At 33.3% G+C, this 275,660-nt stretch overlaps 19 protein-coding genes, 2 long non-coding RNA genes, 1 other non-coding gene and 3 pseudogenes across 58 annotated transcripts; 16 read left to right on the top strand and 9 right to left on the bottom strand.

Moving 5' to 3' along the window:
* Nucleotides 1-9,979: 9,979 nt before the first annotated feature.
* LOC129294689 (uncharacterized protein At5g65660-like) lies at nt 9,980-11,004 on the bottom strand. Its single transcript, XM_054933150.1, has 2 exons — nt 10,690-11,004; nt 9,980-10,597 (listed from the first exon to the last, which is right to left on the bottom strand). The coding sequence occupies exons 1-2, from the start codon at nt 10,906-10,908 to the stop codon at nt 10,460-10,462; spliced, it is 357 nt and encodes a 118-aa protein (XP_054789125.1). The 5' UTR covers nt 10,909-11,004; the 3' UTR covers nt 9,980-10,459.
* A 2,620-nt stretch (nt 11,005-13,624) lies between these two features.
* Nucleotides 13,625-15,636, bottom strand: LOC129294619 (transcription factor bHLH93-like). Of its 2 annotated transcripts, none has more exons than XM_054933042.1 (4): nt 14,956-15,636; nt 14,697-14,855; nt 14,428-14,595; nt 13,625-14,339 (listed from the first exon to the last, which is right to left on the bottom strand). In XM_054933042.1, the coding sequence occupies exons 1-4, from the start codon at nt 15,535-15,537 to the stop codon at nt 14,247-14,249; spliced, it is 1,002 nt and encodes a 333-aa protein (XP_054789017.1). In that variant the 5' UTR covers nt 15,538-15,636; the 3' UTR covers nt 13,625-14,246. The 2 variants fall into 2 exon arrangements, with proteins under 2 accessions (XP_054789017.1, XP_054789018.1); XM_054933043.1 differs by having other exon boundaries at nt 13,625-14,333; nt 14,956-15,628.
* Nucleotides 15,637-33,518: 17,882 nt separating this feature from the next.
* LOC129294124 (uncharacterized) lies at nt 33,519-35,944 on the top strand. 3 transcript variants are annotated; one of them, XM_054932263.1, is made up of 2 exons: nt 33,519-35,040; nt 35,759-35,944. In XM_054932263.1, the coding sequence occupies exons 1-2, from the start codon at nt 33,633-33,635 to the stop codon at nt 35,773-35,775; spliced, it is 1,425 nt and encodes a 474-aa protein (XP_054788238.1). In that variant the 5' UTR covers nt 33,519-33,632; the 3' UTR covers nt 35,776-35,944. The 3 variants fall into 3 exon arrangements, with proteins under 3 accessions (XP_054788238.1, XP_054788237.1, XP_054788236.1); XM_054932262.1 differs by lacking the exon at nt 35,759-35,944 and adding an exon at nt 35,550-35,752; XM_054932261.1 differs by lacking the exon at nt 35,759-35,944 and adding an exon at nt 35,298-35,540.
* A 7,380-nt stretch (nt 35,945-43,324) lies between these two features.
* On the top strand, nt 43,325-49,730 carry LOC129294773 (CBL-interacting serine/threonine-protein kinase 8-like). The gene is made up of 14 exons (XM_054933255.1): nt 43,325-43,777; nt 44,857-44,919; nt 45,845-45,916; nt 46,019-46,126; nt 46,209-46,283; nt 46,373-46,426; nt 46,538-46,663; nt 47,234-47,323; nt 47,800-47,922; nt 48,232-48,351; nt 48,626-48,742; nt 48,934-48,987; nt 49,074-49,148; nt 49,265-49,730. The coding sequence occupies exons 1-14, from the start codon at nt 43,619-43,621 to the stop codon at nt 49,379-49,381; spliced, it is 1,353 nt and encodes a 450-aa protein (XP_054789230.1). The 5' UTR covers nt 43,325-43,618; the 3' UTR covers nt 49,382-49,730.
* A 1,288-nt stretch (nt 49,731-51,018) lies between these two features.
* LOC129294254 (putative pentatricopeptide repeat-containing protein At1g56570) lies at nt 51,019-53,853 on the bottom strand. The gene is made up of 2 exons (XM_054932471.1): nt 53,642-53,853; nt 51,019-53,377 (listed from the first exon to the last, which is right to left on the bottom strand). Exons 1-2 carry the CDS (start codon nt 53,735-53,737, stop codon nt 51,170-51,172), a joined length of 2,304 nt encoding a protein of 767 aa, XP_054788446.1. The 5' UTR covers nt 53,738-53,853; the 3' UTR covers nt 51,019-51,169.
* A 1,808-nt stretch (nt 53,854-55,661) lies between these two features.
* On the top strand, nt 55,662-67,583 carry LOC129294583 (oligopeptide transporter 4-like; annotated as a pseudogene).
* An 8,188-nt stretch (nt 67,584-75,771) lies between these two features.
* LOC129294255 (pentatricopeptide repeat-containing protein At1g09900) lies at nt 75,772-78,537 on the bottom strand. Of its 2 annotated transcripts, none has more exons than XM_054932472.1 (2): nt 76,454-78,537; nt 75,772-76,001 (listed from the first exon to the last, which is right to left on the bottom strand). In XM_054932472.1, exons 1-2 carry the CDS (start codon nt 78,259-78,261, stop codon nt 75,968-75,970), a joined length of 1,842 nt encoding a protein of 613 aa, XP_054788447.1. In that variant the 5' UTR covers nt 78,262-78,537; the 3' UTR covers nt 75,772-75,967. The 2 variants fall into 2 exon arrangements, with proteins under 2 accessions (XP_054788447.1, XP_054788448.1); XM_054932473.1 differs by having other exon boundaries at nt 76,468-78,536.
* Nucleotides 78,538-84,371: 5,834 nt separating this feature from the next.
* Nucleotides 84,372-104,318, top strand: LOC129294334 (uncharacterized). 12 transcript variants are annotated; one of them, XR_008589358.1, is made up of 5 exons: nt 84,372-84,777; nt 84,956-85,036; nt 85,190-85,300; nt 86,218-87,284; nt 95,029-95,514. It is a non-coding gene; the product is annotated as an uncharacterized LOC129294334 (long non-coding RNA). The 12 variants fall into 12 exon arrangements; XR_008589361.1 differs by lacking the exon at nt 95,029-95,514 and adding an exon at nt 87,595-91,136 and having other exon boundaries at nt 86,224-87,284; XR_008589357.1 differs by lacking the exon at nt 95,029-95,514 and adding an exon at nt 87,595-91,136.
* On the bottom strand, nt 93,345-106,437 carry LOC129294333 (MADS-box transcription factor 23-like). 3 transcript variants are annotated; one of them, XM_054932612.1, is made up of 8 exons: nt 106,219-106,437; nt 105,752-105,948; nt 97,216-97,297; nt 95,043-95,095; nt 93,924-94,023; nt 93,769-93,810; nt 93,656-93,697; nt 93,345-93,482 (listed from the first exon to the last, which is right to left on the bottom strand). In XM_054932612.1, exons 2-8 carry the CDS (start codon nt 105,931-105,933, stop codon nt 93,363-93,365), a joined length of 621 nt encoding a protein of 206 aa, XP_054788587.1. In that variant the 5' UTR covers nt 105,934-105,948; nt 106,219-106,437; the 3' UTR covers nt 93,345-93,362. The 3 variants fall into 3 exon arrangements, with proteins under 3 accessions (XP_054788587.1, XP_054788586.1, XP_054788588.1); XM_054932611.1 differs by having other exon boundaries at nt 95,043-95,104; nt 106,219-106,436; XM_054932613.1 differs by lacking the exon at nt 93,769-93,810 and having other exon boundaries at nt 95,043-95,104.
* A 7,136-nt stretch (nt 106,438-113,573) lies between these two features.
* Nucleotides 113,574-116,235, top strand: LOC129294192 (uncharacterized). Of its 2 annotated transcripts, XR_008589313.1 has the most exons (4): nt 113,574-114,031; nt 114,125-114,341; nt 114,862-115,743; nt 115,978-116,235. It is a non-coding gene; the product is annotated as an uncharacterized LOC129294192 (long non-coding RNA). The 2 variants fall into 2 exon arrangements; XR_008589312.1 differs by having other exon boundaries at nt 113,574-114,341.
* A 6,212-nt stretch (nt 116,236-122,447) lies between these two features.
* On the top strand, nt 122,448-127,564 carry LOC129294665 (uncharacterized). The gene is given in 6 exon segments (XM_054933120.1): nt 122,448-122,747; nt 123,163-123,298; nt 125,473-125,610; nt 125,707-125,828; nt 127,200-127,315; nt 127,318-127,564. Coding segments are annotated over 6 exon segments (597 nt in total). The 5' UTR covers nt 122,448-122,703; the 3' UTR covers nt 127,359-127,564.
* Nucleotides 127,565-129,885: 2,321 nt separating this feature from the next.
* On the top strand, nt 129,886-136,040 carry LOC129294686 (uncharacterized). 4 transcript variants are annotated; one of them, XM_054933144.1, is made up of 16 exons: nt 129,886-130,053; nt 130,450-130,559; nt 130,797-130,918; nt 131,089-131,139; nt 131,401-131,520; nt 131,604-131,723; nt 132,139-132,280; nt 132,509-132,679; nt 132,811-132,966; nt 133,065-133,171; nt 133,493-133,583; nt 134,365-134,506; nt 134,588-134,744; nt 135,056-135,166; nt 135,301-135,427; nt 135,544-136,040. In XM_054933144.1, the coding sequence occupies exons 2-16, from the start codon at nt 130,518-130,520 to the stop codon at nt 135,781-135,783; spliced, it is 1,899 nt and encodes a 632-aa protein (XP_054789119.1). In that variant the 5' UTR covers nt 129,886-130,053; nt 130,450-130,517; the 3' UTR covers nt 135,784-136,040. The 4 variants fall into 4 exon arrangements, with proteins under 4 accessions (XP_054789119.1, XP_054789120.1, XP_054789118.1 ...); XM_054933145.1 differs by having other exon boundaries at nt 129,888-130,052; nt 130,488-130,551; nt 135,050-135,166; XM_054933143.1 differs by having other exon boundaries at nt 129,888-130,053; nt 135,050-135,166.
* A 1,272-nt stretch (nt 136,041-137,312) lies between these two features.
* LOC129294633 (uncharacterized) lies at nt 137,313-142,364 on the top strand. Of its 2 annotated transcripts, none has more exons than XM_054933071.1 (15): nt 137,313-137,484; nt 137,663-137,784; nt 137,902-137,961; nt 138,086-138,205; nt 138,314-138,433; nt 138,539-138,680; nt 139,589-139,759; nt 140,068-140,226; nt 140,322-140,428; nt 140,701-140,791; nt 140,888-141,044; nt 141,164-141,320; nt 141,444-141,560; nt 141,768-141,894; nt 141,987-142,364. In XM_054933071.1, exons 1-15 carry the CDS (start codon nt 137,443-137,445, stop codon nt 142,242-142,244), a joined length of 1,950 nt encoding a protein of 649 aa, XP_054789046.1. In that variant the 5' UTR covers nt 137,313-137,442; the 3' UTR covers nt 142,245-142,364. The 2 variants fall into 2 exon arrangements, with proteins under 2 accessions (XP_054789046.1, XP_054789047.1); XM_054933072.1 differs by having other exon boundaries at nt 137,321-137,484; nt 140,903-141,044.
* A 2,022-nt stretch (nt 142,365-144,386) lies between these two features.
* LOC129294505 (uncharacterized) lies at nt 144,387-149,799 on the top strand (annotated as a pseudogene).
* A 929-nt stretch (nt 149,800-150,728) lies between these two features.
* LOC129294580 (uncharacterized) lies at nt 150,729-153,755 on the top strand (annotated as a pseudogene).
* LOC129294672 (uncharacterized) lies at nt 153,572-154,250 on the bottom strand (the record flags this gene model as incomplete). The annotated part of the gene is made up of 3 exons (XM_054933129.1): nt 153,572-153,819; nt 153,941-154,072; nt 154,188-154,250. Coding segments are annotated over 2 exons (189 nt in total), but the record flags the coding sequence as incomplete, so codon positions are not given.
* Nucleotides 154,251-154,321: 71 nt separating this feature from the next.
* LOC129294579 (uncharacterized) lies at nt 154,322-154,858 on the top strand (the record flags this gene model as incomplete). Its single annotated transcript, XM_054932999.1, has 3 exons — nt 154,322-154,449; nt 154,568-154,694; nt 154,802-154,858. Coding segments are annotated over 3 exons (312 nt in total), but the record flags the coding sequence as incomplete, so codon positions are not given.
* A 6,923-nt stretch (nt 154,859-161,781) lies between these two features.
* LOC129294172 (transcription initiation factor IIA subunit 2) lies at nt 161,782-164,836 on the top strand. 4 transcript variants are annotated; one of them, XM_054932353.1, is made up of 5 exons: nt 161,824-161,922; nt 162,059-162,225; nt 162,345-162,395; nt 163,847-163,966; nt 164,425-164,566. In XM_054932353.1, exons 2-4 carry the CDS (start codon nt 162,097-162,099, stop codon nt 163,934-163,936), a joined length of 270 nt encoding a protein of 89 aa, XP_054788328.1. In that variant the 5' UTR covers nt 161,824-161,922; nt 162,059-162,096; the 3' UTR covers nt 163,937-163,966; nt 164,425-164,566. The 4 variants fall into 4 exon arrangements, with proteins under 4 accessions (XP_054788327.1, XP_054788328.1, XP_054788326.1 ...); XM_054932352.1 differs by lacking the exon at nt 163,847-163,966 and having other exon boundaries at nt 161,782-161,922; nt 162,077-162,225; nt 164,425-164,780; XM_054932351.1 differs by lacking the exon at nt 163,847-163,966 and having other exon boundaries at nt 164,425-164,780.
* Nucleotides 164,837-168,038: 3,202 nt separating this feature from the next.
* LOC129294211 (alpha-glucan water dikinase 2-like) lies at nt 168,039-172,903 on the top strand. 5 transcript variants are annotated; one of them, XM_054932401.1, is made up of 7 exons: nt 168,050-168,602; nt 169,434-169,483; nt 169,869-170,042; nt 170,121-170,213; nt 170,388-170,503; nt 171,150-171,235; nt 172,888-172,903. In XM_054932401.1, exons 1-6 carry the CDS (start codon nt 168,509-168,511, stop codon nt 171,196-171,198), a joined length of 576 nt encoding a protein of 191 aa, XP_054788376.1. In that variant the 5' UTR covers nt 168,050-168,508; the 3' UTR covers nt 171,199-171,235; nt 172,888-172,903. The 5 variants fall into 5 exon arrangements, with proteins under 5 accessions (XP_054788377.1, XP_054788376.1, XP_054788375.1 ...); XM_054932400.1 differs by lacking the exon at nt 172,888-172,903 and adding an exon at nt 172,796-172,814; XM_054932402.1 differs by lacking the exon at nt 172,888-172,903 and having other exon boundaries at nt 168,039-168,602; nt 169,385-169,483; nt 171,150-171,341.
* Nucleotides 172,904-185,981: 13,078 nt separating this feature from the next.
* LOC129294402 (E3 ubiquitin-protein ligase UPL2-like) lies at nt 185,982-202,632 on the top strand. The gene is made up of 16 exons (XM_054932744.1): nt 185,982-186,092; nt 188,375-188,470; nt 188,546-188,752; nt 188,890-195,475; nt 196,178-197,232; nt 197,313-197,615; nt 197,694-197,895; nt 198,358-198,626; nt 198,717-199,012; nt 199,446-200,544; nt 200,632-200,778; nt 200,883-200,963; nt 201,049-201,274; nt 201,402-201,541; nt 202,089-202,195; nt 202,339-202,632. Exons 1-16 carry the CDS (start codon nt 185,997-185,999, stop codon nt 202,439-202,441), a joined length of 11,013 nt encoding a protein of 3,670 aa, XP_054788719.1. The 5' UTR covers nt 185,982-185,996; the 3' UTR covers nt 202,442-202,632.
* Nucleotides 186,635-186,845, top strand: LOC129294822 (small nucleolar RNA U3). The gene has a single exon (XR_008589455.1). It is a non-coding gene; the product is annotated as a small nucleolar RNA U3 (small nucleolar RNA).
* Nucleotides 202,633-204,788: 2,156 nt separating the features above from the next.
* LOC129294566 (uncharacterized) lies at nt 204,789-207,893 on the bottom strand. Of its 3 annotated transcripts, none has more exons than XM_054932984.1 (5): nt 207,724-207,893; nt 207,524-207,550; nt 207,278-207,400; nt 206,280-206,532; nt 204,789-205,901 (listed from the first exon to the last, which is right to left on the bottom strand). In XM_054932984.1, exons 1-5 carry the CDS (start codon nt 207,780-207,782, stop codon nt 205,086-205,088), a joined length of 1,278 nt encoding a protein of 425 aa, XP_054788959.1. In that variant the 5' UTR covers nt 207,783-207,893; the 3' UTR covers nt 204,789-205,085. The 3 variants fall into 3 exon arrangements, with proteins under 3 accessions (XP_054788959.1, XP_054788960.1, XP_054788961.1); XM_054932985.1 differs by having other exon boundaries at nt 207,645-207,773; XM_054932986.1 differs by lacking the exons at nt 207,524-207,550; nt 207,724-207,893 and having other exon boundaries at nt 207,217-207,343.
* A 3,333-nt stretch (nt 207,894-211,226) lies between these two features.
* Nucleotides 211,227-247,457, top strand: LOC129294216 (protein SABRE-like). Its single transcript, XM_054932409.1, is given in 24 exon segments — nt 211,227-211,672; nt 215,744-215,855; nt 216,649-216,903; nt 218,713-218,969; nt 219,542-219,764; nt 221,011-221,181; nt 221,277-221,354; nt 222,096-222,374; nt 222,846-224,942; nt 226,661-227,480; nt 227,483-228,496; nt 228,646-228,785; nt 233,702-234,058; nt 234,244-234,362; nt 235,717-235,966; nt 236,555-236,779; nt 242,909-243,048; nt 243,155-243,227; nt 244,478-244,579; nt 244,942-245,124; nt 245,314-245,646; nt 245,747-245,914; nt 246,138-246,486; nt 247,064-247,457. Coding segments are annotated over 24 exon segments (7,911 nt in total). The 5' UTR covers nt 211,227-211,610; the 3' UTR covers nt 247,168-247,457.
* LOC129294217 (GATA transcription factor 19-like) lies at nt 221,345-258,062 on the bottom strand. 5 transcript variants are annotated; one of them, XM_054932413.1, is made up of 11 exons: nt 257,454-258,062; nt 256,346-256,432; nt 256,126-256,259; nt 254,038-254,145; nt 253,781-253,892; nt 252,728-252,787; nt 251,150-251,211; nt 250,986-251,057; nt 249,157-249,234; nt 248,876-248,944; nt 221,345-221,363 (listed from the first exon to the last, which is right to left on the bottom strand). In XM_054932413.1, exons 1-11 carry the CDS (start codon nt 257,709-257,711, stop codon nt 221,360-221,362), a joined length of 1,044 nt encoding a protein of 347 aa, XP_054788388.1. In that variant the 5' UTR covers nt 257,712-258,062; the 3' UTR covers nt 221,345-221,359. The 5 variants fall into 5 exon arrangements, with proteins under 5 accessions (XP_054788388.1, XP_054788387.1, XP_054788386.1 ...); XM_054932412.1 differs by lacking the exon at nt 221,345-221,363 and adding an exon at nt 228,439-228,457; XM_054932411.1 differs by lacking the exon at nt 221,345-221,363 and adding an exon at nt 229,443-229,470.
* A 5,028-nt stretch (nt 258,063-263,090) lies between these two features.
* LOC129294483 (GATA transcription factor 25-like) lies at nt 263,091-270,660 on the bottom strand. Of its 2 annotated transcripts, XM_054932901.1 has the most exons (7): nt 270,137-270,659; nt 269,725-269,808; nt 269,494-269,627; nt 268,150-268,257; nt 267,347-267,452; nt 263,911-263,970; nt 263,091-263,401 (listed from the first exon to the last, which is right to left on the bottom strand). In XM_054932901.1, exons 1-7 carry the CDS (start codon nt 270,428-270,430, stop codon nt 263,315-263,317), a joined length of 873 nt encoding a protein of 290 aa, XP_054788876.1. In that variant the 5' UTR covers nt 270,431-270,659; the 3' UTR covers nt 263,091-263,314. The 2 variants fall into 2 exon arrangements, with proteins under 2 accessions (XP_054788876.1, XP_054788877.1); XM_054932902.1 differs by lacking the exon at nt 263,091-263,401 and having other exon boundaries at nt 263,948-264,069; nt 270,137-270,660.
* Between the last annotated feature and the right edge of the window lie 5,000 nt (nt 270,661-275,660).

The raw sequence follows: 275,660 nt of genomic DNA, 5'->3' as shown, positions 1-275,660 counted from the left end.
AACTGTTAGGTCTATTAAAATTTGAAAGAGCCTGGTTGATGATGGGATGAAATATACATGACTTGTTGATGGGCTCGGTATTGGCTTTTTGTTTGATAGAAAGCATCAGGAACTGGTACTACGGAATCCATTTAGCGAAAGAAAGTGGACAGATGTCGTTTGATTATTCACTAGAGTGGCCATTATCTGAATAAATAAACAATATATTTGCTTGCCTCGAGTTTGCCAAGAATATGCCTATTATGTTAGTGGCAAATCTAAGGGCTAATCAACTGACTCGCTCGGCCCATAACCGTTTTTTTATTTTTTAGCTCGTTTGCAATGATATGTCCTTTAGATTTTTGAAAAAGATTCTAAACGTGTATTAAAATCAAAGTTTACGTATTCTATAATTTTATTTAATTTCTTTAGTGAATTATCTTTTTTTATATTTACCTGGAAGATAAAAAAACAACGACAAACTTAATATCTAAGGAATCATTCATAGCATTCAGGTCAAAAAAAGAAGGAGTCGCTGGTAGCCACGTGGCCATTATCTTGACTTATAAAACTAAATACCTTAGTGAATTACTCCTTTATTAAAAAATATAAAATATTTTTCATTCTTCAAAATATAATCATTATTAAAAAAAAAGTATTCTTATTTATAATGACTTTATATTTATTATAAAATATTTAATAGTGGTAAATATAAAAAAATAAGATTAATTTAAAAATAGATAATTACTTTATTAACGGATAAAATTCAGTTAAAAATGTCTTATATTTTTTGAATGGAAAGAGTATTTTTATCAATTTTAAATGCATATGATTGACAAGAAAATGAACAAAGATGTTTTGATTGAAAATTTAAATAAATTTAAAGTGTATTGATAAGTTTTTATTTTTTTATAAAATATGTGTAATAATTAGAGAGAATCTGTAAAACGATCGTGCGACTAATCACCCCTCTTTTCGTGATAGCTCGTTTAAAGATAGACATGCATGTATATCGGAAACCTGGGAACATGGCAGACAAAATGATCACGAATTTGTTACTATTTTGCACTTGGTTGCATGAGCATACAAGATGAATGGATGCTCTCAATAATGGAAAATTACATAAAAACACTTCAATAATCTTCTAGGGTTTGCATGAATTGACTTAAATACAAATCATTTTCAAGACTGAATGACGTGAATTTTGTTACAAGTTGGCAAGTCCTTAATTAGTTATCTTCTCCTGATGTTACACCTCCATATATATATATATATATATTTTGAAGTTCAAGACCATTGCCATTAAATTTTGATTTTGCCGTTACATTACCAGACTTATACGTACAGTTCAAACCTCTCAAAGCTGTCGCCGTGTATTTTTTTTAAGAAAAAATTAGACAGAATTTTTCTCACTGTCTTAACATAAAAAAAAAAAATCCTACAATTCAAGCTTAGCTCGAAGGGAATCCGATCGTCATGGTTGTCACATTTTTTCAAAGTTTCCACGTAAAAATAATTTCTGATGCAGTATCCCATGAAAAGACGCTAATTACTAAGGGGCACTGAGTGGCGTTGTCAGAGAGGTAGCACCGCAACAGACGCCGTTAGAAATCGTGAAAAGGGCTCAGTGTAATAAAAGATTTTCTTAAAAGGCATAAAAATATTAAAATATAACAATAAGAAGAGCAAGACCTAACCTCTCTCCCTCTCCATTCAAAACTATTAAAACATTTTTTGAAAAATTTATATCTATATATAGAGAGAGTAAAACTCCATCACGCGGTACTATTTATCTATAGTTGGACAAATAGTGCTGTAAATTTTTCTTTTTTTTTTAATTTAACCTGCATATATTAATTATTCACGTGGGATCCACAACAAAAATTTAAAAAACAGGTGTGGAACCCATGATAAAAACACTTTAAAAATAATCTACATATGTGTAAAGTTCATATGGTAACCATATATTTTCTTAAAAAAATAATTCCCGTAAACTAAAATTTCATGTGAGATCCCCATTAAAACATATTTGCAAATGTAAGATTCATAATAAAAAATAATATAAGACCTAATGTTTTTTATAAGGGTAGGAACTCTATTTATTATGTGTTGGTTTTATTTTGTATATGCATAAGATAATTAATCATATTATAAAATATAATTTTAAATAATAAATCATAAAATAGAATTTTTTAGTGCAGTGAAATCACAAACTTATTTTAAATAAATTATAAAAAATATGTGTATAATTTGATGGATAACTTCTATTATTTCAAATCTTAACTCAAATAAAATAACAAGTTTTATATAAAATAAAATTAAAAATTATTTTATATCTTTAATATATTCGAGTAAAACAAAATTTAAAATAGAATAAATTTAAATTAAATTTAAAATTTGCGTAAAATAACATATCACGAGTACCCGAAAAAAAATTATTTTAAATTATTTTATTTTTTATTTTGTGCTCACCCTTCAAATAATTAAAATTCATTACAAATATTCAAAACAATATGTCAAATAAATGTTTACAATACTTTTAAACAAGTAAAAAATATGCACGGTTCAAAATCTAGTTAATTATAGGATATTTATCATCTGTTATTCATAGTTTGTAATATGCATAAAATAATTAATTATATACGATATACAAATTTCAATAATAAAATATAAAATATAGTAATTTATTATTTAAAACAGTCAACTTATTTCTATTTGCTTTTTTATGTGAGAAAAATTTAAATCAATTCATACATTTTAAAAAAATTGGTTAGTCTTGATAATTATGTTTGAAATTGAAAAATTTGAATTAAGATGTACTTGTGATTAGCATTTTATTTTTTTCTAATTTAATGATACTATAATTTAATAGAGAGTAATTAAAGAAAGATGACATAAATACCGTTTGAAAATTATTGTTTTACTTGTAAAAGAATGACAACAAATCATATGAAGAGTTTGCTTATATTTAAAAAAGGTAAAATATATAATAAAATTTGTCAATAGATTACGATAGAACTATAATAATTTTGTGAGACACATCATATTTGGATTTAATGATTGGATAAATCCTATCGTTTAATGAGTATCACATATGACACAATAATAATTATTCACTTTACTCAGATTGTTATAAGACATTTTGTTATAAAATACTAAAAAACAATCAAATCTTAAAATTTTAAAGACGACAACGAATGCAAGGAGTCTTTTCACTGTGTGAGTTATTTTAAAATTTTATAAGAAAATATATATTAATAATTTTCATGTATTAATATTATTTAATGATATGATTAATATACTCATCGAATGAATATATTTAGATCATTTAGAGAATTCAAATTCAAGATATATCACTATAGTTCTATAGCGATCTAACTATTTAAAAAAATATTTTAAAGATACTAAAATTGTTAGCATTGAATGATGTAGACAACTATAATCAATTGTGACTTGAAATTTATGGTTTAATATATCTACTTTTTAATTATAAATATCGTACTTGTAATAACAATGAAAATGAAGAATTTATAATAAAATTATAAATTTAATTTTCATAGGTGATAAAAACTCAACTCTGTAGTTTGAAATTCAAAATGAATTACTCAACAATTACCTTGCGTAATATATATTTAAATAATACATATTTAAATCACCATTTAAACAAAAAAGCGTATTTAAGATGTCAAGAAAAATATTTGATGTGAGCTTAAAAAATGAAATATTGGTTCCATGTGCAACAAAATGATATAGCTCATTTTTTGAATTAATACCATGCAATTAACACATCATTTAAGTACATGTAAACTACTTATATATAAAAATAATTAAATCAATAAACCTAACATGAGATCTTTTCAATCTGATCCATATTAATCTATAAACATTTTCATTCATTCTCTTATGGAATGATTTTATGTATTACATAAAGTGCTCTAAATCCTTGGTATTATCATTTTGTGCAATCCTTCATTCTAGCTAATCCAAAATGTAAGAAAATTTAGCACCATATATTAGAAAATTCAATGTAACATAGTGATGTTGCAAAGATAAAGTGTGTGTGTGTGAACACTCAATAAAGGAACCAAAAAAAAATACAATTGTCCCAAAAATAAAAGGAAAATAACAGAGGGAGTAGGCAATAAAGGCAAGAGAGTTTTGTGTGCAACAAATTTGGAACACCTTTGGCCAAATAAAATTGAAATGAGTTATCCTTTAAATAATAAATATTAACTCTTCAAGAAGGATAAATTTGAAGCAAGCTTAATTAACAAGATAAGAAACATTGGTTCCGTGTCAAACAAATTGATATATTTCATCTTTTACACTGACACTACATGATTAATATAGTATTAAAATGTATAACATGTAAATTACTTATATAGAAAAATAACCAACTCGTTGAATCTAACTAATTTTATATATACAATGTAATTCATCACCGTAAATATAATGAACATAGCATCTTAAAAACATGCACACGGAAAAATTCAACTGAATGTTAAAAAAATGTAAGGCATTGTGTGATCATTGCATTTTTTTAAGTATTTTGAATGAATAAATCATTTTATACTTATTTTAGAGTAAAATATTATATTAAATAGAGGTAAATGTAGAAAAATGATATTAGTATGAAGATGGATAACTACTTTATTGAGAATAAAATTATATTAAATATATTTTTTAACGGACAGGATATGTGCCTAGCTATTTAACTTAATATATGTTTTTTCAATTAAATCAAAACAAATAAATCTTAATGTATCAATAATATTAATAACAAAAATAAAAGTTTCTTGCATAACAAATTATTTATAAAATATATACATGTCTTGGTTTAATAAAAAACAAGTCTTTTAAATATATAAACTAAATACATAAGTTTTTTCAAATAAGAATAAAAAGAGATATTGTACTCCTTCACGGGGATGCTCTAGCTTGTCACTCATCAATAAGGATGGAAATCCCAATCTGTTTATTAAATAGGTTTAAGCTTAGGTATTTAATTAGGTTCATCTAGTTAAATAGGTCAGACTTAGTTTTTTAATGCCTAATCCATGAACTTAATAAGTCAGCCTATTTACATGCATACAGACATGTTATATAATATATCATACACGCACCAGCTTCACAGTTTAATTTTTAATCAATATAATTTTTATCCGTAGTCGTGCTTTCAGTCAAATTGAACCTATATATTGATTTTAATGTTATTATTTTATTATTGTATTGTAATTGTTATGTCATTTCAATTATTATATATTGTAATTGATAAATCAAGTTGTATATTTATATCAATAGTCATAAAATATATTTGAGACATTTAAAATTAAAATACGAGCTTATTTAAAAAATAGATTTTTCAAGTCAGACAAAGTTTTAGATAGGCTTAAGCTCAAGCTATAAAAAAAAAATTTATGAGTTTTAGACTAAACTCAAATTTATTTAGTTAAAATCTAATTTAGTCAAGCTTATTTTTACCGCTTATCAACAAGTCATGTTGATTATAGTAATCCTTTTAAAAATATCAAGCCAACGTGGGCCTTGTGTGACTTGCTTGGAATCGTGAGCAATAAGGATAGTGTTGACTTGCAATCACATCTATCAAGAATGACGAAGCTTTCAAGTAAACTATTACTACTATTGAATCCCCTCTCTATTTTCCAGTGTCTCTTCAATTTTTTTGATAAACCCTCTCTCAATATCTCCCTATATCTAATTATATGTATATTTAATCATTCAACTAATTCAATAATATAAAATTGATAATTAAAATATAAAAATAAATATATTATTCATCAACATCACTTAAATATTTCTATTTGAAAATAAAATCATAATACTTTTTTAAAAGTCACTTAAAAAAAAAGTCAAGTGAATAAATGTGACTAGCCACTAATAGATGTGTTGAGGGAGGACATGGAGAAAATCTAAATCAAGCTTACTTCCTTCATTAAAAAATGCAAGGCATTCTTAATTAAATCTCATATTTTAATAAAATAGTTACTTATTTTTAAATTAACTTTATTTTTTTATATTTATCGTTATTAAACACCCTATAATAAATATAAAATATTCATCAATTGGAGCATTTTTAGAAAAAAAAATATAATAATTACACCTCAAAAAACTAAAAATACCTTACATTTTTTAACATTCAATTTCTCAAAGAATGTCTTATATTTTTAAATGGAGGGAGCATATCATAAAGAATAAATTGTAATTAAATTTAACTGTTAATTTTTTTTATAAATAAGATTCTTAGTAGAGCCAAGAATAAAGGTGCGGCCTCAAGGACCGAGTTTGGAGGTCTTGTTTAAATAAGAGTTTGGGCTTTAAAAATAATTTTTTTAAAGTAACTGGGCTTAAGAACTTGGCCTGAAGGATCGGGCTTAGATATTCTATTTAAATAAGAGTTCAAACTTTAAAAATAAATTTTTTTTAAAGTAATTGGATTTGAGAGCCTGGCCTTGATAAGTCTTATAAAAAAGGCCTGGGTCCGAGCAGCCTTTTAAACCTTGTTATATTATTATTAAGTTTTTTTTAATGAAATACGCGTTTGAAGTCAATAAGTTGCTCACCTGAAGTTCTAATCTTACATACATTATATTATTATTATTTTTAATTTATTTTAAAATTAATTTAATATAATTTAATAAATATTATTGTACAGTATAGAATTTTTGCTATTTTTTAATATAATCATCATGTTGGTGTATTTATAAAAAATAAACTATTTTTTAATCAAAATTTAAATTTTATTACTAGATTTATAAATATATGTTGTTTAACTTTTAAAACATTTTGAGGATTTTAATTTTTTAATTTTAAAATATTTTAATTAATTTATAGTGTTTACATTTATTTTAAATTTTTTTTAAAACAAGGCTTATGGGTCTAGTTTTAGGCCATTTAAATAAGGAGCAGGTCTCAAAAAAAATTTAAAAATAAAAAACCGGACTTAATAGCTGAAGCCTTTATAACCCTGATTAATAAGGGTCAAGTCCACCCACTTTTTAACTCTACTACCAAGTGCACCCAGACTCTTCCTTTCTGATGCATCCACAAAAGCTCTAGAAATTAAACCACGCCCGGAAATTTGAAGCTGTTATCGTCCTTCATTCGTTGTTCAAATAATATCTTGAAATATGCACGCATAGACCCAAAAAAAAAAAAAAACATGCCCAGCAAGTTAATTGAAGCCCGAAGAGAACGTTGTGTCTCATTTGTATACATACGCAGAATACAAAGCAAAGTGAAATTTAAAATTAAATTAAATGGCATATTTTTTCCTTCTGTCCTTTCATTTTCTCTCTCCTGTTGGCTGACTTTCTCCTTGCTTGCTCTCTTTCACCTCTGTTTTAATTGATACGGATGGATTAACTTCATTCATCAGCGAGTCCACCTGAACATAAATCACATGGAATATTTAATTTATACCGCTTGCAAGGTTACTTGTTCCACGAATTTAAATAGTTATACTGTGACTTGGTTATGCATTTAGTTTTCGGTTTTCAAATTTGTACGCTCTGAAAATGATGATACATGAATTCAAAATGCAGAAAAGGCATCGTTGCGTGCAATGACAAGCTTGCACGGTGTGAAGGCAATGCGAGGGTTGAATTTCATGGAAAGAGACAAGAATAAAGCAAAACCCCACTGTGAATGGAGAAGTTGGCTGAGAATTATTATGACTCTCTCTTGTTTCCATTATAGGGAATTTCCATTTATCTCACCAAAATAAGAAGAGTTGGTTAAATCACTTTTGTGTAAGAACATAATAAGCTTCAAATTTCATCCCCGTTAAATAAAAATTTTTAAATTTATATTATATTATTTTTCATGATTAATGAGTTTAAACAGGAGTAATATTGAAAAAATAAAATTAATATTTCACCAAAATATCTTATAAAATGCATCATTTAACAAAGATAGGAGAGAGTATTGACTACAATTACATATCCAGAATTCAAAATTAATATCACTTGTTAGGCTAGCATAACTTCCTGTTAGCTGAACCATATACTCATTGCCTAGTGGAATTATATAGTTGTTCCTTTAGTGCCATTCAATAGATATAAAGAAAGTAATCTTTTCATTAAAAAATGTAAGATATTTTTAACTGAATCTTACTCTCCAATAAAATAGTTACTTATCTTTCAACTAACCCTATCTTTTTATATTCACCCCTATTACCCTACAATAGATATAAAGCCATTACTAATAGGAGTATTTTTTTAAAAAAAATGCAATAATTACACTTCAAAAGACTAAAAATGCTTTATATTTTTTAACATCCAACTTTTTAAAAAATACCTTACATTTTCTAATGAAAGAGTATATGTTTGTGTTTTATTTATAGGGCACATTAATAATTATAGTGTCTATTTTTACTCTTTCCCCCTACAAAATGTTGGAAATATTATTAAATGTAAGGTTGTTTTATTTTTGAAGTACATATGTTTAATAACAGTGAAATTAAAAACTCATTAAATTTTTAAATAAAATTTAATATTTTTATTGATTTTAATAAAATATATTAAGAATAATTTATAAATAAAAAATATAGTATCAAATTCTCCTCCCTGTGTGGAAGGTATCAAAATATTTGAAAGTTTTCTCCTTGGTTAAAGATCAGAGCATTAGACACAGCACATGAGACAATGATTCCCCGGGAAACACGAACCCTGTTCACCAATGCCTGGCGTATCATGGTGACACCTGGATGTGGTGCCCCTGTAACTACAGACTTAGTAGACCCCATATAACGAGGCATTCGAGCGTTTTTTACCCGTCGGTGGTGAAATTCAAGCGCATCATTAGAACGCATGGTGGATCAAATATCCAGCACCGAATAATTACGCTCTTTCTTTAGATCTCATGCATGAAGGTACTGATACTAGCGTTTGTTTTGTTTGTAGTACTCTGTAAAAACTCGGATCGGTTCCTTTTTTTTCTTCACAAAATTACATTGAAATTCTATATAAAGAAATTAATTAATATGAAATTCACTGACAACTGACAAGATCATTTATAGTACATTTATTGTGAATGACTTTATATTAATTGTTAATGAATTTTATAATAATTAATTTTTTTATGTAAAATCTTTATATAAATTTTCTTTTTTTTTTGTTTAAAAAGAACACTTGAGTATCTGAATCCAGTCACCAATACGAGTTCTGTTATTAGGGTTTGGTCTGGGCCGGGCAGGATAGGCCTTTATGATCCACTTTTACTAAGGCCCTCTTAATGGTGACTATCTCTAAAGTACTATAACTCTGGGGGGAAAACAAAAGAAATAAAAAACCCCTCAACAACAAAATTTGGTCCAGTTTATAAAAATGCTCCTCACTAGCACATACCACATAGGAATGTCAGTTTTGCAGCTCCTTTTTGGATCGAGAAACTTGTCATTTTTAATCACTTTTCATGACCCAACTCACTTAAAGAATTATGTATGTTTTTGATTTTTTTTTCTTAATCTAGAAGTATTTTTGTAATAAGGAAGACCTTGAACTACAAGTTTCTGTTGATAAAAGGGGGTCCCTAGTCCCTGTACCTGGGCTTGCTACAACAATTTCTTCCCTTAAGTTTTCTATTAATTATTTCAACCCCTGATGCCCGGCTAGTGGCTTCTTTGGCTCGTTCCTACCGAGTAGAGTGTATCAAACCAATTCAAAACTTTTAGTGAATAATTAATACGACTTTCATTCCTTTTAAATCTATTACTAATATTGCCCTGAAAGTTCGGCTAATGATTAAGATGATATATATTCAAATTTATAAGACAGGAAAGGCCCGCAAAGATTTCGACCACAAATGACACATGGCGTGATTCTGTCTGTATTGTCTTGCCACCGAACTCCAACATCTGCGCGCCCCGTCCTCCTTGTTTATTTACTTCAGCTTCAAGTTGAACCAAATCAAAACCAATCGTTTGCGTCGACGTGCGTGGCAGCGGAGGATTTTAGTTTCTCACCATTCCTTTGATTCATCGTTGCATCTAATTAATTACAATTCACTTCTCACCAATGTTTAGAATCTGCAATACAACCAAGGCTAGATATGGTTCTAATCAATAAGGTGGCTTGTGGAGCACACTTGTATGCGCGCGCCAATCCCAGAACTGATTCTATAAAGAAAAAGAAAAGCAGAAACCAAAAGTGACACTGGGGTAGCATCATATGCTAAGCACTTGATATCACAACAATTCAGAGTTGTTAAAAGAAAAAATTAAAACAACAAATTGGACGCAAAGAAGAGCAAAAATTCCGACTCGTGACTTTCAATTCCCGCGCTTCATCGACGTGATCTAGTAGATTTTGCTCGGCTCAGTACAAAAGTATCAGAGTCTGGAAGGGCTGTCAGCGTTCGTTTGTCTGGGTGGTTCTGACTTCATAATCTAGCAACCTTCATTGGTTTTGAGCGCCCCAGATGCATAATCCTGAAACTCGAAGGGCGGAAGAATTTCAACCAATCATGTGGCCTGGTGCACTTGGATTGTGATCTTCTCTTCTTTAGGAGGTTGACACGGACAGGCCATGGCAATGAACTTCGGGACCTCATCGCCCGGCATCAGCACCGGCGAACTCTCTATTTCCATTTTCTTCGTCACCTGCCGCATCAAACCCAAATGAATGAATAAGCAAAAATCTCACAGATCCATGCATCATCAAAATCAATGGCTTGGTGATGAGCATTAATTACCACGAAGGGCAGCTCAGGTTTCTGGGGAGGATGATAAGAAGCTGAATCTGGTCCGAGCAGAGCGTTGAGGAAGCCAGAACATGGGAGCAGGGCTCGGAACTTGTCCCACTGTAAGCAGCAACAGAGAACTCCACAAAGTAACAATAACAAGGCGAAGAGAAGGCCCAGACTGAGAGGAAACCCCACGGATACTCTACTCGCCGCGTCCTCCACCTCCATGGGTGTCTCTCTCCCTCACACACGGAAGGAAGTCAGGAAGCTTGGCTTTAAATGGACGTGGTGAGTTTGACGGTGGTGTATTTACTGGTGACTGGATGGTGAAATATTTGTTGTCAATAATTTGACGTTGATGTGCTTTAGAATTGGTGTGGGTCAAGTTAAATTCTCCCTTTGGTGCGGGAGCCCCTAGGTTTATTGCGTTTTGCATTTTGCATCAATTCTAACCAGTGAGCCCTGCCGTCATCTCAACGCGCGTTGGCGTTGCTTCTCTTGTAAGATTCTGGAATGTGCTGGACCAATCAATGCTGTGCCACGCTTATATTATTGCCAGAAACGAGAAAGAGTGAGAGATGGTATTTTCCTTCACTCGGGGTCTGATTATTTATTGCTACGGACGTTTCTCGTCATGATTTGGAAGCAACTGTTCAATGATTGGTGTGTGGCTACACGTGAAATAAATTCTTGCGAAAGAAACATAAGGTGGGAACTGGGAAGGAGGTCTCGGTGTGCAAGCATGCGTGCCACGGCAGAGCCTGTGGTTCGTAACGATTCTATAATCTATCTATATTGAATAGAATGCGACATAGGCTCCGCGATACAATCAAATAAATGTTTCTGTCTGATCTTATCAACGATGAGTTAATAGAATTAGGTTGAAGTCAGTATCACGAACACTGGAACTCCTATGGGGAATGCATTATTGTTTCAGACCTGACGTTATTTATCATCAATAATCAAATTCCCGGATCCAAGAACCCTACACTTTTTTAGTTTTTTTTTTTCCTATTCAACTAGAGATTTTTTAACTTGTAGTGCCTTCCATTGATGCAATGGAAAGCTTTACTCCATCACTTTCTATATGAAAGTTTAGGCAAATTGAGTTTTTTTTTTTTTTATACAAAGATTTGGGTGAATTAAATTTTGAAAGCTCAAAAGAATTATGGTGAGCTCTTGACTTAAAGAGTACTTACATCTATTAAAAAGTTGATGCTAGGATTTGGTCCCATAATCTTGAAAATTAGGAGCAAAATCATTATTAACTGAATGTATCTTTATTACTCTTTTAGTTTCAAATAATACGTGGCATGAATTGAACTTGGAAGACAGGACACAAAATAACAATCCCCCATCTGGGCCTTGGGTAGCGTCTGCCTTGGCCCATGGGCAACAGCCGGTACAACTGGTCGTCTTGTAAAGGATCGACCTCATGAAACAGTGTTGCCTCCCAGCCACTGGAGGGGTAAGAAAAAACAGAACAATTATATCCAAAAAAAAAAAAAAACAGAACAAAATATTCAAGCCACTGTGGCTTGAAGCATCCATGGAAAGCTGTGAGATTAATCATTGAATATCATTAGTAACATCTCCAAATCAAACTCAAATCAGAATAATACCATCCCGGTTCTACTGCTCTGCTGCCTGCATAATGGAGATGTCAGGGCAGCGCATCTTTATGGATCACTCGTGCGAAAGCCCTGGGCTTCTTCCCTGTGCCGGGAGCTTTAAGTGACACGATCTTTAACATTCGATCTTTTCTAAAAAGTAGCGAGGCCAATTCTTTGGTCGTATCTCAAAGATTCTCGCCAAAGTGAGGGCGGGGTGACTCACGATTTCAACTGAGTGCTGTCTTTAGAAGCAAATTCCAACAAAAGCATGGTCGGATAAGATCATGATTTAACAAGCTCAAGAAAAGGGGCAAGAATATCGCTGTCCTCCAAATCTCTGTATTCTTTTCTCATTTCCATTATTATTCTACTGGCCACCAACTGCCAGCTAGGCGGCTAGAACGTGGGAGTTTCACGTTTCTTTGTTACAGAATGTGAAAATGGCATTACACCCGAAACAAAAAGGCATCGTTCTCACTTCAGTTGATATTAGTTGTCCGTTCACACACTGGGACTATGGCTGTTAGTGCCGACCAATGCTGACTCCAATCGTCCCGCGAGACTATTCGAAGCCTTTTCACTGTTTATTTAGTTGAGAAATTAACTGATAAAATTGGCTTTGTATAATAGTGCAGTTCTGTATAAAATTTATGTGGATACGCTGATATACTTATGCGTTTGTCGATTTCATTTTAAGCAGCATGGTTTAATTTAGGATCAAGGATTATTTTTATTTCTAAACTATATATACAAAATATTTGAAATGCCCTTAAATTCAACCGTAAGTAAATTTTATCTTTTAACTTTAAAAATTTCTCTCGTTATTATCCTGATATTAAAAGCATTTAATATCTATTAATTATAAATAAGTATAACTATTTTTAATATTTTTTATCAGATTAAGGGTTATTTTTATCTTTTAACTTAAATATTTATAATAATAAATATTAAAAAATATAATGTGAAGTCCACCAATTATAAAAAAAATGGCAAAGTGATAAGGAATTTTTTTTTTAATTGAGAGACAACTGATTCATAGTTAAATTTAGAATTATTAATAATTTTCTACATACAGTTTAAAAACAAAAATAACCTTAATTCTTTAATTTAATTAGTTCATCAACATGTGTGATTTTAGAAAGGGAGGTCCATTTAATCATTTCTACCTATGTACTTCTGATCGTAAAGAGTAAAAATGCAGTTGAAAAGGTAAAATTGCAATTAAAAAAAAAGTTAAAAGTCCAGCTTTTAAAATGGTTACCTTTACCTTCGATTCGATGAGATGGAGTTGGGAAAGGGGCTGAGAAAGCTAGTTAAAAAGAAGGTAGTCGAGAGTACAAACAAAATAATTGACCAAATGAAGTTGTAGATATTGGCATGTTAGACTTGCTCTGTCACATCATTCAGCAGTGGGGGAAAAACGTCGTTATACGTAAAAGTTACACACAAATATAAAACAAACAGAGGTGGAAGGAACAGAGACAAAAAAAGATCGAACTTTACCCTCTCGTTGTGTCTAACATTTTTGACCTTCTTTATGCATCGTCTTACTGAACATGATACAGTTGAACAACCGAACTCATTGACGAGTTTTTTTTTGATGAACATGAGCAGATTTAATCTCATCTTGATAAGTGAAAATGTGTGGTAGAGGAATTTAAACTTTCCGAGACATCCTTGAAAGTCTTGTCCTTGGAATTTGTTGAAGTTTGCCAGAGAATGGAATGCGCAAGATCCATAACATTAATTACACTAGTTTCATCAAAATGTCCTTCGTGAGGCATCTGAGAGAATTAATAGAGACGTGTCCCCTTGAAGGAAATGATAAACTCCTGCTGAAGAAACCGCTTTATTTCCTTGGATCAAGGGCTAAAAAATTGGAACTTTAACTTTTGCTATAAAGAAACAGTCTTCATATATTGAAGCGCTTTTCCTCTCTTCCCTTCTTGCAAGCTACAAACATCTTCCCCCATACCCTGCGCTCCTAAATAGCGCTTGCTTTATATCTTCACAACTCAGTACTGTACTCTGCTCCGATTCCTGTTCCTTGTCAAATATGATATTAACATCAGTACATAACAGGGACAAAATATATATATATATATATAGATACAGAAACTTCACGGGAATGTACCTCAGAGCAAGAAGCGTGCACAGTGAAATCATTGAAACAACTTATCACACATTGTTCAATCTCAAGACCAAATGCTTCCAGAGTGTTCATTGTAGATTGCAACAGTCCTGGCTTTCCTGCACAGCAAATTTCAATCTGTGTGTCCTCATTCCTCCTCTTCACTTCAAACTGCACACAAGAAAGAGAAAATGCATGTGCTAAACTTGAAGCAATTACAATTGCTCAAAGTATGTTGGTGGGCAATACTAGAAGGGTAAGTTGATATGTACCTTGGGTGTATTTCTCACCAAGATTTCATTTTGCTTTGCATCCTCCAAAATGCCCCCCATGTTTGAATCCACCTCTAATTCTTCTTGCAATTTGTTGATCTTCTCCAGGAGTTCTTTCATGTAGTCTATAGTGTCTCCGAGGATAGATGTTCTGTCCATCTGTAATGGGCATTCAACAACCAAATCAGCAAAGTCTAACATCAAAGAAAACCAAATTGCTAGCTTGTTACTCTCCATGGACTGGAGTGTTAATGCATACCTTACTTATCTTGGGGACAATTGATCTCAGCATTGAAAGGCGATCATTTAACCTCTTCCTTCTCCTCCTCTCAGCCATTAGATTCTTGGAGGGTTGGCCCTGAAGCTTCTTTGCTCGATTCTTTCTTTCCAAAGACGCATCACCCATGTTGAAAATTGGCATTTCAGGGGACTGACTTGGCTCTATTTTGCATGGGGCTTGCAGGTCCAAACTCTGGAGTTCATCTCCAAGTAAACCCGGATCGTCCAATTCCTCCATCATGGACAATGGGTAATCTTCTTGACCCAGAACAGGAGTGTCAAGAACGTTATATGATGAAGAAGACGAATCAACATTCTGGGGAGCAGAGAATTCATCAAGCAAGGAACTGTAGATTTCATTGAAGGCGTAGTTGTTGGGGTAACTCTGAGGAATTTCTTGACAGGAAGAGTTTGGAAGAAAAGGTAGAGAGTTTTGATCAAAACCATCAAAACCCCAGCCATTAGAGAAGAGTTGGTTTGATTCGGATGGGATGGCGTCCCATGTTTCCCTTCTCACGGCCAGTAATTCTTCCAAAAAATGATCATGTTCACAGAGTTCCATCTCTCTGTGTGTGTGTGTGTGTGTGTAAAGCGAATGCTAAAGCTTAAGGAAACACCTTGAGATTGTGTAGTACTACCAAGTTAATTGGAGAATTTATAGGGAGCACCGGTGAAGCTTCTGGTGAATTGATTATTTATATGAATTTGCAAAGTATTAATTATGTTGTATCCTGTAGTACCTATAGCCTAAGACTGAAATGGAATCTGCTTTTCATCTCTCCCTCTCTCCAGATATCTTTTTCACCGAAATCTCTGCAATCAAAAGGGAACTAAATATTTAATTGGCTTACTAAGAAGAAAATTTTGACCCTCACCCTCGTCTGCTACCGAAGAAAATGGAGTTACTCATCAAAAACCCTGCCAGGTTCTTTGCATGTTCAGGCTTCTGCAAAATAATTTCTTAAGGAACAGGAGAGAAAATTTGAGCTGGGTCCCACCCCTGAATGCCTCCAAAATTTGGCTTAGCTCACAAATTCAAATGAGTTGGTGGTCTCTTTTGTTGTTTCCACCACTATCTCTCCATTCCAAAATACTTTATACAATTTGTACATGCTTGTCATCATATTAAGGAAAAAACTAGTCTATCTATCTTCCATTTATTTTCTAGTCCACAGTGTAATCAAAGTCTCCAATTGCAACTTCTCACTTCACCTGGCAAGTTGCAGGGGTAGAAGACACTGTAAATACGAAGACCAGCATACTGATACTGCCAAATTACATACTTTTTCCTCATCACAATATGAATCATTATTAATTAATTCATGTTTTTATAAAAAAATTAGTTAAAAATTTTATTTTTTAAAATTTTACGCACCCTTTCAGTTGCACCATTGAATAATGAAATAAATATAATAATTGATTTATTCAAAATATCTACATTAATCAACTTACATGAAATATAACAAATTAAAGGTACAATTGAAAAAAATATATCATTACTTCCTCGGTGTCCTATATTTTGGATGAAGTGGACAAGTAGATAATTTTAGGCTTATGTTTAATTTTCGGTTTTTAATTTTTTATCTTCAATATGGGCCTCCAGGGGGTCTCGATCCCACCCCACTAATTAATGTACCATAAAACTAGCGAGTGATTAGAATCGTTGTTGTTATTATCGCTCCTGTGTTATTTATAAAAGTGGTGTTCTTCAAGTTAGCAGCTTTCCTATGTATACAAGCCTAACACTGGCTAAAATTAATCGGTCATATCTACATATAAACGTAGAGAAAAATGTATATAAAGCACATGAAATTGTGCACACAGCTACCTGTGAATTGGGAATTATTATCATACTATATATGTATGTATATATATATTGGAGACATTATATCTTTCACAGGAAAGTAACGGATGTGGCTAGAGCCTTGAAGAAGTGGATATGGATTACTGTGTATGATATCACTGTCTGGTGTTGAGGGTAGTGAAAAATAGAAATTATGAAATGCAAGTCACGGGAAAAGGAACATGGGGCCAAAGCAGTATCCAGTTTTCTTGAGTTATGATCATCCCGTGCGAAGAATAATCTGGCTGCAGGTCACATGCTATTAACATGTAATTAATTACCGAAGCAATGAATTCCTCTTAACTAACACGTGTGGGTAGAGTCATTGAACTAATTAACCTGGTTCAGTATATCCACAAAATTTTTATACTAGCTTAATGTAATTTTACGTGTACGTGATTACATTTTATTAATTGTAATATACTCTTAATTACTATTAGCTGAACTTGATCACTTATTTTCCCTTTTTTCAAAAAAAAAAAAAGGTTAGGCGGTGACACGAATGAACTTAATTAAAGGAACTGAAACGTTTTTCCTTCTAAACTTATCGATGGAGGTCAAATTAGTAACTACGTGAACAGACGTTGGTGCCTATTTTCACAAGATTACTGTGAATAAATCTGCTGCTTCAAAACGTGGAATTTGAGTAGTGGATGTTTTAAAGAAACATGTTAACAAATTATTTTATATTAAGAAAAAAAAACAGTAGGATGATTTTTTTGGATCGTTATTACCAAAACTCGAAAAATGTAAGCCTTGTTCCATTGTTAGCCAAGCCTTCAACTTTGAATTTTCCTCTAATCTCAAGACTTGTCTACCTTGGTGTGAAATTTCCCTACTAACCATGACTCCATGAGGCTGTTTTACGCACTAATCAAAATGATTAAACACGGAGTCAATCATTAGCATCACCAGAGTTTTCAAAAAGCTCTGGAATGATGGTGTCTGCCCTTTCGTAAACCTTCTGATGCGAGAATGACTTGCTTGGAAAGTTCTTTTCGCGTAAAGTAATTATAATTTACTCATGTCAATGTGTCATTTTAAAAATTTATTTTCTAAATGACTGATCTGTGCTTATATTATAACCAAAATAACGAGGATACTTATACGTAGAATTTTGGGTTATCCCAAACGACGGAAAAAATGAATAGCAACGTAAATGAAGAAGAGTAATAATAATGTCACGAAAATAACAAGAATTGTATGTAATCCAGGAGCTAGAGCTAGCCGCACAAGGTATTTTCTGGAATCACAAATCACTGCCAACGAATAATTAGAACGCGGAGTCAATGCACTACGCATTATCATATTATTTTTTGTAATTAGGACTACTTTTTTTATCATATAAATATAGGCAGATTAGTAAAACTGTAAATCTAAAAAATATTATATGTACACACTTTTATTTTTTTTTTCGTTCAATTTTTATTCAATTGTGTAAAATTACATGCGCAAGTGTAGGATTTGGCAAGATGCTATTTTCAAACCAAATGGTGGATTTTTGTGCATAAATAAACACAGTGGACACGAACTGAACTATCTCGTGCCATTTACGTGTATATCTAATCAGTTCCTTAATTTGTCGTCGTGCTCGTATAATGAAAAATTTATATATCAGATATGATGAGTGTATGTCCCTGCGAACAAGATTTTTAGCTTTGGCCATTTTTATAACGCACACGTCCAGTGTAAATCCTGTCACGCAACACACACACACATAAATCCGCACATCAAATACCCGAACGAACAAAATCTATACATGTGTGTGGTGTTTTAAATAATTAACATAAAATGTGTGTGTAGGGTTTTTAAACAACATAAAATAGGATTTAAATCCTCTGAACAAGATATATGCATGGGCTGCGCTGTAAGGAGTTGGGGGGGGGGACTAATAGAAACCGTTTAAACAGTAGCAAGTAAATAGAGCGTTATGAGTTAATGATGATGTTTCTACAGTTGTTCCCAACAAATGTTCAGACCTAACCGCAGAGTAGTCCTTTAATATTGGTGAAGATCAGAACACTATTGAAGTAGAGATGAGGAAATCTGCAGCGTCAAGTTTAATAGCTTTCATGAATGAGAAAGAAAGCGATGACGACAATGATGAATAGGTAAAGAAAATAGGAGGTAGAAGACAAGGTAAATGAGCAGAAGCGACCACGAGGAGGCACACAGGGTCAAATCTTATATATATGTGCGTTGGCTGAAAATTAGTGGCAGTAATTATATAAATTGGTGGAGAGCGGTATCATAAAACCGCGGCAGTTTCCTCCTATCCCCCCGACACCAACCAGTGGTATTGTCAAAACCAGATTTTACAGATTCAGTCACTCTCACATAACATATACCAGCTTGCTCAGCCCACAATATCTCGTTTTGGAATCCTGCTCATTCCACCAAAACCAACAACTCTCATCCTTCTCCTTCTCTTGTCTGCTAGCGCGTCTTGTTTAGTTTGTTACTCCCTCCTCGTCTCCACAGACATGAAATATACATATAGATTCCTGAACGACTTTTATTGGTTGCTGTTCAAGGGTAGCTATATAGGCAGGTCGTCGTTTTGCAAAATTTGTAGATAGGTTCGGCCAGTGTACGTGTGTCTGCCTCTACATACATTACCCCCTGCAAATGCAATAAAATGAAACACGTGAGGGACTGAGACTGGCCTCATCACGGCCAAAAAGAAATCATTTCTTTTTTCTCTGCCCTGGAGGTAATGGCGTGTGAGGTATTAATGCGTGTTGCGAGTACTGTAGTCTGTAGGTAATGGGGAGAGAGAGAGAAAGAGAGAGAGAGAGAGAGATCACGAGTGAGATTATTAGAAAAGGGTGGAGAAAGGAGCAACGTAACCGAACCCCACCACCATGCACAAAGCTTGGACCTTGAGCTTGGATTGGATCCTGAAAAGTCGTGCAGTGAAGTGTGATTGTGATCCATTTCCGTGCTGTGTGCTGCAATGCAACGTAATCTTACAATAAATTTGAATTCAAAAACAATATTTATTTAAATTATTAAAATTTAAATCAATAATTATAAATTTATATTTTGCCTAAAATTAATAAATAAGTAAATTTATTTAAATTATTGATTTAAATTTTAATGAATAAGATAGTATAAATATTTAATGTTTATATTAAATATAATTATTGAATTCAAATCCTCCTAACTCCTCTGCTTTCTGCTTAGTCATATTTATTCATGGATCGCTGTGTTTCGTGTCAAGATACCGCCAAAGCCTACAGCAACCACACTCCCTCCTTTCCAACCACTGCATGTACCTACGTGCTGCGACCCTGTTATTGTCGGTTACAAACTTACACTAACACACAGCATCACCACGTCATATATTATTACTATTATTATTACTAATTATTATTAATTATTTTTTCATTCATTTAATTTTGCTGACGAGAGTTCCAAGTTTTGGAAGATTATGGATTTAGGAATAGACTATCGGCGTGGGAATATGGATAAGTTACTATATAGTCTATCATTAGGCCCTTTAATTTTATTGAATCTTTACTTACTCGGTGCCGTTTATTTGGAGGAGATTTGAAACCAGCGCTTTTATTGGGATTGATTGCGTTGAAATTTGTCCGCGTACAAAATCAATTAATTATACAAAATTCAAGAAAAATAAAAGGAAAAAAACACAATCATTAATATTATCACAAGTACAACACATGGAAAGTTAATATCACGTATGCACATGTTCGATATATGTTGAAAAAAATAAAAAATAGAAAATGCAAATAAAAATTAAGAGAGAGTTATATATAGATTTCACATAAAAAATTAATTACTACAATGTCCATTAACAACTAAATTAAGGTCATTATGGACCTTATAATAATTAATTTTTTTGTATAGGACTTCAATTTAATTCTCCCATAAATGAATGATAATTCATTCCCCACATTAACTAAAAAAAATAGAGAATTGGTTATTAAAAATATTTTTGTTATCAGATTAATTAGGGATGTTTCAAGAATTGCATTTTAACAACGTTATTTATTATTCTAATTAAAAATTAAAAAAATAAAGGTAAAAAAAATAAATATTTAGTCCTGAGTTGAGTAAATGGATGGCAATAATGTCAACAAAATGGCGTATTTTATCAAAAATAAAATACAATTAATCATATATTATTGGAGTTTTTATGATTGGAGTACTCGGTGACCTTTTGTTCCCAAACCGTGTCCGTTAATGGTGTTCGTCGTTTTTCAAAGGAGTGTTTTGCCGATATTAAAGTTTGTGAATCTACAGCTTAGGCATCACTATCAATGGAGGCAGACTAAAATGTTAACATGTTCATTGTATCTTTCATCTCCTTTTACTTTTCACTCTAACTCGCTGAAGTGGCAGGAACTTGTCGCGTTAATGATTATCATGTAATCAGAATTTAATTAATTACCTCCAGCTTGTAATAAAGCGATGATTTGAAATACGATTAATTAAATTCATACCATACGCCAAGTCGCCTACCGGCTATATTATATAACCCACTTGTCGTTTAATTATAGCTGGATGGGAAAACAAACCCATGGGCGGAGAGTTTGCGTTTAATAGTATTTTGTACTTACTTGATGGATTAAATGTAGTTACTCGTTTCCGTAGAAATACACTGGTGAAAAAAAAAAGACAATAAATCCTCTAAATTTGATATTGGTGAATTTTAGTGAAGCTTTCTTCTTCTAGAAAGGGAGAGAATATTTTATATTTTATAAAAACATGATAAAATGAATAAAAATATTTAAGAAAAATTTACTAATGTCAATTTCAGAGGATTTGAATCCCAAAAAAAATCCTAATAAATACGTTCAGTGCTAGTTTTATCATTTAAAACCCCATGAAAAACAATTCTATTGTTTCTTGGATTTGGATTTGGTGTCTGTTCGTAATATAGGCACTAAGTGCTTATCCCATCTAAAATCAATAATTTTAAATTTATATTCCACCTAATATTGATGAATAAGTGAGTTTAATTATTTGAACTATTTACATGAATTTCAATAATTCAAATGGGATAGGCACTTAATCCAAATCCCCCATGCGCGTGCTGTAATTAATATAAGGCATTTACCTATATTGAAATGACTGTTTGACATTAAAATTATATCGTACAGACAAGAACCCCCATCTGTAGAATCAAGGATTATGTACTGATAATTTTTCTTAAAGAAATCACCGTTCAAAAGACCATATGATTGTCCTGCTTTATCATTTTATAATTTTAAACACCACTTATGAATTTAAATGAAAAAAAAAATTAATCAATATGTCTATGATCAGTGATCAGTCTATGCTGCGTCGCTGGGTAATAAATTGCATGATTCTGTATGTGAACAAGTTTGACTTTCTCACATGGTACCAGAGATTGAAAATTATAATAATCATTATAGGTTTTGAATTATGCATTATGGATACACACACACACTCAAACGCGTTTAATTATGTCCCCCATCTCAAGTTTATTCCATATGATTGGGTTAATAATGGAATAGTACTTCTGTTTCTTCTATCTCTTCAGCAGTTTGAATTATGTTAAGGAAAAAACTTAGCCTTATAGCCTTATATACTTAAATTATTTATATATAGTTAAATCAAGATATATGTATTTGTTATAGATTACTTTTCTGTAATAAACTCTTGTTATTAATTAAATTAATATATCAAAATTTACATGTCATGATTTGATTTGATATGAGTATATTAAATATATAAGGTTAAGTACATAAGTATTACCCTTATGTTAATTATAGTAGCATCTTCTTTATGCACATTTTGTCGGGGAATAAATCATTATTACTGCCTTCTTGATCGGGCACGCTTAAGTATATATAACATGTACGGAATTTCAATGCCCTCCACTTTCCAATATTCTGATCCTCTCTATTTTCACGTTTTCATTTTTCAATATTTCAGGCCATAAGTTTTTTTATGAGGTTGATTTGAGAATTGTTGGTGAGTTGATAAAATTCTGTTAAATCAACTTGCTGCTGATCGATGTAGTTACCGTATTGAACAATTATGTGTTGCTTGAGAATCAAATAAACTAGCAAGCTTCCCTAGATTTTTTGCCTCGAAGTTGGAAGTCCTTCTTTTCAATACGATACAAATTTTATTTTAGCAGGTTACGACCCGATCGTGTTATTTATTTTTAATACCTCGCATATCTTCGCACCTTGTTAATTAAGCAGCAGAGAACGAATATACCGCTTTGTTGTATGCTTCTTCTATATAAGTATATAACTCCTAGTTGTTGTGTTTTTTAAGGAAAAAAAAGTACGAGGACTCATTGCCCTTGTGGTCCATAAACAACACCGTTATCAAATAAGCTTATCAAAATTAATTAATAAAGCGTTGCGATATTTGGGATTAAATTTGTGATCTGTTTTGTGAGATTCTTTTGATGACCAATCTCATATGAATACGGTCTTATCTAAATATATCAATGACCCACTTTTTCTCTCTACCCTACACTCGTGAGTCGTGGTCCTTTTCATGAGTTCAAGTGTATATGTTTCATGCAAGAGCGCGCGCACGCGCACATATATCTTTGTAGGGTGGTCGCACTATAGTATAATCTAACCTTTGTAGTTTTCGAGATAGTAGAGAAGTACAGACACAATCAAGAAACATGAAGTGTATTGCTGCACCTACCTTTGATCATGCAATTTCAAAGAAAACAATTGTTAAAAAAAAAAAGGAGGCAGAAGAAAAGCTCTTGTATACCCGTGTATATACAAATTATAGTGTGTATGTGTGTGTAACGTAGTGACGCTTTGCCCTTGTTCATAAAAGAAACAAAATCTAGGAATCAATCACTTACGTCCAAATACTTACTTTCTACAATTGAATGTCATTGTCCTGACTCCTGTGTGTGTATAGAAAAATTTGCAGAGCAACTAAGATTTTGCATTAAGATATTTTAATATGAGACGAGGAAATCTAGAATCCTCGTCATATCCTCTCCAGAAGGGAATTACATCTGGCCTGGCTGGTACATATGATTGAGACCCAAAAAACAAACATTGAATTTGATAAATTTCAGTTAAACTATGGCAACAATCAGCTAGCGACTCATTAATTTGTCCTTTTCTCACGAGAAGCATGTTAGTTTAAGCTCGCGTTGATCCAAACTAATTTTTAGTCAAATTTATGTGGGGGCACACTCTGATAAACAAACCCAGAAAAATCAATCGAGATTGTTGAACTGGACTCAGAATCCAATTCTCTAGGTAATCAATTAGAAATAATTAAATTATACAATCCAACTTGTTTGTTCATTGGACCAAATTTGTGGCTGCTGCAAACTGATCGTTTTATTTTGTCATTGATTATAGGCAATTTCAGCTATACCTAGCTAGCTTGCTTGCGGAGTTCTCCAAATTAAACTATATATATTACATATTGTCATTAATTAAAACACACTATATATAGCTATAAACTTATGATTAGCTGTCTGAGTTAAATTCAACATTGTTAACTTAATAGTTTAGGTTGTTTTCACATTACATTTGACATATAGTTTCGTTGGCCAACTCATATAGTAGAGTGATGAGAAGCGTAAAAGATGTCACAGGCATCAGGTTGGCTAGTTGTCCATAATATAAGTTCCAGAATTTTCAAACTTGTACAGAAACGACAAATTTTGTGCAAGCGAGCAAGCCGAATTAAGACTGTCATAAATATATTAATTGGGTGTGAATTGTGAACACATATAATTTAGTTGTATACACTCCTTGAGATTTTATTCTCGAGGAGATATTATCATATTATTATTGTATGCTTTTGATTGTGGAATGTGAGGGGGTTCGGGTCTGCGTGTGCATAATACATATATGTGCAAGGATTATATCTCCATGGAATTAAGGCGTGGGATTGAGATGTTTGTTTAGATGTGTGTGTGTGTGTGTGTGTGTGTGTGTGTGTGTGTGTGTGTATTATGAGTCATTTTATTTAAGGGAAGAGTCCCACCCCCCCGGGGCAATGTAAGAAGAGTTGAGAATAATCTAGTACGTAGTATATATACGATATGAATTTGGTGAGCTTTTGATTGGGGCTTTAATTTGGAGTGTTTTAAATGTGTATGCAAGTGATAATCCAGCTGTATAGTCATTAAAACGAGCTTTGAGAAATATCATTAGCGTGGACTTCTAAAATATCCCAGGCCAAAGCACGCATTATTCATCATGTACTACGTATTAGTAACTATCACCACTCGATCGGTCTTCAATCCATTGCAGAAAAAATCTTTAATTTATTATCAATTATTTGATCCTGAATCCTTATCCTGTCGAGTTTGCTAATTCCTGACTAATTGGACAAGATCTTACAGAAATTAATACTGCACGTTTTATTAATTAAACCGGGTTGACAAATAGAAAACTCTGTGTGTGTGTGTGTGTTGCATTAAAGACATCTTTATCTTAAAAATTAAAATTAGAAGAACCTTCATGCGTAAGCTAAAGTCATGAAAAACATATCTAATATCATAATTAGTACTCCCTTTGGTCTTATTTATAGAGTATAGAAAGAAAATTTTTTTATTTTATTTATAAGTCACGTCATTAAATTTTTATCATAAATTTTTTTTACCCTTCATTAAATGTTGGGGAGAAAAAATATATTATTGAAATGTGTATATTTAATAAGAAAAAAATTGAGAACTTATTAAATTTTAAAATAAAGTTAATGAGTTTTAATGTTTTCTATAGTATTAGTAAAATATGTTAAAAATAACCTATAAATAGGATCATAGGAGTATGGTTATTATAAAAATTTACTGCCATGTTTATTGAGGGAATATTCGCACGTAGAGAGAATAAAAGAGGGAGAGGGGAGAGATGCACAAAGCCACAAACAATATATGAATGAATGAAATTAACTATTAACTAATCAAGCATGAAAAAGCTAAAAAAATGTTAGGTTAGTTAATAAAACGGGCACAGATTATATAGTAGGATCATTGTCCAAAAAAAAAAAAAGATTGATCCAATTGGTAGGATAGGATATATATGGCTTGCAGTAGTCTAAGAAATGTACGCTTCAAGATATAATTAATATGATCAACACGTGCTATCTATCTCTGAATCATGGGATTTGCCGTGATTAGTGCAGATAATCTTTTTTGCAAAAATCAACCCATCTTGAACCCCCTTTTCAATTTTTAGCAAATTAGGGGGGAAATGAAGGGGCTTGGGAGGATTATTCAGGAGATTTCCCCACTTGGAAAGAAAGTTGTGAACAGGTTAACGGAGCTATTTTTGTGAACTTTATAGCGAGTGGAAGGACATGATTAGCGCAACCGTACCACTGCATACAATCAACGATGAAAGGATACTTTATGTCGCATGTCGCACTTTATTTCTTTTCTATCATTTCCTGAGCATTTGGCTTTCATGGACTAGAGGGCGTGCTAATTAAATTAACCTTTAAAAGTGAATGAAATCCAGGGTTTGTTGGGAGTGATATTCCACAAGAGGATCAAAGCACGTGCATGCATGCAGCAATCCCACAACATTTTCCATCGCTTAATTCTCCGTGTTTCCCGAGTTATTTAAGGTGCAATTCCAATGGTGGGATATATGTATGCAGGTATCTCCGCACTGTTTCGCCTCCATTAACTGCTTTCAACGATCATTGTTATCTGGGACCATTGACATCTCCTCAATCTTGCTATCCTCAGGTTGTGGTTCAAAAACAAAAATTACAAGATTTAGGTGGGAATAAGTGCTCATCTTGCATATTCCAATTGTAGTGTGAAAAAATTCCGAAAAGAATGGAAAAAGTCTGGAAAAAAGTGCGGTACTGCATTGATATAAGGAACTTACAATATATAGATGACCATGATAATAAATAATAAATATACAAATGATGGATAATAAATGCAAAATATTTCTTGAATCTCAATGAATAAAAAATAAATCTTATTAGATAATATGTCTTAATACTCATCCTCAATTTTAAAATGCTCTTGAACTTATAACATCCTGATCTAAAAAATAAATCTCAATATATCATGTCATAATGGGGCACACATGTTTTCCAATATTTCAAGAGAGGGAGGGAGACAAATATGAAAGGTGTCATGTCCCAGGATGAATACTGATGCCTAAAAAATGACCGAGTTGAGATGATTTCAGAGACATGTGTTAGTCAAGCCTGTTGAAAGCCAAGTCCGTAAGAAGGTTCAATATATTCTTCTGGGTCTGTTGTGATGTGAAGGGCCAACGAATGGCAAGCGTCGTAGAAACCCACTATTGCCAGAAAGTCCATATGCTTCGACAAACATATTAAAGATCAGGCCCGACTTCAATTTTCCTGCTCCGTTTAACAATGTCTAGTCAATATCCATGTCTTCGGCCCGGAATAAAAAATCAATATCTTTATCACTATATTATACATGTATATCATAAAATCTATAATAAACTTCATTACTGACAAGGATTATTTGTCTGGTCAAAAAGCCTATGCTTAAGATCGTTGATTCATTCAACAAATCGCACAGAAGTCTTGAATTAAATAAAAGAATAAAATTTAAACACTTAACTTTTATACACTAAAAATATTCATTTTTAATTAAATCAAGACATGTATATTATTTATTTTATAATAAATATTTATAATTAATATTATTAAAATATTAAAATCTGTTTGTTTTGGTTTGATTGAATAAAAATATATTAAATATGTAATAATAAATATAGAAATCTTGTCCTAAATAAACTTACTTATTCCAAAAAATAAAACTATTAAAATGATAAAATCTTGCATAAAATAGTATAAAGTTAGAAACAAAACATGACAGAGTTAAATCTTTCAAATTGAATTAAAGGTAAATTTTAGAATCAGTTCTTGTAAAATTTATACTCCCTTTATTTAAAGATGTAATTTATTTTTTGAGAAGTTAAATTTTGTAAAGCATTTTTAGTCTTTTGAGGTGTAATTATTATCTTTTTTTCAAAAGTGTCCTTATTGATAATGACTTTATATTTATTATGAGATATTTGATAAGGATAAATATGAAAAGATAGGGTTAGTTTGAAAATAAATAATTATTTTATTAAAATGTGAGATTTGATTAAAAATATTTTATATTTTTAAATGGAGGAAATATATGAATATCCTAAATGATATCAATAAAAGTTGGGAGTATATATATTCTGACCTGCGATTGATTGAGTGTTCTTGCACACAAATCATTGTGCATTTGATCGAAGGCGAATTCAACCTAGTTCATAGTTTACCCACAGCAGCAAATTTGTGAGAGTGGGTGATTTAAGAGTGTGTTTGGATTATAAAATTTATAATTAAAATTAAAATTTAATTAAAGTTAGTAAGTTAAGGTTAGAAAAAAAATTAGTTAATGGATACATTTTTTTCAGAAGTCAGTTAGATAAACAAAAATTTTATTTGGATGATTTGAAAAGCTAGTTGAGATATTTAATGAAAAAAACATAATTTTTTTTATAATTTTTGATTAATTAATAAGTAAAAATTAATAAATTTAAAATTACAATTAATAAGCAAAAAATTGAAATATTCAATTGTGAAAATGTAAAAAAATTCACAAATTACAAAATATTTAATTAATATAATCTACAAATTGATCTCTAATTATTTGATGAATGAGATGCATTTGCCTTGACAATCCAATAGATTTGATGAGGATGTTTTACCAGCATTAGTATCTTGCTCATGGAATTGTTTTATGATAATTGAAATTTATCAAATAATTATTTGAAAGAGAATTTACTAAAATGAGTTAAGTTTTAAATATACAGTACCTAGTCATAATGTTTGTTTAAAAATAATTGTAACAATAAAAATAGTAATAGTAATAGTAATAATAATAAGGTTAAGTAGGATTAAGAAAATAATTTGTTTTCCCACTAAAAAAGATTTTTAATTGTCTAAATATTGAGAGTTATGTTTACAAGTGAAGTTTACTCATTTTCATTTTATGAAACCATTAAGAAATGATAAAAAATTATAAAAAGATGATTTAATTAGTTATGAAATCATGATATATTATTTTTAAAATTATGTAGGAATTATATATTAAAAAAAGAAAATTAAAGAAAAAGAAGAAGTGAAAAAAATGGCAGGACCCACTGTATTGCCACATTTCCTTCCTATTTCCATTTCATTACTTTCACTAGATGCCTCATCTTCCAGCGTACGTGATAGCGATGACAGAGAAGATACCAACATTGATAAAAAAGCTTGATAGATGAGCTTTGTTAAAAATGCTAGTTTGGACCTAGTTATGATTGATTTTTTTTTTTCCTATTCAAACAGGATAAACTTAGCTTTTAAGATTTTAACTTAAGTTTGGTTCATTCTAATATAAGTTAGGAGGACTCAATCCAAACATGTATTAAACTCCCTATGAGCATTTGTGACATGACAGGGCTGCTGGATTCCCACTTGGGCTCCCAGGCCTCTGGAATGCCTCAATTCTATTCAAACCTTCTACGAGGGTCAAGGGTCCACCAAACAAAATAAAAAAAAACAACAAAGTTTGAGTCTACATGACGTGAGTATTACAACATGTAACTCTTGTACATAGTACACGAGGCGTCCGGGAGAGGAATCCCTGGACACAATCCGGACCCGGCTAGGAGCGCCGGGCAAGATATTTAAAAGTGGCATTTTTATGACGAAATTAAAGCCAAAAACGTAGTCAATCGCCCCCAAGCTTTGGGACCAAGAGTGTTGCTAAATTTGCATGTCGCCGAGATTAAGGGATTTGAATTTTGATCGATGGATCATTCATTCGTTAAAATGGAGCGAAATCAACGAGTCAACGCCAATTTATTGTAAACAGGCAGAGAGGAAGATCCTTCGCCAATCACTATTCACTATCTCTGGAAGCCGTTACTCATCACCAAGATCTGATGGTGATAACTGATAATTGCTCGGCCTCCACCAGCTTCTCTCTGAAAAAGATAAATCACTATTTCAGTGGCACGAAGAACAATTAATAATTAATAATTACTTCTCTATTTTTTTACCGCAGAAGATGGCAAGACGACAAATTTAATTCCCGAGGACGAGCGAATAAACGACGGCCCAGAGCAGTGTCTCCGCCGCTGGTTTGACCGAAACCAATGGAAATATTGTTTTCCCTTGCTTGCGGTTGAGTACTTACGGACTTGTGATCCTCATCGGTGAACAGTTTTTTTTAATCTATATTTTTCTATTTCATGTCGGTATAAATACGACATAAAAATAAAAAATGCACTAATAACCGGTGGTTTTACATTTTAGTTATATATATCTATATATAATCAAGGCAGAATAAAATACAGATTATAGGGAATTGGTGTTGGTTTTTTTACTCGCGGTTAATTATCATCACTTTTTAACCTGAATGGAACGCGCTTTGAATGCAGCTGGGAGATTTTTTTTATTTTTTATTTTTACCGTCAAATGAAACTAGAAGATTGGAAAAAACACTAGTATAATTTTAAATATATCTTATATTAAGCATAAATTCTATCATATGCGCACGCGCGGGTATCGATAAATTTTTAGGTCAAACATGTGACCACACACATATATATAAAGTTAAAATATGTTTTTAATACTTTAACTTTACATAAAATTTTATTTTGATTTCTTTAATTTTAAAAAATATATTTTTAATCTTTTAATCTTAATATTATTAGTTTCATTATAAAAAAATTATATTAAATTTTAAATATTAATAAAATACTTTTAAATGTTGACTATTAAATTTAATATTTTTTAAATAATAATGTTCAATGTAAAAAATTATTTAAAATTAATAGTGTTAAAATTAAAAAAATTTAAAATATATTTTATAAAATTAAGGAATTAAAATAAAATTTTATATAAAATTAGATTATAAAAAATATACTTTAACTTTTATATATATATATATATATATATATCAATAGAGTTGGGAATGAAAGAACTTGGCTTACATGGGTTGAAACTTCAAAGCTCTATTTTTTTTTTTTTCATTTTGATCATTTTCTGAAATTTGATCGAAACGAACTAGATTAACTAGTCCAGAAGCCTGCACAACATTTGTTTGTTTGTTTTAATTTAAGCCTTCCACTATCACAATGTATGATAAAACTTTAAGAGACCAGACATAAATGCCTCGCTGATCAAATTAGCAAGTGCTGTCACTCTAGTCAAAATCTAAAGCCATGGTAAGCACTCGATGAAACCTTCTCGCATGCTCATGCATTTATTGTATCTTATAAACAATGTCCTCTAAGGTTTTTTTTTTATTTTTTACGTGTGAATAGTTCACTTATTTATTCTTTTTTTTTTGTTATTGAAATATTTCACGCATGTAAAATATACAATGAAGGTAAATACGTTTATGGAGTTAGTCTAATTTATATTCGATAAGAATTGTTTTTTCTTTTTATTTTTTTACGGATGTGATGATAATTGTTTCCCTTTCTAAGATAATTGAAAATTTTAAAAATAAAAAAACTAAACAAATAGCCCAAATATATTTTTTCAAGACTTGCAAGGATCAAATCAAAACGTATTTTGATACTAAAAATCCCAATCTAAACTGCACCCCTATTTGGTCGAAGACTGGTTGAAGAGGGGGAGGGAGAAAAGGGAGAGAAAATACCAACAAAACTTTCCCTCCCCTCCCTCTCCAAATCCTCCCTTAGCTTTTAAATTGGGAGGATTGGAATGGATTCTTCCTTCTTCCCCTCTCCTCCCACCAAAAAAAGTTTAAATAAATAGGTTGGGTCCTTTTCTTTTCTTTTGTTTTTTATTTTTTACAAAGACTTGGAAGAACCAAAGCATTTCGATGCTGAGAATCCCAATCTAACCTGTAATATCAACTGGATAGATTAGTAGTGCGTTAACTATTACTTGACCACAATCATGTGATCGTACTCATGTCACCAGCTCTATTTTGGATTCTAATCTCCATATGACATGCAAACAGTGCAGCTGGAGGCCACCATTCACCAAGCTTAAAGCCAATCACGAATTTTACCCTTTGTTCATTTTGGGTATATATACACATACACACACTTGCATGCAGATTTAAGAAGGGGTGCTATCACTATCTGAAGCCATTAGGTTCCATTTAATTTTTCACTGACTTAGACATCGCACATGATGAATATGACGTGGTGCCATGGCACGACAGTCTCCGTAACAGGTGATGCAATATGTTACTCGTACTGCCCCCCGAATAAATAAATGTTAAATATGTAATATACTGAGATAATAAAACGTCTAATTTTTAAAAATTTATTTTAATTATTAATTTAATTATTTACATTTACCGTAACTTATAAATAAAATTAAATAAATATTTTAAAATATGATTTTTAAATGAAATTGGAGGGCTTATAATAAGTAAACATTAAAACGAGGATTAGTATATGTTTTGATCACGGGCCCAAGGAGAGGCAGAGCCTGCGAGTTTTCTGTTCCAGTAAATTGTTTATTTATTTTAAAAAAGAACGTTCTTCTGCTATTAATGATTTAATAATGTGATGCTAAATTAAACGCTCCTCATTTGACATAATAAAACAGGGAAAAATTGGAGGAAAACGACCTAATCACTGAATTAATTGGAGACAATAACCAAAATTGTGGAATAAGAAAAAAAGTGCAGAATTATTAAAGATGAACTGCAGATTGTAATAGAAAAATTGTAGATTTTGAATTAGCCAGTTTCTCCAATTAATTTAGTGATGACATCCTTCTTCCCAATTTCTCAAAAAAAAAAAAAAAAACTCCTAATGCTCCTTACGGAAATTGGAATGTAGACGCCTCCTCTCTCACTCCCCCCAACCTCTCTAAATAAAAAGGCTCATTGCATTTTTGTTTTCGTTTTTTTTTTTCAATTTACAATTATAAAGCCACTTAAAACCTTGTATGGTTCAAGAGAAGGAAGGAAAATGGAGGTGAGTGAAGAGAAGGGAAGGAAGAGGGAGGAGGAGGGGAGGAGAGAAGAGGAAAAGAGGGGGGAGGCATCTCCCAAATTGAAGGGGGAGGTTTTGGAAAAAAAATTTAAAAAAATTTTTCAAACAAAAAGAAAGGAGCCCCTCTCATTTTCTTATCCCATCCAACTCCTCTTTTCTTGTTTGGTGAGACGCAGGGAGGTCCCAACCAAACAAGGTCTAAAGGCCCTACATTCAGTGAAGAGAAATTTTAGGTCATGTTTGGTATGATGGAAGAATTTTTAATGGAATCAAAATCAGAATCAGAATCGGAATCGGAATTAAAATTGAAATTGAAATAAAATTGGATTTAAAAGTGTGTTTGGTATGATGATAAAATCTTGATATAATTTTAATAAAATATAAGTACTTAAAATGAGAAAAGACTAAAGTGTCGTTTTTAAAATTAAAAAAAATTATATTGGAGGAGGGAGAAGGGGCAAACTGGAGAAGAAAAATCACGGAATCGGATTTCATGATGCATGTGATGGAATTGGATTTTATTAAATTTCCTTAAATTTAAATTTTAAAAAATTATAATTATTACATGCTAAATGTATATGTTAACATTTCGTGTTCAATTTTATTTTTTTATTTTTTATGATTCTAAGCTACCAGATGCGCCTTAATGTTGTGGTGAAGCAGAACAAGCCAAGAGGTGGGACCCGCATATCGAGAGAGCTCCGCGTCAGTTTAGGGAAATCCCCTGCCCCACGTCCCATAAAAGATCCGGTGTGCCGTCACGCCGTTTTTTCACTCTACACAAACCCTCCGAAGTCCTGCCATGGCCTTCACCTCCCTTTCTATCAACCCCTAATTCCCCGACACACTTTCTCCAACCCCTCCATGGAGAACTATTCCTATTCTTCCTACCCCGATTCACGCGATTCTTCCCCCAGGTCTCGCGAAATCGACAGCGAGAACCCCTCTTGGGATGAGCTTAACAATAATTCCGCCACCAATTACAAAGTCAAGTTTATGTGCAGTTATGGCGGAAAAATCCAACCCAGGCCTCACGATAATCAGCTTGCTTACATCGGCGGGGATACCAAGATCTTAGCCGTTGATCGCAACATCAAGTTCTCCGCTCTCGTGGCGAAGCTCTCTTCCCTCTGCGACGCCGACGTTTTTTTCAAGTACCAACTTCCCGGGGAGGATCTCGATGCTTTGATTTCCGTCACCAACGATGAGGATCTAGAGCACATGATGGTTGAGTATGACCGCTTGTACCGTGCCTCCGCGAAGCCCGCTAGGCTGAGGTTGTTCCTTTTTCCGCTGGCTCCATCGGCTCCGGCCAGTTTCGGGTCGTCCGAATTGAAATCGGAGCGGCAGTGGTTCGTGGATGCTCTCAATTCTGTGCAGATTCAGCAGGTGGACGGTTCCTCACCGCCAGCTCCGGTCTCGGCTACAAACCCGGATTTTCTGTTTGGGTTGGATAAGGCTTACCCGGGGGTTCCAGCAACGAAATTGCCTGATTCTGTTCCTGTTCCAACTGCTCCGGATGCAGGGGTGAAGGATTTGTCAGCGGGATCAGAATGTGTGTCGGAGGATCGGCACGCGGTTGGAGAACCATTGCTCTCGCCTGCCGAGATCCAAAGACAGATCCAGGATTTGCAGAGACTACACATTGTGAACAATGACCAACTCCTACAGCGGAAAAGTGATGAAGGTAATGGTAGAGTTTATACTGTGGACTATTTCCCTCAGAAAAATCCCGAGAAAGTGGCGCCGCCTCCGGCGCCATTGCATGCTCATACAGGTCCAGTTCCGGTTCCTGTGTCAGCGTCGGCAGCGTTTTTGCCTGAAAGACATATGACAAGTGCTGCTTATCCACTGGGGGTTTCTGCAACAGGAACTGATCAGCAACAGCCGGTGTATCTCATCCCAACACCGGCTGCAATGTACCATGCAACTACTTTACGACCTGTGACTGGACCAGTAGGTCAGCCTTACTATGGTGGAGTCCCAAGAATGGTCCCAGCCGAGATGTACAATGCAGCACCTCCGTCGTCTCTTTCACATACTCAACCCAAAGTCGGGGCTTACAATGACACTTCTGGAATTGTACAGCAGCCGAAGGTTGGGGTGTCTGAACCTGGATATGCCCAGGTGGCCTACGATAATGCTGGCAGGCAGGTCTACTATGCAGCCGCGGCATCAGCACCGCCATCAGGTGGGGTGGTGCCACCATACCAGGTGGCAACAGCTGGAATTGATGGTAGACAACAAGGTGGTGGGGCTTTGAATCAAGAGGGTAAGATTACTGCCAAAGTTTCTTCTGCTGTGTGAATGAGATAGTGAATAGGAGTTACTTTGATTTTCATTATTACACTGGGCTTAAATAAGGATTAAACTTCAATAGGTTGTGATGAATGTTCTTTTTTAATGGTTACTTTTTCTCTGGCATTAATATGAACATTGTTTGCTGTGCATAGTTGAAGGGATCAAGGCATTGTTTAAGAGTGTAAATTTTGATTACTTTTTTATTAGCTCATTGCTTTTCATTAGCAGGTGTCTCCATTGCCAATTTACCATTGGGGAGAATCACATCCACCCCCCTTCAAAAAAATTAATCACAGCTAAGGACTAACAACAAATTTCATTTTTATTTTACCAGTAATTCATTTCACACTAGTCCTTATCTGTAATTAATTTTCTTGGGAGCTGAATTTAATACTCCCCTACCATTATTCGTACAGTAAAATCAGGATCTGGTGCCTTTTTTTATATTTACTAACCACTTACGTTGCTCGATTGTTTTAGCTATAAAACCAACGAAGGCAGGAATATAACCCTAATTTGGAGTTCTGGACAGGGCCAGTGTTTATAACACAAATGGTGAAAAGATCATTAGTTTGCCTTCTATAGTGATGCAACTGTCTAGTTACTAAGGGTAATGGTGCATTCCGCATTCTGCATTCCGCTAACAGTCGTGTTCTGAAAAGATCATCGGTTTCTCATTAATTATGCAGATTTTTTAGGGATCTGAACAGATTCAGGGGAGACAACGTTTGTGTTGGCTTAGGTTAGATTTGTTAATTATTGATATCAATATTCAGTATTCAATTCAATTCAATGTTTACTCAATTTAAAACGTATAGAGTACATGGAAAGCACAAAAGCTGGATCATGCCCAGCTATGTGTGATCTATGCAGAAGCACGGTGCTTGCTCGAGTTTATTAATATCTAAGGAATAAGCTGTTGTTTATAATTCATAAGTAATACGAAATTGTTGCACAATGACGGAAATTCGAGAGTAGGAAATTATTTGGAACTTGGAAATGACAATGAACATTTTTTGCGGATACAAAAGACAGAAGGCGGGAGGATGGTCTGGAAACTTTGTATAAATTTCTCTGTAATTGCTCTGCGTTCAAGTGTAAAATAAAACCATGCTCAGCCCTCTTTGAATACAGAGTTTGGTTTCCCTATACCCTGACGAGTCTAATCCAAATGAACCCGGCGCAGTTTCCAAAACTAGTAGCATCCTCGGAAGTTCTCACCTCCATGCATGAATGATCCAGCTCAAATGCCTGCCCCTTTCATCTTCATTTGCTTTGCTGTTGGTGTTTCCTGATCTTGAACGCCGTCGATTTGTTTTTGTTCTTCAAGACGTTATTGGACTCTGGCGTTTGCAGAGCATGGGAAGGTGACAGTTCGAAAACAATGTTTTTAAAAACAATAATAATATTGATGCTTTCACATCTCATAATTTTAAAATATTGTTTAAGAATTTCGATCTTTAGTGATAATGAAAACTAATCTCTTTCAAAATGTCTCTTGTTGGCAATAAAAACTATAATCTCCTTCAAAGTATACATGGTAGAAAGAAGCCATACCTAGCTAGGTTGAATTAAAAGAATATAACGGTGAAACATGTGCACTTTCCAGGCCATGTCCTTTTTTAATATTCTTCGCATGACGGAGCATACATTAGCAATCAGCTATTTTTTTCCCACCTAGCTACTAGCTAGTTGACTAATTAGAGATTGTTTAAAATTATTTTTATTTTATTATTTTGAAAATTGATGTTTTATATAACATGTTTTAAAAACAAAAAATAATAAAAATATTTTTTTATTCTCTCTTATTTTTTAAAACAATAATTTCATAACATTTTAAAATTATTTTTATTTTTCTATTCTTTCAAACAATATTTTATTTTTTATTTTTTAAAACATTTTTTATAAACATATTATCAAATAGATTTTTTTATTTTTTATTTTGGATAACAGAAAATCATTTCTAGAACAAGTTGCCAAATAGCCCTTAGCTTTCATTTCTTTCTTTCTTTTTTCTTCTTCCTGAGAGAATGACGTATACGTATCAAGAGGATTAATTAATTTAAATTAGATTTTAAGTGTCAAACTTTAAGAATTTATAAGTTCATATTTTAATTTTACAATTTCGTTAAAATGAATTTGCAGTATATTTTTACAAATTTTAATATAGTTGAATAAACAAATTTGTTTTTTCTATTAAAATTTGAAATATAAGTTATAAATTTATGATAATAAAATTACAAAATTGAGAACTGGACTTGTAAATTTTTGAAGTTTGGTACTTGAGATTTAATTTAAATTAATTGATCCTCTTATGACTTTTTTTGTCATTTTCTCTTCTTTCTTTTGCTTTTTTAAATGTTGATGTTGTTTGGCAAGATAACTGCTTCCAATTAGGGGAAAAGAGTTGAAAGATTAAACTGAAAAATGTAAAAACCATTGCTTTACAATGACTAAGCTTAAAAATAAGAATTATTATTGCTCTTTTTAAAATCTTTTAATTAATTTTCTTGTAATTTTTGTGTGGTCACTATAACCTTGCATAGGAAGGTTTGGTCGTCTATTAGCTAGACGATGGCACGTGATTATTATGGAATCAAGATAAATTTACAATTCTTCAGAATTGCTCATCTACAGAGTTCATACATGTTGAGGTTAAGAATATCTGTAATAGTTCTTTTTGCTAGATTACTTGTGTGTATGTTGAGACTAATCTTTACAAACATAAGGATCTATGGGGTGACATTTACAGACTTGGTACTTGTACTATTAATGCTTGGCTAGTTCTTGGTGACTTCAATGCTTATTTTTCTATTGAGGATAAAATTGGTGGTTGCAATCAAGTGCCTTATGAATGAAAGACTTTGTTGAGTGTATAAATAAGTCCTTATTACAAACGGTGGACAGTGCTGGGGAAAAATGTACTTGGAAAAGAAATACTCCAAAAGAAAAAATTAACTGGGTATCTATGAATTTTGAATGAGAAAATCTCTTTCCCTAAACCCTTGTCTATCATCTACCAAAATTTAACTCTGACCGTAGACCCCTCCATGTGACAACTTCTTGGAATAAACAATCAAAACAAAACCCTCCTTTACTTGGCTTTTAGAGGAGGCATTTACTAACGTCATTAAAAATTCTTGGTTGACAAGAAGTTGGAATGAGAAGGTAAGGCTCTTTTCATATAATGCTAGCATTTGGAATGATAATTCTGTGGGGAACTTTGGGATAAAAAAGAAAAATTTGCTTAGCAGAATTGAAGGGATTGAAAGAGCTCGAGGGAGGAAAGATAATTAATATGTTGTCCAAACTGAGAAAGAATTATGGAATGAGTATAATAAAGTGCTTTCTCAAGAAGAACTTATGTGGTATTAAAAATATGAAGCGAATGGTTGAAATGGGGTGATAAAAATAGTAGATTTTTCCATGCTCACACTAAAGCAAGGAGATGAAGAAATCATATTGAAGACTTGAAAAACATGAATGGATGGCGAATGGATGTTTGATCAAGAGGAGTTGAAGAAAGAAGCAGTCAATTGTCATAAAAATCTATTTGTGAGTTGCCCTGCATCTTAAATCCATAGCCTTTCAAGAAATAGCTTCCATATTCTTGTTAATGAAGTATTGAGCTCACTGTATCATGAAGTGGATAATGAAGAAATTAAGGCAGCATCTTTTGATCTTGGAGCTTTAAGGCTCAAGGACCGAATGGAATACAAGCTTTCTTCTATCATGAATTTTGGCACATTATTGGAGATGATGTCTGCAATTTGGTGAAAGAAATGTTTGATACTCCAAGGAAGATTGGGGATATAAATTACACTCATTTGGTTCTCATTTCAAAAATTGATATCCTTGAAACCATAAAGGACTTTAGACTAACATCACTTTGTAATACAAGCTACATATATTTTTTTTAAATCTTAAGTAGAAGATTGAAATTGGTAGTGGGGACTCTGGTTAGTAAACACCAGTGCAGTTTTATTTCTATAAGGTGGAGTGGAGATAGTATAATCATAGCATAGGAAATAATTCATACTTTGAAAAGCATCAAAAGAAGAAAAAGGGTAATGGTAGTCAAAGTGGGTCTTTAGAAAGCCAATGATGGACTGAAATAGAGCTTTATCAGGATACATTCTCTAAAGTAGGTTTATCTCCAAAGATGTGTGATATCATTATGGGTTGCATCAGTAGCTTGACAATTCAAGTGCTTTGGAACAGTGGACCTATAGAGTCTCTCAAAACTACCAGAGGTGTAAGGCAAGGTGACTCCATTTCTCCTTATATCTTCACTCTTCACATGGAGAGACTTAATCATATAATCCTAGATGCCATTGAGGACAATGAGTGGTGCTTAATCAAAATTTCTCATATGGGACTTGATATATCTCATTTATTTTCTACTAATGATTTGATTCTTTTTGGTGATGCTACTTCAAATTAAATGGGTTTTATAATGAATTGTCTTGATAGATTTTGTGAAGCTTCAAGTTAAAAGACGAACACAGATAAAATAAAACTTTGCTTCTTAAAAAGGGTACACTTTTCTAGAGCTTATGACCTAAACAGGCAAGACGTTGGTTTAACAACTAATTTAGGAAAATGCCTTGGCCTTCTCCTATGTCATAGTAGAGTGTCCTACTCTCTTTTTGCACCAATCTTGGACAAAAATAGGAAGAGGTTATCAAGATGGAAAGGGAAATTCTTGAACATAGCAACGAAGACAACTCTTATTAAAGCAATTTTATTAGCTCTCTCTTCTTATCATATACAAACGATGATTCTCCCAAAGAGACTCCTCAAGAAACTTGAAAAAGCTAATAGGAGTTTCTTGTGGAGATTTGTAAAGGAAGGAAGAAACATCATTTGATATCTTAGGAGACTATCTTAAAGGATAAGAAAGAAGGTGGCCTTGGTATCGAGAATTTAGAGAAACAAAATGAAGCCTTTATCATGAAACTTTATTGGAACCTGACAACAAATAAATAAGCCTTGTGGGTCAAGCTCCTAGGAAATAAATATGGTTGTAGTTGAAAGAATTTGCCTCACATTACAAAGAAAAGGAAGTATTCTCTTACTTGGTAATGCATATGGGCTGTATGGGATAAATTTAAAGAAAGAATTGGTAAGAAGATTTGTAATGATAAAAATACTTCATTCTAGTTTGAGAACTAGTCAAAAATGAATATCCTACTTATGGAACTTATACCTGATATAAATACTTTGATTGATAGAGATGAATCAGTTACTAATTATGTTTATCATATAAGAGAGTAGGAAATTATTAGATTAGGATAGTGGTTCCATCTTAACTTAGTTACTTAAGTGACTAGTGCTTATCTACCTAGTAAGGAGAGAAGAGGACAAACACTTTATGAAATCTTCCACTGATGATTTTTTCACTATTAAATCTCCCTATAATTTTCTAACTATAGGTACCTGAATAAATGCTTATAACATTGGAAGGTACTCTAGTGTCGGCTAATTATGAAGAAAATCAAATCCTTCATATGGTTATTCTCATGTGGAAGAAGACATACCACAACACTACACAGAAGCAAAGGTCTTGAAGTAAAAAATGAGTGTCCTTCTAGTTGTAACACAATTGAAGATGACAAACACTTGTTAAGGGATTGCTCAAATAGGATAAATGATGGAAGGCCATTATAGCTAGTGAACACTAGAGCACCTCTGTCAACCTTTATGGTACTAATTGAGTAAAATGGAATTTGTTGCACGATATTGGTAAAGTGTTTACTAGTAAATTACCATGCAATATTCTTTTTAATTATGTTTGTTGGGATACTTGGGTAGCTAGATGTAGAAAACTTTTTGATGAGAATGCCCATAAGCAAAGCTTTGATGTTCTTTTATCCTTTTTTCGTGCTATCGCTAGCTTTGATTTAATCAGGGATGCCCCTTTTTTGAGTTATGGACATAATATTAGTAGGAAGAAAGTTCTTGAAAAAAAAAAAACAGAGTATGTTAGATTAGAAGTGGATGGTGTTGTTAATACTAAGGATAACTTTAGTTATGATGGCATAATTTGGTATGAGAATGGAATGTGGAAAAGGGGCTTCACATGTAAATTGTTAGCTATTCCACGAGCCATTGTAGAAATTATTGTTATTTTTTAAGGGTTTTGATCTTTTTTGAAAAGATGACTACAAAAATATTCGGATCATTTTAAACTATATTGAGGCTACTAATCTGGCAACTTAAGGGTGTAATGATACTCATCTGTTCAACGACAGTATTATTGTCACCAAGAAATTGATCCACAAAGATTAGAAGCTAAAATTCTCACATGTTGTTGGGGAAGAGAATATTCTAGTGAATAGGCCGGCCAAGTTTTTTCATGCCTTTCTTAAAAATTTTTGTATTCTTAATCATCCTCCAACGTTCCTACACGGGTTGAAAAATGATGAAAGATCCTTCTTGCATGTTGAACTTTATGAGTCGAACGCTCCTTAATTGTTAATGTATGTTTTTAGTATTATTCAAATGAAAAAAAAAGAAGAAGGAAGATTTGGTCCAGCTTGTATTGTGTTACGATTATGAGATGTGGAAAATTGGGGCAATGATACAAAAGGGTGAATGAGGTACGTCCGCTTCATCTGTCTCCATCCCAGCTCCACACGCAACTGACGACGACTCATTGTCACGCCACTGCTCCACTTGCCATTTCATCGTCATCATCAAATAGTGCTAATTCAAGTTTTCACATTTTTCAATACATTGTTCTTTTTAAATGTCTGTATAAAACATGGGCTTACAATTTGTTGAATTTTGTAAAAATTAACGAAAAAATAATAATAAAATTTCTCAAAAATATATAAGTAATAATTTAATCTTTTAAAATATTATAATTTTTTTAAAAATCTTAAAAACTTTTCTGTCATTAATAAATTTATATAAATTATTAAATTATTTTTATTAAAAATAAATAATTCATAAGTTTTGTTTAAATATTTACAACTTTTTACCTTATATTTGCAAAAATATAATAATAAATAAAAAATTTAACATGTAAAGTTATAATTTACTGTTGTATTGTTGCGAATACAAAAAAAAATTATAAATATTTAAATAAAACTTGTGAATAATTTATTTTCAACCAGAGTAATTTAATAATTTATATAAATTCATTAATGATAGAAAAGTTTTTAAAAACTTAAAAAAAATTATGACATTTTGAGAGATTAAATTATCATTTATGTATATTTCAGGGGAATTTTATTGTTATTTTCTCAAAATTAATTACATGCTTGTGCTGTTAATCTTTCATATCATTGGTTTACCAATAAATCATATACAATTCAGAAGAAGTAATAATACTGATTCCAGTGCGCTTTCTTGAGCTTCACCTCTTATCTTTTTTTTTTTTTTTTGGCAACAAGAAAAAGATCTCATTCAAGCCAACGGCAAAAGCCAAACACCATACAGCCCCTATCTGAATGCTAAAATTTGTACATTAAAATCAGATTCCAGCGATGGAAGCGTCTGAATAATTTCACTTTTGGCAATTCTTCATTGCAAAATCTAATGTTTGAAAATATTTCTTTAATTAATCTTAATTCAAAATATATACAACTTAATGCTTGTAATTTTTTTGTATTTATTAATCTAGATACTTATATAAAATTATTTCTCACTCTAATTGAAATTAAGAACAAAAAATAATATATATTTTTATTATAATAAAAACTTTATTGATTTATAGATTTTTAAAAAAATATTTATATTTTGAATTGAAAGAAGCATCTAATTTCTTGAGTTGCATGACATACTAACATCACATCACAGTCATAGAGCACCCCGACACTCAGAAATTAAAACAAAGGCATGTTTATAACTTGTTTTAAGAATAATTTTTTATTTTGTAGAATATAAAAAAAATTATTTGATAATATGTTTTTAAAAAAATATTTTAGAGAGAATAAAAAAATTATTTTAAAAAATCAAAAAATGAAAATATTGTTTAAATGTTTTGAAATTATTATTTTAAAGAATAAATAAAAATAAAAAATATTTTTTTATTATTTTTTTACTTTCAAAACATTTTTTGTAAAATATTAATTTTTAAAATAATAAAACAAAAAACATTTCTTTATTTTTTTTTACTTTCAAAGCATTTTTTATAAAATATTAATTTTTAAAATAGTAAAACAAAAACAACTTTAAATTCACCCAAAGTTGCCTATTTGCTATGAATTTGTATCCTTTATTCCCCCCCCCCCCCCGGGGTGGGACTTCCATTGCAGGCCCAGCCAATCTTTGGTCGTTGGTCCTATTCCAATGTCAGTTCCCCAGATTACCTGCTTGTTACTTTCCCGTTTGTGCGACTGACCGAACCACTTCCCAGCTGTCAACCTGGCCTTCATTTTTCAATTCTAAATCCTTCCCACCCAACTCAACAGCGAAGATAGATTAATTAAATAGTAATTGGAATTGAGAAGCTTGTTAGTAAAGTTGGATTTGCAACAAGCTTTAGTTAGTGTAGTTCCTGGCTGTGAGTGAGAAAAGCAGAGAGAGAGAGAGAGAGAGAGATGGTGGTGAGGAAGGTGGGGAAGTACGAAGTCGGGAGGACAATTGGGGAGGGAACCTTCGCCAAGGTGAAGTTCGCTCAGAACACAGAGACTGGCGAGAGTGTCGCTATGAAAGTGCTCGACCGTAGCACCATCATCAAGCACAAGATGGTCGACCAGGCAAGTGTAAAATTCCCCACTTTTCCTGCTCGTGGCGATCCGTTTGTTACATAATCGGGCCTCTTCTTGTTCAAATCACGCTTCTCGTCGATGAAATGCATGACCTTAGTTGTCAAAAGCGATGTAATCCTCGAAGACGGGACTTGTTTGTTTCTTAGTAGATGCGAACGCTTCGGTGATTTCTAATACAATGATTTCTCTGAATTTCCCTCCTCCTCCTCCTCCGGTTCTTTTCATCGAAGCTGTGATTTCCCTAGCTTCTTCATTTTGTAGGCGAAACGGTTTCTTCCCGGTTGATCCTTTAGAACTAGGAGTTAATTAGTTGAGTTGCTAAACCGACAATTATAGACCCAGTAAGCTTACCAAGCTTGAATGTCTCGAGCACTTTTCACAACTACACCATGACTGTTATCCTCATCGGTGATAAAATACTAGAAATTTAAATGCAGTTATTGTAAGATTAGTGAGAATTTTAGCCACTATAAATTCCGATAAGTGACTTCGAGAAGGTGTTTTGTTTGCTATCTAGGTGCTGTTCATTTACGGATATGTTGAATATGCGAGTTTAACATGCCAAGGCTTAATGTACATGGGTATCTGAAGATCTCTGTTTTTGTTTTAATAAAAACATCTACAATCAAGGTAAGGCCAGAATTGGTTGTTTATGAAAGTCGGTAAAGCTTTTTTACTCACACCTTTTGGAGTTACGAAATACTTCAAATTGGAGGAAATTTGTCAAATTAGGTCGTTGTCTTATTCTCTGGCATCAGAAAGGAATTCTAACATTCAATTGAATTCAAATGAAAGAATGGAGAGCCCCAATCTGCCTACTAGTGTTTAGGTGTTGATAGTGTAACCCTGTGTCTGTGTACCATTCAAATTTATATAATCTGTACGAAATCTAAAAACCCAAAATGTCTGAATAAAGAGGGTTAAATACCAAAAATGATCTCAGAGGCCCTGGCCAGCCTTGGGTTGTGCATTTTTTCTATCAAGATGAAAGAAGTTTCACGGTCATGAAGTCATGAGTGCAGATGTCTCTAGTTTCCATTTGTGTTGAATTTTTCTCTATTATGCAGATCAAGAAGGAGATTTCTATTATGAAGCTAGTTCGGCATCCATACGTTGTTCGTCTGCATGAGGTATGTGATGTTTTCTGTGCAACTCATCTTTTTATGATGGCCACTAAGTCCTGCTTGGGTTTTGTTTTGAAATAAGTAGTTTGTTCGCCAAATCATGGTTAGCAATGAAGAATGACATATGGTATATAGAATTTTTTTTTAGAAAGGTTTTCAGGTCAATACAAGTGATATTAAATTTATGAAAGAGGTAATGTAACTTTTAGTCCCTCACATCTGTCTCCATTATTAATTTGGTCCCTCAATTTAGTCTCCTTAAGTTTACTTTGATTATCGATTTGGTCCTTATTGATCGAGCACAATGGCGTCATATAATTCATGTAGCCAACCCCATCTAGTGGGATAAGACTTGTTGTTGTTGTCATTGTTGTTGTATAGATTTGGTCTTTATTGTTTAAAAAGGAGGTTACCTTGTTAAAATTTGCTAACTTGGATAACAGGATAATGATGTTAGTCTTGTAGATTAATGAAAATAAGTACAATTATTTAGGTATTAATAAAAACTCTGAAGTTTTAAAAAACAAGAGAGCAAAACACATTGTAAGGGATTATATTGATAGAAATTGAACTCATTTGAGAGTTAATTTGTCCTCTTTTAATTACATATACATGCTAAATTATCAATATACTCTAGACATTATATTATTTTGAGAGTTAGTATGTATTTTAGAACTGAAAGGATTCACGTGATAATTTAAAAAAAAAAAACACAAGGGACCAAATTGACAAAAATTAAATTTAATGGACCAAATCGAAAATTTAGACAATTTTGATGGACTAAAAGTTTTATTATCCCTTTATAGAATTTCTTTCTATGTTTCTTAGCGGACTTGACATTAGTTCTGAAATCCATTATTAAGATGTTCCTCCTGCTGATTGTCATCGCTTACAAGTGCTTCCTTCTTTTGTAAATTATGATTTTTGTCAGGTTCTAGCAAGTCGTACTAAGATTTACATCATATTGGAGTTCATTACAGGTGGCGAATTGTTTGATAAAATTGTGAGTAGCTCAAGATGGACCTGTGATATTGTAGCCTTTACTGATTTTTATCATTTACTATTTCTTTAAGATCTTTATAATTGTGCAAAAATGAATGTGCAGGTACAACAAGGCCGTCTTAGTGAAACTGAAGCTAGAAGATACTTCCAACAACTTATTGATGGTGTAGATTATTGCCACAGTAAGGGAGTCTATCACAGAGATTTAAAGGTTTGCATGGACTGGGACCTGGGAAGCTGCTGGTTATCCTTATTTACGACTTTCTATTGAATGATATTTTTTCTCTCTGCAGCCTGAAAATTTATTGCTAGATTCCCAAGGAAATATAAAGATTTCAGATTTTGGTTTGAGTGCATTGCCAGAACAGGTGAGATTTTCATCAATAGCTTTGAAATCTGATTTCAACTTGCAGATGAAATGATATTAAATGGTTTGATACCTGATGAATATTCACAGGGGGTTAGTATTCTTCGGACAACTTGTGGGACTCCAAATTATGTAGCTCCTGAGGTAAATGCAAAGTTGGATCAAAGATGGGTTGAATTTGACTCAATGTCAGCTGCAGATAGTTACTAACTCCTTGCTTCCTTTTTTATTTGGCATGCATCATTTTCACCTCAGGTACTTAGCCACAAGGGTTACAATGGAGCAGCAGCAGATGTTTGGTCCTGTGGGGTTATTCTCTATGTTCTAATTGCTGGATATCTTCCTTTTGATGAGCTGGATCTAAGTACCTTATACAGTAAGGCATGGGTTTAAACATCTAAATTATTTGCTATTAATTTCTACACACGCACACAAAGTTGATCTACCAGGTGTTATGCATGCGTACATGTGAGCGTGCCTGTGTGTGTGTGTGTGTGTGTGTAAAGAACCATGCATGATCTATCAGCCTTTTTTTTTTTTTAATGATGTATCAAATTTTAATATTGCATGTATTATTTAAAAAAATGACGTATCAAATGTTAATATTACATATATTATAGTAATTACACATCACTATATCAACATGTTGCAAAGGATTGCTATAAGGGGATCATTTTGAGTGACACTTAATATGGGTAAAGACTGGGAATGAAATGCTCGTTGGTAATCTTTTGTATTAGGTTTTGTATATTGTCTCTATATAAATGGAATACATCACCTAGGGCTGTGTGCGCCGCTATTATATTTTCTATTTCTGTGCAATTCTTAACTAGAGGTGATGGATTAGTTCCTGAAGTTTCTCACGGTGAACATAGCTTCTTAGACTGTGTTTATTTTAGAATGAAATTTGGATTATTATTAATGATAGGGTCCTTGTCTTGACTCTTGCAGATTGAGAATGCAGAGTTTTCGTGCCCTTCATGGTTTCCTGTGGGAGCAAAAGCTTTAATACATAGAATTTTGGACCCAAATCCTGAAACTGTAAGTTTTGGCTTTGCAGAACAAAATTTTATGGGCCAATATTCATGATCTCTATATAAGGGATCTTTAGAACCTGAGAATTATCAGAAAGCATCTAAGAAAAATAATTAGTATTGAAAAGATCTAGTAATTTAGGTGCCTGTACTATTGGGGCATGTTATAGTCTTATTATCTACCATTTGTTCACTTGAGTAGGCATGTTAAAATAATGCCCCTTGAATTAGTTATTAATACTAAGAATCGAATGGCTAAACCTTGCATCATGTATAGTGTTAACCTTATTAGACTAATTTTGTTATGTAAGATGGATAAATTCTTATGCTTGTTTTTAGTTTATGAATGTATTGTAATAGTGTTACTTCTTTATTGAGTGAATTCAACATTTTTGGTAAAATTTATTGAGATTCTGGTTGTTTTTTACTAGCCTTCTTTCCTCTCTGTCCCTTTTGTGTGCATGTGTGCTTGTGCATTTGCAGCGTATAACCATCGAACAGATAAGAAGTGATGAGTGGTTTCAGAAGAACTATGTTCCTGTCAGTCTTCTCGAGTATGAGGATTTCAATCTGGACGACATAAATGCAGCTTTTGATGATGCTGAGGTCAGTATCACTTTTAAATTCTTCATCTTGTTGAGCTGAATTCTCCTGGTTTCTCCAATTAAGGGGCTGGATTACTTTTTGATAGTGTATCCAGGTGGCAATTATTAGAGATAAAGAAATCTAATTAAGAATTCTCACATCTAGAAGATAAGAGATAGATTAAGAATATATAAAGCTTATGATGTATCTAACCAAATAGCTTAAATTATTTTGGTAAAGTAGACTACCTTCATATGCTCTTAGTATAAAGAGTTTAACAGCAATTACTTTCTCAGTTTTGATGACACATTGATTGATTTGTCATTGAAGGATCAAAGGGTCAATCAACCGTGTGAGAATGAAGTCGGGGGTCCATTAATGCTTAATGCATTTGACTTGATAATTCTATCTCAAGGTTTAAATCTTGCAACAATCTTTGATCGTGGACGGGTAATCATCTGTATTCTTGTTTGTCTGCAAACTGTTCAGTAATCATAATATCCAATTGCCTTCAAATAGACAGATTATAAGTCCATATAAATATCGTATGAGGTGGAACTTCATATGTTGAGTTTGTGATCTTTTACCAAGTAAACAGGCCGGCTGTTATAAAATATGCTTTCATACCTTGTTACTCTGTCAATTTTACTCAAGGTCTGAGGCTCTTAATATTTGTCATATCTAGGGTTCAGGTGTAATGTTTGTTTTCCAAATATCTTTACAGGATTCCATGAAGTACCAAACACGCTTTATCTCTCAAAAGCCAGCGAAGGTTGTTTTATCAAGCATGGAAGTTGTGGCTCAATCAATGGGATTCAAAACACATATTCGCAACTATAAGGTGCGTGTCCTGTGATATGCTTAGTAGATTGTTTTACCACTTTTCCGCTCCCACATCGGCTCATCCTGCCGCCGAAGTTGCTCTGGATTCTATTTTTTCCTTTTTCAACGTCACACAGATATATTTTGACTAGAGATTAATGTTGCTTAAAGTTCTTATTAATCCGGAGGCATATTGCCATGAATTTTCAGATGAGAGTAGAGGGTATTGCAGCAAATAAAACTTTTTTCTCTGTGATCCTGGAAGTAAGTTTCTTTCCCTCTGCTAACTGCCGAACACATCATTAACAGTTTGGCTAATTATTTAGTCCATTTCTTCTTCTTGTCTGCAGATTTTTGAAGTTGCTCCGTCATTCTTCATGGTGGACATTCAAAAAGCAGCTGGAGACGTAGGTGAATACCTCAAGGTCAGTTTTTTTTTTTTTTTTTGTTTAGGAATGCTTTAATGTTTGATCTCTCCTCCACAGCCGCCAGTTTCTTGAATTTTAATTTTATGACTAGAGTTGCCTCCTTTGTGTTGCAGTTTTACAAGAACTTTTGTGGCAATCTTGATGATATCATCTGGAAACCGCCTTATGAAGAAAGCAAATCGAGGAGCTCCAACAATAAAAGTAGAAGGCGATCCTTTCACTTCATGTGATATCTTTTGCTCTCATACACTTTGGAAAAGAGAAGGGGGAAAGTCTCGTTTGACATATAAATATTTGGGCCTTGTGAAGCCAGGTTAAAGCTCGCTTGCCTTTTTAACTCCACCGCTTTCCTTTTCTCTAACCCGCGCCCTGCTTTGCGATGTCATGTGGAATAATATAAAGTCCAAATTGCACACAGAAACAGGGAAGACAAGAAAATACTATACATAATCCACATCATTATACCTTTGGTTTTTGTACATCTATTCATGTCAGTTTTAGTTATAACATTATCGTTTATCGTGTAGTATTTCATACGTTAATTGTCAATTGATATGTTTGGAAGTTACCTTAGATTCAGCTATCAGAATATGGAAGTGCAGAACTTCCATCAGCTGTAATTTTCGTTGGGATTGCTTTCTTGGTTTTGAATAGAAATAAAAGCAAATGAATACTTTGGCCAAAAAAGAAAAAAGAAAAACAAATGAATTCGGTTCATGCCTAAATATAGCTCCTATTTTTTTTCTTAGTTTTGAAAACCGAAGCCGCTGCTTTAACCTGTTGGTTTGGGAACTGATCACTAGTTCGGTCTGACTGATGCCAGAAAATTGGCCTTTTTAAAATCGGTAAAAAACCTGATCAAAAATCGAAAAAAACTAAACCATTTCAAATAGTGAAATCGGAAAAAAAAAGGATAAAAAATTAAAATTCCTTTTCATTGCACAGTTCGAACCAAAGTTATAAATTTTGCTAGCATGCAACTTAGCTCACGTTTTCCGTTTATACCCCATGACTTCTATGTGACAATGGTACCTCCAACTTCTTACGTTCTTCGATGTGGAACCTGGGTAGGAATAATAATGAGTATGTAAAGTATAAATAAAGGCTGCTTTTTGTCCTCTTTATTCTCATTAATGCTTATTAATTCATTTTACTTAATCCTTTTTTTATGATATAAACACAATTACTTAATTTTTAGACTTCTAATTATTTATCTATATTTTTGTATGAAGTTTATGTTTTAAATTTAGTTTTAATAAGTCTCCTAAAAATACCTTATAGATTGTCATTTTTGTATGTAACTGATGTTTATCAATGAACGCTGAATAAGTTTGGCCTCAGCTTTCAATTTCATTTATCTTACAATAATTTTTTAATCATTATCAATAGATAGTAATTCTTTTAAATATTTATTATCAATATCATGCACTAATAAAATGATATTTCATTAGAATAGAGTAAACATTCATAAAATCTCATTTTATAAATTTAATCTTATAAAATAATATTTTTAAGCTATTATTTATAATATAATATAATATAATATTTAATATATAAAATTTTTAATACAATAATTTAATTATAAATGGTTTGACCACGATTCAATCCCAGTTTAACAACTGATCCATGAAACGCTACTATAACTTGACAGATAATCAGTTCAATTTTTTAAACCTTGATATTTTTACATGCTTGCCATCAAGTTTATTTTTCATATCTTTGTGTGCCCCCAAAAAAAAAAAACTGAACTTCAAACTTCTCTTCGTTTAGAGCCTTACTTGGCCGCGGAGAGAAGCCAGGTGTTTGATTAGACTATGCAAGATTTCTTTTTCAAACTGACCTCCTATGTCAACTAAAACAAAATATGTAAAGTTAATGCAAGAGTTGAAACTTTATCAACATTGAATCATGTGTTACTATTAAGTACAAGTACAACAGGTATAAAAAAGCGACTCGCTTTAGACGGTCAGCTTTTGATAGACAGTTCTGGGATTTATTACTGGTTCTTTGAGGATATATCAGACAAATCCTCCGAAATCCCCACAAGAACATTGCCCATCGACAAACTTATGAAGCCGCTTGCTATCTCGTATGACAATTTCTCTGCCAGTCAGTTTTGAGACGTACTTAATAAAATTGTGACAATCCCTGCACATTATTGTACTCTTGACAATTCTTACTGGAGAAGAATTTGGCAAGTTCTCCAACCCAAATACAATGGCCAGCTTCTCACTATGATAAAAAGCTTGTGTCCTCGGGACTGATGATGCCTTTTCCTCTTCCTCTTCCTCGCTAAACTCCATATTTTCTAATGACTTGTATCCAAGATTTTTGGCTTCGGCAATCAAATCCTCCAGTGATTGATAGACTATTGAACTCTCAGGACGTCCCTTGTCATTAGGCTTAAACGAATAGACCTTATCTTTGATAAAAATTCGGCTCAAATCCTTTAATTTACCAACTTTCTCTTCTTTCATTATCTTTCTCACCCTTGAAACATCCTTGTATCGCCCAGCAGAGATGTACATGTTCAACAATAAAACGTATGTCTCAGTATCTTTCGGCCTGAGATTAAGTAATTGTTCAGCAGCGTAAAACGCCAACTCTAAATTTCCATGGCTTCGACAACCTGCAATCAAGTTAGACCAAATAAACTCGCTGGGCTCAAAACCCATTTTCTTAATGAATTTGAAAGCTTCCTCTAGCCGACCCAACCTCACAAACATGTCAATCAAACAACCATAATGGTCCATCACCGGTTTTATTTTATATTCTTTCTGCATAATCTCAAAGTATCTGAGTGCTTCATTGACCAAGCCAGCATGGCTACACGCTGATAGAATACCCACAAAAGTGATCTCGTTTGGTCTCACTCCAGCTAATATCATATCCTCGAAAAGATCCAGTGCTTGCTGAGACCTACCATGCTGTGAATAACCTGTAATCATGGATGTCCATGATATCATGGTTCTAGTAGACATCTCTAGAAATGCTTTGCTTGCCCTCTCAATGCTTCCGCATTTATTGTACATGTTAATTAGTGAAGTACCCACCACCACATCAGACAAGAACCCAGTTTTGATGGCCTGAGCATGAATTTGTTCCCCCTGTTCCGAAGCCACCAATCTACTACAAACACTCAAGACACTTGAAAAGGTAAATAGATCAGGTTTCATGCCTGATCGATTTAACTTCAAGAAAAGATTAAGCGCTTCAGTTCCACTCCGGTATGTCGAAAAATCATCCTTGGCGAGTTCCATCATTTGTGAATGTCCAGCAATCATCGCATTCCATGTAACCAAACTGACCCTTTCCATTCTATTAAATAGCCTCCGAGCCTCGTCAATCCAACCACATTTGAGATATAGATACGTTAAAGAATTCCTGATGCGTAAGTTTGAATCATAACCAAGTTTAGTACAAAGTGAATGAATTTGCGTCCCCTGTTCTATGGAGAGAATTTCACAACATAGGCCCAACACACAAGCTAAAGTAAATTCATTAGGCTGTATATTCTCAGAAAGCATCTCAGAAAAAATGTTTAAACCCATTGTAGCTTTCCCATTGTCACCACAGGCAGAAATAGCTGCAGTCCATGAAATAACATTTTGTTCCTTGATTCTTTTAAATGCTCTTAAAGCATAATCCAATCTGCCACATTTGGAGTATAAGCTACAGAGGGCATTGCCAATGCTTGTGTCAGAGTCGACATGATATTTGATTATGAAAGCATGAAACTGATCCCCTAACTTCACAGAGTTCAAGCACGTGCATGCATTGAGAGCTATAGCAAGAGAGTAATTCGAAGGATAAGATCCCGCACCCAGCATTTCTCGGAACACTCGAATGGCATTCTCTGGCTCCGAATTCTGCACATAACCCACCATTAATGTGGTCCATGAAATAACATTTCTTCTGGGCATATTGTCAAATACCTTGCGAGCACTCTCTATGTTTTTACATTTAGCATAAACATTGACGAGAAACGCCATGACAAATACATCTTCATGGGTACCCGTTTTTACGATGTGGCCATGAACAATTTGTGCATCTGAAATAGAACCCGTATCCAGACATTGTTGCAACAAGGGAGCGTAGAAAGATGTCTCCACCGTTCTGCCCTCTTCTATCGCCGAAAGTGCTTCTCGGAAGTCCAGATACCTTTTATCTAAACTTCCATCTAAATGCGTAAATCGGTGACTTTTCTGGAAAGAAATGCTTGGATTCTGTAGGTATAAATTGCAGCTTATTATCAAGTTTGCGATTCGACGTAAAGAAACGGATATAAATACAGAATTGCAGCTGATGATGTAAGTAGTCGCGACTTTCACCCAAAAAAAAAAAAGAATGAGTATTCAAGAGTCGCGGTGATCATATATGATTTCAAATATAATCAAATTGTATACATGACACACTGAACATCCAGCGCAAGTATATAGAAATTTTCATCAAGAGAGGTACGAGAAAATGAGGGGGAGATGATAAATAACCTTTTCGCCGGGAAGGGAACTTGCAGGAGATTTTCTGATATCGGGTTCACGCTTCGGGGTTTCAGTAATAGCAACTGAAGAAGGCAGAGAAGCCATGAAGGGAAAAGGCAGAGATAGCAGAGTCGATAACAGTAATTAACTACATGATTGGCATGGTCGTGGCATGTGGAAATATATCTTCGTATGTGCCATTGCTAGTGCTTGGATATAATTGTAGGGGGAGAGGGAAAGGATATCTGATGCCAGCCAATCGTCGGGTGCTTTTATAATGAAAAATATGACACTAACACCCATAATTATCAAACTCTCAAATTAATTTTACAAATTTAATATTTTTATATTTTTAATTTAAAAAATTATGTTAACTTACTCATAAACGCGAATTAAATACAAATTTAATTGAACTCACAAGTTTACCTTTAAGGTTATCATTTTTAACTTATAAAATTATGTCAACGAATTTATAAACTCATACTAAATGCAAACATAGTTAAACTTATTAAGCTCGTCATTTTTTTAAATTGAGCAAATTAAATATATACTATGAAAAATTTAGTTTATAAATGTTATAAGACTTGATTTAAAGAAAAAAAAACTTAAAATGCAAAAACTAATATTAATAAAAAAACAAAAATAAAAAATAAGCTTTCCTATTTTAAAATTTTTATATCTTGTATATGATAATTTATCAATGTAGATGAGGTCAATTTCAATTATTAATATATTTAAATTAAATTACAATCATATTTTAGTGGTTATTTGTTAATAAATGTAAACTCTTACGAGTTTATGATCTGAGTTTGCAATACGAGTTTATATTCCTTTCACAAGTTTACTTAAACTTGTGAGTTTAACAACCTTGCTAACATCTTTTTAAATGTAAATAATATTTTAATCTCTCAAAATATTATAAATTTTTAGATGCTTTTATATCACTAAAAAATTAATGTAAATGATTAAATTATTCTTAATTTAAATATTAATTATCATTCACAAGCTTTATTTTAAAATTCATAACTTTTTATTTTTAAATCACAAGAATTTAACAACAATTCACAAGTTCATATTTAAAATTTTAATATTTTTTAAGTGTTATAAATATCAATTGCTATTCATAAATCTTGTTTAAATATTCATAATTTTTTTCTTAAAATTGTAAGAATTTAATAGCAATTTGTAAGTTCAAATTAATGACAATTTGATCATTTATATTAATATCTTAATGACTAAAAAGTCCCCAGGAACTTCAAAAAAATTATAACATTTTAAAATATCAAAATGTCATTTACATGATTCAAAAGGATTTTATTGTCAATTTTTATTTAAAAAAATTATTAATCTCATTTTTTTCACTATAATCTTACTGTCTTTTTATATATGGGACCACAAATTGACAAGTGAGAACCCTTTCAAAATGCTCTTGTAAAAAAAAAATATCGCGACTGAACCCTTCGTTTTTAAATATTTGCAAAATTTTTATATGATTTCTTTTTTAAAAGCAAAGCAACAATTTTTAATAAGTATTTCTCACATCTTTCTTTAATTGTTCTTCATTAAATGATATTACCATTAAATTATGAAAAAAATAAAGGATTAACACAAGAGCATTTTAGTCCAAACATTTCAATATCAAACATGCTAACTATGTCTCTATATATAAAATATTTTTAATTAAATGTTATATATCAATAAAAGTTTGTTATTTAATAAAAATTAAATAAAATTAAAATAAATTTTTAGCATTTTCTCTAATAATGTTATAATTAATATCATAGTAGTGGTGGGTGAATTACACAATTAATATCTTCTCCGTTTTTTAAGATAAAAGTAAAATTATTCAATTAGTCAAAAAAATTTTAACATCCCTTATGTTTAAATATAAAATAAAATTTTAGAAAATAGCTTATATATATAAGGGTGAAGAGAATAATTATTATGATTATTAAGATTATATTAGTTGGTTAAAATTTGCTTATATTTGGAAATGGTGTCCTAATAGTTAACTCGTGTGTTGCGCACTATGAAATTAAGCCAGCCTGATAATAACACCTATACACTTGTACTTGGATATGTAATGGAAAATAAGAAATTATATATCAAATAATAAATAACTAGGGGGTAATTAACCATCAACAGATCTTTTTATCAGACCGTAATCAATATAATATCTGATGTATTAATTTGATTAGATACATTAAATGACACTATTAGATTATTTTTGCAAGGAAAAAATATATCTGATGTATTAATTTGATTAGAACCACTTAAATTGTTATTTGTGCATCTTGTGATCTTTAGATTCTTGTCCTATTTTATATTTTATGCGATCGCAGTCCTGTTCTCGATGGTATTATTGTCAATCTTTTAAGTTAATTATTTGAGTTTATTGTTTTTACATTGATAACATATAAAATTATATTAACTCACTCATAAATTTAAATTATATAAAACTTGATCAAACTCACGAATTGACTTTTCAAGTTTATTATTTTTATATTTTTAACTTATAGAATCGTGCCAATCTACTTATAAACTTATTGAATAAGATAATATATATTATATAACACTTAATTTATAGAAGCAGTAGTACCCAATTCAATAACAAATAAAACTCAAAAAGCAAAAACTTATATTAATAAAGAAGAAAATACAAAATACAAAAAATAAGTTGTCCTAATTTAAAATTTCTACAATAAGTATAATAATCTATGAATGTAGATGGATTTAGTTTCAATAATTTATATTTAAAATATATTTAAATCAAATTATTGTCACGTTTTATATTTTAGTTATTTAATTATATATTTTTAAAGATTATTTGTTAATAGAAGTAAACTTTTATAAGTTTGTAATTTAAGCCTACATTTTAAATTTAAATTCATATCATCAGTCTATTTAAACTCACAAATTTAATAATGCTAGATGGAACATGTTATTCAAATTATTACTTGAAATTTATGAGGATGACAGACAAAGAAATTCATATAATAAGTGTCAGTTTGTTCAAAGCTCTTTTTTTCCTTTAAAAAAAAAATAAATGTTGGTTGATGCTAGAAAATTGTCCTCAGGGTCAAGTTCAGCGCGCCTGAGGAGAGAGTTGAGAAAAGCTTGCAGGAAAAATCACAATCAAGAACTCTTAAAAAAACATATTCACATTTAAAAACTAATGAATTCTAATTGAGCATTGCAATCCTTAGAGTTCTAATTGTAATTAATTGTGATTATAATGGATTGTGATTATAAAAATACATAATCATCCCTAGCGTTTAAAGTCATTTTTATTGATAGAATTAAGTTTGTTCATGTAGTGAACAAATAAGCCATCATTAGTAAAATAGTGATATTCTATTTTATTTTAACAAAAAATAATTCTCACAATAAAAAGTCTAAAATAAAGTCATTTTTATTGACAAAACCAAGTGTATTTATGTATTGAATAAGTGCCACTTGTAAAATAATAACACTCCATTTTATTTTAACAAAAAATAATTTCTATGGTGATAAGTTTAGAATAAAGTCATTCCTATCGATAAAACCAAGTGCATTCATGTGATAAACAAGATAAAGTCGCAAAGTAACAACACTATGTTCCATTTTAACAAGAAATAATTCTCACAATGCATGACAATAAAGCCATTTCCATTTATAAAACCAAGTGTACAAATATGATATAGAATAAAGTCATTTCCATTTATAGAACCAAGTGTATAAATATGATAAACTAGTTATTATTCATAAAACAACAACACTCCATCACATTCTAACAATAAGTAATTCCCTTCTAGTTCATCCATAACATAGTTAGGGACAATTATGTTGTCCACGATTTTGAACTTTTGATTCTTTGGTCTACAGATGCAATCCAGACACACACGCACGCACGCACCAAGACCTAGTAGAATTAATGCAAAACTAAATTTATTTATAGTGAAGTAATACACATTTTGCCGGAACAAGGAACGATATTAAAGCACCAAAATTGTGAATTACTTAAATAAAGATCAAAATATTTGGAAATCCAAAACAAGGGCAAAAAATTCTTTAATGAATTCATCTAAAATGTGTACCCTTGTGCCATGATTTATAATCATCAAAATAAGAATTTGCACGCTTTTTCTGATGGGATTGGTTTAAAAAGTTGCCACTTCGTCCCTTGAGTAATGGTCTAAAAATTTGCATCAGCCACTTGAAACAGAAGGCTTCTGTAATAGCCCTCTGGGTCACCCCGCCTCCCTGAGGTCTTTTCCCAGCGCTGGACACTCTCCCCCCAGGCCCCACAACAGGGCGACCCCTTGAACCAGGTTCAGCCTCAACTTTATTGTGTAGGAGAGGTTGGAGGATCGAACCTGGGGAGGCTCTCCACAAGGAAAATAATCCTGCACACTACTGCAGAGAAGCCTTTGTCTCTTGATGCTCACCTAAGGGGTGGGGTCGTCCTGTTGTGGGGCCTGGGGGAAGAGTGTCCAGTGTTAGGAAAAGACCTCAGGGAGGCGGGGTGACCCAGAAGGCTGTTACCTTATTGTTGAAAAGAGTCTCTTAATTTGCATAAGAGATAAAAGGTGTTGCTGAGGCAAAAACATAATTTGTAGGAAGAGATTTGTGATCAACCAAGCTCGTTTTCTGTAAAGATTGTAACCAGCCTAAACAAGAAAATTTGTAATTACAAGTAAATGCACTTAAATGTGTATGTTCTCGAAGTAAAAGGAGATTGAAAGAATTACAAGGTACTTCATAAAGGGAGAAGAAATTTACATGAGAAATTCTTACATATGCCTAGTGCACCACTTCATTTACCTATATGCTATTAAAAAAACATACCATATCAAATTTATTTAATCTTAAGTGTTATCTCTTATATATTTACATTACTTTATATTATTTGAATTTCTTATCTTTTCTCTCTTATCTCGTTTGTGATGAGAGTAGAGAGAGGAAACAATGTAAGAAATTAAAAAGACATTATATTTAGACATGGCATGGCGGACAATGCTGAGTGTGGAATCTATCATGAAGGAGCTGAAGATACCTTTCATGTACTCCTTATGTTGCATGGAACACAGTTTTTTTTTTTTTTTGCCTTGGACTTAAGGGAATGGATGTCCTGGAATATAACCATGCAAAGGGATATGGTGGCTATGGCGGAGAAGGAATGAATTTTTGTTCGAGCGTAGACGCATTAGTAATGAAGCTATCACTGCTAGTTCGAGGGCTATAATCCTTAGTACGCATGAGGCAATGGCCATATTGACGTATAAACATCAACTTAGACCTGAAAAGTGGCCTCCTTCGGAGCAAGAATGGGTGAAGGTGAATGTGGACAGCTCTTACTATCCGACAACAAACTCCATGGCCTGCGGAGGTCTAATACAAAATAGTAAGGGGCAGTTCGTGCATGGGTTCTAGTGCAAGCTTGACAGGGGTGATGTATTGTCGGCTGAACTCTGGGACTGCTTGTATGGCTTGAAATTAGCATGGGATCTGGGATTTTGTAAGGTTGTGCTGTAATCTAATTCAGTGGAAGCCATAGACTGTCTGCAAGTAGAGATTAACCCAGAACATACACAAGGGCATGAGCATCGTTTCTGAAGCGAGATCCATTGTCCCTCAGGATTGTGTTGTTACAATCCATCATGTTCACATATCAACCAATGTACCTGTAGATCTTCTGGTAAAACGTGGTCATGGGCTATGCCTAGGTTCTCTAGCATTGCTACACTAGGTTACATAAATATTGGTACATGTGTTACATATATGATATTTTAATACTTTAATTTTTAAAAAATATAAGATACGACACGTTTTCAACACGTGTATATATATTTATAAAAGTTATTAAAAATATACTTTTAATTTAGAAAATATTTAAATTAGCATACATATATAGTCATTTATAATAATACTAAGTAAAATATAATCATTAATTGTAGTATTATGTTATTTATACTTAATTGTCTATCACCTAATATTTACTAATAGATATAGTATCAATATCTCCTCCTTCTCAATTATCATAAGATTACATTTTCACATTTTTATAATTTAAAAATGTGATATTTATTCTTTTATTACATCCAAAACTTATTTTTCAAGAAAAATCCAATCTTTGACTTTAAAAGCAAATCAAAAAATAATATTAGTAATAAAAAGTTTAAAATTGCAAGTTTTAATAAATTTATTTTTTAAATTTTTTTTATTTTTCAAGTCTCGATTAGTAATTTAAAAATGTCTGATACATATCAAAAATTAAAATTTTTTAAAATTTAAAAATATTATTTCAACATTTTATAAATATGTATTAAAGAAATATCAGAAAATATTAGTATCAGATACAACACTAAAATAGATACATGAGACAATTTAAAATATCAGTGCTTTATAGCTGCTACGGCTCCCCTTGAGCTAGCTTGTATGTTGTTTAGTGACTTGAATAATACCACTAGAAGAGGTAGCTAATTGGGTCGTCTTGGCATAAAAAAGAGAGAGACATTATATTTAAAATAATGATACATAATATTTTATTGATTAAATTGTTACAATTCTATTGGTGCTTTTCGTCCATGCAAAAATTTCACAATTTACAATAAACCAAAGTCTTTGTATAAACATCATAATCAACAAAACTCAAAAAGGAAAATTATACCAATGCATAGAATATTGTATGATTGAACGCTATCCTTTTCCGTCCCAGTTTATTTAATTTCCAAACATACCGTTATTGTTTTTATTGGTTTTCTTAAGCTATTGTCTGATATAGGGCGAAGGATGGCAAAATGTCATGAAGCCATTATTCTCTTCTTAAATCCTTTCAAGCGGGACATGAAATGAAGCTCCATGGCTAGGCACCTGAGCAGACAAGTTTTGAGAAAATCACAATTAGGTCTAGAATATTAAATTAATGATAATTAAGTTTTTAACAAATTTTATAAAAAAAATTTGTTGAAAATATCAATTCAAATAATTATAAATTCAAAAAATTTTAACTGTAAGTATTTAAGTAACAAATTTAACTCTTAAATTGTAAAATTTTTATTTATAATTATTTAAATTAGTATTTATAATTTATCTTGTATAAAAGTTTGTTGGGGATAGCTACCATTAATTTAAGGTTTTGGGCCATGAGTGTCGTTCTCCTGATAGCTTTTCACTCTCTCAAGGATATAAGATGATATGGAAATCAAAAATATTTATTATAAGTTATTCTTTTAAAAAATATCTTCCTACAAGATTAACAATTATTCACAAAAACTGTAATATAAGACTCCTGCGTAGTTCACTAGTGCTTGAAATAATATAGAGTATCAAACTCACAAGAAGTTACATTAAGAATTTGATAAGCAGCCTAAATTTACTTACTTAATAAATGTTTCAATTATAACCATTGAAATATTACTAAAACTTAAAAATTATCAAAATATATTTTTCTCTAAAAATATAAAACAATCACCACAATTAAAATACCCTCACATACATTATCGTCCAAAAATTTTAGATTTGGTGATTATTGAGTATTATATGATAAAATCTTATATATTTATTCAATTAAAATTAAATAATTATTATCATATCACGTGGAAAACTGATTAAATGAATGAATTTGGGTACACAAATTTAAATCTCGGTGAATAACAGCACGACCTTCTTTCTACACTTTTAATTATCTTATACACATCTCATTGTATTTCGCACAATTTTTTAACTTTTCATTTTTATATATTCAAACATAATTCAAATGATGGAAAGACGTTACATTTTTTAAATTTTAATTATTCTATATTCCACGCATCGCTTATTATATAGTAAGATATTATTTTTCTTATTAGATACTTATAAATTATGACAATCACAGAGAAACTTTAAAGTTAAAAGGCATAATCTATATATATTCATATTAAAAATAGATATGATCAATCAATCAAATTATTTATAAATTACAAATAATACATTACTATTTCTGAGCACGGAGAGCTTTGTGCGTGAACCCAGTGCCCCACCATCAATCTACTTTTCATTACGTCAGAGGCCAAAGTTCAAACGGTTCCCCTTTCGTCTCCACGCGAAACAGAAACTACGCCATTAATCAATAGTTATATTTTTTAATGTAATTTTTTTTTTTCCAGAAAGTTCTAACGCTGAGCTGTAGAACTGCATGCAAAATTTTTTTTTATCACGTCCCCCCCCCCCCCCCCCGGGATTGTGAAGCAGACGTCTAAGTCGACCTGTCAATTGACCAAACTGAACCAGGTTCAATCAAAAAACCTGTGCCCACTAATCCAATCCGGAACGAAAAAGTAAAAACCTAAGCTAAACTAACAAAAAAACCAATTGAAGACCAACCAATCCGATAAAATTAAACACTACTGATTCCTGAAACAACCGGTTTAATTAGAATAATTCTCATCATTTATTAGGGATGCTCGTGGATTGGACTGTGTCAAGCCTCTGGGTTAACAAAAATTTAACAAGACACGTATTTATAATGTGATTTTGCATATTTAATTTGTCACCCTAATTAATACTATTAGTTCCATTATCCGTGACGAATGCATCGTGCTATTTCAATGTTTTTTTATTCATTTTTTATTATTTGTACATTACACTTAAGCTTTCTTGTTCATTGTTGATTTTTTTATTTCTCACGTAATATTTTAATATGCATCATCATTAATTTAATTATAACATGTTCAAGTTCAACCATAGTCCGCCAGTCAAACCACTGCCAATCTAATGATTGATGTGATTCTGATAACATTGAAAATTGATCCTGATTGACCTGTCAGGGCTCTACAGGGAAAAGGTCATAGGAGGATGTCACGGGGGAAATTCTTTTTAATCGCATTTGCATGCAACTTCGCATGGTACGTTGTGTCGGGTTATGCTTTCCCGACGCTATCGGCTATTTCATGGGTAAGTTGGGCATTTCCCAAATCAGTAACGGCCCAACAAATAGGATCAGGCATGAAGGGGCTTGGTTTGGGCGCTTTTGCCCTTGATTGGACCGTCGTTTCTTCCTACCTTGAAAGCCCACTCGTTTCAACCTTCTTTGCAATTGCCAATGTCACCGTTGGCTACATCTTAATCATCTATGTCATGATGCCGTTGGTGTATTGGGGTTTCAATGTCTATAATGCCAAGACCTTCCCCATCTTCTCCAACGAACTGTTCGATTCCCGAGGCCTGCAATATAATGTAACCGCCATTGTCAACAACAATTTCCAGATTGATTTGGTGCAGTATGATAAACAGGGCCGTGTGAATCTCAGTGCGTTCTTTGCTATGACCTATGGCGTTGGTTTTGCTGCTATCGTGTCTACCCTGTCTCACGTCGCCATTTTTATGGGAGGTAATGGGTTGACTTGATCAATTGGATTCTTTTGTGCTCTTCTGGAGCTATATATGCTAATAGACAGTTTAACGCAGGGAGATATATTAACGATTCAGAGCTTCACGTACTGAAAACGAGGACATTCACACGAGATTGATGAAGAAGTACAAGGACATACCCAGCTGGTGGTTTTATGTGACTCTTGCAGTCTCGTTTGTTCTTTCACTTGTGCTCTGTATTGTCATGAAAGGCGACGTACAATTACCTTGGTGGGCACTCATCTTTGCAGCTGCGCTTGCTTTCATTTTCACTCTTCCCATTAGCATCATAAGGGCCACGACTAATCAGGTAGGAATAACTACTTTATCCAATCTTGGGACTTGATGACAGCTGTTTACTAACCGTAATTTTCACCCCAATCGTTTAGTTTCCAGGATTGAATATCATCACAGAGTATATAATGGGTGTGATTTCACCAGGCCAACCGATAGCCAACGTTTGCTTCAAGACCTATGGCTACATTAGTATGTGCCAGGCCGTTTTCTTCCTAGATGATTTCAAGTTAGGACATTACATGCAGATCCCCCCACGGTCCATGTTCATTGTTCAGGCATATCCACCTATACTCCAATAACTAGATTTGGGAATTTTTTAATTTTTAAGAATAAAAATAAATGTAAATTTTAAAAAATTATTTTAGTATCCTTAAAATAAAATATATTACTTTCCCCATTACTTTATCTTAATTATAAAGATTTTTTTTAATATATGAGAATCCCTTTTAAAATCAATTGTTCAGAGTTATAAAATACAAATTGCCTTCTATTTTTAAGTTTTTATTTTTATCCATTCAACCATTACATGATAGCTACATATATGTTGGATTAAAATACTATTTGTGGTATATTATTTTAAATTTTTATTTTTATTTTAAATTTATTAGTCATACAAACTGATTTTTTGTAATTTTTTAAAAAATTAAATACATACTCCATCTTTTAAAAAATGTGAAATATTTTTAATCAAATGCCATCTCCTTAATAAAATAGTTACTTGCTTTCAAACTAATATCATCTCTCTATATTTGCTATTTAATTGGATGTTTAACTCTAAAATAAATATAAAATAATTTATTCGTTAGATGTACTTTTTGAAAAAAAATAATAATTACACCATTAAACACTAAAAATGTCTTATACTTTTTAACATTCAAATTTTAAGAAATGATCTCTAAAAAATACCTTATATTTGTTAATGAATGAAGTAAGTTTACTAAAATAATATTTCAAACATACATGTGCAGAAAAAATACTTAATGAAATAAGAGATAAATTAGTTAATATAACCTTTGCTTATGTTTATTTCAATTTTATTGCATACATAATGCCTGTTATTTTTATTAAAAATTTTATATTCACATTAAATTTTTACTCTTGATCCTAAGTAGATTAGGGGTCTCACAATCATTTTTTTACCATTGATAATTTCTTTACATACCTAACGCACTATTTTTTATTAAAAAACTTATATTCGCTATCAATTTTTACCATGAATTCTACTTTATCTTTCAAAATATAAAAATCTGAATTTTTTTAATACATTGTCTAAATTTTTTACTTGTATAAATGTTGGTCCCATGCCCACATTTTTTAATGGTAGATCACACATTTACTTTTTTATACTGAGTCCTACAACTATATATTTTCTTAATAAAATCATTCGTTAACTAATTTAAAAAAATTAATTTTGTTAAAATAATTACTAGTTTAATTTTATTAATTAAATTATAGATAAGTCCAACACCCACCTTTTTATCATCAATAATTTCTTTACATGTCTAACACCTATTATTTTTACCATGATCTCTCAAAATTTAAAAATATTATTATTCTTTACACCTTATCTAAATTTTAAAAATTTATAAATGTATGCCTCCATTCACATTTTTTAACAGTAGGTTTGCACACCACTTTTTTAAAAGTCACTATTCTAATTTTAAGAAAATCAAGTTTATTAAAATCTTATATTATCTCCATTTTCATTAGATCCTCAATTCATACCTATTTTAAAATATATAAACATGTAAAAAATTATAGTTGAGCTCAAATCTTAATATCTCTAACTTTTATATTTATTTAGGCTGAATTAATTACCCTAAGTTATTTAAAAAGTTATTTTATTTTTCTCTTTATTGAGTCCACAAACAATGTTTTTGAATTTTTTTGGCTAATTTCTATATTTAATTTTTTAAAAAAAAGTTACAAAATTAATTTTTTGGTAATTTAACATATTTTTAGACAATGTTTATATTTAAATGGAAAAATTTTAATCCAATACATATGACTTAATAGTCAATTAATAATTAGGTGGATAAAAATAAAATCTTAAAAATAGAAGGAAAGCTTATATTCTATAACTATTTACATTAGAAAAGAAATGTTTATATAGGTTTTAAAAAATAAAAGAGGAGTATCATTAATCAAGATAAAATAAAGGGAAGGTCAAAATATTTTATTCATTTTTAATTATAAGTTTCATATTAACAATTTAATTTTTGTAGGTCCCACATGTACTTTTTTTACTACATGGCCCATATAATTCTTTCTCTTTTTTATTTTGACCATATTATATTTTAAAAAAAAAAGAGAAAATGTCTTATCTACAGTACCAATGTAAAAAAAAATTAACAATTTTTTTTAAACTTAGATGCAACACATCTAAAAAATAACAAAAAAATTAAAAGAAAAAAGGAAAAAGTTGGATGGTCTGTAGATGTGTTCTGCAAATTTATAGCACCATCCAACTACTTCTACAAAATATTATAGACGCATATCATCTCTGGTCTAAAATATAAGTAATTTTTAGAAAAAATTTAAAATTAATAAAATCCGCATTATCATAAAAATATGTATTATTTTTCCATTTTACTCATAATTTCAATTATAATACGAGTCATAATGAGCAAGAGATACATTTTTACAAAAATTAAGGTTAATGGAAGAAAAAAATTTTACATGTATTAGGTTGCTTACTCTTTCTATCTCTATATATAATATATTTTTTAAAAATTTATTTTATCTTTAAATATAAGGGGTGTCAATAATATTTTTGAATAATTAAATAATTTTATCTTTGTCTTGAAAAATGAAGGAGATATTAATTGTGTAATTTACTCTTCACTATCAGTGGCATTATCAAGTATGAAACTAGAAAAACATTGAAATTTTATATAATTTTAATTAAGCAATATATTTTTATTAGTATGTGATATTCGGTTAAAAACTCTCTGTACCTAAGAATGGAGAGGGTATATTTTAAATTAAGAGTGGCTAAAGAAAAATACTTATATTTTAAGTCCAAGATTATGTAAAGTGAACATTCGTCACAGAGGATGCATATTGTGTATTTACAATCTATATATACGTGAAGGCTTATTCATTGTATTGTGCGTAGATCATAGGGACTGAAATTGCTGGAACCATCAACATTGGGGTGGCATGGTGGCTTCTGACTTCAATAAACGACATCTGTCATGAGAACGCACTGCCTCCAAACAGTCCATGGACCTGTCCGAGCGCTAACGTCTTCTTCGATGCATCGGTGATTTGGGGCCTCGTTGGTCCAAAACGAATCTTCGGATCTCTTGGGAATTACGCAGCCCCGAACTGGTTCTTCCTTGTGGGTGCATTGGGACCAGTAATAGTATGGCTCCTCCAGAGAGTCTTCCCTAAGCAGAAATGGATTTCCCACATTCACTTTCCCGTGCTTCTCGGTGCAACGGCCATGATGCCGCCGACTACCCCGGTCAACCTCAATTGTTGGATCGTTATTGGAACAATCTTCAATTACTTCGTCTACAATTATCGGAAGAAGTGGTGGCAAAGATACAACCATGTTCTTTCGGGTGCGTTGGACGCTGGTACCGCCATCATGACGCTTCTTCTCTTCTTCACTCTTACCATGCAGAATAAGACCTTGAATTGGTGGGGGGCGTCTGGAGAGCACTGTGATCTATCTACGTGTCCGACGGCCAAGGGTATAGTTGTTCCTCATTGTCCTGTGTATTGATTATGTTTTTTTAGAATGTCCGAATTCTTTCAGTCTCTAAAACAATATGTGTGGCCGGGACAATATTTCTGTAAATTTTATTTGGATTTGTCGTGTGCTCCGTGTTGAAGAGGTTACAGTTGCTCCGCATTATCTCATTTATCGTTTAGGTTGTCCTTATGAATTCAAAGTCCCTGTAAATTTTAGTTAGCGGCTACGTACAATCATCATTGATCTATGTTTCTAATTTTTTATTCTTCTCCTATATCACAATTTTGGTTAAGAGAGGATGCTTCTAGCGTCAATACTCAATACTCACTGTCTATTATTTATACCAATATAGTGATACCAAAACATTTCCATGTTAAATTCCCATTTGACATTTGTTGAGAAACACGAAGATTAGGCATTATATTATGGGTCTGAACTTCGGTAATAATATATGGAGGATGATGCTTCTGAAATTATAGTTACAATTTTTTAGTATTTTTAAATTTTTTAATTTAAAAAATCAAAGCAAATCAATTATGAACCAATAATTCTGGTTCATTAAAAATATATCCACTCTTCCGAAAAGCCACAAGTCCTACCAAGTTGCCAAATCGTGATTGGTAAATAAGTAACTTCTGTATCAGCTGAAGCAAAAGTCTATGCGCCACTGGGGTCAACTTGTTCTGGTTTCCAGAAGTTCTCTGTTTTGTTGGGCACGAAATAAACAAGAAGACAAACCTGATGGATACTAATTAGATTGTGAGACCTATGCTCTGCAAGAAAAATAACTAAGAAATCAAGCAGAGATGAAAATGGAAGAGCATGGTTTTACGAGATCATGCGACTTCATCTCATTTCTCATAGCAACGGCAAAAACAAACTCTCCGAAGCAAAATAAGGAACTCGAAACAATCACCTTTTGTTGCTTTGGTAGAGAAAGCTCAAAATATTTACCTTTGATCTCATTTAGTTGCAGGTTGCCTACCGTACCGTCCCATTAATTCATTAATTTTGAGATTATGTTTCCTAACCTGAGTTTAAGCTCTGGACTTTACCCTTTGAACAGCACCGAGTCGCTTCTTGTTAAGTCAAGTATTTTCATTTGACAGCTGAGTTAATAGACGACGTCACGGCGATGAAAGACACAGAAACTGGGAAAAATGAAATAAAAATCATATCATTTGACAAAAAAAGGAAGATTAGTGCTAATTTTGGTTGCATAATAGATTGATGAATAGATTAGTGTTCCGTATTCTTTGCATTAACTGCGGGTATATAATTCCTGTCTTATTAGTACCTTTCCTCATCTGAGCAGGAAACATGTTAATTGCTGATCCAAGCTTCCAAATCAAACACTTGTATTTGATAATCAAAAACAAAAACAAAAAACTACTACCCATCAAAACAATTCTTAAACCAAATCTTCTAGAAACTTCAGGTGCATGCATACACATATAGAACATGAGCCTCAAGCTCAAAGGCTTCAACTCTATTTGTACACAGGAGGCGATTTATTGTGAGTCGAAGGAGCTGCATATCGTGCAGAGAAGCCACGACGTGGATGTGCTTCATCGTCATCGACCCAGCCTTCATCGAAGTTCTGGGCATAGCTTAGAGGGTCGTACTTGAAGCCACCAATGGGTCTGTAAGTGCTTGCTCGCTTCCCCCATGGAAGCTTCATTTTGAGACATCGCCAGCATGAAAGACAACCACCATCTGCTGTGCCTCTTGGAGATGAAGATGCACCTTTCTCCATTGCTTCGGGATCACTTCATAGACGGAGACTTGAGTATCAGGAAATAGCCTAGGGGGGATCTTTTTCTGGCTCACTGCTTTGCTGTGTTTAGGATTTTGAGTGTGTGGTAGAGAATAACATCTATAATTTTCAAAATATGTATATAATGGGATGGACTATATATCACCACTCACCAGTAAACGCTCTGGGATGTGAACTTTGAAGCTTGAAGCGAGAGAGAAAAAAATAAAAAGGGTAAGAATCAGAATCAGAAATATATGTAAAAAGGAGTGTAAAGTTAAAAAGCGAATTGTGCCGTATGAAAGGAATCCCAGATATTTTTTGTAAGTAGATTAGATATACGAACGCACACACCCTTTAAAGAAAGCGTGCGCGGAGCCATTGAATTAAGATGCTCTTAACAGAAAAATATACATGAGTCTTACATGAAAAAGAATACGAAATTTTAATGAAAACAGAACAGTGAAACACAATCTATAATGACAATAATCATAACAAATGTGATGTAAAAAAAATTATCCTTAAGCTAGCCTTTTTTTTTTTCATAAGAAAGGGATATTCACGCATCTACACACAAAATTATGTCAACGTTGAATTTAAATCCAAAGCTTCTTCTAAATAAGAGAAGTGGCATTCCTGCTAGAATAGCTAACATTGACAAATTAATGTGATTGATTAATTTAGATAGAATAAGAAATTACACCGATCAAATTAGAAACTCATAATCGAATTACATTTAGTTAAACAAAGGGAGCTTAACTTTATCCTTTTCCATTGATTTTGTACCCAAATACTCTCAAAGTGAAATGGTATGATGAATTGTTCATTCAAAGTAGTCCAACCTGCTGTTAGAAGATAGTTAACTCATGCCATTATAAAGTAAAAGGAAAATTGTCCGTTAAAATGATTCTTAAAAATTCTTTTTTGAACGTAATTAAATTTAAATTTGTAATAATATTGCTAGTTACGCCCCTTTTTTACAACCTGTCACACACACACACATCATTTTCCAAGTTTCGAAATTCGTGCAATATGAAGAGCCCAATATCAAGTTTCATTCTAATTCAAGTGACACCACGTAAAACTTCGAGGAAAAATCACGGTGGAGGACCTCTAGAGGGTTTTATTTATTGAGAAGGACCAAAAAATTCTGAAATTATGCTGCAAGACCAATGAATTAAAATGTAATTAATTTTTAGCATAAAAAAATAAAACTACCCCTCATTTTTTTAAAAAAAAATCTTCTCAATCACCAACTGCAAAAGCTTTGGCGACGGACTGATGAGGGAGACGGATTAATTTTTTAAAGTAGCCAAGGTGGGATTTGAACTCACATTCTCTTGACCTTCAAAAGAATAATCAACCACTAGGCTAACAATTCATTTCAATTATATAATGTACATTTATATGTGTATATATATCACTTTGTTTTCACTTTTCATACTAATATTTACTAAGAGATCAATGGTTAGTTTTCATTTTACAAATGACTACTTGTTAAATTACTAATTGAACTTGTTAAAAAATTTAATATGCACTAAATTTTATAAATACTTACTTGTTTTTATTACTAAAAATGACAAGTTTTCATTAGCAATTTAATAAGTAACTGTTTGTGAGATAACAAGTCCTATTGCCAGCTTTAAAAATTTCTCTTGATGATTTGATAAATAAATTTTAATAAGATAATAAATTCATATGAGCTTTTGACATGTAAACTTTTGGTCATGAAAACAGGTGAACGTTTAAAAAAATTGCTCCATATTAAATTTGTTTAACAAGCCCTCTATGATAATTTACAATTAACCATTATTGTGAAATCACAAAACTTGTTACTAGCTCTTGAAATTTTTATTGATAATTTGACAATAAAATTTTAGCTAAATAGCAAGTTCATATAAAGTTATTTATAGGTAAAATTTTAGTAATAAAAATAAGTAAACATTTATAAAATCACTCCATATAAAATTTATGTAACAAGTCTCCATTAATAATTTAACAAGTAACTATTTATGAAATTCTTGTATTTTAAATTTTGCTTTCACTTTTTATGACAATATTTACCAGAAGCTTAATGGTTACTTATCATTTTACAAATGACTATTTGTAAAACTATTAATAGGACTTGTTAAAAAAATTAATATGCACTAATTTTTATAAATGCTTGCTTAGTTTTATTATTAGGAATGACAAATCCTATTGACAATTTAACAAATAATCATTTGTGAGATGACAAGTTCTATTATTAGTTTTAAAATTTTCTCTTGATTATTTGACAAGAAAATTTTGGCAAAGTAACAAGTTCATTTACAAATCAGTGACAATTTTTTGTTTACATTAAAAATTAATTATGTTTAGGTTTCTTGATCCTACAATGTGATTTCAGAATTATTTTATCATTTTTGATAAATAAAATCCTCCAAGGTCCTTCGTTATGTTTTTCCTAAACTTTTATGTTAACTAGTACAAACGCTATTTGAAAAGTTAAGTGACATTACTCATAAATCACACATCATAAGTAACTACGGGCATGGTCACTGCTAGAGTTATAGTTCTAATGACGAATCACAGAACGCTTCCTTAGCAGGTCATGTTATTTATCCTAATATCTTGTGTTAGTTCATGAAAATCAATAATCCCTCCGATTTTATTTTATAAAACACTTTTTTAAAAAAATTAATTTAAAATATAAGATACCTTATAATAAGTGAATCATTTTTTTTAATTTTATTCCTTATTGACTAGCATGAAGGTATTTATTGTAGTCGCGTTATTATTTAAAGACAAGGATAAAAATAAAAGTATCACTTACTTTTCTATGATATCAAAAAAAGATTATTTTTTCTTAATATACATGAAATGGTTGAAAATATTTTATAATACGGGCTGAAAGGAGTACATTCACTTCCCATCTATTCACCTCTATTTAAAATTTACCAAAACTTTTGAAGTTTTCTTCAAAACGAAAGGATTGTAAATAAAAAAGTTAAAGTTCACATGATCCAAAAAAAAGGCTAAAGTTCACTTTTCTTCCATATTTTGCTTTGAGAAATATTGAGCACCCTATATTAAAAATAAATATTTTATTTTTTAAATTGTTTTTCATGGGAGCAAAAATTTCCTTCCATTAGTGATTCATTAACTTTGCTATTATCTACTAACATGACACATCCTTTAATATTAATATATCCATAAACTCTTTTTCTATTAGCCCTTAGTATCCTAAAAATTTATTAAAATTTAATAAATATTGTTAAAATATTTAAGGTACTTTTGAATATATAGCTTATGTTATATTGCTAAAACAAAAAATAGTCTAACATTTATTATATTTTGTATTATGAATGATTTATTATATTTATTAATGATATACTATTACATACTTATATGTCAATGATAAATTTCTTGTAATTTTTTTAAAAATTCAATGATAAACCCTTTGGATACCAATAATAAAATTTTTATATATTAATGATAAACCCTCTGTATATCAATGTAAACCAATCATATTTTAAAATTTTAAAAAATTTGATCCATATTTTTTGGAAATATTTTGTTTTTGGCTAGTAGACCAATTTATCCAGTATTTAATATTTATTAAGAAAGCTATCCTTTAAAAAAATTAATATTGATTAAATATCTTGAACTTTCTAAGTCATTATCTTAAATTTTTTGGTCAACTAATAGTCAAATTAATAGATATTCAAAATTGAAATGTCACTTGCACTTAATTGATATTTTCATATAATGTAACATGTTTTTAATTTTAAAATAAAAAAATGAGTTGTAAATTTAACAAAACAATATTAATTTTATCCATTTATTTGAAAGTTCATTCCCTCATTTTGATATAAAATTACAAAATATTAAAATGTTAAATTTGCATGCCGCAATATTTTCAAGGAAGACCGTTAATTGACAACAAAATTACAAAAAATAACCTAAAATATTAAAAGGACTTAATCATTATTAACTTTCTTATAAATTCATTTTATATAATTTATTTAAAAATATTATTGTTATTATTATTCACAAATCTTCATATACAATTTACAAGTCATTTATAAATTTTTGAAAAAGTAGCTGAATATATTAATATTTAAAAAATTAATTTATAATTTTTGATGAGTTTTTATAAATAATAATATTTAAATTAAATAATTTAATAGTATTTATTAAATTTTTTTTAATAACTTCAGGGTATTAACTACTTCTAAAAAATAGTTCGAGGACAGATCAACACTAAAAGACATAATACGTTAGTTAAAAAATGACAAAATTAATGGATCATTAATAAATGAAAATTTATTCTACTCTAAAGAATGGTTTGAGAAAAAAAATACCCCACTTATTAATATAGATGTTCAATGCTCCTTGAAGAAAGGTAGAGGGAAAAATACATTTCAACCCTAAATAGAAAGTGTGTAGTTTTCTTCAAAGCAAAAGGATTGTTAAAAACTTATTTAAGAATAAAAGAAAAGAATGTTAAAAAAGTACTCCCTTTGTCCCAAATTATAAGATACTTTTAAAAAAATTTCTTCGTCTTGAAATATAAAACACTTTGGGTAGATTAAAGTTTTATTAAATGCACAATTTTAATATTTTTCTTTCTCTCTTTGTAATTAATTTCTATCTCTTTTCTTTTCAATTTATTAAATGATGAATATTTTTGAAAGTTTATATTTTTATCTTGAAAAGATAAGTTTGTTAAGTGTATTTAATGAGGTTTATTAATATATAAAATTTTATATAAAAATATTTTATAATTTGAGATGAAAGAATAATTTATCAATTCCTTATAAGCTTTCTAACAGGACAGTTATTTTTTCCCAAAAAGAAAAGAGAAACTAGGAAACCTGATTTAAGGAGAAGCCATAGGCTACCGAGGAGACATTTTGGAATTTGGATGAAGTTTAAGCAGAAGCAATAGGACCGATCGCCATAAACAAAGTTGTACAGGAAAGGGACGTATCTTGTTTGATCATAAAGGTGTGGGGCTAATTTTTTTTTGGAGGCATTAAAGGGGAATATTCGCGGGAGACAAATTGTACACCTAATCTTAGTGAACGTTCACAACACTGTTCTTTTTTCTTTCTTTCTCTTTCGGTGGTCAGCATTTATGCCCTGGTCTTTCTTCCGCACAAAACTCACTGATCACACAGAATTTCAATGCTCAATAAAGGCCATCCATTTCTCGTTTATTCACGTCAATTTTTTGGGCACCACGTTTTCCCGTTATTTGGAACATGTTCTCCACACACACCAATTGAATTAATTAACCAACAAAAATTGGTTAACTTGATAAGAATTCAAGTCATATCTCATAAAATTGTAAATCAAATCTCTTTGCTAACACGAATACTTTCATCTATAAGTATATGTATAATTTTTTTCAGTTTGAAAACATGTTTTAACCGTATCCTGAATTTAATTCATTTAAATCTTTTTGCTTAAAAATCTTGAAATGATCATCCATATCAGTCGTACTATATTAGGTAGGGCTATTGGTACTTATTTTCACTTTTCTCTTTCAGAACGTGTGCTGTCCGGGAAGAGAGCGTTGCGTCCGTCCGTCCGTTCGCAAAAAGAATCCGGAACCGCTGTCCTTTCAAGCCATTGGTGACTCGACATCCAAGTCTAAACCACACAGGTGATAGTTGATAATCTCCGGAAAACTTTAAATTTCAGTTTTGTATTTGAAAAACGAAGGGAATCACGAGTCCAAATTTCCTCTATTGAAGAAAACGAGATTTCTTCAGAGCAAAATTTCACCGCTTAACCTGGCTAAATCAATTTGAACCGTTGAAATGCAAGAACAAAGAACAATAATTCCAGGGAGACAAACTTCCCACCGATCATCCATAATTGGCGAACCATTCGGTCCAACGAGTTCAAACGGGTCGGTTTTAACCTAGCAAAGGTCAGATCTACTAGTACTTCATAATTCAGATCCTTCGGTTTGGAAAGAGACGGATCAACGTCACCGTCGTGCAAGTTAGCGAAACAGGAGAAGCTGGACAAAATGTTGCAGCACAGATTCGCTGCAAATTGCATTATGGAGGATATGAATGGCTGCCTTGCTCATCCACTATTCAACTGTGTTAGTCAACAGTAATGTGTGCATAGCATGGCATAGCATTTGGACAAAAGACAGATGAAGGACGCCCTAAAATAGCCCTGCAACACCGAGGTAACTACTACATACTAAAAAGCTGCTAAAATATTGGACAGTGGATACACAAACGGTAAGAAACTGAGCGGGCCATTATGCATGATCCATCCACGTGATTCTGAGAATCTCGTGTTGAGTTTTGAGGACACATGGAAAAGCCCTGCTTCAACGTGAGTACTATCAGGCACTGTTCAGGCTGCTAATGTAAACGTGTCTATTTGTTTGTTCGTTCAAGAAAGAATCCTCTAAAGTTAAGAAGATCTTGATGAAGTGTTTCGCAATTTCAGTAAGATCTCCATCCATTTGCGCTTATTTGCGCAGAACTCTGCAGTTTCATTTCACGTTTCCTGCTTCCATCAGCGTAAGTCCATAAAAGTTAACAAAATTCACGGTCGTCAAAATATTTTGTGAAGTAGAACCCATGTGCATTTTTTTAGCTAAAAAGATTTTGAATTGAAGATGTTTTGTTAAAAAAAAAACAATTAAAATTGAACTAGAGCGCGAAGTAACTTTTTTGTTTTAGAAAGAATTGATAAATAGAAGGAAGCACGTATAATTATTAAAAAAAATGAATGGAAGTCTATATACAACAACAATAACAAGCCTTTATCCTACTAGGTGAGGTCGGCTAGAATGGAAGTCTATATAATTTACCAAAAAATAGGAGGAACTTCCCCAGCTACGAACATGATGCATTAAACAACATTCACAGGGAAGTTTCCTCACTAGACAATTGTCATGCTTCAACTCTAAACAGTGAATAGGAGAAGAGGAATAAGCCTTAACCCAAACGTCTGCAAGTCCTAAAAATAGAGAAGAAGCCAGAATAAAATACTGAAATATAGACGTCTGAAAGTCCGAAACATGCATGCATTAGGGATATTTGTATGTCCATTTCACGTCACAAAATATCTAACCATCCAACTATAATGTCTAAAAATCTGACATCATTATGAATTTATGACGAAAGCACATAGCCACCAATTTATCATATTACATCGTTTTACATCCGCAGGCCCAACAATTTGCTGCAAAATATTATCTCTGTTCAGCATAGACAAGAACTGGATCCCTGCAATAAGTGCTATGTTAAATTCAACATTAACATGGCATGCAGCCCAAGGAGTGAGCCATGATATATAGGTCTTTTGTGAACAATACAGCTTGCTGTAACTTTCATAGATGTATCGATAGGATATGGAATCATGACTTGCAGCAAAGCACTCGTAATTGGAGATATAAACTTATGTTTAATGGATATCAAGAAAAATTCAGACATAAGGATGGTGCATATTGAAGTCGAGGCAGTATGTGAAATAATTCAAAAAGCCAAAACTAAAATATGTCTGGATGAGTTACAACACATCTCAACAAAATTGATTTTCGCACTTTGCATTGCTTCTTCCTCATAATGAAAATCTAAAAATCTAGATCATGAAATCACTGACACAAGGGTTTGCAAAATCTAAGTGCATAAATATGATACAACCGTCAGCGAGTTGAGAATATATATGGATATCCTACATTTTGACTGCTACCTGCTCAGCTGAACTTTTCTTCACAACTCCTCTGGAGCACAACTCATTCAATAACGCCAAAGCCTCTTCAGCTAATCCTTCATACGCAATGCCTTCTATAAGAATAGTGTACGTAGCTTCAGTCGGTTTACATCCTCTTGAGATCATACGAGCTAGAAAATCAATAGCACGACTGGTTTGTCGAGCCTTGCAAAGTCCCAACATGATTGAGTTGTACGTTATAGCATTTGGATTAATACCCGATCCTTCTAAATCATAGAAAAACTTGATTGCTTCATCAACCTTTCCTTCACGACTCAGCCCTCCAACTAGAGAAGAGTACGTAATTATATCAGGTTTAAGACCCTTCCTACACATCTCTTCTAACAGTTTCACAGCAGCGTCTGTCTTTCCCACCTTAGAAAGCCCATCAATAACTGTGTTGTAAGTAATCAAAACAGGAGAGCACCCCTTGCTACCTAGTTGATTCAGTATCTCAACTGCAACATCCACCTTCCCATCTTTGCATAGTGCAGTTAGTAAAGTATTGTAGGTGACTATATCAGGGTAACATCCCCTGCTTACCATTATTTCCAAATACTCAATTGCTCTATCCATCCTTTTCTCTTTACAGAAGCCATGAAGCAATGGATTGTAACTCAGGGAATTAGGAGTACAGCCATGCTTTGGCATCTTCTCCAAGACATCAATGGCTCTGCCCAGTAAGCCTTTACGGCACAAAAAATTAATCAAAATATTGAATGTAACGACGCTAGGAGAACAACCCTTACGAAGCATGTCGGATAATAGTTTCTCAGCATCCATCCATCTCCCAGTGCTACACATGCTACGTAAAATAATATTATGCGTGATTACATTAGGTTGGCAACCATAGGATGGCATGTTATTCAAAAACTTAATTGCTTCATCCAACCTTCCTTCCTTGCACATCCCATTGATGAGAACATTATAAGTAACCACATCAGGTTTACATCCTTTACTCCTCATCTCATCAAGCAGCATCATTGCCTGACCAACGCCACTCTCCTTACAAGTTGCTTCAATTAATATAGTGTATGTGATTACATCAGGATAGCACTCCCGTTGCAACTGCCTGTCAAGAACTTCCATTGCTTGCTTCAGTTGCCCACTATCACACAAACTGCGCAAAATTGTGTTATAGGTAACAACATCTGGAGCAACACTCATACGCTCCAAAACCTGCAAGGCTTTATCTATCTCTCCTGATTTACAGAATCCACCAATTAAAACGTTGTAAGTTATGACATCAGGAACTGCTCCGGACTCCTCCAGAATTTCCATAACCCGAGTGGCCTTCTTAGTCCTTCCCGTCTTGCAAAATCCACGAATCAGACTTGTGCAAGCAATGACATCAGGTATGTCGCCACGGTAAGTCAGACGCTCAATGAACTTGAACGCTTCTTCTAATTCCCCATTTCTAACTAATCGGCGGAGCTGATTGTTACTCTCGAACTCCTCAAAACTCCGAGATGGATTGAAGCCATTTAACGAGGATTCCGCCCCATTCAGATTCCATTGCCGTGTTCTTCCGGACTGCTGCAATTTCCCATTCAAACCAGGAGTTTCGACCTTTGAAACAGCAAACACGCGATTGTCCAAATTCCTTCGACGCCCCCTCGATTTCCCAGATTCAACCGATTTGAATTTGTAACCAGTACTAGTGTTATCCCAAACCCTACCTCTGAAGCATGAGGTTCTTGCGCCATCCCTGTGGAAGTGTTGAAATGAACAAAACTGCTCACAGTGATACGTAGTGGGTGCCGCTAAATCCATTGTTTCTCCGAACTTGTAAGGCTGACAATTCAAGTTTCCATGATTGCGACACAAAATGCGGTCGGAATAAGATTAGAAGAACCAACCCTTTTTCCCTTTCGGTGCTCCTGAGACAGGATCCAACTCAAAGGGGGTTAAGGCGTGATACGCTAGGAGGGGAATAAAGCCCGAGCTTAGGTTTTCCGAGGGACAGAACGTAGCTAGATGAGTAAATGCTTATCCTGTCATTGTCGGTTATCCTGCTCGTTTTTTCTGAATGAACGACGACGGCTACAAGATTTGGGTCAGATTGAGGTGAAAAAACAGATTAAGTTTGCAAAATTGGACCGATAATTGTTGGGATTTGGAATGGCCCCGAAAACTGCTGGGCCCAAATCAAACGTACGTTGGAACTTGCCACTGAGCGCACCCTAATTGCAGTCTGCAGATGTTCTACGCCGCAAAGGCGCAAAACAAGCATTCGTTTGTATCAAAAAAAAAGAAAAGAAAAGAAAAGAAAAACACACACACACACTCATAAAGTAGAGCGGGAAATAGAATTTAGTAATTTACTTCAAACTAGACTCAAACAAGTGCATTGCACAGATAATAAAAAAAAAGATGAAATTAGCAAATCCAATTAAGATAATGAGAATGAATTGTTTGACATCAAATATATAAAAATACATATGCAAAATTTTCTTACAGATAAAAAAATACCAAATAAATCATGTATATTCTTAATTTAGATTATAATAGGGAATTTAAATAATGACTGTGACTGAACATATTTCTGGTTTTAATTCCTAGTACTTATTTTCTCATGCAATTTTAATCATACCAATGAGTATGTGCTTGTTTGGATTTGCCTATATAATTGATTGTTGCCTTTATTTAATTAGAGTGAAGAAATCGCGCCTTCTCATCTCATCTTGATATGGCTAGGAGTGAGTGTGAATTTTAATATGATTTTCAAATATATTTTTCATAATTAATTATATATCTGTTAAATATTATATAAATATTAACTGGATTATTATTATACATATTTTATTTGTTAAATAAAATTTAATAATATTAGATACAATTATATTAACGTTAATATTTATATATTAAAAAATAATGTCTTTTATGGTAATTTATACATTTGAAATTGATTATAACAAAATTACCCAAATATTTTCAACTGTGTCAAGATTAATTTTAGAAATACAATATCCAAATACAATTATGTTAGAACATAATTAATTATAATCAAAACTAATCATATTTTTATAATTAATTATACCTAACTGAAATTTAAATGGGCCTTAAATGTGGTTTGGGAAAACATGATGTTTGGTTTTAAAATTTATAATTGTGATTTTTTGGAATTACGTTATTGTTTGGTAATCATTCTTCGTTCCCAGCAAAACATGATTTAGGCTTCAAAACCATGGTATTCAGCCTCTCAATGCAAGCTAAACGCACGCCATATTTGTAGGGCTCGCGTGAGTTAGATGAGAGCTTTAGACTTTATGAATAGTGCAATTTCCTACTCAACTTCTTGTGTTTTGTGGGCGTATTGTATATTATACATTGATTGATGTATGAGATATTCAACTAAAAACTATAATTTTTATTTCAAAACGACGTAAATGACTTAAAAATTTTAAACAGACATGAGGAAAATTGAATAAGATGTTAAAATATACTTGTTCCATCCCAAATAATAAAAAAATTTTAGTCAAAATCTTACATGCCAATATGCAATAAACATCATTAAATATACTTAATAATCTTATTTTTTAAAAATAAAAACACAAACTTTCAAAAATATCCTTTCATTTAATAATCTTAAACCTACATTTGATTAGTATTAAATAAAAAGAGATAAAGGATAACATTGAAATAAGCCCATTTAATAAAATCTTAATTTTTTTAAGGTGTCTTATATTTTGAGATTTGGATGGTGGTGGGTTTCTAATTGTATCCAAGTCCGAGGATAGAACAAACCTATGAACTTCTTGGCATCATGAATTGGACTAAATTTGTGCGGCTAAATATACTTTTTCACATGGTATTGAAAACTGGACCGGACCGGCCGGGTCAACTCAGAAACTGGTGACCTGATCCCTTGTCCGGTCTTGGTTTACCCTTAACCCAGTGAGGGAGTGAACCAAGGTAACTCAGCCAACCCGATATAACCTGGTGGGTTGACCAGGTTAACCGGGTTATTATTTTTTCAAACTTTTACCCTCAAAATGACGTCGTTTTTTTTTCATTTTTAATTTTTCAGAGCTCCGAATTCGGAAATGAGATAACAAAAAAAAGTAAAATTGAAGTCAAAAAATGAAAAATTAGAGGCAAAGCATGCTAAGTCTAAAAATATAGTATTTTATTATTGTTAGACTTTTGAGTGGTTGGATTTGGTTGAATGTTTTTATAATTAATGTCTTTGTATTTAAATTATATTATTTTAATCATGACCGATTTGCCACCGGTTCAACCCTGATTGAACCACTAACCCGTGACCCAGTACCATAACTGATTTAATGACTGATCCGGTTTTACGTACCTTGCTTTTTTAACTTCGATGATAACTTTATGACTCAACTTTACCACAAGTCGCTTATGAATTTGGAGGAGGTTGAATAAGCTCATCTTTCATTCATTATTTTTTCCTTTCAAGGTAACAGGGCATTTAGGCAATTACATAGAAAAATATGCTTGCAATTTAACTGTGTGGGACTTCAATGTTATTTATAGATTTTGTAGGATTAAAGTGTATTTAGCCTTCTAGGGTGGAACTTCCTAATAATTCTCCCTCTTTTTTTGGAGCAAGAATAGGTGACATTTGTAACATCCCAATTTAAATTTTAATAGTTAATTTAGGTTAATAGAAATTTTTTTTTAAAAAAATAATAATATTTAGAGGTAAGAAAATTAGTAGAAAATGATTATTAAATCTAATTTAGGATATAATTCTAAATTTAAAAAAAAATTTAAAAAAAAATAAATAAATTTATTAAAAAAAATTAATTAAAAAAATTAATTATTAAATTATTATTATAACAAAAAAAGGGAAAAAGGTATGCCAAAACAAAAAAAAAAGGAAGAAGAAGAGAAAACGAATTTGCTTTCGGCGCCGCATGAATAGTAAGTATAAAATAATAATAAAAAAAAGGGGGGAAGAGAGAGAAGAAGAAATAATAATAAAAAAAAATGTGTGGGACCCACTGAATTTTTATAAAAACCCACCTTCCTTCATTTCCTCATTCATTCTGCGCGTGAGCTGAGGCGGAGAGAAGCGAGTTGCCAGTGCAAAATATCTAAATTTTTAAGGTAAGAGTTTTTAATAGGATATTTAGGGTGTGATTTTAAGCTTTTCAAGACTAAGTAAGTGTTCTAAAAATTTTTCTTAGTCATCCTTCTTATTTAGTTTCTGAGTTTGTAGTGGTAGAAAATTTAAGATCTGAAAGAGGGATGAATTTATGTTGAATAAATATGATTTTTGAGGTTGTCAGTGGTATAATAAATGTTCTAGAGTATAAATTTATTGATGATCTTTGAATCTGTGGCTTATGGATCAAATTCTAAACTAGATCTGAAAATATATGTTGATTTATTGAGGTTTAGATGATTATTTGGGATGAGAAATGAATTATTATGGTTATAGGATTATGATTCTAAGCTAGAGACTCAATTTTTAATTTTTGGGTATTTTAGGTACGAATTTATAAAATAAAAAGAAAATTTTGATAATAGAAATTAGTTTAAAATTTGATTTTTAGATTATTAATGTTTATTGATAATTAAAAGAGGAGTTAAAAATTTTACTTAATAGTATTAACTATAGATTTGTATTAAGATTGAGATTAGGAATTATGTTATATTTTTAATTCTATTATTAGAATTATTTTATTAGTTTCAAAAATTGAAACTAATATTTATAAATAATATGTTATTTGTAGATTGTATTACTGGTGAAGATTGTGGAGAGAGAGAAATTTTAAGGAATAATTTATTGAAAAAGCCACAAGGTAACCATGCTTTTAATTTGTGATTAGTGTTACTTCTTGTTAATTGGGTGATTATTGAGAAAATTATGAATTTTGTAATATTGTATAATTGTGCAATATTATTATGAATTTGTTTAATTATTGTGGGAGGTGTTGGGGGACTTGCTATTGTTGTTGTATTTATGTGCCACGTGGTACGCCCCTATTGGAGCTCAATAGGTGGTTTGTAAGGGTTCGGGCTAATCTACCTTTGGCCGGGTAATTTAGCACCGAGTGAGGGCTACGGCTCGAGGTTAATGGAGGGATATAAGGATGGTTGTTTGTGTTTATTATAATATTTCTTATATTTGTTGGAATTATATTATTTTTAATTCTCACTTAGTAAGCACACACTTAACTGTTTGTATACACCATCATAAATTGGCTTTGGTTACTGGGACTTTTGAGTCTCATTATGTGGTTAACAATTTTCAGGAGAAGAGCCACGAGTGACACGTAGAGGAGTCCCAGAGGCTTAGTGGTATAGATCCACTGTCTCTTTTGGGTATTTAATTTATGATTTATAATGTGTTATATTGCCAATATTAGGACTTTTTTATATTTATTGTCAATTATATGAATATATAAATGTAATCATGCCTTTCAAACTATTTCTATTTTTAGTACAATTTGGATGACTGTAATTTTAATATTTGGTTTACTTTGGATTGGTTAAAATGGCATGATTATAAGGTCAAATAACTGGCTTGTGTTGAAAATTGATTAAATTGCTTATTTTACTTGTTGGGAGTATAAGGATGGACAAATGTGATTTAATTTACTTGTTGGGAGTATAAGGATGGACAAATGTGATTTAGCCTAATGGCATGTGGGAGGTAAAAATTTATCTGAAATGTTATAGTGTGTGAGTTGAAGCCAATTATAAAATATTTTATATCGAAATTATTGATATAAAAATGTGTTGGGTGGTTGTAACCCAACTATGGTTGAGTTAAATTATATAAAAAAAAAAAAATTTGGTGTGTTACAACATTAATCTAAATAGACTCTACAACAGAAATCAATTTACAAATTGAGACTCATTTTTTTCACCACCCATCATCTCTTGACAGAAAAATAGTAGTTGATCAAAAGCATAAAAGCTACCAACATGATCAATGATGCTGTGAACAAGTAAATAAGGACAATAATTAACTTATCCATACATAAACTTAAGAGAAGCTACTCTAAAATGAAACAACAATTACCTGGCACACTCAATGATGTTTCCAAATGAGTGTTGACATACTTGGTAAGGATATTGATTGGCTCAGCACGATTAGTGAAGACTTGAATTTGTTGCAGATTTAGACGACTTGCATGTTGAGACCTTGAATTATACCAATAACCTCAATAATTAACAGAGGAAAGCGATCAGCAGTGAATTGAAACCCAGTAATCCATTTAACATTGCTATTAGGAATCACACCTCCTACATTTATAAATGCCATCCTTAGAAGAACCATCATTGTCTAGACACAGGTCATTTACCAACAAGCTTGTACCATCGGCAGTGAGACCACCCAAAGGGCTGGCACAAAAGAAGTAAAAGTATTCAAAATATCCCAATCCGTTTATGAAATTCCACTCTCCTAATACTTTTTACAATGCTTTAGTCTCTTAATTATTTTTTCTTCAGACTATTAGATTAAATGTGAAGTGAGAAATATTTTGACAAAAAAAATAATTTTAAAAATAATTAAACTTACGCACTTTTAGTTCATTTTCATTTTAAAATATAAAAATATAAAATTGTATTATTTCTTTCAATACTGAATATTAAAATGGCGTTTATTCTAAATAGAATATAATAATTAAAAAATAAGAAAAACAACTGAACGATCGAAGCATTACAAAAACAATAAAGAATCAATGTTTATTAGAAGTAAAAATAAAAGGTTACCAAATTTAAAACAATTTTATATTTTCTAATCAACTAATCTTAGTTTTTGGTGAACCATAGACACGCCAACCGCCTGCCAATGGGTTCCGTTGACCCTTTAAAGCGCGAGACGCTGCCAAAGTGCCAATGCCCTCCCCCATGATTACATATTTAAATCCCTAATTAGTTCAGATATTTTCTCGAGCTCAGCCTGCTTCCCCCCCACCCTCAAAAAAAAAAAAAAAAAAAAACAGCTTTTCAGGCCCGTATTCGCTCACGCTTCATGGGTACTAGTAGCAATTCTTAGAATTAGATCTGTTATCCTGTCTTCCCTCCTTTATTTCCGCTTATTTTCCCTCGATCTTCCCACGGATTCCGATTCACAATAATCGCGATTCTCTCTGAGAAGATTGTTTTGATCAGAATTCTTGATCCGAGTTCGGTCGCTTCACTTGTTACAACTTCGATAGATGTATGACTGGAATCCGTGTATGGTTGAATTTACTTTCATGGAAACCAGATGCGGTTTTCGCTTCGTGTTTCCGTACTCTGAATCCGTTTGATTCCCGAAAACTTGTGGAAATATAAAAGAAGAGAGACAAGCAAACGAAGCCGGTAACCTTATTAGACAGTCATTACTGCCCTAACTCTCGCGTGATTTATCTTTTCACTACCATTACATTCAGATGCTTTCTAGAGAATACGCTACTTACATTATCTTGCTTCTAATATAATCGCAGTATTACATGCTGCTTGTGGCATCCATTTATGTGTCTATTTTCATATTATCTAGGTTATCTTAAGTTAGTCTTAGTTACGGGAATAGCGGGCCGCTTTTTGGACAATGCGCGTTCGGATCCCAGGTAACTTGGAGGTACGATCTACGAATATAATTCTTTTTTGTTTAGTCGGTCATGTTTCCTGTCTTCTTTCGCCGGTTTAGGACAGTCTTCAGTACTTGGTTGATTTATAAACGTAAATTTTACCCTCTTATACGCGCTTACTTGAATTCCTTTTCTCATTTCAGTTTCCTTTTTTCCTTTCGATATGGAAATTATGTCAGAAAATTCACCTTTCAATTCTGTAGCTGTAGACAGTAGACTGGCTGAAGATTTCATGCATTTTCCCTTCTTACGCGGTGAGCACATACGTTCTTATTTCGAATGACTTCATTTAAGTGAAATATATGTAATATTTTTATTTTTATAAGCAATGGATTGGCTATGGTGAGTATTGTATTTCTCAAGTTGTATTTTTATTAGAAGATTTAGTAATTAAAGTGTGCATAGGATAATATTGTTAGATTGAACAAAAAATATAGACTTTGATCCCTAAAACATACTCCATTCGTTAAAAAATGTAAGGCATTTTTAAATGAATTTCACCCCAATAAAGTAGTTACCTATTTTCAAACTAACCCTATTTTTTCATATTTACCCTTGTTAAACACCCCACAATAAATATGAAGTCATTTATCAATAGTGACACTTTTGAAAAAAAAAACAATGATTACATATCGAAAGATTAAAAATGCCTTACATTTTTGAATGGAGGGAGTATATACTTTGATGCTTTAGTCCTTAGAATCGTTCTCTATACAAGTTGGACCCTGCAATTTTGCACTTTTTTTATAGTCCCACAGTCTACCGAGATTGTTAATTTTTCATGGACATGTTGATGAGATGCATTATGTGCCGTTTGGATTCCACTCTTACAAGCCAAAAATTCTTTTAGAAAAACAAACTCTTTACCTTGTTGGAAGTGGGCTTCCTTAGGCTAGTTAGAAGAGTCTGACCTAAGTTTCCAAATATAACCTAATTATTAGGATACTTGCTTTTTACTTTTATATCCCCAAATATATGAGATTTTCCTGTTTTAGAATTATTTGCTTGATACGATCAAATTCAATTGTCCCTCTTGCACTTGTATTTGTATTCTGTTTCTTCAATGAAATATAAAGTAATCATATACAAAAATAGCATGGTATTAGAGTTGTGAGTGGCATGATGGACTATCGCTCAGCACTGGGTTTTTCGGCATGGGTCCATGCCACAGATGCAGGTCCAACTAACTTGGCAGGGGCAGATTCATCTTTGCGATCGAACTCGATAAGGGGGATGGTCTATTGTCCACTGTGATGGGTTTGTTTGACTTTGCCCTACATCTCAACTCGCACCGTCTCACTGAACACAACTATCTTCAGTGGTCTTGATGCTGATGATCATACGTGTTTGACAAAAGGATTATTATCTGACATGGATTCCTCCACCATCGAATCCTGCCAACCCCATATATGACAGATGGTGTGCAGAGGATAATTTGGTGATGGCTTGGTTGATTCACTTGATGATGCCAAAAATTAGTGGAAATTATCTTCTCTCTATCTTTGTCAAGGAAATATGGACTCAGTCAAGACAACTTACTCTGTGAAGGAGAACACAGTAGCCATATTCCAAGTCAAGTGTCAACTACGGCCACTAGTTCAAGGTGATCTCACTGTTAGTCAATTTTTTAGTACACTGAAATGCTTATGGGCTATGGCAGCAAATTGATCTATGCGAGGTCCATACATGGTCATGCACTAAAGATGAGTTATACTACAAGCAACTAGTTCACCAAAAATGTTGTTATGAATTTCTTTTGGGTCTTAAAAGACTCATTTGAAGATGCTCATGGCCGAATTATGAGTGTTAAACCACTGCCGACAATGGAAGAGGCCTTCAACATGATTAAATGTGAAGAAAGTCAGAAGGTACTCACTAAATCTCACACTGGGTCTCCTTCTATTTCTATTTCTCCATCTCTAAAAGTCTCAACCTTGGCTCTTCATGGAACACAAGAAGATTCTAAAAGGAATAAAGTTGGTTGTTGGTGTAATCATCGCAATAAAAAGGGTCACACTTGGGAAGTTTGTTGGAAATTACACGATAAGCCCTCCAACAACAAACAGAAATCAAGAAGCGATAGTAAAGTCATGATGGTGGGACCAACCCTACCAGATAATGGGTCTTTAAGCACAAAGGTTCTTCTTGTTCTTCGAAAAATCTTAGACAAACATGGAAATCAACCTGCTCCTACTTCTGGTGAGACGCATACCCCTTCTGTTACTCTAGCACAAGCAGGTACTACTCTTACTCAAGCACTTAGTAGTGCTTCTTCTTATAAAAATATCTAAATAGTAGACTTTGGCGCCACAGACCACATTACAGGTTACAAGGACTTTTTTTCCAAATTTACTGAATTCAAAGAACATGATGCGATGGAAGTAGCTAAAGGGTAGCTTGCTAAGGTTATGGGAATGGGAACAGTGACCATTTCTGCAAGCATAATATTAAGAAATGTTTTCTATGTTCTTGAAATTAAGTGCAGCTTGCTATCTGTGCGTAGAATTGTGCATCAAATTAATTGTCTTGTTGTTTTTGACAAATTTAGGTTTGATTTTGAGGATTTTGCTTTGTGGGGGATGATTGGCAATGCTAAGGAGTGGCATGGACTCTATTATCTTCAAGGAAACCTACCAAAAGCACATAGTTCTTGTGTCTTTACTTTTATGTCTGTGGATGATGTTCAATTGTAGCAGTCTAGGTTAGGCCACCTTAGTTTTAGCTACTTGCAAACTTTGTTTCACAATATTAATATTAAAGTTATTATTGATTTCCATTGTGAAACCTGTCACATTGCTAAACAAACTTGCAATTCTAATCCTAGTCATTCTTACAATCCCACTAAGTGATTTACTCTCATTCATGGTGATGTATGGGGTGCATCTAAAATTGAAACTAATTCTAAAGCCTGCTGGTTTGTTTCATTTATTGATGATCATACTCGGTTAACTTGGATCTTTTTTATGAGGAATAAGTCCGAAGTCTTCTCTATTTTCAAAACCTTCTACATGTTTGCAAAACTCAATTTCATACTAAAATCCAGGTTCTTAGGAGTGATAATGGAAGGGAGTATTTGAATTCTCAGTTTTTTAGAATTCTGTAACCTACATGGTTTACATCACCAAACATCTTGTGCATATTCTCCTCAACAAAATGGGGTTTTTGAAAAAAAAAGTACGAACCTTCTCGAAGTTGCTCGTGCACTTATGGTGCACAGCAATTTGCCTAATAGATTTTGGGGGGGATGCTGTTCTTACCGCTGCATATTTAATTAACCAAATGCCTTCCAAAACTTTCAATTTTTTCACCTCTCTTTAGAAATTTCTTAAAAATTTCCTTATTTCTCCTTTAATTTCTTCCATTCCTCCTAAGGTGTTTGGCTGCACTGCTTTTGTTTACAATGAAGGAGGAGGCAAACTTGATCCTTGTTCCTTAAAATGCTTTTTCTAGGATATTCTTCATCTCAAAAAGGCTACAAATGTTTTTCTCCTTCCAATAATAAGGTTTATGTGACTATAAATGTCAAATTTATTGAAAATCAGCCATGTTTTTCCAAAATCACCCAATTAGGGGGAGATGACTTTTGAGATCTCTAAGTATGAATGGATCATTTGTGAAACTGAGCAAAATTATTTCACTAATTCTGACCAGTATGAGTCAAATACTTCAATACCTCTGCATCCTCAATCAGGCTTATCTTTCCCTTACACTTCACCTTCTAAATCTGAAAACAGCCTAGAAAATTCTCACTTATTACCTACCAGCACTGAATCTTCATCCACCAGGTCCAGATTTCAAGACATTAATCCTTTTGAACCTTCGAACCTCATTTCTGAAGCAAATTCAGCTGAGACTATAGTGGAAGAACCTTTAAATACATCTGAACAGCAACATAGTGGGCATGAGTCCATTGCTACAACAAGGCAAAGTCAAGAGTCTGCACCTGAACCAAGTCTTGAAGACCTACATTGGTCGATTGCCTTAAGAAATAGGAAAAGGAGTTGAACTCAACATCGGTAGGTAGGTTTCATACAAAAAGCTGTCTCCTCATCTAAGAACCTTTGTTGCTAATTTTGAGAAGGTCAAGATATCGAATAGTTATGATGAAGCTATAATAGATCCAAAATGGAGGAAAGCTATTGATAAGGAACTACAAGCTCTTCACAAGAACAAGACTTGGAAGCTTATTGAGCTACCTAAAGGAAAAACAATTGTGAGCAGTAAATGGCTCTTCACAATCAAGTATAACTTAGATGGAATGATCAATAAATACAAGGCTTGACTAGTTGCTCGAGGGTTCTCTTAAACTTGTGGCATTGATTACCAAAAAACCTTTGCTCCAATAGCTAAACTCAACACTATTAATGTTCTATTATCTATTCCTGCAAGTTTGGATTGGCCATTACATCGATTGGATGTTAAAAATACTTTTCTAAATGGTGAACTCAAGGAGGAGGTATATATGGAGGTACGCCTAAGCTTGAGGTATGTAGGAAACTCAAATAAAGCTTGCTGACTTTTCAAATCTCTTCATGGCCTAAAACAATCTCCAAGGGCTTGGCTTGACAAATTCAATCAAGCAATAAAGAAACAAGGTTATACTCAATGTCAAGTAGATGATACCCTATTTGTGAAACACTGTGGTTTAAAAATCACTGCTCTTATTGTATATGTGGATGACATTGTCCTCATAAGAAATGATGCCAAGGACATTGCCAACTTACAAGAGAAACTAGCTGTTGAATTTGACATCAAGGATCTTGGAAATTTGAGATACTTGAGCGGGCATAGAGGTTGCCAGGACAGAAAAAGGAATTAGCATGTCTCAACGCAAGTACATTATTGATTGGCTAAAAGAAACAGGAATGTTGGGAGCTAGATCAGCGCACTCACCTATGGAGCTTAATCAAAAATTGATTATTTGGCCAGATGTTAAAGCAATTGACAGGGAAAGATATTAGAGATTGGTGGGAAAATTGATCTATTTGTCCCACACAAGACTTGACATATGCTATCCTATAAGTATGGTAAGTCAGTTCTCTAGTAATCCTTAGACTAAACATATGACAGTCGTGTATCGGATTCTCAGATGCCTAAAGAAAACGGCAAGACAAGGCTTGTTCTTTGAGAAGGGTTACTCTAGAAGAATAGAAATGTTCACTGATGCAGATTAGGGAGGTTCAAAAAATGATAGACGCTTTACTACTGGCTGTTGCTCCCATGTGTAGGGTAATCTTGTGACATGAAGTAGAAAACAGCCCGTTGTATCAAGAAGCTCAGCTGAATCTGAGTATCGAGCATTGTCCTTGGGGTGTGTGAAGGAATGTGGCTTATTAGACTTCTAAGAGAGCTGAAGATGGATGTGAATTCTCCGATAAAAGTTTGGTGTGACAACATGTCTGCCATAAAAATTGCCAAAAATCCAATTCAACATGATCGAATGAAACATGTAGAGATTGATTGGCACTTCATTGGGGAAAGAATTGAGGACAAAATAATTGATTTAGCATATATTCCCTTTGGTCAACAAATTGCTGATGTGATGACAAAATCATTGATTGAAGACAAGTTTAAAGGATTTGGAAGCAAGCTGGGAATGATTAATATCTACTCGCCAGCTTGAGGGGAAATGTTAGAAGTGGGCTTGCTTAGGGCCCTTAGAAGAGTCTGACCTAAGTTTTCAAATATAACTTGATTATTAGGATATTTTCTCGTTACTTTTATATCCCCAATGGGATTTTCCTGTTTTAGAGTTATTTGCCTACTACAATCAGATTCGATTGTCCCTTCTTGCACCAATATATGTACTCTGTTTCTTCAGTGAAATATAAGGAAATCATATGCAAAAATAGCATAGCTAACCAATGTTTGGTTACCTTCTAGGCTTAGTTTGCAAAATGGAAAATATACATGAAAAGCTAGTTTTGTAATGGCAAGTCAAAGTAGCATTTTAATTTCCATGTGGCATCAGCTTTAATTTAGTGGCTACCTTGGCAGAATATAGAAAATTAAATGTTAGTCCATCAGTGTTGTAATTAAACAATTGTTGAGCTTCCCAAGGTTGAGGGTATTTGTTACATTCAATATTTATATGGCAATTTAAAGTTAAAAATTTGAGCCTTTCACTACTTGTCACCATGTCCATGTGCCATTGACAACGCTATACTCTAGTTTTTCCTTGGGTTGTCCGTTGTGGGAGCTCTAATTCAAAATTTTGTAAATTGTTCAATCTAACATGACTTCTTTCCCTAATCAATAGACTTCTTAAATCAATGACAACTTGAATCATTTTAAATACTAAGTTTGTCAATAAAAGTTGAGGCTGAAAACTTTCATTTTATTAGTTAGGGCCGATCTTAATTTTTTTTTCCTTAGTTGAATTTATGGCAAATTGATGCTTGGGTTTCCAATATGCCATTTAACATTCAGAACTACACTTCTTCATGATGTTTTGCTGGAGAAAAAATTGGTAATATCTAATTCTTATCAAATAATAAATATTTTGAAGCTCTTCATTGTTCTCTCGTGCAAATAGTCATAAGGATATAGCATTTTTCTCCCTAAAACAAAGTGATAAATGAATAACAGTAAGAACCTGAGAAACCCATTAATATAGACAGGCTCATCAGTTTTATCTGGATGAGTCTCCTTTAAAGAAACAGTGTGATGGTTGTCATGCAAGCAAAAATGAGTCTAATGAAACATTGGGTTTATCTTGATGGCACATGTGCCATGTATTACCATGTGTTGCCAGCTTTATCTTCTCCTACTGCCCCTTTGAAAACTAGCGTCTTAATTGGTGATTTATTCTCAACTTCTTAATTGAAATCTGATGGAATGGACCAATTATTTGCAAACCATATCTGTAGCGATCATATCATTAATAGTCAGGATCTTGATCCTTATCATTGCCATACAATTGCAGGACTTCACAGATAATGAAAATGACACTGTTATTATTCATGTGATTTCTTCTATGCTGAAAGAGAGAATGCAAAATTATGCTTGATAGCATTTTATGAATTGAATACATTGTTTTTAACATTGAGCGGTTAGTACTCTAATTTCTGTTGCAATATTACTTATAAATGTATCCATTCTTTTGACTTTCTCTTCTTGTTTGATGTGACAATGATTTGGATCTAAGTGATCCAAGTTGTCTGTATTGGTTATGTCATTGAAGCTCGATTCTTTTTTTGTAACCATTTGTAACAGCTTTTCCTTGGTTAACTGTGTCATCGTTTCCCCAAACTGAGCACTGTGAACTGATTAACTTCTTGTTTTTTCAGAAGATAGTGTTGGTACTCTAATTCAAACCTTCTTGTTTGAAAAAGGCTTGGTAACGTTAGAAATTGAGAAATCAATGACCACTTAAGTCATGACGATGGATCACACCTTTAAAATGCAAGTTTTGTGCTGAAGTGGTGCCTTCTATTATATCTGTTTAGTAAAACTGAAGTAGCAGTTTGCATGCAGTTGTGTCCAATGTGTTTACATCACCTTAAATAATATTTTTAATCTCTCCATTGAAATTTGTTTTTTTGATCATTTCTGGATCGTTCCAGTTTTATTGATATGCTCCTCCCTTTCTGTTGAACTCAATTTCATATTAAAAAAAATGTTAGCTGTGCCTATAGTCTATATGGCATGATGTTAAACTACCTTTATCTGTGCATTGATGAAATATCATGGTAATTGTACTTCTTGAAGTGTAAATGACATCAAAGCAAGAAGACAGGATAATCGGTAATTCCAGCGGCTCTATAGTTAAGTGAGATGTGGGTTGAGATAAACTTTTGCTAATTCCATTGTTTGTTTTATTCTTGCTTTTCAGTTTAGATTCCTTTGTTGATTAAATCTTCCTTCTATTTGTATTGTGTTCTTTTTTATGTTGCTAACATTATGATTGTCATCCTTCACTATGGCAGTTTTTGTCCCATCCAAAGGGAAAGAAAATTTTTTTAACTCGATAAATAAGTGAAAATGCATTTCACATGGCTGCTGTTTGAAGAGTTTTGTGTTTTATTTGGTCGTAACTTTACATAAGATGCTGTATTCATTATTCATGAACATGACACAAGACCTATATGGCCCATCATGAATGCCAAGCACGAAACCCAAACCTGACCCCACAATCTTTTGATGGCACCAAGAAGCATGCATCTCATGTAGATCCATCAATGCACTTGAAATCTGCTGCAACATTCAAACGAATCTATGTAAAAGTTTTTACTATTTCCCACGATTTAATGGCTCACATGCTAAGGGTAAAAAATCATACCTCAATTTTGTGACTCCGGAAGGAGTTTCATAGGTTTATTGCTCTGGCTGGTTGAGTCGGAGATTTACAGGAACCTGCAAGTCCTCTCCTATGCCTAGACCATTTTGAAGAGCCGAATTTCTGTTTGTTGTGTTCCCGTATCTTGTTTCATAGGCCTGGATTAGTGAAATTTCTCATTTTTTGAGAATTAAAGTCTCAACAAATTTTCACTGGTTTAAAAATTGCATCCTTTAGTGTGAAGAAACTATTTAAGTTTGTATCTCTTTTTAGCTACTCAAACCAATACCTTTTTGTTTAATTCTATGTTTTTTTGACGAATTAGGTATACCTTCTTATAAAGCTCCACATTTTCTTGGTGTATAAGGCTACCCTGCAGAAATTAAATAAAATGTTCATTCAATGTAAGAGGAGTGTAACCACTTTTCATGTTTTAGGACTGACCTTTCGGTTTAGTTCCTGTATTTCATTCATTAAAAGTTGGTCCTGCATCAGTCATGTTCAAACTTAAGGGCATTGTAGATCTTTTTTGGAAACGAACAGTTATTGTTTGTCCTATCTCAAAGTTTCTTTGAGCACTTCATTAAGGTGACACTAACCTTTTTCATACGGACACCCTGAAGGCTAATTTCAATTTGGCTTTCCAAACCCTGTAATTCTTTTACAGTCAAACTTGAAAGCTCTTCTCCCATCATTTGCCTGTTAATTCACGAAAGAAGTTTGAGCTGCATCTTGGAGACCGATAATTAATGAACTAGGCTAGAGACATGGGACGTATTTTCCAGCAAGTACAAATCTCCTGTATTGTTTTGGAAGTTTTTCTTTGAAAAAAATGCTATCAGCTTCAAACTAGTTTATTTGCGGATACATTTATGGTCTATTAAAAATCTGTGTGGGAACATGATGATATTTCTCATCTGCCTGTATAGAAAATAGTCTTTGGAATTGGAAAAATCCACGGATGTTGAAGATGGGCCAGTCTGTTCAATCCTAATATAAGTATAGAACTGGATCAGTAAAGTGGAAGCTCAATTTTAAAAAGGCATTTTAGCCTAGACTTATTTGGCCCTAGGGCTTAGCTGATTTAAGTGTAGCCCTTAGGACTTGAGATTGTTCTTTAAAAAAAAAAAAGTATGATTGGTTACTGTTGGCCTTAAATTTTTTTATAAATAACATATTATTTATATATATATCTTTATGACTTTATTGCTAGCCTATAGGGGCTAGGCAATAGGTTTGGCCTAGGAATTGCCTGACTTGATCCCAGAATGCTTACGGCCCTGAAAACAAGAATCTTGCTCTTGTATGACAGTCCATTTGGCTCTGAAACATTGGAACTTAGAGGCGCTTACAGGTTCTTTGAACTAACACATGCATATGGGTATGTGGGTATGGTTGTATAAATAGATTTTTGACAGTGCAAAAATGGAGATACTGAGACAAATGTAATGATAAGAAGGGATGTAGTGAGAGCCAGCTTCTGGCCTGAATGCTGAGGCCATGAAGCATGGACATTTCAGAATAGGAGCCATGTCTGTGGGCAACATATCTAAGGCACTTTTGATCAGACACTACGTGACACTTTAAATTACATTTGGACATTTCATATCTAAGTAACACTCTCTTGGTTCTAAATTATGCTGATGTACATGCTCAAATTAAACTTTATGTAAAAATAATTAATGAAATAAATTTATGCTGCAGGAAAATATACGTACCGGTGATTTTCTTGTAAGTTCTGCAATTGTTGCCTTAACATTGCTGCCTCCCTCTGCCAAAACTAGAAATAATGGAACAAGAAAACACAGAGAATGGTGCACTTAGATATTAAGGTGACATCTAGCATTAGATATATATTCTTTTCAACCATGATATCACCCAATTCTGAAAGTATCCGAAGAAATAAGACAACTTTCTATAGATGTCCAAATAGCTAAATTTATTTTCATTTTAATGTTCCAAAGTAATGAAATTTTTATTTGATATGTCTCTCCAGTGTCTATTGAGCTGATACTTTATGTTTCAATCACATTGGAGGGAATGAAGATCTTTTATTATTTTTTTCCCGATAGCATAGGGATTAGATCTGGACTCTTGATCATTTTTTCTGGTTGGAGATTGTATGTACAGATCGTTTTCTTGTAATGTTTTTGGAAACAGTTGGTACGAGTAAAATTTCCTATTTCCATCTGCAAAGTGTTTAATTGATTTCACATCACTATTCACACTATACCGTCTTTTGCTCAACTTTCAACTCATTCTCCCCATTATTTCCTAGCATAGTGTGAATGTGTGATGAACAATAGCATTTGCAAATCTTTATTAGATGAAAATCTTCACATTTGATATTCAGCGGATCATAACATGGGGTTAATTGGAAGTTGGCATGGTGTTCTGACCAACCTTGTTTTCCCATTTGATTACTTCAAGATAAGGTTTGGAGGTGTGGATGTCACTATTATTCGATTTGCTAGAAAGATCATGATGGGGAAACTCATATCAGGATCTTCTAAGAATATTTTTTTTAATGGTTTTCTCCTGTTCAAGTTTTCACATTCAGAAACATGAGGATATGAAATTTTTTGTAAGGCTTGCATGCCTCCCCCAAAAAGCATTTCAGAACCTAATGGGTCATCCTTTTCAATTTGCACAATTCGCAGTCCACATGATGCTCAACTTCATCATAATAGTAACAAATATATTAAACTTGAAATCTGGTCAAATTGATACTTGTTTAGAGGTTGATGTTCAATGCCTGTATTCTTATGTGTCAGATGAATATGATATGAATACAACCTGCGTGGCCACAATCAATGGATACCTAAGGGTGTTTGACTTAAATCTGTAAAGCTGCTGGGCAAGAACTCTCATTTTTAGCCTATATGATGTTCAAATTCAGTTCCAGCAATAATAAATATGTTAAATTAAACTCTAAATCTGGTCAAAATTGATACTCGTTTGGAGGTTGCTGTTCAATGAATCAATGGTCATATTCTTATGTGTGAGATGAATATGACGTGGACACCACCTAAGGGTAGCATGGGCATTGCCACAATTGATGGATATCAAAATGTGCTCAAGTTTGTAAAGCTGCTGAGCAAGGACTTAACTATACATGAGCATGGCTCCTGACAAGGAAGTCTCTTAAATGAAAGTTTTGGGAAATCGCCTCTACTAGGTTTTCTTTTCCTTTTCTTTTTTCTCATCTAGATATTCTGTCTTCCTTGACACTTATTTCTCAAGTAAAACTAATAAACTCCTATCGCAATTACTTTCAAACCTGTTTAGCTAGAAAGTTACTTAATTTAACGCAACCTTCTGCTATTGCATCCAGAATGTTCCTCTACTATTGTCATGATTGCATTAGGCTTTTTAGTTGCCAAACAATGTACGTCCCCTATGTTATTGCTTGATTTTTATGATCCAGTTCCCTTTTTAAGTTTTTGGGTATGTTTTTTTGGTATCATTTTGGCAACAATCACTTGAGAGAATTTGACAATCTTCCTTATGAAAACGTATAGCTCATTCTGTTAGGTGAAGGAATGGGTAAGATAGGATGTCAAAATCCTCAATATTATTGTAGTGAGGAACAGGGGGGATTTTGACCGATGAGTTCTTTTTCAATTTTACACTTCTAATTTCCTTTGATATGAAAGGAGAAAGTCACTTAATGTGAGATATACACTACCTCTTGGTAAATTGCACTTAACCTCCTGAAGCTATGATGTACATTTGTGTGCTTTGCCTGTAACCCTACTTGCCCCCTCTGGTTTATTGTGTACGTGTGTACAAAGATCACCCATAGATTGATAATATTCCGCATGCAATATCAACCCCCCCTTCCCCAAAGACATGAATCTTGCAAAGCCATATGGAGATGCGTAGAGATACCTTCACTTCTGACGTTGAGCTCCCAAGGTGAGGATGTTGATCTTCTTTAGTTTGGTTGAATCGATCAATCACTGCTTTCATACTGGAGGAAGTAAATCAAATTCCATCAGGCTTGATCTAGTGATTATGAACATATAAAAGCCATGGATTATTTATTTAATGCAGATGAATGCATGTGAGAAGACAGTCATGTACAGTGACATTAGTGTTTGAAACTCCTGTCATCCACATCTATTTCGTCCCTCCGTATCCAATATAAACTCAAATTTGAAGGAACAAGCTGCCATTAAAAGACAAGTTTTACGAAAAATCATGCTTCTGTGCTTTGAATGATCATGTAATTATGAAATTATTAGTATATGACCGTCAAATCAAAATTTAACAGAATATTCGCCTAAATCCTGAACTAAATTCTAGACATCGAATATTTCTGTCACAACCAGAAGCATGCAGTCACTTGCCATCAATTTTGGCTAACATATTATGTTTTTATTTTAGTTTAAAAGTTAACTGGTGCTCTTGTAAGTATTAATGTTTACATATTAACTTTGTAGCTTAGTTTAGAGAATGAAATGTAAATCTCTCAAATTTGATGTCCTATCTCCATGGTTGTCATTTACAATGTAGTTGATAGAAGCTTTTATATTTTCGGCCTGGCATAGAATTTTTTTTTTTTTTTGGTAATCCTGATGCGATGAGGTTTGAATCTTCGGCCATTCAGTGGTTGGTCGTTGGTTTGTCTAATGTTACAATATTTTAGGAATAAATAGATAGATTTTAGCTTGCTGGCAGCGAGTAAGGTTATCATACAGCCAGGTCCATATATTTTGCATTAGGTTGTTGGAGATATTTGGGCTGGTTATATAACTAGGGGCGGGGGAATTTTTTTTTTTTTTGATAAAGGACAAGGGCAAAGCCCAGATTATGCAAACTAAACCGAAAGAAAGCTAGGGGATTGAAGTCCCAAACAATCTTTTAACATAAGGTCCCTCAAAAATTGGGGAGTCGAATTGAAAAGAGAAGTGTTTGATATTCCTTCTTTAGCTAGAGAATCAGCAACCAAAATTTTGTTCCCTTAAGATAAAATTTATCTGCATGCACCAGTTATATTATAGTAGCCTTTTGATTTCCATAAAGACTAAGTTACCATTAACTGGGCCTCCATTCTTGTCATTGCTCAGTATCACTAAGTTCTTACAATTTGACTCCATAATCACCTTCTTGAATCCCATGTCCCACACCATATGACGACCACGGAATATGGCCCATTCCTCTGCTTTCAAGGGGTTGCAGCTTCCAATAGAAAAGGAAAAGCCCGCAATCCAGGTTCCTTTATGATCTCTAAGAACACCACTACAACTAGCTCTATTTGATACAGTAGACACAACACCATTTGTGTTAAATTTGACCCAGTCTTTTGGAGGGGGTTTCCAGACTTTGACAGTCACACAATGCTCGTTAGTGTTGATGTCAACATCTTGTCGCATGATATAAGATTTTCAAGAATTCAACACCTCATCCATATATAGGATTAGTTGGTTTGAGCTAATCACGTTGGAAGATATAGCAGTTACTCTGTTTCCACAGTTTCCAAATGGCAACTCCCCATATTAAATCCCAGTTAGCAAATAATCCAGAGTTAGGGGGAGGCTTTAAATTCCAAGTCATCCAATCCTTAAGAGTTAAGGAAAAGAAAAGTCGATGGTGTTTCAAAGGCAATAACTTATACCAAATCTGCTTTGCATATTTACAATCTCAAAGAATGTGAAGAGCAGCCTCTTCATCTTTCCCACACCAATTACAAGTAAGGGAACAATTAGCCCGTATGCTTCTCCAGCTATTAGTGGGTAATCTATTGTGATAAGTCATCTATAAGAAAATCTGAATTCTCGCTACCCTTTTCCATTTCCAGATCGTTTTGAACATAGGATCAAGTAAGTTTAGTGGGGGGTTTTCAATCATAAAGCAAGCACTCTTAGTAAGGGAGCCATTAGTGGTGCCCTTCCACAACATAATGTCATCTCTTGTAGATTGGGATGGAGGCAAAGCTGAAATCAGTTTTGAAATTACCTCATTTGGCACTACAAATGATAATCTGACAAAAGCCCAGCTATAAAAGCACGTCCAGTTAGCAACTTTAGAGTTGTTTTCTCCCTTCGGAAGAGGTCTTAGCACTAGATTTTTTATTTTCTTATCAGGAAAAAGCCAGAAATCTTTAAAAAAATTGACTCTCCATTACATAGTTACCATTGAGTTTCTTCCTCCACGTAGTTCTTATGCTGACATATAAATTTCCATAGCCTCGAGTCAGTTTGCTTGGTTTTCAATAGATTAACTTCAGAGCGTAACATGTATTTATTCTGCAATAGACTGCAACAGGGAATTTTCCCTTGAGTAACGTAGAGGCGGACCCTAAGACAGAGGAAACTATACTTAAAAGGGTCGAGGAGATGTGCATTGAATTGGAGATATTTATGGTGGGGATATATCCAGGGCAAGAGTTATCATATCTTTTGGACAAGTTATCACTACAAAGTAGTGACATGACGAAATCCCAGCAAGGAGATATTATGTCTTTAGGACTATTTATTAATGTACCCTAATGGAACCAAAAAAAAAATCCTAGCTACCGATTTTTTTTTTAAATTAGCAGAGGAGAAGAAAAAATAACCCCATTTTTAATGGTCAAGGATCAAAAGCTATTTTCTAACTGGTATAGGATCTCTTAATTCTTTGGGTGTTGTGTGATCCGACTCATTAAAATGCTCTTGATTTAAATGAAAATATTAGAAGGGCTCGTTTTGATGTTTAATAGGAATGGGAGTTAATAAAGAATAAAATGGACTAAACTAATGTTCTTGATTGATACATATGTGATAATCTATTGAAATTAATATCAATTCAGTGTATTTTTCTATACTTTATGTGCTAAATTAGATCAATTGTAAATATTTTGGATTAAATATAGAAAAATGAGCGTTATTCCAAATTGACATAGAAAATAGAGTTTATTGAGAATTTTGCAAAGATTCTGACTTTGATTTTAAACTTTAAAAGATCTCATAGCTATATTTACCATTTCAGGTGGTTTACTTTAAATATCTTCAAACATATAGAGCCAAGCAATGATTGAAGATGCATATGGAAGCATAATGGTAAAAAAATGAGAGTCAAAATAAAAGATTAAAAACTCTGTGTCATGTGTCGCAACGCATGCACAATGCGTTGCAGTAGATGGTACAGAGACAGGAGTCCTGAAGATGCATGTGCACCACGTCGCATTGTCAACAGGCCGCGGTGCAAATTTACATTTTGCCACATGCGCCGCGGCGCACTGACAACACGCTACGACGCATGTCCTTAATTCTATTGCGCGTTTTGAGCTCCATAACTAAAAAATTAAGGTAGAAAAACCATAAACACGCCTCCAGACCTCAGACCATGACTTGGAGAGATTCTTTAAAGTTTGCTCTGCTAGAGTTTGGGGTTCTTAACGGAGATTTGGCCAAGGATTAAAAATTTAAAAAAATTTAAGTGGATTTCCTTTAGTTTTTCTTATTCTCTTCCCTTTTCTCTCTTTGTTTATGATATAGTTGCTATATATTATAACATTTATGGCTCTTTTTTGAATATGAGTAGTTAGTCATCTTGTTTTAGGATTATTTCGAACCTTTATATGGATTAATACTTGAATATTTCTCTCTTTTGGTAGTTAATGATATATATGTATTTTTTATCCCATGCTTAGTGCTTTTAAGTGCTTGATCACTATTTATATTGTTTTGTTCACTTGAGTTGTGCTTGAGAAAGCTAATTTAGATGTAGAACTTGAATAAAATAGTATTGGGCGTGAAATTTTACAAAGATAAATGGATATTTTGTTGGTAAAATAGAGATATTTTATTAACCCTTTATAATTACATTAAGATTGGTGCTTAAAATTTATTTTCACTAATTATTTTTAAAAAATTATAAAATTTTAGTGTTTTCAAATATACTTAATTTTGACTTGAGAAAGTTTCTTCAAGTGAATTAGAATCTTAGATTAAGACTTATTTTTATTAAAAATATATTAGAGAAGAATTAATTTAAGTTTTATGAAATATAAAGGGGAGAGATAATCCTAGTTTCTCACCTTTGAAAGTTAAAGTTTCAACAAGTTTTAATTGCTTTAAAACCATTTTAATCAGATTTTCATTGCTTTCACACAAAAAAATACTCTTAATTTTGCTCAACATATCTCAAAGCTCAATAATGAATTTTAACCTTTATTTGCCTAAAATTTTTGTGGGAACGATAACTCTAAAATATTTTACACTTGTGACGACCCGTACACTTGCGGTAACGCTTGACGGCGAACAATATGCAAATAATAGGGAGAAGAGTCATGGAATGAGAGAGGGGTGAGAATAGAGATTGACATGAACAATATGCAAATAATAGGGATGAACAATATGCAAATAATATTTTACACTTATTTTCACTTGTATATCACTACATGACTATCATTTTTACCTCTTTATCACTTTATGACTATCTTCTATCATTCAACAGTTCTATCCATTATTCATAATTTTAATTGTATTTTAGTAATTTTTCATCAACTCATTTCATTCCATTTCATTAAGTTCCTTTTTCAACAACTAAACAGGCACCTCAAGAGTTTGGTTTTCCATATTGCAAAATAAATTGAATTGATTAGTAACATTTTATTAGTTTGGGACCTGTTTGGTATGATGGAAATAAAATTAAAAAATGTTTATTTAGTGTGATTTCAATGTCACCAAAATAGGTGGAATTTGTTTTCATACTAGAATCCAAAGATTTTAAATTCCATGTTGCGCATAATATTTTGGCCCTTCCCACTTTAGTTTAGCCAGACACTTGCCAACCCTTTCATTGTCCTTCTCATCCCTTGATGAGCTTCTCACGTCATCACTGGTTATTGACATTTTAGATCTCCTTGCCGTTGGCGAAGATTGAAATTTGCAAGCTGAGGCTAAAGATTGCTTCAATCTTGTCCCTTCCTTTTTCTCGATAGCTTTGATCTCGCCCCCCTCTACCTCACCACTCTCCCTCTTTCTCGATGGCTTTGATATGCTCGTTTTAGGCCTTGAGTGATCTCAAGTGCCTTGCCTCATCGTCTCCATCACTGAACATAAGATTGGAGTTGGGCACTTGAGTTCTACTGGTGGGTTTAATGTCATTGAAACTAGTGGCTATAATTTCTAGCGAATTTTTTTCGTAGTTTAGGTGGCATATCCTTGTAGGTTCTTTTTTTATTTTTATTTTTTCTTGCAAATTGGGTTGATTTTCTTGTGGCCATGCTTTTGATCTCCGGTAAAAAATTGGGTTTGCTTTTGTGGCTCGTGGTGGTGGAAGTTTGCTTGTGGCGGCCATTGGGGGTTGCAGTGGCCAACTATGTCTGTTTTATTTTTCCTGTATTACCCTTGTAAGGATAATTTGGTCTTTTGCCATTTACATGTATAAAATTTAAAATGTATCATCATTCCATGTACATACCTAACCTATTTTTAAAGGGCACTTCCATCTCTATTTTCATTGCTTTCTCTAATTTCATTTCCATAAGAAGTGAAGTCTACAACTAGCTTAGAATTTTGGTTGTCAAAAAGTGAGGTTGAAGCAGATGCTCTGACTATGGCGTTTTACATGAAATGTTGCCATGATTAGCATTTGGAGTTGGCCTGCGGGTGCAGGTTGGAAAAACCTACTTCTTGGCGGTTGGTATTCCCCCACTCAAATTCGCTAGCAATGGGTTGCCAACTCTCCCAAAATATAATTATCTTTTGAAAAAAATTCTTAAACTTACTTCTAAACCATTAAAACACATTACAAATCTCAAATACAATCAAATACCTGACACAATCAATAAACATAAAAAATGTTGTATCTTTATTTAGACTATTTTCACATTTATTACAACAAAAGGTTAAAGCAATTAAAATAAAAGAATCATTCTCAGAACTTTGTGATGGATGTTTTGATGGAATTATTTGTCACAAATTTATGACATATTTTGCAAAATAAAAAACGTGGAAGTCTGTGGTTGTTGCAAGTGTGACAAAATTATCCGTCACAAATTTCTGAGAATTTTTTTGGGTGAAAATTTCCATTGCAAATATATGAGAAATTTTGTAACGGAAAACAAATTAATTATATAACAGGAAGATAATTATATCTCTAATATTTTGCAATGTAATTTTTTTCCATCGACAAAAAAAAAAATTGTAGATGCCTTTATTGATAATGAAAATTAATTTACTGTCCTGAAACTGACAAATATTTCTGACGCAAATCAGATTTTGTTGTAGTGATTAAGGATTATTACACTAAACACATTTAAATGCAATATGTGGTTTTCAACATTTATATGGATATGGCATCGAAAGATACTAGCAAATGTCTAGAACCAAGAACTCTCTTATCATACCTATTTGTAGGAGCGAAACGGCCACCATTGAAATTAATCAAATTATGGGAAGGGAAAAAAAAATGGTTTCTCTTGGAAAATAATGAAAGTGGCGAATGACATCCAAACCGAAATCAAAGATACTGGACTTCATGCTAAAGTTTCCTTTGCATAGCCTAGGTTTACAAATAAGATCGAGGTACAGGGCACTCCCAGGCAATTAGGTCGTCTTTCTTTCACGTGATTCGTGAGTCCCCCTCTTTGATCGCAAGTCAGGATGAAGAGTTAAAATAGTGTTTTCTATTAATGGGATCCCTAGCCTAAATACGCTCACTTACTCCCTGGTTAATCCTCCTTCAGGTATAGTTGGATAGAGAACTCACAGGTATATTCTCCAGCTTCCATGCAAAATCAGACTTCGACAGGGATGGCCGTGAGTATAAATGTTTACACTGGCATTAGTCCGAGTTTATCACGGCAGGCGCAAGTCACAATAGTTTTTGAGGGTGTTCATGCTTGTTCCCGAGCCGGTCTGTCAGGATCAGAAGGGAAGAAAAAAAAGGACAAGACAAAAAAGGGTTCCAGATAAAACGAGACCCACAACTACCTTTGAAACATCTCATCCTTTCCTGATATATATATATATATATATATATATTATTTTTTATATTAATATGTAATAGTTTATTTATTCAATATATATATATATATATATATTTGTTAATACTTTACATGTATATTTTTTATTAATGTGCAACAACTTCAAATATTTCAATTAAAAAGGAAGAATTAATTACTTGATGTTGTGCTTAGCTAGTTTAAATTGTGTAAGTCAATGATTTTGTTATTGTTGTACTTGGAGGTTATTTGTAATGATTTTGTACTTAATTTTAAATTGTGATTATATTTTTTTACTTTAAATTATAGTTGTTATAACTCAATAATTAAATTTATGTACTCATATTGTTATGTATAAGTTGATAAATATTGTTATTCATGTCTCCTTTTCACTTTTATTTGTTTTACCTGGACATTTTAATCCTATCCTGCTCTTAAACAAGACAGGACAATTTTTAAAACTAGACATAGAATACAAATTCAATTCCATCTATTTTTTGAGATAGAGTTGTTTTGGTCCTATTTTGTCCTGCAAACACTCATGCTATATGGTTATGGTAAGAAATCTTATATATTTTCATATTTTTGCTCATCCAGATTAGCAATTTTTTGAAAGTCTAAAATGCTAAAATACCTCTAAATGATAACCGAAAGTATTTTCATCAAGGACGTACGATTGAGACTAAAGTACTTAATTAATAACATCATGTTACAATCAATCTTGAACAATAAGCAGAACTCATTTAACCTAGTCCACAGCACTTTCGCGACTAGCAAACACACAAATATTCACAACAAGGTAAGTTATCCCCTCGATTAGAAACTATATACTTCCATGTCAATTCACAGATGCTAATAAACTCAATCCTACAGTCCTACGCTACCGTGAACTCATCTAAACTTCCAAGGGCAAGTTCCACGCTATCTTATGACGCCAATATTCTTCACATGGTCTTAACAGCGAACATCTTATCCTCATGGTCTTACAGACAATATTATTATTGTCATAGCTGGATGCCATATGATATAATAATGCGCAATAGTCTCTGAGCGTTTCCGATCACGAACATTGTTCTCAAACTGGACACACTCTATTCTATAGTATTTCTTTTAAAAACAGTAGGAGAGGTTTCTCTGACCCCAATCTTCTTCCATGGGATCGGACTTCAAGATTTCAACTTATTCAAAATTTCTAAAACTGTTCTCCTGCCTCCTTCTATAAACTCTCACCCATTGAAACTAAGTGCAGATTGAAAAAGAACAAAGCTCTCAACCAGTCAACCGCATATCAGATCAAAGTTCTATGAAGTTAGCTCTAGTCCTATGTAATTAATCATTACATTCACCGTACGAAAGAACAAAATCAGAATACCAGCATGCTCATCTTCAACAATGATTTCGTAGCATATCAACAATGACGATTCATTTTTTAAGAGAGAAGGAACGAATCATCAAAGCAAGGAGCAGATCTAAGATGTTAGGGAGCACCTGGTGTTGGCGAAGTCGTAGAGTTTACCAGTGCTGGAGAAGACGATTACTCCAACCTCGGCGTCGCACAGTATCGCTAACTCCTTCGCCTTCTTCAGCAAACCATTCCTTCGCTTCGAGAATGTCACCTGCCTGCTCGTCGAATTGTCGATTCTCCTTATCACGATCTTCCCTCTCCCCATACCAGTAAACCCTAACTGGATGCATTTTTAAAACTAAAATTGTTAATCTCTGTGAGAAAGGCGGCTGACTACGGAACAGAATTTTTATGAATAAGGGGGAAATCAAAATATGGATGGAAAAATTGTTCATCAGTTGGTTATAATTTTTCTCGCAAACTCATGTTCGGATGGAAAAGCTAACGACGCACGAAACAAATTGATTTTTAGATAAAGACAGTTAGAATCGAGAAGGGAAAAGGTTAAAAAAAAAGCGAAAGAGAGTGAGGGGAGAGAGCCAGCTCTTACTGGCAAGAAAGCCTGCGCAACCGTACTGATGAGCGAATTGAATTCACATCAGCATTCGGCGACAAAGATCTCTATAAAAGGAAAGAATACAATACCGCTTCGCCGGAGGAGGAAAACCGCCGTTGGGCTCGTGGAAATCCGAAACTGGTTTTCTAGATCGGAGTACGTGGCCCAATCAGGCTCTGATACTCGTCAGACGATTGGCCAATTTTATTCCTTTTGAAAGTGGAGCCAACAGCCATATCCGCGACTGACGTGTGGAAGTACGAATACGCATGCCAAAGATGCTTTTTAAGGAAATGCCGCTTTTTCAATTAATCGGGTCCAGTGTCCGTAAAATCCCCGATGTGTCCCTGAGAGGCAAGGCCGCTAGCCGCTGGAAAGAAATTTAAAAGAAAATGAAGGATGAAAATTTACTGAAAGAATTGGATACTTCAGATTAGTAGACTACCATAAAAGTCTCCAAATTATTTAAATTTTCTAAGCTTTTAGTCAGATAGATAATACTGTACATTTTACTTAAGTTGTTCGTGTTTTCAAGCGCTCTGGAGTGGCAGCAACGCAAGTGGTCCACAATTTAATCCACTTGGTGCGTCAGAATGGCTCTTTCATGTTCTAACTTTTTAAGAGACTACGGAGCCTCCTTGCTAGGGAAAAAGAAAAAAGTAGACTACAGTCTACTGACGTTATTTTTTGTTTTGATCTTGTTCAAAAAGAATATTAGTAGAAATATTGTTTTTTTTAAAGAAAACTATGTATTTTTTAATTACTCTCTTTCCCAAATAACTTCCTCTCATCCTATTTGTAGAGCACATCATGAAAATAATTTTTTAATTAAAAATATAAAATATCTTATAATAATTAAATTATTTTTTCTATTTCACCATTTTTTGATTAACCCAGAGGTATTTAATATAGCTAACGTAAAAATAAAATGACATGTCATTTTTTTATAATATCAAGAAAAAATACTTTTTAAAAAATATATAGAATAATTGAAAGTACCTTCTAATAATAATCTAAAAAAGTAAAAGACAATTTGATACAATATTACTCATATCAATGTGGCTTAGCAGTGACACTTTACCAACTTACATGTTCAAAACAAATTTATAAAACTTTAAAAAAGTCCATACACACTTAATTATTAATACACTACAGTATTATTTTAATTATTTATTCACTTGAAAGGTAACATTAGAAATTATCATCAATGAAACCTTGCTTTTATCAAATTGTTTGATATTTTTGAGATAACAAATACTTTCAAAATTGTTTTATGACATGCGGCAGAGAGAGTATATTATATAATAAAATATCTTATATACAGTGCCTTGATAATCATAACTAATATTTTAATTGATTTTTTAAATTCAGAATTAAACATTATATAATACCTTATTTTTAAAATAAAACAAGATTTTTGAAGAATACCTCGATATTATGGATAGTAACTTAGTTTTAAGGAAACAGAGGTACTCTTTCCAATCCTTATAACAGAGCACTTTTTTTTAAGGAATTTTTTTAATATAAGACATATGTAGGGTCCTTTACTTATATCTAAAAATTTATTTTTATGATTCATTATATATTTTTCCTCTTTGCCTTCCTATTTTTAATTGGATAAAATTGAATTTTATTTTAAAATATATTTAATAAGTTAAATATCATTTATTGATTCTAATAAAAGAATTTAAAATACAGGTGAAATATCATCCACCGTTATTTAGGTACTGGCATGAAGGGCGGGCAGGCGCGTCAAGTGATTCCCAATCAGTAGCAACGCGCAACAACTCCACAAGTGCTCGTCATCCAAAGTAGGATGAAATAAAGGAGCACGTGTCACTCTTTTGTGCGAGGGATGGAAATGGAAAATGAAAGTTCAAAAGCGACTTCCATTTTCTATTTTTTTTAAGGTTTCCCGATCAGGTTTATCGGGGACTGTGCCTCTCCCGTTCTGGTATGAAACCTTCTCGGAAGAATAACAAAAAGATCATAAAAGTAGCAATTAATTTAAATTGAATTTTAATTATTAAATTTTAAAAATTTATAACTTAATATTTTAATTTTTTAATTATTTTATAATTAATTTATAATTTATGTTTTAAATTTTAACGTAGTTGAAAAATTATAAAATTATTTTTTATTAAAATTTAAAGTATAAATTATAAATTTATTACAACTGAATTATAAAATTAAATAAATTTTTAAAATTTAATATTTAAAATATAATTTGAATTAATGAATATTTTTAAAATTTTTCTATCATCCACCCACCCTTTTTTCGCTGGCTTGATTCTGACATGGGGCTTCGAAAACCGAAATATTCGACTTTTGATTATCAGAGCATTTCATGCCACTGCAGCACGGTCATGAGTTGCGACTTGAATGAATGCTTGAACGGGTAATTTAAAATTCATGTATATATTCATATAACTTGAATATTTCTCCTTTGAAAAGGATGCGATTAATTCATTATTGTTTGACAAAAAACCTAATTCATGGCATTTTTTATGCATATGCCTTTGAAAAATTATTTTAAGCCACTTGTATATTTAAATTTTTAAGTAAAGTACTATGTAAAGAACTTTGTATGATTATATCTAAACTTGAAATAAGAGAAGGGGGTTTTAGAATATATGCATTAAAATCATCTTTTGGCAATCTAAATGTAAATAATTTTTAAACGACGTCTGCTAAAGAGAGTTATTTTGATTCAAAACACGTAACTTTATTCATTAAAAAATATAAAGTGTTTTTTGAGTTTTTTAAAGTATAATATTTGCTCTCTTTTTTAGAAGTGCCCATATTAAATAGATCACTTTATATTAATTTTAAGATAAAATACTATCATATTAAATAGAAATAAATATAAAAATATAGAGTTAATTTAAAAATAAGTAACTATTTTATTAAGAGTGAGATTTAGTTACAAATGTCTTATATTTTTTGACAAAAAAAGTATTTAATAATTAGCTAGCAAATGAGGAGATGGAAGTTGAATTGTAAAAAATAAGCGGGAGATCTGTGTTATGCAACTTTATTTAAACTTTGAAAAGGAAGTTTGTCCTTAATTTTTGTAGTATTAAGGAGTATTTTTACTTTTCAACAATTCGCTCAAGAGTGTTTGTTATTTTAAATTTATATGTGATATAATTTTATCCTTCAATATTTAAAAATAATGCACTAAGTGTCCTATTTATTAAAAAAATTAATTTTTATTGTTGGTTAATTAAAAAATTACAAAAATAATCTAAAATATTACAGAATCCCTGCAATAATAATCTGTCAAAATCATAGTTTAGCTTTTTATAAGGGTAAAAAATAACAATCATATTCTTTTGTTTACTATGTACCATGGATGACTTAATTTGTGTTAATTTTTTATAGAATACTTATGTAATTTTATAAGCCATTTTTTATAATTTTTAAATCTTTTTTATAATTTTTTTGATTAACTGATGGTTAAAATTAATTTTTTAAATGGTTTATCTGCAATGCACCTTTTTAAAATGTTGAAAAGCAAAATGTTATAAGAGTAAAAATGTCTTTTAATCTTTTATAATTTTATATAGTTATTTGAGATTATGTCAAATTCGATCATTGTCGAAATAATTAGAAGTGACTTTTTTAAAAGCGTTTTCTATGTTTGCATAGACTCAAACGTAAAACGGTACTTAAACTGTCATGGTCCATTTTAGTAGAGCAAATATTTATTGATAATTATTGACTTTTGTTATGCTAGGCGATTAGCAGGCTCCTCTTGTTCCTCTTTATTCCTTCTTTTATGTGACTACATTTGAGGCCGGCCACGTGCATGCTTGCATGATACACGTGGCCCCGATGGTACCCTTTCTCCCGCTCCTTATTATTATTGGAACCACTAGCATATAAAAATCTCTGAATATACACGATAATATTATTCACAACATGCATTAAAAAAAAAAGAAAAGAAAAAAAGAGTGTGAACTCCCAGATTCTATCCATGCCTCATCTCAGTTGTGCCTGTCCACGCCACTTGTAATCATAATACATGCATTTTTAATTATAATAGTGTTTGTTGCAATTAACGTATACTGCTACAAAATAAGTTTACAGGAGTGCTTTTTTTTTACTTTAGGGAGCGCTTTTGAAGCGCTCTCATATCGAGCGCTCCGAAATGTATAGGAGCGCTTAAAAAAAGCGCTCCTATATATACGCTATACGGGAGCGCTTTTCGAAAAGCGCTCCTGTAAGGGAGCTACATACGGGAGCGCTCTTTACAAGAGAGCTCCCGTATGCAACCATACCGGAGCGCTTTTATAAAGAGCGCTCCCGTATGAACCATATAGGAGCGCTCTCTGGAAGAGCGCTCCTGTATGTTACTTTACAGGAGCGCTTTTCAAATGAGCGCTCCCGTATATTACTTTAATTTTTTTTAAATCAGATTTTTTGAAATTTCTCCTTTTACGTCTCTTTAATAATGACAAATCATAATATCAAAAACTAATTTAAAAATAATATTAACATAAAAATTTATATACAAGAAAAGAATTTGAAACTGATACAAAAATTTTAATTTCCTAACTAACCTAGTTTAATTTCTAACAAGCCTAACAAATGAAACTATTGTTATTTTTCTAACATTGAAATCTAACTTTCTATCATAAACAGCCAATAATATATTCTAACAACTCTTCAACTAAATCTTCTATTTGCTCCATAGTAAAATACGAACATCTTACTCCAACAAAATACTACACAAGATATGAAAGCAATATATAAGGAATTAACATTATATCAACTTAATTTTAAAGTTTTTGACTTACATTTTCAGGAATGATCAACTCTTGTTATGTGATTACTTCTCTCATAAACTTCATAACATAGTATCCACACTCCCAACCTTGTAATTGTGTAGGTACCTATAAAATAATAAAAGATGTCATTATCAAAATATGGTGAAAATAAATTCTAACTTAATTTAAAATACTTCAGCGATGAAGTTATATATATGAATCATTTCATCAAGACGGTCAACATCATATGTCCCATTATCACGATCAAATGTTGAGTAGCTCGCACTATCCCTCCAATCATTTGCATCATTCCTTGTCTCCCCATGCATGGTTCAACAAGTATAAGTTGGATCAATCCCATTACAGATTAAATGATCTTTCAATTTTATTAGCTTTACTCTTTTTCCATAGCAACATTTCAAACAAGGACATATGACTCCAAGGGGGTCTTGATCACAACAAAATGCAAATTCAATGAATTCATCCACACCATCCCAATATTCTCTAGATAGTTGATTAGCCGACATCTACTTATGATCCATATCACTAATATGATTATCAAAATTCAATAAACAAAAGACTTAGATTTCTATAAAAAAAATTCAACAACATCTTCCTTAAAAGAAGAACCTCCCAAATGATCAAACAATCAAATTCCACAACACAATACATTTAAACTCAAAAAATTAATTCATCCAAATAAAAATTTAGTAGCATAATGCATCTAAATTCTGTCAATCAATTGTAATTTAATTAATAACAATAATCTCCCTTAAAAGTATATTTCATAAATAAAATAAAAATGTTCAAGTAGTTTCCTCAACTTTAATCTAATTATCAACTACAAATACTCCATAATTGTAATATAAATAACTCCAATTCATATATTATCTATAATATTGATTATTAAAAAAATATATATGAAATTTATTCTCAAATATATATAAATATATCAATATATTACATTATAAATTAATTATTAAAAAATACCTTCACAGTGTAGTCTTCACGGCAGAAAACGGAAGTCTTCACGGCAGTAGCGGAGGTCTTTGCAGCGTTGCTTCCTCGGCTGTACAACAATGACACACGGCTACAACGGAGGTCTTCATGGTGTCGCTTCCTCCGGTGTACAGCAGCCGCACAAATCTGGAACAGCAATGTAGATCTAGAATAGTGATGCATGAGATGGCGGTGACGGCGACGGCAGCGCAAAAACAGAGACAGATGGCGCGACATGACACAGAAATGAACAAACAGTGATGAACACTAATCTGGAACAACGAACAGCAGCAGACGATGATTTGGAACAGCAAACAGTGGCAAACGACGATCTGGAATAGCGAACAGCGGCGGACGACGATCTGGAACAGTGAACAGCGATGGAAGATAGACTGATACAGCGATGATCTAGAACTCGTTGGGAACGCACAACCTCAGCAAATGAGAGAGGTTTGAAAGAAACTCATAAATAGGGAAAAGAAAACTGACGGGAGGCAGAGATATAAAAGACCACCTCTTCCAGAGCGCTCATTTCATGAGCGCTCCGGAAGAGGTGGTCTTCCGGAGCGCTCTTCAAAGAGCGCTCCGGAAGATCTCTCTTTCGGAGCGCTCTTTGACGAGCGCTCCGGAAGAATAACTCTTTCGGAGCGCTTATTAAAAGAGCGCTCCGAAAGATGAGCTCTTTCGGAGCGCTCATTCCAAGAGCGCTCCGAAAGATGAGCTCTTTCGGAGCACTCTTTGAAGAGCGCTCCGGAAGATAGTCTTCCGGAGCGCTTAACTACGAGCGCTCCCGAAGGTCTTTTTAAATTTCTTATAATATTTTATTTATATTAATTAGGAGCATTATCTTATTGAAAAGCCCTGACATACAGGAGCGCTTTTCTAAAAAAGCGCTCCGGTAAATTCCGCATTTACATTTTAGAGCGCTTTTTAAAGAAGCGCTCCTAAATACCCGCTCCTAAAGATATATTCTGTAGTAGTGGTAGATATATACACAGGCCTAATAATAAAAGCACATATTTACATTTTTCTTGACACAACATGGCGCGAATTAAAAGTTCATCGGATACTGAATCTTTAGACTAATTAAAAAAAAAAGCTATACTGATCATATTCCATGGAATAAAATTTCCTCATCTTTTTAACAAGGAAAAAAATGTATTAGGTTCTGCAAATCAAATTTATTTATAAATAAATTTGATACAATTTAAAAACAACATTCAAATCTCTTAGGACTTGATTGCAATTAAAGTGTAAAGATAATAATACCTCTATTAATATTACTACAAAAATAACCTTTTTTGATACTTAAAATTTGACAGTTAAATAATTAAACATCATATAAATGAAGGCGGAAGTTGAAGAAATATTTATTTAATGGTTATGTATAAAACTGTCAAATATTAGATAAATATATTGATGATTAAAAATCATAACTGATGAATTTAAAAAAAAATTATAATATTTTTTTTAAAAAATATTTGATGGGTTAAATTTGACAACCGTTGGATAAATGTTCTGTTTTAAAAATATATTTGATGGTTTTTTTATCTAACGGTCAAACTATCCTCTCTCATTCGAAGCTCATCCCTTTAATCCCTCGATAGCACTTTCCTTTACCCTCACCGATCTCGAGCCCTCCCCTCTTCTTCACTCCGTCACTGTCACACCACCGCCCTCGTACCGTTTCTCTCTTGTCGTTGCATCACTGCCATAATGTTTCGAACAAGCTCGGTGTTTCCAAAATGTATGAGGATGATAAGATTAGGGTTCGAGCTCTCGCAAATCACTCTGGGTCCTTCTCTCGACCACCTGTCAGGGCTCTATATGCTACCACAATACCCTTAAACTCGCTCCCTCACTTCAAAATCACACCACTCGGTACCCATGAAGGAGGACATGAAGAGAAAGAGCAAGATGCTGGAGGTAAGGTGAAACAATCGCTGCCCAAGAAGCCTCCTTATTTGCGGCCATTGGAGACCTCTCAATGTCGTTGGATTTTGAAGCTATAGTGTATCCTCCTTGCTGTCGAGAAGGTGGGTTCGTTTCTTGTTCTGTTTTAGTATTCTGAATTAACTTTCCCTAAATTCATATTTAGGTGGATTAAGTTTTGTTGGGTTTGATTATAGAGTATTGAGGTTTCTAGATATGCCTTTCAAGAAGGTGGATTGCTGCATCCTAGGTTTGTTTCTTGTTCTGTTTTGATTATTTTTCCATTGCTCATATTCATTCTTCTGCTTCACAGTTTTCTGTGTTCTTCTTTTCTCTCTCAAATTCCGATCACAGTATTCATATTTCTCTGTGCAACATCGTTGAATTAAGTCACTGGAGAGGGAAAAATAAAAGGTAAAATCTTCATTGTAGAGATTACACAAATTAGATGTTATTGATAATCTTTAAGGTTTATAACTAAATTTCACTTTGTATATGTCTTTTTACTTTTGCAAGACTTGTTTCTGGTTTGCTATTCATGTATTGGTCTAGATTCCTTGCAAATGTTCCTTCTACTCTTGTTTTCATTCAAAGCTTCATGCGTCTTTCAACAATTTTTTTTTTTAAAAAGGGTAAGAATGCAACATTTAAATTATGCATGTTATGCCAGAAGTGCATTCTAATTATGTCGTCCTTTTTACATATATATTGTATTTATTCTTTCACTTTTTTGCTGCTTACTTCTACCATGTATAACGGGTCACTTTAATTTACTCTCATAATTTACTCCCTCTTTCTCCCCCCCCCCCACCCTTTTTGGGTGATTGAGCATATCCTAATTTGAATCTGTTCCTGTACAATATTTTTTGCTGTGGGTTGATTATAAAATTCATATGAATAATATGGACATGATGTTGGTTTACGTGGATGACAGATATTGGCATACTTGTGAGAATAATGAAAACAGAGTGGATGATTGGATTAGCACGAATTTCGCTGCAGTAAATCATAAAGTTGGATTAGTGTGAATTCTGGTTTGGGCTCATCTTTGTGTATCTTAACTCCGTAAGTCATAAAGTTTACTTATACTAGCTAGAGAAAATCATAAGATAAAATCCATAGGTTTCATTTTGATTATTGGAGGTGGTAACTAATAGTGTCACTGCAAATGAAAACAAGACATATCAAACTTCACTTGGAGAGACCAATGAGGCAATTTGTGATTTTGCCTGCACAGCAAAACCACTTGGTATGTGAATTATAAGAAATTTAATGGGGAGAGGTTTGCTTCTTCATGCATTCAGTTGACTTCTCTTATATTGAACCTTTTCAGTAGTTGGTACGTGTAAATAGTCACCATTAAATTCTTAATGTTAGAGTTGTTCAGTTTTAGCGTTGAATTTAATTTTTCAATTTGCAACCTATTCCCCTACCATTGGATGAGGACTTCAACCAGGCCTAAAAGCTAAAAGAAAGAAATGTGAAGAGGATCAGGCCTTGTTTTGTGATGTATACTTTACATGTTTGATAGCATTGAACTAGTTTTGTAAATTGTCCTCTGTTACCTAAATTTGGAGCACTATTATAACTTTACCCGTTATATATTATTTACCTCATTTTTCTTGTTCATTGGTTATGTTAGATATTTATATGGCAATTTTTTATTGTTATAACAGGATTATCTTCTGATTTAATTTTATATTTCAGGTTAAGTGAGATTCAGTGGGATGCATGTGTTCTATTCTGTGCTGGGTGCACCACTACTCAGTTGAATGCAAAGTGAGAGTATTCAACTACTTTGGCATTGAACCATCATGTATGTTATTTTAATTATTCTACTTCTTATTTTATTTCCATTAGACCTACATTAATTTTGTGGAGAAATTTGTGATTCAATAATGCATCATGGCAGTAAACTTTACAAATATATTTTACATTTGTGCAAAATGAGATTAAAATATGTAAATAACTTTACATATCTCATTTCATTTTTCTTGTTCATTGGTTACATGGGATATTTACACAGCATTTTTGTTTATTGCTATGTCAGGCTTATTTTTCACATATGCTAACAGTACGGCATAAAGAGAGACTGAGAAAGTAGCTTGAACGATGGAGCTTGATCAATAACTTGAAGATCTTTTTAGTGCTTTCATGTATTGTTAAGAACTTTTTGTTGATATAGTTTATAGGATAATATTTTTGTATAGTGAGTGTTTAAGTGATTGATCTCTCGTCAATCCTATGATGTTTATTTATAATATATTGGACGTTTAAATTTTAGTAATAAAATATTTTTTACATTGTTCCCTTGCTATTATTTATCTATTAGTGTGTATTGAAATGAATAATAAAAACAAAATTGGTAAAGATAATTAAAATTAATTGAAATAATTGTAAAAAAGCCTTGCTAATATTTGACAGTAAATAACTGTTAAATAAGCAGGGACATATTTAACGATTATTTGAATAACCGTCAAATAAGTAGGGGCATATTTGGTGATAATCATCATATATGTGAGGATATACTTGATGGTCATTTGAATAACTGTCAAATAAGTAGGGAAATATTCATGATTAAATAACTGTCAAATAAAGGGTTCCTCTATAAATGATGGGTTCATATATGATGATTAATAACCATCATTTATAAATTAAAATAAGTGTCAAATATGCTCACTTTTGTAGTAGTGTAAAAATATGTTACATTAATCAAGTTCATAATTATTTCATAAAAAATTTACAATTATCATTCTGACTTTATATATCGAATGGTTATATTTATTATGCATTACTAATAATATTTAATACTAATTATTTATAACTATTTATTCAGTAATTTATAATTATGATTTTAACTTTTTATAATGTAATTTCACATACCCAATAAGTAAAGATAATATTGTCTTTAATTTGTACATTAATTTTAAATTATGTTTCAAATCCTAAGAGAACTCTGTGGTTTTAAATTTTATAAAATTTATTTATAAATAAGCCTATTTTATAAGAACTATACGTAATGTTTTATTAATGAAATTAACGATATTGCTGCTAAACTCGTATTCTTTACATGCCAAGAACCATAACTAGCCACCGCGTGAACAGTGTCAAACTCTGAGCACACACTTCTCCGGCATGTGGTTATCAAATTATATCGATGGTCGTGAAATCCAATATCCCAGCGGCAGACTGCTTTAATTTCGACACGGAGCTTAGAATTTAGGAGGGTTCCAAAGCAGCTTCTGTTGAGAAAAATTAATATTATCATGCCACTTGTCGTATTTCAAATTTAAATTGCTCATGAGATTTTTCTGGGGGAATGTTAATGATGGATATATCACAAAATAAATGTCACAGAACTTTTGCTTTCTCATACAACTTTTAGTAAATACATGGCATGTTATTGGAAAAGAAAAATAGTGTCCGCTGGCATTAGTAATTTTTTCAAGTATTGCCTATATATTCCTCTAATTTTATTTACAGAATAACAAGAATATATATTTTAATCTTGTTTACAGAACACTTTAATGATATTGTTAATATTTATCGTTAGAAATGTTATTAAATAATGTTATAGTATTTCATGCTTAAAGTATATATATTTAATAAAAATAAGGTTAAAAATTTATTAAATTTTTAAACAGAGTAATGATGTTTTTTTTTAATGAAAATACTAAAAGTAAATTATAAATACAAATAGACGGAGTATTATTTTTAATTGTTATATTTTATTGAGTAAAGTACACACAGAGTCCGTGTTTTTTTTTTGAAAAAAAAGTAAGAACACGATGTCAATATAGAGTGTTTATCTTCAGAAATAGTAATGGATGTGCTGCCTTGTCTAGCACGAGTATACACTAACGAATCTTGTATTGCTGTCAAATGAAGCGATGTACCTTCTAATCTCTCCTATGTGAGCATTATAGATTTAAGAATTATTTACTAATTTATGAGAATTAAGAAAAGTGGTTAAATTAATCACGTGACATTTTTGTGTAAAAAATATCCGTCACTTTCTATAAAATACTCTCTTTTTAATGGAAGTATTAAATGTGAGAGATAAATATTAAATAGAGTGGAAAATTTGTCAAACTAATTAATCAAAGTAATTTACAGAAAATAACCAGGACCCAGGAAGTAATAAACTAAGATGAGGTGTTTGTCCCAAAAGAAAGGGGGAAAAGGAGATTGAGAATTATTCTAAAGCTTCACATCACACACGGACTGTGAGTACTCGCGAGTCCTATGGAATGATTGAAATACTCTTGTGATTCTAGAGTCCTTTAATGTAAATAATTTTTTTTTTGAATGGCAGGCTACAGAAAGACCATGCTAATTAACTCGTTGAGTCATGTCAGCGTACAAAAGGTCCCTACAACCTAGGGGCGTAGTGTTAAAAATAAATACATTAAAATTATCGATAGAGACTTGGTGGGACCACTAGTCAGCGTAAATGTTTGCTTCTCTAAAAATGTGATCAAAAGTGACAGTCCAATCTCACATAATAAGATCTCTGATATCATTGATAGTGGTAGAGAGAGAGTGATTGGTAGATAACTCATTACGGATTAATGATAGAGCTTCAATTAAGTCAGAGTAGACATTGATTTTGTTAAACTTTTCAGCCCAGTAGATAGTAAGTCCTTCCAGGATGCCCATAAGTTCAGCAACTGTATTTCGGTGGTATCCAAGATATTTGGAGAAGCCTTTAATCTAGTTGCCTTGATCGTTTTGTATGAGACCGCCTAATGTAAACATATTTTGTATTCAATTACCAGATCCCACTTTACTATTCCTCCTCCTTTGCCCATAATTCCTGCTGCTCCTTAATCTGTCACGTTTTCCCTTATTTGGAGTCTGTTGACAATTATTTCTCCATCATGGTAGTGAAATTCAATCCCTTATATTTTAATCTTGCCAAAGACATAAGTAAAAATACTTTCATTTATTTCTATACCATACAAAAATATTTTTCATTCTTTTTAAATATATTATATCGAATGGGCTTATCATTGCGAAAAATTTAGACATCCACGCAAAATTGAACTGTGTTCATAGTAAGCCCAAACTTATGCCTATAACAAGCCCGGTTAAATTGAGACGATGACTTACCTGGCTGGCCCAGCTTTATAAACACTGGCATTTTTTTTTTAATAGAAGGCCACAAAAAAATTGTGCAAATAAACATATTAAATCATATCAGCATACAAAAAGTTACTACAACTAGAAGGTGGACTATCAAAAATCTAAACAATTGAGTTGTCGGGAAAGGCTTGATAGGTCATTCAATCTGCGCATTTGTTAGCCTCTTTGAAAATGTGATCAAAAGTGACTGACCAATCATGCGTACGAAGTTCTTTAATTTTGTTAATAGTTGCAACAAGCGGATGAGTAATAGAAAACTCATTGCATATGAGCATAATTGCTTCAGTAAAATTCAAGTAGACATTAACTCTATTAAACTTCTCAGCCCAGCAAATACTGAATCCTTCAAGAATGCCCATAAGTTCAGTTGCCGTGCTGGGATGGTAACCAAAAAAGTTAGAGAAGCCTTTAATCCAATTGCTGTGATTATCTTGAATGGGACCACCATAAGAAGCAGCCCCTTAATTGTTAACAGAGCTATCTATATCAAGTTTTACATAATCTTTTTCAGGGGGAATCATTTGGTCTTTGTTCTATCACATTGTTGAGTCAAAAAATTGATTCTAAATTAGAGGTATTGATCATTGAGAATATCTTGTATGCTGGTGAAGGTAATGTCTCTCTCATGGATATCATCTTCAAAGTAAATGATTTTACATCTCTCTTTCCTAATATTCCAATACATGTAAGCGAAGAGCTTTTGTCAAGGGATATTATGTGATCTTGCATTACCTACTTCTCTTTTTGCATTCTAAAGAATCCACTCCTGTAAAGATAGAGAAAAGAAAGTGTTTAGTTTAGTTTGTTTAACTAATTTTAACCAAACTTCTTTAGATCTTTTGCAATCTCTTAAGATATAAGTGGTGGAATCCAAAGAATTACAACCAAAAGGGCAAGTTTTGAGAGAAGCCATTAAAACATGATATTTTAGGTTGAAGTCAATCCCAAGCTGCTTTCTAGAGAAAGGATTTAATTTTCTTATAAGTAAGCCATTTTCAAATTTTAGACCAAATTTCAGAGCTAATGGTGTCACGGTGATTTTTTATGGCCTTGTGAGCAATTTTGATAGAGAAGTTGCCATCATTTGAACGTCTCCAGCATATAACATCATTGTCTATATTAGAGCTCGGAGGCTGCACAATAATGATAAGTTTGATGACTTTTAAATAAAGATATCTGCACAATTGGCCTACTTTTTAGGAACCATTATTATTCTAAAAATTAGAGACTCTAGCATGTAGGATGGAGTTCGCATTAGATGAATCATATTTGATAAAGGGATCTGGGAGGGGACACCATTTATCATACTAGAAAGAAACTTGATCCCCTCTTCCTACCTTCCATCCCACGTGAGTAGTGAACCAATCCCAGACTTTACACATATTGGACTATGTAAGAGCTAGAGTTGGTTTTGCAAACCATGAAAATTGTAGGATTACTGCACTTGTATTTATCACGCAGGACACGAACCTAAAGACAATTGGACTTCTTTATAATTCTCTAGCAAAGTTTCATAATATAAGCCCTATTCATCCTAAGATCTAATTGACTAGTGGGATAAACTAACAAACCTTGATATTCTACTGAATGTATTTGGTCGCAAATGGTGGGGGGGGGGGGGAACAAACAAACATGTCTCTAAGTAGTACGTTCAAAATATCAAATTCAATGACAGAAATGCAAGGTTCCAAAAACAGAAAAAACAGAAAGAGAAAAAGAATGAAAGAAAGAATTCACAGTTTCACACAACAGTTAGTCGGGGAGCAATAATAGAGTAGAGGAATAAGTTGTCATTTTAATTACATGATTGGTCATCGGTGATTGATTTATACATGCTCCCTCCTTTTGTCTTATCTATAAAGCATAGACAAAACAAATGTTTTTTGTCATAATTATAAAACATATCATTAATTTTTTATTATAAATTTCTCTTTCAACTCTCATTAAATGTTAGAGATAAATATATATATATATATGTATATAATAGAGATATATTAAAAAATTTATCAACTTAATTTTTTATAAAAAATTAGCAAATCTTAAACTTTTTTATTAATTATAACGAAGTATGTTGAAACCATCGAAACAATTATATACCAAAATTATTTGAGAGGAACAAACAACTTTACATAAAAGATGCTTCGGACGCTGTCAGGAAGGAATAGAAAAAAGATTTGATTAAAGGTCATATAAAAATTGAAAACGGCTGTTGAAAGTAAAGTTAATTTACTGAGGGAGTTCTTCGAGATAAATTTTTAAAAGCAAAAGACAAACTCTGGTCTGGTGGACAAGAGAAAAATACCACTAGACAAAAAGCAAGTAAAGATAATGGGTTGTTTAAAATTATTTTTATTTTATTATTTTAAGAATTGATGTTTTATAAAATATGTTATGAAAATAAAAAATAATAAAAATAAATATTTTTTTCATTCTTTTTTATTCTGAATAATAATAGAATACCTAAAAGTTATTTTTATTTTTCTGTTCTCTAGAACAATATTTTATTTTTTTATTCTCTAAAACACTTTATAAAAATATATTATCAAACAAATTTTTTTATTTTCTTATTTTGGAGAATAAAAAATTATTTTTAGAACAGGTTTTCAAACAGGCCCAACATTTTTGATCGGACAAGTTTTAATTTTTCAACTGGGCACTTGTTTGGATGATCTCTTTTATCAATTTTACAAGTTAAAATCATAGTTTTATAAAAATATATTCAAATACATCTATTACATGTCAAAATTAATTATGTACTTTAAATCATACTTTTCTAAGAAATTCAAATACAATGATACATGTCAAAAATCAATTTTAAACAAAAAAATCATGTTTTTCTTTAAAATATTAAAACATTTCTCTCTTTATATATATGTGTGTGTCAAAATCAATTATAAACCTAAAAACATGAATTGAACAATAATTTATCCTATAATTCTTGGATAAATTTTTAGAAAAGGATAATTAAAAATATGAATTAAAAACTAGGAAATAGTAGTTTATAAGATAACTGTAATTTTAAGTTTATAATTAGCTTTGACATATATAAAAATGTTTGGATATTTTAAAAAAATTATAATTTTAAATTTATAATTGATTTTAACATGTAATAGTAATATTTGAATATATTTTTGTAAAATCATAATTTTACTTGATTTTCAATTTTACTTTTCAGTTTTAACTGAAATCAATCATATTAATTAATTTTATATACTTAATAACATAATTAATTATTTTTTCATAATTAAATATATTTAACTGAAATCCACAGCCAACCGCGCCTTGCACTGATTTTTACTTTTCAATTATATGGCCAAATGCCCAAATGCAAGTTTTTCCTTTTTAAGTCGCATGGCAAAACCGGCAGTTAGACCGCCAGGAGTAGAGTGTATTCAATATGCCAATTTATTCCTCATGTAAGTCGTTAACCGAAGCAATCGATTTCTCATCAGACCTGTTTTTTTCCCTTATCTTTATAACATGGACCTCCAGTTTTGACAAAATCCCTATGTCTGTCCCCCTCCCTCCCACCTCCTGCGGACGCAAATGCTTGATTGCCCCTCGATTTTTTTTCCCGTCTGCTTTCTGAAGATTTAATCGCAGAACGACCTCGGGATTTCTCTCCTCCGGCATGGCCGCTGTGTCCGATGACGCCACTAGTATATGTGCTCACTGGTAAACATAGATTTTTTTTTTCCGGTCTGCTTACATGCCTTCCTGAAATTAGTTGACGAATTTGTGATTTGCTTCCTTCTGAATTTTGAGCTAAAATCACTTAATTTGATGGAAATTTCGGGAATACTCGCTTCATGGGTTGTGTGCCTCTAAATCTGCAGTGGCCCTTAGGACAGTTTTACATAACTATCAAGGCGGTTGGAAAACTGCAATTTGACTTGAAGGATCGCCTGACGGCTATGAACTTTTGCTTCCGTATATTTGTTGGCCTATTTTTGCGATGTCGTTGTATGATTCAAGAATTTTTTTAAGATTTTCTTCTCCTATACGTGGTTTATTGCATCGAAGTGTAGTTGTTTGTGTTCTGATTGCCTTTGTCCAGAAATTGTTGATGAATTGCTTTGTAATGTTACAGTGATCGTGCTATCCCTGCTGTCAATATTGCTCTGCATTACGCCCATTGCTTCCGGAACCTTGAAAAATGCACAATTTGTGGTGATATGATTCCAAAAAGAAACTCCAAGGATCACTTTTTAAACACACATGCACGGGTATGTAAATTTTTGTCCTTTTTCTCTTTTCTTTCTGATTCAAATTCAAAGGAAGTGGTGGAAAAATCAATGACGGTCATGTTATGTGGAGATAAAGTAAAATGGGGGGAATAGGAAGACAAGAGTTGGTGTGTACGTCAAAGTGTAGACAGGGATCTGTCTCATGTTAGGCTGGGATTTGCAAGGTAAATGACCTGAATCTTGATTTGGCTGCTACCAGTTCAAAAATCGAAGTCTTGGTGGAAGTTCGTGGCTGATTTGTAACTTGACCAAAATTTGTAAATAGGCTTGTCACTTTGAAAATGGATGCAATTAGCCATTAAATGCACTGGGTGTGGGTTTGATGGTGCACAGGTTTAAAAAGGGTTTAAATGTTATTGATAGGCAACATGAACCCAGGGCCTTGAAGTATTATCATTCTGGATCCACTATAGAAGGGCAACTTGTTAATCTCTTGTCCATGATTGCCACACTTTCATGGTCAAATGTGTAGCTCTTGAAGTAATAGCTGCACAACAAACTTCTTCCAAAAATTCTCTTCTGAAAAGACCATTGCTACCTTCCCTTCCTCTTCAATACATGATCTCAAAGATCAAGTCCCCACATCCTGTACGCCCCTTTGTGTTGATCCAATGAGAGGCTTATGCACCTCTCTGTTGCTCCATTCTCTTTCCTCTTCCACACACAATCTCACGGGCATGGCCTCTGTTCTGGACACTAATAGCTGGGGACTTGCCTTTTTTTTCCCCATCCATTTTCCTCGTTGTTGTTTGAATTGTCTGATGGGGTTTTTTGGGTACTATATTGGGTTCTTTGGTGGGAATATCAGGATGGGTGATGATAATTCAGCAGGTTCCCTTTCATTGGGGCAGAGGCCTGTATATTTAAGGATTTGATGGAGGTTTCCTGAAGGCAGTCTAACCGGCTAAGTACATAGTGTTGGGCTGCTTGAATGCCAGAGCAGATCACTACAATAGTCAATAGAACAGCTTATAGATAAAACTCTTGATAATTCTATTTTAGTCAAGAGCTCCTCAACTTATCTTGGTGGTTGGTGACAGTGTCTTCTTGCTTCAAGTTCCTTATCTCCATCATGGCACCCACCTTAGTCACATCACTGAAATTGTTATGTTCTTGAAATACTCTTCCCAGCATCTTCTTAATGAAATTTGAGTGCCCCAGCAATGCTTTCGTTTTGAGGTGTAAGCAAAGTAACTGAATCTTCAAGTCTGCTGGGGTGTGTCAATGTTAATAATCTCTTGGCATCAGGGACCAATCCACAGAAATCACTATCATTGAATTTATGGAGCTCAATTCGACATTGTTTTTTTGGAAACAAATAGTTGTTACCATGGAAGATCCAGTTGAATGATCTGAATTAAGGACCATTGGCCATTGCTATCTTGTTTGTGCTGGATGCAGTACCTCGACCTTGGCTACAAATGTTTGTCAACATCCGTGTAATTTTTGCAGCCGAATTGACAATGAAACCTTTGATATGTCAGACTGACTGAAAAATCTTTTTCACCTTAGCAATGTTCTACTTGAAGTTTGTCGTGCTCCTCTTCGTGTACATGTGTTTTGCTCCAAGAACTGCTCAAGTGATACCGTGAATCTTGTGATCAATATTTAATCACAAGAGTTGATCTGATGCTAGAGTCATACTGAGGAAACTAGAAAATGCTTGTTAATGCATCATCAACTCCTTATTATGGAGAATTCTCAATTCATAGGCTAAGGGGAGTATCATCAAGTTAGTTATTCTCAACTAATCCCCTCCTAACTAACTAAATAACTATTTCTGTTACAGCTAAGCTAACTATGTCATGTGCGGAGTTATTGCCTTGTTGGTCCAGCCGTTTGTGATGGTATCATGTAACATAATATCTAGCTTTGGATCCTTAAAGATTAGAGCTTTTGGAATGAGGACACCCATCATCAAAGGGGAAAAAAAGAAATAAAGAACTTGGAATGGAGGCTTACTGGATATATGAGTCATCTGGTCATTCTTTTTAACAATAAAAGAGACGGAGAAGCTTGCTACGTGTCACCCCACCCCCAAATCTTCAATGCAGGCATCCTGGCTCTCTTGTTGCACCAAAGCAGTTCTTGATGTTAGATGTGCGTCTCATTTTCATGTTACTAGTTTTCCAAGAGAGTTGTTCATTGTGCAGGCTGCCTGTTCAATGTGCCATAAGATAATGGAGCGCAATATGTTAGAAATCCACATAGGTGAAAGCTGCCCACAGAGAATTGTCACTTGTGAGTTCTGTGAGTTCCCATTACCAGCAGTTGATCTGGCTGAGCATCAGGTATGTTCACCAACAACAAATTTAGAGGTTGTATCTCTCCATGTTGTTGCATATGCACTTTCGCGCTAATCTTAGTATGATCTTCATATTTCTCAGGAAGTATGTGGCAACCGAACAGAACTTTGTCAACTTTGTAACGGATATGTTAGGCTCTGTGAAAGATACAACCATGAAGCCAGGTGCACTAGCATCCCAGATAATATCATGGGATCTTCAAGGTAGGAAATATCATCATTTAATTTCATTCTTGTTGGTTGTTATCAAATTTTCCTTTTATTTGATTTTTAGACCTAAAAATAACCAGTACTTCCTAAATTAAACCCGTTGTGTTTATGGTTATTATTATAACAGGGTTAAGTTTTTTTTTTTGGTCTCTTAACTTTACCCGAAGGGTCATTAAGTATCATAAACTTAATTATGAGTCGACTTTGTCATTTAATGTCAAAGATTTCCTTCTTTATCACTTTGCTGTTTTCTCATCATCTCTTCGCTGTCAATGAGCCTCACATTACATTTTTTAAATATTATTTTATTATAAAATATTTGAGTTGAGGTTGTCTACTGATCTTTTGAGTAAAAATTGAAGGGTAAAAACGACTCTTAATCCAATAAAAAATAGTTAAAAAATATTAGAAAATAATGAAACCTACTGATGACAAATAGATGTTAAGCATTTTTAACAAAAAGGTAATGAGAGAGGGTATTTATAACGTTAAAGGATGGAATTGATTCACAGTTAAGTTTAAAGTGTTCATTGATTTTTCGAGTAAAGTTGAGGGGCAAAATTGACCTGCAGCCCATTATGATATTGCAAGCAGTCTATTGCATGCGGTCTTTTGTATGCAGCTCATAAGCTTGGTAAGGTTACTTGGTTAGTGATTTATGTTAGGTAACCTCATTATGCGCATGAGTCCTTTGACCTGTTTGGGCAGTTGGGGCATTATTTCAAGCCTGAACATCACAGAGCGCAATTTTTAGAAGTTTAGCCTTTTGAGCTCTTTTGCCATTTCTTTTTTAACAGTGTCAGCATCCGCTGCTGCTTCAGTAACTTCATTTTAGGCCAGTGCTAGGAAATGTATGTATAAAAGAAGAGACAGCTAAATCATTTTGGACTCTTTTCGCACTTTTCTGGTCAAGCACAGCTCCCAGGAAAGTAACATGGAAATTCTAAACCTTATTTGGGGCAAAAGGCTGAGGAAGGTATTGTGAAAACCCAAGTTCATATGGATGGGAGATGGATGAGAGAGTAATGTCGGTGGCACGGACATGCAATATGAATGTTGAATTAATTACCATCTATTTGATATTTGATACACCTGTTCGATAAGTTCATCATATTTGAGAATATTTAGCCACATTTGTCTTTGATTTTCCCAGCCAAGTAAATGAGTTCGGAAAGGCTTGTTATAAATTTTTACAAGGTTAAGTGAATCTTCTGTTTTGGAAATCTATTATTAGTGAAGAAGGATACTTCCTTTTGGCATCCTGGGGCTGTGAAAACTTTCAATGCAACCTGTTGTGACTTGTGATGTTGACGAAAGGTACCTATTTCGTGTGATTGAACCATTTGCTTGTTATCTTGTCTGAAGGGATGCGAGGGCAAATGAAAGAGATGAAGATGCTAGAAGGCGACCGCGGAATGACTACTCAAAAAGACATCTTCTATTCACTGTAGCGGTTACTGGCATTGCTGTTTTAGTTGGATCTATTTGTTCCACAGGAAGACGGAGCACAGTGATTTGCGTTAGCCGCTGATTTTGAGCATGTTTTCTGGGGTTTGTAAATGTGCTTCAAATATGCATAATCTATTCGTATTTAGCAGAACTCATGAGATATTGAGATGTATACTTCGCTATTCTATTGCAGCACTTCGGCGCAAGCATAGACTGATCTAGCACAATAACCGATGAATTGATATTTTTGTTGATAGAATAAATTACGCTTTCTTTTTTTTTTTGGCCAATTAAATTACGCATTCCAATGCTGGATATTGAAGGGAAAGTATTTTAACACCATATTTGGGAGATTTTTTTTTTTTTTGGAATGGAATGGAATGGAATAGGATGAGATGGCTAAAAAATTTACCTCATTATTAATGAGTTTTTTTTTTTTTTTTAAGAATAATGGAGTGGCAAGTAAGGGTTTCTGAAAATTCTCATTTGCCATTCATAGCTCAATATTTTTTATATCTTAAATTGGGAGGTTAAAGATGGAGTGTTACAATATAATTATTTTATTTATAAAATGTCCTGTTTTAATAAAAAAAATTTATATGTTATTTTCATTCTTTATCCATCTCTGTTGCCAAGTGTCATCTCTACCCGATATCCAGCCTAATGTGTAGTTGGACATCAGGCTGCGCAATTGTCTCAAAAATATTTTTACAAGTATCTCTTGAAAAACATTTTAAAAAAGTTTTCCTTGAAAAAATATTGTTGTTGTTGTTATTTAAAATATATTCTTCATAAAATTAATATTAGAATCAAAAATAATTTTTTAAAAGTTTAGATGAACAACAATTATCAATTTTTTTACATAAATAGTAAGTTAAAAATAAATTTTAAATTTTGAAATATATTTAAAAATTGTAATGATAAAAATGTCTGAAAGATCATAAAAAAATATATTTTATGATAACTTTCAATAAAAAATAATGCCCTGAGATAAATATTATTTATCAAAAAATTTAAAAAAATCTTGCACATGTTTAAGCAAGTTAAAGTTTGATCCCTATTGATGCCTAACCCTATGTGCCTGAATGTTTCGAGTGGGGTCAGGCTGATTGGGCATTTAAGTATAGTGCATAGCCCTATCTCCTGTTATATTTCTCTCTCTCCTCCTGTCTCCTTTCAACACTATGATTATTGTATTTTCCTCTGGTATAACAAGAATGTTTGCTTACATAGCTCTATTACTTGCTTTATGTTTTTATTCTTAATTTTTGAGTATCTTGTTTGACCATTAATTCTACTTCTTCTTCTTCTTCTTATTATTATTTTGTTGCATAAATATTATAATTATTTAATGAGCATTATTATTTTCTTTAAATTTAACCACATAGGTAATATTGGAAGAAAATTTTTTAAACCATTTCATTCTATTCATTTCATGATAATGGTAATGTAAAACCATTTCTTGCCATCACAAAATTTTCAAACAATAAAAAATTTTATTATATTCCACTCAATTTCATTATTGATCATTCCTTTTCATTCAATCTTAAACTCCCCAACGCACCCTAATATTTTAATAAAATTATGATAATTAAAAAATCCATAATTCATGTCTAATAATAATGAAACTGTTTTGGGATTGCACTGTGTTATGATGACATGAGAATATTTCATTTTAACTTATCAAAAATAGTGTGGGGGGTAAAACTTGTCATTTAGGAAAGTGGTTGGGAATTTAAATCACCTAACATAATCATTTAGTTGCAAAATGTTTACTCGTTAATATCTTAGTGGAAATATTCTCTGCCATCAACTGACCTACTTTTTATGTCTAAAAAAGTAAAAATATTTCATTTTGGCCCTATCCAATGAGAATGTTTTTTAAAAAAAATAAAAAAATAAAAAAGAAACACGAGGGGATCACTTATTTGAAATCCTACAAGGAATCTCTCTCTCTCTCTCTCTCTCTCTCACACACACACAACCGAAGAGGAAAATTAAAAAGGAAAATTTCAGTCAAGGATCTTTGTCGGAATGTAATGAAAAAGAGAATTCTAAATTTTTTGAAATGTTATCGAAGGATCCGCACAGAATTTTTATTTAATTTGTGACAAAAATGATAAAATTATCCTCATTTAAATAAATTATTTATTTATTTTCATATTGTATGTTATTTATTTATTTATAAAATATTATTCGTTTCTTTACTTCACTTATTTGTAACTCTAATTTTATTTGATTTTATTTTGTATTGATTTCATGATAAGATGATTTATTTGTTTTCATACTATATGTTGTCTTATTATAAAACCAACACAGAATGAAATTAAATAAAATTATGATTATAAACAAGCGAAGTAAAGAAATGAATAATATTTTATAAATAAATGAATAACATAAACTATAAAAATAAATAATTTATTTATATTGTTTATTTAAATAAGAGTAATTTTATTATTTTTGTTATAAATTCAATAAAAATTCCGTACAAATTCTCCAGTGAAGTTTCAGGAAATTTGGAGTTCTCTTTTCTATTAAGGGTCCCTGACTGAAATTCTCACAATAAAAAATGCGATGACATGTTTTTATTTGAAAAATTATTTCCCATGGACTCGGTTATGCACACCTTACATGCCATCACTGTGTTGTGTAGTGTTCCTGCCGCTTTCTGTTACGCTATCACTGCTTCTACAACCGGGACATCACCATACTTTCTGCGGCGTCTGTGGCTCCGTTTTCTTCAACTTTCCTTTTAACAAATCATGAAAGGTATTAATTTCTTGGCGAATTTACCCCCTCGCTCCCTGTAATTTCTGGCCATTTCTTTTGGTTGTTAAAATCACCTAATTTAATTCAATTGTAATTGAATCATTGTCTAGCAAGTTAAATGGAGATTTCAACTATTTATTTCACGTGACAAGGAAAGAATCATGGACCACCTTTTTTAGCTTCATGTTTTTGTTGAGAGAGGAAAGCGAAATTCATGAAAGATACCGATATAGCTGGAAGACGAAGCGTAAATATATATTGAAAATCGTTTTTCTTTCTTCTATATGGCAATTTTTATTGCATCACATTGTCATGCATTGAAAATTCACGTGGAAGAGAAGTGATCGGTCGATCGATTCTCTTATCTTATGAAATTGTTTCCTTTAAATTCTGCTGGAACTCTAGACCTAGACTTGATAATTTTACTGATCACAGCAAGTTAGTAAAGACAAGCAACGACACAACATGTCGATCCCAGGGGTCCGATGGCACCTTCAAGGTAGTCATGTAAGTTGATTTCTACATTTTCTTTTGTTTCTTATTCTATTTTTCCATTGTAGAATCTAGGTTTTAAATAAAAAAGACTTTTTTTAAGTTGTGTGCAATTTATACCTTTATACTGCACAGGACACTTCTAAAGATTTGATTTCATTAGATTTTATTTCAGCCAAAACGGAACTTCTCATGAGCAACGCGTCTCAGGTCATATTGTTGTTTCATGTGCATATTTTGACTTACGTGCAGGTGGTGATGGATAATGGCATACTCCAAGTTACCTTATCAAACCCTGAGGGAATTGTTACTGGGATTCGATATAACGGTGTTGACAATTTGCTTGAGGTCCTTAACAAGGAGACTAATAGAGGGTATGCGGTCTGAATATTTGGTTGCTAAACAAAATTTTATTTCTCTTGTATAGAACAGTGAGCTCTAACCTTCATGTTATGAAAAGGAGACTGAAAGATTATGTAAAAATCAAGGGTAGTTGACATACGTTGAGCTGGAAGTCTGATCTTGCATTCAATTTAATAACCAGGTACTGGGACCTTGTTTGGAGTGCACCAGGAAGCAAAGGAATCTTTGATGTGTACGGCAATGCTTGTCACTCTTGCCCTGGAAATCTATGAAATTTTCAATCAAGTCAAATTCTTCAGAAAGAAGTATCAAAACACCCCCGATTAAAATGGGAGCCCCCCCCCCCCAAAAAAAAAGTCACACCAGAGTAGAACTAAAATTGGTTCCCAAACTCCTCTCTCTTAGATTGTGTCCCTTCAAAAATCCGAAGCTTTCATTCTTGCTTAAAATGACTATGTGCAAACTAAATGCGAAGCTTTCATTTATGATCCAGGATAAAAGGAACATGTTTTAAAGTTATAGTTCAAAACGAGGAACAGGTGGAGCTTTCATTCACACGAATGTGGGATCCTTCTCTTGAGGGAAAGTTTGTTCCCTTAAATATTGATAAAAGGTCCTTGCTCTGATTATGTGTATCATTTCCTTTTTATTGAAATGCTAACTTAAGGATTAATATTTGCTTGTGGTGAATTTCAGATTTATAATGCGCCGTGGTTCATCAGGCTTCTACTCTTATGCAATATATGAGCACTTAGCTGGATGGCCAGATTTTGACATTGGTGAAACGAGGATTACTTTCAAGCTGAGAAAAGACAAGTATATAAAAATTTGTCTTTATATGCTTTACAACCCACACTGTGTAATAAAAAAAATGGATTATATTTATACAAAAAGAGGATTATAAAAGAGAATACAGTTTTAAGAAAATAGCGTCTCTGATTCTTGACTTGTTTTGTTATTTTGTATGCTCAAATAGACTTTACGGACCTTTCTTTGTTTAAAATTTAACTGCTAAATAATGCTATAAAAGTTGGAGATAGTTTGGCAAGAAAAACAACAATTTTATTATACAATTCTAGGGGCAGAATTTATGTTAGCACTTTTCTCTGTAACTTATGTTCATGATGATAACATTTCAAAGATGAGCAAAGGTGACCACATGAGACAATAAGCAATCTGTCTTTATTATAAAGTTTTAGATGTTCAACCAATTTAACAAATGAGTTTGTAGGTTCAATTACATGGCTATAGAAGACAATAGGCAAAGGATTATGCCTCTTCCAGATGATCGGTTACCAGGAAGATGCCAGCCCTTGGCCTACCCAGAAGCTGTCCTGCTAGTCAATCCCAAAAATCCACAACTCAAAGGCGAGGTGCTTGTTGCAATGATTTGTTTCTTTTGTCATCTTAAATTGTGAAATAGTATATTTTAAGACTTTATATTGAAGTATATGTTGGTGGAACCGGCAAGTTGAGTTCTAAGGGGCCACCAAGATCATTTTCATTAGCTTATGAAAAAGATATGAAGAAAGTTTGCTTTTCATTGATTCAGTGCCTGTGAAGTGATCCATGGTGTTTTGATATGACTCCTTGATGCACAGGTGGATGACAAGTATCAATATTCATGTAAAAACATAGATAATCAAGTTCATGGGTGGATATCTTTCAACCCACCAGTGGGATTCTGGCAGATCACGCCCAGTGATGAGTTTCGTTCTGGTGGACCCCTCAAGCAGAATTTGACCTCACATGTTGGCCCTACCACACTTGCTGTAAGTGAATGATCTTAGACAATTATGACATTTTCCCCACTTGGCTTGCCAACTGAGTGCCACCACAAGTTGAGATTATGTGATCTTATCTGATTAGAATGTCATAACATAATGTACATTGGCATCATCAGATGTTTCTTAGTTCACACTATGCTGGACAAGATTTAGATCCCAAATTTAGAGGTGGTGAACCATGGAAGAAGGTTTTTGGTCCTGTCTTTATTTATCTCAACTCTGGATCAATTGGTGATGACACACTTTGGCTGTGGGAGGATGCTAAAATTCAGGTTTGCCATGGAACTCTTGCACTCGTCTTGTGATGGGATAGATAGAGTGGTTTTGAATGGTGAGGTTTTGAGATAGACTAATGGGAATGAATATTCAGATGACAACTGAAGTCGAAAGTTGGCCATATTTTTTCCCAGCTTCAGAGGATTTTTTGAAGTCAGATCAACGGGGTAATGTTAGTGGTAGGCTACTTGTGTTAGACAGGTAAGCAGTCGGTATAGCCTTAGTCTGTTATCTAAAACTACCCCCCCCTTTATATAAGATTTTTGGGTGAGTTTGTGTGGTTGGCATTCTCACTTGGTTTTACTTCTTGAAAATTTTCAAACTTATAGCTACAGTTATCATCTATTCACAACATTCATGATTTTCTTACAATAAAAAAATCTGTAAGGATCAAGGATTTTTTTTTTATTTACTGAGTTGAATGAGGAACGTAAATCAATTAATGAGCTGCAGCAGGACTGTGGTTGCTCTTTTATACTTGTATGGGTAGCTGGATTAAAACTATTCTAATTTTATCTCTAGGTGCATCAGCTCAGATTTGATGCCAGCAAATGGTGCTTATGTTGGTCTTGCCCCACCAGGAGAGGCAGGGTCTTGGCAAAGAGAATGCAAGGTTTTCATTACTCCTCTCATTTATTGAAACCTACTACTCCCTCCGTCCCAAATTATATGACACTTTTAGACAAAATTACAAATACCAATAAAGTTTATTAAATGTACTTTTACAACCTTACTTTTTTAAGACAAAAATATAAACTTTTAATAATGCTTTTCATTTAATATTCTATTGATGAAAGAATATTAAAAAGAGAGAATATATGGAAAGGGTAATATTGAAAAAGTAGCATTAATGAAACTTTATTTTTATCAAAGTGTCTTATATTTTGGGGTGCCGAATTTTCTCGAAAAGTGTCTTATAATTTGAGACAGAAGTAGTAGTTTAGTTACATGAATAGTATGTAGGTTGCGCTCCATTTTATTCTCTCCTGGTGAGGGTGGAGGAATCACACTTTTTTTAATCCCTTTAAAAAAGAGGGATTCTGTGGATTGCATTACTTACTTTTACTTGCTGCATGAATTCGTTAGATTACAGACTAAATTGAACTAGAAAACAATCCTTTGCAGCGTCTTACAGAGTATATTATTGGTTCTTTGGATCAAGCTTCTGAAAAGAGCTATCATTTTGTAGTATTGCACAGATTGTGGCAACCTTGCAAACGAAGGCATTTCTTTTCGAAAACATATATCATATAAAACAAAGTTCTAAGAGGAAAATAGTTATTGGAAGTTACCTTTATTTAAGATTTAAGGGACAATTGACCAGAAGGATACTACTTTGGAGTGCCCAAAAATGCCCCTTTTCGGATGATATTTTAACTTTTGCATCTTGTCAGGACTATCAATTCTGGACCAGAGCAGATGAGAATGGATTTTTTGCCATTAAGAATGTACGTCCAGGGGACTACAACCTTTATGCTTGGGTCCCTGGTTTTGTCGGAGACTACAGATTTGATGATCCGATGAAGATAGATTCAGGTGTTGCATCCTCAGCTTGTTGAAATTGAGATCATTTATCATCAGATGGTCAACATGCACTTACTGTAAATTGTAATGCAGGTTCCTATATCGAAGTGGGTGAAATTGTGTATGAGGCCCCAAGAGATGGACCCACGTTGTGGGAAATAGGCATTCCTGATAGATCTGCTGCAGAATTTTACATTCCTGATCCAAATCCACATCTCATTAATAGGCTTTTTGTCAACCACCCAGACAGGTTAGCTCATTACTGTGGTGGGGTGATCAAATTCCATTTATTCTTTCGTTGCTGAAATAATAGGTGAGCCTCATGCATTGCATGGAGTCTGAGCTGTACTGCTCGTAACTATAAATAGTATGACTTACTATTTTTTTTTAATTTTATATTGATATTAATTTGTTTTGCACACTTTTGAATTTATGCTACATGCAACATGAAGATTTTTTTAATCCCTCTTCTCCCAACTGAGCCTTCTTAAAGGATTGGTTAAAATGCTTTGGTTTCAGATGCTTTTTGTCTTATTTCTTTTCTACAACTGGTAGGTTCAGGCAGTATGGATTGTGGGACAGGTACACAGAACTGTATCCTGATGCTGATTTGATTTACACAGTTGGTGCTAGTGATTATTCGAAAGACTGGTTTTTCGCTCAGGTTCCCAGGTTTGAGCCTCCAAACATTCATGTTTTTTTTTTGGGAACAAAATGGCTGGATATCATGTAATACCTGCTTCTTGCCACCTTATGTTATACAAGTACATACCATGGACTAATTTTTCAAGCCTTTGCAACTGCAGAAAAAAAGAGGATAACACTCTTCAAGGAACAACTTGGCAAATTAAGTTTGAACTCAATAATGTTGCTCGGGGAAGTACATATAAACTAAGAGTTGCAATTGCGTCTGCAACATTAGCCGAAGTGCAGGTAATTGTCTCTTACTCTCTACCACACCCACACACACACAAAGGGATTTCTTGTCTGGTTCTGGTGCAAAATACTGATAAAATTTTACGTTAAACTATATACATGGTTCTGTGAAGATTCGAGTAAATGATCCAAATGCAAAGCGTCCCCTATTTACCACTGGATTAATAGGAAGGGACAACTCAATTGCAAGACATGGGATTCACGGGCTCTATCGGCTGTACAATGTGAATGTACCAGGTGTTACTCTTGTTGATGGCAGAAACACTATATTTTTAACCCAACCAAGATGCAACAGCCCTTTCCAGGGGATCATCTACGATTATATTCGTTTGGAAGGTCCTCCTTGTTTTTAAAGAATAACTTCAATATCCTTTTACGCTAAACATAAGGACAGAAATACATTTGGTGCAAAATTGTGGGGCGTATACATCACCTTGGAATGCCAGTCATTGGTAGTGTTATATTCTATTATCAATCATTTCTTGTACTCAGTCTTGTGACTTGAATTATAAAGACAGGAACCGTAGCATACATTATCATGCACACATAATTTATGTACAGCCACACTTTTGCAGACATCTTCCATTTTACTTTAGTGATGTTAGAATTTCTTTTTTTTCCCCCTTCCTTTTATGTGCAAACTCACAAAATGCTATATCTAGGTAAAATGGGTAAAATGGATATTCCTGTAATGACTTGAATAGCAAAAGACTGCTTAGATTACGTTTTCTTTTTGGTTCATGGTTGATAGATTTGAATTATATTTTTCACAATTACATCACATCTAGTTAGGCCCTTTTTTAAAAAGAAAAAAAAAAGGAGGAGGACCACTCCTAGTTCCTTTGCTTGAGGTAAACTTTCATGTAATGAATTATGGCAAATACAGTTATGGGCTGTGGCTCGGTTGTCATGTGCTTAGCTATTCTCTTTGTTAGTTACAGATGCATACAAGCTATTGGCTGCAATGCTGATTAAGGGGTTATGAAGATGGGGTAAGATTTTTATACTTAATCTTATATACTTAAAATACTTATATCAAATCAAATCATGACATATGGATCTCAATATATTAATTTAATTAATAATAAGAATTTATTATAGAAAAAATAATCTATAAATAATCCACATGTCTTGATTTAATTGGATACAAGCATTTTAAATATATAAGTCTAACTGTATAAGTTTTCTCCGTGTAAGAAGCTCTCCTGCAAGCTAGAACAAACTGATTTGTTCCAACTGCTCTTGGATAAGGCTAACGGTTATATAAGCATCAGTTCTATTTCATTCGATAACGCTAAGAAGGCTACTAACTAATGTTATTAACAATTATTGACTAATTTCCAATGAATAATAAATAAAACTTAATTTTCCTTGCTATCAGATTGAGCCCAACGAGTGCACCTTGGTTTCCATGCACCTCTGTTTCGTAAAAGAAAACTTGCGAGCTCAATATACTCGTTTGGTAATTAAGGAGCAACTTGGTGAACCTTAACATTATAATTTGTCAGCGTTTGATGATTTCCTTGGATCTGAATGAAAAGTCAATTCCCATGAGTTCTTTGACCAAGCGACGTTGCGGCTTAACTCTCTCAAGTCTCAATCAACTAAACGAGGGGAAACCAAAACAAGTAAAGAAGAGAAAAAGGAAAAAGAAAAGCCGTCTCATATTTTTAATCTGCTGCTTCACTTGCACGCCTCTATACACACCAAACTGCTTTGGCGACTAAGTAAAGAGATTAAACTAGAGCCTGATAAAGAATGCTTTCTTGCTAGTTTAAGAAAACTAAACCAACACTTCAAAGTCCTCTAAGATTTCCCCAAATTCTATTGGCAGATTGCTTTGTGGTAACACGTAAGCGCAATCTGTTTTCTCGAGACGTGTTTGAAAAAGCTCCTCGCTGTAACGAAGTCCACCCATTATTTAGTTCCCATCAATTTCGAGTTCTTAACCATTGTCAGAGTATTCTGAACCTTTGAAGGCTTTCATCTGTGACTTAGTGAGAATACCAGCCATGGCGCTAGCAGGAGTGCAACTGCTTATTGAAGATAATCATGTATTTAAAATCTTGTTTCTAGCTAGAATGATGTTCCTTTCATCTTCATACTATTCTCGATTAGTTGCTGTTCAATGAAAATTATTCATGCTAAGAATTGTGGGGTTGTCTTAAACTTCATTTCAAGTAGGTTTTTCCTTAAGATGCATTTTCAATTAAAATTACATTGATGGTGCAGGTGGTGATTGACAATGGCATACTAAAGGTAACCTTGTCAAATCCTGGTGGAATAGTCACAGGAATAGAATATAATGGCATCGACAACTTGCTCGAATATCAGAACGACGAATCTAATAGAGGGTATATTAAATTAAATACCTTTGCTGAGTCCTACCTGTTTGATAACAATAAAAATAAAAATAATATTTAAAAATAAATAAATAAGCTGGGATACTTGACCACTGTCTCTTGATGTAGGTACTGGGATCTTGTGTGGAGCTCGCCGACAAGTCCTGGAACCACTGGAATATTTGATGTGTATGTCAAAAGTTCTCTCTTTCCCTTCTATTCATAAGTCTCAGTTTGCTTGTTTTCAATCTTCCCAAATCCCATCTATCCTTAAAGACAGTGACATAATTTTAGTCGTTCATTTAATTTGCAGGATAAGGGGAACCTATTTCAGAGTGATAATGGAAAATGAGCAACAGGTTGAGTTATCCTTCACAAGAACGTGGGATGCCTCACTTGAAGGCAAGCTGGTTCCCTTAAACATCGATAAAAGGTTCATTAACTTCATAACTAACCCTTGTCTATTATACATATATCGATCATAAATTAAAGTGTGAGTCAAAAACTAACCATGCATACGATAATTAATTCTGGTGAGTAGGTTCATAATGTGTCGTGGTTGCTCTGGCCTCTACTCCTATGCCATTTACGAACACTTAGATGACTGGCCCGCTTTCAATCTCGACGAAACCAGAATTGCTTTCAAGCTCAGCAGAGACAAGTACATGTTTCAAATGTCTTTTTTTGTTAAATTTCCTTCATGTGTGGTGATCAATGGAGTGATACACACACAAGTAAGTAGTGGGTAATGATGATACTTGGGCAGGTTTCATTACATGGCAATGGCAGATAATAGACAAAGAAACATGCCACTCCCGAGTGACCGATCACCCCCTAGAGGTCAAGCACTTGCCTATCCCGAGGCTGTTCTTCTGGTTAATCCTATTGAACCTGAATTGAAAGGAGAGGTACCCTACAATATTATTTTAGAACGATATCATCCATTGATAGATTACGACTTCGCCAGTGCTTGCGGATAGCAATAATAATTTAAACAAGGCATAGGGTGTTGATGCTTTTTTTTTAAAAAAAAAAAGAATAATGATAAAACAGTCATTTAATGTGCTCTGTCAAATTTTTCTTTCGTATACATTCGTGCAATTGCTAATAATACATTCTTAAGATTGTCTGAATTTTTATCACCCTGTCGGATTGTCGGTAAATATTTTTTGTTTTGCCAACGTATCGGTAATATCGGCAATCAGCATATAGATTGTTGGTAATGAAATGTTGGTTCTCCGAAGTGAGTGGGGCATTCTTTTTACACACACACACACACACTTTTGACATTCTTTTTTCAAGGGCTAAAATTCCTATCCTAAATATAAGAATTAGTGAATTACTTGATGGACTTGTTTTAGTATTTAATTTTCAATTCAACTCTTTTATCACTGGTATTTATTATTTTCTTAAATTATCTCTATTGTGCAATCAATAGGAATTGTTTTGAAAACAATAACATGCTTTAGGAAAATAACACACATTTTATAAATAACTAACTTAATGAATTTTTTAATTTATGTGAATTAATTATTTAACTTCTACACTTAGAATGGTATTGTATATTAAAAAGAAATTACAAGCACATCTAAGGGGTTAACTGGGTAAAATGGCTTGATTTAATATTTAAGCAGTTATTTACAATTTATATATCTCGATCCAAATAGAATAGTAATTTGCATCAATATTATTATTAGCAATTGCTCCGAAGTATTACAATGATGTTTAATTGAAGATACCGCCAAGGTGCCTCAAAAGTTAAAACTACTGCTACTACTATTATTAAATTAAAGAAACGCATGTGATGTTTGCATAGGTGGACGATAAGTACCAATATTCATGTGACAACAAAGACAGCAAGTTGCATGGGTGGATTTCCACGGAGACAGCGGTAGGATTCTGGCTAATAACACCCAGCAACGAGTTCCGATCCGGTGGACCTCTCAAGCAGAACTTAACTTCTCACGTGGGACCTGCCACTCTTGCTGTAAGTGGTTCATCTAATCGATGTTTTGATCATCGGATTTAAACATCGGGATTGGAAAATTTAGATGATTTTTTTTTTTAAATATTTTCACTTATTTTATTGTTTTATAAAATAATAAAATTTTCTTTTCTTTTTTAAAAAGAAAGAAATTCGGCAATGCAACTTCAAACTTTGATAATGCAAATGCAAACGTATGTAGCAAAGGGAAAACCAAAAACATGAAAAATGAAGCATTAACATACTAGTCATCCCCTCATTATACGTAATTATCGTCAATTAGTAGATGTCTCCTAAAATGACGAAATCAGGTGTTTCTAAGCCCTCATTATAGCGGAGAAGATTTGGTGCCAAAATTCAAAGCCGGCGAGGCATGGAAGAAAGTTTTTGGTCCAGTTTTCATCTATTTGAATTCTTCCGATAACGGAGACAACCCAATTAATAAGCTATGGGATGACGCTAAACTTCAGGTATCAACTCAGGATTTCCCCTATATCACATATACCTCCATTTTTCAAACGTATATAGTTCCTCAGTAACACAAACACGCATTCAAAACATGCAGATGCAGATAGAAGTTCAAAGCTGGCCCTACAATTTTCCTGCCTCACAAGATTACCTAAAGTGGGACGAACGTGGCAATGTCAATGGTAGGCTACTCGTCCGAGACAGGTGTGTTCTTTTGGCACATTATTTATTTTCTTGTGATGATGACCTCAACCTGTTTGTTGAATTGACTGAACCAAGCGGATATTTCTGCCATCTTGTGCTCTAGTGTAAATTTAGCTTGTTTTTATAGATTTTTGTAGTCAAGAACTTCAATGAAAATGTGATGAGTGAATATTTGAGTTTCAAAAAAGTTTTTCTGCAAGGCATGTATTTATAAAATTCGTTGATAAGACATACATGAAGAACGTAGTAATGATATATGACAATGGATATAGGTACATTGGAGATGATTATATCTCAGCAAAAGGAGCTTATGTTGGCTTGGCTCCGCCAGGAGACACTGGATCATGGCAAAGAGAATGCAAGGTGATTATTAAAAAGGGAAACTTTTCTTCTGTCAATGTTCTCATTTTCATTATAACGTACAGCACCATCTGTCTGTCAATGACTCAAGTATGGCAGTTTACTTGTTATCAGAATTATCAATTTTGGGCCAAAGCAGACGATGATGGATATTTCTCCATCAGCAATATACGCCCTGGTGACTATAATCTTTACGCATGGGTCCCTGGTTTTATTGGTGACTATAAATATGACGTGGTTATGAACATAACTCCAGGTACTAATAAACCCGTTTTCCTCTTTTTCTTTTATTTTTTTTAATTTCAGACATTTTCTTCTTATTCTTGGTTCGTATATATCCTGACTCAACAAATATTGAAATACATGTTAAAACAGGTTGTGACATAGTCGTAGGTGATCTTGTGTATGAACCTCCTAGAGCTGGTCCAACATTGTGGGAAATAGGCACCCCTGATCGTACAGCTGCTGAGTTTTATGTTCCTGATCCTAATCCCAAATTTGTCAACAAGCTCTATGTTAATCATCCTGACAAGTTGGTCCCCTTTCTTATTCAATTCCTGATATGGGGATTGGCAAAAAAAATAATGATACATGCAACTGAATTTTTTTGGGGGGAAATAACGATGCAATTTATTCACATAATTATAATTGGCAGGTTTAGGCAGTATGGTTTATGGGAGAGATATGCAGAGTTATACCCTGACAGTGACTTGATTTACACAGTTGGTGTTAGCGACTACACCAAAGATTGGTTCTTTGCTCAAGTTACCAGGTGCAGTTTTTTGGTTTTTTTTTTTTTGCAAAGCATTCAAGTAACATAATTAATCATGTTGAGGCTTTAAGAAATAGGAATTCCATTATGAGATTTTTTTTAATTAAAAATTATAACTCCTAAATCATGGAGGTGAAATGAAAAATTAAGTAACATTACAAGACCAACTTGTTATTATCCATTGTAATTTGATCCCTTTTTTTGCAGGAAGAAAGATGATAATACATATCAAGGAACTACATGGCAAATCAAGTTCAAACAGGACAGAGTGAATAAGAGAAGTGCCTATAAACTGCGCATAGCTCTGGCATCGGCAACATTTTCTGAACTACAAGTACTCAAAAAATTATTAAAAAAAAACTAATTTCACGTTTTGGCTCTTATGCTTAAAAACTGATAAATACATGATTTATATTATACTTGTAGGTTCGAGTTAATGATCCAAAAGCACCTCGTCCTCTGTTTTCAAGTGGATTGATAGGAAGGGATAACTCCATTGCTAGGCATGGAATTCATGGGTTGTATTGGCTTTTCACTGTGGACATATGGGGTGCTCGCCTCGTGGAAGGAGAAAATACCATATTTTTAACTCAGTCAAGAGCCAACGGCCCATTTCAGGGGATTTTGTATGATTATATTCGTTTAGAAGGCCCTCCCTCCTCTAGTTCCGGCGACGAGATTTGAATGTGTGACTTGTTTTTAATTCCTAGCAGAATAATTTGAAAATAAGCAAATCATTCCATTGGAAAACAGTATGACATTAACAAGTTAAATTTAATTTTATGATATTCTTTTTTTAGTTCATCCTCTCTCTTATTTCTCGTTATATTATATTTAATCAAATGCATGGACATTGCCCAACACTAAGTAATGGAAAATTACACAAACATGGCAAAGTTCAGAGTGGAAAATTTTTCAATAATTATTTTTCTGATAATTGAAAATTAGTTTGCATGTTTGTCATTATCACCGCCTTCATGTAGTTCCTAGATGCGAACCATACAACGTACTTATGTGCAGTCCTTTGAGGGGGATCCTCTTAGTTATAGTCAATTAGTCATGATTGGACGGCATCATTTCATTACAGAAATAATGATTTTGAGGAATTAATAAGTAGTGAAGACTAAAGAGCACTACCGTTAATTTAGCACCGCGGAGGAATAAGAGCACCGCTACCTTTCCATTAGGGGTATGATTGCAGTGATGAAGCGCCACGTGTACCTTGTTTAATCATCATCTCAAAATCACCAACCAGCTTACATAAAATGGAACCCACTGTGCCAGCTTAAAGTTTTAGTAGATTTTTTCTTTAATTTGATTTTTCGCTGTTTTTTTTTTCATTTCATTTCACTTTCTTTCTTTTCTGATTGGAATTGCTTGAGCACTTGACCTACATTCATACTCTATCATATCCTCATTATCTGAACTAGTTTCGGATATCCCACCACTTCAATTTCACTTTAAATTGTCGACATTGAATTTCAATGAAGTTTTAAAATATAGAATTTGTTTATACTTATTTTTTTCCCATATGTGAGCATTTCACGATACCAGGCATTTGAATCAAAAGTCAAAATCTCTCCAATGTGTTAACCTGGTAAATGAAAAACCATTCATTCATCCAATTCCAAACATGCAAATGTTATCTTTATTCTATTAAAAAAATAAAATAGATCCATTGTACTCTCAAATTAAGAGGTATAATCAATAGGTAGTTACCTTATCGACCTCTTCAAATTATTTGATTTCATATAGGTTTTTGGAAAAGGAAAGTTGTCATTAATGAGTAGTTATTGCAGAATCCAAATTATTCAAAACGAAATCAAATCAATTAATAATGAAGATTCATATTTGATTGGTACCCACATAAGGCCGCCTGAAATATCCTCTGATTGAAACTCGGATGATGTTAGGCCCAGCTTTGCGAACACCATTGGCATTTGTGGCTTTCTTCAAGATCGGACACAGACGATAAACAGAACTACCAGCAATGCAGCTAAACAAGTACAAACACCCTCTAAGTCTTATATTCCATGGTTTATTCATGTGATTTCAAGCTTACACACCCGTGACCAGCTGTGCCAGGGAGTCGCGCTGACGAAGAAAAGGCCAAAACGGAAGGGACAGACAAATTGTTGGTAAAAATAGATGCTTTGTCTATAGTTGAAGAAAACTAGTCCACCAACATCCCCCACAAAAAGTCTTTCACATGCCTCTAGTTTCTTTCCTATTACCTAATCATCTTAACTAAACCTTTAAAATTCGTTCCACCTAATAAAAATACCTTTTTTTCCTCCTTTGAAAGTCTCGCCCCTTTTTCAGGTCTAACTGCAATATGCTTTTGCTGTTTCAACTCACAAGTCACAGATTTAATCTATCTAGAAGCCACCCTCCTATGAGAAAGCCAAGTCAAATGAAATGTTATTCAGTTTACCTTCCACCTAAATCTCCTGCTCCCGATGGAGATTTTCAACTGCAAGATATTCTTGTCAAGTTTGCTAATGAAAGATATGTGGGATTTGCGTAGGAAACAGACAAGGACTAGGAAGCTGAATGTTTTGTCAAGAAGCAAAAACCAGAGAGAGTGAGGCCTAGGAAGAGCACGATCGATGATGACGATGATCCTCACGAACATCTATATGTTCTTGATGCTGTTGGGGGCTTTGGTCCAGGGCTATGTTCCTTATCCAGGTTTCTTTACTTCATCTTCCATAATCCTCTGTTCTATACATTTCTGCATGCTTTTACTCTCGGCATAATAATAAAGCTGCAGTATAATTCAATATATGAGAATATTGGGTGAAGAAGATTGTGGGACATTTCAAGAGACTAATGTGTATCATGTCTTTCCCAGGAGTGCGATTGGAAATTCAAGATAAGCATGTAACTCAAATCTGTTATTTTTTACTACAATTAGCCTCTGCTTAACAGCTTATACAGTTTCATAAATAAACATGTATGTATTTATCATTCTGCCCAGATTGTGATGGACAATGGCATAGTCCAAGTCACCTTATCAAATCCTGAAGGATCAGTCACTGGAATCCAATACAATGGAATGGACAACTTGCTTGAAGTTCAAAACAAGGAATTCGACAGAGGGTACACCAGTTTTTTAGTCCACTGCTCGTTAGGAATCATAACCTTCAGGGCATCTCACCTAAGCATTTTCACAAACACCTGACATGCATGAAATAACAATCAAGTAACATTCCAACCACAAATCTCAATCTTTTCCCCTTGCTTAACATTCTTCTTTGATGTGGTTACAGTTACTGGGATGTTGTATGGGGCGAGGCTGATAAAAAAGGAACTAAAGGTACATTGGACAGGTAAAATTCTCAAACCATTCCAATTTTATGCTTGAACTTTGAATCCAATTGATGGTGAGGGTGATCCAGGTTGGAGGCCACAAATGTTACAGTGATAGTCGAAAATGAAGAACAATTAGAGTTATCATTCACAAGAACGTGGCAGCCTTCCCTCGAGGGAAGGATTCCGCCCCTCAATATTGATAAAAGGTATTTGAGCTTCCAAAGTTCTTTCACAGATCACACACTCTGCATTTGTAATTTTTTGCTCTGTTTGAAGAGCCAAATAAATTGATTTTGGGCAGATTCATAATGCTTCGTGGTTCATCTGGCTTCTACACCTACGCCATCTACGAGCATTTGAAGGGATGGCCTGCTTTCAATCTTGATAATACTCGGATTGCATTTAAGCCTCGAAAAGACAAGTAGGTTTAGATCCCAAGACTTTTGGAAAACCGGGGAAAAAAAAAATCAATCAATGATTCTGATGTGTTTGGTATGTATAAATTGTAAAGGTTCCATTACATGGTTGTAGCAGACAATAGGCAAAGATTCATGCCTCTGCCTGACGACCGGTCAGAAGAAAGAGGGCAAGTTCTAGCTTACCCTGAGGCTGTCCTCCTTGTCAATCCCATTGAGCCTGAATTCAAAGGGGAGGTAGGTTCAAAGAAAATGGTTCCTAATGGCGAATTGCCCTGGTGTTCTATTATAAGTTTCTTATAACAAACTAAGAAGAATTGATAAATTATTAATTTTATTTAAAAATACTAAAATAGAATAACCTTCCAACTTTATCTCTTTTAAGAAAAAAAATTTTAAATTTGTATCATATTCTCTTTTAGAATTAATGAATTTAAATATAGATAATATTAAAAAAATGTAATTAATATCCTACTAAATACTTTATATTAAAGATGAAAAAATCCTTCAAAAATGTGTTATATTATAGGGACAGGAGGAATGTTGACTGGAGGGAGTATTTAGTAGATTTTTTAATAAATATTTTATTTGTTGGAATTTTTTTCCCTTAAAATTAGCTTGGTTATACATTTTTTTAGAGTTTGGAACTTACTTCTATCATACCCTATTCTCATCATCTAAGTAAATCTCATGTAACAGCTCGATTATGTTTTGTGTGACTAGGTGGATGACAAGTATCAGTACTCGTGCGAGAGTCGCAACAACAGGGTTCATGGATGGATTTGCATGGATCCATCCATTGGGTTCTGGCAAATTACACCTAGCTATGAGTTCCGATCTGCCGGGCCCCTCAAACAATTCATTACTTCTCACGTGGGTCCCACCACACTCTCTGTAAGTCACTTTTTTCCGATATTTTTTTTCTAAAAAAAAAAAACTTACCAACATTTAAGTTTTTTGACCCAAAAAAAAAAAGTAAAAAAAAAAGTAAATTAAGTTTACGTTTTCTATTTTTTTTTTTTTAAATTTTCGGGATCTTCCTCGATTAGGTATTTCATAGCACGCATTATTCGGGAGAAGAACTAGTAATGAAATTTGGGCCTGCTGAACAATGGAAGAAAGTCTACGGGCCTATTTTTACATACCTCAATTCTTTGTCCAATGGAGAAAGCCCGGTTATGCTATGGGAAGACGCTAGACAGCAGGTCCTCTGGTTCCTTCATTTCCATTTTTCCTCTCCACAAAATGAATTCAACATTTTGGTTGCTCATGTAAGAACTGCAATAAATAAAAATTAAACTGCAGACGGTCAATGAAATTGAAAGCTGGCCCTATTCGTTTCCGGCTTCGGAAGACTTTCCCTCATCTGACCATCGGGGCAAGGTTAAGGGGAGGCTGCTTGTACGAGACAGGTACTTTCCCAATTACATAATCTGAGACCTTCTTGGTTACCAAATTTTCATTAAATAAAATAACAGGAAAAGGACTAAGCATCAAACGGATCTCTTCATGATACAATTTTCCTTCTTACCCTCCTTCTTCTAGTTCTTTTAGTACTGACATATGCTTCATTGTCTCATCCCCACTAGTTACATCTCTTTACTTCATTCTGTAAATGCATGGGTATGTGTGAGATCTTCGTTTTAATGGGTAAACTTCAACCTTGCATAGCTATATACTGACGGGTGCATCCCAGCAAGTGGTGTTTTGTGGGGATTAGCTGCCACAGGAGATACTGGATCTTGGCAGAGAGAATGCAAGGTCATCTTTCAGTTCTTTCGTTTTTCCGTTACAGAGTGAAGAACTGAAATCTTGAACCACACTTTAGGAAACTGATACGACTTGGCATGTGTTTGCAGGGTTATCAATTTGGACAATCACTGATGATAAAGGCTACTTCTCGATCACTGACATACGGGCTGGGCAATATAATCTCTACTCCTGGGTCACTGGGTTTATTGGAGATTATCGATATGACAATATCATTAACATAACCTCAGGTTTCGTATGCTTTTCTCTGTGTCATGATTCGCGAGGCCTTGAAAGCCTGTTTGGGAGAAGGGAAAAGTGAACTCTTGTTGCTCTTGTTGCTCTCCCCTTCCCATGACTAAAATAGTCTTTAAGATTCTCAAGTACACCGTATTGTTACAACACAAAAGTCTAGATAATTGAAGGGGGTGAATATGTAAGCAGGTTGTGAAGATGAATGTGGGAGAACTTGTTTATGAGCCTCCGAGAGATGGCCCTACATTGTGGGAAATAGGCATCCCTGATCGCTCTGCAGCTGAATTCTTTATCCCAGATCCAAATCCCAAGTACATTAACAAGCTTTATGTCAATCATCCAGATAGGTTAGTTTCTTGCCAATTCAAATATATTATATTAAACAGCCAGTATATCTCACCTATTTTACTGTAGAATGCTTTATTTATTTCTCTGAGGGTTATGAACCGTTGGTTCATTGTTGTCACTTGAAACCTTCTTTTGACCCTTGTAAAAAGGAGAAATGTGTATCACAGTCCCTAAAGTTGGCAGGTATAGGCAATACGGTTTTGTGGAGAGGTATGCAGAATTGTATCCAAACGAAGACTTGTTCTACACCATAGGAATCAGTGACTACAAAAAAGATTGGTGTTTTGCTCAAGTTAATAGGTAATTCTCTTCCACTCCATCTTCCAAATTTTCAATGAAGAGCTGTAAAATGCAGCTAAAGACAGCATTGAAAGTGAGACAGAGGAAAAGTAATAAGTGAGTATAATTGTAAGATAAGTCCCATGCACAGTTGTTTGTTTTTTTTTTCCAGTACCATTCGTTTTTTAATTGCTTGAATGTATGAAATATGAATAGGGGGAGATATTGGTGGTAACCTTTGACATACGGGCTGGGCAATATAATCTCTACTCCTGGGTCACTGGGTTTATTGGAGATTATCGATATGACAATATCATTAACATAACCTCAGGTTTCGTATGCTTTTCTCTCTGTGTCATGATTCGCGAGGCCTTGAAGAGCCTGTTTGGGAGAAGGGAAAAGTGAACTCTTTGTTGCCTCCCCCTTCCCATGACTAAAATAGTCTTTAAGATTCTCAAGTACACCGTATTGTTACACCAAAGTCTAGATAATGAAGGGGGTGAAATGTAAAGCAGGTTGTGAAGATGATGTGGGAGAACTTGTTTATGAGCCTCCGAGAGATGGCCCTACATTGTGGGAAATAGGCATCCCTGATCGCTCTGCAGCTGAATTCTTTATCCCAGATCCAAATCCCAAGTACATTAACAAGCTTTATGTCAATCATCCAGATAGGTTAGTTTCCTTGCCAATTCAAATAATAGTTATATTAAACAGCCAGTATATCTCACCTATTTTACTGTAGAATGCTTTATTTATTTCTCTGAGGGTTATGAACGTTGGTTCATTGTTGTCACTTGAAACCTTCTTTTGACCCTGTAAAAAGGAGAAATGTGTATCACAGTCCCTAAAGTTGGCAGGCAGGTATAGGCAATACGGTTTGTGGGAGAGGTATGCAGAATTGTATCCAAACGAAGACTTGGTCTACACCATAGGAATCAGTGACTACAAAAAAGATTGGTTTTTGCTCAAGTTAATAGGTAATTCTCTTCCACTCCATCTTCCAAATTTTCAATGAAGAGCTGTAAAATGCAGCTAAAGACAGCATTGAAAGTGAGACAGAGGAAAAGTAATAAGTGAGTATAATTGTAATATAAGTCCCATGCACAGTTTTTTTTTTTTTTTCCAGTACCATTCGTTTTTTAATTGCTTGAATGTATGAAATATGAATAGGGGGAGATATTGGTGGTAACCTTTAGATTATACCTAGTGGCTAAAGTCTAGTTGCTTTTTTATGTCTGTGTTCTTTGTTCTTTGGCTTTAATTTTTTAAGTGCAGTGCAAATATTGTCCCTTTGGCTGTATACCACAGATTGTTTTCACTGTGCAGGAAGATAGATAACGACACATACCAAGAAACCACGTGGCAAATTAATTTCAAACTTGATAATGTAAATACGAATGGAACCTACAAATTGCGATTGGCTCTGGCATCTGTGCACTCTGCTGAGCTGCAAGTATATCACTTCATACCAAATTTTTCCACAGAGCTCATAGCATCATAACTCTTCATGCTTATTTTGTTGGTTTCGTTTTTGTTGTTAGATTCGGGTGAATGACTTGGAAGCAAACCCTCCCTTGTTCTCAAGTGGAGTGATTGGAAAGGAGAACACAATAGCTAGACATGGGATTCATGGGCTATACTGGCTGTTCAACATTGATGTACAAGGCACTCTTCTTTTGCAGGGGAATAATACCTTCTTTCTAAAGCAAGCAAGAAACACGAGTCCTTTTCAAGGGATTTTGTATGATTATATTCGTTTAGAAGGGCCATCTTCTGAAACTAGTAATGATAGTAATAGATGATACTGGTCAAGAATATTCGATAAATAATACATTTATTCAAATCTTTTTTATATAAAATTCAATTTATTGATCCTATGCTTGAATAACCTTCTTGAGAATTGCAAGTTCTGCCTTAATTTTTTTTTTCCTCTCTAACAGACATTAAATTTGTGCTCTTGACAGAAAATCACATGCCAAACAGCTTGCACAATTCTCTGCCTATATTTTTCCATCTAACCAGCAACGGGAAATCACATGCCAAACATATGTAGCTTTATGTATATATGTATGTATATGTGAGAACAATTCTTATCACGCCGGGACACCTCGGGCCTTTGGTCAGCATTACATTTACTTAATCCATTAATGGCTTTGCCCATTTAGTCAATTAATTTTCGTAAGTTATAGTAAGTTTCAACATTATGTGCCAAACAAGTGAATCAAGATTGTACTGTAAGTCCTTCAACCCTCGGAAGTTCAGCTTATTTTATTCTATCCTCTATTTGAAGTTAAGTTACGATCTGTCGCTCTCCCTGTTTTTTCTCGTCCAGTTATTCTTTCCCTTCATAAATTTATTATATCTTCTCTCTTGTCCCCCAATAAAAGATGAAGTTCTCACTTCCAAGTTCAGAAGAGAGAGAATTTTGCTTCATAGAAAAGACAGATATTCTTAAATTAAATGTAAGGGGTAACTTCGGTTTTGCTCATGCCAGTTCGTTCGTTTTTTAATGAAGTTACATATTCCGGCGAAAGAAAAATGAGCTTAGTATTGTATATTTTCCCATAAAAACTTAATAACGAATACTTTGAAAATTACATTTTTTTTCTCATTAAAACTCATGCAAATGCATTTGTAAAATTGCGATAGTGACATTTGTGGAATTTAAACGGGAAAATGACCCAAAGGCAAATTGATCTTGACTTCAATAGAATTTTAGTTAGTCATTTTCTTCCTTTGTTTCGCCATTCCCTGTCTCGTCACGCATATATTGGATACCGTTTGTTTCCTCAGAACATCAAAACGCACCAGGCTACATTAGCGACAGAGTAAAGAAATAACCATGAAACCTCCAATAAAGGATACAATACTTCGCCTTTGGATGGAGAAAACCAAACCAACTAGAAGCTTGAGCAAAAAGAAACCTTAAAACGTGACATTTAAAGTTACGTTAATGAGGAGGTCTCTTAGATACTGAAGATATTTTGCGTCGAGCGAAGATCGATCCTTTCACCATGTCAACACAAGGAGTGCAGCTGTATATAGGAGACAGTCATGTAATAAACTACTACTTCTTTCAACTTTTTGATATTTTATGGCAAATCAAGTTGCTTGAGACGCTGATGTATTATCTGAGTTTTAGGTGGTGATGGACAATGGCATAGTGAAAGTGTATTTATCCAAACCGGGAGGATTTGTCACTAGAATTCAATACAATGGCATTGATAATCTGCTTGAGATTCTTAACCGAAGAGATAACAGAGGGTACACAGAACACAAACAGCTTTATACCCTGTTTTTCTTCTATTTTTTCCTCAATCATCACGCTGCTAGTTTCAGTATTTTGAGTTTTTTTACTCGAAATAATGAACTTTTAGATATTGGGACGTCGTCTGGAGCGAAGAAGGCAGTACGGGAACTACTGGCACATTCGAGCGGTATGTAAATTTTGCCTCTTCGATTCTGCATCTTCTCACTTCCGCACTCCATAAAATCAAAAGAACGTAGAAATTAAGATGAAATTAGGAAAAGTAATATCATTTACTCATTCTTCCCTTACTCCGATTAAGGATGTATATAGTTATTAGCTCAGGTGGCACTGACGAATATGGCTATGGTTGCAGCGTCGTCGGAACAAGTTTTAGTGTAATAATTGAAAATGAGGAACAGGTGGAGATCTCGTTTACAAGAATGTGGGATCCATCTCTGAAGGGAAAGCTTTCGCCATTGAATATAGATAAAAGGTCTATGCTTGATTGAATTTATTGCTCAATAATTGTGAATACAGTGATATCATGATAATCAATCACATTAACTACCATGATGTGCTGCAGGTATGTCATGCTTCGAGATTCCTCAGGCTTCTACTCATACGCCATTTTTGAACACCTAAAAGAGTGGCCCGCTTTTAACATACCCCAGATCAGGATCGTCTTCAAACTGAGGAAAGACAGGTATTTTATTTGTCATGTAACCTTTTATATACATTTACCATGATCTTTTCACTACTATTCAAATATATGTCACTCGTATAGGTATCATTACATGGCCGTGGCGCATAACAGGCAAAGATTCATGCCTCTTCCAGACGATAGATTACCTGGAAGAGGTAAAGAACTGGCCACCCCAGAAGCAGTTTTACTTGTGAATCCTGTAGAGCCAGAGTTCAAGGGGGAGGTAGTGCTTCTTCTTTTTTTTTTTTTTTTTGCCCCAACATGTTTCTTTATTTATTGATTGATTATTGATTAAAAAACAAGAAGAAGAAGAGCAGTTATGTTTCTCTGTGATTAGTAGAATTTACTAATTGGGTGACTTAGGTGGATGACAAGTACCAATACTCGAGTGACAACAAAGATCTGAAGGTGCATGGGTGGATTAGCTCTGAACAAGAAACTGAACCTCCCATGGGGTTCTGGGTAATCATGTCTAGCAATGAATTCCGATCAGGGGGACCTGTTAAACAGAACCTTACCTCTCATGTGGGCCCCATCAGCCTCGCTGTAAGGCTGCATAACAGATATCAGTTAATGGGCATTTAATTTCTGCATAGTTTATTTATTGTTGAGATTTCATGAAATGAATCAAAATGCATTGCCCTGTTTTTTTTTTTTTTTTTTTGGCGTTGTGTGACAGATGTTTTTAAGTGCTCATTATGCTGGCGAGGATCTAGTTCTAAAACTCAAACCGAATGAGCCTTGGAAGAAAGTATTCGGGCCAATCTTTGTGTATCTGAATGCTTTGTTGAATGATCAAGACAAATTATGGCTCTGGGAGGATGCCAAAGAACAGGTTTCTTCAGCAGACAAACTTTATTTGAAAACTCAGTTATTATATTATAATTAGCTTATGTCAGTGTTATTATATAGGGCGATGTACACTCTGATGTTAATCACTGAGACGGATTTCATCTTGCTCAGATCACTGTTACAGTACTTTTCACATAAATTTAATCTCGGAGTTGCAAGATTCGCTATGAACTTTTTGTTAACCACATTTGCAGGTTTAGACAGTATGGCTTGTGGGATTGTGGGAAAGATATACAGATCTATACCCAAAGGAAGACCTGGTTTATACAGTCGGTGAGAGTGAATATGGGAAAGACTGGTTCTTCGCACAAGTCACCCGGTCTAGTTCCGTAAGCCTACATAGAGTTGCTTTATTTAAGAAACATATATAGATAGCTCAAAAAAAAAAAAACGTCATTTTCATATCGAAAAGTTGGTATATTGATGAATCAAATGCAGGAAGAAAGATGATGGAACTTACCAAGGAACGACATGGCAAATTAAGTTCAAGCTAGACGACGTGATGGGAGGTGGGGACGTACAAGTTACGATTGGCTCTTGCAACTGCAAATGCAGCCGAATTACAGGTTCATGATCTTACCAAATTAAAATTGTTGTTTTACTTTTCAAATTATATACCCTGAATTTGATGAGTGATTACATGCGTGCATGTGTTTTCTCGTGGTAACTAAAAGGTTAGAGTGAATGATCTGAAGCAAGACCCTCCTGTATTCACGAGTGGTTTGGTCGGAAAGGACAACACAATTGCCAGGCATGGAATCCATGGACTCTACAGACTATACAGCATTGACGTATCGGGTCGTCTTCTGATAAAAGGCGATAATACTTTTTATCTCACGCAGGCTAGTGCCACTGGTCCCCTCGAAGGGATCATGTATGACTATATACGCTTTGAAAGCCCACAATCCTCTGGTTCAACTTCATAAGAGAATTAAAATGAAAATTAACTAGTGCTATGTTTGAGCAGTAGACCAAATTCAACAAAAAGAACTTCACTAATGGAGAGATCACGAACTGTTTACAATGTTCCATTTTTGTGCTACTTCATTTGGTTTTTGTTCCCCGCTTGTTTAATCCTGGCTGCACAGTGTCCTGGCCAATTCAGATGGAAATAACGACATAAACTAACTCGCTATATTTAAAAACAAAAATAAAAGACATCGGATTTTTTAATAACGTCAAAGAAAAGGACGGAGGTTTTTTTTGTACTTACGAGAATTTACGATGATTTAATGAGTTTGGTTTTGGTCTCTTCTGCATCGTTAGTAGCCTCTACCTGCATCTTGTCAGTCTCAAGCTCCGCCGCGGTTGCTTCCTCCTCATTTCTCGCCTTTATCCTCTTCGTCTCTTTTTTTTTTTAAGCACAGAGACAGCATGTGATAAGGGTGAAAGAGAGAAAGGAGGAATTAGTGAATTATATCCGAATGGGCAAAAGAATAAAAATAAATGAATTTTAAGACCTGACCGACGAAGAAGGCTTTTACATATGCAAGGCCTTCCTGTAAAGAAGCTGCGAAAAATAAGCAGTGTTTACAGTACTTTTCACATAAATTTAATCTCGGAGTTGCAAGATTCGCTATGAACTTTTTGTTAACCACATTTGCAGTTTAGACAGTATGGCTTGTGGGAAAGATATACAGATCTATACCCAAAGGAAGACCTGGTTTATACAGTCGGTGAGAGTGAATATGGGAAAGACTGGTTCTTCGCACAAGTCACCAGGTCTAGTTCCGTAAGCCTACATAGAGTTGCTTTATTTAAGGAACATATATAGATAGCTTCAAAAAAAAAAACGTCATTTTCATATCGAAAAGTTGGTATATTGATGAATCAAATGCAGGAAGAAAGATGATGGAACTTACCAAGGAACGACATGGCAAATTAAGTTCAAGCTAGACGACGTGATGGGAGGTGGGACGTACAAGTTACGATTGGCTCTTGCAACTGCAAATGCAGCCGAATTACAGGTTCATGATCTTACCAAATTAAATTGTTGTTTTACTTTTCAAATTATATACCCTGAATTTGATGAGTGATTACATGCGTGCATGTGTTTTCTCGTGGTAACTAAAAGGTTAGAGTGAATGATCTGAAGCAAGACCCTCCTGTATTCACGAGTGCTATTAAATGAGATAATATTAAAATTCTTGTTAAAACTTTTGTAAGCTAAGAGATTGACCCATCGATTAATCTTGTGCCACTCATTTTTTAAATTTATCATTCCATGTCTGAAATGCTGCCAACATCCACTTGTGTGTATTGATTGATATAAAAGTAAAGATTCGATGAAGTTTTTCACTTAAGAGTATCACTGTTGCGTGAATTGATAACGCGTGTCTTCTATTACATTATAAACTACTGGTACTTTTTCTTCTTTTTTTTGCCAGGAACGAAAAAAATACTGGTACCTGTGTAAAAGTATTACAGGGTTTAAAAGCAAAATAATATGTTTCTTTGGCTAAACAAACAAAACAACATTTAGGTCCACATGCGAGGTCATCCTAACTTAATCAATGATGTCAAGTTTAAATTTTAAAAATGCAGTTAACATGATAAATCTCTTAAGAGAGGTGTGGTAGAGGCTTCCCTCAATATGGGCCAACCCAATCTCAGTCCGAGTTAGTCTAATCCCGCATTTGTGAGTTGGGATATCGAAAGCTATCACGCACGCCAAAAAAAAAGAAAAAGTAAAAGAACAAAATAGCCATGAAGGCTGAAGCGTGCATCCATCTGTTACATTATAAAATACCGGTCCTTTTCTTTTTTCCACGTACGAACAAGTACTAGTAGTTGTGTTAAAGTATTACAAGGTTTAGAAACAAAATAATTTTTTTTTTGCTGAACGAACAAAATAATTATGCTTGTTCAGGTCTTTGAAAAGAAAAGAACAAAATAGCCATGGAGTCAATATCCACTACCAAGGTGATTTTTGTCTAAAAGTCTACAGCATCGCTGCACAATGAGACATGTCTAAATATAAGATGTTGGGGTGAAATATCTAATTATGCCTATAGCATTTTTCAGGTCTTATTCCAGTATAAATAACAAAGTATTCAAATAGTAATAAGTTACCATGCATAATTAACAAACGGATATTTTTTCACAAATATATTATAAAAAACTAATAAGCCTGGTTTTTTGTTTATAGTCAAATGATGACTTGTCAATAATCGTATGTTTTGTTATTTATATCAGAATAAGACTTATGAAATTAATTAGGTCTATTAGTTTTTGTAACTTATTCATGAATAAATGACTGCTTGTTAATTACATATCATAATTTGTCAATAGTCTCATGCTTTGTTGTTTATATTAGAATAAGACTTGTAAAATTAAACCAATTTTATTAATTTTTTTAACTTATTGATGAACCAATGTCACTTTGTTAGTCATGTATGGTAAATTGTTAATAACTAGATGTTTTATTGTTTATATTAGAGCAAGACTTGTAAAGTTAAACAAAGCCTAATAGTTTTTGTAGCTTATTTATGATTGAATATCTGTTTGTTAATTGCATTGTCGAATGTTTTATTATTTATATCGGAACAAGATCTGCAAAACACTACAAGAGTAATTAGGTATTTTCATATAGGTGTCAAAGGTGAAGTGATATTTCAACTTTTTAAGACCCTTCTTTACACTTAAAACACTAGAAGGTCCTTAAATGATATCATTAATATCAATATATACACACACAATATTGTAGCTTTAATTTGATTGGTCAAAAAAATTGATTCTCATTGATTAATAGATTTTATGTTAATATTAATATGAAAATTTCTCTTAATTCACTAATGAGATTTAATTTATTTTTTATTTTCATGTATTTTCAGTCTACTTTTACAGGAGTATTTAATGAGATTTAATTTAATTTTTTATTTTTTATGTATTTTTAATTTACTTTAATAGAAGCATTGATTCAAGAGTAGCCTCATTTAAAAAAAATGACTCTCATTGATTAACAAATTTTAGGCTAATATTAATATGAAAATTTCTCTCAATTCATTAATAAGATTTCATTTATTTTTTTATTTTTCATGTATTTTTAGTTTACTTTTAAGGGAGCATTGATTCAAAAGTAATTTTATTTTTAAATTTTTCTTATTATTAGCATTAACTCCATTTGGCTTTCTTTCTCTGTTCGTTATACTTTTTCATACCTTTTCAATTTTTCTGATTAATGAGATTTAATTTATTTTTCTATTCTCCATGTATTTTCAGTTCATTTTCACGGGAATATTGATTTAAAAGTAGTCCCATTTTCAAATTTATGTAATCACTAGCATTAACTTCATCCGATCATCCTTCCGCATTTGATGTACTTTCTTATGCCTTTACAATTCTTTGATCAATGAGATTTAATTTTTTTTTCTTATTTTTCATATATTTTCCTGATTCATTGTACTCAATATTAATAAACTTTCATCAACTATCATCCATAAACATTTTCTTAAAAAGAAAATAAAAAGATGTTTAAGTTGATTTAAATCATCAATTATTATCCCGTGGTCTTAGCCTTGCAAACTGTTGATATTTCACCATATATTCCGCACTGACAAGATAAGAAGAAGAATTGAAGACAGTAAAAAAAAAAAGAGAGGGATTCCTTTGAATTCTCTCTTTTCCATAGTTATGAAAATATAATTTATGTCATAATTTATAAACCAATGTCTAATTTTTTTTATGTAATAAAAAATGAGGGGCTATTGAAAATTTTAAAAAAGATTTATTTCGAGCTAATATTCTCTAAACACTATAAGAACATGTATTTTCTAATTAGTTTTTCATTATAAGTTCGAGAAATAAAGATAAATGTATACAAATAAAGTATTCAAGAAAAAAAAATAATTGAATAAATAAATTTTAAAAAATTTAACCATCTTAAATGTGTCAATATTAATAATACTAATAATATTTATCTTAAAGTTTTTAATTTTAACCCATATAACATACGAGAAATTGTCAAATTAAAAAAAAAAGGTTGATCATTTATTGGTTGTCACGTGATGTGAGATGAAATAAAAAAAAAATTACATACAAATCCTATATAAAAAATAATGATCATAAAATTCATTAACAATTCAATTAAGGGTTGTGATAATTAAATTTTTTGTGGGGACTTTTAACATAATTTTTGCAATAAAAAAGGTGGAAAAATGAAAGGCCGTATGCGAGGAGATAAACGTCATTGCATCTCATTCTCTACCCTCGCACTATATATACCTCAGCTCCAAATTCTAGGTATATTTTAATTTTATTAATTTTTTTAACTTATTGATGAACCAATGTCACTTTGTTAGTCATGTATGGTAAATTGTTAATAACTAGATGTTTTATTGTTATATTAGAGCAAGACTTGTAAAGTTAAACAAAGCCTAATAGTTTTTGTAGCTTATTTATGATTGAATATCTGTTTGTTAATTGCATTGTCGAATGTTTTATTATTTATATCGGAACAAGATCTGCAAAACACTACAAGAGTAATTAGGTATTTTCATATAGGTGTCAAAGGTGAAGTGATATTTCAACTTTTTAAGACCCTTCTTTACACTTAAAACACTAGAAGGTCCTTAAATGATATCATTAATATCAATATATACACACACAAATATTGTAGCTTTAATTTGATTGGTCAAAAAAATTGATTCTCATTGATTAATAGATTTTATGTTAATATTAATATGAAAATTTCTCTTAATTCACTAATGAGATTTAATTTATTTTTTATTTTTCATGTATTTTCAGTCTACTTTTACAGGAGTATTTAATGAGATTTAATTTAATTTTTTATTTTTATGTATTTTTAATTTACTTTAATAGAAGCATTGATTCAAGAGTAGCCTCATTTAAAAAAAATGACTCTCATTGATTAACAAATTTTAGGCTAATATTAATATGAAAATTTCTCTCAATTCATTAATAAGATTTCATTTATTTTTTTATTTTTCATGTATTTTTAGTTTACTTTTAAGGGAGCATTGATTCAAAAGTAATTTTATTTTTAAATTTTTCTTATTATTAGCATTAACTCCATTTGGCTTTCTTTCTCTGTTCGTTATACTTTTTCATACCTTTTCAATTTTTCTGATTAATGAGATTTAATTTATTTTTCTATTCTCCATGTATTTTCAGTTCATTTTCACGGGAATATTGATTTAAAAGTAGTCCCATTTTCAAATTTATGTAATCACTAGCATTAACTTCATCCGATCATCCTTCCGCATTTGATGTACTTTCTTATGCCTTTACAATTCTTTGATCAATGAGATTTAATTTTTTTTTCTTATTTTTCATATATTTTCCTGATTCATTGTACTCAATATTAATAAACTTTCATCAACTATCATCCATAAACATTTTCTTAAAAAGAAAATAAAAAGATGTTTAAGTTTGATTTAAATCATCAATTATTATCCCGTGGTCTTAGCCTTGCAAACTGTTGATATTTCACCATATATTCCGCACTGACAAGATAAGAAGAAGAATTGAAGACAGTAAAAAAAAAAAGAGAGGGATTCCTTTGAATTCTCTCTTTTTCCATAGTTATGAAAATATAATTTATGTCATAATTTATAAACCAATGTCTAATTTTTTTTATGTAATAAAAAATGAGGGGCTATTGAAAATTTTAAAAAAGATTTATTTCGAGCTAATATTCTCTAAACACTATAAGAACATGTATTTTCTAATTAGTTTTTCATTATAAGTTCGAGAAATAAAGATAAAATGTATACAAATAAAGTATTCAAGAAAAAAAATAATTGAATAAATAAATTTTAAAAAATTTAACCATCTTAAATGTGTCAATATTAATAATACTAATAATATTTATCTTAAAGTTTTTAATTTTAACCCATATAACATACGAGAAATTGTCAAATTAAAAAAAAAAGGTTGATCATTTATTGGTTGTCACGTGATGTGAGATGAAATAAAAAAAAATTACATACAAATCCTATATAAAAAATAATGATCATAAAATTCATTAACAATTCAATTAAGGGTTGTGATAATTAAATTTTTTTGTGGGGACTTTTAACATAATTTTTGCAATAAAAAAGGTGGAAAAATGAAAGGCCGTATGCGAGGAGATAAACGTCATTGCATCTCATTCTCTACCCTCGCACTATATATACCTCAGCTCCAAATTCTAGGGTATATTGTTAATTTTATTAATTTTTTTAACTTATTGATGAACCAATGTCACTTTGTTAGTCATGTATGGTAAATTGTTAATAACTAGATGTTTTATTGTTTATATTAGAGCAAGACTTGTAAAGTTAAACAAAGCCTAATAGTTTTTGTAGCTTATTTATGATTGAATATCTGTTTGTTAATTGCATTGTCGAATGTTTTATTATTTATATCGGAACAAGATCTGCAAAACACTACAAGAGTAATTAGGTATTTTCATATAGGTGTCAAAGGTGAAGTGATATTTCAACTTTTTAAGACCCTTCTTTACACTTAAAACACTAGAAGGTCCTTAAATGATATCATTAATATCAATATATACACACACAAATATTGTAGCTTTAATTTGATTGGTCAAAAAAATTGATTCTCATTGATTAATAGATTTTATGTTAATATTAATATGAAAATTTCTCTTAATTCACTAATGAGATTTAATTTATTTTTTATTTTTCATGTATTTTCAGTCTACTTTTACAGGAGTATTTAATGAGATTTAATTTAATTTTTTATTTTTTATGTATTTTTAATTTACTTTAATAGAAGCATTGATTCAAGAGTAGCCTCATTTAAAAAAAATGACTCTCATTGATTAACAAATTTTAGGCTAATATTAATATGAAAATTTCTCTCAATTCATTAATAAGATTTCATTTATTTTTTTATTTTTCATGTATTTTTAGTTTACTTTTAAGGGAGCATTGATTCAAAAGTAATTTTATTTTTAAATTTTTCTTATTATTAGCATTAACTCCATTTGGCTTTCTTTCTCTGTTCGTTATACTTTTTCATACCTTTTCAATTTTTCTGATTAATGAGATTTAATTTATTTTTCTATTCTCCATGTATTTTCAGTTCATTTTCACGGGAATATTGATTTAAAAGTAGTCCCATTTTCAAATTTATGTAATCACTAGCATTAACTTCATCCGATCATCCTTCCGCATTTGATGTACTTTCTTATGCCTTTACAATTCTTTGATCAATGAGATTTAATTTTTTTTTCTTATTTTTCATATATTTTCCTGATTCATTGTACTCAATATTAATAAACTTTCATCAACTATCATCCATAAACATTTTCTTAAAAAGAAAATAAAAAGATGTTTAAGTTTGATTTAAATCATCAATTATTATCCCGTGGTCTTAGCCTTGCAAACTGTTGATATTTCACCATATATTCCGCACTGACAAGATAAGAAGAAGAATTGAAGACAGTAAAAAAAAAAAGAGAGGGATTCCTTTGAATTCTCTCTTTTTCCATAGTTATGAAAATATAATTTATGTCATAATTTATAAACCAATGTCTAATTTTTTTTATGTAATAAAAAATGAGGGGCTATTGAAAATTTTAAAAAAGATTTATTTCGAGCTAATATTCTCTAAACACTATAAGAACATGTATTTTCTAATTAGTTTTTCATTATAAGTTCGAGAAATAAAGATAAAATGTATACAAATAAAGTATTCAAGAAAAAAAATAATTGAATAAATAAATTTTAAAAAATTTAACCATCTTAAATGTGTCAATATTAATAATACTAATAATATTTATCTTAAAGTTTTTAATTTTAACCCATATAACATACGAGAAATTGTCAAATTAAAAAAAAAAGGTTGATCATTTATTGGTTGTCACGTGATGTGAGATGAAATAAAAAAAAATTACATACAAATCCTATATAAAAAAATAATGATCATAAAATTCATTAACAATTCAATTAAGGGTTGTGATAATTAAATTTTTTTGTGGGGACTTTTAACATAATTTTTGCAATAAAAAAGGTGGAAAAATGAAAGGCCGTATGCGAGGAGATAAACGTCATTGCATCTCATTCTCTACCCTCGCACTATATATACCTCAGCTCCAAATTCTAGGGTATAAATAGCCCCAAATTTGTTCGCTGACTTTGCTCCCAAACGTTATCGAGCCAAACGTTAACGAGAAAAGCAGCAGCAGAAAGAGAGGAAAGAGTTGCTCGCAACGTCGCCACCCGATTCGTAATATGAATTTCCATCCTAGATCTTCACTATTTTCATTTTCTTATAAATCCTTTTGCTTATTCTCGCTTCGCTTCAATTTAATCAATTATTGTACGCAAGTTTTTCCGTATATTGTTGATAGTATCTTATCCAGTGTTTACCATTGACGTAGATCGCACTCAGCAAGCAAGAATGGCGACGTTCGAACTGTACCGGAGGTCGACGATTGGAATGTGCCTTACTGAGACTTTGGATGAGATGGTTCAGAATGGTACTCTTAGCCCTGAGATCGCTATTCAGGTCCTTGTCCAGTTCGACAAGGTACTTTGAGAAGGAGTCCAGTTTGATTGCCTTTCTTCATTTTTTGTATGTATGCATAATCTGAAATTTTAATTTAGAGTTTCTTTTGACATTTATTCTTATGTCATGTGGATTGCTAGTCTATGACAGAAGCTCTGGAAACTGATGTTAAGAGCAAAGTCTCAATTAAGGTAACAATGTTTTCCCTCGATTTTTCTTTTGAAGCGTTCAATTCCATGTAAGAAATCACACTTTGCGTTATAGCAGATAATGGGGCAAAGTAGTCGTAACTTGTTTCAAGGAATTTGCTACTGGCGTATTACTTGCCTCATATGCTTATGCGACTTGTTCATAACGTCCTCTGGAATTTATTTGCAGATTGTTAGTGGAGTTGAGGAATGAGTTAACCATACTGCTAATCCTTTCATCTTGTATTTAGAAATTCTTGGTTCAATGGTGTCAATCAATACAGATTTGCCCTGAATTTTCGCTAAACTGCCTTTAAAGGTGATCCCCCCCCTTTTGAGCTAGGTACTTTGGACTGAAGGGGACGTTGGAACTACAATAAAAACCTGTGAGCATTAGCGGGATTTCATTTCATTTAGAGTTGTTAAGAATTGAATACATATTAATCATGGTAACTAACAGCGTTAGTCCCAGTTAGAATTGGAAGTACTTTGATAGAGTTGAATTGCAGTGACACCATTCGATGGTGATTTATATTCAAATTCAAACAGTTTAGTTTTAATCATTTAAGTCCAATTTTCATGATGTTAATGATAGAATTGTCAACACTTGATTTGTAGAATCCTGCCTAAGTTGATGAGTAGGGAGCTTCCTTTTCCTGATGTTCTCTTTGAGGAGGACTTTTACATCTTTTGGTTTCCGTGTGAACCTTCCTTTGCATGAATGTGTATTTGTTTTCTTGAGTGTAGCCTTGTGTGGTCTTAAAAGTTGGCATTAGGAAGAATTACGTGTGCAATCATTTTTTGAATTCAATGGTCAGACATTAGGGTTCCTCTAGTTGACATTTAAAGTTGAGTGGGTGTATTGATATTTATCCACCCATAAGTTGCCCATATATAGATCTACATTTCTATTTCAGCACAAAGTTTCGCCGTTTTTGTTTGTAGTTATGTATGTAATCTGCTTCTCGTTGACATCCTTGGGAGCCACAATCTTTTTATTATGGTTTGCTTATTGAGTGGTTTCCTCTTTAATACTTTTCCGTTTCTAGTATAGTGAGGATAATAAAATGATTAATAACAGCCCATTTTCCTCTAGTTGATTCAAGTTCCTTCTCTATCATTCCCTTTTTAACCTTTTCTTTTTAAATATCAATAAATGAAAGAATTGTATGCCCTTGCTTCACGTGCCAGGCTGCCAGCTATATAACAGTTCTAAAAGAGGTTAATCATACCGAATGGAATCTTCTGATTTCATATAAAAGTGGCCGGTAATGGATAAAATCTATCATGGGCGTATCCTTTAACCTTGGAGCTATTTCCTATTAGACGTTCTAAAGGTTTTGGCAGGCACTAGAAGGCCAAGATTTTGGGTGTGTGATTTATGCAACTCTCCCTCTCTTGGGAAGCAAACCATCCAATATGCGAAACTTTCAATCAATTCATATTTGTGCCAGGTTAGACCCCAATTAAGGGGGAGTTCTCTCAATGTGGTTCCCCCTCCATCTACAAGGCTCAAACTTGAGATCTTACCTGAGGAGTGTTGAGTCTCTTATCACTCAACCTAACTGCCGGCGGTAATTTATGCAATGCAATTCTTTGATGGATATGAAATTATGAATGGGGATGTCTATATTATTTATTTGCCCATACATGTGTTATGGGATTACTATGCAATACATTCAATTTTAAAAATGATGTGGTAGCATTGATTTTCAAGACAAGCTTGGGAGTTGTTGAATACATGTTACAATAGCAAGATTCTGATGTTGATTCGACTAGTGACTGCTTATTTATATTTCTTGTGTTTAGCAACAGTTTGTTAAACAATTAATTTAGAGGAAGTCAAGATATTAATAGCATAAACCTCCCTTTTTCTTTCACCGTGCTCCACTGAATTTATTTTTATTTTTTAAATTGCTCCTGGCTATAGCAGAACTTCATATATTCTATTTTGCAGTTCATTAATTTGGTCATCGGGCATACTAGTGAAATCTAAGCTGGATTCTCTCTCTTATTAATTTTGCGAATGCAGGGCCATCTACATACTTACAGATTCTGTGACAATGTTTGGACCTTCATTCTACAAGATGCTAAGTTTAAGAATGAAGATTGCCTAGAGCATGTGGGACGGGTTAAAATAGTGGCATGTGACTCGAAGTTGCTTTCGCAGTAGTCGTCCGCCTCCTTGTCAGCAAGTTCCGTCACCCGCTGGTGCTATTTATGGGAATGATGGAAAATCCCTTGTCGCGGATGGTCTAAATTGTATCAAGTACTTGCAATTATGGGACGTTTAAGATTTTATGCCATCAACCTTGACATCTTTAGGAGTTTGATGTTACAGTGAGAATACTCAATGGGTATTAGATGAATCTACTTTTCACTTTTTTCTTTTTTGATCATCAATTAATACATGAATCCATTTATCTCGTGGACTTCGTGGTTTAGGAGGCGAAGTTGTCTACAGATTAGCAGTCTCTGAACACTAAATAAACACATGAATTCCGAAACGCCACGTTGAAGAGCGGTCTCTATATCTTTTAAATCCAGTTGTCAAGACTCGAGAAACATAAAACAGGAGAGGAAGTAAGACGGAGAAGATATATGCACATTCTGTTCATGTTCCTCCCATATTCCACAAGAATCTGAGTCTCGTTGTAATAATCGAGGAGAAGATTATAAAGAATGGGGAGGGTCTCGTGATAAGCATCACAAGACCAAAAAAAAAAAAAAAACACAGATGTGGGCGAGCTTTTAGGCTAGCTCTTCAGCCAAAGCGGTGATCTCGACGTCACCGATGCTTTTAATACTTGCCACTGACATCCTTTGTTCTCATGCACTTCCACTCCTAAGCTTTTCCGTGCGGGGCATTGGTGTTTGATACATGTATTCACTCATGGACCATTCTCTATATTTTCCTTCCATCGCATGAGCTTTTGAGCGGTTTCTTGTACTTCAGGAACTCGTGTGACCCTGCTCCTGCTACAGTATTTGATTCAGTCCCTGGTTTTTAACATAAGCAGTTACCGGAAAATATGTATAGTTCTTCATTTCCTCGTCTTCCGTCACTGTTGATGGGATAGATGAGATGATGAGAATACGGGTCCGTCCCTCTGGATTCTTCTCTCGTTCATATCGATATAATACTATATCAATATAAAATATAATTTTTTTACCATAATATAAAATATAATTGATTTATCATTATATCCATCTTAATATAAATCATACTAAGTAAAAACTATGCATATTAAATATCATTTAAATTTTTATATATTTATTGGATTTATAAGTTGCGCTATTAATATAAAAAACTCGGATTTTTTTTTCATAATGGTTAATTAAAAGAACGCATTATTTTTATTAAAATTATATTTTTTTATTGAGTTGGGTCCAGAAAAGTAAATCCCATATATTACACAACATAAGCTGCAATTTTTAAAATAGTACAACTTATAAATTTAATAAAGAGAAAATATTAGCCAAGGATAATTGGATGAAATTTATGTTAGTCAATAACCAATAGATTTTGAAATTATACTACAATCCCTTAGTTCTTGATTTATATTAATTTTTTACATAAAATAACTAAATTACCCCTAAAGTTTAAAATAAAATAAAAAAAGCCACCCCATACTATCACTCGTGCCGGCCGCCAATCACTAAAGCTCCGGCACCGATAATACTTGGCCACTTAAAAATCTTGTATATATGCAAAAAAAAAAGTAGTAAACCAAGCTTCCAATCACTTTTATGTTATAACACAAAAGCGTATTGTTAATTCATGAACAACACTTGTTATTTCATTGATATTACTTGTTAATATAACACGAACAGTTATAAATTAAGAACTTTAAAACTTTATATATTTTGATTGTTAAAAGTTTAAATGTATTGTTGTTAGTCACGAATGAGTTATTGTCAGAATTCGAATAAATATTAATTAATGAAGGACTAACATGTATAACTGAACATATTTTATTACTTTTTTTAAATTTGTTAAAACTTAAATAGATTGTTGTTAATTTTAAATAAATTGTTGTAAAAATTTAAATATATACTCGTTGATTAAGGACTAGCATATACAATTAAACATATCTTATCAATTTTTTTAACTTGTTAAAACTAAAATAGCTTGTTGTTAATTTCAAGTGAATTATTGTAAAAACCTAAATATATACTTATTAATGAAGAACTACTACTTGCACAATTAACCCCATCTTATCTGTTTTTCTAATTTGTTAAAGCTTAGATGGATTGTCGCTAACTTTAATGAGTCATTGTTAAAATCCGAATAGATGTTTGTTGATGAAAGACTAACATATACAATTATATCCATCCTATTCGTTTTCTAAAATGGACTGTTGTTAATTTAAAATGAGTTGCTATTAAAATTTGAATAAATACTTGTTGATGAAAAATTAACACATATAACTATGCACATCTTATATATTTTTCTAACTCATTAAAATCTAAATGGATTGTTGCTAATTTAGCATAAATTATTGTTAAAGTTTGAATGACTTGTTATTCATGTAGCTGTTCTATTAAACCTGTGTTTTTATCAAGATATTGAAAATCAAATCGATTATTGAATTGTCAAGATTAGAGGCCAGGAGTTCAACTGAGAGGCAAACTGATTATAATAAAATAATATAATGTAAATAAAAGCACATTAATTTTTCAAGAGTCTTTCATATATATCAGACAACGTACTACCGACGATTTGTTTGGTCTCATACCACTCTGTGTGTATTTAGTTTTCAATTTGTCAAAAATTCATTTGGTGAAAGTCAATTTAATAAAAATCAATTGTTGTAACGAAATTTATGTTTGGATATATTTTTTCAAAAGTCAGTTTGATACATTAAAAGTTGTTTGATTTGTGATAGTAAAATATACTTTTGAATGTACAATTACTAAAAAGGACATTGATTTATAATGATTTATAATTTTTATTATACAAATGTAATATATTTAAAATATTTAAAAAATGTAATAAAGATTATAAATAACATAAATTTTGATCAATAATGCTAAAAATTTGATCTCTAATTATTTGTATTTTTTAATTTATAATTTTAAAAGATGTAATAAAGATTTGTAATTTTTATTATACATTAATGCTAAAAATTAACATGATTAATTACTTAATTTATAATACTAAAAAAATTGATACCTAATTATTATTATTAAAATAATAATTATATTTTTAATGAATTAATTAGTTTTTAAATAAAAAATAAAAGATTAAACTTAGGGTAGTATAGTCAAATAACATCCTATTTTTTAAATTCACTTTTTAAAAGTTTTAAATAGTTATGTTTCAAAAATTTACTTTCAACTACTGTTTGAATATACTTTTAAAATGTACTTTCCTGTAAAATATTTTACCCAAATAATTTTTAATTTTTTAAAAATAAAATTTTATTTTTAAATGTGAAAAAAAAAAAACAGCCCCTCCATCATACAGGGCGACAGCAGCAACAGCAACAATAAAATGTAATATGAATATTTCTTGTCAAATCAAGGTTTTCTGTTCAAGTAAGCAAAATTGAGTAACCAAAGCCAAATGAAAAGTTAAAGAGAGCCACGTGAATTACAAGTAACGTGGCAGTATCTCGACCTAATTTTAACTACCTCCTTTTACCCAACAGTAACCACTCCCCTTCTCTTTCTTTTCACCTACTCCATCATTTACTTTTCTCTCTCTCCTCTCTTTCTTCATCATTCTCGACCGTCGCTCTTCTTGCTTCATTTCATTCTCCCTCATTCACACGCCATTTCTTTATCCCCTTTTCCATCCCTCCACCTTTATATTGAGAATGTTGTGAATGCCCGAGAAGAGAATCCACTTACACACTGTGGGTCAGGGGTCGACGATTGAGAACGCTGAGAAGAGAAAGGAACCAGGTAGCAGAGATGAGCAGCACTGCCACTGAGGGAAAGGGAGAACAGGAGACTCGATGGCGACAGTCGTGAAGGTGAGCGTGAGACTAAGAGCAAGGCAGAGAAGTGAAGAAGGTCATTTGATCTGAGCCTCTAATTTAGTCAAGACCCACGAGCAGCTGCTTGAAGCTCACTGCTTAGGGACGGTTGAGGATAGCGAGACGGAGAAGATGGCCGACGACACGATGGAGGGGACGGAGAAGAAAACGAAGACAGGGCAGTGGAGAGAAGATGCCCAAGTCCGAAGTCAAAGATGGAGAAGAGGTTCATTAGTCAAGGGCTTCTGTTTTTTTTTTTTTCTTTCTGACCCTAAAAATTTGAAAAAAGAAAATTTCAAACCCTAATTGAGATGTTGGGCTGATTAATTCGAGTTAATTCTTAATCATCCTAGTTAACTTGAGTCAGTTAAGGCCACTTTGAAATAGACAACTAGACCAAATAATTGGTCAATTTATTGGATTGTTGGTCTGCCATCAAGTATTTATTTAAATTTTAATAATAATTTATTTAAAATTACTAACATTTTATTTATTTTTTAATAAATTCAAAAAACAGATAAGATAAATATAATTGTACATGTTAGTTTGTTATTATCAAATATCTATTTAAGTTTTAACAATTCAATTAAAATTAACAACAATCTATCGAGATTAAACAAACTATAAAAATGAATAGAATGAGTATAATTATAAATGTTAATACTTGATTAATACGTATTTATTTAAGTTTTTTAAAATAACTCATTTAAAGTTAATACTCCATTCGAGTTTTAACAAGTTTAAAAAATGAATAAAATAAATTTAATTATAAAAGTGCTAGTTATTCACTAATAAGTATACGTTTAAGTTTTCACAACAATTCATTTAAAATTAACAACAATCTATTCTAATTTTTACAAGTTAAAAAAATTGATAAAATGAGTTTCATTATATGTGTTAATTATTCATCAATAAATATATATTTAAGTTTTTAAAATAATTTATTTAAAATTAACAACAATCTATTCGGATTTAACAAGTCAACAAAATAAAACCAAATTTTGGCAGACAAACGAACTTAAGTGCAAAATGAGAAGTTCAAGGTTAACATCGCCAGGTAATGAAGATGAAGAGAGGTGGAGTTGTTCATGGCAAGCAATAAAGCAGGTAACAAATTGTCATCATAAATATGATATAATTGTTTATTAAATTTTGTTTTCAAATTGTGCATTATCCTTTCATTTATCTTTCTGTCGTATTATTGTTTTTTTCTTTCACTTTAATAAGTGTTACAGTTTTCATTTGAGTTCCTTCGGGGACCATATTGGTTGCATAATTTCCATGTCAACAATGTTCAATCACGGCTGACTTGCACATAATTATGCCTAAATGTTTGATTGTTTTAGTTACTTTGTTGTATAGTTGGACATCGGATGGTTTACATATATAAGGAATCCGGCTGCTTCTCAACAAAATATCATTAGCCTGTTTCACAAGCACTGAATATTTATTAGCAATAGACAAAACTGTGTAAAATTCATGTCATTTTCAGGTTTGGGCTTCAAAGTGGAATGAAAGAGCTTTTCTTTGTTGCCAAAAGGCCAAGTTAAATCATGACAATATATGCATGGCTGTATTAATTCAAGAAGTAATTTGTGGCGATTATGCTTTTGTGATTCATACAAAGAATCCCATATCAAGGGATGCCACAGAGATATATGCAGAGGTAAATCTTGCTTCCTGGTTTATTGACAGGTCAAGGAAAATATGTTTCTTCCTGTATCCTTATTTGGTGCAAAAACAGATTGTGAAGGGCTTGGGAGAGAGTTTGGTGGGGGCATATCCAGGACGTGCGATGACTTTCACTGCAAAGAAAACTAATCTGAAGCCTCCTATGGTAGTGTCAATTTCTCTTCATGGCCATGTGTTAAATTTCACCCCCATTAAGTTGTATCACGCTCAATTGATTTGAACGTCAGTAGTTTGGAGATGGCCGCTCATCAAATTAAAGTATTAAAGTGTGTCAGGGTCTTTTTTCTACCAGTTAAAGAAGTGATGGATTTTATTGTAGGTTACTTGTTTCCCAAGCAAGCTGACAGGGTCGTACAGTAAGAAGTCCATTATATTCAGATCGGACTCTAATGCCGAGGACTTTGAAGGATTTTCAGGTGCTGGCATTTTTTACAGGTAAAATATGTAGCTCATTCTTTAATGACATAAAAATTGTGTTACAGTACATTGTAATATAATTGAATTATGGCTGGATACTAAGCATTTGAATACCACCAATTTTAAGCCAAATACTCTGTTATGTAGAGATACAGAATTTGAATTGTTGGTTCTGGCTGGTTAGACTGCGAATCTGCGATGCAGTATGCATGACCTGTGTAATATGGAAAGGCAAATTATAGTGGTAGTTCAATGAGATCCAGAATACCAAATTTTTATTATGAAGTGATGTAGGAGATTCTGGTAAGTCATGAAGGAACTGTGGAAAACCGAAATTCAAGGTGGTATCACAGGGTTACTAAATATTAAGGCTTGCAAAAATTTCTTGGATTTATGCTGTAATGGTTCTATGCTGCATGCGTTAGAAGTTATGGGCGATCCTAGAAAAGTTTCTTTGGATACAACTTTTTTCGTCGTATGCTGCGAAATCTCTTCCTTGTGTAACTACATTTTATGATTGCTTGGATGGCACACCATCCAAATGCCTGCTCAAATTTTTGCAGTGTGATAATAGACAAAGTAGAGAAAGTTGTATTAGACTACTCCAGAGATCCAATTATAGTTGATAAAACTTTTCAAACATTACTCTTGTCGAGAATTGCAGAGACAGGAAAAATCACAGAGGGCCTTTACGGCTGCCCTCAAGACATTGAAGGAGTGGTTAAAGCCGGGACAATTTTTGTGGTTCAGGCAAGACCTCAAACCTAATATTAGAAAATATTATATCTTAAAATTTCTGCTGAAATTGTACTAAATTTGCAGATATATCACAAAAAGAATGTTATCCTTCATGTTAGTTTTGCTTTCTATAGATGAATTTAGCATGCAAAAATTAATTATTTGATTGTTATAGTGTATTCGGTTAAAACTTAATTCATAAACTTTTATTCAACATAACTTGATCTTTATAGTTTTCATTTAGTTAAAATTCAATAAATAAACTTTGATTATTATAACTCAATCTTTATAATTTTATCAATTTAAAATGTTGGTCCCTGCATTTTAAAAGATAAATTATAAAGAGTAAGATTATTATTAAAGCTTAGTACTAATGTTTTAAATGGTTAAAATTATAAGAATAGAGTTATATTAAGTTAAACTTTAAAAGTGGAGCCACAACTAAATCAAACTATAAAGATTAAGTTGTATTGAGGTAGAGTTGAAGGATTAAGTTATGATCAAGCCATAAGTACAAAGGTTAGATGATTAATTTTCTCATTTAATATTAAGCTTTTTCTGTATAATTTTTTATTAAAAAAATGAAGATAGACTTTAGAACATCACTAACATGGGAATCATGAAGTTTCCTAATAAGTAGAGCCAATAATGTCAGGTTGCTTATTAAACTTGTTTTTATAAGGGCTTGAATTTTTTTAAAAAAATGACATTTTTTAAAAAAATTAAGCTTCAAATTCTGACTCTAATAGGCTCTTAAAATGGGTTCAGATTCAAGTGATCTTTTTAAATTTGTTTTTATTTTATCCTCCAAAAATAAAATATTTTCAACTCTTAAATTGAATTTAAAGTTTAAATTATATGTTTATATTTTAAAATTAAAAGTTAGTTCTATTATTTATTTTTAATTTTTAAACATTATATTTTGTATTTAAAAAATATAAAACACTGTAATTGAAGGTTTTAATTTCTAAAAATTAAAAAAAATAAATAATAAAAAGAGCATTCGGGACTGATTCTAATCCCTTTAAATAAGAAATGAATTTTTGAAAGTGATTGATTTTAAAGTAACTGAATTTATAAGCTTGAAAAAATGGTTTCCTGGCTCTACCAAGAAGCGGTCGCGAATCAGTATGGAAGAAGAAGTTGGGCGCAACAATTTTGTCAAAGAGAGTGAGGGAAAATTGGATACACATTTGAGAAGAAATGGCTAATGTTTGGTTAATAGGAAGCTAGAAATCGGTCAAGTTGTGCCAATAGACATAGCAAAACGACATCTGCCCAAAACAGAAGCAAAGCATTAGTTTTTTGGAAGAATTACATTAAAGATCCCACCTAAAAAAAGTTTTTAGTTCAATTATCAATTAACTTTATAATAATTAATTTTTTAGGTGAAATTTGATTGTAATTCTCCCTGGTTTGCTCTCTTCTCACTCAACCCTGTCTTTTTTTTAGTTCTGTGCAAATTTTTTTGACGTTTTACTAGTCCTATAATGTCATGTCATGCATTAAAAACTAGATTATTAGCTACTTTCACTCTTTAAATTCTTAACATACTCGTTTATTTTAAATTAGGCTTTAGCCCTAGCAAGCAGACAGGGAAATTATGATAAAAGAATCGCCAAAACCTGTAATTTATCGATTTGTGCACCTCATTCTTTTGCAAGGTTTCTGATGAAATTAAGGTATAAAGCTCAGTCATAACTAAAGCATGTGAGCAAATACAAATACAGATGATTTGAACATATTTCTGACAACCCCGATGAACAGGGATGGAGCTAGAAAAAGTGCAGAGGACATTGTAATTTTCAAAAATTTGAGGGGCAGATTATAATTTTTGCAGAAAAATAGTAGAATATATCTGGAGGACCACAGATAATTCAAGCGTCCGGAAATAATTTGACATTTTGCAAAGCCAACTTGGGCTTTATCAAAATACTATTCTGGGCTTCGTACAATTTCTTAGCGAGAAAATTAAATTTTTAACTTTTAACTCACTTATAACTTAATCACTCAATTATGATTCACTGTAATTTAGTCTCTTAATTTTTTATTAACTTATAACTTAATCCCTATTTTTTAAAATTTTTTAAAAAATTATTCTTATGAAATAAGAGAGATAAAATAAATATTTATATCTTGCTTTAAAATCCTTATCCTCATCTTGTTGTTTGATGTGAGACATAAATTAACATGAAAAAAGAAAATTAATAAAAATCAAAAGACTGAATCATAGACAAGTCAAAAGTTAAGGAATTAAATTATAGGTGATTTAAAAGTTGAGAGATTGCGTCATAATAAATTATAGTTGAGGGATTGAGTCATGAGTGAATTAAAAATTAAGGGATTAAAAAAATTAATTTTTTCTAAAATTAATAACAAAGTCCGTTGGTTTACTTTTAAAGTCTGTATAATTTACGCGAGACCCTTCTACTTGGGGAAAAAATGAGGATGCAATAAGCCTTGTGATTGAGAAAAAAAAAAAGTTAACAGTTCGAAAGTATATCAAATCAAGCATCTTCTAATTTTTGCTGACTTTTTATCACAACGTCACTGTCAAGTCAGTTGTTTGTGTATTAAAGGTACGAGTTTGCAAGCAAGGGAGCTTAGGTTTCTTTCCCGTAATGATTTGTTAGTTTTAAAATAACCCCTGCATTGACCTGGGACGCACGCGACTTTCGGTTTCGCGTCCAAGTGCCCCTCGCATTTCAGTTTCGTGATACTTTTTGAATGCGTTCGTTTGAGTGGTATGATCCCAGTATGCCCTGGCTGATTCCATTTAGTATTGCAATATTAATAAGAATAAAATAATCAAACAAATATGTCAAATCTTTCGATTGGTTAATTGATTAACTGATTTCACGACACAGTTAGGCCAATTATTATGGCATATAAAATTTAAGCGTATCAAATTCATCTGCTGATTGATTAGTTTGATTCCGGGTTTAGCCAATTGTGGCATATAAAATGACAGGTACATTTGTAATTTTCTGAATTAAATTTGCATTTTAATACTTTTAAAATTTTATTAGATTTGAAAAAATTTAGTTGTGATTCAATTCCCTTCCAAGTGATGTAGCTGGGACTTCTCAAGAGGTCATTTTATCTTAGACAATAGATGGACAGGCAGATGAATTTGCAATCTAGAGAGACTTAACATTCACGAAGTCAGACGTTAGGCCAGAACTTCCGTCCAAAAAAAAAAAAAAGGTTAGGCCAGAACAACAGCCAAGTAAACAAATCAAGACACGTAGCCTCGAGATGAAGGTAAGCACGACCCACCCGCATTTGCGATCAATATTGACAGACTTGGCTGATAGTAAGAATTTAATGTGTCAATAACAAAAGTTTGTTAAAAATTAAATAATCTATAAAAGATTAATATATATTGATTTAATTAAAAACAATCATATTAAATGTATTGTAAGACTAAATATGTAAGCTTTTTCCATATTGTTATTATACGCCCAAAAAGTAGTTATTAATCAATAATCATGCGTATTCAACTATCCATGTAATTTAATTATAAATTTAATTTATAAGTTCGATCCTGTCTACAATTGAAAAGGTAGAACTAAAAATTTGGTAAAACTATGATTTTGAAAAAAAAAATCTAAATATATATATTACATACTAAAATTAATCATGAATTTGCGATCGTGGGTTTTTTTTTTTTAATATTCAACACCACTTTTACATAATAGAATTAGTTATAAACCAAAAACTATGATTTTTTAAAAATTCAAATACCTGTATAAGACAAAATCAAATATAAACACAAAATCCCAGCTATCTCATGAGATATTATTATATGCTTTTTTCAACTTAGTTTCCAAGTATATTTTCCTAAAATTTTGTCTAAAAGCCACACAAACTTCATTTTATAAAACATGGTATTGGGTTCACAATTAATTTTGACATCTATATACTGGTGTTTGATTTTTTTAATATAATTTTAAGTTCATAATTAATCTTTGCATGTTTTTTTTATCTATGATTGATTAATCTTGACATGTAGCAGGAAATCTTGGATCCTGGAACCATGATTTTGATTGATTTTTAATGATGTTTTTTTTTTTGTTGGGTGAAGATTTTTTTTAATTATATTCAAAATTAATCTCTTAGGACAATTTTACACATTAACTAATAGGAGACTTAAATTTCCATCTAAAATTCAAACACACCCTATTTTTTAATTATATTCAAAATTAATCTCTTGGAACAATTTTACACATTAACTAATAGGAGACTTAAATTTCCATCTAAAATTCAAACACACCCTATCATGGCTAGCCTAGTTCAATTATGCATTTCGTCCGTCAACATTCCATTATATGTTAACAATGTATTTTACTTAACTCACATCTTAGCATTTAAAAAGGGATTAAGGGTCATTTTTATTTTTGAATTATACACGAAAGGTCATATATGCCTTTAAACTTAATTGTGGGTCAATTATATCTCTTAACTTTAAAAAAATTCCTCCCTTATCATCATGCAGTTTTCTTATCATTAGTTGATCATTAGTGGACTCTACATTATATTTTTTAATATTTTTTATTATAAAATATTTGAGTTGAGGCCTAAAATGACCTTTAACCTGATAACAAATATTTAAAAACTAGTAGAACGTGCTCATAAACAACAGATGTTAAGTGTTTTCAATGTTAGGATGATAAAAGAGTGAATCTTTAAAGTTGAATGATACAATTGACCTATAGTTAAATTTAAGAGTATTTGTGATATTTCATGTATAGTTTAAGAATGAAAATAGCCCTTAGCCCTTTGAAAAATCACGGCAAGAAGCTCCAAAAGCCTACTTTCACTTGATTTGAAGTTTGGTAAAAATCTTCAAGATTGCTTGAGTCTCAAGCACGCTGAGCGTTTATTAACAAAGGTGAAGCCATAAAATTTTATTTGGGGCCCAAGATGACAAGGCATAAATGATAGTCGAAATAAAATTAATATGTATATCACTAATATGGTATAAATATTTCAATGTGTATATTTATATTTAATTTTAGAGAGAGAGATATATATATATATAAAAAATAAATACATATCTTCATTTTTTAAGTTTTTCTCATTAATTTTTTACGACATAAAAATAATTAACCATCATGTCTACGATAAAATTTTTAGCAACTTTTTTTTATTGGTGAAGATTTTATCTTTTTCATGAGCATTGAATAATTTAAATGCATTATCGGGATGTAAAGTTCTGTTCAATATAAAAAACTCTATTACTCGCTTGTTGAATTTACTATCTCATTCTTTCATTTAATAATTATAGTAAATAAATGTATCAACACAACAATTATGCTCAATTATCCCAAATTCTTTACATCGATGAGATTCGAGCATATAATAGTAAAAACCATTTATATAATAATTTTCAATATCTGATCATTTTTTTATAAGAGTATATTTTAACCATAATCTTTTAATTTTTGGATAAATAATTTTATAATAGATATTAAGCACGTGATATTCAATATGTTTTGAGATTTTTGTTGTAGTACTTGATAAAAATTGTTAGTAATAATTATCAAATTTTTTCATCAAATAAAAAATGCAAGAAAAATCAAATAACATCAATTTTTTAAGAGTAAATATAATATTATCTTCAAACTATTGAAACAGTTGGACTATACATGGATAAAATAATACTATATAATTTAAAGGAGAATTTCATATAATGTCTCGAGATTTCTATAATGTGCCAACTTATGAAGCCGAAAATATATAACTCCTACACTTTAAAAAAGTTAAAAAGTTAAAAGGGGCCATAGCTCTTGTTGGCCCTCTATCTCCACCCCTGCATATTAGAGTTTTCACTTGCAAGATTGAAAATAAATCAGAAGATGACATTTCTCCTCGCAGTCTAAGTGCATGTTTGAATTAGTTTTTAACCTAAGTTAAGATGGGCCAACTGAGATTAGGAAGGAAAAGGCTCAAAAAAACCTATTTGGATTTAAAAAAAAATCAACTTTAGTCAAGGTCTACACAAGTATTTTCCCCAAAGCTAGGATTCCTAGCTTTTGTGTTCATGTTGGATTTTGCGTTGATCCGTTTAACATATTAAATGCTTTTTAAATTTTTATACTTTCTCTCTCTTCCCTACTACCTACCTGGGCAACTTTACTTCTCCTTTATTGAATCATTGTACGTGGTCGTTCTTGCTCACTCATGACCTCCCTCATTTGTGTTGCTAGATCTGACTAGAGATCATAGGCGGTGTCGTCGCTATTGACCAATCTCCACCACGTGGGTTGTTCACACTAACCTTCGGCTAATATACAACTCTGTCATTTAGATGCTCTACTTCATCAAGTTTACTCTTAAATCCCCCACCACCTCCTTCACTATGTCTCTGACTATGAAACTATAGGAGTTTGGGACTTTGCGTTGCTCAGCTAGTTGGTTTGCTTCATTAACTTTACCACCTCCAGTGACCCTTAAATTGCTATCAACTTAGTCTACTTCTTGCCTGCATCCTTCATCATTCATCATTTCACCACTTGACAGTCAAAACTTATAATCTTATCTTGATCTCTTCTGTATTCCCTTTCTTCCTTTAATGAAAGCTAGTTTGTGGCATGCTCATAAAGTCACGCCCATGGTATTAATTTATTACCAAGGAGGTAAGGGGAATATGAGGACAATATTTTGTTGAATTTACACACTAACACCCATGCTTTAAATTTATTTCTTTCATTAGTTCGTGGCATGCTCGATGTCACACACACATTTATATAGTTTTTATTATTTTATTTGTTCGTTTTAAACATGAAACTTCAGCTTACAAAGAAAGAAAAAAGAACTCACCGACGTAGCAGCCAAGAATCGTGGCTAGAAATGAACATTGCACCCATAACAGATGTACTCATAGAACAAAGTTCCAGTTACCTCAGCAAATCAAAATAATGGGGGAGTTGATCGCATGATTTTTCAATGAATTCAAATTTCAATGAATTAAGCCATGTCCCAAAAAAACAATCGACAAAAATTTAGGAAAAAACACGGGTGCGTTGAAGGGATCAGTAGAAATAGAAATGACAGAGGCCAGTATGATAATTTTGCCATTTTGTTAATCAGCCTTCGAGACGTCATTAGTTAAATATCAGTAATCATTAATATTAATATATAATATAAAAAAATAAATGCACATGTGGCAAGAGGGTGCACCAGGCACGACAAGTCAGTGCGGTGACGAGGCTTAACGTGGTAACAACACGTCATTAGAGAACCCGTTGCACACAAGCGCGCACATGATCAAGATCATTGGTCACAATAAGTGGCTATTATTAAAATCTTAACAATGGATCATAATATTAACTTGAAATTAAAAATACTTGATTTTAAAATTAAGAAAAGGCATTACTAAAATTATTATTATTGATTTAGATTATTGTTAATATGAGTTGGAAAAATTAGGAACTATATTCGAGAATTGATTATTTTATAGTATAAAATTAAAATTCACTTGCAAAACTTTCAAAAGACATTCGTGAATTTATAATAGTCATTTAAAAACTTATCAATGTCACTTTTAAATATAAAATTAATTACTTGCAAATGTTTGTACTCGTCAATATATAAATAAATCAGTTGAAAAATTAAAAAAAGAACTACTGAAATTATTATCATGGGTTGAGATTATCTTTAATCTCAGTTAAAAAAATTATGATCTAAAGCATTATTAGTTGAGACTACCAAAATCATTATTATATGTTTAGACTATTGTTAATTTCATTCCTAAGTATGGATTGTTATTTTATCAATCATTATATATATAAAAGTAAGGTTAAAAGTTACGAGAAGATGCCATATATTTATTTTTAGGTTTACTGCAATTCTATATTTTAGGATGCCTTTCTTGCGATTTTTGTACTCTAGAGTCAGTTTGGGGTTAAATTCAAATTTTAATGTATATAAAATATATTATTCAGGTTTGGAGTTAGGTGCAAAATAAATTATTAATTTTTAAATATATACAAAAATTATTTTTTACCAATTTAAAATTTAAATTTGATCATATTAAAATTTAAATTAATATCTATATATTTAAAGTTTCCATCTACCCTAAAGACATGCCAAAAATTATTATTTTATATTTTCCATACATTCTAAAATTATATTTTATTAAAAGTCATTTGCCATATATGTGGAGGATATTATTTCGAAATATCTTTCTATTTGAATCTAAATTTATATATATATATATATATATATAGAAAAAAGAATCTGTGCTTAAAATTTTTGATTTATCCTAATAATTTCCTAAAATTAAGATTCAAATATACATATTATTTCTTGAAATCTTCCTTAAAATATATTTGACACTTATTTTTCTTTAGCTAGATCTATCTGTTTTGATTGCAAATATTTAAAAAAAAATAGAATTAAAAAATATTAAAGTAAAGAATATTATATATTCAGTTAAATTAATCCTATTAAATAAAATTATTTAAATTAAAAAATTTATAAAAATTAATATATATTTTATAATAAATTATTAATGTGTCGATTAGAATTAAAGATTTTAGGTCTATTTATTTGAAATTCAAATCAACATTTTTATATATTTAATATTTAAAATTTTAATCGAAAATTAATGTGAACAAAAAATAAAATGAATGAATTTTAATAATGGTCTATCAGCTCTAGATATGTTTTCCTTATATTTTTTTTATAATGTCCATTTTTGGTTGTTTGAATTTTTTTCTCTATGTTTTTGCCGTAGTAAAAAAAAATTATTTCAATATTAAATGTTTTGATAGAAAATTAAGGTGTGAAAAAAAATTAAGATGACCAAAATTTAAGAACGACTTATTAGCTCTTGATATGTTTTATTATATTATTTTTCGGTAATAATATATTTTTTGAAGTATATAATCTAAACAAAAAATATATTTTTGATCATATAATTCTATCATTATATAACTAGATAATGGATAATAAGAAATTTACTTATTTATAAAGCAAACTATTGTAAAATATATTTAAATTTAAGTTTAAATTTAAATTAGATTGAGATTATAAATTGATGGCTTGGATTTTAATTTCAATTTTAATTTATATATGTTAATATTAATGATAATCACTGCTTCGATTGTTGATCAGTTATTTTGTTTGGATTTTAATTTTTCTGATGGAAAGTTCAAATTCAAAATTTCCTCCAACATTAGCCTCGATACTAATTATAAATAGAGTGGACTAGATACATATTCATTCATCGATTTTAGTTTTTGTTGTTGTATTTCATTTATTTTGAGGCTATCATATATTTATATATCTTATCATTATTTTTGGTCTCCTCGATAATTTATAGGAGAATTAATTATTTCTTATTTTGTTAGCTTGGGTTATTCATTTCATTAATGTTTGTTTTATTTTGTTGCAGGACAAGAACAATTTATATATTCTTGTGATGGGTGACTAACATATCATGGTTTGAGTAATTCATCTTTAAAATATTTGAAATTTATCACCACGCCTACTTATCTTTTAAAATTCTCATGTTGTTTCGTTAGCAGGCCTCTTCATTTTCTTAAATCTCTTTGATATATCTAATTTTATTCTACAGTGACAATTAGGCAAAACAACTGATAAGTAAATTTGTTTTTGTTTACCTTTTCTAATTTTGCTGTTAAATTTCACTTTTGGTACTTTTGGTGAGATGAATTTATAATTTTTTTATTTTAGGATATTGCATTTGACTTTTTTTAATATATACTGAAATCAAAATAACCTTAAGCTTTTTATTTCTTAAATAGAAAAATAATATATTTTCATTAAATTATTTGGTTTTAAAATATAATAAAATGAAAATATATTTTAAATAAATAATTTGATTACAAATTATTTTGAAGAAATTAATTTTAATATAATTTTTTTCCTTCAATTTATTTTTATAAAGAAAATTATATAACATATGATATACTTTGAAATAAATAATTGTAGTTATTGTAATATTTGTTTATTTTTTTTATCTCTATTTCCTTCTTTTCATCCAAACATAATGAGAGATAATATTTTCTTTTCAATTTTCTCCTTTTTTTATTTTTTTTCTCTCCTCTCTCTCAACTTTTTGTTCTAATCTAGACACAAGTAAATTTTCTCTACTCATCATATCAATGGATGAAATGAATGATAAATTAGAGTCAGTTGATAAAGATATAATGCAAATTAATAAATTAATAAAAAATTAAAAAGAAAAAAAGAAAAGACTATAAAAAATTAAGATATATTTTTAATTTTTTTATCTACGGTTATATGCTTCAAGTGCCCCCTTTTTAATTATGTGCTTTAAAAGTTAAGTTTGATTGTTGATTTAAAGGTAAGTATGGTTAGTGATATAATTTGAATATGTGAGATTCAAATTCACTCACTTGAATATTATTATGAGCTCCTAATTATACATCACACATGCTGTCAACTTATTTTTATATAATTTTGAAATATTATGATTTGAATTTCAAGTGTTTAAATTTGGATGAAATTCAACAAGATCTTATATATTTAATTTAGTTGTGTTAAATATAATCAAATTTCAATATTTATGTGTGCTATTTGCAAATTTAAAATTGGTAGCTTATTAACTCCAAAACCATATAATAAAAAAAATACTTAGAATAATTTTTTAATCAATCATATAATTTCCAAACCAATTTAAAAATAATTAATTTTTTATACTTTATGCTTTTTATTATACTTATTCAATTTTTTTAATGTTCTTCAATTTTTATTTTTCATTTTATATCTGAAAAATGTTAGCTTGACATTTTTAATAAAAATTTGTGAGTCCTACCTAATTATTCACAAGTTTTTTATTTGGCACATATGGATTGAGATATTTAATTTGTTTCAAAAAAGTAGCATAAAATTCAATTAGTTGAAAGAAAGTAGCATGAATTTTTATCTATTACTAACTATACTTTTCTATTTGTTTAAAAAAGACATTTCTTTATTCACTGTATAAAATTTAAAAAATAACTTAGTAAATTATTTATGACATTAATGGTTTGGATTGTTATATATTTTTATTATATGCATTTTATATGTTTTTTTGCTCATTGGTACCCTCTTGTTAGGGGCAATCATATTTGAAATATGGTGGTCAAACATTGTTGAACAGTTCTATTTGAGCACTGATATATTTTATGATGTTAATTTATTTTATATAATTATGAAATATTATGATTTGAATTTTAATTGTTGAGATTTGGATGAATTTTCATAAAATACAATATTTATAATTAAAGGGAAGTATATTTATTATTGTGAAAAGAACAGTGGAGGAGTTTGAGAGAAAGTGATAAAGATCAAGTGAGATTGGATTTTGAAAATTTAAAGTTACATGAAAATACTAATTGATTTTGTACATAAGTGACTTCAATTTAAGAATTTGCTATTTGAATTGCATAAATCTTGATTAATTGGTTGCTTCTAATATATTAATTCAAATGAAATAAAAAGTTATATAACCATTTAATAAATATCAATATAATATTTGCTATTTAAATATCTAAACTATGAAATTAATCAGTGGATGGTGATTTTGAACTTTTATTCCAATGCCTAAGGAATAAAACAATAAAAAAGGAATTATGTTATTATTTAAGGAAAAGTTTTTATATTTAAATCTCAAGCATATCTGATAGTTAAATTAGATTATCAATCTAAATTCAAAATTTCCTTTAATGTAAGCTATCACTTTATTTCATGATTATAACTTTGATTAACTCTATAATTCGTGAGTTTATTGTACATATAGGTTTATCTTAATTATCTTTTAGCCTCATCGTGTATTTACATCACTAATATTTATTTAGTCTTTCATTAATTCGTTCACACCAAGTCTATCTTAATGTTTCTTCTTCTATTAATTTTTATTTTACAAAGAAAAATTAGAGATTCATTATCAAATAATAATTATATTGTGTAATATTTTGAATTCTCACTAAGAGTAGTATCCACATTTAGTACACAGCTATGCTTCAAATATAATTACCTTCAATAAAAGAATACCCATGCACAATAAAAAAATATTTAATAATATTTAATATATTCATCATTCTCATTTTGTAGTGGCTTATTTGAGACATTAAAAATTCAAAAAGAAAAATTGTTGATGAGTATTTTATTATTCTTACCAATAAAAAGTCACTTTCCTAATTAAATGCTGAACATATCATGAAATTATGTTCAGTTTATTTTAAATCATATTTAAAAGTTATTTTTAATAATATCAAATATTCATTGGGAGAGTTTTACCTCCAGCATGATCCTACCTGACTTGACCAACGAATAATGGGTAATTATATCAACAAATAATTAAATGAAAAAAGGTTGTTGGTAAGAATTCTATTATTCTTATCAAAGAAAAAAAAATCAATTTTCTACTTAAATGTTGAATATAAATGAAATTATGATCAATTAATTTCAAATCATATTAAAAATTTATTTATTTGAAAATAGATTTCTACCAAAATATTTTAATACTTGTATTCAAGTTGATAAAAAATAACTTCAATAATTTTAAACTCGAGATAAATATGAATAAAAATAGTTTAATCAAAATTTTAAAACCTACTGTAATTTAAGAAAAATATAGATAATAAAAAGTTAATGGATAAAAATTTACTATACATTAGGGGTGTAATGTCAGCCCGATAATCCAGCAAGTTTAATCTTATCTGGGAGTTTGGGACAAACTATATACTGGGTTAAGCTCAAAACTGGTCCAACCTGACCCTTGGGATGAAAAGTTGTTGTATTTGATTGAGACTTTAAGAAAATCTTTCATGTTATTTCAAGTGATTTGATAGAGACATTTTTTTTGCCATCATTAACTCTTCGTATATTTAGGATAATTGTCAACTTTTTACACTAATAATAAACATCAGACTTCTAACAACAAATACTAAAGCATTTATTAGAATTCTTTAAGATTTTATTTATTAAATTATCAATTAGTGATGGAACTGCTACTGAAATTAATGAAAGATCTATGGATATTAAGATTCTAGCTAGATTTATTATTGGATGATTCAGAACTCAATAAAGCTCATTGTTAATTTGACTTTCTTAGATTTTATATGGTTATACTATCTCCTACATTGGTCGTGGTTGAAAAAGTAAACATATATACATTGTTCCTACTTCCTTGTGAGAAAGTTGTATACTTAAGCTCAGAAAGTGTTGTGAAAGATGATGGAAAACATGTATTTATTTGATGATCGATACTCTATAGATTTTCTAAATTCAATTTCAACATTAGGCCTCTTAAATCATGAATAAGGCTAAAAGTGGGCACTCTAATTATTTTAATACGAGATATTGACAAATCTATAGAGTCGTACAATGGTACACGTCTTATATATGTACAAACTAGAAAATATGTTATTGAAATCCAATGAATGTTTGAATCAAATATAAGGATGATAGTATATATATTGTGTAATGCTATGTGTCAATCTAATTCTAGATTGCCATTTACTATGATAAGTAGTCAGTTTCCCATCATGTTGGCATTTATTATGACTATTAATAAAAGTGAGGGATAGAGCTAATGTTGTGTTGTTTTGTAATTTCCCTGTCATGTTCTTATCTTCATTTATAATTACACGTTTTTTTTTTTCACATTTGAAGTGAAGAGGTTTTAAAAATATTAATTCTTGACAAGGATTGGTTGTTTCATATATAAAACTTCTACTATATTTTATATGAAAGTCTTCAATGATTTAATTTAAATATTCATGAATTTTTGTTAATTTACTTCTCATCACATCCATTTACACCACATGCATTTATTTTTTTTCTATTTGCTTTACTCTACATACATATTTGATATTAACAACAATAATTACATAGTTCAATTACATATATGATGTTACAGAGAATATGTCTATTATAAGTTATTCTTTTAAAAAAGATTTTTCTATAAAATTGACACTTATTTATAAAAACTGTGGCATATATAGGTATTTTACTAATTGACATTAACAATAGTCCTAACATATAATAATAAGGTCAATAATATTTTTTATTTTAAACTTATATATTTTTAATTTTAAGTAAAAAATATAATTTATTATTGAGATTTTAATAATTCAGTTTCTAATTATAATCAATAATCTTATATCCTTAATTACCATTTCCCCTAGATTTTACGTAAATTCACGCACACGAGCCTTTCGGAAAGAAGAGCGTGAGGTCCAACAACAAACGAGACACGACGCAGAATACCACAAAACCTAGGGGCAACCAAGGTAAAACCGCCTTTCTCAATTTTCTTAGGCAGTAGAAAAGACTCTGCGCAGTTCTCACTATATAAACACTCTTTCTACCTCGTAGAGGGCCATCAATTGGGTTGGAAAAAAAGTTTGTTCAGAGAGGTCCACGGGTAGCGCTTCTCAACCTCACCCCGCTCTCCTTTCTCTTACAGTTCCTTGGGGTTTCGCTTCGAATTTCTTCTTGCCGTGAGTTCTGTTCTCTTCGGACTTCGGATGTGTATGCACCCAATCCCGTTTTCTCTCATCTCCCAGGTAATCGGTTCTCCGCTTCATATGGATAAGTATGTAGCAATATTTGTATATGTGAGGTGAACAATATGATCTGTTTCTAATTTGCCTACCGAATTTAACTTTTTGATCACGGCGTCATCTTTTTCAATCTATGTGCTCTTGTTATCGGTTTGCTTTATTTATGGATTGCCTTTGTTTTGGTTCTTATGGTTCTTATTGTTGTTTCCGCTCGAAGTTGAGGTGAGATGACGACCCTAAGATCGAGCTGGCCGTCGAGGCTGCGGCAACTTTTGTCCAGCGACGGTGCCATTGGCCCCTCCGTCAAACTGGACTCTGAGTCGGTGAGTTTTATAAATCATTATTTTTATTTTTAAAACCCTTATTGTTGCATCATTTATACCTGTACTGCCCAGTTCATTTTATTCGCGATTAGTGTTTTAATGGATTTATCCCTGACTAACGAGTTAACCGGTTAAGGTTTTCCTTACTACCTTAGTCACATGTACTGATAGAAAATGATCGGATGCACCAGCTTGTATACCATCAAAGTTTTTACTGCTTGTCATTACTTGTTTTTATAATTGCATTTGTTTTACTATCTATTTTTTTTCCAAGCTCACCTGGCAATGGTACCTGTCACTCCAAAATGTAGATTTGACATTGCTAAGCTAAAGTAGAGAAATTAATTGTATAGCTTTGTATACATGTCACGTGAGATTTGGCAGGGCCTAACACATCGTCCTTTATCTGGGATTGGGACCAGCTATAAAACATAGGGGGAGTTTATTATTTGTTTTGGTTAGCTTTGTATTACAAGCATGGCATATTATTTGTTTTAGATGTGCACTTAGAATATAAAATATCCTGCAGAGCTATCAGCGAAATGAGCTACTTATCTGTTCTATAGGCTCGTACCTCTGTGTCCTTGAGTTTCAAGGAGACAAGAACCACAGCTTGGTTGATGACTTATGACCAGGTGATTAGAGCGTGATTATTGGTCTGGGCTGCCCAGTGTTTGGGTTCAGCCGGGCCGCAGAGGATCGTTCCCAGGCAGTTCAACTGTGTGGGATGGTCACTTGGTTGTCTGACAAGTTCCAATTTTATCGGATGTCCCACCGTTACATATCCATGAAAACTGGTACTGCATAAGATCCAGTGCAGCATCTTGTGTATTTTAGGCGTGCACTTGTAATATGAAATATCCTGCAGAATTATCAGCGAAATGAGCTACTTCAATTTTTCTTGAGAATCGTTGCATATCCATGAAAACTAGTACTGCATAAGATCCAGTGCAGTTACATGGTTGATGTGAGGCTGATGTGCCAGAAAGGCTCTTGCCTTTGGCCTTCTAGTGACTTTTTTGGGAGGAGGCAAGGTCACCAAGGTGGTTGCCTGTTAGATGAGTGAAATATTTTTCATTTTTTCCCCCTATCAACACGCCTACGCACTCTTTACATGAAGTTACTTTTTAGCTGTGGTCAGTTTCTGGATATTTTGCGCTGGTCTGCTCCTATTTGCTTGCTGTTTTGTTTATTATTAGTCAATAGTTGCTTCATCTTTGTTCAGCCAAACTGGGTTAGACGCATTATCTTGAAAGTCCATTGTTCTACTCAATATAAAATAAAACGATAAAGGTAGAGAGGAGTAATGAAGGAATAAATTTTACGAGATATGAATGCATAAGAAAACACAATTGCAAGTCATATAGTGATGAAAACCTTACTTCCTGGCATTCTCTAGTTTTTAGCTCATTGTTATAATTTCATTGAGTTACTCAAAAGACTTTATGCAACATATGGTAAATCCTTGGTTCTGATAGTATGCTTTCATACACATATACTCCTTCCGGTTCTTTTTGTCACATTAAGAAGGTTCTCTTGTTCCTTTATGTAAGTCACTTTCTCTTGTTTTTGGTAACCTTTGATATACAATTCTAAAAGTACCCTACAGCAAATTCTAAAACAAAGTGTAATATTTCAATTCCCAAGAAAACTCTTCCTACATATCAAATCACTCTTTTTTAAATCTAGGGATTAAATTGGAAAGTGAATTTTTTTTAAAGACAATTCTTATTATTTTAAGTAACTCACCTTGGTTTTGGTGAGTTCGTTAGAAGTGATTTACAAAAAGGACCAGAGGGAGTATGTACTCTTGAATGCTATAATACAAAATTTAGCAGCTTTTGGCTTTAAATTTTGCTATCATTTCTTTTGTTTTGTTGAATTTTTTGGTTCCAAGGTCATTAGGCTGTTTTCTTAATTTCTGGGTCCTCAAGTTGCATATTTTTTTTTTGTATAATTAATTTCTTCTAATTCTCATGCCCCTTTTTCCCTTTTTTTTTTGTGTCAAAATTGATCTGTTAGCGATCATAATTTCAAATATGTTGTGAGGATTGCTTGAATTATGCCCTTCCTGAATTATTAGGTCCACTAGCATGTTCATGTTTGTGGTTGGATGTTTATTTCTGTCTCTATGCACGTGCTTATTTTTGTGATTTGGGACTGGATGAAATGATATAAACTAGAAATTTTATCATTTTAACTTGTTTTGTGTGTTGTTATTATTCTGCTCTTCTGTCTTTACCAGTAAACGTAATTTGAATTTCGTGATTGATTGATTTCAGCCTCCTAAGATCAAAGCCTTCATTGAGAAGGTCATACAGTGTCCATTACAAGATATAGGAATACCTCTCTCTGGTTTTCGGTGGGAGTATAGTAAGGTAATACTATTCTAATTTTCTGAACCAAGTATTTTGTTTTTTCCATCACTTATATGGATGTATTTTATTTTTCAGGGCAATTTTCATCACTGGAGACCATTGTTTCTTCATTTTGATACATACTTCAAGGTGTACTTGTCATGCAGAAATGATTTGACATTGTCTGATAAAATTCTAGAAGATGAAAATCCATTACCAAAATATGCAATTCTGCAAATATTACGGGTGATGCAAATAATTTTAGAGAATTGTCCTAACAAGAGTTCATTCGATGGCTTAGAGGTGAGTTGTTCAGATAATTTTTTCTGTTCAGAGGTAGTTTTTGTTCAATTACTGTGTCTCCATCCCCTTATTTTAGCCAAGCAATATTTTATTTTAATGTTAATTTTTTATTTCTGATATTTGTCCTCTCTTTTCAGCATTTCAAGCTTTTATTAGCTTCTACAGATCCTGAGATTCTTATAGCTGCCTTGGAAACTCTTTCTGCGCTTGTAAAAATAAATCCGTCTAAGCTTCATGGAAGTGCAAAGATGATTGGATGTGGTTCAGTTAACAGCTATCTCCTATCCCTAGCACAGGGATGGGGAAGCAAGGAGGAGGGCTTGGGATTGTATTCTTGTATTATGGCAAATGAGAAAACCCAAGATGAAGCTTTGTGCTTATTTCCTTCTGATGTAGAGAATGGTTGTGACCAATCTAATTACCGCATTGGTTCTACTCTGTATTTTGAATTGCATGGACCTAGCGCCCAAAGTAAGGAACATAGCGGTAATAAGGATCCCCCAAATTTGAGAGTTATTCACATGCCAGATATGCATTTGCGGAAAGAAGACGATTTGTTCTTGTTGAAGCAGTGTATTGAGCAGTATAATGTTCCTTCAGATCTGCGATTTTCTTTGCTCACCAGAATCAGATATGCTCGTTCCTTCCGGTCACCAAGAATATGCAGGTTTTATAGCAGGATTTGCCTTCTTGCTTTTATTGTGCTGGTCCAGTCCAGTGATGCTCATGATGAACTCGTGTCCTTTTTTGCTAATGAACCAGAATATACAAATGAGTTAATTAGGGTTGTGAGATCTGAGAAAACTGTATCTGGATCTATCAGAACATTAGCGATGCTTGCATTAGGAGCTCAATTAGCAGCATATACATCATCGCATGAACGGGCACGGATATTGAGTGGATCTAGTATAAGTTTTGCTGGTGGGAACCGTATGATACTTCTGAATGTGCTTCAAAGGGCTATTTTGTCATTAAAAAGTTCTAATGATCCATCGTCCCTTGCCTTTGTGGAGGCACTTCTTCAGTTTTATCTGCTCCATGTGGTTTCTACCTCGACTTCTGGGAGTAATATCAGGGGTTCTGGCATGGTACCAACGTTCATGCCTTTGCTGGAGGATTCTGATCCAGCACACATTCATCTTGTCTGCTTTGCAGTGAAAACCCTCCAGAAGCTTATGGACTACAGCAGCTCAGCTGTATCCTTGTTTAAAGAGTTGGGGGGTGTTGAGCTTTTAGCTCAGAGGTTACAAATAGAGGTGCACAGAGTTATTGGTTTGGTTAGAGAAAATGATGACCTGATGCTCATTGGCGAAAGCTCAAGACATAACACTGATCAGTTGTCCTCCCAGAAGAGGCTCATAAAGGTCTCACTCAAGGCACTAGGTTCTGCAACATATGCCACTGCAAATTCTACCAGATCACAACATTCACATGACAGTTCTTTACCTGCAACACTTGTATTGATATTTGGAAATGTAGATAAGTTTGGAGGTGATATTTACTACTCAGCTGTTACTGTTATGAGTGAAATAATTCACAAAGATCCCACATGTTTTTCTGCTCTGCATGAGATGGGTCTTCCTGATGCTTTTTTATCTTCAGTTGTATCTCGAGTATTTCCTTCTTCAAGGGCTCTGTCATGTATTCCTAATGGTCTTGGTGCTATTTGTCTCAACGCCAATGGCTTAGAGGCTGTTAGAGAAACTTCAGCACTGCGGTTCCTGGTGGATATCTTCACAAGTAAAAAGTATGTCTTGGCAATGAATGAAGCTATTGTTCCTCTTGCAAATGCTGTGGAGGAACTTCTGCGTCATGTATCTTCATTGCGAGGCACTGGTGTTGATATTATTATTGAAATTATCCATCAGATTGCATCCTTTGGGGATGGTATTGGTACAGGATCTTCTGGAAAAGATAATGAGGATACTGTGATGGAAACAGATTCTGTAGACAAAGAAAATGAAGGACATCACTGCCTTGTTAGCACAGCAGATTCAGCTGCAGAAGGGATGAGTGATGATCAATTTTTACAGCTGTGCATCTTTCATTTGATGGTATTGGTTCACAGGACGATGGAAAATTCTGAAACATGTCGGTTGTTTGTGGAAAAATTGGGAATTGAAGCCTTGCTGAAGTTGTTATTACGACCAACTATTGCTCAATCCTCAGATGGCATGTCTATTGCTTTACATAGCACCATGGTCTTTAAGGGGTTTGCTCAGCATCACTCAGCTCCTCTAGCACGTGCCTTTTGCTCTTCTCTTAGAGATCACTTGAAGAAGGCAATAGCAGGGTTTGAAGCAACTTTAGGACATTTATTGCTGGATCCGAGGATGAGTACTGATAATGGCATCTTTTCTTCACTTTTCTTGGTTGAGTTCCTTCTTTTTCTTGCTGCCTCAAAAGACAACCGTTGGGTGACTGCATTGCTGACAGAGTTTGGAAATGGCAGTAAAGATGTTCTTGAAGACATTGGACATGTCCATCGTGAGGTTCTTTGGCAAATTGCTCTACTTGAAGATACGAAGCCTGATGTTGAAGACAATGGGGCTTGCTCATCTGCTGATTCACAACAAGCTGAAGTGGATGCTAATGAAACTGAAGAGCAAAGGTTCAACTCTTTCAGGCAGTTTCTTGATCCATTACTGAGAAGGAGGACATCTGGGTGGAGCATTGAATCTCAGTTTTTTGACCTTATAAACTTGTATCGAGATTTGGGCCGGGCTGCTGGTTCTCATAATATATCAAGCTCTGTTGGTCCTTCGAACATGAGATTAGCTTCTGGTGATCATTTACATCATTCTGGATCTTCTGATGCATCTGGGGCAAATAGTAAGAAAGAAAATGAGAAGCAGTGGCCGTATTATACCTCTTGTTGTGACATGGTCAGATCACTCTCATTTCATATCACCCATCTGTTTCAAGAGTTAGGAAAGGCAATGTTGCTACCTTCTCGTCGCCGTGAAGATATGGTGAGTGTAAGTCCTGCAGCAAAATCAGTGGCTTCAACTTTTGCATCCATTTCTCTAGATCACATGAATTTTGGCCGTGTGAATACTTCAGTAGCTGAGGCATCCATATCAACAAAATGTCGATACTATGGTAAAGTGATTGGTTTTATGGATAGCATTCTAATGGAGAAGCCAGATTCATGCAATCCTGTTTTATTGAATTGCTTGTATGGACATGGTGTTGTCCAATCTGTATTGACTACATTTGAAGCAACAAGTCAGTTGCTATTTGCAGTTAATCGGGCTCCTGCATCGCCAATGGATACTGATGATGGAAATTTGAAGCAGGATGACAAAGAAGATGCTGATCATTCCTGGATTTACGGTTCTTTAGCTAGTTATGGTAAATTTATGGACCATCTAGTGACCTCCTCTTTCATTTTATCATCATTTACAAAGCACTTGCTTGCACAGCCCCTTACCAATTGTGATATTCCTTTCCCACGGGATGCTGAGACTTTTGTAAAGGTCCTCCAATCCATGGTGTTGAAGGCTGTACTTCCAGTTTGGACTCATCCCCAGTTTGTTGATTGTAGCTATGAATTTATTTCTACTCTAATCTGTATTATTAAGCATGTTTATTATGGAGTTGAAGTGAAAAATGTCAACAGCAGCAACAGTGCTCGTATTACAGGACCTCCTCCAAATGAAACAGCTATTTCTACCATTGTAGAGATGGGGTTTCCCAGGTCTCGAGCAGAGGAAGCTTTAAGGCAAGTTGGGTCAAATAGTGTTGAGTTGGCAATGGAGTGGTTGTTCTCCCATCCAGAGGATACTCAAGAAGATGATGAACTTGCCCGTGCACTTGCCATGTCCCTTGGGAATTCTGAATCAGACACAAAAGATACTGCTGAAAATGATAATGCGCAGCAGATTGAGGAAGAGATTGTTCAACTTCCACCAGTTGACGAGTTATTATCTACTTGCACAAAGCTTCTGCAGAAGGAATCCCTTGCTTTCCCTGTCCGAGACTTGCTTGTGATGATATGCTCTCAAGATGATGGTCAATATAGGTCTAATATTGTCTCTTTTCTTGCTGAACGGATTAAAGAATGTGGCTTGGTTCCTAGTAATGGAAATAGTACCTTGCTTGCTGCTCTTTTCCATGTCTTTGCTTTAATTTTGAATGAGGATGCTGTGGCACGGGAAGCTGCATCTAAGATTGATTTGATAAAAATTGCCTCAGATCTACTCTACCAGTGGCATTCAAGTCTTGATTGTAGGGTGAAACACCAGGTGCCAAAATGGGTCATGGCAGCTTTTCTTGCATTAGACAGGCTTTTGCAAGTGGATCAAAAACTGAACTCTGAAATTGCAGAGCAGCTGAAGAAAGAAGCAGTGGATAGCCAGCCGGCATCAATCATCATTGATGAGGATAGGCAAAACAAATTGCAGTCTGCATTGGGACTATCTACGAAGTATGCAGATATAAATGAGCAGAAGAGGCTTGTTGAGATTGCCTGTAGTTGTATGAAGAACCAACTTCCATCGGACACAATGCATGCCGTTCTGTTACTATGTTCCAATCTTACAAGGAATCATTCTGTTGCCCTTAGCTTTCTTGATGCAGGAGGTTTAAGTTCACTACTTTCTTTGCCAACCAGTAGCTTATTTCCGGGGTTTGATAATGTTGCTGCTAGTATCATACGTCAGGTCCTTGAAGATCCACAAACTCTCCAACAAGCAATGGAATCTGAAATAAAACATTGTCTTGTAGTTGCTTCTAACCGGCATCCAATGGGAAGGATCAGTCCTCGCAATTTCCTGTCTAATTTAGCTTCTGTGATTTCTCGGGATCCAGTTATTTTCATGCAGGCTGCTCAATCTGTGTGCCAAGTTGAGATGGTAGGGGACAGGCCTTACATTGTCTTGCTGAAAGATCGGGATAAAGACAAACCTAAGGAGAAAGAGAAGGAGAAGGATAGATCATTAGAGAAAGACAAAACTCAGATTAACGATGGTAGGGTTGGTTTAGGAAATGCAAACTCAGCAGCTTCTGGGAATGGCCATGGCAGAAGCCATGATTCAAATTCAAAGAGTGGCAAGAGTCATAGAAAACCCACCCAGAGTTTTGTAAACGTGATAGAGGTTCTTCTCGAGTCCATATGCACTTTTATACCTCCTGTGAAGGATGACATGACCTTAAATACCGTGCCTAGCACCCCAACATCAAGTGACATGGACATTGATGTTTCTGCAGTTAAGGGAAAGGGAAAAGCAGTTGCCACCATGTCTGAGGAGTGTGAAACCAGCGTGCAGGAAACATCTGCATCACTTGCAAAAATTGTATTTATTTTGAAGCTTCTTACAGAGATATTATTGATGTACTCATCATCTGTACATGTTCTTCTTCGGCGAGATGCTGAAATGAGCAGCACTAAGTTCACTCATCAAAAGAGTAGTCCAGCTGGTTTAAGCATGGGTGGAATATTTTACCATATTCTTCATAATTTTCTTCCTTATTTTCGAAGTGCTAAAAAGGACAAGAAAAATGATGGTGATTGGAAGCAGAAACTTGCAACCAGAGCTAATCAGTTTTTGGTGGCTGCTTGTGTTCGATCTACAGAGGCAAGGAGGAGAATTTTCAGTGAGATTAGTCATATTATAAGCGACTTTGTTGATTCTTGTAATGGTGTTAAGCCACCAGGCAATAACATTCAGGTTTTTATTGATTTACTAAATGATGTTTTGGCTGCCCGTACGCCTGCTGGTTCATCAATCTCAGCAGAGGCCTCTACCACCTTTATGGAAACTGGTCTGGTTAAATCATTCACTCATACCCTCCAGGTGTTGGACCTTGACAACGCTGACTCATCTAAAGTTGCTACTGGAATTGTTAAAGCTCTTGAATTGGTTACTAAGGAGCATGTCCATTCAGCTGATGCTATTGCTGGAAAGGGTGATAATTCAACGAAGTCCTTGGATCTTAGTCAATCTGGAAGAATGGAGAATATTGATGATACATCCCAGTCCATGGAAACGACAACTCAATCCAATAATAATTCCCTTCAAGCAGAACAGGTTGCATCTTATAATGCGATTCACTCCTATGGTGAGTCTGAAGCTGTCACTGATGATATGGAACATGATCAAGATCTTGATGGCAGTTTTGCTCCTGCTAATGATGATGATTACATGCATGAAACTTCTGAGGATGCAAGGGGTCTTGAGCATGGTATTGAAAATGTGGAGATACGGTTTGAAATTCAACCTCAGGAACAGGAAAATCTTGATGATGAGGAGGAGGAGGAGGAGGAGGAGGAGGATGAAATGTCCGGAGATGATGGTGAAGATGTAGAGGAAGATGATGAGGATGATGAGGAACATAATGATTTAGAAGATGAAGTCCACCACTTGCCCCATCCTGACACAGATCAAGATGATCGTGAGATTGATGATGATGATTTTGATGATGAAGTGATGGAAGAAGATGATGAGGATGACGAGGATGATGAAGATGGAGTTATCCTGCGGCTTGAGGAGGGCATTAATGGAATAAATGCTTTTGACCCTATTGAGGTTTTTGGCAGAGAAAACAGTTTTCCAAATGAGGCTCTCCATGTGATGCCAGTTGAACTTTTTGGATCTAGACGTCCTGGGAGGACCACATCCATTTACAGTCTTCTGGGCAGAACTGGTGATACTGCTGATCCTTCACGCCATCCACTCTTAACTGGACCTTCTTCATTCCATCCATCTCCTGGGCAATCAGGTTTGTTTCTTTATATATTTCTTAATTTTTTTTGTTGATGTTGGTCTTAATTTTCCTTAGCAGAGATAAAGCTCTGCATAATTTAAAAAATAAATTATTAATTTATTAATTATATAATTAAATAATTCTGCATTTTGAATGCAAAGTTCAATTTAAATTAAAGAGGCAATTTCATAAGTAAATGTAATTTTACAACTTAAATTTTATTCCAGTAAAAGGAATTTATTAACAAAGAATTATAAAAAAATAAATTTTAAATTTTAATTATACTTATCTACATAAAATTTATTAGTTTTAGAAGAGGAAAACGTTTTTATTTAGAAGAATAAATTTAAAAATATTAAGAACATATGGAATATATTAAATCACAATAAATATACAAAATGATTTATAAATATTTAGAAATACATTATTATTTTAATATTGAGGGCATCCACCCCTCAAAGAGGAGGGCTTTTTTAATGATTTTTTTGAAAATCAAATGGGAAAGAATAAGTGATAAAATTTGAAGAAAGAGGGGGAACTAATGAGAGTGAAACCGTAGATAACTACCTTGTATTGTGGATAAGAAAATGGTTATAATTTTTTTAATTTTTAATTTATATATATATATATATTGATGATTTGGGTGTCTTTTTATATTTTTTGGTAGACACTTGGATTTTGTATTTTAATGGCTTCCTTTAAAAAAAAAAAATTCAGATAGTATATTGGAGAACAGCTCAACAGGTTTGGATAGTATCTTCCGATCACTGAGGAGTGGACGCCATGGGCACCGTTTGAATTTGTGGATTGATAACCAGCAGAGTGGTGGATCAAACAGTGGTGCTGTACCACCGGGTCTTGAGGAGCTGCTTGTTTCTCAGTTAAGGCGGCCTATCCCTGAAAAGTCATCTGATAAGGACGTAGCTGAAACAATTCCTGACAGTAAAGTTGAGGTCAACCAAACAGAAGATTCAGGAGGTGCTAGACCAGAAATTCCTGTTGAAAGTAATGCAAATCAAGGTGGTGGTGCAATGACTACAGCGGCAATTGATAATTCCAACAATGGTGATATGAGACCTGCAGCAACTGGATCTCTGCAGGCTGATGTATCTAGCACTCATTCACAAGCGATTGAGATGCAGTTAGAGCATAATGATGTAGCTGTGCGGGATGTTGAAGCTGTTAGCCAAGAGAGTAGTGGTAGTGGGGCAACTTTTGGTGAAAGCCTTCGGAGTTTAGATGTTGAGATAGGCAGTGCTGATGGCCACGATGATGGTGGAGAGAGGCAGGTTTCTGCAGAAAGGATTGCTGGTGATCCACAGGCTGTACGTACAAGGAGAGCAAATATGACTTTTGGTCATTCTTCCCATGCAAGTGGGAGAGATGCTTCCCTCCATAGTGTTACTGAAGTTTCTGAAAATTCCAGCCGAGATGCTGATCAAGAAGGTCCAGCTGCAGAGCAGCAGGTGAACAGTGATGCTGGTTCAGGGGCAATTGATCCTGCCTTTCTAGATGCTCTCCCTGAGGAGTTGCGTGCTGAAGTTCTCTCAGCTCAACAGGGACAAGTAGCTCAACCATCAAGTGCTGAACCTCAGAACACTGGAGATATTGATCCAGAATTCCTTGCAGCACTACCTCCAGATATTCGAGCAGAAGTATTAGCACAACAGCAAGCACAGAGGCTCCACCAATCCCACGAGTTGGAAGGTCAGCCTGTTGAAATGGATACAGTTTCAATAATTGCAACATTTCCTTCAGAGTTACGGGAAGAGGTAAGTTTGTCAGTGGAACTTTAGTAATTAGTTAAACAAGGATTGTACATATGTACTGTTAACATTAATGTTCTCTTCAGGTTCTTTTAACATCATCTGATGCTATCCTTGCCAACCTTACGCCTGCTCTTGTTGCTGAGGCAAATATGTTGCGGGAGAGATTTGCACACCGTTATAGTCGTACCCTCTTTGGCATGTACCCAAGAAGTCGTAGAGGTGAGACTTCTAGACGTGGTGAAGGTATTGGTTCAGGCTTAGATGGGGCTGCGGGAAGCATTTCTTCACGTAGATCTATTGGAGCTAAGGTGGTTGAAACTGATGGAGCACCTTTAGTTGACACAGAAGCTTTGCATGCCATGATACGTTTATTCCGTGTAGTTCAGGTATCAATTTATGATATTGAGCAGTGCTTTGAAATGTTTTTTCTGTATTGTTTATTTATTGCCCTTTTCTTTTTGCAGCCACTCTATAAAGGTCAATTGCAGAGGCTTCTCTTGAATCTTTGTGCCCATAGTGAAACTAGAACTACTTTGGTGAGAATTCTGATGGACTTACTTATGCTTGATGTTAAAAAGTCTGGAAGTTCTAGTGCAGTTGAGCCACCATATAGACTATATGGTTGTCAGAGCAACGTAATGTACTCACGCCCTCAATCTTTTGATGGTAAGACCTGCTGATCAATCTTATTAATGATTAATATATAGTTTGAGCTATTATGTGGGGTGAGACTCAGTGGTGTGATTTATATGCTTTTGATGATGAAGTTTTTAAAAAGTCTATTTGTATTCTTAGTTGCTAGGTGTTCGTGGTAATGCGTAGTGGTGCAAGCATTTGTAATGATTTAATCTTTGATATTTGGATTCTGACACATCAGACCTTGCCCTTGCAGTTCTCTTCCATTTTATTTTTGGTCAATTTCCTTAATAATTGCTCATAATTTTAAATTTTCCCAAAAGAGTGAAAAAATGAGAGTCTGTAGTTGAGAGCATTTTCGTTTTTCTTTTCCCCAAGCATGTTTATGCTGAAATGGTCTTTTATCATTATTTTTTATTTGCTGAATCTTCCCCCCTTATGTTCTTCTTAGGAAGAGGATTTCTCTAATACTTTGTATGTTTGATTACATAGGAGTTCCTCCCTTGCTTTCCCGTCGCATACTTGAAACTCTCACATATCTTTCTCGGAATCATCCATATGTGGCAAAAAATTTTCTTAACTTCAGTCACCCTCGTCATGCACCAAGAGAACCAGATAATGCCAACAAGGCACATGGCAAATCTGTGATTGTTGTTGGAGATGAAGTTAACAATGAAAATAATGAATGCATGTCCCTTGCAATGCTTTTGAGTCTATTAAGGCAGCCTCTCTATCTTAGGAGCATAGCCCATCTTGAGCAGGTGATGGTTTGATTTGAATATAGTATTTTGGGAGCTTATTTATCTGCAATGTAGACGTGATTATTGATCATGTCTTTTTTGTTATTTCAGCTGCTAAATCTTCTTGAGGTTATCATTGATAATGCTGGAAGCAAGTCTAGTTCATCTGACAGACTTCCAAGTTCTACTTCTGAGCCCTCATCTGGTCCACAAATTTCTGCTATGGAGGCAGATGCAAATGCTGACCCTGGTGTTTCATCTTCTGGGCTTGATAAATTAACTAATGCTGTTGATTCCTCCAAATCCAAAGCCTCTGGCCATCCCGAGGAATCTGAGACTCAGAGAGTACTGAGTAGCCTACCACAGGAAGAACTTCGGCTTTTGTGCTCATTACTTGCACAAGAAGGGTATGGTTTTGGGCTTATGGTTGTTGCTTGCACTAATTCTGTTGTCCAGGTTCTATTAACATGCTGACCTAGAATTGTTCAGTTTCTGTAACCAGGAGCTACTGACTAAAGTGGGAACTGTGGGATATGACACAATTTGTGGAAAATTAATTTATCTTCATAATTATTTTCAGATTGTTCTAAAAAAAATTCCACCCATTTATAATTGAGCAGTAGTAGATTGTTTCTAGTATAATAATGTTCATCCAACATTTATCGTTATGTTTGTGTAGTTACCCAGGTCTTGTTTCAGGCAGTTTCCCTTTTTTTTGGGTCAATAATAATGAACTTCATGAGACTCTCGGTTAGACCAGATTATCTAGTTTTTATAAAGTAAATTCTGTATATTTTAACAATTATGACCTTTATCTGATGGGTAATGTTTCTCTTTCAGTTTGTCGGATAATGCATATGCTCTTGTGGCAGAGGTAATGAAGAAATTAGTGGCCATTGCTCCAACTCATTGTCATCTGTTTGTGACTGAGCTGGCTGGAGCAGTTCAAAACTTGACTTCATCTGCAATGGATGAATTACGTGTTTTCAGTGAAGCAATCAGATCTCTTCTTAGCACAACATCTTCCGATGGAGCTGCAATTTTGAGAGTTCTGCAAGCTTTAAGCTCCCTTGTTGCTTCACTGACTGAAAAAGAGAATGATAGAATTACCCCTGCTCTTTCTGAGGTATGGGAGATCAATTCAGCTTTAGAGCCTTTGTGGCATGAACTGAGCTGTTGCATAAGCAAGATGGAGTCATGCTCTGAGTCTGCCTCCGATTTGTTCACCCCTTCTCGTACCAGTTTGTCTAAGCCATCCAGTGCATTGTCCCCACTTCCACCGGGCTCTCAAAATATTTTGCCATATATAGAATCTTTCTTTGTGGTTTGTGAGAAGCTTCATCCTGCTCAGCCAGGTGTTAGTCATGATTTGGGTATTCCTGTTGTGTCTGACGTTGAAGATGCCATCACATCTGCTACCCAACAGAAAACTTCTGCATTTTCTGTGAAAGTGGATGAGAAAAATGCTGTTTTTATCAGGTTCTCGGAGAAGCATAGGAAACTACTAAATGCTTTTATCAGGCAAAATCCTGGTTTGCTTGAGAAATCTTTCTCCCTCATGCTGAAGGTACCAAAATTTATTGATTTTGATAACAAGCGTGCCCACTTTCGGTCAAAGATAAAGCATCAGCATGACCATCATCACAGCCCATTAAGAATATCGGTTAGAAGGGCATATGTTTTAGAAGATTCTTATAATCAGCTTCGCCTAAGATCTACTCAAGATTTGAAGGGAAGGTTGACTGTTCACTTCCAAGGGGAGGAAGGTATTGATGCAGGTGGTCTTACAAGGGAATGGTATCAGTTATTGTCAAGAGTTATTTTTGACAAAGGAGCCCTTCTTTTTACAACAGTGGGTAATGAATCAACATTTCAGCCAAACCCTAACTCTGTTTACCAAACAGAACATCTTTCTTATTTCAAATTTGTTGGAAGAGTTGTAAGTTCCATTTGCAAATGCAACTGCTCATCATTTGCTTGCTGTTTGTCATATATGTTTCTTTCTTACTCTTCCTGCATTGTTCAGGTTGGGAAAGCATTGTTTGATGGGCAGCTCTTGGATGTCCATTTTACTCGCTCATTCTACAAGCATATTCTAGGGGTCAAAGTTACATATCATGATATTGAAGCGATTGATCCTGACTACTACAAAAATTTGAAATGGATGCTTGAGGCATGTGCATTTTTGTATCTTTTTTCTTTCTTTCAACACAATCCCCATTGCCATCTTCTTGTTGACTGTGGCAGTATTCTTATGTGTTTCTGGTTTGTTTGCAGAATGATATTAGTGATGTTCTGGATCTTACCTTTAGCATTGATGCAGATGAAGAAAAACTGATCTTATATGAGCGGACAGAAGTAATGCCTACTCTGATACTTCTTGAGATAATACACATTCTTTTGCTTAATGTTTTAATTGTCTAATTTTGACGACAATGCTTAGGTAACCGATCATGAGTTGATTCTTGGTGGACGGAATATCAAAGTTACTGAGGAGAATAAGCATCAATATGTTGATTTGGTTGTTGAGCACCGGTTGACCACTGCTATTCGACCTCAAATAAATGCCTTCTTGGAAGGATTCAATGAATTGATTCCCAGGGAGTTGATATCCATATTCCATGACAAAGAATTGGAATTATTGATCAGTGGACTTCCCGATATCGATTGTGAGTTATTGCATTGTAAAACATATGCTTTTTTGATGTCTTAATTGCCCTCCAGCCCTTCCATCTTTTTTAAGTCTTCAAAATGCGTGGAATGGTAATTTTAACGGACAGTTTTGAATCATTTCAGTGGATGATTTGAGAGCAAATACTGAATATTCTGGATACAGTGGTGCGTCACCAGTTATCCAATGGTTTTGGGAAGTTGTATATGGTTTCAGCAAAGAAGATAAGGCCCGACTATTGCAGTTTGTGACAGGCACATCCAAGGTGAGTCGCTTTTGTGCTGTGGGGATTAGGGCTATTATAAATATTTTGAAATTTGCACATGTAGATTTTTGAACGTTTCTAATCTTTTAAGTAGTTTTAAATTAAATTTCTCAAAGTTTCCTGTGTCATGTCTTTCGAGTAAGCATATTACTGTGCTGCTTTTGCGTTTGTATTTGAAGTTCTTTTCTTTTTCTTATTTTACTTTCTAATTGTAGGCCAATAGCAATGTGTTTGAGTTGTAAAAAATCATGCCCACTAGAGTATGAGACTGGCTCAACTATGGATGATCTGAGGCGCAACTGTAATTTATAGAGATAGGCTTAGAATGGCACTGATGAGTTTCTTCTTTGTTGTTTCTGCTGTAATCTCATCTTTACCTGTCTCCGTCTGCGGGAGATGATACTTTTTTATTGTTCTTAGGATCTGATTTTTTAGACCTGGAAACTTTGCTCATCTATTCTAGTCTTACTAGAACAGTAAGTCGTGCGCTCAGAGGAAAAAAAAAATGAAGTTTATGGAGAATCTGATTTTTGCCGCCAAATTTCAGGTGCCCCTGGAAGGTTTCAGTGCTCTTCAAGGAATCTCAGGTTCTCAGAAGTTTCAGATACACAAAGCGTACGGGAGCCCTGATCATTTGCCTTCTGCTCATACTTGGTAACTTCCTGCTTCCTGCCCACTTCATTTATCTTTTGTCGTGTTTGGCTTTTGACATCTTCAGAGTTCTGGTTATTGTTTCATTATTTGACGGATATCGAATATCGCAACTAGAAAGACTTGACCTACATTCTTTATTGCAGCTTCAACCAGCTAGATCTACCTGAATATCCAACCAGACAACAGTTGGAAGAGAGGTTGCTGCTTGCAATTCATGAAGCAAATGAGGGGTTTGGATTTGGTTGATAATCTTTATTTTATTTTATTTTTTTTGGGGTAGGGGGGATATACTCTCGTGTTACATACTAGGTCAGAAGCTATCCTGAAATAGAATGATGTGTGCAGGGGTTTGGCCATCTTTTCAGTTCATATCAAATTGTCAATATGTTGTACAGTCGTTTATTGCAATGGGAAAAAATGCCTTTGCAGTTTTTCAATCAGCCTCTTTGCACCTGTTAATACGTTTGCAACTGTGATTTTGTTCCCTACATGAGCTAGCGGCTTCCTTCAAATATTGCTTTGTTGTTAATAATGACATTAAATTATGCGCTTCCTTGATTGGCACTTATAAGTCAATAGTTTGTTCTAATGTCGTGAAATACATGTGAAACCAATTGGAGTTAGGCTACTGATAATCTGGAAAGATGAGAAGAAATTTATGCTAAAAAATGCAAAAAATAAAAAATAAAAAATCAAGACGGTATGCAAACGTGGATGGCTTGACCCAAAAAAAGGGGGGGGGTGGGGAGACAATGCGAATGGCATCACAAGAGACATGGTTGAAGGAGCAAGGCCATTATTCAGACTAAATGTCTCTTAATTCTGGAAATGATGTTTTTTATAAGGATGAAGTTGAATATCCTCTCATGATAATCAGGTTATTGGCTTCCGTGCAATCACTGAACAGATGGATTGACAGCATCAAAGTGGTGAAGTTTGCACCATCCAAGACATTCAAGAGTAGAGGTGATAACTTAGGGTTAACAAAAAATGCAATTACCGTCTTGCATGATTTGAACCCATAGTGAGCTAATTGATAGGTTGATGAGTTGACCTCCTTATTTTTTTTTATAAAAAAGATAAAAATTGTATGATTGTTCTTTCAATTCTCAAAGCCTCATCATTATTTAAATTATTAAAATAATTTAAATTATGTGCTTATTATTTATTACCGTTATTATCTATCATATTTAATTAGTTAAGATGGTTATAAATTTATAGCCAGTCAAATGCATTAATGCAACATACATCCAATCAAAAACTTTTTCATAATTTAATTTGAGAAATATTTTAAGTAGGCACAAAAAATACAATCATTTATTTTTTAAAAAAGGTTACGTGGGGTTCAAACTCTATTATTGTGTTGTCATTTGAAATAGTGCCATCTCAAGTGACACATGAATTATTTTTAGAGTCATTTGAATGATTTATATATCAACCTTTAAATCCTCTTTAACAGTTTTTGAATTATAAGTTATTAGATTGTTAAGTTGTGAATACATTCTAGCTTTATTTTTTCTTATATTATTTTTGTTATTACATTTTACTTTAATGAACTCAAAATTTTTCAGCTAAGAAAAAAAACAGTTAACCCCCTAATCTTTGCTCAAATCAATATCAAATTTAATTTAATTTTCTATATTTTTATATGTTAATTATATTTTTATATTTAATTGTGTAATATTAATAATTAATAATAGATAAAACTTTTAAGATGAATTTATAATTTTTAAAATAAAAATGTATATAAAAAATAATTTTTTATCAATAGGCACCAACCTGCCATGAGTTGGTGGGTTGATAAAAATATAACCTGAATAAAATATGAGTTATATCAACCTATCCTGTTAAATTTACAATTTACTGTAGGCCAACCCATGAGTCATGGGTTGGATTCATATTACCAGCTCGAGGGAAGCCCCTGATCCATTTGCCAACGTGTGATATCCTGCACAAGCAGCTTGGACCATCATGAAAAGCAGCGCCATCAATGCCCAGTCTTGATTGATTGATCTCTGGGGGTCTGGTGGGCACTGTTGACACACAGCAGAGATGATCTCCCTTGACCATTCACATTCACTGCCATAAAACTCGTAGTTTTATGTTTTATCAAGGCATCTAAAAGTGGTATTGAAAAAGAAGAGAGAATTTTCCGCCAATAACTTTAATTGAAAATTCTCAAATTTACACGTAAAAATAGAAAAAAAATTAGTTAATGCCAACAAATTAATTCTATTTATTAAATAATGATAATCATTGCCGTCTTTTCAACATTGGTACAGAAAATGTTGCTCATTTATTTATGATGTGGGCCACGTCATTTTATTATTTGTTTTGAGAGCATTTCAGGAAAAAATCATTTATTACTTATAAATAATTGCACATCCCTTGTATAAATAAAGGAGACACTGCAACCTTTAACATTTTCTCTTGTAGTTAGGAATGGAGGCAGTGACACTACGCTTTGAATTACTCTATTCAAAACTTAGCCTCTTTTTTCACCATTGACCAGATTTCTGACCCAGCAATAGAAAATTCTCAATTCATTTGTCTTTTTGGTACAAACAAAATAAATTTTTTTGGCCAAAAACAATATTACTACAGCCGACGCTTGAAAGGTTAATATCTCCAAATTAGATATACCATATAAGATATAGGGCATGAATTCATATGATATGAATGAGAATGCAAATACAGCCCATTGCCTTCAATTACAAAATACAAATAAGACCTAAGTTGGCTTTGCTATTGGAAAAGGCTGAGTGTTGCTTATAAACTAAGAGCAGTCGTACTGCTCATCTCCAAATGGCAGATAAACACAAGCATTCCTTTACAGCTATGAAACTTGTTAACTCTCCCACCAACCTCTTCCAGGTAGCGTTGATACAAATCACCATCTAGGATATTTCTTTCCTTTGGCATCATTTTCGATAATAATGCAAAGGCTATCTGGAAAATCTTCTGGCCACAGAACCACGTCATCTCCATGGAGAACCATCTTTGCAAGATGATCTGCCGCTCTATTTGTTTCACGCCATGTGTGAGAGACCTGATACTTGTCAAACATACTCAGAAGTTTCCATATGCATCTCAAACATCTGCCAGCTTTAACACCTGAAGGTTGCTCTTTATTGATGGTTTTCACAACACTCAGTGAATCAGATTCCACCCATATTATTTTAATCCCCTGGCCCCAAGCAAGAACAAGACCTCTCCATATAGCCCACAACTCAACAAGGAAAATATCTCCTTGTGGCACTTTAGAGACAAAAGCGCATAATGGTTCGCCCTTGTAATCACGTAGCAGTCCGCCAAAACTAGCATTTTCTTTATGTATAGAACCATCAGTATTCAATTTTATCCATCCAAACTCTGGCTTTATCCACCCACACCACCTAATGGTTCTGGAGACTGGACTCAGAAAATTTGCAATTTGGTTAAGGTTCTTTAGTAGGACCATTCCTTTGGTTCTCTTGTGAGAAGCCATGGACGGTAACATGTATGTGCTCGCGGTTACACATAACTCTAAGCTCAAACTATTTTCCTTAGCTTTGTGTTTCTTTCCCTGAAGATGTGCCACCAGGTAATTTTCACTGGAAGTACTGATCTGACACAAAGCACAGCTCCATTCTTTCTGGGCTTTTTTCTTGCAAGTTGATCTATTGTAATTTCTTTCTGTTGAGTCACAATCAAGATCACAACTCCCCTGATGCAGAGAATTATTAAGCAGCCAGTTTCATTAGTACACACTATGATAGGGATTCAATAAATGTTTTATCAAAAGAAAATTTTACTAGGAATTGGTAGTTGTTGCGAACAACAGCCTCCTCATGAGCAGTGGTCACCTTCTCAATGTTACACTTAACATATATGCAATATAATTGCAAACGGTTGCTCATCATTTATTGCACCAAATAATTTAAATTAGCAACATTTTGCATGTCACAATGCATATTCGGACTTGGAGACATTTTAAGAAATCAATATTTTAAAATCCTCAATCAAGTTTCCAAATGTTTCTATGAATGGGCTGTCAGTAACTTGACGTGCTTCAAAAAAAGAACAAATACCCAGATTAACATACCTGATTTATTACAGATATCTTCTCTTGCATTTGACTTTTAATAATTTGGCTGCTAGAAACATCAACAGTTTTGCTGTGCTTATCCAATTTGAAGCTTTTGCTCCTTTGACTGAAGATATTCCACGACCTCTTCCATATGTTGTCACCACAGTATTGCTTACGGAAATACTTATAAAGATATGTAGCACCCCTAAAATAAGGGAATACCAGCAAGATTGTTGCCATCCCTTTCATGTGAGGCCACCACGGGAGCCTGTAACAACAAACAGATTCAAGATGAGGTGAAACTGATAGCAGAGAACATGATATTCAAACACAAGAAAAGAGTTAAATTGAAGCAAAGCCGCAGAACATGATATATCAGTGTTAGTGATCAGACAGTGTGAAACTCCTTCGTCCCTTCTGAGCCAATACCATTCTGATTTATTTGTAACTTCATATTATTCTAGCTCATATTGATTCTCAAGTCTCGTAATTTACTTCTCCATATAATCTTTGAGTTTTATTATAGTTGAACAAGGAATTTGAATGAAACATGGCAGACAGTGATAACGAAACAAAACAACCCAACTTGTATGTCATCCTCAGCAAGGAAATGTCAGTAACATTTCAAAAGAACTTCCACTAAATGGGAATTAATAGCACCGTTTGATGGCAATAGTCCAAAAATAATTGCAATAATAAGATTTAGTTAAGCTGGGCCGCCCAAAACATGCCTAATAAGGTGGACATGAGATGTAGAAAGTGTTAGAAATCCCGCATTATCAGAGTGGCATCGCATCAGTGACCATAAAAACGGTCACAAACATAACACGCGCACATATATAAAGCAACCAAGATGGTGATTACATATGCAATTTTTCATTGTTTGGTTTACCATCAAAATGATCACAGCGCTATTAACAGTTTGATATCAATCCGATATGACCCACCATACCGCGCCAAAGTTAAAGAAGGGGGGGACTTCTTCTAAATGCATGAACTAATCCATGAATTACCAGTCAAGCAGCCCTGCAAGTTCCTTTTCCATGATCTTAAATAAAGAAAATATAACCCAAAAGGTAAGGCACCGACGATTGCTGGGGTGGGAACCACTCTCCATGGCCCGAATAGACACAAACCTATAGCAAACACACAACATTTGGAGATCAAATCGTCAATTCTCTGGCATTTTGAAAAAGGAATACTAAAAAAAAAAAAAAACTGAAGAAATAAAAGTACCCAGAAGGGATCTGGCAACTTACAGGGAACAAAGCAAACTCATTGGCGGCCTGCATGTCAGGAAAATAAAATAAAATAAAAATAAAAATGGGATATACAAGCAAATGTCAACAGCTAAATAGTATTTTGCAAAAAGAAGCAGACCGTCGGGATCATAATGCACTATATGGCAAAATTTCCAAATGACTGGAAGGCTCGTAAAGGAAGAGAAATTTCGCTTTACCAGCCAAGCAAGCCGAATGATTTTGTCAACAAGACCGTCAGAATAGCTTCGCGATCCATTCTTCAATCCTTTCCTTCTCCTTCCGTCCAAAGAAAGACCAGTTATATGAAGATACTCGCATCAGGCAGCAAGAAATAGAGAGACAGAAGACCAGGAGTCAACATACACGGTACGCATACTACACATCGTTTCCGAAATAACCCGGCACTGTTACAGAATAATTAATTTATAATTTACAGAAAAATTTAGTCATTTCATCCTTACAATTCAGTGTTTACTCTAACTTGTTATAATTTAATTTTTATAATTTTAATTTAATTATAAATTAATTTTTAAATTTTATCTCCGGCAATTTAATCCCTATAATTTTAATAATTTAAATATTAATTTATATATTTTTAAAAATAAAATTATAAAAATTAAAAATATTTTCATCTTTTTATATTTATATTCTCTATAAAAATTAAAAATATTTAGTAATTTAAGAATTATTCATAAACTTTAACATAATTTTAACATTTATGATTTTATTTTTTAAAATATATAAACTAATATTTTAAATAATTAAAAATATAAAGACTAAGTTATAAGAGTTAAAATTTAAAAATTAAGTTACAATTGAATTAAAATTTTAAGAGTTTAATTATAATTGAGTTAAAATTAAAAAACTAAATGATTAGTTTTTTCTAAGTTATATTAATAATAATATAAACACACTATAATATATAATATAGTATAATATGATTAGAGCTATCAATTAGGGCTGAGTTTGTCGGATTGACCCTTTTAAGTTCAAAAATAACTAGGACCGAATCTCTATTTTGAAAAAGAAAATGATAATTTGGGCTTAAAAGGGCCGACCCTTTTAAGCCTTTTATTTTTTAAAAAATTATAATATAAAAAATAAAATATTAAATATATAACAAAAAGAAATGAATATATTATACTCATTCATCCATCCTTTATTTATTTATTAAGATTTAGCTAATAATGTTAGTCAAGTCTTATTGGTATTAATTTTAACGTTGTTATCTGATATTAGACCTGAATGTTTAAGTTTTTTTATTTACTGTGGTGTAAATTTATTTAAATTTATTTTCTTAAACTTAACTTTATATACTTTTTTTGGATTATAAATATATTTTTTAAAATTTTAAATTAAAAAAGGTAAAAAGAAAGGGCCGAGACCCTGAGGGCTAAGACTGAATCTTGTAAAAAAAAAACCCTAAAACATGATCGGACTTATTAGGATTAACTCATTTAGGCCCTGAGTTGGCCTTGATTGATTGCTCTAGATGTGATGAGTGCAAACCATTTACATTTGTAATTTATATTTATAATAACCATTCTAAATAGTTAAAAATTAATTAATTTTTAACTTATAATCTTTTTTATGCTTCTATTAAGCCTCCTTGACTCCTTCTTTCAAGATTCTGATCGTTATCAATATTGCACTAATGTTAAATATTAAATTAATAAGCATAGCCAAAAAATTGAGTTTTGATGATCGAGCTGTGAATTAATGCTGCATTTTATTTTTCTGTGGGCTATCTAGATTAATCCAAATTAATGTTATTCTCAGTTTTAAACTTGATATCTATTTAAAATTAATTAGGTAGATTATATTTTTTAAATTGATAAAATTGACATGATAGTATTCACAAATTTAATAAATAATGTGATTTTTTTAATTAAAAAGCGTTAATGTAAAATCACTTTCTTTGTTTTTTTATTAAAAAAAAATGTAAACGTTAAATTGCTTTCATTCATAATATGACCATAGAACAAAAAGATAGTAGGGTAGATGCCAATGGGAGTTGATTTGAGTGGCAAGTAACTCAATTTTTCTTAAGTAAAGTCTTGAATTCAAGCCTTGCGTATGTAGAAGATTCCCACTAAGAAACTCACCTGCCAAAGCCAGGTGCGCGATACAGGTCGGATTTGGATGCAATCGGACCAAAGCTCTAATGAACCGGGTGGGTAACAAAAAAGAAAGAGGAAAATCATTGATTGATTATTTATTTTAAAAAGGAAAAATTATAACACAAGACTGGGAGAAAATAATATTTATTAAAAAGGATCTTAACAATAAATATTATTCAGAAGAACCTAATATCAAAATATGAAATTTAAAATATTATATTGTTCCTAATCATATGTTTTACATTTTCTTATAATTACATCTCACACGTTGTATTTTATAACACTAACAAAAATACATTATTTGCGAGAACATGATTTTTTATATAATAAGGACATAAAAAAATAAACCAAAACAAAACTAAATTAATATCTCAGAACCTGTAACAAGTTAATAATATCATATCTCTTAAAAATTCATTAGTTCAGAAATCGAAAAAATTAAATGATTTTTTAGAAATAAATATTTTTTAAATTAAACTTAATTTAATTTTTAAAAATATTTTTTAATTATATTGTTTAAATTAAGTTTAATACCATTTTTTGTTTTTGTGTACGAAGTAAAAAAACTGCACAACCTCATTTAAAAAAGAATAATTATGTGTATATACAAAAAATACTTTTATAACCTCGCAGTATTTCATGTTAACTACTTAACTGTAGAATCAGAAATAAGGGCCGTGCCTGAAAGCTTTGTTTAAATAAGGGTTCGGACTTTAAAAATAAATTTTTTTAAAGTAATCGGGCTTGAGAGCTTTACCCTGATAAGCCCTATAAAATAAAGCTCGGGCCCGGACTGCCCTTCAAGCCCTATTATATTATTTTTATTATTTTTTTAGCAAAACACATGTTTAAAATTAATGACCTACTCACCTGATCCTACATATATTATATTATTATTAATTTTAATTTATTCTAAAATTAATTTAATATAATTTAATAAATATCAATATATAGAATAAAATTTATGATTTTTTTTATTTTTCTATAATTATTATGTTTGTATATTTATTAAAAAAACTATTTTTTAAATGAAGATTTAAATTTTATTACTAGACTTCTAATGTATGTTATTAATTTCTAAAAAATTATGATGATTTTAATTTTTTTAATTTTAAAATATTTTAATTTATTTACAATGTTTAATTTTATTTTAATTTTTTTTATTTTTTAAAAAAGGGCTTACGGACCTGGCCCTGAGCCCTGAGTATAAGGGTCGAGTTTAAAAAATGGGAGTCAAAATAAAAAATCGGGCTTTAGGCTTAGGCCCTAAAGGGCCGAGCCCATAAGGGCCGGATCCACCCGTATTCCCAACTCTACTTAACTGTAAGGTTGTCAAATTTTATACTGAAATTATAATAATCAATTATACATATCTTAATCTTTCATCTTAATTTTAATTTTTATAATTTTTTATAATAAATTTTAATTTAATAGTATTCGATTCTATCTAATCGATCTTAGTGAGACAAAAGCTTGTTGTTGTTGTATAATAAATTTTAATTTAATAGTATTAGATCCCGTTTCCTAATTTCCCCGATAAGAAGTTCATCAACGCTCGCCCCTGGGCTGTGCTGCTGTGGTGTTCCTGCGCGCGCGCGCCTCTGATCCTAGTTTCCCGCCTTTCACTAGTCACCGACTTACTGTCAGTATAGCTGCTCCTCTCTCCATGTCCCTTGAGTTTTGATGACTGAGCACCCCGCGGGACGGGTCCAAGTGTAAGACAACCAAAGTTTCCGACCATGACGCCCTTGAAGACCAAGTCTGATCCTCTCTACGCCATTATTATTTCCAAAAATAGCCGGGGACTTAATTTTAGGATTTGTATTGTTTCCCCACTATTGTCTGCGTTGCATTCCGCCATGAGGTTATGCGAGACAAGCCTGTTGATATTTCATATGTTGGAATTTCGAGAACAAAATTGATACCATCCCCTTGTCGGAGAGAAATTACTGTTCTCGTTCAAAATGGCATCGTCTTTTTTGGTTTGGTTATGCCTACTTCTTATTATCATCTGGATCTTCTACACGTAAGTCCCCGATGCCTCCCTCCAAATTCGTTTTTTTTTTTTGGGGTTTTCATGCGAACAGATTTAATTTCAAAGTCTCGTAGTATATCTAGGTTTGGTAGGCTGGTACTGATTAATTGAAAACATTGTTTGCTCGGGGAAAATGTTACTCTTTCGAATTTTAGTATTTTACTCTGGGAGTGGGAGCAGCTGAGTAATTTAATTAATGATAGGAAAGGGACAACCAATTAGGTTTATTATATAATTAAACATTTAGTCATGGAGAGAGACACGGCGGGAAGTGTGTGTGCGTTTCTTTTCACGTTTCAACTTTTAAGTTCATTTCACCAGGTGCTGCTGATCGAATGAATTTGTTGAAACGTTTGAGAAAGGATCCTTTTGTTTTACCGTCTCACTTACTTGTACATTTTCTCCTGCTCGCTGTGTATGTTGCCTATCGAAATGGTTGGTTATTTTTTGTAGTTGTACTAATACTTCTACTACTACTACTATGCTTAGTTTCTTTTGTCCTAAAAGGGGACTGCTTATTTGCGGGTCAAATTTTTGAAAACTGTAAAGGATTCTAGTATTTCTAAGTTTCAGACAAAGAAGTTATTGAGACTATTACTTTATTAGCAATGCCTGATATTTTTTTTTTTAAAAGGGAAAAATGTTTAAGGTCCTCTGATTGGCACTGCAGTATGATAAACGATTTAGCATTTAATATTTAACTAGATTTTACTCCAATGTGAGCCCAAGTCATTATAATTTTATAATAATTATTTATCAAATGAGTTTTTTTTTTTTTTTAATGTAGCAACATTAGAAAGATTAATAGTAGTCAAAGATCATGTATGTATTAATAGTACTATGACATGATGCAAGAACTATAGAAGTTGAGTCAATATTGAGGACGATAATTGTTCATTCACACTATCAAAATTATAATGTATCGAATTAGATGGTATTGGATGTAATAGAATTATAATAGATCGAATTTTAAATAAAATTAATTATCAAATAAGTTTAAATTTAGTAATATTGGAAATATCAATGCCGTCAAATATAATGTGAGTATTAATAGTAATATGATATGATGCAAGACCCATAGAAGTTGTGTCAATATTGAGGAGAATAATTACTCATTCATAGTATCAAATTTATAATATATTGAATTATAATATATTGAAATTAATTAAGAGCATTTGGTTTAACAAAAAATAGTAAGTAATATATTTGTTCTTGCACCATAAAGAGTAAATAATGAGATAGTAAAATTCTAGTTGGATTGGATTTTATGTTATATGTTGTAGATATAAGTGCGTGTGTATAGACTTGAAGAGATGTGAACGTGATCGTTATGATGTGATTGATTCATTATAGCATCCAATTTTAGGCACGATGAGTTATTGTTATGGTATTGCTGAACAAGCAGCTACAATGTTTAGGAAGGAATATAAAACCAGGATAGAGGGCAATAATGCATGCACCTTGATAAATGACATATGGGAAAGCGTCTTATCTCTGATATCCCTTTCATATTTTGTTCTTGGTTTGAGTGTGAGAGTTTCTATGTGGGATTGGAAAAGGATTGGATGACATTGTTATTTGCTTAAAATCAAGCATTTTTTTTTTAAAGAAAATCAAGCATTACTTTATTCTTTCTTTGGCTTTGTTCTATTTTTGGAGGCTTTCTCATCCCCCGTTTGTGTAACGCTCTCTCTCTAATAAAGCCTCATTTTCTATTCAGAAAATGAATATAACCTAATAATGCAGAAAGAGTAAATGTAACATCTTCAGTGAATTCACTGTAACAATGAATCTACAAGTCCTTCTACCAGGTTTATTGGTTTTGGAAGGGAAAAGTAGCAAAAGCGTTTTTGCAATGTTCTGTTATTGCTAGACTGTGGGGTCTTTGGTTGGAATCATATGATAGAATTTTGAATATGTTTTTTTTTTGTCACATCTTATGTGGAGGGAATTGTTTTTTATGATCTCTGTGGATTTCTGCTATTATTATTATTTGTTTTTTTTTTTGGAGGGCGGTCAATGCACTGTCTACATAACCTCCTTTTTCGTGTTGCCAAGGGAAAAAAAAAAAACCCTCCTTTTTTGTGCGGTGCTCTCACTTCTACTTAAAAGTTGTATTAGAAAGAGAAGAATTTACACCTTGCTGGAGGATAAGAGGTCCTCCAACCATAATGTAAAGAGCTGTCCAGTTGCTTTGCATGTGAGAAAAAGAGGTCTCTTAAACCCCCCCTTTTGCTGAGAACCAAAGAGAAGAGACAGATGCTTCTATTTGTTAAAGGAATCAGGGAAAATATACCTTCATAGATGCATGCATTCCTCTCCAATCATACAAGCTATAGAATCCCATGAATTTCTAATTGCGCCAGAGATTTTCTTGTCATGCTACTTCTATCAAGCAGGTTAAAATTTGCCTTCGAAGATGCTTGCATTCCTCTCCAAATCATACCAGACATAGAATTAGAATCCACAAACCACTAATGATGACCAAGTTTTTCTGGTTCCGTACAACTTTATAGCAGGTCAAAATTCCCTTTAAAGTCAAAGCTTCTGCAGTTCTGATTGCCCCATGGTAACACTAATGGCCTGGCTCAAATACATAGGCCAAATGAGGCTTTTTCTATGAACTTCTGATTATTGCTTCTTTCATTGTCGTGTTTAGAATCAGATTTGAAATAATCTCTTTAGCCTTTGTGAAGAGCTGCCACTGTCTTGATACCGCTGAAGTTTCTATCCATTCATTTTCAAGTTTTTGGGCAGAGGAAGAAGTGTAAAATCCTGTGCAAGTGTGTTGTTTTCTACCTTGTGCTGCATTTGGTTTGAATGTAAATGCTCTAAGGTCTAGGTTTCTACCTACATATTTATCCAGATAAGGGTTTATTAACTAGCTTCATTCTGGGATTTTCCATAAGAGAGTTCGTTTTCTCTGATTTGCAAAGGGATTGGGGAATTTTAACTTTTATGCCTTGTTATTATCCCTTTATTGTATTAGGCTGCCTCACCAATAACATCTTTCATATAATAGAAGCTTATCATTTCATGCAAGTTAAATGTGAAGCTTGAAATAAAACTCAGTCCTTTTACATGTGCATTGGTCCCATAAGTCTCAGTCTCCAAATGTTTGCATGATTTAGTTCAGAGAATAGCAACTATCTTTCTTTATGTTATGAAATTATTCTGTGCATTTGGGATAATGTTTTCTCTATGATGGGAATTGGGTTTGCCCAAATAATTTGGGTTAGATTATATTTATAGTCATTCGGTTTCATGGCTTTGGAGTTAAAGAGGAGAACAAAGCATTGTTAAAGTCAATGTAAAGAAAACTAGACTGGTAATTGAACCAGCCAAGATCTGATTCACAGTTCAATGGCTGGACTATAGTTCAACGGTTATGAATAAATTGATATATTTTAAATAATAATATGCCATAGTGCCATAATCATTGGCAGTAGAATTTCCCCATTGCACTGTCTTGGGAACTAAATTACTTAGCTTTATTGTGGATTTCTTCTGAAGTTTTTTTTGGCGTTTAAAGTCAGTGCCATTATTTTACCAGTAAAATTGCCCCATTGCATTGTCTTTGGGACTAAATTACTTTCTTAGCTTCTCTGTGCATTTCTACTAATGTTTTTCTTCTTTAAAGTTGAAGTCTCATGCCATAATCGATAATCCTTTGCATTTTCTTCTGGACTAAATTAATTTCTCAGCTTCACTTGTAGTTCTACTATTTTTTGCATGGATGGGATAACACATTTAAGCTCTGAAATTTCTGGTAAAAATTCTCTAGGTCTGCTGGACAGATTCAATGTTCCTTATTAATATGATTAATTAACAGAAGAAATAGTTTGCAGTTAGGCAAAATAAATGTCTGCCAGCCTTGGAATTTGAAAAATACACAGTGTAATCATTGAGAAAAAGTGCCTATGAACTTGGCATAAATCATTTCTTTATTCCTTTTGTCAAACTGGTAACTAGCTTGGCTTTATCATGCTAACGAAAATATTCTGAGCTTTTCATTTTTTAGACATTTTATTTTACAGATTCTGATAATGAATCTTTTTACAGATTTTTCTCTACGTTTCTGACTTTCATCTTGAGCCAAACCTTGGGAGCATCAGTTGGATTTCATATTGGAAGATGGAATTGTTTAAGAGATGTGGTGTTGAAGTTTAAAAAGGTTTGCCTTCATTTATTGCCTTATAATAGGAGTTTTGAAGGGCAATGGGGTTTTTATCTAGTTATGACATGCATCTTATCAGGCTACTAAAGAAGTGAGGTTCACTTTGGTTAGACATCATTATGATAAATGAAGTTAAAATGGGATATTTAAATCAAATTATCCTGCAGGATATTAGATTTTTTTAGTTTATCTTATCCCTGTTCCCCTCTCCACCCTTGTCAAAACTCAAGTTAAAATTACCTTGTGTTATTTCGAACAAGATGGTCATAAACCTTAGTGTGGTTAAAAATAATAATAATTATAATTATCATCAATATACATAAAAAAGTGAGAGGAAGATTATTGTTATTTTAAGTCACTTCGATTTCTGTATTTTTTTTTTAAAGACTCCTTCCTGCATTGCAAGTTTTGATTTCTGTACATTTCTTTTTCAAAGCTTGATAATTCCTGTGCAGTGAACAGGTGCTCTGTTAGTTTTCATATATAATTAAAAACTGTATTTTTGTTAGTTGTTGGTGCATCTTTTTAATTTAAAACATTGCTTGGGGACTGGGTTGTCTTTAGTCCTTGTGCTCTTTTCTTTGTTTCTTCTCTGTGTTGCACAAGATTTTGCATTTTAGTTGTTCAGTGTTCGCCAGAGCAATCCTTGTTATAGTTTCTGCCATTGTGCCATGTAGTTGCAATGTGTTGTCTCTTTCTGAGATATTACTGAATGTGATGTTTGTTTTATTAGTAGACTCCCTTTTTTAAGGTTTCGTTGCAATATAACTTTGATTTTTAACATGTACAGGGTGCTGTTGAATCTGTATTCCTTGGTGAAATTAAACTCAGCTTATTCTGGACGAGTTGTTTTTCACTTCCAAAGTTGCAAGTATCATTACGTGACTTAAAATGTGTTTTGAGGTCTTCAAGCAAAAGCCATGGAAAAACAAAAAGAAGGAAACCTCGTGCTTCATCCCGATCTTCAGGCAAGAGAAAATGGATGATGTTTGTAGCCAATATTGCAAGATATCTGTCACTTTGTGTGAGAAATGTGGTTCTGAAGGTACTCACCTCATAGTATGTTTTGCTTCTTCCCAGGGTTTATTTTCTTTGTTCTCTATTTGTGTGTTTTTCTTTGTTAAATATTCTGATTTGAGGATTTCATATCTTCACCAATTTGTAGTTTCTTCTTATTCCAAATCAACTTTTATTTTTTGAACTAGAAAATAGTGCTGGCAAATTTATCATGTGCATTGCATGTTGTAATGGCATTTCATAATGTAAATTGCATTATAAAAGTAATTAAAAAAAAATAGTATGTTGTGCTTTGTGGTGGAACCAGGAGTTGGAAACATACTTTGCCAAAATATGTGTGTGTCTATGTGTGTGTATCACCTACATCATCCTAATAATTTCATGTCCCAACTCAATAAAATTTTGGAAGAAAGAAAAATGATCTGTTTTAAGTGTATAAAAAATTATTTCTGTCATTGAAAAAATATATTCGGAAGGCTCAAAAGATTATTTTATTGAACATCATTTCAAAAAGCTTTGCATTACTCTCAAAGGTAATTAGGTCATTTAGAGTTAGAATAATATGTTGACATTTATTTTCGGTTTTGTTCTACTCAATTATTGTAGAGCTACTGATTACAAACATATATTAAATGCATGTATTGATTAAATGTAAGGGGGAATGACATTTTAGGACCATTGCGTTCCTTTAATATCAATTTGGGACCAAAAAATTTTAAAATTTCAATAAAGTACCTTTGACTCTTAGTAGTCATGAAATTACACAATTACCCTTTTTCCTAAAATGTTCCATGTTAAATTTTGGAAGATTAGTTACAAGTTGTTAAATAGTTAGTAATAAATTATGGAAGATGAGTTTTCACCAAAAAAAAAAAATTATGGAAGATGAGTGTCAAATCTTTGTAACAAGTACTTCAAAAATTCACATTGACTTGCTGAAATTTGAGATTGATATATGAAAAATTTGCATCTGATGTTCCAACTTTTAACATAGAAATTGAAAAAAAATATATTTAACTAATACATATATAGGTGTAGGAATTTCACATCGACTTTCCACAATTTGACACTAATATATTAAAGATTGGAAAAAATTGTTGCAAAGATTTGACATTTATTTTCCACAATTTACTGCTACTATATAATGATGTGCAACTGACTTTTCAAAATTTAACATAGAATATTTTAGGGGGAAGGGTAATTCATAATTATGTAATTTTATAGGATTATTGAGGACCTAAGGTCCTTTACTAAAATTTTGAAATTTTTTTGGTCCCAAATTGAAATGAAATTAAAGTTTTGGTCCCAAAATGTAATTCCCCCTAAATGTAATTTGAAATATGGAACTATGGAAGAAACATTTGAAAGGGCAGCAGGAGGTGAGAGAAAAATCATTGTGTAAGGTCAACATGGACAATTTGAAAAAATAGAGAGAAAATTGAGGGGGAATAGTAGTAGTAGTAAAGGTATGAATGATGGAAAAGGGAGAAGAAAATGAAATAAAGTGAAAGAAAAGAGAAAAAATGTGGGTAGATATAGTGGCTTCAATTTAAAATAAAAATGAACACATGTAGAGACCTGGGGGAATAATGTCAAAATTTAATACTATACAATTGTAGTTCACAAAATTAAGCCCCATCATATCTTTTTGGCTCCACCACAGTTTTTGGTATCCTCAATTGTAATGATTATTTTGAGAAGTAACCACTGATTACATTGAATCAAGTAACCGCTTGTTACACCAAAATAACTCACATTTTGTGTTCTTTTTGTTTTTATTTGGCTTTGTGTTAGAATCTTTTCTTAGGTCTTTGGGATTCTCTATTGAATGTTGCAGACACCAAAAGTGACTGTTGAAATCAAGGAATTGAATGTGGATATAACAAAAGATTGCAGATCCCCGTCAAATTTGTTCTTTAGGATAAATTTAGTACCAATTCGTGCTCATCAGTGCATTAGTGACAACCAATCATCTGATGCTAGTGCTGGAGGATGCAATTCATCAGGCCAATCATCCATTGCCACAACAGAAATGTCTTCTGCTCCTTTTATCTGTGATAAATTCTCCATCTTGTGTGAATTGGGTTGTGATAGGTATTTTTTCTACCCCAGACATATCTTTTTGATATTCATTTTGCTCTAGTAGTGGTTAGATAAAAGAAGTTAATTGTGTGTTGTGGTGACTAATAACCCTTAATATTTTAAGCTTTTGAGTTGAAATTACCCTTAACACAATATCAAAATTTCTATGATCAAGTGGTGATGGGTTTGATTCTTGATGCTCTCAGTCTTCATGATTAAATGAAATGTCCGTGTATGGTAGGTGGGCCCGTGTTTATCCATGCTACAAGCCCAAAGGGCTTTTGCATGAGAAAGTATGTCAAAGATTATAATAAACTTCTGCTTAGTAGGTTAAACTTTGGAGTTGAAGTGGGCATTGACACACATACTATTCATTTTTCCCCTTGAAAGAGGCTATTCTTCATATACTTAATTCATTCTTATTTTATCCTGGGTAGTTTCTATACAAGTCTTGTTAATTGTAAACATTGTAAAAAGGTATACTTCATAGTAGGGTTTGCTTGACTTAAATTTGGATACTCTTGTTATGTTCCTTTGCTTGACCTTTTTATCCTTTATGGCCACTAAGTTGCTCATGGTCATAGGGAAGTGGGCATTACTATTAAGAATGTGGGCGTTTCCATAGGGGAAGTTGCTGTGAATTTGAATGAGGATGTGTTTTTGAAAAGAAAGAGTTCAGTGGAATCTCCTTTAGGGTCCAATGATATTATACTTTCAAGTGATGATTCTATGGCTACAAATAAGCTGTCAAAGAACCAGAAAGCTCTAGCTGCGTTTTCCAAATACACGATGATGTTTCCTGAAAAGGTAATGAATTTTGATACACTTCCTATCTTTAATCATTAATATTTTTTTATTAGTAAGAGAGACGGACTACAAAGGTGAAAGATATAATATATCCTTGTCAAACAATTAAGTAATCGAAGGAATAATGGATTTTAATGTTAGTAAGGGAAGGGGAAATGGATTTTAATGATTCCTGATACTTAGGAAATTGAACAAATTCATCATTTGATAGGATCCGAGATAGGTAGAGAGAAATAAGAAAAATAAATCTTTATTAACTTGTAAAATTAGAATATAACTTCATAAATTAATAAGATAATATAAAACAGATAGAAGAAAAGAGGAAGAGTAATTTTATTAAGATAATATAGAACAAGATCTCGCTTTATACTTTTCTCAATTGTCAAACCTAGGAGAATCTCCAAGGGGGCTCAAAGTCTGTCTATTTATGATATTTTAGCTTCTTAGTTGCTTAGCATATTTATAATTCTAAAGACAATCTAAAATAGCTAAATAAAATATAGATAATTAATAAAATCCTAAATATCTGAATAAGATCTCCTAATATCTATATCTGGATAATCTAATATCTATATCTAAGTAATCATAATAAAATCTAAATAACTAAATATCTGAATAGTATTATTAAATGAAAATATCTAAGATAAATAAAAAATAATATTTATTCCTAATATTTCTCTAATTTCCCGAATAACCCATTATCCCACATTAATTGGTACTCTATCATCATCCTAGATCATAACAGTTAATTTACTGCCCAAAATGAAACCGCATATGCATCCAAAGCAAATAATGAGCTGGCAAATGCACAAAAGTGTGTCCAAAGCAGCTCTGAACAGCACCCACTTCAACATTTAGCCGTGAACACGGTCAGAAATGCAGACAAAATATAAACTCCTGATCAAAGACCAAAAGCGTGCCCAAGCAGTATCCAAATAGCCACAGAAATTCTGAAGCTTAGCCAGAAACAGCGCACAAACACACCAAATTTCTCCAACACGATTTTCTTGATTAGTTTTGTAATACTTGTTGCTTACATCTACTCAAGATAGACTGCAAAACAGTGAAAATATTTTCAAGAAATTTTTTATGTTTGTCATCTATAATAAAACGGATTTAGCATGTGTTTGAAAACCCTACTTCCACCAAAACCTCATACGGGAAAACAAATGCTCTGTTAATGTTTCTATTTATGAAACGGGTTATAAAATAGTTTTTATCATCGACTCTTATTTCTTATTGATAGGTCAGCTTCAATTTACTAAAGCTGGATGTGAAATTTGAGCATCATGGACACGGTCTTTCTGTTGAGAACAATATCATTGGAATCCATTTGGAAACCACTAAATCTCGATCTGCTACCGACAATGGAGATTGTACGCTCCTTGATTTGAAACTGGAGATTAGCGAAATTCATGTATGAATTTTGATTGCTGACTTTGGCAAGATTCTCAAGATGTTTTTTCTTGTTGTTTCTTGCTGACAACTTTTCTTGTCTTATTTATGCTACAGCTTCTTAGAGAACCTGGTTCTTCCTTCTTGGAGTTATTGAAGTTGGATGTGGTCCTCTTTGCACATGTCCCTGTACAGGTGAGTTATCTGCAATCCACATAAGGCATCTTTGTATCACTCTATAAGTGGTCTGGCTTTGAAATTACACTTGGGAAAATTTTACTAGACAATTAGGTCAAGCACTTGAAAAACAATCTTTATAGAGAAATTTATTGAAAGCTAACTGGCAATTGAAGTCGCATCACCTTTGGTAATCATCTGAAAATTTTGTGGTCTTCACATTTTTCTTGTACATGAGATTCTATGCTATCACATCATCTCCCAATTATATTGTAATGTCTTACAGAATTTGTTGCTCCTCCAATGGCTTCAAGTAAATTAATTTTAGCTCAATATAAATGAGTTTTAATACAGATATATAGGCTTTTGAAACTAATGGTCTTCTCACTGTGGATTTACAAAGGGATTGTAAAGCTCTTTGAGCTGATGCACATTTTTTGTTTTTGGAGGACTTGTACTTGGTTTTGCTCTGTTTTTTATTAAAATACTTTGCTGGTTGCAGAAAACCACTATTCTTTTTCTTCTGAGAAATTTATTGGAGGGTTAGGAAAAATACAGGGACAGAGAATAAGATTCCTATTAAAGAGATGCAAAATCAAGGGCACCTTAAAGGAAAGATGCTGGAAAACCACAACTTTGAATGTGATTTTTACTGGCTTTCTCATATGCGGCCAAGTTGTTTAATGTCATTCCTTGCTATAGTCTTTCTTGCATTCTGGGAGCCAACTTATTTTTCTTGGGTCACTTGTTTTTCTTCAGCCCATATTGCCTGTTAAAGCTGAAACTAAAATTAAGCTAGGGTGTACAAAATGCAACATCATAATGAGCACGTTAAAACCTTGGATGGTCCTTCATTCAGCAAAGAAGAAAAGAATGGTACTGGGAGAAGAAGCTTCTAAAGTTGTCAAGCCACAATCAACTAGGGCAGATGAAAATTCAAAAGATCAAGATATCAAGGCCATTGTGTGGACATGCAATTTTTCAGCTCCAGACATGACATTGATGCTTTTCAATATGGCTGGTTCACCAGTATATCATGTGAGTATTTTCTTATATATATGTACAAGCATGTGTGTGTGTGTGTGTGTGTGTGTAAAACAGAGTAACCAAGAAATGGTTTGAACCTGGAAACTCTTCATCTTAGGAGCTAAAGTTCTCAAATTTGTTATATTTAAATGACCAGTGGATTTTTCACCCTTCTGAAAGGACCATTAATAACTTCATAGGATTGCCTTTTTACAGTGGCTGCTTGAATTTTAGATTTGAAATTTGAGGTAGGAGGATTATTTTTAAGTGTTTTGCATGTTGGGAGGATGCCTAAGTGACTATTCCATCAAAATAAAGCTGTCATTTTAAATTCCTTTGCATTGTGAAGCCATATAATTTTTTTCATTTTTAATTCTGGAGTGTACAGAATTTGGATGCATTTATCTTTATTGTACTTATCTGTTTATGTTGATATTTTTCTTGCTTAAAGATATTGATTGTAAAACATCCATCTACTGATAGGGCTGCTTTCAATCATTAGACCTGTTCGCGAACAACATAAATGCGGGGACTACAGTAAAAATCAATCTTGGTGAACTCAATTTGCACTTGGCTGACGAATATAAAAAATGCATGAAAGGTGTCATTTTTGATGTGAAGTCCAACTCTGACTCCATTATGCATGTAGCAAAGGTTAGTTTGGATTGCAGTAAAAATGACACAGAATCCTTTGAAGATGGTTCCAAGAGTAGGCTAGGTTTGTCTGTTTTAGTGACTCACATGGCAGTTTACCTAACTCTCAAGCGTGTAGAATCACTTGTATCAACAGCAATATCCCTTCAAGCTCTACTTAAAAACCTATCTGGTTCAAAGAAAAAATCAAGTGAGAGCCATGGCCATACATCAAAATCTTCAGGAAAGGGAATTCAAGTGTTGAAAGTTAATTTTGAGTACTGTTCAATGTATGTTTGTGGTGAGACAGGCTTAGAAAATACAAGTGTTTTAGATCCCAAGCGAGTTAATTATGGTTCACAGGGTGGTAGAGTCATAATCAGCATGTCAGCAGATGGTACCCCACGCAAAGCACACATAATGTCCACAGTTGCAGGTGAATATCAGAAACTGAAGTTCTCTGTTTCTCTTGAAATCTTTCATTTTAATGTGTGTGTGAACAAGGAGAAACAGTCTAAGCAGTTAGAACTTGAAAAAGCCAGATCTATCTATCAGGAATATATGGAGGAAAACAGGCCTGTAACAAAGCTTGCATTGTTTGACATGCAAAATGCTAAATTTGTGCAGCGTTCAGGTGGCCGTAAAGAGATAGCCATCTGCTCTCTTTTCAGTGCCACTGATATTACGTTAAGGTGGGAGCCTGATGTACATCTATCATTAATTGAACTTGTCCTGCAGCTAAAGTTACTGGTACACAATAGGAAGCTTCAGGAGGTTGCTAATCAACACATGGAAGATGCATCAAATGTTGGAGATGCTGCTTCAAAAAGTGAAGTGGAATCAGGACATCCTGAGAAGGAAAAAAAGAAAGAACATATTTTTGCTATTGACGTGGAAATGTTGAATGTATCTGCTGAGCTAGGAGATGGAGTTGATGCCAGTGTTCAGATTCAATCAATTTTCTCTGAGAATGCTCGGATAGGAGTGCTCATTGAAGGTCTTTTGTTTAGTTTCAACAGGGCCAGAATTTTCAGAAGTAGTCGCACACAAATTTCACGAATTCCTAGAGTTTCTACTAGTGAATCTGATGCAAAAGGAGCTGTAATCACAATATGGGACTTTGTAATTCAAGGTCTTGATTTTCATGTTTGCATGCCACACAGGTTGGAACTTCGTGCTATTGATGATGCTCTTGAGGATATGTTACGAGCTCTGAAACTTGTTGCTGCTGCTAAAACTAATCTTATTTTCCCAGTGAAGAAGGAAAGTTCTAAAGTTAAAAAACCTAGTTCAAATAAACTTGGATGCGTGAAGTTTTGCATACGTAAGTTGACTGCTGATATTGAAGAAGAACCAATTCAGGGATGGCTTGATGAACACTATCAGCTGTTGAAAAAGGAGGCCAGTGAGCTAGCTGTTCGGTTGAACTTTCTGGATGAATATATATCAAAGGCCAAGCAAGGACCAAAACCTACTGACACCAATAATTCTTCTCAAGAAAGGAAGATTTACTTTGACGACATTGAGATTGATGTAAAAGATTCTTCAACTATTCAATTCTTGAGAGAAGAAATTTATAAGCAGTCATTCCAATCATATTATAAGGCATGTCAGAACCTCGTGTTATCTGAAGGATCGGGTGCATGCAAAGATGGGTTCCAAGCTGGTTTCAAGCCTAGCACTTCAAGGGGGTCTCTTCTCACAATATGTGTGCTAGACTTGAATTTAAGCTTGACAGAAATAGATGGTGGAGATGATGGGATGATTGAGGTTCTGAAGAAGCTTGATCCTCCCTGCTGTGAAAATGATATACCATTTTCCCGGCTATATGGGAGAAATATTCTCTTGAATGCAGGTTCTCTTGTGTCACGGATTCGGAATTACACACTACCTCTTTTTTCTGGAAGTACTGGTAAATGTGAAGGTTGTCTTGTGTTGGCTCAGCAGGTAATATCAACAGATTTCTTTTCTTCCTTTCTTCTCTCAGTGCCATCTCACTTACTCAGATTTCTAAGTTCAATTAGGGTTAAGAAGAAGATTCCATTTATACATATTATATATATATATATAGTAATGAATTTAAACAGTGGATCTTTTAGACCTTCAAAGGGTAATGAAGGCTCTTTTGAGTTAGAGCCTGTTAGTTGTCTTTTGTACTAGTTTTTGCTTAAGGACGACTCTTTGTCTTTATTATTCTCTCCCCTCAGAGAAATTGACATGTTAGTTCTTGAAATTGTAATTTATCTCTGATTACGTTAACTTCATCTTTGAAGATCTGGTCATTGTAATTTCCTTTTTCACTTTGGTTAGACTGACATATTTAGTTGATAGGTCTCATGAGGAGTAAATGACAGCAAGGTATGAGTTTTGGCGAATAGACTATCATGCCTTACTTGTCAGCAGTGCTAGAGACTATTAAACTAAAATAGGAGGGTTCGGAAAGTTTTGATCAATTTGACATTGATTTTGTTGAATTAGAAAATCAAGAAGTTTAATTGATCAATCAAGAATTAGAAAATCAAACATCATATGCAATTTTTTTCTCGGTGAGAGTATTTTGATCATCTAACATGGATTTTTTTTTAATTGCAAAAATTTTAGAGCTATAAAACTCTAGAATCTTACTATTTGATTTTTTATGTCCTATTCACATTTTCATTACTGAGATCAGAAGGTTTTATATAAAACTTGAACAAGTATTTTAGATTTAATTAAATACTCATAGTTCTCTAGGTTCATTATAAGTAATAAAGCCAAACTGTAAGATTTAGCATAAAAAATGTGCAGTTATTTGTAAAAGCAAACGAGGAATCCAATTTACTTTTGATGGTTGTGATAAAACTGTTGAAAAAACTTGAATTGATAGTTATAGCTGTTATTCTTTTATGCTTTTGTCTGTGGTCAGAGGCTGGGTATATATTTTAATTTATGCAAGTAGAGGCAGCTAGAGGTAGATATAGCTATGGGAATAGTTAAGGTCCACTTTTGTAGGAACAAAATTTAAGGAGTAAAGAGATACAAAAAAGAGGAGAATGAGAACCCTCGGGAAGAAAACTCACAAAAGAATAGAAACATAAAAATTTGAAAACAAAAAAGAATATTTGAAAAAGAAAACACGAAAGCAGCCCAATCTTGTTGCAAATCTGTGATGGAAATTCCCTTGGAAAGACCTTGTGAAGAACACTAACTTGAGGACGGAACTAACTATTATTCTAGTTTCCTTTCCCACAACTTCTGGAGAGAGAAAGGAACGCGCTTAAATGTTCCTCACGTTTAAAAATTCTGTTTGCTCCTCAATGCTTTAGCGTCCTTGTAAATCCCTTAGATCCTATCAAGAGAAACATGTCCATTTTAGGACATACCCAATGTTCCCCAATAACTGCAAACACTCTCTACTCCACTAAAATTCCAGTTGATTGACAGTTTAAGCAAAGGTTTGCGGTTCTGAACTATCCAAACACTTGATACAAATATTGGGAGAAAAGATTTTATATACGTTTTTTTTTTTTTTTGGTTTATACGTGCTTGCATTTGTGTGGTTTGTTTTTCCTTTTAGTTAAACTGAAGCTTAAATTTCTCATTAGCCTTTTCAGGGAATCAACTAGACAATGTTCAATCTAAAGCTTCTAATTTTTCATTATTTATTTCTTCATTATTTTAATTAGGCAACTTCCTTTCAACCTCAAATTTTTCAAGACGTCTATATTGGGAGATGGAGAAAAGTGAGCATGCTTCGATCAGCTAGCGGTACAACTCCACCAATGAAGACATATACAGATTTACCCATACATTTTCAGAAAGGAGAAGCATCATTTGGAGTAGGTCATGAACCAGTTTTAGCTGATGTGAGTTATGCTTTTACTGTAGCCCTCCGGAGGGCGAACCTAAGTGTCAGGAATCCAGGCCCACTTATTTTGCCTCCAAAAAAGGAAAAGAGTCTGCCATGGTGGGATGACATGAGAAATTACATTCATGGAAAAAATTCCTTGCTCTTTTCTGAATTAAGATTGAATGTTTTGGCAAGTACAGATCCTTATGAAGAGCATGACAAACTCCAAGTTGTGACTGGATCTATTGAAATTCACCAGTCTGATGGTCGTATATTTGTTTATTCTGAGGATTTTAAGGTTTTAGTGAGTAGTTTGGAGAGTTTGGCTAATGGACAGGGTTTTAAGCTTCCAACAGGTGTCTCTGGTGCATTTTTGGAAGCCCCAGTCTTCACTCTTGAAGTTACAATGGACTGGGGTTGTGATTCTGACGCTCCTCTGAATCATTATTTATTTGCACTACCAGTTGAGGGGAACACTCGTGACAAAGTATTTGATCCCTTTAGATCCACTTCTCTTTCCCTCTGCTTGAACTTCTCTCTTAAAGGCTCGGATCCTTCATCAGCAAATCAATCCCCACCTTCCATTGATAGAGATGGTACTGAAGGAGATTCTACTGTAAATGATCCTCTGCACAAACCCGGAATGCTTCACCTCCTTTGCCAACAGTGAACGTTGGTGCTTATGATCTGGCATGGATTGCTAAATTCTGGAACTTGAACTTCCTCCCTCCACACAAATTGCGTTTGTTCTCTCGTTTTCCTCGTTTTGGAATCCCAAGATTTGTTAGGTCTGGCAATTTGTCATTAGATAGAGTGATGACTGAGTTTATGATTCGTTTAGATTCTACACCAGCCTGTATAAAGCACATACCTTTTGATGATGATGACCCAGCCAAAGGATTGACTGTAACAATGACAAAGATGAAGTTTGAGCATTGTAGCGGTAGGGGCAGGCAAAAATATACTTTTGAAAGCAAACGTGATATTCTTGAACCTGTTTACCTAGGTATCGATCTTTATATGCCCAAGGTGTATCTAAATCGAGAAAACTGTCCTAGTGTTGCAAAAGCAATTAACATGACACATAAAAGCTCACATTCAGCATCTGTGGACAAAATCCTCTGTGAAAAAGGTGGCACGGTGAAGAACTGTGGTGATGGATTTTTTTTGTCCTCTGATTACTTTACTATCAGAAAACAGTCCCCAAAGGCTGATCCTGTTAGCTTACTGGCCTGGCAAGAAGCAGGAAGAAAAAATAATGACAAGACAAATGTACCAACTGAGTCCAAAAACAGAGGTGAAAGTGAGCATATGTTGTCTGACCCAAGTGATGATGACGGGTACAATGTGATTGTAGCTGACAACTGTCAGCGTGTGTTTGTGTATGGTCTCAAGCTTTTGTGGACTATTGAGAACAGAGATGCTATTTTGTCCTTTGTTGTTGCGCTATCCAAAGCCTTTGGACCTCCTAAGCCTTCTCCTTCTCGGCAGTATGCCCAGAGAAAATTACTTGAGGGAAACGAACAAAATCATGGAGCTGAAGCTGATCAATCTGATGATGGTTCTAAGGACACTCTCCCTGGGAGCACTGCTGATTGTTCCTCTTCTCAAGATGCAGAGACTTCTGGATCACCTACACCGCAAAGTTCAGTTGAGGTTGACGTGTCATCTGGTATGTTTAATATGCTTTAAGAAATTTTGCTAAGTTCTATCAATTTGAGTGTGCAAATTGGTTTAGTCTGCCATTTGTTGCGACCAAAGTTGAAATGTTCTTAGTACTTAATTAAGAGGCGTGTTCTGCTCTTTCTGGTCTGTTGCCAGATAAAAATGATAATCCGTTGCCAGTTAAAAGTGATCTGTTGTCAGTTAAAGATGAAAACAATGATGATTCAGAGGGGACTCGACATTTCATGGTCAATGTTATTGAGCCACAGTTCAATCTTCACTCAGAGGATGCAAATGTAAGTTGAAAATATGCTTGTGTATTCAAAATTGAATTTCCCTTGGCAGTTCTCACGTTATATACACTAATTGTTGTGCTTTACTAATGGCTGGAACTTGATGAAAATGATTTTCTTTTCTCTAACCTTATTTGATTTGTTAAGGAAGATCCTAGTGCCAAAAGATGCAGGCACCTTTTCAATTTCTGTTTCTAATGTGGATGACAATTATCCTCATTTTGCACGTTTCCCTTTTATTATCTCTTTTCTGATATTTAGTCATGTTATTTATATGCATAACATAATGCCTTGTTATTACCACTGCAAATTCTTATTCTTTCACTGCTCATGATGTGGGGCAGTGGATTATCATTTTGTTGGTGTACTTTTTCTTGGCTATGATTTTCTCCTCTGAAAATAGTTGCTAATGATGGCCATTCTTTCCAGATCAAACATTTATTTTACTAATTTTAAGGTTTTCTGTCAACTTCTTTGAGTCTGTGGTTTGTTTGATATTTAGTTACATTTCCATCTCATGGTTCACTTGTAAGTTTTCTGCATTGTTGCTGGACAAGTGGATCTTTGGGTGGGCTGATGCAGATCGGAGAGATTACCTAACAATGACATAGTGCTGTCGATTCCAGTTGGGTCTGTTTCCGCTTTACACAATTTCCCAAGGGCTTCACAAGTATTCTAGAATACAGCACTGAAGAGTTCATTTTAACCATCTTGTTTTGTAAGCATGACTAGAACTTTTCATACAGATTCGATATGAATGGATATAAAAATTTGAAAACTTATAAAGCTCTGGATGTAATATGGCGTAATTGTTTATTGATAGAGGTAGAAGGGAAAGAGGGAGAGAGGGGAGAGGCAGAAGAAGAATAGAGAGAAAGAGAGAGATTAATTCCCTTCATAATGAACCCTTCCAACCTGAAGGCCTATTTTTAGATAATATAACTAAATACTCAAACTACCCCTATTACTCAAACTACCCTTATATTCCAAATTACCCCTATTATTCCTAATTTCCATGTATCAATACTTCCCCCAACAAGAGATCCTTGCCCTCAAGGAGCAGTGCAAAAGAAGAAAATACATTGAAAATAAGACCTTTTTTTTTTTTGGTAAACTAGACCAGAAGTTACTGTGGCTTGGGGAAAAAATTGAAAACAAAATTAATGGACATCAAGAGCCCAGATTTCCTGTAGTTTTCCTTCAATATAGAAGCCCATTGTGACCCTCCACATACAATTGTTGATGCTAAAAACTAATGAGTAGAGGATCCATAATTGTTTAACAGGTCCATACTTTGCCCACCAAAAGCCTGTTTTCAGCCCAACTTCACAAAGCTCCTCTTGATTATAGGTTAACCCCACTTTAGTATTGTTAGGAAATAACTCATGGAAGGCACTTGAGTTGCTAAAATGTTGTAAAAATGCCCATAATTGCATTTGAATCATACTTGAAACAACAGGTCCCATATATTGGCATTGAAGCATGCTTGTCCAGAGGCCCACATCAACCTTCCAATTGCTAAAAGATATTTACATTATTGGATCATTTTGGGAAGGCCCAATTTCATTGCCCTTAGTCACCCAAAGTAAATTAGATGCGTTTTCGTTACCCTTGCTGCCACGTGGAGAACGATTTGAAGGAAATCTGGAATACACCTTGCACTAGCAGCATTGAGCAACCTGATTGTGGAAACGCATAGTAGATGGATGTCCTCCCCACTAAAGAAGATTTGAGAAACTTGAAAGAAAACCCATAACCCGCAACATCCAAACTCGTGAAACTTGTATGTGTATTTGAATTGGAGATCCAAAACCCATTTTCCCAAACATCTATGCCGCTTCGATGACCCCATACATGCCTCCTGTTCATTTCACTATGCAGAGAGATCTCGGACCCAAGAGAAAATCTAAAAAGCTTGAATTCCATAATCACTTTGCAAACACCACTCCACCTAATGCCTCAACCCCCCTGCTCAACCCAAGATTTCAGTGATCTATTAACACCATTACCATATAGCTTTACTTCTTCATTGACCTTGTGAACATCAGTTGCGCCGACATCACACTCACCCTAACCCTTTGTGGTTGCAACTCCACTCGTGCCTAATAAGTTGAGTTCACCAGACCAACGTTCGTCACCATTTTGAGGAACGTCTTTCTCATTACCCCTTCCAATGAGCAACAAAGCCACAAAATATGGGTAGCTCAAATTCTCCAACAATAGCTTTCTAGCCAAAGAAGTCAACTGCGAACAAGTCATCACCTGAATGAGCTTTGGCCTATAACTGATGGCACACAAAAAATCAATATCATCTTTGTTGGCGATATGGTATACCAAGCTAGGATCCATAGCTTGACCCAAGTTGAGATGTCCAATACCAAAATCATAAAGGACGGAAGCTTTCCTAATAGCTTTGCTGACCACTAGTTGGTTTCTATTATCCAGTAGAGTTGTGATCATTATCATCACTGATCTTATAGCAACTAGGCTCTAATCTGGATGTGTTGATTTGAACAACGCCGCTGCACCACTGACATGAGGACAAGCCATTGAAGTGGGAATGTCTGGAAAAATTCATGAGCCATCGTCATCACTATTAAGGTTCTCATTAAGTGTCAACGTTTTGAGCATTTTATCAACTTCCTCTTTATCTATAGTTAGTCTAACAACTTCGTTCTGTGTCACTTCTGTTGTCCTCCACTCTTGATTCGCTCCAATCTTTATGTCATTCTCAGTCATCTTCATCTTTGGTAATATCATTCAACTCCACCATTGTTTCTGCATCTATGTTACTGTTTTGTTGATGGTGGTCGAACTTGAGCACAGTTGAAACATGGTTCAGCTTGTTAAATGGCTCACCCATAATAACCACAAGAGAGTGCAAGCGATGCTTTAGAAGCATCGAAAGCTTAGCCAAGATTTCATGCATTTGTTAAGAAATGTGAGACATGGCTTGCTTGATCTCAATGAAGTCTTGAGTCTGTTGGTCTAATGTCTACTGGTGGCATTGAAGCAAAGCCAGCTGCATCTCCAAGTAATATTCAAGAACACCTAGGCATTCATTGGATTGGCCCTGCGGCAAAGCCATGGCCAAAGAGGAGGCTCTGTTATGTTTGATAGAGGTAGAAGGGAAAGAGGGGGAGAGAGAGAGAAGAGGCAAAAGAGGAATAGAGAGAAAGAGAAAGATTAATTCCATTCATAATGACCCCTTACAACCTAGAGGCCTATTTATATAATATAACTAAATACCCAAACTACCCTTATATCCTAAATTACCCCTATTACTCCTAATTCCCATGTATCATTTATAATCAACTATTAAAATAATTTATGATAAACTTCAAAAGATTTAAGTTACTAATAACACTATAAAACATTTTTTCTTAAAAATACTAGTAAAACTTATCATGGGTTTTCTCCTAAAGGTTTATCTTTTGAGTTGAAGTTGTCATTGTGATTTCAGAGCCTCTCTGACCAAGTTATTTTAAGTTTGATCTTTATGACCTTCTTTTTGTAAATCTTTTTGGTCATTTCTTTTTTCTAAATTAAAATATAGTTTCAATATTAAATACGTTGGTAAGTTACTAAGTTAGCATTTCTTTCACACTTCAGTCTAAGAGACTTTCACGTGAGAGTATCTGGTGGATTATCTCCCTTTTCCCTCAATATATGTCAATTGTAAGTGATAGGCCATGACCTAACAATTTTTAAGTTTGGTGAATTTCTTCATCTTTTTTTCCATATATTATATGTTTTAAATATAATTATGGAATTATTTGAACGAAAAAATTGTATTTCTCATGCATACTACCATTTGTACATAGCAGGGGGTATTTATATAGAGGGGGTGATAATATACAATAAATGCAACAGAATAAATGTAATAAATACAATAGAAATTGATGCAATCAAGCCCCTGATTTTGCTATATCTAATGCAATAAATTCAGATTTTCCACAATAATAAATTTATTGATAATAATTAGTTAGGGTGAATAGACAAGGCATGTATTTTTGTCTACAGTTATCAATGAAACATGGTCAGCCAACAAACTTATTGACCTAAAAAAGAAAACCATGGTTTTATAGGGGATAAATGGATAAGTGCAAAGAATTACTGTTCATTGTGTGAAAAGTGATATTAACCCTGTCACTCCATTTTGGGAATGTATCTAATTGAAAAATTGAAAAATAAGGAAAGATTACTTGTTGGATATTGATCGAGCTAAGTCCATTCAGTGTTGTATATGAATTGAGAATCAGCATAAGATACATTCAGTATGTGCACTGCTGCCATGCTGAAGTATCTCTGCTCCCCCAACCTGGAAGAGTTTCTTTTGATTAGCTTCAGGGGCTTTGGTTGAGCTATAAGGAGGCAAAGGCTTTACAGTTATTTATTATCTATTCTGCTCTTTGGTGTATTTGACTTGAGCGAAATGGCTCATATCTTTAACTGTTCTAAATCTTTAGATTGGGATGGTGACAGAATTATTTATTTGGCCCTCCATGTGGTGTTTGGTCCTTGGTCTCTTTTGAGGTTGCCTCCTTGCATATTTCCAAATGGAGTGAGCCTCATCCTTTCGGTGTCTTTTCTATTTCTTCTTCGACATTTTTGCTGGAGGAGGATATCTGATCCTTTATATAAATATATATTTTGCATTTTGTCAAATGACAGCTTGTTCGTTGAAAAAAAAAAAAAAGAATGTAAGCTGTGAAAATACTCTGAATGTTCACTACTTTTTTCACCTATGACCTACTTTTCTGATTCATTATTAAATCTGCCAAAGATTGTGTTTACCTCATGGATATTTGCTGTTCGTCTTGTGATATGTGTAATATGTACTTTGATACATTTAGTCATGTAATGACACTGTCGATGACTTCTATTCATTCTGAGTCACCTAATTTCTTGGCAAACAGGGTAGGTTTTTGCTTGCTGCTGCAAGTGGCCGTATTTTATCTCAGTCATTTCATTCAGTACTTCATGTTGGATCTGAGATGATTGAGCAAGCTATTGGAACTACAAATGTGCATAGCGCTGAGTACCAACCTCAAATGACTTGGAACAGAATGGAGATTTCTGCTATGTTGGAGCATGTGCAGGCCCATGTTGCACCAACAGATGTCGATCCAGGAGCTGGAGTGCAGTGGCTTCCTAAAATCCTTAGAGGCTCCCCAAAAGTAATGCGAACAGGTGCTCTTCTTGAGAGAGTTTTTATGCCTTGTGATATGTACTTCCGGTACACAAGACATAAAGGCGCAACTCAAGAACTCAAGGTAACCTATACCATATTGACGCCCTGGTCTTGAATACATTCCCATATCACTTAGCTTTTCCAAAATCAATGCATGTATCCCAAGACACGCATATCTTCATGAAGTATGTTTCTCTAGTTCTTTATGTAACATGTGCCTTGGTTGTTCTCAATATTTATGTCAACTGCTTATTTTAACTTCTGCAGGTGAAGCCCTTGAAGGAGGTCACTTTTAATTCTCATAATATAACAGCAACAATGACTTCCCGTCAGTTTCAGGTCATGCTGGATGTATTGACCAATCTTCTCTTTGCACGCCTTCCAAAGTGAGCATAAACCTTCTGTTTGCCCTTTCTCTAAACTTAAGTTTTATCTGTCTCACTACTTCAATAACTCATGAATTTAGTGATTCACTCCTTACATCGTTAGTCTTTATCTGCATCTGCATCATGCGTTCTCCATATTTATAATGTGTTCACTAGTTAAAAGAAGACATTTTAAGAAATAGAGGAACTTTCAACTACCTAGATGAAGAAATCCTCAAACCTGAAAAAGAACACGGTAACAAAATTGCTAGCCCTATAAAGCCTACTAGGTTTAATATATGTCCTATCTCTTCGCATATCAAACAAAGAAGTCCCCTGACCAATTTTTTTTTATTTTTTAAATATGCTTAGTACAGAAGGGAAGTCATATACACAATTCTATTCAATAAAAGAATTAAAGTAGAGGATATGCTGAATGATGCATGCATTCTTTTCCAACAAGGCAAACCACAATTCCATAGATCATGCACCATCAGAATTTTGTTTTCCTCCTTATTACCAAACCCATCAAATTCTCGCTACTGCATAGGGGATAAATAAATGGATCAAATATTCTGAACCATTGCAGCAACATGTAATTTCTGCTGTCCTTTTCAATTGTAATTGTCATTTGACATTTGACCTTTGAAGGAGCTTTAGAATTCCAGATTGGCTTATATTGAAATTAAAATTTGCTAGAAAAAATATCAGAAAAATCAAGATTCAATGCCCTGATATCTTGACTAGAAGAAAAGGGAACAATTCAGTGAAATTTGGAAGGTTACCTTCAGTTTCTGTCAATTCAACTTTTTTGGAAAAATGTAAGTCCCAAGAATGATTGGAATTGTTCATGGTAAAGAAATAATGGATGAGAGAATGATGCAGATATACAGCCAATAAATGTTTCCATATTTATATTTTAGCAGTTCAGTCATATGTAGACGTCATAAATTGCAACTGACAAATTTTATTGCGTCATGTGAGCATCATAATTCTTATCAAGCAACTAGTACAGTCCAGCTTATGTGGATAGACCAGAACTGTACTTCTTGTTGGGTTTTATTTATTTTAATGATCACATAAAACTTTGCATGTTCTCAACCCTCAGTGACTGAGACACTATGATTAGCTGTTATTTGAGTGCTGCGATGTCTTCTTTACTCTGTAAACTGTGCAAAACTATTTACATGTTAGATATGTTTCTTCCCTTGAATTTGGTTATAATTTGGATTGGTGATGTCTTCAAATATTATTAGGTAATGTTTTCAAATGGTATACTACTTAAACGTGATGGGGGAGTCAAATTTATTTATTTATTTTTTGGTGTGCTATATGATATTATTGTCAAATTAATTGATTATTGTACACAACACAGGCCTCGAAAAAGTAGCTTGTCATTTTCTGGTAAAGATGATGAAGATGTTGAGGAGGAAGCAGATGAGGTGGTCCCTGATGGTATTGAAGAGGTAGAACTTGCAAAGATCAACGTTGAACAAAAAGAGAGGGAGGAGAAGTTGATTCTTGGTGATATTAGAAAGTTGTCTTTTTCATGTGATGCATCTGGAGATTCATGTCCAGAAAAGGAAGGTGAGCTGTGGATGATTGCATGTGGAAGACAAATGCTGGTACGATATCTTTTAAACAATACTTTAATGGATGTGATTAAACAGGTTGAGTCCAATTTTAGCTGCCTTTTCTCTATATCCATAAATAAGAAAGAGTAAATTTATACTAGCGTCCCATCAAATTTGGCTAAATTTTTCTTGATGCCTCAGAGATTTGACTAATTGTTTAAAAAAAATTGTACTCAGTTCTCTTTAAATAATTTTGTATCAATGCAATTAACATTTTGTACAACCTAAGATTGATTTTCTTTTTAACATGACAGTGAAGGCTGCATTTAATTGTATCCTGTCTTTGTATCTTTATTAATGCTGCTCAATCGGGGCATCCCATGACAATTTATGGTTTCTTTGATGGTCGCCTTTGTTATGGTCTTGGTTTGGTTATTCAGCTATTTTGTAGGTGTGGGGAAGGATATTGTGACTCTTATTGCATTTTCTTATTCACTCTGATTTTCCATTGTTCTCTAACATGTGTTGAGATGTAAAGTCTACTTTTATGTTTTATTCATGTTTCTTTTTTGTTATTTTTATTCATGTTCCTTTAATACAAGGTTGCATGAGTAATCAACAGTAGTCCAACTCTGGCAGGTGCAACGATTGAAGAGAGAACTTGTAAGTGCAATAAAATCTTTGAAGGTCGCATCTGCATCACTAAGGATGGCTTTGCAGAAAGCTGCCCAGTTACAGCTTTTGGAGAAGGAAAAGAACAAAAGTCCTTCATATGCTATGCACATATCATTGAAAATTGACAAAGTTGGTTGGAGCATGCTGCTCGATGGTAAATCTATTGCAGAATTTGAGATTAATGACATGGTAAGAATTTGATATTTAACAAACTGGAAAATATACTTTAAATTTGCTTCTTACTCAGCATGACATACTGTTTAAACATTTTATCTTCACCATATTAACTCTTAATATATATTTGATGGATTTAGCTCCTCTTAGAAGCAAGTTTTGCTTTTGAGAGTTAAGATACAATTGGAAAATTGCTGCTGATGAGTAGCGTGAAATATAATTAATTAGAAATGTTCATTTCTGATTATGATTAGATAAGATTGTGAGAGTAAATAAGTGATTGATTTATTTTGATTATTGCCTTGGTATAGTCAGCCCATGTAAACATGTATATATTCACACAGTGAATATAATATTTCTTATTCTGATCAAAATACCTTCATGGTATTAGAGTTGGTCAATGGCTCTGACCTAGAAAACATCGACGACAGCGTGCGGCCAGCAAAGGAGTCACAGTTGACCAGCTCATGACCTTTTTCCATAAGCTCGGGCGCCAAGAACTCCCTATCACACACCCTTAGCGGAACTCCCTACGGGTTGAGTTCTGTCGAAGGGTCCTCTATTCTTCTTGTGTCCGATAAATTCAACAGACATAATTACTTTAGGTGAGCTCAAGCTATAAGACTTGCTGTTGGTGGTTGTGGCAAACTGGGCTTTATCACCGGCACTTCTAAGGTAGCAAACGAGTCAAACGCAGCATCTTTGTCAAAATGGGAGACTAAGAACTCGCTAGTTGCTTCGTGGTTGGTCACAACTATGACTCTAAAGGGTTGATGCTCTTTCATGTTTCTACCTACTGCCAAAGACATATGGGAAGTTGTTCGAGAATCATATTAGGATAGTAGATGGTGCCCAAACATATGATTGAATACTAGAAGCTAGAAGATCAAACAAGGTGAACATGATCTTACAGAATTAGAAGCTGGTTAGAACTAGTTGCAATATGGTAGGAGATCGACCTCAACACAAAAGAGGAATGGTCTTTTGCCCATGATGCAGCTAGGTACAAAAAACGAGTTGAGGATGAGCGGGTGTTTCAATTCTTGGCTGGTCTTCATCACTTATTAGATGATGTTTGAAGCAGAGTCTTAGCTCGCTTGCCATTACCCTCAACACAAGATGCATTTAGAGAAGTCCCTAGAAAGGCTTCTTGCTGAAAGGCAAGGTACGTAAAACCGGACTGGTCATTAAACCGGTCATGGCACTGGGTCACGGGTTAGTGGTTCAATCAGGGTTGAACCGGGGGTTGAACCGGTGGCAAACCGGTCATGATTAAAATAATACAATTTAAATAAAAAGACATTAATTATAAAAACATTCAACCAAATCCAACCACTCAAAAGTCTAATAATAATAAAATACTATATTTTTGGACTTAGCATGCTCTATCTCTAATTTTTTATTTTTTGACTTTAATTTTACTTTTTTTGTTATTTTTTTCCGAACTCAGAGCTCTGAAAAATTAAAAATGAAAAAAAAAAATCAAAAACGACGTCGTTTTGAGGTAAAAGCCTGAAAAAATATTAACCCGGTTAACCCAGTCAACCCACCGGGTTATCCGGGTTATACCGGGTTGAACCCGGGTTGACCGGGTTACACCGGTTCACTCCCTCACCGAGTTAAGTGCAAACCCAGACCGGACAGGGGACCGGTTCACCGGTTTCCGGGTTGACCCGACCGGTCCGGTCCGGTTTTCAATACCATGCTGAAAGGTGATGCTTACTGACCCTGTTCCAATATCTTCCTCTTCTGAACCTTCTGCTTTAGTAAGCAGGAACTTTGATTAAGGTACAAAAGAGACAAAAGGGAAATTTTCATATGATCATTGTAAAAAGACTGGACACACAAAAGACAAGTGTTGGGATTTTCATGGGAAGCCCGCTGACTAGAAACCACGTAAAGGGAAAGCACGTGGGTATCAAGCTGCCTTTGAAAATGCTCCAAACAAATCTATTGCTGTTCCTTAAATGGATAAAGACCAGTTAACTAACCTCCTGGAGATATGAAATACTCTACAACGACCTGAGCAATCATCTCAAAACCCACACACTGCTTCTATGGCTAAGCAAGGTAATAGTTATTATGTATTGAATGCCTCCTTCCATAAATCCCGATGGATTGTTGACTCTAGGGCCTCAAATCACATGACTGCAAACTTCACATTATTCACATCATATTTTCCATCCAGTAGATGTGAGAAAATTGATACTGCTAATGAAACATCTTCCTCTATTGCTAGAAAGGGAAGCATTACTATTTCTAAATTTTTACAACTGGATTCAGTTCTTTATGTTCCACACTTAGCTTGTAATTTGTTATCCATTAGCAAGTTGATTAAACAAGCTCGTTGTATTGCTAATTTTTCTCTACTCACTATACTTTTTAGGATCTTTTATCGGGGAAGATGATTGACAGTGTTGAGGAGTGTGATGCGCTAGACTACCTTAATGAATCAACTGTGAGTAGGCTCTAATCTTGTGTTCACCTTTGAGAATAATGATTTTTTGTTACGGCATAAAAGAATAGGTCATCTCAATGTTCAGTACTTGAGTCGTTTGTTTCCTTATTTTTCATCCAATAAAATTTCTACTTTTCATTGTGATACTTGTGAATTGACTAAACACCACCATTCTTCGTTTCCACGCTCTGAATACAAACTGTCTAAACTTTTTTCTATCATTCATAGTGATGTGTGGAGTCCTTCATGTGTTTCAAACCAGACTCAGGCTAAATGGTTTGTTACATTTATATATGACCATGCCCGTGTGTGTTGGGTCTATTTAATAACAGAGAAATTTGATGTGACATCCATATTTATGGAATTTTACACCATGGTTCTTAACCAATTTCACACCTCCATCCAAATCCTCCTAACTGATAATGGTACCAAATACTTGAATGAGATTATGAGTTATTTTTTTAAAACGAAGGGCATCGTTCATAAAACCTCTTGTGCAAATACCCCTCAACAAAATGGGATTGCCAAACACAAAAATAAACACCTATTAAAGGTTGCTCGTGCCCTTATAAACTCACATGCCAAAATTCTTTTGGGGTGATGCCATTCTTACTGTTGCTTACCTCATCAATGGAATGCCAAGTATCCTGTACCACACCTCTTGATCGCCTATGTGAAATACATTCCCTGCACCATCTTGAAACTAATCTCCCATTGAAAATAGTTGGGTGTTTAGCATTTGTACATCTTAACTCCAATTCCAAGCTTGAACCTAGGGTCGTCAAGTGTGTGTTTATTGGTTATTCTTCTTCTCAAAAAGGTTATAAATGTTTTGACCCCTCTTCCCGACATATTTGTTAGTCATGATGTCTCTTTTTTCTGAACATGACTCTTTTTATCCTCCTCCCTCAATTTAGGGGGGACTTGGCATGAATTTCAGTCATTCTTTGAGCATTCCCCTATTCCATCTGTTGATGTCAATTCTCTTGAGCCAATGTCTGTCTCCTTTATTCCAAAAGCAAAAGAAGATGCAGGTACAGAGGATAACAAGGACACAAGTGCCACAAAAAAAGAGATCATAACCTATAAACGAAAGAAAAGGCAAGGTGCTAAACCTCCTACACCCGAGGCAATCCTTAACTTAGAACCAGTAAGAGATCCTGTAGAAGGAAATGAGAACATCAAAGGCTGTGAACGTCAATAATGATGCCAGGAAGGAATTGGATAGTGATCTGAATTTTCCTATTGCCCTCAGGAAGAAACCTTGATTTTGTACACAGCATCTAATTCAAAAATGTATGTCCTATGAAGTTATATCCCCCAGGTATCAAGTTTTCATTGCAAACCTAGATGATGTTAGTATTCCAAATAATATTCATGAGGCTTTGAAATCGCCGAGATGGAGAGAAGCTGTCTTTGAAGAAATGAAAGCATTAGAGGAAAATAGGACTTAGGAAATTGTTAGTAAACCAAGGAACAAGAAGCTTATGAGTTACAAGTAGGTGTTCACCCCAAAATACAAAGCCGATGGGAACCTCGAAAAGTTGAAGACTCAATTGGTAGCTGGGGGGTTCACATAGACATATGGCATTGACTACCAGGAAATGTTTGCACCAATAGTCAAGCTAAACACCATCAGAGTGTTACTATCTATGGTAGCAAATCTCGAATGGCAATGCCTTCTTAATTAGAGACTTGAAAGAGGAAGTGTATATGACTCTAACTCTTATTTTTTATCAAGGTAAGGGTAATCAAGTGTGCAAGTTGAAGAAATCCCTGTATGGATTAAAGCAATCACCAAAAGCATGGTTTGATAGATTATCACAATTCTTGAAGTCTTAAGGCTACAAATAAGGACTATTAGATCACACTATATTAGATTGGAGGGGTAAGAGGTGCATTGTCATTGTATATGTTGATGACATAATTATTTCTGGTGATTACAATGAGGAGATCATAAAAATTAAGAATGCATTGAGTCAAGAGTTCAAGGTCAAGCGCCTAGGAAAGTTTAAGTACTTCTTAAGAATGGAAGTTGCAAGGTCAAAGTAGGGAATTTATGTATCTCAGCAAAAATAAATACTTGATCTCTTAAAAGAGATAGGCATCTTAGGGTATAAACTTGTTGAAACACCTATTGTTGTTCTAAAGAAGAGGCCAAAGTCCACGAAGGAGGAAGAAAACTCTAATGAAGAGACCAAGAAAATTGAAGAAGAGGAAGATAACGAAAAAGAAAAATCAGCTGGTAAAGAAAGATATCAAAGACTCGTGGGAAAACTTATCTACCTCTCTCATACACGACCTAACATAGCCTTTGTAGTAAGTGTAGCTAGCCAGTATATGTTCGAGCCAAAGGTAAAGCACATGGAAGCAACATACAGGGTTCTGAGACACCTAAAGGGCACCCCTGGAAAGGGCTTGTCATTTCAAAAACATGAACAGAGAACCATAAAAGTATATACTAATGCAAATTGGGGTGGACATCACCCGGATAGAAGATCTACTTATGGTTGTTGTTCATTTGTGTAGGGAAATCTGGTTACATGGAAAAGTCAAAAGTAAAGAGTTGTATCCAAGAATACTATTGAATTTGAGTTAAGGGTGTTAGCTCAAGGCATAATGGAAGAAATAAGGTTGAAAAGGGTACTTGAAGAAATACATGTCAAATTAGATCTACCATTGAAATTATACTATAACAACAAGGCAGCTATAAGCATGGCCTTAAATCCAGTACAGCATGAAAGGTCGAAACATGTAGAAATTGACAAGCATTTTATTAGAGAAAAGGTGGAAGATGGGATCTTTTGTTTGACCTTCTTACTAGCAAGTCTCCAAGAAGCTGATGTGTTGGCACAAGGGTTACATAAGCCTGTGTTTGAGAATCATATAAGCAAGTTGGACATGATTAACATTTATGATCCAACTTTGAAATATAATTAATTAGAACAATTCATTCTGATTTATGGGGATATGATTAGATAATATTATGAGAGTAAATAAGTGATTTGATTTATTTTGATTATTGCCTTGTACAGTCAGCCCATGTAAATGTGTATATATTTTGCACAGTGAATATAATATTTCTTATTCTGATCAAAATATCTCTGAGTAGAACATTTTCTGTTCTCTATCCTTGTTAGGTTTTTAATAACTGTTAGAGATATCAATCATTGTGGTTTTCATTTGAAAGCGTGAACTTTTATGGTAATGGTGACTTGGCCTGGCCCTTGACATGAAATCAAAGCCTTTATGACCAAGATGTTACAAGTTCTTCAAACTCAGTGTCCTTGAAGTGGTCCTTTAAATCTACTGTGACATTATTTATCCAAGGCCAAGTGTTATGATGCCCTAACCTTCTAGCAGCTTTGCAATGAAGGCCCCTAATAGTCAAGACACAACTTTTTAATAACATTATTGAAAGGGGGAAAACATTATGGCTTGACTCTGCATAAATAAATACAGGTACTTCAATAACTGTAGGAACCTGTTTCAATTTGGAAAGGGGATCTTGCAGATATCTTTTTGTCGGTGCCTCACGATTGTTCAAATTCTTAGTGCCATGATGTTAACATCCGCTGTTCTTTGATTAGTGTTGCTGGCAATTCATCTTGTGAATTTCTTGGTTTGTTTCTTTGGGGTCTTAACTTGTAAGGCCATTATAATTCAGTTTCATTTTCCTATCTTAGATCTATGACTTTGATCGAGATTACAAGGATGTGGGTGTTTCTCAGTTTATGGTAAAATGTTTGGTCATAAGAAACTGTCTGCCTAATGCCAAGTGTGATATGCTTTTATCAGCATGGAATCCTCCACCTGAATGGGGAAAGTATGTAAGCTTTACCTTCTAGAATTTATCAAATCCTTCTATGTTTTTAGGATCTCATTTCTCGGTGTTCTGATATTGCATGTTTTTCTTTTTTGGACTTTTACAGAAAAGTCATGCTCAGACTAGATGCAAGGCAGGGTGCTCCAAAGGATGGAAATTCTCCCTTTGAACTTTTCCAGGTAATTGTTACCCTTAGGTCAGTGATAGCATTTGGCAAGTAGATGTCCTAATCTGCTGATCACTTGAAATCCTATGCATACAAAACTGAGAATGAGATGTATGAAAAATTAATAAAGCATGGCAGTTTGGTTTTTGATGGATCTTCAGATGAGGAGATTAGGCCACATGTGATTTGGACATTTCACTGTGAGTCATCCATTATTCACTTTAGTTTTTTTTTTTAAAAAAAAAAAGCTTTTATTTACGGCTTATTTTAGTAGTCTCTTTTCAAGTATATCCTGTCCAAAGATAATAGAACCTTGTCAAGCTGCTGTGGAAAATTCTTTGGCACATCTTAGAGGATTTGTAAGTTCAAGAACCCACGCCAACTGGGTCATCAGTGTAAGAAAGGGTTGTATGGCATTAGCATTTAAGAGATTGATTATAATTCAGCTTTTATTGGTAGCCTCGAGTAGTTTTGATACTGATGTCTGTTCAAGTCAAGTTGGTCTAGGTAGCTGTTATGTTATCATCAAAGGTCTGTCACAATACATGAAATTGCTGGGAATCTCAAACGTTAATATCCTCCATGATCAAAGCAACACATGTGCGACTAGCATGGTGTCAAGCTTGCATGCATAATGAACTGTCAATTGCAGTAGACGAATAAATATAAAGAGATAGAACATTTTATTACTTAACCGTGCTGCTTTTTGTAGAATAAAGAGTTTATGTTCACCTTTTTTGGGAGTATCACGAGAAATCTTATGAAGGCAAGAAGTTTTTGGGTATATTTGGGTGGAGGGCAATGCAAAGAACGACAGAAAAGAAGTTCATGCCGTTGTATTTGCTTTGTGAATATGTTGTGATTTTTCAACAGAGCTTCTATGACTTTCCTATTTCTTTATATCTTGTATTGTTTATTTTATATTCTCCATTTTTCTGCAAAATTCCGCCATCTACTTTGATGGTATTTGGACTTCCATTCAGCCATCACTGTAAATTATGTGATCTTAATTGAGCTGCTAACATGAATAAGTTGACGTAGTTATGATACTAACCGGCTTCATCTATTACATTTTATAAAGAACTGCGAACCTGTTGAAAGTACGTTAAAAAAGAATTAAGAATCAGAGATTAAAACTTCCTGCTATTAATATATTGTCTGCTTGCTGACCAAAATATATATATATATATATATATATTGTCTGCTTGGAATATTGACTCTGGCGCCTTTTATTTCCTGACATGAATTTCGTTTGCATTATAGGTAGAGATCTATCCCCTTAAAATCCATTTGACAGAGGCGATATACCAAATGATGTGGGGTTATTTCTTCCCAGAAGAAGAACAAGATTCACAACGCAGGCAGGTTAGTTGATAAATTTAAATTTTTTATGACCTTCAGAACCAAAACTTAATTTACAGATAATTTTAGTTAAAATTATGATTATTTTATGGATGCTAAAATTACTGTTAGTTGAAAGAAGCGTCTCATCTTCAGGGGCATTTATCTGCCTTTGCATTGTATTTTGAAACATAATTGTATCCAGCGCTTCTCTTCAGTCTTCTATTCATGGCTTTTACATTCAAAGAGATTGGACAGCCTGTCTTCACCTATTATTATTGTTGTTGTTGTTATTATTATTATTGGCCTTTTGGTATGTTGTTCTTTTTCATGATTACGCTTATTTTCTTAAGAAAATCTATTATTTTATCCATAAAATAATGCAGGAGGTCTGGAAGGTTTCAACCACTGCTGCTGCAAGACGTCTGAAGAAAGGTTTGGCAATCCAAGAAGTTTCTGCTCCTAGCAATCACTCAACAAGAGAGTCTGAGGTCTCATCCAAATCTGGCATTTCTGCAATGCTATTTCCTGCCACAAGTCAGCCTATCATTCCTGCTGATGCAACCCAAGTGAGTCTCCAATGACTTTTTTATTTCTGGATGACCAGAATCAAGAATGGCATACGTTGATTGGAAAGTTCGGAGAAAATATTTCTTTTTTCCTTTTTGTCCTTTTTCCTCTCCACATATTATTAGTAGTTTTAGATGCATGATCTCATAAGCTTTTTGTTTTTTTTTTTTTTGGTAACCTGCTTGCAGGCATCCAAATTGCAAAATGTCGTGGAAAACCCTGGTGCTGGTTCAACCCCCAAGTTGCGAAGAACATCTTCTTTTGACAGAACATGGGAAGAAACTGTTGCAGAATCTGTAGCCAATGAACTTGTCTTAGAGAGTGTCTCTTCTTCGAATAATAGCTCATTTGACTCTATTGTGCAACAAGATGAAGCCTCAAAGAATGTATTAAAAGATTCCAAAGTTGTCAAAACTGGTCGATCATGTGAAGAGAAAGAGAGAAAAGTGGTTAAGTCACAAGAAGAGAAGAGATCTAAGCCACGAAAGGTGATGGAGTTTCACAACATCAAAATTAGCCAGGTTGGTAGTTATTTGACCTAATAGTGAAACTTGTATCTACGATCACATGTCACAATAATTCTAGCAGGTTTCATCTAAGTGTTGTGTATTTTTGTTGTAGGTTGAATTACTGGTTACTTATGACGGGTCGCCATTTGTTGTGAGTGATCTGAAATTACTGATGGATCAATTTCACCGCGTAGAATTTACTGGGACTTGGCCAAAACTCTTTTCCCGAGTTAAGAAGCACATCATCTGGGGAGTTCTGAAGTCTGTGACTGGAATGCAGGTCGATAAATCACTTATGTCCTTTTTCTTTTCATTGTATTGTTGATGGTTACATTCCTTTACTGGTTTTCTTTGTAGCATTAACTGCTATATGTGCCTGCCACTGCAAATTCATCAGAACCTTAAAATGAAGCATTATGTTCATGTCACCCAAAAAAAAAAAAAAAAGCATTGTTTAAACTTACAAACTGAATCTGAGCGAGGCTGTCATTTGGATTATGTAGGGTAAGAAATTCAAAGATAAATCCCAGACTCAGCCTACTGGAGCCACCTGTCCTGAAGTTGACTACTCAAGTGACAATGAAGACCAGGCTGGAAAATCTGATCAGTACCCATTTAAGCGTCCAAGTGATGGAGCAGGTGATGGATTTGTAACATCCGTCAAAGGACTATTTAATACTCAACGTCGCAAGGCAAAGGCATTTGTTCTCCGAACTATGAGGGGTGAAGAAGATGTTCGTGGTGATTGGAGTGAAAGTGATGTAGAGTTCTCCCCTTATGCTAGGCAGCTCACAATTACAAAAGCTAAAAAGCTTATTCGACGGCACACTAAGAAGTTCCAGTCTAAAAAAGGTTTGCAAGTTTCACTTTCATTCAACTTATTAGCCTAGTTTTTTGTTGTGATCAGATGACAAAATTGGACTGCAATTCCAACCTTGTGATAATGACAATAATTTGGAGGCCATATTTTAGTAAGCCGAGGTACTTGAACCTTCCAATAAAGATCGTCATTTGAAGATTTTTTTTTTTTATCCCCTTACTTTGTTTGAACATGCTTCAAACTCTTCAGGTGCTTAATTGGTTTGTTTTAGCCACCATGAGTAAACAATTGGGATTAATAGACTTCTTGACTTCTTGTGTTTAACTTTAAGCAAACTCCCATTGTTCGTATGGGTGTATGATTGTCTGTCCATCATTTCTGCCCCCAAGGATTTACCCAGCTGAGGTGCATGCCATTAAATTTCTCCAACTGGTTGTATGTTGTCAAGGCTTGAAAAATCAACTAATCTTTGCTGTGCTATTTTTGGTGATTCTCAAGTCACAACGCGTCTGTCTTTTTTTACTTTTTGACCTTTCTTTTTTCCATGTCTAGGACAATCTCTTGTTGAATATTATAGTAAATTTTGGCTGCACTTCCATTCTATTGCAGGTTTATCCGCCCAAGCAGAATTGCTTCCATCATCACCAGGAGAGACGGCTCAACTAGATAGCGATTCTTCAAGCGGATCCCTAAATGAAGGCGTTAGAAGTTAGAAACATTTTTCTTGTTATATATCTAAAGGAATTTTCTTCTCGAGTAGAGCATAAAGCACGTTTCACCTGCACATTTCATGACTCTAGAATGGAAGAATATAGTAGCTAATCGTTCTTAACTGTCAAGTACCTTGGGTGAAAGACTAGAAAGATTCAACCACATCTTCAGAAGGGTACCTAGAGATCTAGGACGTTAGAAATGAAGTCATCTCTGTCAAAGGTATATTCTGTTATGATGTCAACCTTAGTCATCAGTGATAGAACCTCGTGGTTATATCCTTTCTACCAAATATTGACTGATGAACTCTGCTGCTGCCGCTTTTTTTTTTTTTTTTTAAATACAGTATTTGATGTCTGGTACTACTGGGTTTGCTAGCTTATTTGTAGCTTCTGGTAAATGAGCATTTTGGGCTGACAAACATGCTTCGAGGACCGTTCAAGGGTACTGTATCAGTGTGGACTATGGAATACAGAACACGGCAGGTCCATTGTATGGAGATGAGATTTTGGGACTCCTAAACTACACACGCCTATTAGCCTTCGTTTCCATACCGGAAGGCCGAGCACCCATGTTTGAAAAGCACGCAATAGTCGTTGATTTCTCGCTAGTACAAATTTGAGAAGTTGAATGTTTCCTAATGATTAGGAAGCAACAATTATGTAATCAGTCACTCGGAAGTGGGACTAAAATTGCGTTGAATTGTCGCTCACGTGCACCCAGATAAAACATGAACCAAACGTCCTCCAGTTATTGAAAACGTGAAATCCCGATGAAAATTATTAATTATTGAATCAAGATCATATCAAAATATTTATTCTTTCATCTCTCGTGTCTCGAAAGATTTGAAAGTGTTCAGTTGTTTAAAAATAAAGTTTATATTTCAAAGTCAAGATAAAGGTCAATGCTAATCACAACAGTCAAATGCTCAACATATACTCGCATTAAACAACAAAAGCAGTCACGATTTTAATATTTACAGTATTTTTATTCAAATTTAATTGCAAAATAACACATGCTACAAGAGAGCAAACCAGAGTGTTGAATGACAATAACAAGAAAGCAAATGAATTTTGAACCAGACAGGTGGGCTAGACTATGACTTATCCTAAAAAATAGTGGTGCTAATGATCATCAATTACAACGATTTTTTGGCCCCATGATGTAACATGCATCTTACATGCGATAAAGAACAACGAACACAAGACACCACAAACAACTCTTTTTGCTTTTATGTGTATGTACAGATGACTGGACACCCAAAACGGATCCAAAGCTTCTCGATTCTCAACCGATGCCAGCAGGGTAAATACTCAAGACGTGTCAGAACAGTTAATTATGATACTCCTAAATTCAATATCCAAATTAGCTGCAGCAAGCGACGTTCGTTCTTCAGAATTACACACCGCTGAAGATTCATCCGTGAAATTGGAGTTGCCGTGCAATGATTCTTACGATAATTTTTATCATTAAAATCATGTTGGATTAAACAATTCCCAGACCCTATATGATGTGTCGTATTTTTCATGATAATCACTAAAGGTGCATAATCGGAGAACTTCAACATTTGTGAGCACTATATTCAATCATGACTTGATTTAACGCCTTTCAGATGTCTCATTCAGCACGTATCACTTCCACCAGATCTCATTAGTAAAGCTACTATACTTAGTATTTAAAATTCCTTGACATTATAAAGCACTTTGGTACCTTCTAATCGAAGCTTCCAGGAATATCAATATCTGTGTCGGAAGGATTAGAAAGCTCAGCCAGAGGTTCCTATACAACATATTAATCTCATGTAAGGTAACGACCAAAGTGGAACTGTAATGCAATAATGTTACCCACACAAATCTTCACAACGACATTGGTCGCTCCGTTCAACATTCAAGTGGCACTCTAACTCAAGTAATGCTCAGTGTACAATTCTGCAGAGCTGTGCCCGTAACATTAACTTGTCAGATAAAATAAACTACTCAGACGATGAGTACCTGCTCAACATCATTCGCTGAAGAAGACAAAAAGCCTGATGGCATTGTGGTTGACAAGTGTTCACCAGAGTGCAATTCCTGAAGAACACACGATGACATTTATTACAACCACCATATTGTCAACTCAGGCAATAAGTTGTCTAAACTCTACACTGTAAGGATCAGTTCCGATGTAGGGACTCAAGTATGGGATTCTAACGCAGTGTTTATAAGGAATTTTAGGTTTTCCAACTTCATGCGCTACCTTATGGGATATGGCTCTCTTAAAGGACCCCATCGATGATATTAGAGCTGAATCTCGTTTCTTCAAACACTTTCTTCACATGCTACAAATGAAAAGGGTTACCCTTGAGGCTGGCAGCCAATGTTAATACTTCTATTTTAGGGAAAATAGCAGATTTTATACTTTAATCAGGTTTTGTTTCTAGTCATTGTAGATCATTCCCATGGTTTCCCATCCCTTTTGTTTGCTTTGTCTGAAATGTTAGTCCTTTTATTTAAAAAAAAAAAATACTTGAGGGAACCTGAGTTAGCTTAAATAGTGTTAATTTCGCTGAGGTCCAACGCCCAAGTGATTCTCTGGTGCCCTTTTCCCTCTCATTTGCACATCATCGTTTTAAGGAAGTGAGATTCCTTTTCCTATTTTTTAATTAGACCAAATTTTATCGAACAATTTTATAATTTTTTTTTTTTTTTGCCAAACCAGCATTTTTTTTTTCCTTGGTCATCAAGGGTTCAAGAGTATTAAGTCATCTCAACAAAATTAACTCTATTTGGACCATCTCATGGTCCTTTGAGTATTTTTCAAAATATAGGGACTAACATTTCAAATGATGCAAATAAAAGGAACGGAAAACCTCAAAAATACTTCTATTTTATCAAAAGGTTAATACTTTAATTTTATCTTGAGGATTGTCTGTTACACTAGAATAGCTTAAACTATTTGATCAGACCCACCTCATAGTTATATATCCTATATTTAACTTATAACCACTAGATATGGGAATTCTTTTTTTTTTTTTTAAATACACAAGACGAAACCAAGGCTAACAACTAGCCAATGCCCCAACTATTAGCAGCCAAGTCTCTAGCCAAAATGGCGAGAAGACCATCAAGGTATGGAAATTCTTCTATATAGTCTAACATTCCTCTTACTTTCTTTTTTTTTTTTTTGGTTTTTTTTTAAACTTTTTTGTTCAATTTTTCAAATATTTTGGTCTCAGGGCCAACATTTTTTTTTTTCACTTCTCTTTTGAGAAATTTTCTTTCCATTTCTCCATTTTTCCTTCACTTTTTTATTTTCTTCTTTTCTTATCCTCTCTTTTTCTTGTTAATACTTCTACTTTAACAATTATGCATGAGATTTGTTCATTATACAAAAAAGGTTCAAGTTGTTTGGTTAGATTCACTTTACCATTATATATTCTTAATTTATCTTCTAACTCCTAGATGTAAAACTTTTTTATATACCCTAGCAACCAGCAAGGTCAATGAGTGACGTGCCAAAAGTGGAGCAGCCGTATGGAAAAGTGCTGCTAAGGAGGGCTGCAACTAGCGGGATGACCAAGTGAGCCGTCTATCTATAGTATAGCCGCTAAGGGCATCAGTTGTGAAGGGTGGGGCTTTGTTTCACTATTTTAGGATCCAGTGCATAGTTCTCGATTGAATATGTGGGATTTTGATGCAAGGTTTACAAGTACCCTGAACTCTCCAATCTGGGGAGCGAGCATTAGGGTTCTGTTTCTCCAAAAGGAGGATGAAGAATAGAATGAAAAAACTGAGAAAGCATAGGTTGCAACACTGTTTTCCATTAAAAAAAAAAAAACTACCTCGTCACTGGGGTTGACAGCATGATTATTAGACCCTTCAGCAATGGCCTTGGAAGGATCTTCAGAAATGCCCTACATACAACGAAAAAGTTTTTATAGTGATAGAACATTTAGTAACCTTTTAAGAATGAACTTAAAAATAAGGGTAGAAGCGTTCTACTTGCTTATGAATGTCAGGCAATTCTCCTCCTTCTAGGATAATAGGTTTGACCTCAAGAGGAGTCTCCTGCAAATTCCGCACAGCATAATATAAAATCCAATGAGGCGCTCATAGGACATACATGGATAACAACACTACTAAGAAAACATAGCAATGGATACTTGGTGCAAAGGTCTTTCTTTCTACTCAATTTCCCAAAGTATTCTCATACACAAAATCAGCCTTCAGCGAACTCACATATAGGCTCTATGGCCCACTGTGCAGTGGCAGAGTTTGTTACTCTGCCAACCTCCACTTACTCTCTCTCTTCCCATGATAGGATATTCTGTCCTTAATTCATAACTAACTAAATTACCAACCCACCCTCCTCCATTAAATAAAAGACAGAGAACACCAAAACTTTTCATGAAACAATTTTATTGATCTGAATAAAAACTCCTGTGTGCAAAAACCCAGAGAAAATAGGGGGTTAAATCAGACCTCCAAAGAGACATGAAAGTTACGCTTCAGAAGCAAGAAAGGAAAGAAAATAAAGTACGTTATTCTGCTAACAAATTCCTAACATCTAAAAAGAAGAAATGATTTAGAGCACAATGCTGTTGTAGTTGTAAAAAAAGAGAAGAAAAGAAAATAGTAGGCTTTAGGGCAAATTTGAACTCTAGGTAGAGTCTGGAATCCAGACCTAGAAATATTCCAGATTTAATTAGTTTTAATATTTGTTTAAAAGCTTCTCCAATAACCCCTAGAATCTGCGTCAAGCCATTAACACCCAACACACAATGCAACAGCAACCTAAAGCATGAACATAGAAAACAAACTACCAAATATAAAACCTAAATCACGTAAGAGTACAAGCTTTTAGGTAATAAAATACCTCCATCCACATAAAAAGCCCAGAATTAAAAGCATCATTTATTAGGCTTAGAAAGTTATGGCATTCAATGACAAATGACAATCAAATAGAAGCATAGCACTAAATACCACGTTTTACCTTTCACAGTATAACAAATTTCATCAGGATTCCCTATAGAATGCAAGAGATTGTAAATATGAATGCCTGGCAACTAAAAACGGCAGAACAGCATTTCATTGCTATCAGAACCCATAGGGTCAGGGTACTCCTCCCCTAAATTGAGACTACGTACACGGCTCCAAAATCTGATGAATGTAATAGTACTTGTCTACTTACTGTTTAATCTTTGCGATGATAAAAAAAATTTTAGCTTCATGTCAACAAACAACAACATCTGTCTGTAGCTACTTATATGGTTCTACATATCTGGTTCAAACAAATCTGACCAAAATATAGCCAACCAAAAATCTCTAAAAATTATATGTAAGAAAAAAAAATAATCTCCTCTTAAATAATCTGAAGTTATATATTTTCCATCTAACTACAAATCAGTTCTTTATTTTGTGAAGTTCACAATGACACCTGTCCAATTGATCTTTAACTTTATCTATAAATTAGCGCAAGTCACATGAAACCAATTAGGAATGCAGATATCATCCACCAAAGCATACACAATCGGCTAACTCACGGGGAATGAAGGAAAATATTTAAGCAACTCATCCTACATACCACTTCACTTTGCTCAACAGAAATATTTCTTCCTCCCTTGTTGAGATCTCTGAGTGTTCCCTGTCAGAATCAAGCAGATTCCAGGAAAAATGAAGCCATTTTTAAGTGCAAAACAATTGGAGAGATCAACATTCAACGAACAGCAACAGTCAACTGGATTTTCAAGGTGAGAAAGAAGATTGCACTTCAACAATACCATTTAGTTTAGTCAGAATAAAACATCTTATTCTCCGCTGATACAAATAAGTAATGAACAAAAGCAGGGTATCCTAAGATGCAAAACTTCATACCAGAAACGCACTTCCCAAGTCCTAAGGTTATATCTTTGGATCCTCAGTTCTAATAATAACCATAATAGTGCGGTCAACAATTATAATTAATGGTTTAATACAAATAATAGTAAAATAGTTCAAAATTTGTGCCACACTGTTACATTTCTCAATTAGCAATTATGTAAAACAGAACCAGACGGGTACACTCAGAAAGAAGGGAAGAACCAATACCTCTTCATATTTTACCTGTTGAAAATCACATCATTCTCTGTCTATTCTAAGCAAGTTGTTTGTATTTTCTTTTCTGTTTTGCATTAATTAATGAGTATTTGTTTTTAGATATTATGAAAATTATGCATTCTCTTGGAGTGGGATTCCAGTTTTCTTTTATTTTCTCTATAAGAACACAGTTTCCATTCAGTAAGATAAGTTCACACAAAGCATTCCATTGAAAAACACATTTATCATTGTCAATTACTGATTCAAGTCAAAACCTTGAAATCATACATGAAAACTTGAATAGTTTTACCATAATCTGTAACATGCCCCTTCATGTGAAAATCTATGGAACTTGAACCACGGGCAAAGCACAAGCCTTCATAACTCATGCTGAAAGAATTTTTCATTAAGAAGAACGAAGGCAAAGATCAAACCCCTGACCATTTGATCAGTATGGTTTTGATATCATGTCAAAGAGTAATTCACCTCAGAAACTTAAATGTTAAGTAAAAGGTCATGAGTAGTTTCACTATAATTTCAAATGATCAGCACAATGACCAACCTTATTTGCCCACATAAGGCCACATGCATTACATAGTGTCCTTGGTCCAGCTGGACCACGACGCATTGCAGGAGTATTATTTTCACTAACACCACAATGTTGACATCTACGTCTGCAAGAAATGAGAAACAAGTAAGGAGCACAGATAACTTTTGCAAAAAAAAAAAAAAAAATCATTTAAAGGTAAGAAATACTCAGAAGAACCTCTAGATATAAAACATTTAACATTTTGTTGGACAGCTTAGCTTGAAACTCACAGAGTTCCAGAATGAGTGCCATCCTGAAGAAAGCTTTCTGTAGAAACCAAATTAGATAAACCAGGACTTTCTTTCAAGGATGCAAATTGTCCGTTCTTGCGATGCATCCTGGAAAGGGAAACCGGAAAAGAACAAAAGATAAGGAAGGAACAAAACCAAAATCTAAAAACCATTAGTACTAAAATCACACCTACTATATAAAGAAGCACACATCAACCTCCAAGCACAATTTGAGATTATACCGAACACTAGAAGAAGCCAATCATAGCATTAGACCACAAAATGGCACTCAACTACTGACAGACACACAATCCCCCCCCCCAAAAAAAAAAAACCACACCTGCAAGGGCTGAGATTCATTGATGAAAAGAAACAGGCTGATTGGTAAGGACTCTGCCCACTAATAACTCTGTCAAATTTCATTGTGCAAAGTTCAAAATAACATCTAAGTCACTTAGAACCCATATGCAAGACCATTTATTTAAACATTCAAGGAAGCAATTGATGAGGTGTAATGAGACATTCAAGGACTCAATTTATGAGGAGAATTGAAATATTCAAGGACTCAACTGATGGGGTGCAATTAAAATTCAAAGACTCATCAGACAGGCACCAAACAGCAATTTTCTCCAAACTTCAATTATCCAGAAAGCCACCTTAAAAAAGGTTCGGTTGGGGTGTTTTGGAGGGGAGGGAAATTGCTCCCCTCCCCTTATTTGGTTGATAAAAAATGGAGGGGAGGGGAGCTCATGTTTGGTTTAAAAATTGGATATCCCTCCCCTCCAAATTGGGGTTTTTTCGGAGGGGAGGGAAGAGAAAAAAATTACACTGGACTAAATTGCCCCCATGTTATTTTGAAAATTCTAAACTATATATGATATTAAAAAATTATCTTTTTCCTTCTCTCTTATATTAAAATAATTTTTATTACCTAATAAAATTGAATAAATAATTCATTTACATATAAAATTTCAATATTTTTTATTGGAATCAAAAGAAAAAACAACTTCCCCAAAAAATAAAAGAATAAAGAAAATACGTGGAGTTATCTTGCTCTAAAGTTGCTAAAGAATAAAATTGAAAACATATAAGAGGAAATAATACTTGACGTACAAGACCTTCATCAGATAAATTATAATATCAATATATTGGCTCAACATTTTTTCAACTAAATTTCAATATATTTTTATTAAATATACATAGATAGCTTACAATATGATAGGGGTGGTGATTCTCAAAATGTTTGCCTGTCATTTCCTAAGGCCTACGGTAGATAATCTAGCAAGGGAGGTGATTTAGAGGAGACAGAGACAAGTGGGCAAGAGGTTTATCCCAAGGTTTAAAACTGTAAGATTCAAAAGATAACAGAAAAGTCAGGTTAGGTGCAGCCTAGGATATGAGTAGTATCAGTAGGGGTAATGACTACTTTTTGACTCTTTAAATATGTACTTTCATGCTAAGGGAGGAAGGGAGTCTTTTGAAATTGTGAGTGGTGAGGAGAGCTCCAGCCTCTCAAAAGCCAAGTTGAGGGTGAGAACTAACTAAAATACCCCATTAAGCATCACATACTATTCAATGTGAGACTTGATATCCATACTACTAAATCTCCATCACAAAATTATTATATTGATTCTTCAAAAAAAATTTATGATATAAGGTGAAATTATAATATAATTATTTTTAAATAATAAATAAAAAATAAAACAACTTTAATAAGCTGAAATCGTCAACCTATTATTAGCTCCCCCACCTCCCCTCCAATCAAACCAAACAAGGGATATTAAATCCACTCCTCTCCCCTCCCCTTCCCTCATTTGAACCAAACACACCCTTAAAATTAATTACATCATTTATGGGTGACCAAATGCTAGCCTGCTTCATTAGTGGGTCAATTGCACAAAGGATGACATTGTGATCAAACTCCAATGATATGCAAAGATTCACCACATTTAGAGAAAAATATAAATATAAATATAAATGATAAAACCATTGCAAGTAATACAATTTCTAGTAGAAAAATTCTACAACATGAAAACCAATGGTCAAATTTTGGGGGCAAAATGGTGCAGTGTTAAAATTTAATCTCACCTTTGTGCCACCTCTTTTCTCACAGTGTACCTAATCTTCTTGTCAAAACATCTTTCCTTGCGTTTTTCCCGGAACCTAACCAAGGAGGCTATTCTTCTCGAAATGTTCAACTGCTTTGGAGCATCACCTATGCCCTAGAAATAGAAGCAGACAACATGCACAAATATAAGATTGTGATACAAGCTAAACAACAACTCTTATAAAATTGTACCTTCATTACCTTGTTGCTTTCGTCAAATGGTACTTCAACAGAAGGAGCACATGCAGGCACATCACGTCCTCCCAAAAGAAGCAAAACAGCTTGCACCTACAATGTAAAATTTTAAATTTGAACATATAATCCATGCTGGTGATTTGAGTGTTTTCTAGATCCTAACATATTACAAGTGTACAAAAATTGCTTAGTCAGTATATCCCCAATTCTTTCAAGCAGACATTAATAATTGTTTTTATTTTGACCATGTTCCTCGGCTGAAACTGGTCGTCTCATTAAATTTTACAATGATTTATTCTTGTTTTTCATAATATAAAAACTACGCATATTCAAGAATACTATCCAAAATCCTCGTAAAATGGGTGGCGTAAGGCCCTTTATCTTATAGGAAGTTTCAGGTATCATACACAGCATAATTATCAGCTTGGTTTGCTGATACAAACTCTAGTTGTGATATCTAAGGAACCTTGTAAACATTGGAAAGAAAACTGACATTGTCATTTATTTTAGGAAATTATGTGTTTTACACAGAAAAAATAATATCTTCTTAGTTTGCTGATAAATTAATCATGCTGTCAAACTGACTTGGTTTGTTATAAGATATTTCAATAAAGGGGGGGCCGCAAGGTCAGGGACAAAAATGTAAAGTACAAAATGCATGGAACAAATTTCAATATCTTAACAAATATACAACAAACTTGTGAACTGCTTGTCATGTAATAACAGATGAGTAAGCACATAAACCGTTCATCGTGAGAGAAGAGATCATGTATCATGCGACGTAACTCTTTTGTTGGATAATGCGTTGCGTGTGGTAACGTATAAATCAGAACATCGTAAAACATGCAGATAAAATTCACATCTTTTGTCTGCTCGTCCTTCAGTGCATTAAGAAGACTCAAGCACTGCATTCAACTTAGTTTTCCCATAGTCGACAATCCCACAAGTCAACGAAATTCAACGAAATTGACTAATCGAGGTCCAAATGCAGCTATATAAAAGAGTAAGTTAAAAGACAGAAATTAGTAATTAATAAATAGCTTAATATACTTAATTATGAGGTTAGTGTAGGCCAAAATAAATTACAAATGAAAAGGGAAATATAATTAAATACCTTCTCCGGTGTCACAGCAGGAAACACATAAACCTCGCCCTCGAAAGAAAGAGTGAGCTCACTAGTTCGGGACGTCGTAACAACTCCATGGCTTGGCACGGTCACTGAATTAACATTTCCCTCTTCCAACTCATCCATAGCATCGCCACTAGCACCCCCATCCTCATAGTCGTCGTCGCCGTCCTCTATAGGAACTGGATCCCGCACGTTTTCCTCGAATGGAAGCGCCTGCAAAGGTTGTGGATTCACGGCTGCCATCAATTTCCCTCCGAAACCCCTCAGGTCACGAACTGAACCTGAACCAAAGCCCCAAGTTCATCACCAGTTTCATCGGTCAAACATTGTTTCCGACCCAATTACAACTGCTGAAAAAGTAAAAAACCCTTGACCCGAGTGTGAAATTCAATTTCACAATCCTAAGAAGTTTCGAAAACAAGAGGGGAGATGATAACGAAACATCTATCCCGGATTCTAAGATCTGCAACGTATGCCGCGTGTTTTCTTGAAGATACTTGAAACGAGTAGTTTGTTCGCTAGTCCCCTTACAACATCCGACGGCGTCAGCTTGTCGGGAACTTCCATTTCTGCGCAAGTGTACTTTAATAAAAGAATTATCTCCTGTGACTAGGTGTAGAGTACTGGGGTCGTGTTCGGCATCGCATTTAGAATTTTGGAGTAGAACTCGAATTGGACTTGGATCAGCGGAGGTCAACGATGAGCCACCCTCACAGTGATATGATCCAACGGCTGATGATGAAGTGCGTGGGTGTGCTATTAGTCCACGATGGAGATGATTTCCAACTCCTTGGAGGCTAGAATTCACACGTGCTTGTAAAATGAGCACGTGAATGAATACAATATATATTTACTGTACCACTTAATGCCCATCATTGCTTTTCTTCCTTGGGTGTCACTTATCTTTGCTTGTTATCTCAAGTATTTTTTATTAAAATTAAATTTTATCTTTATATTTATTTTTAAAAACATTAGACATCTTATAATAATAAATGAATTCATTTTCATTTTGAATTATTTTTTAAAGTTTTATTAATAAGCCATTTATTTTCTTATTTTATGTTGATGTATTGTGGCGTGGTGCCATTGCCTTGTGACTTGGCATCCAATTTATAATCTTTGAGTTTTTGATCCACTGACATGGGAACTTTTTTTTTTTTTTTACTAGTTGAAAGTGTCCCTCAACCATTTAATTTTTTAACTCTCATGGCTAACCATAAGTGTCCTCAACTATTTGACTTTCTATCTAAATCTATCACCACAAAAGCTTACATATCTTTCTTCCCTGCATCTTTTCTTTAAACCCTACCTGATACAAAACACTAACACATAAACAACCAAAGTGCTTGTTGCACTAATAGTTAGAGCTCTCCCTATCTTACCACTCCATGAAGAACTTATAGCAATTACATAATTAGTGTGAGCGTAGAAGTGTGAAGAACGAAGAGAAAGCTTAAACCAAGCTAAAGCCTCACATTGGAAGAAGAAGCCATGAAAGCCAAGGAGGGAAGAAGAAGAAGATCACAAACTAGAAAACGGTCAAGGTTTTTGGTTTTTTGAAACAGAATCTAGAATCATTCTAAGTTTCAATTTTGTACAATTCTCTTGTGCTATTGAGATCACCAAAGCTTTAGTTAGTGAGGACCAAATGGACATGGTGTCTGATTAGGAGATCGTGCAACTCAATGCTGTCGAATTGCCGAATTTGCATGCTCATTTATCTAAAATTGCAGGAAGGGATTCAAGCAAGACACGAATTTGTAAATGCATATGCATGCATGTGTAAACCAATTCAAAACCCTATAATAAATCAAATGTTGCTAGTGGTAAAACGATGCTATTCTTTTGCCCATTCAAAGGTTGCAATCGAGGCAAGTTGCACGAGAAAATCCAGCCTCGAAAATCGATAATTTGCATGAAGAATAACTTCAAAAAGAGCCATTATTTGGATGTTTATTCCTGCAATCAGTACCACAAAAAGAATTTCTTGGTGCTTTTGAATTTAAAGAGCCATTTGAAGCATTATGGGGAGCCAAAGCATAAGTGCACCTATAGGACCATGTTTTCAAGAAAAGTCAAATGATTGAGGGATGCTATAATATGGTATGGAAATCTAAACCAGACCAGCCGGATCAACCCATAAACTAGTAACCTTATCTCTTTATTGGTCTGGGTTTCCACCTAACTCAATCAGTGGTTGACCTAATATGACCCGGTTAACTTAAGGTTAACCTAGTATAACTCGATAGGTTAACTTGGCTGGCCAAGTTATTATTTTCCCCCACAAAACCCCCAAAATAACGTCAGTTTAGGGGATTTTTTTTAAGTTTTCAAATTATAAAATTGAATAAAGAAATGAAAAATGAAATCAAAGGCAGAGTAGAGTGCATCAGTATAGACATTCATCTCTCGCCCTAACCTAATTGGCCAATCGGTCTCGTCTTTGTCTCTTCTCCTTTGCTCACTAGAAACCTCTGCTTTCTATAAACCTGATTAGATGTTATAGTTCTTCTTGCCATCGATAACATACAGCCTAGCTCGATAGATAGTGCTCAAGTGATGCTGTAATCAACGCATCCAAGTGTTCGTCTTCATGAGTCTCATCATTCACCATCAACATTTTTCTCTTCTCACCTTTACTACTGAAGTTTTTTACATCCTAGCTCATGCTCGCATTCCCTTTGCATTAGGTCCGTCTCTATAGCTTGTGTCTCGTCTTCTCTTCCCTCTCCCCTTTGCATTTTTATCTTACTTTAGCTGATTGTTACTTTAAGTTTAGAGATTTGAATGAAGTTAATAATGACTTTAGTATTGGTAAATATTAATTTTAGACTTTTTAATGATTAAAGGGTTGTAATTATAATGATAGATATTTAAAATGTTGTATTTTATTATTGTTAGAATTTTTAATAGTTGAATTTGGCTGAATGTTTTTGTAATCAATGTCTTTTTGTTTAAATTGTATTACTTTAATCATGACCGATTTAATCCCTGATTCAACTCTAGTTGAACTACTAACCCGTGATCTAGTACCATGACCGATTCAATGACCAGTCTGATTTTACATACCTTACATCAAAGTGTCAAATGGGAAAATAATCAACTAACCAATATAGGAGAAATTTTGCTCCTCTAGAAAATAAGGCAAAGGAAAAATTATCTCATTCATCAATATAAGGTACTTAGCATTCCTAAAAAATAAATACAAAACTAAAATTGAACCTTAACCCCCTTTTTTTCCCAATATCTAAAAGTTTATTAATATAGGTGTGTTTGGATAATTAGCTTTTAACTTTTGAAAAGTACTTTTCGCACTTTTCAAAAATTAAAAGTTGTTTGAAAAAAAATTATGGAATAAAAGTAGATTTTAAAAGTGCTTTGAAAATGCAAATCAATCCACATTCAGCCAATTTAACTTTTCCTAGCTTTTCAATCTGACTATGCAAATGAGATTTGGATGTCCTATTATTTTCTTGTCACCCCTCCAAAAAATATGCCATGTAGGATGATAAATCCTTTTTTTTTCCTTATTTGTGTTTAGCCTTGCAATTCTTTCTGGATCTCAGAGTCCTCCATATATATTTTTTAATTAAATAACATGAGAAATTGACAATATTAAAGCTTGCATTCATATGTATTCAAATATTTTAACAATTAAAATAATAATATATTGGAGTGAATAATTATAAATTTTATTGTATATATAATATCTAAACTATTTGTTATAGATATTTTTCAATATATCAAACTTTATATTTTTTTAATTTTTATTATTTAACATATCAAATTTGATGTTATTTAAAATTTTTATCACACTTTTAAGTATTTATAATATATTATATTTGTATAACAAAAATTATATATCATCATAAATTAATATCTTTTTTGATAATTGTGCATTCAAAGCACTTTTCATTATATATAATCCAAATAATTTTTAATTTACCAAACTAACTTTTAAAAAATTATCTAAATACAAGTTTTATTATAACAACTAACTTCTACTAAACTGACTTTTATCAAATAAATTTTTAACAAATTAAAAATTAAACACACACCACATCATCACATTCACGTGAGAATGCCTATTATGAGTAATTATGTTACTTGATGTATATAAATATATAATAATTATTTCTAAGTAAAAGCATTTGTGTCATTTCAAACAATTCTTGATGATGATATTATCGCCATAAAATTAAATATATGAATGTAATAGCATTCTATTTTACAAGTTCATAAATTCCTTCGCAAGGCTTTTTTTTTTTCGTCACATAATTATGAAAAATAAATATTGTACAATGTATAACTATGCAATTATGCTGTTATAAAGAAAACCATATAAACCATACCTATATATATGGGGTTCATGTCATACCTTGTAATTACATTTTTTTCTGTTCATGTTAGATTATCTAAACTCAGATTTTTTTTTTGGGTAAAGAAGAAAGACTAGCCCTAATTACATAAAGATTAAACAAACATAGAGATTGAGATCTCAAGCACTCATTGTGCATTAAGTCCCTGCAGAATGTGGGAGTAGGATAAAAAAGGCATGGGGAAGAAATTCCCCCCTCAGCTAACATATCAGCTAACTCAGTCACGTGGAATTTTCCTAACGTGAACATCCCAATTAGATTGGACTTGAACAAAAACCAAGCTACACTTGTTCATATCCCTTTTCCTTTCCTGGTGTATTATATCATGTCCACGAGAGGCTTAGAATCAGACTCAAGTATGATCTTTCTGAAGCCCATCTCCCATGCTAGCTTCAGCGACTTAAGGGCAGCCCTTTCCTCAGCCTCAAAAGGAGCACGACACCCAATTTGTCATCAAAAAATGCTGACTTGTTGCGCTTTTTACGACACACACACACACACACACGCCTCAAACCTTTTTTTTTCAAAAAATAAGCATACCTTAAAATAAGTCAAGACAGTAATTTTATATACAAAATTATTTCCCATTACATGCACCTTTTCAATCTCTTTCATTTTACATGCCAAAACAATTTTAGGAATTAACATGAAAAATATACTGAAGCTTAAAAAAATGTAACATAATTTTGTGTAAAATATATTAAATAACAATAAAAAGAATATAACAAATATTATATATTTTGAATCGCATACATTGAAATGGAAATGCTATTCCACTGGTCATGAGAAACGAAGCCCTGTATTCGTACCATTTGGCTGGCTGAAAACAAGCCGAACGAGGGAAAATCTACCACGTTTACATTCATCGTCTGAATTGTTCAGCTAACAAAAGTAATAGTCTAGTACCTGTTCAAGTGTCACATTTCATTGTATCATAATAGCTATTCATTTATATCACTCTTTTAAATGGGTTTTTCACTTTTTGCCCCCTTTATACATACATCTCTTCATAGAATAACAACTAACTCGTTGGTTCAAATAATAATTTCCCCTTTTTTCAAATATCAAAGTATCGAACAATATTTTTACACCCTGATGAGCTCAAATCTTGCTTTTCTTGAAATGTGTCGACTATAGGCCCAACCACGAGAACCCGAATGACCAACATGCATCAAGGCCCAAAACACATTTAAAGCAGATATTACATGCAAATGCAGATATATCATGGTCGAACTAAAACAACTGGTTGAAAGCCCCATGATATCATAAATCCCAGCCTTTCAGTTTACACATCCAGAATAAACGGGTTGCGCAAATTATCAAGCATGGAGAAATAAACCTCTTGTATTGATTAAGAGCATACGCTATAACTGTACATTCTAGTGCCCAAACCGAATAAATTACTATAATCCTAAAATTACCATAGCCAATGATTGGCATTCTCTGACTGGAAAATTCAACGATCATCTATGCTGGCTTATCATTATCACAGAAAGCCCCAAGATTGTTACATGCAGGGTTGGCGGTCCGACAGTGTGAATCATCCCGTTCAACCTGGTCATCAGGTGCCAAACAGACAGAAAAATGCTTACATTATAATGAAATATGAAATAATGGTTAATTAGGATAATTAAAATTTATCTAAGATGTTAGGATCATCTATCAAGATATTTATTCATTAGAATTATGATTTATTATTTTATTTTATCGTTATCTTATATATCAATATTTTTAAGATCAGATTTAGAATTCATGATTTGAATTTAAATTTTTATTATTTTATTATTTTTAGAGCTTTATAAATATAGTTAGATTTTTCATTTGTATTGAGCTTTTGAACATTACTAAATAAAAGTTGTACAGTTTTTCTCTTCCTCCTCCTTTCTCTCTTCTCTCTCTTCCCCTTTCCTCTTTCCTGTTTCATCACATTACCTTGAAGTTTAAAATAGAAGAAAAAGGTGGTTGGCCCCCAAAAAAATGGAAGGAAATGGTTGGCAACAGATACAAAAGCAAATGAAAAAACGATTAAGATAAGTAGCCCGACATGGTAAATCAAAGTGTACCTGCTCAGCTGGTGCAAGAGAATGTTCGTGGTTCTTCTTGGATAAATCCCTCAAAGTACCCTGCAGCATACCATGGTCAAAAGGTTGCGAGCTACTGACAACTCAGAAGCTAGGAGTAATGAAGTTGCAAATTTGAGACAAACCAATATAGTGGCACCTCTTACAAAGCAAAGGAAAGATAGAATTTAATTAGTTGACAATTAAACATTGAGAATGAATCAACAAGATCTCCAAAGAATTTTATAATCCCAAAAAGTGATGGAAGTAAACATACTGAAGAATGGGGAAAGTTTATATGGAGTGATTTGATCAATGAATAAATAACAATGCTTGAGGCTTCTATAAGCGTTTGGTCATACACGATCAAGATCATGCTCAGTTTCCATCTAAATTAGAGAAAGAAAATTTTCTCAAGATTACGCTACCATATAAGAGCCCATTAATGTCCTAGTAGTAAAATCCCTAGAATCTACATGCTCATTTGATATTGATGGTGGCAATGGTGGTGGTAACATTATCATGTTAAATTAAGAAAAGGAATTGGAAGTGAAGTTAGAATGTAAATAACGTGAAAATTCTGAAATGCACTCAGAAAAACTTATAAAAGATGACCAAGGTCGGGGAAATTAAACCCCCAAGTGGCATGACTTCAAGCAAAGGTTTAAAGTTTAAACAACCAAAGTGCTATGCCATGTCACATTTGCTATTATTGATATGTTGAGTCTTGTCGAGTCCATAGCTGAGTTTGTCATCATTGTTTCTATCATTTCCGTCCAAGATGTCTAATGAGTACCTAAGTGGGATGGGGTATTCTACCCTAAATGCTAGTTTATTAAGATGAGAGATGAGGAGCTCTCCTAAATGCTAGTTATTGAGGTTGGAGAATCAACCCACTTACACACCCCATAGAGCATCTCATACTACTCAATTGGCTTAAACATATCTTATCATGCTTTGTGAAACTTCAATTGGCTTCCTTTGGAGGGCCAACATCTCTGCAGCTATACTTTGTGAAACTTCACCCGGCTTTATTGGTCAAAACCTTCTACAAGTAGCCATTTCAAAAATCGCCAACCACCAGCTTTGATACTAATCAATAGATACCTAAGTGGGATGGAGAACCATTCCCCAAAAGTTAGTTATTGAGGTAGAAGAACAAACCCATCAAAATACCTGATAGAATATTCCATGCTACCCAATGTAGAACTTAAGCATGCCATACTACCTCAGTGTCCATCAATGTTGAACTATTTGGTAAGAATGAGAGAAGGGATTTCCCTTTTTATTACGTTTTTAAAGCATGCGCATCAATGCCATTTTCTATTCTTAAAATCACTTTTCTTTTCTTTTCACACTTTTTATGTAATTATAGACAAGAAAAGAATTAAGAACTTGCTTACTGTTATAGCTAGTTAGGATTTAAATAGAGTCAAATAATAAAAGTAGATTTTAGATAGGATTTAAATACCATCTTAATATTAGTAGGATTTGGATATCTATTGGGAAGAGAATAATGCCTAAAAATAAGAGGCAATTGCGTACTTAATATTCAGATTTGCTTCTCTATTTCTATCTATCTCTGTTTCTTCTCTCTTTTCCTCTCTCTTTCTCAAGTAAATACCATAACAGTACCAAAGCCAGAGTAGAAAAGAATATCTAGAGTATTATGGCCAATGACATTGATAAAAATAATTTGCACATCAAGAATTAAGATATCAATTAATGCTTCAATTAGAAATACCATTACTACTTCTTTTTTTTTTTTTGTAATTGTTTTAAGCATGTGCTTTTAGTTTCCTCTATAAACCCTCAGTTGTAAACTTCAGTCATTTCAGTCATAAATTACAAAATATTCCCCCCCCCCTTTTTTGTCCCCCGTTCTCCCTCCATATCTCTGTATCCCCATATCCCTGCCTGTTTGGCCACTATTATTCAATATCTCCATATTTCTCCCTCTCCCTCCTTTTTTTACTACTGGTCCTACATGACACCCATAATAGACCAATGGACTCCCCTGGCTCCACTCCTACTCAACTCCTAGATATTCTCTAATCACCATACATAAATCTATAATGCGGCTAAAAGTAGAAAATGGAACTACGATTCTAAGAGCAAGCCTCCATTATCATATGAATAGCAATTAGTATTCACTATTCAGCATAGTTCCTGGACTTGGAACATATAGCTACTGTGTGTATCTAAATATATCTATTAATCGCCACACATATGTATCACTTTAATAATTTCAAACAACAGAGATCTTCAAAATTAAAACGCAATGCCTTCAATACCAAAACTGAAAGATAACACAAAAAACTGAAGATTCACATTACTGTTTATTTAGAAAATGTTAGAATAGTCCTCAGTATAAAATTTACACACAAAAGGTTGAACCAACACCCATCCCTCGCATAACATATATGATATCATAAACTTTTGACACTGACTTCTCTACTTAAAACTACTACAAAAAGGAAAGATTAACTTGCATAACATATATGATATCGTAAACTTTTGAAACATCCAATCACAGCTTCAAAGCTTATCCCAAACCAAATATGATATGGCCCACCAGAAGCCCCTCGTATCATTTTAGTCACAGTAGATTATAAGACAAAGCCCCTTCCAGTACGAACTACACCCTAAAGACAACCTTGACAGCCAGGAATAAATACAAAACAAGGTATCAGCATCATACTAGGAACACCAGATTATATCACCCCACCCCATTTTCCTTTTCCTAAGTGCCCTGTTGATATTGTATTTTTTTTTTCTTTTGGGGTACCATTAAAAGCCTTGAGGCAGTCGCCGCACAGCTACAAATAAGTGATTGGAAATGTTGAATTAGTAGTTTTAAATAATTACGTCTAAGGTACAAATAGCTTTTCAGGTTAATTTAATAATTTTTAATGCCAAATAGCTAATTATTCAAACAAAAGTCATATTCTTTACTATTCTAAAAAATTACACAAGTTCTGCACAGCTTGAGATGCCGGTGTCCATGCACAGGGCAATGATTGATACACAAAATGTTACAAGGGGGAAGGGAATGGAGATATGATGTTAAATGACCATTGTACCCTTACATAGGAAAAGGTGATAAACAGGGAAAGATGCTATTGAGTAATAATATAAAAGACAAAATAAACATTGCACAAACTATATGTGTCTCGTTTTCCATGATTCCAATATATTATTCCTTGTGCCAAAACTACTCTAGGAGAATGCACATATTAAGCAACATGCACCCATCTAATATATTAGATTTTCTTTTTTTCAGAAAAAGAATCTTAAAACCAAACATCAGAATCAGAATGGTGTATGGCTGAAGAATGTTAGACATTAATTGAAAAGGAAACAAAACAATTTAGTTAATTTCATTAGGTTATAGGACAAAAATGACTTCCCGGGAACAGAACATTGGAGAAATACTTACCCTATTTGCCCAAAAAAGTCCACAAGCATTACACAGTGACCTTGGTCCAGATGGCCCACGCCGCATCATTGGGGTGGATTTTGAACTAGTGCCACAATGTGTGCACCTATACAAAAAGCAATGAGTCAAAATGGCAAGCACACCATAACAAATCTCGGGGTCAAGCATATAGTTGTGTGCATGGAACTTCTTGTAACTATAATCTGACATTGTTGTATTGGGCCGAGACAATGTGCCACAAATGCAAAAGAATATTTTATTTGCATCTCAGTTTACTACGGAGAATGTGTTTTTTGAGTTTTATCCTCATGAGTGTTTTGAGAAAGGTACACAAAGCAAGGAGGTACTCATGCAAGGAACTAAGCATGGAGGCTTGTACAAGCTTGAACTTGTTTCAATCTTTTCAAAAATTCTTAAGATCAAACTTCTTGTTATGTTGCTATTTGAAGAGAGATTATTTGGAGATTTAGCATCATAGATGTGACGTTGTGTTAGGCCAAACCCATGGGCCTACATAATCTGATATAGCATAGTCAACTAAGTTGAGTTGACCGTCAATAGAATGAGTTGCAAGAGTTCAGATCATGTGGATAATATTCCAGTGACTTTGAATACATCCCAAAATACTAGCTCCTCTGAGCATGTAAATCCCATATAATGATGTCATAGAAAAATATATATTATAAACCAAGAGAAGGAATCAATGGCAAGCCACGTCTCCACCACAAAACCAAAATCAACAACACGAAATCCCATAGGAAGTAACAATATAGGCATAATTATGGGGGCAACATGAAACTCACAGGGTTTCTGATTGATTGTCATCCTGGCCTGACTCTTGGACTGTACCCAAACTATTAGCTCCATCTTGTTTCTTAGAAGAAGTAAATTGACCCTTATTACGGTGCATCCTACAATCAAAAGTCAGATAAGTCAGATACAGGTAATGATGCAAACTACAACTGCCGCAACCATAACCTACAAGGGAATAAATGAAGATGACACGTGATGGGCAAGAACATGAGAACATGAAAGATTCCTTATTTGGCGATGACATCATGACAAGTGACAGTATCATAAAAATTTAAAAATGGATTATCAAAGCAACCCTTAAAAAATGTCATAGTGATAAATGTTATCAATTATGTGGAGTTATGGACATCAACACCAAGTCAAACGCAGAAACATATACGACTACACATTTTCCTGTTTTGATAAATAGTAATAACATCAATTATATTTCAATGCAAGAACTTTTGATAGAAAAAGTCAGAAGTAAAATATTCTACCCCTCCTTTGTTCTAGCATATTCAGGATAAACAGAAGCGTCAAGTAGATTCCCAACCTACTCACATGGATACTGTTCAAGCACACGTTATACACAAATATCAATTTACTCAATTAAAAAAATTGTTGATGGGGAGGGGGGGATCATTTGTCAAAGAGAAACTCAGGACGATAAACAAATTATTCCATCACATTCAGTAAATTCTCAATCAAAGACATCGTTTCAAAAGACTACAAATTTATGATGGAGTTGTTCCTCAATGAAGTGAAGATTTGGGAAATATTTTGAAGTAGAACCACCTCAGCTGTTCACAAAGCTAAAAAGATACCCCTCCATTAAAAAATATAAGGCATTTTTAATCAAATCTCACCCCTAAATAAAGTAGTTACACACTTTCAAACTAACTTTATTTTTTCATATTTACCCCTATTAAACACCCTATAATAAATATAAAGTTACTATCAATAAGAGCACTTCTGAAAAAAAAAAACAATAGCTCGGAAGACTAAAAACGCCTTACATTTTTGATCATCCAACTCTTCAAAAAATATTTTATATTTTTTAACCGGGGGAGTATATGTTTTCAAATTGGGATCAGGACCGAAAATATTCACTTTAAGTCCTGCAAACTAAAAAAATAAAGGTCTGAAGCCATTTCACAATGAGGTGACGCCATGAAGCGCATAGTATATACCTTCGCACATAATACCTACTCGAAAATAAATGGCCTAATAAAGCAAATTTGAAGCCAAACAGAAAGTAACAGTTAACAGTATGTACTTTAAACATATCAATGTAATACTCCAAAGCAAAGATACCGCACACTGATATAGACCTGGCATGCTAATTATTGTCAGACCTGAGAGCAACTTCTTGACGCACGCTGTATCTAACTTTCTTATCAAAGCATCGCTCTTTTCTCTTCTGACGAAACCTGCTTAAAGAGGCTGCTCGGTGTGGCTGGCTACATCTTCCAGGGTAATCCATCGCACCCTACAGCAGGACACAAATATTTTGGAAATGTAACTAACAATGAGATTGCCACGTGGCAATCTGCGTTTGAGCACTAATGAAGTTTTGTCAGGCATACCCTCTCATTTTGAGGGGCCATATCCTCACATTGCGAACCCGGTGGTATTTCAGATCCACCCAACAGTAACAATACCGCTTGCACCTGTCATGTGAAACCAAATGCAGAATTTTATTCCTGAAACGTCCCTTGAGGTTATGATTTGATCATCCTCTTGATGCTCTAAAATTGGAAGAAAACAGATACGCAAAACATTTATTAAAATATCTACAGTCTCATGTTGCTTAGGCCCAGTCGAGCAGACAGTTTAGGCGAATTTACCATCGCTATCCAACGATAAATTGCTTGAGAGTGGAGAGAGCCCAGAAAAAACAGTTTCTTCGGATTTTATATCGGCAGACAAGGAATCTAAAGAATCCAGAATACACTAGTAATTGCAAAAAGAAATCAACAGGGAGAATGAAAACCGCACCTTATCAGGGGTAACAGAGTCAAAAACATATACTTGACCACGAAATGATAACGTAAGCTGGCTAGGATCCTCGTGAGGGATGGACAATTCAGAACCACTGCCAGAAACATATACGTTATCGGAGTTCACATCCTCCACTACGCCCCCAACTCCACCACTACCATCTTCGAGGGCTTGCGTTTCGTAATGGATGTTGTGATTATCAATGGATTCCGCGCCAATGCCAGCGCCATCTTCATCTTCTCCGGTGCTAATCCGATTAGTGACATTCATTGATGGGAGTTGTCCGTACATTGCTGATTCGAGTGTTGAGCTAGGGGCTTTTTATGCATAATATGAGCAAGTTTGAAACCCTAACCCTAATAACAGCTGGATTTGGATGAGAGCAAAATTCGTTGGAGGATAGAGAATGATGGGTACTGCGTGGGAGTGAACGCGAGTTGGAGGCAATGTCGGAGTTCAGAGATCGAAGGGCAAAGTGAAGGCGAACGCCGGCTCAGCCGCTCAGGGGAGCACAGCAGGGATGAAGTAAAAAGTAACCCTGAAATGGTGCGATATTTACGGGGCTCGCCCACTCGGCCCTAATCTGTGGAGCCGACTACATGGGGGCTCTTGGGTTGGCCCTTTACTTGGGCCTACATACAAAAAAAAATAAACAATTTAAAATTGTAAAAAGACTGTCCGTTTTCGATTCAAGCATTGCCGTCGTGTTCGGCCCACAAGATAAGATCTACAGCCCCCACGATCTGCTTTCAGAAGTAAAAGTAAAACAAAACTGCTCACTCTTTTTTTTTTCAACATCAGTCATCTTATAGAAGTTTTCTTTTTTAAATATTTTTATTTATAAATCATTTTACAAAATGTACAGAACAATTCATTTTTTTCGATAGTGTTTTTCTTAGTTATTAAATTCTCAAGTTAACTTATTAAATTTAACGTTCTTATATTTTTAACTTATAAAATCGTGTCAACTCACTTACAAATTTATACTAAATACAAACTTGGTCAAATTTATGAATTTACTATTTTTACATTTATAACTTACAAAATTGTGCCAATTAATTCATAAATTCAAATTGAATATAAAATTAGTCAAACTTGTTAAGCTCATTGATTTTTTATCGAGTTGAGTAAGTTAAGCATATATTACATAGAATTTAGTTCATAAAAGTGATAAGAACTAGTTTGAAGAGAAAAAAAACTTAAAAAGCAAAACTAATGTTCATAAAAAAGAAACAAAAATATCAAAAATAAGCTGTTTTATTCTAAAATTTTTATGTTTTGTATGATAATTTATCAATGTAGATAAATTTAATTTCAATTATTTATACTTGAAACACATGAAAGTCAAATTATGATCATATTTTATATATTAATTATTTAATTATATATTTTTAATAACTTTTTATTAATAAAGATAAACTCTTTTGAATTTATGGTCTGATTTTGCAATCTGAATTTATATTTTTATCATGAGTTAGTTTAAAATCACAAGTTTGACAACCTTATGTAAATATTGTTTAGCAATTTTGAGTGAGAAAGAAACTGAGAGACATTGGCAAGATTTTATGGAGCGATTAGTTACTTTTGATTGATTAATGTTTTTGAAAGAATTCTAATTTTAGGAAGATAAATTGATTTTAATTAATTTCACTGATTTATTTAGACTAGTTAGAAATAATTTATAAATAGAACTATAGAAAGTAAGATCTAACGGGACAATATTAATATTAACATTATTAAAATAGACAAGTAAATAATAGACAAGTAAATATGTTATAAGAAGTTTAGGCCAAAAAAAAAATGATTACTGGAGGAGTGCTCATGCTAGTAAAAGCGATACCCAATCAGCAGAAAATTGTGGTGACTATTGGAGGAGTATGTGCATTATAGAGCATTCACTTGGTTTGACTTTGTCTGCGCGTTGACAAAGACGAAAAAATAAAGTTCCATTCGTGAGATTTAATATATTATTTTAATTTTAATGTAATAAAAATTATGCAGGCACATCAACGCAGTTGTTTGTAATTTTATATCGAAAGAAGGAAGCCCAATCGAAATATTCTATATAAAAAAAATTATATATATACTAACGTTGTGTTTAATTGGAGAGAAAAAGAGGAGAGAATTTTTCAATTTTACTGAATTTTACCTCCTCTTCTCTCCAACCAAACAAGGAGAGATAAAAATTATAAAATACTTTCTTCAATCCTATTTATAAATTATATCTATTAATTTTATTAATACCAATACAACAATAATATAAAGAATAATTATAAATAAAATTTTAAAAAATAACCCTCAAATAAAAAATTAAAAAGTAATTTAAATAATATAATATTATTTTTTAAGTAATTCTCTCTCACAGGAAGTCTTCATGAAAAGTGGGAAGACCTCACTTGACAGTGAACAATGTAAAATGGAATGGATTTTTTTTGAAATTTTATTTTAAAATAGAAAGTTCTCATATATCTGCCCAATATTATACATCGGGTATATCTATTAAAAACGGGCTTATAATTCGGACAAAAGGGAGTAGTTATTAGTCTATACAAATTGGAAAGCATTGAATGTTTAGAGGTAATTTTTCAAACCCCTCCCACTATCTTGGAAATGTAAATATCTTCACCAATTGCACTGTAAGCACTCCATAACATAAACGTACACAGGATTTGACCCTAGCTGTGCTGATTTATTGGCCAGACGTGCGCACTCTGAGGGGAATGATTTTTGTTTACTCAATAAAGCTCCCTTGTTCTGTCTTGATATTGTAAATAGGGAGATGGGTCAATGCTCTAGTGCTTATGCTTGACCTTTTGTAAGTTGAGACACGAGGCAATTTTGTTTAATTTTTAAAAAATAATATAATATAATGGATAAAAAAACGTTTTAAATAAACAAGATAGTGATAGATGAAGATGTTATACTCCCTCCATTTTAAAATATAAAATATTTTTTGAGTAGTTATATGTTAAAAAATGTAAGGCATTTTTAGTATTTTGAGGTGTAATCATTACCCTTTTTTCAAAAGTACCTCTATTAATAATGAATTTATACTTATTATAGAGTGTTTAATAGGAATAATTATAAAAAGATAGAATTAGTTTGAAAGTAAGTAATTACTTTATTGGAGGTAAGATTCGGTTAAAAATACCTTACATTTTTTAATGAAGAGAGTACAATTTTTAAATAATAAAACATTTTTACAAGATAAAAATTAAGAAACATATCATAAAATTTAAAAATAATTAATTAATAATTATTTTTTATGCTTATAATTAAACATAAAATAGCATATATTTTTAATAAAATTTTTACAGAACAAATTTATTTTTATAAAATTTTTAAATTATTACAAATTTCTTATTTTTTATTTTAAATGAATAGGTCTTATAAAATCAGGTGGGAAAACAGTAATTCACGTAAATGTTTATTGAAAAAGGTGATTGCACGTGTGTGCAAGTATTGTCGAATTGTGTGTGAGACGCAGCTTACCTTATGTTTGGTTGGGGGGAGGGGAGGAGAAGGGAGGAGAAATTTTAAAATTTTCCCTCCCTCTCCCCTCCAAAACCTCCCCCCTAAATTAGAGGGATGTCCCCTTCCCTTCCCCTCCCCCCCTCCCCCTCCCTCCCCTCCTCTCTCCTCACCTCCCTTCCTCTCTATCCCCTCCCTTTAAACCAAACAAAGCCTAATGGCTAATAATTAAGGCAGTTGGCTAATAATTAGTGCTCTATTGAGGTATAGATACTCAGCCTAATTTAGCACTGTCAATCATGGGATTAGGATGTGTTAAATTAGAGGCTGTGAGTTCTGGTATGAGACATTTTTAAAATTAATAGTTTTAAAAAATATTGTATTGTCGTTTTATGTTATTAAATTGTTAAACAATCATCCTGTTATTAATATTAAGAGAAATATATTTTTTAAATACAAGTCACTGGATAATTATTTATTAATGAATCTTTCATACATTTCACAATCAATTTTTTATAAATTTTATGGTAAAAAAATATTTTTTTATTGTTGTTGTGGTGACCAATAATATCATTTCTAATTTCAAAAGAGCATAAAATTTGTTAGAACCCAAACATTTTTTGAAATTGAACTAAGGAGTGTAAAATATTTAGATTAAAGGGTGCAAAAAATTGGAATATATAAATCCTTCTTGTAATTTTTCTTAAATTTAAGGGTGCATTTGCCTCCTTTAACTATTATGTGGTACCACCTATAGATTAAATTAAATTAGGCTTTAGATGTGATATCATAACGCACCAAAAATGGGTAAAAAGGATAAAGCTCGTTAAAGAAATGCATGGAATTTCAAAAATCATTTTAGACTATAGGCCATATTTGGTACAGAGCATTGACAAAGTGAGATTGGGATTGGTATTAGGCAATTCCACCTTTTCATATTTGGTAATCAGTACCGATCCTACTAAGGTGGGATTACTCAGTACCACCCACCCCTTGGCATCGAGAAATCAATATTAAGATTAATTTTTTTGACCAAAATGCCCTCCATCACTCTCCCTTCTCGTCTATCCCTCTGCCCTCCACCCCTTCCCTCTCGTCTCTCTTCACCCTCTAGCCTTCACCCTTCCTCATAACCAGAATGATGACGGCAGCCACATACAGGCACATATTTTGCTTTGATCTATATAGCCACACACAACCCTCCCTTCTTCCTTAAACCAGGAAGAACGACAACAACGATGATGGGTTTTTAGCCCCAATCTACATTATTGCTAGTCTATCATTGTGTCGATCTCGAGCTGCTGCTTTACCATCATTAAAGAAGACAAATAATGAAGAAAGGTGAAATGGAATAAAGGCTGAGTTACTGACATTGTGCTAAGTAGTTGAGAACTGAGATAGTGAGACTAACACCTGAGAGGGGCTGAGATAGTGAGAACATAGAAGAGAGGAGTGCGAAGATGAGTCATGAGAGAGGCGTTGTGTGAGTCATTGAGAAGAAGGGTTTCCAGATTTCAAAATGCCAAATTTGCCCCTTATGGGCGTTATGATATTTTCATAATTTATGTTTAATTGTAAAATAAAATAAAGGTAGGTATTTTATTTAAATATTACTCCATACCAAACATAATTTAAAAACTTCAGTCCTAATCACAATCTTAGTCCTTCTAAATTGAGACCTACATACCAAACAGGGCTATAGAGTTTTGGAGCTTCTATACTTTATTCTCTCAACAAACTTAACGTGAACATTTAATAGTATTTAACAAAGCTGTATCAAGCAGATCAAGAATTTGATCCTCAAAAGTAGGGGTGGAGACAAGGGATGTATAAATTTTCCACCTCCTGAGTTGGCAAATCGAGAACCTTGATCTCAATTAGTGAAATCATAAGGATATATAGTATGTTACCAGAGCTTAGAAACACTCAAAGAGAATTATCATTTCAATTGTACATGTATTTTTTACACATACATGGTACAAGTATTTCAATTATTGAAAATTTAGTTGTCACAAAATATATTTTACATATGATATTTTAATGAAATAAA

The sequence above is a fragment of the Prosopis cineraria genome, unplaced genomic scaffold, assembly GCF_029017545.1.
Source record: "Prosopis cineraria cultivar Desert tree isolate PC_DT_omini unplaced genomic scaffold, ASM2901754v1 PC15, whole genome shotgun sequence".
Classification (NCBI taxonomy): domain Eukaryota; kingdom Viridiplantae; phylum Streptophyta; class Magnoliopsida; order Fabales; family Fabaceae; genus Prosopis; species Prosopis cineraria.
This window is presented reverse-complemented; position numbering and strand designations above follow the sequence as displayed.

Bases quoted from the DNA above. Each gene is read 5' to 3' on its own strand.
- LOC129294689 (XM_054933150.1), bottom strand. From the start codon at position 10,908: ATGGAGGTGGAGGACGCGGCGAGTAGAGTATCCGTGGGGTTTCCTCTC. The intron at 10,598-10,689 runs GTAATTAATGCT...TTGATGCGGCAG, and splicing joins AACCTGAGCTGCCCTTCGTG to GTGACGAAGAAAATGGAAAT.
- LOC129294619 (XM_054933042.1), bottom strand. From the start codon at position 15,537: ATGGAACTCTGTGAACATGATCATTTTTTGGAAGAATTACTGGCCGTG. The intron at 14,596-14,696 runs GTACATATCAAC...TCTTGTGTGCAG, and splicing joins TGGTGAGAAATACACCCAAG to TTTGAAGTGAAGAGGAGGAA. The intron at 14,340-14,427 runs GTACATTCCCGT...ATATTTGACAAG, and splicing joins TGCACGCTTCTTGCTCTGAG to GAACAGGAATCGGAGCAGAG.
- LOC129294124 (XM_054932261.1), top strand. From the start codon at position 33,633: ATGGAGAACTATTCCTATTCTTCCTACCCCGATTCACGCGATTCTTCC. The intron at 35,041-35,297 runs GTAAGATTACTG...TTTCATTAGCAG, and splicing joins TGGGGCTTTGAATCAAGAGG to GTGTCTCCATTGCCAATTTA.
- LOC129294773 (XM_054933255.1), top strand. From the start codon at position 43,619: ATGGTGGTGAGGAAGGTGGGGAAGTACGAAGTCGGGAGGACAATTGGG. The intron at 43,778-44,856 runs GCAAGTGTAAAA...TCTATTATGCAG, and splicing joins AGCACAAGATGGTCGACCAG to ATCAAGAAGGAGATTTCTAT. The intron at 47,923-48,231 runs GTCAGTATCACT...TTGTCATTGAAG, and splicing joins CAGCTTTTGATGATGCTGAG to GATCAAAGGGTCAATCAACC.
- LOC129294254 (XM_054932471.1), bottom strand. From the start codon at position 53,737: ATGGCTTCTCTGCCTTCTTCAGTTGCTATTACTGAAACCCCGAAGCGT. The intron at 53,378-53,641 runs GTTATTTATCAT...TTATACCTACAG, and splicing joins GTTCCCTTCCCGGCGAAAAG to AATCCAAGCATTTCTTTCCA.
- LOC129294255 (XM_054932472.1), bottom strand. From the start codon at position 78,261: ATGGATTTAGCGGCACCCACTACGTATCACTGTGAGCAGTTTTGTTCA. The intron at 76,002-76,453 runs GTAGGATATCCA...CACTTATTGCAG, and splicing joins GAGCAGGTAGCAGTCAAAAT to GGATCCAGTTCTTGTCTATG.
- LOC129294333 (XM_054932611.1), bottom strand. From the start codon at position 105,933: ATGGGGAGAGGGAAGATCGTGATAAGGAGAATCGACAATTCGACGAGC. The intron at 93,811-93,923 runs GTTAGTGTCACC...TGACTGATGCAG, and splicing joins AGGGTGTCCGTATGAAAAAG to GACCAACTTTTAATGAATGA. The intron at 93,483-93,655 runs GTATACCTAATT...TCACTAATCCAG, and splicing joins ATGTGGAGCTTTATAAGAAG to GCCTATGAAACAAGATACGG.
- LOC129294686 (XM_054933143.1), top strand. From the start codon at position 130,518: ATGTCGATCCCAGGGGTCCGATGGCACCTTCAAGGTAGTCAT. The intron at 131,140-131,400 runs GTACGGCAATGC...TTTATGATCCAG, and splicing joins AGCAAAGGAATCTTTGATGT to GATAAAAGGAACATGTTTTA. The intron at 134,507-134,587 runs GTGTTGCATCCT...ATTGTAATGCAG, and splicing joins TCCGATGAAGATAGATTCAG to GTTCCTATATCGAAGTGGGT.
- LOC129294633 (XM_054933071.1), top strand. From the start codon at position 137,443: ATGGCGCTAGCAGGAGTGCAACTGCTTATTGAAGATAATCAT. The intron at 137,785-137,901 runs GTATATTAAATT...CTCTTGATGTAG, and splicing joins AACGACGAATCTAATAGAGG to GTACTGGGATCTTGTGTGGA. The intron at 138,434-138,538 runs GTACATGTTTCA...ATACTTGGGCAG, and splicing joins TTCAAGCTCAGCAGAGACAA to GTTTCATTACATGGCAATGG.
- LOC129294172 (XM_054932352.1), top strand. From the start codon at position 162,097: ATGGCGACGTTCGAACTGTACCGGAGGTCGACGATTGGAATGTGCCTT. The intron at 162,226-162,344 runs GTACTTTGAGAA...GTGGATTGCTAG, and splicing joins TCCTTGTCCAGTTCGACAAG to TCTATGACAGAAGCTCTGGA. The intron at 162,396-164,424 runs GTAACAATGTTT...TTGCGAATGCAG, and splicing joins AGAGCAAAGTCTCAATTAAG to GGCCATCTACATACTTACAG.
- LOC129294211 (XM_054932401.1), top strand. From the start codon at position 168,509: ATGGCCGACGACACGATGGAGGGGACGGAGAAGAAAACGAAGACAGGG. The intron at 168,603-169,433 runs GTTCATTAGTCA...TAACATCGCCAG, and splicing joins AAGTCAAAGATGGAGAAGAG to GTAATGAAGATGAAGAGAGG. The intron at 170,043-170,120 runs GTAAATCTTGCT...GTGCAAAAACAG, and splicing joins CCACAGAGATATATGCAGAG to ATTGTGAAGGGCTTGGGAGA.
- LOC129294402 (XM_054932744.1), top strand. From the start codon at position 185,997: ATGACGACCCTAAGATCGAGCTGGCCGTCGAGGCTGCGGCAACTTTTG. The intron at 188,753-188,889 runs GTGAGTTGTTCA...CTCTCTTTTCAG, and splicing joins GTTCATTCGATGGCTTAGAG to CATTTCAAGCTTTTATTAGC. The intron at 200,964-201,048 runs GTAATGCCTACT...GACAATGCTTAG, and splicing joins TCTTATATGAGCGGACAGAA to GTAACCGATCATGAGTTGAT.
- LOC129294566 (XM_054932984.1), bottom strand. From the start codon at position 207,782: ATGGATCGCGAAGCTATTCTGACGGTCTTGTTGACAAAATCATTCGGC. The intron at 207,401-207,523 runs GTAAGTTGCCAG...TGTTTGCTATAG, and splicing joins ATGAGTTTGCTTTGTTCCCT to GTTTGTGTCTATTCGGGCCA. The intron at 205,902-206,279 runs GTATGTTAATCT...TCTCTGCATCAG, and splicing joins AGATATCTGTAATAAATCAG to GGGAGTTGTGATCTTGATTG.
- LOC129294217 (XM_054932410.1), bottom strand. From the start codon at position 257,711: ATGGCAGCCGTGAATCCACAACCTTTGCAGGCGCTTCCATTCGAGGAA. The intron at 256,433-257,453 runs GTATTTAATTAT...TTTACATTGTAG, and splicing joins CTGCTGTGACACCGGAGAAG to GTGCAAGCTGTTTTGCTTCT. The intron at 248,945-249,156 runs GTACTCATCGTC...TATGTTGTATAG, and splicing joins CAGCGAATGATGTTGAGCAG to GAACCTCTGGCTGAGCTTTC.
- LOC129294483 (XM_054932901.1), bottom strand. From the start codon at position 270,430: ATGTACGGACAACTCCCATCAATGAATGTCACTAATCGGATTAGCACC. The intron at 263,971-267,346 runs GTAAGTATTTCT...GGTATGCTGCAG, and splicing joins GACTTTTTTGGGCAAATAGG to GGTACTTTGAGGGATTTATC. The intron at 263,402-263,910 runs GTACACTTTGAT...CCTGATGACCAG, and splicing joins CTCTTGCACCAGCTGAGCAG to GTTGAACGGGATGATTCACA.